At 43.2% G+C, this 288,358-nt stretch overlaps 3 protein-coding genes across 3 annotated transcripts; 2 read left to right on the plus strand and 1 right to left on the minus strand.

Moving 5' to 3' along the window:
• Positions 1–8,390: 8,390 nt before the first annotated feature.
• LOC149304795 (sialic acid-binding Ig-like lectin 13) lies at positions 8,391–29,139 on the plus strand. The gene is made up of 8 exons (XM_089479126.1): positions 8,391–8,445; positions 8,592–8,972; positions 9,950–10,252; positions 11,524–11,568; positions 12,250–12,492; positions 18,849–18,951; positions 26,462–26,543; positions 26,840–29,139. The coding sequence occupies exons 1-8, from the start codon at positions 8,391–8,393 to the stop codon at positions 27,038–27,040; spliced, it is 1,413 nt and encodes a 470-aa protein (XP_089335252.1). The 3' UTR covers positions 27,041–29,139.
• A 77,403-nt stretch (positions 29,140–106,542) lies between these two features.
• Positions 106,543–224,374, plus strand: IGLON5 (IgLON family member 5). The gene is made up of 8 exons (XM_089478604.1): positions 106,543–106,719; positions 183,963–184,041; positions 196,847–197,079; positions 203,310–203,429; positions 209,789–209,920; positions 211,515–211,635; positions 220,208–220,359; positions 223,211–224,374. The coding sequence occupies exons 1-8, from the start codon at positions 106,641–106,643 to the stop codon at positions 223,309–223,311; spliced, it is 1,017 nt and encodes a 338-aa protein (XP_089334730.1). The 5' UTR covers positions 106,543–106,640; the 3' UTR covers positions 223,312–224,374.
• Positions 224,375–257,656: 33,282 nt separating this feature from the next.
• VSIG10L (V-set and immunoglobulin domain containing 10 like) lies at positions 257,657–281,898 on the minus strand. The gene is made up of 11 exons (XM_089478909.1): positions 281,832–281,898; positions 273,209–273,538; positions 271,792–272,055; positions 270,192–270,479; positions 269,245–269,502; positions 266,675–266,950; positions 264,387–264,677; positions 261,231–261,353; positions 260,593–260,645; positions 259,262–259,393; positions 257,657–258,649 (listed from the first exon to the last, which is right to left on the minus strand). The coding sequence occupies exons 1-11, from the start codon at positions 281,896–281,898 to the stop codon at positions 258,566–258,568; spliced, it is 2,166 nt and encodes a 721-aa protein (XP_089335035.1). The 3' UTR covers positions 257,657–258,565.
• Positions 281,899–288,358: the final 6,460 nt, after the last annotated feature.

Raw genomic sequence — 288,358 nt, forward strand, 5'->3', positions numbered from 1 at the left:
TTCTTTTCACTACGTTCTCAATGTGCATTAATGGTGCCGGTGGGTACACTTATGTGCTCCCAAATTTCCTGGGAATAAATGTTCTGGGGACATAGTTACCCCTACTTTGGGTTTCCTTTGGAGCACTGGAAACTTTGGTTGTCTTTTTAATATATGCTTTAGTTGCATATGTTCAATGTGCAAATCACTTTTGTTTAGACTACATCTCCCAGAACACATCACCTAGCATGGCCACAGAGAACCAGAAATTTCGGAACACCATTCTCTTCTCATCCAGTTAATTCCCTCTACACATGATATCCTCAATTCTCCCACTACCAGTGTAACTCTGTGCGCCATACCACACAGCGGGCGGCATCATGGCGCTCCTCTGGTGCTGCATCCAGATGACGCAGCACCAAAGGAGCACCTTTTTGCACCATAGAAAGGCCAGATCAGGGCCACAGTATGTAGTTGCCGTGGCCCTGATCCAGTGATGAAAGGAGCAGTCTGTTCAGCCCCTATGTGTCATACTGTATGTAACAAAGCTACCCTGTCCGAGCCAAGTCTAAATAAAGTGAACCCAAAGAGGAAGAAGCTGGAAAGGGACTTGAAGTTGCCCATCTACATTAGCACCTGGGCATCTGCCTGAGTACCCAGCATACAGGTCAATACAGTCTTCCCCAATCTGAAGCAACCTATTTCTTTTGAAATCAATAATCATTATCTCTGCAGCTAAACATATACAATACAACATACAACTTTTGGAGCAGATTTTGATCATGTTCTGTCCTCCTATTTAGTTATCTGTAAGTGGCTGTTGGGTTACAGATGAGTGAAACGTCTCCTGCTCTGTGTCCTACCATACTTTTTGCAAGCAGTTTTCGTAATATCATGCATTTTGAATGCTCTTATTACAAATATATTCATTCCTGCATGCACCTTTCCGAATGTATGTCCTCCTCCTCCTCCTCCTCCTCCTCTTCTTTTTCTTCTTGGAGAACTCTATTTCAAAAGCCAGAGAAACACACATTTCAAAGAAAAACTAATGCACATCCACGTATTGGGTTAAAAGAGAAAAATGAGGTTAACTTGTTTTACACTGTGAACAAAATGAACTTCTCTCTCTTATCTACTCATCGCTGCAGACATGAGGAAAGTCACACACCCATTACTGCTATCAGCCCCAGGTGAAATGCTGCTGCTACTTACTAGTGCCAAGGAAAACACCCTTCCCAGGACTAATACTAGCTTGGTGTATTTGTTTGTAAAACTACACACGAACACACATGAATGAACCAGCATGAGAAACAACATTTTGTAATTGCCTCCCATGGAGCTATTTAAGATAAAGAACCCACTGGTGACTAAAACATGGTGATGCAAATTCGGTACGAACAGAATTTTACAGGGATTCAAACTCCAATTTTAAAGAAGTAAGGAATCAAAGCCATCCAATGGACAAATCTAACAGTTTTCTTGTCTCCCAGGTTCAAATATTTCTATCCCCAAGAATCTTCCATGCCAGATAGGAAGACATATTGCAAATATTGACCAAAATAGACTGAATAGGAAATGTCACTCATCACTCGTTTGAATCCATAGGAATGAACCCTAAAGAATCACTTGCTCTCAAAGACTTTATCGTCAGCAGCTGCCAGTGTTGCCCAACAATCAAACCCTCTGTTTCACTATTCACAGTGAATTGATGTTGCAATTGATGGATGACAGTTTGAGACGCAACCACTTCTGCTTTATGCAGGTTATATATTTCCAGGAAATTCTTTTTCTTGCACTATGGTTTTGACCAGCGAGAGGAAGAGGCATAGCAGCACAGAGACTTGGAGCAAGTTGAGAATAACACTGCAAAAAAGGTAGGACTATCTGTCTTCTAAAGGAGTATGATTCAGTCAAGGTCAAGAACTTAAAGTACCATTGGCATCCTCCTTACTCTCTTTCTACAAGGAGGCAAAACCTACTCTGCCAGCAATTTGAGAACTGATTTTTTTGAAGGGACAGGCATTGCATAATATGCTAGACTTTTATTTTTGTTGTTATCGTTGGTTTGTTGTTTAATAGCTTATGATTTTAACCAGTTTTAATTTTTTGATTGTTTGATTGCTTTGTAACTTTTTGATGCTGGGCATTTTTCATTATGTTTGCTTTAACTGTTGCAAGTGGCTTTGAGTCTCAAATTAGGGAAAGGCATATTATTATTGTTATTATTATTATTTAATAATAATAATAAGAAATAATAAATCAATAACAATTGATTTCAAATGGCTGACATTGAGACTGAACAGTGTTTTAAAGTGCTTAATGTACGCTGGATTCCATTTATTAAGGGTTTTATTGATTTCCTATTCGTCATTCTTCCTTTTCTGTGTATCTTTTGCTTCTTCATCTGGAACATGAAGACATCTCAAGGCTCCAAAGCAGGAACAGGAAACAATGAAACCCTCAGATATGTTGGACTATATTACTCATAATCCTCAACCACTGTAAGCCACAGTGAGAGATGATGGGTGATACAGTCCATCAGTCTCGGGGGGAGCCATAAGTTGCCTACCCTTTCTACAACATGTAGTTAGTTATTGCAGAATGTCTTGGCCGTGTGAGAGGTGGCTTGATTTCTTGGGAGTTTATCAGACAAGGGGAATTGGAAGTATAATCCAATGGCAACCCGAATGCAATCATCGGGTTTAATGTTATTGCGTGATAGACCGCCACATGCAAATTCGGGCAATGGGAAGCCAGTCTGAACACAATCATGTGGTTTCATGTTATTGCGTGATAGACTGCCACACGCAAATTCGGGCAATGGCAAACTACTTTCGGGCAATGGGAAGCCAGTTCGAACGCAATGCGTATTCATGTAATTGTGCAAAACTAGCAACCTTAAGTGAATGCGTTCTGGCCCCACTTTCTTTTCATTCGAATTTAAGAGAAATTCCTCCTGTTTGATAAACTCCATAGAAGCAGGTTTTGAAAGAAAAAGAAAAATGCAAGAAATTTCAATCTTCGTTCTGAAGGAAATAGTATATAGAGCAGCTTTCTCTACTGTGGACATCTGAGTCAGAATGTGCAAGCTTTTGGACTCACATAGCATTCAACTCTATGCAGAATGTTGAAGAACTCTCTGGAATTAAAACATTATCTGCACATGTGCAACATCAGTTGGTCCATTAGGCCAGGATTTGTTTGGGTCCTTACAATGACGGAAGAAGCCCATCATAGGGCTCATTTACACTAACCAGAATACTCTGGGCTGCTCCTGGAGTATTCTGGCTCCAGAACTGCCCTAGATTCATCCTGTTACCCTTTCACTTTGGAGCAATAATGGACATCCATCTACCCATGTGTCCCATGAGCACTGCCACCCTTGGCATGAGTCCCTTCCTCTAAGGCCAGAAATGAAGTTGATCAGATGGCTGGAAGCCTTGTGTGACCTTAGAGAGACTTACTTGCTACAGAGTGCTCTGGACTCTCCTGCAAAATCCAGAGCAAGAGGGGAATTTTTTAAAACCCAGATTTAAGTGAGGGAACGGGAAAATTCACTGCAAGACTGGTTTTCTGTTGTGAAGACAATCCGCACCCGAATCCAGGATTTAGCCCTGCATCATGTGGGCAGGTTGCGGCAGGGAAGGTGAAAACTGGTTTAATTGGCCAGTGTAGACATACCCTTATAGGAGGCATATTCCCAATCCTTACCCAACACAACGCCTGTGTGTCCTTAATACAGGGTGAACAAATATCATAACAAAAAAGGAGGATCCCAAAACGTAGGAGATTACAAAATAAAGCACCAAGATAAATATAAATTCATTCCTTAGGATTCACTTATGGCTATATTACATATATTGTATATTATTATATACTGAACTGTATTTTTCTGATGAACTTACTTCCATTGCAATGCCTTGTCGGCTTGCAAGGTACTTTTAGAACTCCAAGAAAGCAAATGCCTAAAAGTGTACTTGACTAGCAACAAACCCTACATCTAAATTATTCCTTTCATTTGTCCATTGTGCTGAAATTAAGGGGGGAAAAACCTTTTCAGCGTTTGCAAGGGATCCTCAAGCAGCCCATTGCCTAACATGTTTGCTGTCCTTTTCCTGGAGGCAAGTCTTTTTGCTGCTGCTCCTAGGAAAAAAGGACTTTAGAAAGGCTCATCCTATTCCCCTATTTGCAGTGAGGGCTGCATCCACACTGCAGAAATAATCCAGGTTGGCACCACTTTCATTACTCCATGCTATGGCATACTGGGATTTGTAGTTTTGTGAGCTATTTAGCCTTCTCAGTCAGGGAGCTCTGGTACGACAACAAACTGCAATTTCCAGAATTCCATATCACTGAGCCATGGTAGTTAAAGGGGTATCAATATGGATTATTTCTGCAGTGTGGGTGCAGCCTTAATCACAGACAAGCAGATCTAGGTAACTGTTCTGTACCTGTTCTGTACAATGACACTGTGGTCATGATCAGAACTCCACCATCAAACCTACTTTCCTGGGCATCAGCTGCATGGGAAAAGAGGGTTTTTGATCACAGCATGGATGAATGACATTTGCATTGGGTTTGGGGGAATCAGGCCAGGAAAAGTTACTTACAAGCCCCTATTTTTAATACTTAAAATATAAGCATAACTAAGCAAACATATATTGGCTTTTTTTTCCTTTTAAAATTTTAAAAGCAAGTCCATGACTTTTTATTGCATTTATTTAATTAGCTGTTTCCACCAAAATGAAAAATGTGCACTTAAAATAAAAAGACATTTCAATATAACTAAAAGCTATACTTTTAAGTAAAAAAGACCCCCAGACATCTGTGTGTGAGTGTAGGAAGTTGCGGGGACAAACACAGAAGTTGAGCGGCTTGGAGGAACTTTGTGTTCTGGGATGAAAATTATGTGGTTTGAGTTCTCTATTTGATCTTGCAACACCATCCCAAGCATATTTACTCAGATGTGAGTCCTTCTGTGTTTGACCGTTCTGAGCCTGCTGCCACACTGCAAAAATAAAGCAGGTTGACTCTGCTTTAATATGGTCATGGCTCTATCCTATGGAGCTATAGTTTGTTATGGCACCAGAGCTCTCTGGCAGAGAAGGTTAAATATCTCACAAAACTACAGACCCCAGAATTCTATAGCCTTGATCCATGGCAGTTAAAGCGGTGTCAAACTGCATTAATTCTGCAGTGTAGATGCTGCCCAAGTCAAATGCATGTGGGAATCAGCCCTACTAACCAAAATGGTGCCTATCACAGACATGGCTAGGATTGGTTTTATACTCATCCAGTAACCAGAACATGGAAAAAGATTTCTAAGAAGATACTTGTCCCCACTATGATTTAAGGCTGATCGGTTTATATGACCGCCGTTCCCATTTGAAACCGATTCCGATCCTACTTTGATCGATTTCTGTGATGATAAAGTGATGCAAATGCAAAAACCCCCATTTTTTCCAAACATTAGTTTTCTAGTGGTTCTTTCTGAACCCACAGATATTACTAGGCTGCCTGGGAGTTATCCGCAAATTCTAGTCCCATCTGAACTACTAAACTGATGTAGAGCTACCTTTTTAGGAAGAACTGGCAACAAACCAGAAGAGTTTGTAGAGCTGAATTAAATTTATTTTAGGGGAAGAAAGATTTTTTTGGGGAGGGAGGTGTATATGAAGTAGAGATGCAAAGAATATTCAACAATATATCACAAAATGGTCAGAAACGTGTGGAGAAATCCAGGTGGGAAGAATCCTGGACTGACAAGACCCTTTGTAGTTTGGATTTCCTCTGCATAAAATTTACATGTGTTGGTTTGGCTGAAAAAAAGCAGCTTTTCCTGAACAGAAAACAACATTTTTGTGCACAAAATAATATGTCTATGTAGAAAATAACTCCCTGTGCAGAAAATGCTGTAATTGGCAATTTATTCTGCGCAAAATTTGAGCATGGTAGCATTGCATAGAAAACAACATTTCCTGTGTAGGAAATGATATTTCTGCACGGAACTATGATCTTCTGCAGAGAAAATGCTCTTTCTTGCACAGAAAATATTGTTATCTATGCAAATCAACATATGTGCAATTTGTGCAGACCAAGTTCTGAACTGCGAATACCCTTCAAATGGCATGGCTTTCAAAGATTTTCTTGCAGAGGGGAGAAAATTGATAAAATTACTCATTGCTCTCTTTCTTTTGGAAGAAAGTTAGCCAGTAATTACATTCCTAATATGAACCAACACATTTTTGGTTCCTGTTTACTTTCCTGTATATTACGAACACCATTACTGATTCACTTCTTTGTAAATGGAAGAATTCTTAAGAATTCTGGCATTCTTTAGCACCTGGATATATGAGGGTGGTGTCTTTGGGGATTTTAGCAAAAGGGCCTTTAGTGGGATTGGTTGACGTGACTCTTGTTTTTCGGTTTTTTGCTTTTAAATATGCCTTGTGTGGAAGAGCTGAAGAAAAAGGATCTCTCTACGCTCCCTCTGCTCCTATGGTCCTCCTTCTGTCTCTCTCTCTTTCACTTATAGATTATCCCATGATAATCTATAATGGGGTGGAAAGATTCAGGAAAGACAAAGGAACAACTTTCCCCCAACTTCGCATTTTATTGATGAGGTTCCCTTTTTCTGTAGACACAGTTTAACCAGGCAAATGACTATGGGTAACCAAATGCAAAGAAGGGCGAAGTTCCTGTTCCTTTACTAGCTCTGAAGAAAAAGGAATTTGGGAGGGTCTGTCTGGTCATACAGGGCAAGGGAGGTTAGATTTTTACTCTTGGATTTTTAATATTTGTATATAAGGGAAAATATGAACAAAAGTAGCTTCCTATGCAAGCTACAGACAGCTATGAAGGTACTAAATAATATCCTCAAGAGAAGATACTGGAGAGCAAAGACATACAACTGAGCACCAAAGTCAGAATTGTCCAGGCCATTGTATTCCCAATTACCATGGACGGATAGATGTGAGAGCTGGACAGTGAAGGAAGCAGACAGAAAGAAAATCAACTCATTTGAAATGTAGTGCTGGAGAAGAGTACTTAGGATACCATGGAGAGACAAGAAGACAAACAAATGGGTTCTTGAACAGATCAGACCAGGGCTCTCCTTGGAAGCAAAGATGACCAAGTTGAGACTATTGTACTTTGGCCACATAATGAGAAGGCATGGATCACTAGAAAAAACAGTAATGCTAGGAAAGGTAGATGGGAAGAGAAAGAGAGGAAGACCCCAAACCAGATGGATAGACTCAATCAGGGGGGTTATGGGCAAGGCTTGCAGGATCTGGGTAAGACTGCAGTGGAGGATAGGGATTCTTGTCTCCGTTGGAGTAGAATGTAGATATATTTGTGTTATGGCAGTACACCCAATGTTACATGTTTTGTATTTTTGCTATATTTTGGTGCTAGCCATGTGCCATAATAAATTCATTCATTCGGATTTGGGGATGTCTCATCCATGGGGTCGCCATGAGTCGGAACCAACTCGAGGGCAGCTAACAGTAACAACAACAACAACAACAACAAAGATATACAGTGGACCCTTGGTATCTGCTAGGTTTGGTTCCAGGATCCCCTGTGGATACCAAAATCTGTGGATGTTCAAGTCCCATTATACACAATGACATAGTGTAATCATGCCCCTTATATAAAATCGTAAAATAAAGCCTTGCATATATATATATATATATATATATATATATATATATATATAAATTAGTCCATGGATTCAACCATCCACAACTGGAAAATATCCCTCCCCTGCAAAATCAATCAATCAATCAATCAATCAATCTATGGAGGTTCTTAAACAAACCCCCAGCAAATGCCAAGGGATCCCTCCTATACTCTCAATGAATGGCTCTCCAAATGGTGACTCTATATAATGTATTTATTACAAGAGGGGAAAAATATCAATTTATTTATGGAAACCTCAACACCACCCAGCAATCAAACAGTGACATGGAAGAATGGAAACAATGACTCTGTTATTGTCAGGTTAACAGTCAAAAATGTTCACTGCATAGGATGGTTTTTTTGTGTAGCTGATGTGTAAACATTTCTGGGTAGCACAATAGGGCATCAGTTCAGCATCAGTGAGACTTATAGTGTTTTGTTTACTTGCAAGTATACCTGCTCAGCAAGGAACAGCAACAGGATAAACTTTTGTTCAAGGCATTATTGTGGCTTATGAGCTGGGCCATGGGTTTTCCTTGGGCCAGCAGTGTGTGGGGAGATGAAGGGCAAAATGCAACTGGAAAGGGAAGGATTGCAAATGTTCTCCCTATGTGATGTAGTCCTAACAAGAACCACCATGGGTCTGGAACCTTGTTCTCTCCATTTCCTAGGATCCTACAGGTAATACCAGAGTTGCAAAGAGACTGAAATTTCAGAAAGAAGAGAAGATGGGCTATTCCCTTAAGGTCTTGGTTCTTGGATTGCTGTCAACTTGCCTGCAGGGTAAGAACTGGGAGCAGAGGGGGAGCTTGGTGGGAAACAGAGTCTCTTCTCTGGTTTATCCCATCCTTTCAAGTAAAGGGGTGCGATGGGTGCAAGACTGATTGTTCACTGCTTATATGGCTGAGTTTCTTCTCTTATCTTCCTAGGTGTGCAGTGTGACCCATCAAAATATACAATGAATGCCCCCACAGCTGTGACAGTCCCAGAGGGACTTTGCGTCATCATCCCCTGCAATTTCACTTATGACCCAGATCATGCCAGCAGCACTTCCACGTTGTATGGATACTGGTACAAAGAGGGAAGCACTGATAGGCTTCCTGCAGTGGCCACCAATGATGGGAGAAAAGCCATAGAAGACTATGCTCGGAATCGCTTTACTCTCTCAGATGAAGTGGCACATGGCAACTGTTCCCTCATCATCAACGATGCCCAAAAAAGTGATGGACAGAAATACTATTTCAGAATGGAGAAAGAAGATAAAGCAAAGTTTAGTTACCAAACCGTGAAACCATCAGTGAACGTAATAAGTGAGTGGTGACAAGAATATCTGTCTCTCTCCCTGAACTTCAAGTGTAATGTGCTTTTGGGATGGACTAGGATATATATAGCAACAGTGAAATACTCAAATACATCCACTGCTGTAAGACAGAATCCCCTCCCTACACACACCATTCCATGAAATTTGAGGTATACTGTATGCTATGAATACAGGCACAGATGAGATGCAACAAGAAATAATGGGTGGGACATGCCAAATTATCAATTAATGGGTATAGCAAGCAAATCATTTCAGCTCTGACACTTCTCAGCTGTACATGCTTTCCTAATGTCCATCTCACTGGCTCTTAAAGCAGTCTCTTGGTAAAGGCTTGGTCAAGATAACCTGCTGCCACTCGCTACTCCATGACATGTGGCATATATTCTATGCCACAAACACAGGCACATACAGGAGTGTAAAAATGTGCAACAGGGAGCAATGGAAGTGACATGCCATGTTTTGTAGAGGGGAAGCATCTGTTGCTTCCAGAGAGGGAAGGAATCCTTGGCCTCTGATCCAGAGTGCCTTTGGGAATGTCAGTCAACAAAGGAATCAAAGGAGTGTGGAGCCTCTTGTGTCATCCTTGACATGACATCTGTCAAACTAGCATTATACCCATCCCTCTTTTTATCCTTGATAAAGCTTTGATTCTCTTTGATGTATGTATGTAGAAAATAGTTTTGTGTCTACAGGAGTGTTTTTAGGTCCCCTCTTATGAAATTCCTCATTCACACACCGAATGGCTTCTTATTCAAGGTTTCCAGATTACAACCCAGAGCCTTCTCTCTTCTCTTTTGCTGATTCCTTATCACCTGGGACACAGGGACAGAAAACTAGATGAACTCATTATGTTGCTCCAGAGTAGGAAGTGCAGCCTATTCTGTTTGAGATGAAGTACATCTGGTGGGGAAACTGGGCTGGTGGGCATAGTTATATACTGACGACTTTCTTCTCCTCCTTCCTTAGACCTAGAAAACCCAGAAATAATATTTTCGGGAGATCTTCGGGAAGGACGTCCTGTAAACATCACTTGTACAGCCCCAGGAAGCTGCTCCTTGAAGCCTCCACACATCTTCTGGAAAGAGACACCTAGGAAAGTCACACCAAGGAGCTCTGAAATGCAGTCAAATGGCTCCCAGGTTTACATCTCTATGCTTGACTTCATGCCCTCAAGGACAGACAATGGGAAGGAACTCACCTGCTCTGTCACCTATGGAGGAGGAACCAGCCCTGTCTCCAAAGAGAGGACCGTCCTTCTGAACGTCAGATGTAAGTGACTCTTTTTATTCATGCCACATCTCAGCAGGAGTGTTGTAAGGTCTCAGTTTTTCCCACCACTGCTGTTCTAATCTGTTCCGATTGGACCTGAAATAGGTATACGAGGGGTAATGTCTCAAGAAAAGGATCAAAATGGTCTGTGTAAAATAACTGTGACTCATATTATTCATGCTCTGGCATATCTCCAGTCTGAGCATTGCTCTTGGGTACCCAAGATAATCCCTCCTTGTGATCTATCTCCTCTCCAGGCTGGCCCCACAGTTACAGATCATTGTGCTTCTGTCACCCACCTTGCCCCTTCCTCCTCAAGATACCTTTTACTTAAATTACTTAAAGCAACACTACTTTAGGTGCTATAACTCCATCCTACAGAATCCTGGAAATTGTAGTTTTTCAAGGACTTTGGTGGCAAAGAATGTTGATGCCTCACAAAACTATGAATCTCAGGATTCTGGAGGAAGGAGCCATGTCAGTTAAAGTGGTGTCAAGCTGCATTATTTCTACAGTGTAGATGCACCCTCAGTTTTGTATCTCTTCTACCCTGTATTATTATATTTATTATTATTAATAAATAGGACCCACATTCCCTGAGCTATGATTGCCTGGCTACAACCTGGCTTGCCTAGCTTGCCTTCATCTAAGGGTGAGATTGTGACAAGCCCAAAGGAACCCAGTGGATTTCTATGGTCAAGTGTGGATTTGAATCTTAATATCCTAGAGTCCTAGTCCAACATTTGAACTACTATATCATGCTGGTACCTTACAGAGCACTATTATTGTTGAAAAATTAAGTGAGACATTGCTGCTTCGGGTCTCTTTGGAGGTATGCTGTTTAAATGACGCATGGGTCCTACGAGTCCGGAGGTCGCACCAAAGCCACACTCCATTCCTAAGCACTGGAGTGCAGCTTTGGTGCAGCTTCCGGATTCTTAGGATGCATGCATCATTTCAACAGCATACCTCCAAAGAGACCCGAAGCAGCTTTATTTTGGCAGTCTGTAACAGGCCACAACATCCTTATCAAGGGGTTAGGAGAATCATTTGGGAGAATCATTTACAAATGCCCAGTCTTAACTCCATCGTTCTTGGCTCTCTGATGCTGGTTACTGCAAGAAACCAAATGATAGACAGAACCAAATTTTTGGTTTTCTAGTCTAGCAATAAACTGGAGTTGGGATGGAAAGTTCCTGAGATCAGATTCTCTTCTTCTGAACTTCCAGAGGAAGGTTCACTCACCCCAAATGCTTGCTCTTGTCCTACAGATGCACCCCTGATACAGCAAATTCAAGTTACACATGGAAATGACAGTAAGTACCTGACAGTACCTGAACGGCCACATTATTATTAAAATTAAATTGGGAGTTTAATGTATAGATTCTTGAAGCAATAGCAAGAAACATAAAGAAAATCCAAGACTAATTGATTCTTCCACAAGAGGTGATGTGGCTGGGATATCCAATGGTATACGCACATGTCTAGTTCATTTATGTCAACCACTCACATCCCTTTTTATCTTGTCTTATCCTGTAAGACTGAAAAGCACAGCCATAAAGCTTTTAGGTTTTGTGTGATGTGTTCTGTTGTAATAAGCACAGTGTCTTTATGAGGATGACAAAGATTGAAAGCCAAGGCCAAACCATCAGACAGATGAAGGAAAGAGTCTTAAACAGCAGATGCTAAGGGGACAGCCATGCCAGTTTGTTGGTTGTTTCTTCCAAGCTTCTTGGTTGTTCCCATATTTTGGGGGACACAGTGCTGGCTGCACCTCACAGCTTGTTTTTATTCTTCTAGAATAGTTTTCCAACCTCAGATGTAATTCAGAACATTGTTCCATTGCCAATATTTAACCTGTAGTTCAGTTGGCAGCCTAATAGGAAATGGGAACAGGGTAGCCTTAGGCATCCAGAGGTCTTGGAGAGTTTCCACAAAAGAAGTCATGCATCTTAGTTCAGCATTTTGTCCAATTCAATCTCTGTGAAATCTTTCAGGCTTGAAAAACTACACAGCACCATCCCAGATTGTAGTAGAGAAAGGTGACTCTGTTGTCTTGCGCTGTATGGCAGAAGGCAACCCGCCAGCCAGTGTCACTTGGGCAAAGGAATCAGTTAATCTCACGACAGACAAGGTACTGAAGCTTTCCAGTGTCAAGATGCAAGATGTGGGTGAATACAAATGCCATGCACAGAACTCCGAGGGCTCTGACACCACAAGCGTCCAGCTCTCCATAGCATGTAAGTGATGCAGCATTCAGATTTTCATACAAGGTTGTTACTGGGGCACGTCTAAGAGATCTTCAGCCACCTGGTGAAGATGAAGGGTGGGAGGTGCAGGAGAGACAAAAGGGAGCACTTCTCCACAAGTCACGTTGTTAAATTGTGAATTTCTCTACCACAAAATGTATCAACAGCCACTAGTATTCAAAAGGTGGAGAGACAGATAGATGCATTCATGGTGGATCACACTATCAATGTCTACCAGTCGTGGTGGCTATCTCTACCACCTCTAGGTCTATAAGCTGGCAGGTATAAAATACTAGCTGCTAGGGAACACCAACAGGAGAGGGATATGTACCTTCTGTTCAGCTTTGGGATTTCCCAGAAGTATATGATAGGACATATACACAAAGTGAACCTGAACTAGAGAGGTATTTGGCCTGGTCCAGCAAGATTCTTCTTAATTTAGTAGCAGACTAATGTCTTCCAATCTTCTTCCCTGCATGGGTTGGTGAGGAGATATTTTAGGGGTAGAGAGAGTTTTCCCCCCACAAAGAAATGACATCTGGATCCGAACCAGTCAAGCTTAGCCCAGTGTGCCTTGTTATTAACCATTTAGTCACATGCTCTCAGCCTCAAGGAAAGGTAATGGTGAACCTCTGAACAAATCTTTCCAAGAAAGCCCCATGACAGTGTCACCGTAGAGTCGCCATAAGTTGGGAATGACTTGAAGTTCACAACACACACACACACATGCATTTTAACTATTTTCATTACATTAACTGGAAAAATATGTAGAAAAATAACATTCAGGTATTTAAACATTTTAATCAAAAGAATTTGTATAACTACCACCTCATTAAATAAATCACACAATTAAATACATCACATCATTTAATAGGCTAAACTAGATTTCAGTAGGCTTTCAGATTTTGGGTCCTCTGTTTGACTCTCCCCTTGGGTTTGGGATCCGATGTTGAATTGGGGCCGGCAAAGGAAATCAGTTTGACTCCACGTGTTTGAAGTCTGTTGACTTTGACACAGAATAGGCAAGCAAACATTTCATTATCACATATGATTTATGAACATGTGATCTCTGGCAGAACTAGAGAGATTGTAGGTTTTCAAGATCTTGTTAGAGTCCGCTTTCTATCAGCTCCAAACAGCATGGCCGAAGGTGAAGCATGATGGGAGTTGCAACCCAACAACACTCTGAGTTTCCCACAGCTTTCCTAGTCCGGATCAAGAAGTGGGGTGGGTTCCTACAACTCCTACCTTCTTTTCCATTTAGGAGTTCCATCCCAGGCCTTATAGTTTATGGGGTGTAGCCACATTGTAGAATGAAAGCAGTGTGGCATCACTTTAATTGCCATGACAGAATCCTGAGATTTGTAATTTGCTGAAATATTCAGCCAGGTCTGTCAGAGAGCTCTGGTGCTTCACCAGATTACAAATCCCGGATTCTGTAGGACCGAATCATGGCTAAATGGTGTCAAGTTGCTTCAAATCTGCAGTAGGCCACACTCTTAGTGAACCCTGCCCTCTTCCTGAAAGAGACGTATCAGTAGAAAGGGATGATAAAGATTCCTGAGACTGATTCTTCTCTTACCCCTTTTCCAGACCGCCCTAGGCCATGCAAACAGAAGCGTCCCCATTGCTGGAGAGATGACAGTGGGTTCCAGTGCAACTGCTCCATCTGCTCATCCCCTATGCCCAGGATTCAGTGGCTGGTGGATGGGGAGACCCTGGAGGGAAATACCACCAAAGGGAACAAGCAGGTCACTACTTGGATTGAGATGGATGTAGGTACCAGCACCCTGCGCTTGACAGGGAACTGGGATGGAGATCACCATCTTGTCTGCAGTGGAACCAATGCCAAGGGAGAGTATCCCATCATGTTCTTCCTGTTTAGCTCAGGTATGTCTTTGGTGCAGGCTGGTCTTGTACCATTTCCTAAGACCGTATTCTAGGGAGAAGGCCATGTGTAGGGTTGCCAGCTGACCAGGAAAAGAAACAGAAGAAGAACCCAGCCTGGTTGTATACCGTCAGTGACAGCTATAGCTTCAGAAACCAGCAGGCAGAGCTTTTCATGGCATTGAGATAGCCATCATCTGGCCCATTCACACTACACCATCGTAGCATCATGATTCCACATTAACTGCCATGGCAACATCCCATGGAATCCTGGGGTTCATAACTTGGTATTACCAGAGCTTCCTGGGTGAGTATTCAAAATACATCTCCCTAAACTCCAAATACCAGGACTGAACCATGGTAGCTGAAGTGGAATCATAGTGCACAATGTGAACAGACATACCTTCTGCTCATGCCTGCAGATCCATTCCAGGGCTTATAAAGGCTAAGGAGCACAGGCTAGACAATAAACCGCCAACATTAACTTTATTTATTTATGATATTTATATATTGCCTCTCAACCCACAGGGGCTCCCAAGGTGATGCACAACACATAAAAGTGGCTAAAACAGAATAAAGATTTATTTATATATATATATATCACATTAGAATACACTTTTAAAACTTTTAAAAGCTATCTTAAAACTATCCTAAAATATCATTTTAAAACAAGAAATAAAAACAGATCACTTTACAGATCAAGCACACCATGCTTTTTCCAAATGGTCCACCTCTCCTGATTCTCTTTCTTTCCCCCTCTCCTTTGTGTTGCCCCTTCTCTGAACTTTTCCTGATAGCTATTCCAAGTCCCAATGGCCACATTTTTAACTTATATTGCTCCATTTACCTATCTGGTATCATAAGGAGGCAAACAAATAACTTTGTGATATTAGCAGCTGGTCCAAAGTGCCGGTGAATGGAAAGCGGATAGTTGCAAGGTCAAGAGAAAGTGTTTGCTTTCCCCACAATTTATGCATGCCCACTCTGTATACTTGGGATGGGTACATTGGAAACCTTTGGCCTTCCAGATGTCAGTTGGCAACTCTCACAGCTCTTTAGCCTAAGCCGGGGTAGGTAGGGCTGATGTCAATTAATTCCCATTTCATGCCCTTTAACATTTCACAGATGAAAACTGGGACCCATGTGGCCAAGCAACATCAGACTGTTGTGGTCAAGATGCAAAAGCTATTAAAGAGCAAGAACATGCATGCTAGGAGCGGCTGCAGCAGTTTGCTTTTAGCTGAGCCTACAGGGAAAGGGAAGATTCATCCCTTCCCTTCTCTTCCTCACTGCTGCATTAACTGAGTGCAAACTGAATTTTCACCTTGAACTTAGCTTGCAGCAATTCAAGCAAAATGAGGACAAAAAGGAAAGTAGGAGGAGGTAGAAACTAGAACATTTTAAAAGCAGCTGAAAAATGGGATGACAGAGGATTAATCAGAACTGTTCTTGCCCAACCATGACAGTTGGAGACTATGCAGGGTTGTTGTTTTTTTTGGCAGGGATTAATTCCTCCATAGTAAAGTATCAAGCCTAAAGACAATTTTCCATCTGGGTGCATACTTAATTTTCATCTCTATCCCAGGCATTCAGCACATGCTCAGAGGCCCCAGTGTCTTTCCTCATTTTTGCCCTTGAAAATACCTCCTAATAGGGACTGATTCCTGGCTTGAAATGAAGATCTGGACCAGCACTGTCTTCTCATATGTTTTCAAATGTGATTTTTATGATTCTTTCCTCCCAATTCTCCAAAGACCTTTCGGCATCTGGCCCGAAGGCAAGCTTGAGTGAGATTTTATTAAGTGTATCCACGTTAATAACTTTAATTTCAGAGATAAATGATTGCAATTAGAATAATTTAGTGCCGAACTGTTAAAAGTTTATTATTTTCTTCTAATGGCTTAGCCAAAAAAAAAGAAAAGAAAAAGTGATTAGCACTAGTACTTCCATGTATTTATTTTTAATTGTAGAGATAATACATTCGATTTTTAAAAAATCATCACTACGCTTTCAAGGTGCGATTTTAACGAGGGATAACATTGGCAATTACCGCTCATTTAATGCTAGACTGGAAAGTGTAGCTGCTGTGTTCATAAAAGATACTCTGTCCAGTTCACTGGAGTCAGAAGAGCTGGGAATCAGCCCTATTCCTTCAGAAACAGTGGAATTCCTTCAGAGCCGACATGTAGAACATTGCACTGAAATAGTATAAGATGTAAGTCTTAAACTCACTGGTTCAAAACTCAGCTCAGGCTGCATCCGCACTGCAGGAATAATCTGGTTTGACACCACTTTAACTGTCATGGCTTAATGCTATGGAAGTCTGGGAAGTGTAGTTTGTTGCGGCACCAGAGCAGAGCTAGCTTCCAAGATTGACTTAAAGACTGCAAAGGCTTTTATTCAGGTATCTGGAAAACCCTGTCGCTAAACCCTTTCCTGTTTTACACATCATCTTACAAATGTTGTTTAAATGCTGTTAAAGTTGTCCCTGGCAAGAAAAAGGGGAGACTGGAAAAGAAAGTGGAGAGGAAATATTTCTTTGCAAGCAGAAAAATATTATGTGCAAAAAGCCACCTTTGGCTTGAAAGGGCTGACAGTTCTAACCACAAATATCTGTTTATGGGGTGGGGAGAATAAGAAAAATAACATCTTCAAATGGAGTACAAGCTCTTTCTTCCTTTAAATCATACAAAGCAGGAGGAGTAGAGACCTGAACATTGCTTATTTTTCAGACACATTTTGACATCTGTTCATTTAATGGGCAAATCATAAAATTTAATAAGCAGTGACATGCAGCCTTGTTGAAATACATTTGTTGCAATCGTGCATATATGCGCTCGGCTTTTGAAAAGGAGAAGACATCTGAGAACTAATCATTTAGCAAAGGATATAGTACAGGAGTGTCCAGAGGCATAACATATCCAGAAGTGTGACCAGGATGATTGGGGGTCTGGAAACCGCGTCTAAGGAAGAACAATGCAAAGACCTGAAATAACTGAAAGAGGTCTTTGCTTTCAGGGGAAACATGCTTGCTGCCTTTGAATATGTAACAAGCCATTATGAAAGAAATTGAATGGATTTATTTTCTGCTGCCCCAAGGGGCAAGACTAGAAAAGAAATTCAGAATCGTAAAAAATGTCATTTCAGATATCATACAGAAAATTTCATAAAGGGCCAGTCCTATCATTAGGCAGTGTAGCAACTGCCTCAAGTGGCAGATGTAGGGGAGCAATGGTAGCCTACTCAACTGTTCCTCCTAACCCCATAGTCATTCTTAGAAGACCAGGGGTAGGCAGCCTTTTTGAGCCAGGGGCCGGGTTGCTGTCCCTCAGACAACTGGGGGGCTGAACTCAAAATGGCACCCGGAGCGGTGCGGATGCTGCGGCGGGGGCGGCAATTGGCGGCAGGACCAGCCTGGGGCCGGTCCCAAGGCCTCGCCTGTCCGGATCCAGCCCGCGGGCCATAGGTTGCTGACCCCTGTTAGAAGACAGTGCTGTGTGTGACCCACAGTTTGGCCTGCAGCGCATAAAATAGACTACCTCCTTCAACTGTGATGGTTTTTAACCTGTATTGTTTTAAATATGTTATAAACCACCTTGCATCTCATTACTGGGGAAAGGTGGGGTATAGTTGATGATGATGATGATGATGAAAACAATGATGATGATCACAACAATTTATTTACTTATTAGATTTCTATCCCGCCTTTCTCCCAAAGTGTGAATCATCATTAATTTAATTGTCGTTGTTGTTATGATGGGAATCCCTATTTCTCTGCCAGTGCTGAGATAAAATCCAACCATCAGTCCAGCTGGCCCTGGACACGGATTACAGTGTGGTGCCATCTTGTATTTTCCCTGACCAAATGTTAGCCACGGGCCATGAATCATGAGAAAAGGACCCTTATATGGAAAGAACCTTCCTTTTTCTTGAGCCTTGAAACCTTCGAATGAATGGAAATGATAAGGACAGTGTTTCTAGATAAGCTTTAGGAAAAGGCTAGTGGGCCTTTGACGCTCCAGAGGGTTTGGACCCAACTCATGATCCCTTACTGTTGGTCATGCAGGGTAAAGCTTTTGGGAATTGAAGCCTAAAACAAACGGGGAGTCATTTGTTCTCCATGGAGAGTTTCCAATATCACTTGGGCAGCAAATTCACTTCCAAATTTGAGTCCAGAATTGGAAGGAACTGTCTGAGATAGAGAGCTCTAATACTCACAGTATTTCCAGCACTGGGGATAGTGCTTTTAAAATTTACACTAAACCCCAGAGTGGCTTGGCTCACCTCACTGGCTACCACTGGTCTAACTACCCACCCCCTGTTTATGGTATGGGGTGGGGGAAGCATGTGCTGAAGAAACATCAGAGCTCTTAGCTCCATGGCAGGAATAAAAGAAGGCATCTTGAGATGTTGAGGGAAATAGAAGTTCACTGATTTCTCCCCTTCCTTCTCATAACCAGCAGAGTCCAATTGGAGTCAAAGCACAGTTACTGCTGTAGTGTCTGTCTTTGCCGTGTTTACTATCATTGTGCTCATCGTTGCAATCGTCTTGATTTCCAAAAAGTAAGTAGCAATGGGTGTTTCTGATAATTTCTGGATGGCTGGAGGAGTGAATTTGAGATGGAATGGAGTTGAGATGGAGAGGATGCCTGGCAAGAGGGTCAAAATCGTTGTGAGTGAACTGTGATCCAAAGACACACATACAAACACAGTTTGCTGTGGATTTTATTTTCAAAGCTGCTGTTTAGCAGCCAGTTTATACATCCAGGCTGATATGAGGATGATTCTGATGGCTCGGTAATATTGAGCCAAACAAGTTCCCAACAAATTCCAGGAATATAGCTAAGGCTGGGGGAGAGGGTACTGCCCCCCAAATATGAATTCTGCCTCCCACTTGAAATGTCCTGTCATCACTTCCCAAATTTCTAGCATTGCAGCAACTTAAAAGTTCAGCTGAGCATTTAGAAAGACTGTACAGTTTTGTCATCCAAAGAAAAGGGGCAGGCAAAATAACTGAGTCAATGACAACAGAGCAAATACAAGAGTTGAATGTGTGAAAGATTTTCAGTATTTTATCCTCTTTCAATGATGGGAAGCCCAAAGGAAAAATTCATTTTGGAAGACTGTATTATTATTGGGGGAGGGCAATGCCTTCATTTTATCTCCTCTGTAGCCACAGGTTTGTAAGAGCTATAGGAGTGTTTGCAAAGTGATACTAGACAATTCTCAGGGTTTGGAAAAGTCACTTCTTGAAACTACAGTTCCAAAAACAATCCCATAGACAGCAAGGATCAACACCCAAAAGTGACCTTTCCAAGCTTTGTCAATTTTCAGAACCTTTCCAGACATTTATCTTCTCCCTGAGTGACTGCCCAGATGTTATGCATACATCCAGTTGATGTTGCCCTGGCATGCATCTCTTTTGTGGGTAAATTGCTGCTTTCCCTACTCATTAGACTGCAAATTTTCATTGCTAAAGAATTGTCAGGACTTGGCAAAGGTGAAAATCTAGACAGTCTCACCCACCACTAGTAATAGTTGTGGAGTTTGTTTGCTACAACCTCCAAGGAAAAGGCAGCTTGCATTGCTGGAGAATACATGTAGGACAGGGTTATCCTGTGAGCTTCCTAGAAGCATCTGGTTTGCCATTTTGGAGAAACAGGATCTTGGACCAGTCAAGTTATATTTTTGGTTGTGTCCAGGAAGCCTCTTTTAAAGTTCTTGTCTTGTTAGAGAACCAGTATGGATAGCTCTTAGAGGGATGAATGAGAGTTCGGGAGATCAAGGTTCAAGCTACCACTGCACTCTCAAATTCACTTGGTCACTTTGAACCAATTCCCGTCTCTCAGCCTCACTTACCTCACAAGTTGGAGTAGAAAGAATATTGCAAAATATTTCAATAATAGATAAAAATGGAGTTTATGAGTGCTTGGCAAACCCCAACAAGGAGAATCCTGAACAGATGGGGAAAGCATTGCAGTTCAGACATTAATTTTGTGTGTGCCAAAAATGGCATTTTCTGACCAAATGGACCATGCTTTGTTGGGGGGGGGGAGGGAGGGGCAGAATAAACCTTGAAGTGCAAGTATTTTTCCAAAAGGTTTCAAGGACTTTCTTGCAATTATGAAAAGAAATAGTACAATTATTTGTCCTTGCTTACTTGAATGAAATGCACAAATTACATCCCAATTGACAGAGTTGTTGTGAACATGATTTTCTATGTGGGAGAAGAGTCTTTATATTACCTTGAGCTCTCTGGGGATATAACTGCGACTAACAAAGAAATAATATCTATGGAAAGCTGGAGAGGGATTACTGAACAAATGAGAAAACCTATATGGCAAGCCCCATCAACTGCTGCTATGCTATTCCCAGAGCTTGGGAAAGTCACATTTTGGAATTGCAGCTCCTAGAATTGTCCAGCCAACACGATAGCAGCCAGTGGAGGGCTGTAGGTGCAAACAGAATGGAAGCAAGGCAGCCTGCTTGAAGGTAGCTGTCTCCATCACAATTCTGCTTCCAACACTGAATGGGGTGATCAAGCCCAGCTGCATCAAATGCTCATCCCATTCTTTCAGTCTTCATGAGGCCTAGTAAATGGGATTGGTCTTTGGGATATACTGATGCAATGTTTAGGCACACTAGTACATGATCCTGAGGTGGTTGCCATCATTTATTAGTTAAAGGTATATTATTTACAGTTCCCAGGAGTCTTGTTTTATACAGGACATCCCATTCTTGGAAGTTTTACATCCAACCCCAATCTGATATTGCTTGAACTGTTGAGAGTGAGTGTCAACCACGCTCTCATAGCATTTGGCACATGGCAATCAGTCCTCACCAAATGCCAGGGATCCATCTATGGGGATCACAGTGGACTCACTGCTGTTCCTCTCTGTGGAGCGAGCCAAGCAGCACTGTGACCCTTTTCATGATGGCTGGCATTGTCTCTTGGATTCCTGCAAGATTTGAAATCTCACAGAAGCCATAGGATCTCATGGGAAGTCCTTCTCTTATGAGACTTGAGGTGGTTTTGTATAAGCCTGCTTCATCTGCCTTGGCCAGTCTTGAACTGGTCTGGCAATTTAGGAGAGTATGGACCCATACAGACAGGCCAAAACAAAGCTGCTTCGGGTCACTTTGGCGGTATGCTATTTAAATGACGCTAAGGACTGGAGTGCAGCTTTGGTGCAGCTCTGGCCTCTTAAGATGCGTGTGGATTTTAAACAGCATAGCTCCAAAGTAACCTGAAGCAGCTTTATTTTGGCCTGTCTGTACAGGCCCTATCTCCGCTATTGCTTTCCAGAAAACCTGGCAACCCTGTTTATACCACACTTTTTCCTCCAATGACCTCAAGGCAGTATACACAATCCTCACTATAACTTCACAACAACACTGCAAAGACTCACTGGCTCTATGGTTATCTAGTGAATTTCATGGCTGAGTGTAAACTAGAACTTGGATCTCCCAAGGGCCAGTCCAACACCCCAAGCATTATGTTATACCAGCTATCTCATTGAGAATTTTAATGTATTTTACTACATCTCCCATCACCCCCAACCAGCCAGCCAGAGCTGTCTTGGAATAATGGGAGATACAATTCGACACATCTTGCGGAAGGCTGGTTTATTCAATTAAGCTACGCATTGCCTGAATACATTCTCTCTTTTCTCCTTGAAAAATATTACTTACACTATGAATAATCTCTGAGATTTATTTTAAAAGCCTCTCTTCTATTTCATACAGAAGATAACCTGTTCTTTTTTTTGTCAATGCACCATTTTTTACTGTTTCAGTGTTGCTAATATATTCCTCTCTCTCCTTTTCCCTCTCTCTGTCTCTTTCTTCTTTAATTCAAATATGATTTTTTTAATGAATGCTTCCCTCATATAAGCTTTATTAGTTTCCCATATAGTTAGTTTATCCTTCTCAGGAGTATTATTAAGTCTGAAAAATCCCCTTAGTTCATCAGTACACCACCTCGTTGTCTGACAATAACAAATTATTTAATTTCCCAGAGCAAAGTTGCTCTTATTTATAATTGATCAACCTAAATATGCTGCGTTAAAATCAATTTATGCCGAAGCTCCCAAGTAGGCAGCCTGCAAAAGAGATATTTCAGAGGTCGGGGAGAGATCAGGCAGATAGATCTGCCTTAGACTGAGACACAGCATTGGCTCATTTAGCCCCGTATTATAATCTGACTGGCAGGGAATACTCCTCAAGGTCTCTGGCAGGGCTCTTTCCAAGTACTAGCACTTTAAATATCTATTAATTCAAAGATTAGGGGAGATCAAAGTGCAGACTTCTAGATGTTCTTGGACTGCAACTCCCATCAGTATGGCTGATAGCACAGGCTAATGTGCATCTGCACAGCTATGCATTCCTTAGCCGTCTTCTGTGGATTGAACCTAGAATCTTCTACCTGCCTATAGGCCAGTGATGGCGAACGTATGGCACGTGTGCCAGAGTTGGCACTCAGAGCCCTCTCTGTGGGCACATGTGCCATCGTCCCAGCCCAGTTTGCCAGAGTTTGTTACTAGAAAGCCAGAGGGACATGGCACTTAGCAATAAACAAGTGGGTTTTGGGTTGCAGTTTGGGCACTTGGCCTCAAAAAGGTTCACCATCACTGCTATAGGGCCTTCTCCATACCCTCCAACATTCAGAGATGAAAACGGGGGGAAGGGGGGGGGTCATTCAGACGCTGTTGTTTTTTATCGGAATGGTGCAAATAACCTCAGTCACTCATTCTGGGTTTGCTATGAAACAACATCTTTCCGCAAACAGCATCTCTCCATGATACATGAGACCAAGCAACCTTAAAGTGTGATCAAGAGAGCAAACGATAATTTGGAAGAACACACAATCTAGGAGAGGCTGCAGTAGTTTGCTTTTATAATAATATAATTTATTTATATTCCGCCTTTTCCTGGAGGAATCAAGGCGGATTACAGCAAAAGCGATAATAAAATCACCTTTCAAAATCACAATATACATGATACTTGTGAAGGGCAAGATTGTGACCGTCTTCTCTTCGCACACACCTTGCTGAGTTAACTGAGCGCAAACTACATTTGCACTTTGAACTCAGTCTGCAGTATTCAAAGATATAGCCGTGTTAGTCGGTTGAATCAGTATGTAGAGAGATCTTGCAGCGCCTTTGAGACTAACTGATAGAAAGAAGTTGGCAGCATGAGCTTTTGTAGGCTAAAGTCTACTTCCTCACATGCATTTGGAAGTAGATTTTCATCTATGAAAGCTCATGTTGCCAACTTCGTTCTTTCAGTTAGTCTCAAAGGCGCTGCAAGATCAGTTTGCAGTAGTTGAAGTAAGCCAAGGGGGAGAGTAGGAAAAAGAAAGAGAAACTGGGACATTCTAAAATCATCTGGGAAAGTGAGAAGATGGAGGATAAATTGGGATGGTCCCTGCCAAATCAGAGTATACTTTCCCAATTCTTTCCTCTTCTTTTTGTATTTGGACTTCCAAATACAATTGGGATGAATCCGTTACTTATCCTCAATGTATCAGTTTGCTGAAGACATCTCTATATGCTTACTTAATAGTAGGGAGGCATTCAAACATTAATTTGGACCTAAGGTTCCAAGATAAAATACTGGAGACATCTCCTGTTCCTTTATAGTTGTGTAGAACAGGGAAATTCAGCAAGTGTTGCTTGTGACCTGGTTGTGTGACAAGCAACACCTGCTGAAATTCCTTCTTAAATACATTAAAATGACAGGAGCCCTCTCCAGTTTTCCCTCTGGCAACCCTAGTCAGACCTGATGTGTCAAGGCAATCTGGACCTTTGAAAGCCCCACTCAAGGTCCAACAAAGCAATAGTCAACGTGAAAAGAAATTTGGTGGATGATTTGCTATAGAAAGCTCCAGACCTTAGGAAAGCCATTTTTGGTCTACAACTCCCCAAATCCCTCAGCCAGCATGAGATTATGAGAGCAGTAGTCCAAGAAAAACAACTTCTCTGAGCTCTGAAATGCACTCCTAATATTAACTTCCCCAAGGAACAGTTTTTCTTCCTCCACAAAGCTGTCATTTCCTTAGTCACATATTTGTGAATCAGCCCAAAATCCAAGTTTGCTTATTTTCCCCTTGAAATAATGACTTCCTCTCCAATTTGTCATTTAGTAACACATTTCGATGCTTGAGGCTTAGATCAATCCATTCTCCGAATGACTAACATATTCTCAAATTCCTTTTGAAAAGTTGCTCTTTATTCTTCATTCATCACATTTTTAACCCATGAATGTTTTAGTACACATATAATCAGACTTGCAACTAAAGAGAGAAGCACAACAAGGAAGAGGAGAGCAGTTTCTTAGGCAAGGCTCAGCCAAGTCATGCAGTTAGCATAAAACTTGTATATGGAACGAGGCATAAGACTGAAAGAGTCTCCAACATTTCACGCATGAAAACCAGGACACTGGGGCATTTTACATACAGCTGAAAAAGTGGAATGGCAGAGGATTAATCAAGACTGTCTTTACCAAGTTGGGATAGTTGTAGGGGTTGGACTTAGCAAAGCCTTCTTCCCTCAACCCTCCTTGACTTACACATTTTGTACATTGTACACATGTACAGACACAGCACCAAGCTAATGCTACCTGGTCTTCATGGCTCCGATCTCCCTACTTTAGCCTCACAGCAACCCTCTGCAATACAACATTTTCTCCTTATTGTATTTCCTTGAAGCAATAGCAAGCATACAGCAGATATTTCTATATCTCACTGCCAGTTTTGGATTACATTCATTTTGCTTGCACCTTTGTATTTTAAATTCCAAAAAATGAACCATCATATCCTCAGGTATCACATGTTTAGAGGATATGCCATGTTTATTCAAAAAGGTGCATAGAGCACTACTGTTTGTTGATAAAAAGTCTTCCTATTAAACAAGCCAATAATTTTTCCAGGTTTTCTGCTAAATATTCTCCTTCACACAGTTCAGGTAAGCCTCTTTACTCTGGGTTGTTTTTATTTTATTCTATTCTATTTGTTATCTAACCTATTGTTTAAGTTATCGTTGTAGTCTTTTGATTCTAACCATCTGTCCTCTGCTTTGTCACTTACACTTTTAGACTAGTTTTCAAATAAACAGTTTCAAATTATTCTTCTCCAAGCATGTGTCTCTACTAACTGTGTTACTAACGTTCCTTCTTCGCCTTTAACATGTAACATCCAGTGAAAAATTCCTTGGGAACAAGGGAACAAAAGTCTCTTTGAATTCAATCAGACTGACTTCTAAATAGGATCAAAAAGCAATGTGCATGTCCTTGATTCCACCTTTTTCTTGAGGTTCCTCTAATTTCGAAAGAAAGAATGTACGCCTGTGTGATTTCTCCCCAGCCTTGCTTATGCATGCCTCCTACACTATTATCTGTTATAAAATCTAGGTGACCTTATCTCTCTTGGTAGGTGGAGATGTAGGGCACTGTATCGTACATTCAGAATGAATATTAAAGAGGGATATGATAATCTCTTGGATGAGATAGTGTCTGGAAAGGTCCTTATAATAAAGGAAGAAGTAGGGGGTTCTTATGGTTTGGATTTTTGAGGAGCAGAACAAGCCTGCAACCCATTCACACTATACAGTTATAGTGCTATTATTCTGCTTTAACTGCAATGGTTCCAGTCTATGGTATTCTGATATTTGTAGTTTGCTGAGGCACCGGAGCTTTTTGTCTGAGAATTCGAAATGCCTTTCTTTAAATGCCCAATCCCAGGTTTCCATAGGGCAGAACCATGGCAGTTAAAATGGAATCACAGCACTATAATTTTATAGTGTAAATGGGCCCTCTGGTTCTTCCACGCATGTCCAAATATTCAACAGTGGATTGGTTGCATTTCTGCAAATCATGACTTATACCACAGCCGCTAAATCAGTCCTAATACGATCAACACTCCCATCCCTGTTATTGTTATTGTTATTGTGCACAATTGTTATTAGTAGTGGTGCATCTGTAAAATGGTAGTGTTCATTGTGGGTTAGTACTTTACATCCATAGTGGAGATAATCTGGCCTTGGTTAGCTGTAAAGGGAATGAAATTTCTTTGCAGGTGCCAAAGAAAATCTATGACCGACTTGGAATCGCACAAGAAGCTTCGGACACCCCACAGCGAAATCTCTTCCAGTGGCCAGGTCTGTAGTGTCTGCTTTTCCAGTCCTGCTTTTAAGCAACCCACATTGGCACTTGAGTGACCTGCAGCCAATAGGAAGAGCTGGGTCTCTGGGTATTTAGGTGGGCATTGAACACCTGCTGCTTCTTTCTCCTAAAGCAACCCAAGAGAAGCAACATTTTCTAGCAACAGCTCTCACAATCCTGCAACCTTTTTCAGGATTCTGGGAGAGGTGGTCCCAAAAGGTATGTTTCCAAGCCTTCTGGGCTTTCTGGGCTTAGTATAATACTGAGTGATTGTTTTCCCTTCCACCAATAGGGTTTCAACACCATAGACCTTAACAAAGAGGCAGGCAATTATGTTCCCAAAGAACCGGAAAAGGCGGAAGAGTCCGCTGACATCGTGTCCAGTGATCCTGACGAACTGCATTATGCCTCTATAACGTTTACTGTGCCGAATCAGATGCCCGAACCAACTTCAGAAGAACCTCAAACTGAATATGCTGAAATTAAGAGATAATTGCAAAGAAACAGACTTTGCCAAAAAACAGAAATGGCACGTCAGAGGGACTCTTCAGTCTGGTTGACATTGGGGGGGAAAGTTACCGTTTGGTTCTAACCAGATGTATGTCTTTGGAAAAAAATTACTTCCTTCTGAAGCCTCAGCTTCCCTTCTTGCCCTATCTACATTTCTGTATTTTCCTTGGGGGGCTGTGTTGACGTTTGTTTTTTGTAGCACTGCCACATGGTCCTGGATTACACAGCTGCAACAATTATTATGGTCCCCCTCCTGGGAACCAGCTTCGGTTACCCTCCTTTGATCGACAGCAATTTTGGAAAGGAAGGGGGTAGAGCTCAATGGCAGTGTGCATGTTTTGGAAGCACAAAGCACCAGTTTCAATACTTGGCAACTTTCTGGCTAAAAGATCTCAGCATCAGGAAGGCTGAGATATACACCTTTCTGAAATTCTGGAAATGCATCCCAGTCATACTGAGTAGGGTTGGAACGAATATTTGAAAATACCCAAAAAATTGTCAGGAAAATGTGTATTTTCTAGTGCAATATGCAGCTGTACCAGTTAATGTGAAATCATGGTGCTATAACTAGGTAGTATGAAAGGGCTCTGTGTATCATACTCCTATTAAAATAGCAGGAGCAAAATTGGCTGGCTTATTTTTTCTCTCTCTCAGTAGCCAGTAAGCCAAGGATTTTCAAATTGAGATTTTTTTTCCCCCAGTTGATATTAGTTCAGTATAGGCTTTTCCAGACAGGGGTAAGAATTACAGGCAGGTCCATGTTTTGCTAGTTGGTCAAGAGACTGGCACTGTATAGCACATACCTATACACAGGCATTGATTTACTGTCCATCCCAGGCTTCGAATGGAACCCTTGGAAACCCAGACTTATGTGTCTCTGTGTTTAAACACATTTTCATTCGATATTCAGACAAAGAGGCCCATATAAAGTCAGAATTACATTTCTGCCAGTCACTACTTCATTGGACCATTAAATGTTAACTTAAGGTACAGTGCTCATAGGGTTGAACAGTGAGATGACATTTAGAGATAAGGGCATCCTAAATCTTTGTCCCAAGCAAGAGTGATGTAGCATTTAAAAAGGAATGCATGTTTTGGAAGCATGAAGCACCAGTTTCAATATTTGGCAAATATTTGAAGGGGTGTCACATTGAGGAGGGAGCAAGCTTGTTTTCTGCTGCTCCAGAGAACAGGACCCGGAGCAATGGATGCAAGCTGCAGGAAAAGAGATTCCACCTCAATATTAGGAGGACCTTCCTGACAGTAAGGGCTGTTTGACAGTGGGACACACTCCCTCGAAGTGTAGTGGAGTCTCCTTGTTTGGAAGTCTTTAAGCAGAGGCTGGATGGACGAGGGTCGGGTATGCTTTGATTGGGATTTCCTGCATGGCAGGGGGTTGGACTGGATGGCCCTTGGGGTCTCTTCCAACTCTATGATTCTATGATTCTATGAACTTTCTGGCTAAAAGATCTCAGCAAGAGTTCTTGCTCAGCCTTGAAGCTCCTCTGTTGGTCTTGAGTTGTGATTATCTCATGGTGTAAATTATTATGCAAGGATATTGTAAGAACACAGTAAAATATTTCCTATGAAATACATCAGAGTTTGGGGGAAATCAGGCAAGTTTTGCACCTGCTTTAGACTCCAACTTCCATAATTTCTTATCATCAGCCATAGTGGCTGGGGCTGCTGGGACTTGAAGTCCAAAACATCTGGCAGGCCAAAGGTACTCCATTTCCAAATTCAAATAATGGGTAATTTGGTTAATAGTAATCTCCTATTCTGGCATATCTAGCTGACATCCTTCTTGATGGTGTTTAGATGTCAAAAGGAGGGATTTTGTCTATGGTATCGTTTCTCATTATTATTATTATTATTATTATTATTATTATTATTATTAGTCTGGGTTGTTTCCATCACTCTCCATCTCCTTCACCCTTGTTATATCAATGACTCATTCTGTTTTTTTAAAATAGTATTCTTATCTTGTAATTTATATATTCTATTGTTTTGTTTTTGATTGTAACAGGAAAAAGTTATCCCAGTGATGGGGCAGAAATATGAAAAAGAGTTTTTAAGTAAATAAATAAACAAGTGAGAAATGCTTTGCCTGAAGCTCTTTGGAAGAAAGGGACAAAGGGGGAGGTGGGCATAAATACATTGGCACTCCATCTGTCACCTCACATTGGGAAGGTTCTGCGCCACACGGCTTGTTCACCCTTCGCAAGTGTGGCACGAACCAGGCAGCAAACACCAAAAAGCCAGCTGTGAGAGGGAGCCTTTTTGCCTCCTCTGTGAAATAAACAGCCACTTGCTATCCATCCTGCTGGTTGTTGTACATGTTGTGTGTGTGCGAGCATGACAGCTGTGGAGAGAAGCTTTTATTTAGAAGATGCGCTGGTTAAGGGATGCATCCTTATGAGAAATCACACGGCAACAGTGACATCAACTGGCCAAGGAAAGACAAAGGAGGGCATTGTCCCAAGATGTTAGGAATGCAAACCTGGATTTTATGAAGCTGCTTTGAGTTTATGTATAAGGAAGAATCATGGTTGGTTAAGAATTTACTCACAACCACAACTTGCTTTATAAAATTCAAATGAGAAAGAAGCCAAAGCAATGATTAATCTGTCCAGGCCCAAGACAGTGGCAAGAAACAGGTAAGTGACATTATTGCTGTTGTTGTTGCACACCTTCAAGTGATTTCCAAGTTATGTTAGCCCTAAGGAAACCTGATCACAAAATTTTCTCAGCAGGATTCCATCAGAGAAGGTTTGCCATTTCCTTGAAGCTGAGAGAGAGTGACTTGCCCAAGATCACTCAGTTGGTTTCCATGGCTGAGAGGGGACTCAAAACCTGATCTCTCAGCGTTCAACACCTAAACTACTACATCACTCTATGACATATGCAAACATAAGTCCACCTTACACTAGTGTTGCTAGGTTTACAAAATAGCAATAAAGAACAGCCAAAATTCATTGACTATTTGGAAACAGCTAATAACCAGTATTGGCCAGAATCCTGTTGGTGCATTACATCTTCATAGGTGAAGTCACATCCGGAGGAATTACAGAATTGGGTGGTTCTGTAACATCCATATCCAGTAGAGGAGTGCTGTTACATAACTAGGTAGCAAAACCAGCAAAGTCACAGGTGCACAATGGGACCAACGCACAATGTGATGTAAATTGCATCAGTCCCAATACACATTACATCAGTCTCAGTGTACATTGGGTACCAATGTGCACATGCAATCTTCACAGTGTCCTCTTCACAATTCAGTAAAGGGGTTTCTTGGCACCTCTGTTATGTAACTAGCTATACATAAAGTTACGTAATGTGAGAAGTCATATAGGATTACGTTGAACAATTTCATTTCACTTGGTTATTGCTGTGTGCCTTCAAGTTGTTTCTGACTTATGGTGAACGTAAGACAAAACCTATCATGGAGTTTTCTTGGCAAGTTTCTTCAGAGGGGTGTTGCCATTGCCATCCTATGAAGAAACTGTAACTTGTCCAAAGTCACCCCTTGGGTTTCATGGCCCAGCAGAGATTTGAACCCTGGTCTCCAGAGTCCTAGTCCAACACTCCGATAAAATAATAAAATAATAAAATAAAGATTTATATTTAAAAATAAATAAAATAAAAAAGAAAGCACCAGAATTACACTTGCACACGATTCCCCTGAAATGCTGTATTTAAATATTTGATCACTCTTCTGTGGCTTTATAGCTGATCCTAATAAAAGCCTTTCATGGTTGTTCTTTGAGATCCCCAGCAAACTGGGGGAAACAAACCTGCTACCTTCAAAATTTATTTCTTTTTAGCCTATCTTTTCTTTCGGCAAAGGAAGAACATCCCAGCAGGTGGTGCTATGCACAAGTGGATGGCATCTTGAATGCAGCTGTAGTGGCTTCTACCAGATGTTTCCTCTCTCTAGCTCCTCCTGCATGTGCCTCAAGCATGTTTGTCAATGCATCAATGTTTCATGCTAAGAGCATATGGGAATACATTCTGCAGGAGGGTCAGCAAATGCCTGGAAGTCTGCTTTTCAGACAAAAAGCAGGCCTCAAGGCCTGCTTTTCTTCTGGATATTTCTTTCTGGGACGGCCAAGAACACAGGACTGCTGCTGTCCAAAGCATTGGTGCGTCTGTGAATGGAAATCCTACTTACCAAACCTGATTGGGATAGTCACATGCCTGGCTCCAGATATGAAAATATGAAAACATGGAGACCCAAAACATAATGCAAGGTATGAAGGTTGTACTAACAGTAGTCATTGTTTCTCTTGCATACTATCCAACACTTCACAGATGAAAACTGGATGGCGTTGAAACTGGGAGGTGTGGCTAAGCAACATCAGAGTGTGGTCAAGATGGTTCAAGTTGTTAAGGAGGAAGAACAGACACATAAGGAAAGGTTGCAGCAGTTTGCTTTTGCAAACTGGGAAGGGTAAGATTCTCTCCCCTCCTCTCTTTTCTCTTGAATTATTTGAAGACCAACTTCTCTTGCTCTTTGAACTGAGCAAGATGTAAGCAAAGAATGAAGGGGGAAATGGAAAGAAGAGACAGAAACTGGGGTATTTTAAAAGCAGCGGAAAAAAATGGAGTGGCAGAAATTCAATCAAGACTGGGGGTAGGGTTGCCAGTCTGAAAACTGTGCAGTCCTGCTGTACCTTCAATGGTTGTGTAGAAGAGGGAATTTCAGTAGGTGTTGCCTGTCACACAACTAGTGCTTTATCACACGACGAAAGCCGAGATGCTGCAAATGAAGAACAGCTTTCTCCTTGCCTCTCTGCATGCTGTTGTAACACTTCTGTCCTACTTCCAGAGGGAGACAGTTGTAAAAGTGTGTCTAAACAGATTTTTCCAAAAGACACACTTTTATGACTGTCTCGCACAAGAAGAGAACGGAAGTGCTTTGATGGCATGTGGAGAGGCAAGGAGAAAGCCACTTCTCTTGCAGTGCATCTTGCCTTTCTTTTGTCATGTAATAAGGCTCAAGGTAGCAAGCAACACAAGCAACACCCGCTGAAAGTATCTCATCTGAACAAACGATAAAGGTACCGAAACTCTCCCCAGTTTTCACTGTGGCAATGCTAGTTAAAGGGTGTGGTATTTCTTATGCTCTGCCAGTCTCCTTTGAAGTCAGCAAGACTTCAGGAATGCCTCACAGGAGGCTGGAGGCAGAAGCAGATGGCATGACCTCGGAAGAGTGCAATGGAGACAAGAAGCTGAAGAAAACATTGCTGGATTGCAGTCTGGCAAACCGTTTCTGATCATAGATTTTTGTAGGGTTTTCGGGCTATGTGGGTTTGTCAGAGAAGATGCCCATAGCCACAGACGCTGGCGAAACATCAGGAATAAACTCTTCTAGAACATGGCCACATAGTCCAAACAGTCCACAAAAACCTATGGATGCCGGCCATGAAAGCCTTCGACTTCACATTTCTGGCCACTTCGATACAAAGAACCTGAACCAGTGCTGGCTCCAGAGTCTGGAGGCACCCCTCGAAATATGGGCCTTCCCCCCCCCACCATTCCCTACTCCCTCTTCTTCTGCAACTCATCCTCACTGTGATAAGTTGCTGCTTTTCCTCTTGATTTTTCCTCTTGACAGAATCCCCACGTGTCCCTATGAAGTAAAAGACCTCATTCACCCAAGCAGATTTCTCAGTGGTTGTCTGAAGAACATGTTAACAGCTCCCACTGGAAACTACCGCCTGAAAGGTAAAGTGACAGTGCCCTTGATTCTAGCTCCAGAGTTTGGGTCTGATTTTGTCCTCCTTCTGCAATTTTGTGCAAAATTAACCAAGCAGCCAACTTCCTGAGGTCTTCTGTTTCAACTCTCATGCGCCCCAATTTGTCTTCCTTCTAGCTGCTCCAGGGGCAATGCAAGTCTCCCGGGAGGACGAAAAACCGTTTTATCCAATGGCTACTAAGTTCTAATACTGGTTCTTTCTCCTCTTTTTTTTATTTGATCATTTATTCATGAAGGCATTAAAGCTGATGTATTGCTCACTTGGGAGGTTCTCCTCCATTCGCCCCCAAACAAAATCAGAAGCCCGCCACTGGCAAATTTATTAGCCGTCTGCAAAGTCCTGGAACTAGTCTCTGGGGAGTCTTAGCCGCAGCATGAGTTTGACTGACTCCTAATGCAATAGTAAACTGGAAATCCATGTTGGCTTGTCCCCCACAACCCCTGAGACAAACAACCAAATTTTAGGGTAAAAGACTTTAACAATGAGATACTTAATGGTATGGTGCCCCTTTACTTTGCACTTGAGGAATATGTCTAGTTCCTCCATAGCTGCCCTTCCAAGTTATAGCCGTCTTCATATATATATATATATATATGTATATAATTGTATACTGTGGTCTCCATATTGATTAATAACTGAGCCAAAGTAGGGAAAATCGTGAACTATTTCAGTGTCTTCCTCATCTACTCTGAAGTTAAGTACCAGTAAATCATTTGTGATTATTATCTTTTGTTGTCTTTCTTGTAAACCCGCCTCCGTACTTTCTTCCTTTCCTTTTTTCAGTAATCATTCCAGGTCTTTGCAATTTTCTGCCAGTTGTATGGTGTCATCTGAATATCTACAATCAAATATCTAAACTGCTTATAATTTTCATGCCTCTTTGTTCTGAGTCTAATACTGCTTTACATATGATATCTTCAGCATACAAGTTCAACCTTGCCTGGCCCCATTTCCAATTGAAAACCATTCTTTGGTTCAAACAAACCATTGTGTTCAATGTACAAATGCCCAGTTTTCTTTCCCAGTTTTCAAAGGCACTGTTGCTACTGCTTACTGTTGAGAAGGAGTGAGGACACATGCCCTAGGATTGAGAAATGGCTAGTCTAGGGTATAAGGGGAAGGGAAATGAGGGTGTACTCCATCTGGGAATGCATAATTGTTGGTTTTTATTTTATTTTATTGTATTGTAGCTAAAACCAATCACTTCTTCCTCCTGTGAGTTCTTTCCCCTTGATATCTTCCCGTTCCTACTAGTAAGCATTGGCAGTGGTGGCCCTTGTCACGACTTGACAGCTGCCAGGTGTGGGAGAGGACATACAACAGAGAGCATTATGCTCTCCCCACTTAATGCAGGATCATGGCAACTGTGCCCTGCTATCTCTTTTTGTTTTTGTTTTAATTACACCTCTTCGTGAGTTGGTTTAAGTCCTGATCATGGAAGAAAGATGGATTATAAGTCAAACAAACAAACAAACATATGCATGTATATTTAAATAACATAAAATTCCAAGGAAGAAGAACCAGTTAGTCCAGGCTCTTAAGGGTGTGTTGTCGAAAATGTACATTCGTTTCTTTTCCCTTCTAAGCTGAGACCAACTGCATCTTCTACACAAAACATACACAGACACACACACACACATACACACACACACACTGGTTGTAGCTTAATGATGGATAAGTTTATGCCTTTTGCAATGTAACAGTACCTTTTAAAGTTGCCTTTAAAGGACATGCGGCCTCATTAAATGATGAAGAAAGAATGTCCTGTGGTCCAACTTCCATCCCACGCATCCTACTACTGAATGAAAGGAGTCCAGATGTGTGCACATGTGTTCAAACCATTTTAAAAATGCTAAGTATAACTGCAGCTAACTAATTGGATTAGAGAACCTTGGAACTATAATTTTAACTAATTAATTGGGGGGGGGGCAGAACAAGTTAAAGCTCTGTGCTCTTGAGATAGGTTGGATGTCCCTCACAACCATGGGCACTTGAGAGGTGCCATGGAAGATTCTCCACTTCTCACTATCAGAAGCGTATGCCCGCTGGGTGTTTGGGGGGGGGGGGTCTCCTTCATCAGTTGCCACTTACTGCCATCCCATCAGCCAGCCTCTCTTTATTTCCCAACCTTCGACTCCAATTTCACAGCAAGCTGATTCCATCATTTCGGACCTTTCTGTGCCTGTTAATCATCCTCGCCTTTTCCCCACCCGCTCGCTGTTTCTCGTCTCGGGCCAGGTCACTCGGGTGACCAGGGAGACACCCGAGGCTTGCCAGTCTTCCCATCTTGACAATGAGCATTCAGAGGCATTATCAATCTGTGTGCCTCTTGCTTCCATCACTGGCAATGACAGAGCTATCAATTAGTGCGAAAAGATAATGTGGTGGCGGTGGTGGGGGAGAGCGTTAGATTAGACATGATTAGATTAGAATGGGTTCGTTAGATTAGGAGACTATCAGGCAGCAAGAGATAAGAGATGGAGGCAGAGAGAAAGAGATAGATTAGATAGATAGATAGATAGATAGATAGATAGATAGATAGATAGGACAGGCCTAGCTAAAGACATTCTGGGGGCAAAAAAACCAATATGGCAACCTGCCATGTTCACACACAATTATTCAGCAGGGTATGGCATAAATGGGAGATGCTTTTTGCATCTATGTTCATGGAGCTAGAATAGGAGAATGACCCATCAGTGATGTTGCAGAGCAGTGAGCTCTCTGTCACAGAAAAGAATATATGCGCTGAGGCATGACACCACTGGCTCTGAGGCAAGATGTCTACATCCAGAATACCACTACAAGCTCTGTGGTAGGGTTGCCAGAGTGAAAACTGGAATGAGCTCTTATGCCTTTAATGGCTGAGTCAAAGAGGGAATTTCAACAGGCATTGCTTATCATGCAACTACGTACCAAGCGATACCTGCTGAAATTCCCCCCCCAGCCCCATTCACACTACAAAAATAATCTCGGATTAATCCAGGTTGAATCCTTGTTGTTTACACACATCCCAAATTATTCTCAGTTCACTTTTGGGGGGTTCTGGCAAAAAAAACCAAAAAAGAAACCCATTTAACTGGGGATTTTTGATACTGTTTTTCGCCTGAACTTTTCCTGGAAGGTCTGAATCAATCCACATCATTGGTAGAGTGAATAAGTCTCCAAATCGATTTGGATTGTTCTGTATCATTCAAAGGAAAGAAAGCAGCTCCATTTTATCCTGAAATGATGGCATGTGTGAATAACACAGGGGTTACAATGACTCAAACAGATTCGCAAACCCAAAACAAAATGGGAACAAGAAACCTGATATGCATCAGCATGCGATCCATAAAAAAATGAGTGTGAATGCATCCCTAGAGACAGCCATTAAAGGTATAGGACCCATCTCCAGTTTCTGTTGCAAAAAAGAGAACTAAATATGCCTGAGACAGATGTCAGATTTGGCCTTATAGCCAACAGTGTAGTGAAACCAGGGCTTGCAGTGTTGAATCAGTAGGGCTGCCCTGGGGACTTTACATTCCACAGCCTGGTTCATTTCTTTTCTTTTGACTTGGGTTGCCATGGGGCATAAGGGATAGGACTCCTCTGCCTGTATTGATTATGTAGAACAGGAACTTTCAGTAGGTGCTCCTTGCATAAGAAGCAACATCATCTGAAATTCCTTCTTCTACACAACCGTCAAAGGTACAGGAATCCTGCCCCTTGTTATCACCTGGCAACTCTAGTTTTTGCAAATGATGCCACATCACCAATCCTCTTCTGTATTAAAAATAAAATGATAACAGTGGGGTAGGCACAGAAGCCCTGCCCTTTATTTCACTTGGCAACACCATCTAGGGATGCCAGACTGAAAACTGGAGGGGGCCCCTGCCTCTTCAGTGATTGTGTAGAAGAGGGAATTTTGACAGGTATTGCTTGTCACACAGTCAGGTAACAAGCAACACCTGCACAACAATTAAAGGTGCAGGAGCCCTTTCCACTGGTCACTGTGGGGTGGCCTGCAGCCACCTTCAACTGTGCCGTATTGGGGCCGCGGCAACCACATGCCACAGCCCCGATCCGGCCTTTCCAGGGTGCAAAAAGGAGCTGCAGAAAGTGTCTCCTTTTTGCACCCTGGAAAGGGAGTGATAGCTGCAACACTGTGCCTATATGGCACTCCTTCAGCACTGCGTCATACAGATACAGTGCCATAGGAGTGCTGTGATGCTGTGCATTGTGTGGAGCGGTGCACAGCATTACGGTGCCCTGGGGGGCGGAGTCGGAGTGTGCGTCATGTGGACGCAATGCCCCGACTCCGCCCTCAGGCCGGCTTTAATGGCTGGTCTGAAGAACCCCTTTGGCAACCTTAATTCTCTAACCTCTCCCTAATGCCTAGACCTTGCTCTCCTCCTAGAGCCAAGATTAAAATCCCGATTCTCCGATCTCCGCCTGCTCTTATGCTCTTAACCACTAGACCTCACTTTCTCCCTTCCAATTAAATCCTCCGGCTGTGGTGCCCATCATTGGTTCTAAATTTTTATTTTCCTTTGGAAATTGCCCTGTAATCTGCTTTGTAATCGCCACGGTGCTAATTATGCAAATGGCATGCAAATGACGCACTAATCATAGTGAGGTTATGGGGGAACGGCAAAGCATTTAAGGGCTGGGGAGAGGAGGGGGTGGAAAGAGACAGCCTGTGGGGTTGGAGGCCTCGGGCTTGTGAGGGTTACACAATGCGCCAAGGAGAGCAGGACAGGCAAGACAAGGAGAAAATGTTATATAGACTCACTCACCCTTCTGCTCTGTAACCAGCCGACCCCTAAGAAATCAGGCCGTAAAATTGACCTTGGAACAGGAATGCTTTCCAATGTTTTCATTATTATTATTACAGTATTTGGTTTGTGTACAAAAAGGACTCAGCTAAAACAAGGGTGGCCCTAGGTCCCTGGACAGGCCCATAAATGTTATGGGGAGGGGGGCATCTAAGGAAGGAGCACATTCGAGAACATAAATACTGGTAGCTTAATACTTTTTAAGCCCTTTAATTACTTCGCAGAGAGCAATGGGATGGAACACTGCCTGCATGATTTTTCCTTGCACATTTTCCCTCCTCGTATCTCCAGGAGTAAAAGGATGACAGGATGACTTTTAGAAAAGGAAAGGCTTATTTTTAAAAAAGGAAAATTTGGAGAGGGGCGATGGGATTTGCCACTGGAGACTCAGGAACCTCCAGACTCCCTGCCTGAGGTTTCAGTCCCATATAGGCATATCTCTGCATTCCTGGGCATTGCTTCTTTAACTGAAAATTTGGTACCAGAGGTACAAAGCATATGGAGAGAATAGGGATAGGTTCCTACACCACCACCCCAAAAACGAAACCAAAACTAAAAGAGCGCTGCCACATGTTTCAGCAATTTGTTTAGTTAAAATGAACCAACATGCATTTGGGAATGAAACTACAGGTTCAGATAGTTGCTGTTATTGTTGTGTGCCTTCAAGTTGTCTCTGATGTATGGCGACCCCAAGGCCAAACTATTGTGGGGTTTTCTTGGCAAGATTTGATCAGAGGAGTCTTGTCGTTGCCTTCCCCTGAGGCTGAGAGAATGTGACTTGCCCAAGGTCACTCAGTGGGTTTCATGGCCGAGCAGGTAATCGAATTCTGGTGTCCTGAGTCATAGTCCAACACTCATATTACTATGCCATGTTTGTATTAACAACAACAACAACAACAACAATACTTTCTGTATCTTCTAGAGACTACTTGAAGGCTTCTTGCAAATACATCCAGGAAAGACTTTGTCTCTCATCACTCTCTGCTTTTCTTATGAATTCCATTTTGGAAGCAAAACCTATAGATCTATGCTTTTAAAACACACACAGAGCCTAAGGGTAGTTCTTGAGACAAGCATATAATGCATGCTCAGTAAGGACTTCTGGTGGCAGCTGCTGTTTACCTTGCCTGCTGTAAGCATGCACAGACATATAAATATATATGTATAAATTATTATTATTATTATTATTATTATTATTATTCCATTAATTTAAAAAAAAACCTACCAAAACCAAACATTCTAACAAATCAGAAAAATATATTTACATTTCCTTTTCAAGTCAATGCTCTCACTCTGAGATTTCTCATCCTTGCCATGAAGATCAGAGAAGAGCATTCAGACCCTGAAATGTGGGGTCTCTAGTCCAGACCACAAACCAACAGCAAGCTCAGGGCTCAGGATTCCTGGGGTGTGTGCGCATTGATTGTGCATTCCTGCATGGCAAGGGGGTGAACCTGATGACCTTTGAGGTTTCTTCCATCTCTTTGATTCTATGATTCTATGATCTGAACTCCTGCTCTGTTGTAAACTAACAACATTTGGAAAGCCCCAGGTTGACCATCACTGGGGTGCACAGGGATAGGTCAGATGAAGAAATACTCTGACCTGGTGCAATGCATCTTCCTACATCCCTATGATGGTGTCTGGCCACTGAGAGGACAGGTTAAAAATGGCTGTTCTTCTTATCCCCATTTAGAAAGCTTGGAGAATTCACAGCCTGATTGTAACACTTGACAGGAATTCTGTCTGGTTTCTGACATCTCCAGCAGTTGTCAGAACGAGCTGCTTTCAATCTCTCTTTCATTCTTGCCTTTCAGAAGAGCTGTGAATGTTTCTTTGCTGTGTAAAGGACATTTCCTTTTCTTTCTTCCTTCCTTCCTTTTAAAAAAAAATAGCCCCCGCTCTTTTGTGAATGCACTTCTAAGCAATACTTGCAACCTCAAAGGACAAGGATAGAAGATAGAAGGGCTTCTAATCAAGTGTTAAATAGGAGATAATGTTGATTTGGTTCATGCTGCTACAACATTCCTGTTGCCCTATTGTATCCAATTTGAGACAGAGCCTGGAGAAGCTACTTTTTGGATTACAATTGGCTTAGCCCCGAGAAGGATGCATGGCTGATCTAAGACATTTTTGCTACCCGAGGAAAAAGATTTTTCCATTACATATACCAAAGCCAACCATATTGGCAGTTTAGCACTGGTCATCGGATGAGGGTCATCTATTGTCCTCGACAGCAACCAGTGTAAGGGTTGCAGGACAGTTTGTGAGGGTTGCTGGATAGTTGTAGTTTATGCCCCCTACAACTGGTGGGGAGGAGGGTAGAACCAAGAGATCTCCAAAGGAGGAACCAAGAAGTCTCCAGAGCCTAGACATCCAATTTGTGGGTCATCCGATTAAAAACTGAAGAGGGCTCCAGTATCTCTAATGGTAGGAGAGGAAATTTCAGCAGGTGCGGTTTGCTATGCAACCAGTTAACAAAGTCTGATAAAGTTATTTCTTCTGTACAATCCTTAAGGTATAGAAACACTCTCCAGTTTTCACTCTTGCAATCCTAAATACAACCCAGTTGCTACCCAGATTGCCCTCCAGTGCTATCTCGAAACCTTGGCATCTCTGTTACTAGAAATTAAATAGTTGCCATGGTGGTATTTCTTAATTTTCATTGCAATCCTGCCAGTAAAGAATGAATTTTGCTGATAGGAAATGTGTTCAATAGACAAAAATGCCTTTGCTATTGCTTGGTGTTTTTTAAAACACACACAACTTGTACCCCATTTCCAGTGAACGTAAATGAAAATATAAACCATCTCTCAAAGAACCTGTAGTTTGCCCCCTTGATGAGGAAAAGTATATTAGCTCATTCAAGAAATACTATAGCCTGGTGTTTAAAAGAGTAGAGGACAAGGTGAGGGGAGAATGAGTATGCGTAAATATCACTTGAAAAGAGCAAGTATGAAAATTAGTCCTATTATCTTGCAAGGCAGCCTAGCACAAATCAACACAATCTCCCAGCTCCAATCTGAAATGTATTGATTCCTGCTCATAGGATGGCTGTTTGGATAATTAGTTGCTATGGTGGTGGTGAACCCATTTTTGGATTTATGAATGCTCCCTCCACAGTCGCTGTGGCTTGTGCAGGAAAACATCCTGGTGCTGGGCTATTTTGCTGGCGGAGATCTGGTACCAAGAGAACTCAGGTACAACTCATGTCAGTGAGCCAGCAAATCCAATCTGGGCTTTAGATGGTTTCAAAGGTGTTATCCAAAGTGCTGAACCTATTTCGGAGATAGGGTTCATTACCTTGGACAACTCCTTCAATCCAGGTTTAATCTGGAGTAGATTCACTGTCCCACAGACATGGTGTTCCCCAGCTGCTACTACCCACAACAGCCATAGGAGAAATGGTTACAACACTGCACAGTTTTAGGCAGATTTACTCGGAAGGTAAGGAAAGTGGTGTGGTTCAGCCAGATCCTCTCTACCCTGTCCAAATGTGCCGCCAATTCGTACCATGAATTCCAGAGGGATAAATGCTGTTTATTCTGCAAACCATTTAAATCAGTGGACTTCCAGTGAAAGCCAGTCAAGCCTAAAGTCAAGGGATTTTCCCAGTGCTGCCCAAAAAATGTAATTCTTAGATGGTTTTGCTCTGTTCGCTATCTATTAGTCTAATCTACTTCACAAGGTTGTTGTGAGGATAAACTGGGGTGTTGTGAGGACAAACTACCATGTGCATTGTCTTGTACTCCACAGATGCAAGATGTGAATGAAATGGGAACATAAACAAATCCTGGAGCGATGATGATAATGATGATGATGATGATGATGATGATGATGATGATGATGATGATGATAGAGTTTATTTATATTTCCCGCCTCTCCCAAGGATCGAGGCAGGATTATAACAATACAATAATACAATAATACAAAATATAGTCAATGAAACACTAATATTGAATTTACCAATTCCTATTAGTTCTCTAAAAATCGATTTATCAGTAGCTAATGAAAGCGTGCAACAGAAATATATCAGAGCATACAGTGTTGTCCACTCCATACAGACACATCACAAGGGTTGAAGTTCAGAGCATGGCTTTATAGGCAAAATTGCTGCTGTGCCCAAGCAACGTTCTCTGCCTGAGTACCTAAAACTTGGCGGCCAGTGTATGTCTTCATGCATACGCAGCTTCCAGGAAATGCAACTAACAACAAAAGATTTCTTCTCATTTAGTCATTGCTGGGAAGTCTCCCACAGCTGTCGCACAAATCCTTCCAGTTCTTATGAACAAAAGAAAGATGATGGAAACAGGAAGGCAGCTGATGAGGAGCCATTAAGATCATCATCGGCACTACTACCATCACCACCCTATTCGTTCAACCATCTCCCTCATGATTTCAGAAACCTTTCTTTTCCTGGGTGCAATCCAGCAAAACATGAGTTCTTGGTAAGGCAGTGACTCTCTGGCTAGGCTGTAAAACATGTGACTTTTGTAGGGCAGGGATGAGGGCATTGCACCTCCAGTAAGAATTCTGCCTCCCAGATGAAATGGTCCTTCCATCCCCAGATTACTAGCACTGGAGAGACCAAGACATTGAAAATCGTTCACAGCTAGAAGTCTTCTACTAGATGTGTTGGCATTCCCTTACTCGCTTTGTCTGTTTTCTTTGGATGCCTAAACTAGCTCTAAATCCCAACTGAATTTATAAATCACTATAAAGGTAGAAATTTGGGGACTGGTATAGTCAACAGAACAGAATTCATATGTAGAAAGCAATGCTCTCCTGTTGCCTTCCCTTCTCATAGGCCTGTTACAGACTGCCAAAATAAAGCTGCTTCGGGTCTCTTTGGAGATATGCTGTTTAAATTATGCATGGATCCTAAGAGTCCGGAGGTTGCCAAAGCCACACTCCATTCCTAAGCACTGGAGTGCAGCTTTGGTGCAGCTTCCGGATTCTTAGGATGCATGCATCATTTAAACAGCATACCTCCAAAGAGACCCGAAGCAGCTTTATTTTGGCAATCTGTAACAGCTACCTGAGGAGTGTTCCCATGACTCCATAAACCCCCATTATGATTGTTCACTAAGAATCATGGCTACTACCCTTCTCTCACACAGACTAGTGCTGGGGACAGGGTTGACACAAAGCTGTGCCCTTTAGCGGTTTTTATGCCACCCAGAGTGCTCAAAACACTGTCATCCCTTGCCAAAAAGACATTTTTGTAAGATTTCAGGGATTACATTTCCCCCTTAATTTGAGATTTTCAATGGAGATACTGTTGCGTATCCCAACACCCTGTGAGGCTGGATTGGTCTGTACAAGCAACAGGACAGTTCAGTAGCAGCACCTTAGCTGATAAGTCATGCTGCCTCTGTACTTAACATCCAACAGTCAAAACTCTGTTATTTTATCTGGAACTTGGGTTTTAATTTGTTGATTTGTTTTGTTGGCTTTAAAAATCATTTAAATCCTATCTTTAAATCGCAGCTGGCATCCTGTTTGGCTGTTACAAGGTCATAAGCATGTAAATATTTGGTATTCACATTTATGATTGTAGCACCATTATAGTACTTCAAATGCCTACCTTGGAATCCAGGCAAGTGTACCGAGAGCCAGAGTTCAGTGGTGCGCTAAAGGATGTGTGCAAGAGAGCTACAATGTGATGAGCACAAAAAGCCTTCTCAGATTATGGCTTGCTGGAGGAGGCAGGGCTCTGGGCACATCATCCTCCAGTGTCCTACTCTTCAACACCACAGAACAACATTCCTTGGTGTGGCTGCCTGAATTTTAAGGTGGGTTTGGAGTGTCATATTGGAAGAAAGAATCTAACCACAACACAGTACCTATGTGTCTGATGCAGGATCTTGGGCGGTACAGTCCGCCCTTCTCTTACGCGGGGGATCTGTTCTGGACACCCCCCCTGCATAAGCGAAAAAATGTGGATGCTCAGTCCCCATTCAAACAAATGGGTCTTGTGCCCGCGGCGGCACGACAACGGCACGTGAGGCGCACACCACAGGAGCGTGTCACATTTATGTGAATGGGACGTGCCACCCCATGCACCCCGCACGCTCACATGTGGCTTTCAACATATGCTCAAAGGCATGTATAACGTGGATGCACTGTATTTTAATATGAATATCAATAATATTTAATATTTTTACTGAATATCACTTTAATATTATCAATCACTTTTGCAACTGATAATACTATAAATACATTTAGCATCCGATAGCAATAGCAAGTACATTTCTATGCTGCTTATCAGTGAACTAGCACTCCCCAAGCGGTTTACGATGTGTAAGCCAATTGCCCCAACAAGCTGGGTACTCATTTTACCGACCTACGAAAGGATGGAAGACTGAGTGGAACTTGGAGCTCTGAAGGATCAAACTTACAATGCTGTGGCTGTAGTACCAGCATTTAAGCAGTGTGACACCAGGGCTCCTGATCCAACATTCACAGGTTTACCTTTCCCAGATTTGAGGATTTGATTAGTATGTTCACTCTAGGAATCCCTAGGACCTCCAGATGTGAATTTCTAGCATACAGTTGTGCTGGAGGACTTGGAGATTCTTAGAGAAGTCTTTTCTCAGGTTCAAAAAAAATAGCATTCACATTTTTTAAAATTTATATTTATTTATATTCGTGGTTTTTCCACTTTTGCAAAGGATGGACTATAAACGAAGTAATAAATAATCCACATGAAGCGATTTGGATTATATGATTAATTTTCCATACCATTTCTGCCCACTCTTTGAAACTGCCCAGGGTCACAATTGAGCTGGTCAGGGGTGACACATCTCTCACAAGTTACAGTGTAGTCATGCCTGAAATATAAGTCCATTAGGAAGTCGCAAATGAATGTTTTCAAGGAGAGGATGTATACTTATATTCTTCTCTGTCTCCCTGTTACAAACACACCCCACAGAGAATAATTGCTCCATAAGAAAATGCACTTGTCTGCATTCATAGCCATCTTTTCAAGTGAAATGGCTCCAGGTATCTCTGAAAGCCAATTAATTAGTTGACAAATGAGTGCCTAATCTAATTAAGACCCATTTTCCAGGGTGTAATGAAAAGGGTTTCAACACAGGGAAAGGTAGCAGTGGAGTTAATTTTTTAAATGGTCAATTTGGCCTCAGAACAGGAAAAATAATCATAACATCTTAAAAGTGTTTATTCAGAAATTGGTCACCCACCGCTGAGAAGCAGCTGCCACTCCGAGGAAGATGAGACACAGGCCTAGTAGATGAGGGTCTAGCAAACGTTAAGAAGCAAGCGCATTGGGGCTCTGTGGTGGGGGATGGATACGGTAGATACTTAACTGCACAATTTCATAGTAGATAAAAATCCATTTCACACTTTACATGGCAGTTGTATTATTATTATTATTATTTGCAGTGGTTTCATAAGCATTCCTTACAGAAAAAGTGTAAAACGCGATGAGCGGCAGACAGACATGTGTTTGCAAATACGCGTTAGGTGTGAATGGTAACCTTTGCCCTTTTGGGGCTCACAAACAGTGAAATATGGGGGCCTAATTTGAATTCCTAGTCCCATTGTAAACCCATTGAATCAAGTACTGCATGGAAAGTCAGCACTGGTAATACAGGCCATTGGTTCACCAGATCTGTTTTAGTTGGTATTGTAACCTCCAATGTTTCAGAGGAAAACCAGGAGATGTGGGACCAAGCGACATCAAAGCATAGTCAAGATGGTAAAAGTTATTAATGAGGAGGAATGTACAAGCTAAGAGAGGCTGTGGCAGTTTGCTTTTGCCTGACCCTGATGGGAATGGCAGGATTCTGCCCCCTCCTCTCCTCTCTGTTGGATTAACTACATGCAAACTCTTCTTGTGCTTTGCTGTATTGAATGCAAATTGATCTTTCAGGGGTGAGAGGAGGAGAGAGAAATTTGGACATTTGAAAAACCTCTCCAAAAGTGGGATGAGGAGGTTTAATGGGCACTGTCTCTGCTAAATCAGGGACATTAAAGGGTATGTAAAGTCAACCCTGATAATAAATTCCATTGATTCAGTGGATCTACTCTGGTTGGAATAGCAATTAAATGTAAATGTGATTGTTTAGAACTGTCCCATTGGCCATAATGAGGGAGTTGTTTCAGTTGCTTCAGATGGCAGATACTTGGAAGCAGGCAGCCCTCGCCCCTGTTCATCTCAAGCCTCCAAAACATGGAAAGGCTCGTGCATGCAAATGATTCCTCTTGGGAAAATGTAGCTAAACATAGGCACAAACCATATCAATCCACAGGATATTGTTGGAAATAAATAAATTTTAAGGCACAACAGGGGACAAGGTAGCTCAATGGGAGGTCATGACTGCAGGTGCTTCAGCTGGAACAAGAGACAAGATAGCTGAAAAGGAGCCATGCTTGAAGTCACTTTAGCTGGCTTGGGTTAAACATGCACAAGAAAGCTTGCTAAAGTTTGTTTTTCTACAGATCCTGGGCCCCAAGCTTCTGCTTAGTTATACAGAGTTTGCTGCTGCTGCTTCTGAAAGATTGCTGAAATACATATTTGAAAAATAGAAACAGTAACTGTTGAGCAAATGAACAGACGAAACAAAGCTGGCTTGGCAGTTTTGAAATAGGAAGAGAAAGGAAGAGATAGGCAAAAGAGTTAGGCCTGGGAAGTTAATGAATCAGAGTGGTATATTCATTTTAGTATTGATTTTTGCAGAATGTGCATAAACATAAGAGTGTTTGCTAAGAGTGTAATGTAAAACTTACCGTAACCTTTGGGAAATTTTGAAAAGTGATGATCTCATCCTAGAGTGGTCTTGAGAATAAAAGGTACAAAACGGCGATGTGTTTCTGTGTTCAAGTAGCCCTTCTCCTGGCTCAGACCAGTGTTCGGACTGTGCGCATGAAATAACATTTGGCTTTGCCTCATCCATTGCTGTATCCTATGTCTCATAGAATCATAGAATTGGAAGAGACCATAAAGACCATTGAGTCCTTAGATTCAAACTACAGGAAAAGTGATTCCAGCTCAACATTAGAAAGAACTTCCTGACAGTATGAGCTGTTTGACAATGGAATACAGTGCGCCCGCATCATACACGGGCGCACCATACATGGCTTTCAGCATACGCTGAAAGCCGCTAGGGAGCCCACGGGGCACAAGGGGCGGCACGTCCCATTAAGAATAATGAGGCGCGTGCTCATGGTGCGTGCATGCCACTGCGTCGCCATGCCGCTGCACCATACACAAGCCCCATTATTTTCAATGGGGCTCAACCATACTTGGGTTTTATGCTGGGAGGGGAAACGGATCCCCCACATAAAAAAAGGGTGCACTGTATACCCTTGGACTGTGGTTGAGTCTCCTTCTTTGGATGTTTTTAAACAGAGGCTGGATGGCCATCTGTCGGGGGTCCTTTGATTGTGTGTTTCTGCATGGCATGAGATTGGACTAGATGGCCCCTGTGGTCTCTTACAACTCTATGGATATTATCAAAAAGGGGAAAAAGCCGGGAGTAAAAGGCATACTCCCAGCATAATTGTGCAACCACACTGAAGGTTTTCAGACACATCATGTTCATCCAGGACTTATCCTGTGAAGATCCAGGAATGCTCCTGGAATTAAACCGTTCTTGGGACTTCCCCATGATTGGTTTGTTTGTTGTTGGAGCATTCCTGGATCTTCACGGGATAAGTTCTGGATAAGTGTGACGTCATCTGAAAATCTTCAACAGGAGGTTTTTCACACGACGTTTCTGCAGAACAAAAATAACATGAAAATAAAGCAAACGTAAAGGGGACAAAAGTGACATCTTTTTACTTTCAGGAAGTTCCGAAAGTAAAAAGGTGTCATTTTTGTCCCCTTTACGTTCATTTTATTTTTGCGTTATTTCTGTTTTGTGGAAATGTGTGTGAAAAACCTCCCGCATTTGCGGTTTTTCTCCCTACTTCTAAAATCCCATTTCGGAGCGGGATTTATCTAGTGTGATAAGGGTCCTATGATTCTATGATGGGAGAGGGCTTCTCAGTCAAATGCAGGGCAAGGCAAGGCAAGGAGAGTGCATCTGTTTCGGTCCCAGGTCAGTGCAAGGATGGTTGTGCGAACACCTGCCTGTTACTCTGCTGACCCCTGACCCAACAGAGCCCCAGAAAAAGGATAGCATGGGCTCAGCCTGTGCTATCTTGGCCCATCTGCTCAGACTCTGAACTGAGACAAGCTGCTTCTCCGTGATCTGAATCACATCACCCCTCGCTCTCCTCCCTATCAGTATGCAACAGTAGAAGATGCCCCTGGTGTTTGACAGCTGCCGAGACTGTGGGAAGACACGGAATTGCGCATGCAGAGCTATGTGCAGATGTAGGATCCCCACCTATGGGAAGGGATTTATCTTACTAACATATCCATTTTAGGTCGTTTTAAGATGGCTTTCACATTAGAACTCCTTCTTTACTGCTACAATTGAAATTGGACGGAAATGGAATTAAAACAGTTGTTCTCTGTACCACTTAATAGGTTACTACAGTATATCATCTGCAAATGCCCATCTCTTGGCCAAGGTTCTAATTAAGCATCAGATAATGGGTTACTTCATCAGTAATCCCCTGGTTATGCTGAACTGGAAGTCATCTAATGAAAAAGCTGTATAGCCGAAGCTTCTAATGAAATGTTCTGTAGCCCTGCACTTGCGGAAGCAATCTAAGGGGAAAAGCCTCTCTTAAAGAAGGCTGGGAATAGGAGTCGAGCAGGTTTCCGAGATCTTTAGCAGCGACAGCGCTTCTGTGCGCAGGACAATAGTCCCCAGAATTCCCCTGAAACGGGGAAAGGACTGGTAAATCAGGTTTAAATCTTTAGCTTGGGCATATGCGGGAGGGTCTTGGGAAATGGTCATTTCTGTAGTCTTGTGAAATAAAGCTTAGAATACCTGTGAAATGTGATTGACAAAAAGAGGTAAAATGAGCAGACAGTCACAAACCAGGTAGGTGGATAGTGTTATTATATGGTTTAACCACTAGGTTGCATATTGTATGATTTAACCACTAGGATTTAGTTGTATTATGGCTGGAATCAGGAACTTCAGCTTCTTTTTTTAAAAAAGAGAGTTAATAAAGTTCTTGTCTAGCTTTCTGACTGACACGACTTCTATGGCTGCATCTACACTGCAGAATTAATGCAGTTTGATCGTGCATTAATTGCCAAGACTCAATGCTCTGGAATTGTGCGATTTGTACTTTTGTGAACCATTTATCAGAGAGCTCTGGTGCCACAACAAGCTACATATCCACAGTGATTGGATCCCAAACAATATTGGCTCCCTGGGACCAAATCTTAAAAGGATTTTCCTGCACCATTCTTTCCTTCATCTTGCCTACTCTGATCACTTGACGCAAATTGCTATGCCCTACCAACCTCCAGGAAAAAGCGTAACATTGGCCCATCTGCCCTGCTGCTTTGAAGCCATCAAAGGACCCTTGGGAACTCCAACAGGGAGGCTGGCTACCCCATAATCTAGGGTTGAACATTACTAGGGGTTTCCTTTCAGTCCTTTAAAGCCTGGGTTGGTTAGAAGCCAAGACATCGAAAGGCCTTGCAGCAGTGTCTGTAACATTGCCCTCCATTAAGGAGGATTCTTTCATTTAGCTTTAAGGGCTCAGTCATTCTGGCAAAAAGAGCAGATATTGATTAGGAGGAGAAGAGATGGAAGTGAAGAATTTATAATCTGGCATCTCATTGCAGACCGAGTATGTATGTGCGTGTTTAAGTGGCTGGTATAGATTCTCTCCCTGTCTGCAAAGATGAGCACCATCATGCATACTTGCCAACATTTCATAGATAAAAACCAAGCCACATGTAGTCAATCAACATCAGAGTCTGGTCATGATGGCAAAAGTTATTCATGCGGAAGGGGACACAAGCTAGTACTGGCTGTAGCAGTTTCCTTTTGCCTGGGTCTATAGGGAAGGGCCTTCTCTCCTGCCCTCCTTCAGGTAACTGAGTACAAAGTACTTTTTCACTTGGAACTCAGTTTGCAGCAACTGAAATACGATGAGGCGAGGAAAGCCGTGATATTTTAAAAGCAGTTGAAAAGGTAGGATGAGCAAAGATTAGGCAGGATTGCCCCTGACACATTGGGCCAGTTGGATGGTGTGCTTCATGTAGTGCCAAAGCTAGATTCTGGTGCAAGTTTTACGAAGTGACATTTATAGGATTCCTGTTGCAATCAAGATTTAGATGCCAAGTTTCTGCAAAAACTCAGAATGTCAAGTTAGGCACAATTTCTGTTCAGAGAATGTGTGTGTGTGTAGTGTAAGGCAATGGTGAAAGCTATGGATCCCTTTCCTATAACATGGCGCAAATGATGATTATATGCTACCTGACCAATTTTAATTCTAACAGGGAAGAAACTGAAGGGGGAAAAACATTTTTGCACTTGCTTCATGGACTCCCTGGTGCTCATCCCTGAGCTGCAGGTTAAGAACCTGTCTTGTCACATGCCCTCCGACTCTCCTAATACATCAGGAATAGCCCTCATGAATCCTTTGCCAACCCACTTTTACAGTTCCTTCAAAAATGTCCCAGTTAGTCTTCTCCTCCCACTTTCCCACTTTGTTCCCAGTTTAATTCAATTGCTGTAAACTGAGTTGAAAGTGCAAAAACAGTTTGTCTTCAACTCAGTAATGGGGAGGGGGGGAATTCAGACAAAAGTATATTGCTGCAGCCTCTCTAAACCTATCAGTTCTTTCTCATTGTCTTTATTACATTCTGATATTTCTTGACCACATCTGTTCTGGTCTTCATCTTGCAAATGTTGGAGGGTATGCTGTAAGAGTTCGATCTTCCCTGCTCCACTGCTGCAGTTGCCACTGTTTTGTGTTTAGCTGGAGTAAATACAATCTGATTTCAGTTTGCAATGACAGAGGGGCTTTTGAATATTCTAGTACTGTTCTCCCAGGTGAATACAGTGGTTATGTTCTCAGATTTCATGCTAACAGCCATTAGCGACCTATCTTTCATGTGTTTGTTTTAATGCTTTTTAAAAGTCATCGAAGGTAACAGCCCTTGCGATGTCTGGCGGCAATGTCTATACGTTATAAATCAGCCTTTCATTGAAGCAGTCTTGGACAGACCAGGCCATCGCGGCCTCATCGGATTGACAAGGATCCTGCCGAGACCTAGACAGAAGCTTTTCCAAGACTTGTAATTCAGGGATGAGAATTGTGCAGACATTTTCAAACTGAACCCCACAGCATTTGTTTCAAGTGGCTATGCTGGGAGTTCAGCAACATGGCGGGGGGCACGTAGTTCACATCCCTTTTAAAATTAGAGATAAGAGGGGTTGAACTGCCGACCTTCTGCTTTGGAAATAGATGGTTTCCGTCTAACGATAGTCCTCCTTCTCCATCCAGTTGGTGAAATCAAGGCTTGTAAAAGCTGAGACTGCAAGTCCCAGAATCCTCTGGTTAGCACAGCCACTCTGGCAGGGGATATTGGAACTGTAATCCAAAAAGGGAATTTTGGGGGTACCCTATAAACCTGTATAACCCACTCCCCAACATTCTTTGCAAGAGCTTGAGAACTACCCTTAACAGAGTTTTTGATGGTCCCCAGAAGAATGGATGCATTCCCTTCCCCCTTTGCGCCCATCAGAGCACACTGGCTTCCCATGGATCAAAGCACCTCCTTTATGCTTTCTGCAATCTTCTAGAGCCCGGAATAAGTTATAGTTTAATGATGCTTCTATTCTGTGCTTTGCTTAACGGCGGGGAAAGGAACATGTCTCTTTGGAGCTGTGATGGATCATCCAATTTAGCCCCAACAAAATGAAGTGTGAGTGAAGCCACTGACAAACTAGTGGGGAATTAATTTCCATCAGGGTTAACCAGTGGAGCGCTACAGCGGGGAGTTTTCTAAGGGGACATATACAAGAAGATCACATAATGCAGATTGGTTACCCCTTAGCAGCCTTTAAGCAGATTGTCAGGCTCACAATCGTGATGGGTAACATAGGGATGTCCCCCCCGCCCCCCGCCCCCCAAACACACATACACACACTTTTCAGTGTGTGAATATGGCAAGTCAAGTCAGGGTTGGGGGTCATTAGGACTGAAGAAAAAGGCAGTAGTTATTCTAGGTTAAAGGTTGGGTGTGATATTATATATATATATATATATATATATATATATATATATATAGCGCTAAGGGTCAGAGAAAGAAAGGAATGGAGCATTTATGTAGCAGAAGCTTAATCACCTTTTCTGAAACTGGTGCTCACTGCAATGTATTTTTGAACATTGGCTAGAAGGAATGGCTTTCTTGTTATCAGCATTTTCTCTCGATATTTACTTAGGGCTGCCGACAGATTAAAGAAATCCGGGCTGATTCATTGTATCCGTTGATTTAATTAAATCAATAGCCAAATTTGCATGGTCTTATCTCCTTTATGAGATAAAAGCAGAATGCCACTTTTTAGATGGTGCTTACCATCTGTACTTTTTATAAACACAGGCATACCTCAGTTAACAAAGCATCTGACAAAGAAGCTCCTTTTTGTAAGGGTTTTTACAAAAGCCCAGTCCTTTTCTTGTTTTCCGTCAAGCTGGAACTTTGTTTGTTTGTTTGTTTGTTTGTTTGTTTTCCAGAATTGGCATCGGGAGGATGGTGAAGGAGGGCTGCAGAAAGACTTTCAGTGTTGGATTTTAGCCATGTGTCTGCAGTAAACAATACAATTAAGCTTGACCTGTGAAAGAATAGGGTTGTACTCTAAGGAGCTTATTGCACAGATTTAAAAAGTGACTTACTGCTCCCAAATTGAATTCTAATTCGGCTGCATCCTGGTCCTATTGCATGACTTTTGTCTCCAAATCCGCCATCTGAGACCAGCCCACTGCAGCCCGCGTCCCTTAATGCGCTCCTGACTTTGAAAAATGGCCACTGAAGCACATTAAGGGATGCAGGCTGCAGCTGGGCTGTACTCAGATTTGGAGACAAAAGCCATGCAATAAGACCAAGATGGAGCCTGAATTAGAATCAAATTTGAGAGCTGTAAGTCGCTTTTTAAAAGCTGGGCAATAAGCTCTTAAGTGATCCTACTGTAGCTGTGGATGGTTATGTACAACAGGCAAGCTAAACAGCTGCCTCCAGAATCACTTACTGAGCAAGTATGAAGAGGAAAAGGGAAAGAAAAGGGAAAAGAAGATTAGCTTGCCTCACTAGAAACCCCAGCATGTTGAAAAAAGCATAGATTTATAACTTTGGCCACCAAAGTGGAAATCATAAGAGAAGAGGAGGCTATTGAAAAAGTAAAATAAAATAACATCCCAGGGTGCATTTTGGAAGAAACTTTTGTGTGGTCTTTAGAAGATTCAAAATGTTTTTATTTACTCAGGGGTGAGAAATAGATGGCCCTTCAGATGTGATTAGCTGCAAGTCCCAGCACGCATCTCCATTGGCTATACTGGATACAACAGCTGGGACTTTCAATCCAAAAGCATTTGGAGGGCTGCATGGTTCTCACCCACAATCAAATGACTTCATGAATCAAATATTGAAAAACTGCTATTCACAGTTTAAAAATACAAACAAATCTAAAGGCCATGATAGGGAGGGAGACGGTCTATCTTATATTAAAAGAGCTTTACTACTTCTGTGAGTGGTGACATTTTCTAGGAGAAGTAGTATTTTGGTTTCCTTTGAAAAGAAACCAACTTGCTGGCATCCTGTAGTGTTTGCATTTATTCACAAATAAACTGGATGAGCATATGTGGAGGCACATTATCTTCTCTGCTCCAAAGAAAGCCCCAATGCTCATTGTTCCCAAGTCAGGTTTGGAGGAAGACTGCGTGTGCCACAAAAGTACTTACAAAGCCCCAAACCCCATCTCTCTATCTCTCTTTCATCTGTTCCATCTCAAGCTGCCATTCATTGTTCTTTTCAGACAGAGACACAGAATGCATCTAGGTTATCTCTTTCAGTTATCAGGTAGTCTTCTTGGGACAGCTCAACTCCCACAGAGACGCATCTCCTAAATGTTCTGGCTTATTAAATCTCTTTTGTCAATAATAGTTGGATTTTGTCTCTGGGGAATGCCACACTTAGGGCGGATCTGAGTCATTTTGCCATCCAAGGCAAGAAAGAAAGTAACATCTCCCACCCAACCAAGTTAAGGTGTTTTGTAGAGAAAGTCACCCAGCTTATTTTAACACTACCCTTCCCTTCTCTAGCAGTAAAAATGTTGACTGGTATTCAGTATTGCAGTTATGGATTCATAATCGAGAGTTGCACATCCATAACTGGTCTGTATTCAGTAAGAATATGTAGGTCCAAAACACACTCCAGAAACAATCCAGTCTGAGATTGCTTTAACTGCCCTGTCTCAGTGGCAGGAAATCCTGGGATTTGTAGTTTGTGTGGCATCACAGCTCTCTGCCAAAGGAGGCTAAATGTCTCACAAAATTACAACTTCTTTCACACAGTTAAGTCTCAAAGGTGCCAGAAGATGCCATGGCAGGCCAGGCGATATTAGTTTCCGTAACTAAGCAGTTGATGTAGGATACTGGTGAATATAAGCACAAAGTAAACATTTGTAATTATATTAATAATTAATAGGTTGCTGTCTTTTCAGGACATGAAAAAACTGAACAATACACAGATTAACATGAAATTTCCTCCCTACCCAGCATCACACAGTATATATATATATATCCAGCTCTCTTCTAGGCCAGCATTCTCTGAAGATGCCAACCACAGATGCTGGCGAAACGTCAGGACTAAACTCTTCTAGAACATGGCCGCATAGCCTGAAAAACCCATAAAAAACCATCAAAGATCTGTTTTCTGATGCTACAGAGGCTGCCTCACAGGATGTAAGGAAGCCCAAATGGGGTGGCAGATCATATCACTATCACTCAAAACCTCTCAGCACTTTGACCCTGTAAGCCTTGCCACCTTGCTATCATAGTTCCAAACATACCTAGGGAAACTCTTCCCTCTTTTTTGGTTGCTCCAAGCATCCCATTTGAGAGCCAGCATGGTGTGATGGCTTGAGTGTTGGACTATGAATCTTGAGCCCAAGGTGTGAATTCCTACTTAGCTACAGAAACCCACTGGGTGATAATGGGCATGTCACATTTGCAGCCTCAGAGGAAGGCAAAGCAAACCTCCTCTGGACAACCCTTGCCAAGAAAACTCTATGGCCCTTATCACACGGAGGTGCTTACCATAGCTAAAATGTCGGTAAAATGTTCCTGAAGCATTCCTGAATTGCAAAGGTGTGGTAGCCGGTCACACTTCTCTCCTGTCCTCAAAGCATTCGCGGAGCAGCCATTTCTTCAACAAGGAGAACTTCTATTATCGAAGAAATGGCTGCTCCACAAACGCTGTGAGAATGGGAGAGAAGTGGGGTGCCTCAATGACGATTTAGAAGCATGACCGGCTATGACACCTTCATGCTTCAGGAACGCTCAGGAATGTTTTACCAATGGTAAGCCTCCATGTGATAAAGGCCTATGATAGGTTCATCTTTAAGGCTGCCATAAGTTGGAAATGATCTGTAGGCACACATCATCATCATCATCATCATCAAGCATCCTTTGATAAAACAGCCTACTTGGAGGTTGCTCCCAGATTGTGGAATTCCATCTCATAGAAAGACAGATGTTCTCTCTCTCTCTCTCTGTGCTTTCCTTTTGCCCACAAGCAAAGACTTTCCTATGTTAACTGTTAAAAGGCTGCAGTGGAATTGTCTGTGTGTTGTGTGCTTTCAAGCTATTTCTGACTTATGACAACACTAAGGCGAAACTATCACAGGGTTTTCTTGAGATGTTTCTTTAGAGGGGTTTTGCCACGGCCATCCGCTGAGGCTGAGAGAGTGTGATGCTATACCTTTATCCATATTGCTATCTTTTCAATGCTTCTTTCCTCCCCAAAAAACCAAAAACACCAGGTGCTATTTTTAACAAGGTGGTTTTTATTATAATGGTTCTTTCGCTGTATTTTGTTTCAATATCTATTTTCACCACCGTTGGAGCCCCATGTTGGGAGAAAGGTGGGGCATAAATGAAATAAATGAATGCAAATAAAGAAATTGCTCATCTCAGCTGGTTCTGAGCTTTGGGTTTCCTGACAAGCTTGGGCAACTCATCCGCAGTTGTCCTTGGTGGCTTGTCCTTGCTTCCAGTTCTTAGACATGTCCTTTTTATATTTTTAGCTCATCAGTAAGCCTTTTGTGCAAACACATTCAGTTCCCCAAAGCCTCCCGTTTTATTCTCTCTCTTTGTAATTGTTTGCGACTGTACCTTTAGCAACTCCTCCTTCAGAAACTCCTACCCCTCTTGGGCTCTTTTCCTTATTAATTTAGCTGAGCCGATGGGATCCTCCCTTGTATTTCTCTGAGCTTATTAAAATCAGCTTTCCTGAAAAACCACAGTACGTTTAGCGAAAATCGCCTTCGCTTTCCGTATGATCAAGAATTCCAGGATTATTAGAGGACCGTAGTCTACCATGGCTTATGCCATAATAAATGTATTAAGCCTTGAAGGTGATCACAAGAAAATCAGCACCTGTAAGAAGTATGAAAAGGAAGATAAAAAGGCAGTGCTGGGAGGGGGAAAATGTTTTTATTGATACAGTGAATGGCTCAGCACGTTTCAGCGATGAGCTTACCCTTCTTTAGGAACTGAGTGCCTGAAAACGTAACCTATAAAGGTTATCTTTATTGTCTCTTTGTAGCTTTATTAGACAGAGAGATAAGTCACGGGTATATAGCATATCACAGAATCAGTCAATCTATTCTTCTATGATGGAAGGGACTGCAAGGGCCATCTAATGCAAGCCCCTGCCATGCAGGAATTCAAAAATAACACACTTCTGAAAGATGTCCATCCAATGTCTTTTTAAAGACCTCCGGAGAAGGAGAATCCGCCACCCTTTACTTATTCTGCTTTCAAAAAAAAGTCTTACGGTCAAGAAGTTCTTCCTAAGACTTAGGGATACTGTATTTACTCATGTATAAGTCAAAAAATTGACCCAAAAAACCTGAGTCGACATCCACAGGTCAATGTAAGTACAGTACTTTAACTCTTATGAACAAAAGGAACCATCCTCTTGTGAAAAGCAAGAGTGTAATCTATCCTGGAAGCACTGACCTCCCTCTACTCTCTCATCCATTCAGTCTTTAGTGTGAGCACAAACAGTTATGCCTGCTGGGATTTTGTTTTTTGACATTGTTTTCCTTTGAGTTAGACCCTTTGTTACATTCCCCTAAGTTTTACCTTCAATATATCCACGGGTCATATCAAAACCCATAATTTGGCCCCAAAGCCTGCCCTCGACTAATACACAAGGTCGATTTATATAGTCGAGAATATACGGTAATAACTTTTCTTGTAATCTAAATCCAGTCATTCATGTTTTGGTCTCTGGAGTAACAGAAAACATGCCTCTATGTAGCATGGTCATGTTTGGACCAATGTCCATCATCTATCAATGGCCATGATCTACATGTCGGTGGTATAATTAATCCACTTGATCTTTATTCTAGACTTTAAAGTACTGAAGCTTCATTTCCCAAATAAATTAGATATTATGTGTGTGTGCCTTTGAAAAACTGTCTGGATATTTCAGGTGGTTCAGAAGCCTGCAGTTGTACCCTAGATCACAGCTAGGTGCAAGGAGCAGACAGCTCCCTTATTTTGTCACCTTCATTGGTTACTAGCGTATACCTGGATGCTTTTCACAAGATAGGCCACCAGGCACACCTCCTTTGTACCTGAGAACAGTGGGAGGTAAGAGTATCTCCCTCCAGTTTCCAAATGCCACTGCTCTGGTCACGGAGAGGGAAGAAGAGCTGCCAGGTACAGTTCCCTCATGATGGAAAGAGACCCCTCACTCCAGTTTCCAGTTGCTATTCTTCTGGGCACCAAAAGAGAAGAAGTGAAGCTGGCAGCTTCCATGCCAGGGGTATAAATAATCCACTTGAGTTTTATTCTAGACTTTAATGTGACGGACCTTGTTCCCGAAACAAATTGGATTGTGTGTGTGTGTGTGCGCGCGCCCGCGCATGTACATGGAAAAAAGCAGTTCCAGAACTTTGAAAAATTGACTGGCATCTTGCTAGGTATTTACATCATCGTAAACCGACTTACAACCACATAAAGGTGATTTGAGGTGTCGTACAATACTCTATTCTCAGGAAGGGGAGCAGAGATTAAGGGGTCATTCACAATTTTTTTTTGCGTATCTAGGTGAATAATCTCACTCACACATTCTGGGGTTGTTGTTCGCACTACGGAGGTGCATCTATGTGCATCTCTGCGGGTTTCTTTTGCTCACACATGTTAGCATTCGAATAATGATGGAGACGATGATGCGAATGTGTTCAAAGCATGCCCAAGGAATGCAGAGTTTTAACCCAGTTTATCCCGGGTCTATTCACATCAGTTATTCACATAGCTGAAATGTGAATCTTTTAGAAAAACTTGGAACACCCCCTCCCCAACCTCGATTATCTCAGGTTAAGTAGGCATTTTTTTGCAAGCTCCCCCCCCCCCCCCAATATATTGGATTGGATGCATTCAAAATTCATGTGAACAATAAAGATTCAGCTCAGATTCTACAAGAATTATTTTCACTGTCTGAATAACAACCTCTTAGCTACTAGGAGCACTGAGCAAATGGAGCTGCAGCAATAGTTGCTGTGTAACAGTCCCAATGCACAATATGTCCCGATGTGCATCAAGACTCACTGAGCATTGGGACACTCTGCACAGTGGGATTCCCCATTACCCAAAAAGACATCTTGTGTGGTGTCCCCTTGTGTGTTGTTACAGTTCACTAGCATGTTCGCATAACATGACAGTGACATAGCTCCATTATCATCAAGTTATGCATTATACCCTCTCCAGCAGGATCTTGACCATTAGCTGTTGTTCTAAAAACCCCAGAAGCATCGGAGTCTCTTGGAGCCTAAAAATTACACTAGAGCATGGATTTGACCTAAGGCTCACAAGTCTTATCTGCAGCTGTGTCTCATCTTTTGCTTTTGGGCAAGGATCGTGTCCTGTGCTCCCTTCCTTTCATTGTTATACTAGCCTGGCATCAAATGGGTTACACATTTGCTTGGCTTTGCTTCTGGTCTTGGTTCCAGTGGCAGCTGAGCAGCCCCCTTCCCTCCCTCCCATCTCCTTATCATCAGAAGCCACAGACCTTGGACGCAGGCCACCTCCCTCCCCTTTGTCCCCCTGTCCTTGTCCTTCCCGGCAGGAGAGGGTAGCTGGCAGAGAAGGGCGGACTGAAAACCTGGCTCTCTAGCTAATTCCTGACCCCAAAACAAGCCTTCAAATGGCTTCCAAAGTGCTACTTTCCCATCACCAATTTCACACACAAACACACAGAGCCCCCCCCCCCCCCCAACATTCCAACACCTCCCTGAATTTTTCTTGGAACCTTCTGAAGCTCAGAGTCTGAAGTCAGAGATGGAGATCCCAAAGTCCCAATTTCCCCAAATAAGCCAAAGTCAGAGAAAGCAAAACAACGCTAAGAAGAAATCTCTCAAAAATATTTTTTGTTGGAAGAAGTTTACTGGATTTCTGTGGCTGCCTCCTAGAAAAAGAGATTTTGTCCACTCTCCACTATTTTCCCCGGACAGCTCCCTTCCCCGGCTTGAATCCTTCAGTGAATACCTTGAGGCTCAGTCTGGAACTTAATGATGTGCATTATGCAAAATGGTGATTGGGTTGATTTCCTATTTGCAGCAAAATAATGAAAATACAGGCAACGTAGGGATACCTTAGGTTCTATTTTGTAAATAGAATCCAGTTGACCCTTCAAATGTGGTGAAAATGCCCTCCATACCCTTTTTGGAGCCATTTGTCTGATTCCCCAAGGAGTGCAAGTGGGGCTATACTTGGCCCACCACTGACTTGGAGAAGGGGAAGAAATCATGCTGTGCTACCATCATACTTAATGCTGAGCCCTTGAGAATTTTTTGGAGAACCTCTTTTCCCACTGGTGACATTTGGTGCAAAATCATGTTGAGGCTGCCCCAAGACCTTTTGCCACCCAAGGCAAGGATGCTGTCCTTGTCACCTATATGTTCAGGAACCCAGGAGAATTTCAGTTAACTGTAAATCATAGACAATTTGCTTATGGGGACAGCAACTCCCAGAATCCTTCAACTGGCATGGTTACTGCTCATAGTGTCTAGGGGATTCTGGGAGCCGTTATCCAAAAAAGGCAAGTTGTCCAAGCCCATATTTCAATACTGGGGTTGCAAATGTGTACTTTGCCATGCTGAGGGACACACATAATTCTGTCTTAGAATAAGAGAAGAATGCCGGAGGGTGGCAGGATTAAAGGAGAATTGCTAAGAGAGTTCTTGCTGATGTCTCCTTCCCACAATCCTTGGCAATTGCTGCCTGAGATAGCCAGCCTAATGGTAAATCCTGCCCTGAATGGTTCTTCCTAGTTTCGCTGCCTACAAAAAGGCAAAACTTGGAAGCAATGGCTGAAATCCTTTTGGGGACTTACATTTTCATAAGTGGACTTATATCTGCAGGAATTAGAACTGGGCAGTTCTGTATCCAGTAAAGGGCCACTGCCATATTGCTAAGTAGGGAGCCAACAAGTGACCCATGCACAACAGAACCAAAGCATAATGGGACTAATGCACATCGGTCCTGTTGTGCATTGATTCCATTGTGCATCAGGACACAGGCTAGGGAATGTTGGTGTACACTGATTGAGACTAATGTACATCGGGACACTCTTGCCAGTGTCCTGTTGCTCAACTTCACAATTCACTAATAGGATTTCTTAGTTCCTCTGCTATGTAGTATATGTTACATAACATAAACTGGTAAATATGCTTCCATCCATTACATTTTTGGACTGCATATTCCACCATCTCCCAGACAGCATGGCAGCAGAATGGCTGAAGGCTTCTGAGATTTCCAGTCCAAATAATAATAGTAATAATAATACTGTAATAATAACAACAACTTCCAAGCCTAGGGTTGAAAACTGAGTTGAGAACTGCACACAACTCTAATTTATTCTGCAAAGAGGTAACATGAAACACTGAGCCAAATGTTAATAGCTCTAGGCTTAGAGGAGACCATTTGAATACCTTTTTTGTTATTAGTCTTCACCTCATCTGATTCAAGGGCTGCCTTCAACCCTGTCTGGTAATGGAGAAATCATTTTTAAAGTGCCAATGTCCATCTTTCTTTTTTTCTTTCCTCATTAGCCTTATTTCTCTTCCTCTGCTTCTAACTCTCGCTATCTTTTTCTTTGTAAAGTCTATAACCTGGAGAGGAAAGGAAGGGAGGGAAATTATTGTTGGGTGCCGTACGTAGTGAAGCTACAGGGCTCATATCATTTTATTTTTTGAGGCAATGCAGAAGAAGGGCTCCCCTTTCCAATTCCATGTACAAAAGCTCCACTGACTATCAGTCCTGAATCTTTACTCAGCACTGGCAATTGATGAAAAGCCTCCTCGTAGTTGTTAAGCACCTTCAAATCAACTTTAACTTATCGTGACCCTGTCCTAAGGTTTCCTTGGCAAGATTTATTCAGAGGAGATTTGCAATGGCCTTTTTCTGAGAGAGTGTGGCTTGTCTAATGTAACCTTCTAAGGCACAACTGGCACACTAGTTTTCACTATGCAAATGCACTCCTGGCCACTGCATTTATTGTCTTGAGTGCAACTAGCATCCATTTAAGAACAGATAAAGAGCCCGTTGGATCAGACCAAAGGCTTATCTCATCCAGCTTCCACTTTCCCATTTGCCAGGCAGATGTTTTCATGAAGCCCACATGCACAGCATGAAGACAATAACTCTCTCCTGACATTTATTCCTCAATAGGTGGTCCTGAAAGGTGTGTTGTCTGTGATGCTAAAGCTACCTCATTGCTATTATGATCTACAGTGACAGCCTCTGACTTCCATGTCAATGGGAAAGTGAATCTGCCCTGGGTTGCAGATCAAAGAGAGGCTATCCAAGGTGTTGAACCCTATCTTCAAAATAGCTTCAGCTCCTTAAAAGTCTGGGTTAAAACCTCAGATCTATGTGCTGACATGAAAACCAGCTAGGAGCCATTCACCGCTTTGTGCTGTATCAGTTGTTACAATTCCATTTTTAAAACCATCTGAGAGCCCCTCCAGACATGAAAAACCTGGAAAGCCCCAGGTTTTTTCCTCTTACAAAGCAAAATAATGTGCCCCCCGCCCCATTTCAAAGTATTTCCCGAGAACTTTTAGAAATATCAGTGACTTCTCAGACCTACTTCCGTGGTCAATTTACATTAACCCAGTATTTTCCAAAATGAAATGTATTTCTATTTCATTGTCTGTTAGTATTATTCCAGAACTGCATGGTATAGTAGTTTGAGCATTGGACTACAGCTCCAGCGATCAGGGTAGGATTCCCCACTTGGCCATGGAAACCCATTGAGAGACCTTGAGTGAGTCACACACTCTCAGCCCCAGAAAACCCGATGATAGGGTTGTCTTAGGGTCACCGTGAGTCTGAGACAAACCTGAAAGCTAAGATGGTTACTGCAAAGCTATTGTTTCAGGATGCAAAATTTAACAGAGCTCACGCGAGGGGAAGAGGAATGTTTGCACCAGAACAAAATGGCCCTAATGCTTAAATAGTGTAATATTGCTTAACTGCTTTAGCACTTTGACTTCAATTCCTGAATAATGATTAAAAAGGCTCGGTGAATATTGGTGAGCATCAGTTTCTGAAATGTTGCATGAGTCTTGTGGCATGCAATCAATGGGAGGGGAAGGAGGAAGAACACAAGGGAGAGCGGAGTGAGAAAAGCCCAAGATATTTCATGAAACTTTAGGTGCCAACCTGGGAATATGCAGATAAATTCAGAACAAAAAGAACTGGAAACTCACAATACTTCCAGAGAATTTCCCCAATTCTAGATGAGCCCTAAATGGGCGTTCTGAGAAAGGATATTTCATGTTTTCTGTTCTCATTTGGGCTGTACTGGATGATCCCACAATGGCTCTAGTACTATGATGGTGAAGTCCTGTTATCAGGTTCTGTGAATGATTTTATAAATCTGTATTTCTCCCCCTTCCTTCCCTTTGAAAAACCAAATTGTCACCTTTCATTGTAGCACAGTTGCTCCCTCTGGACCCTTGATCAGTTTGGCTGCCCTTTCTGACATCCAAGAGTTTATCCAGCTTACAAAGGCCTCAGCGACAGCATGAGAACATTAAAAACACGGATAAACCATTTTTCTTTCTTGGCTTGTCATTGCTCCCCCTCATCCCCGGCAACTGGCCAGGAAGATGAAATTGTGTCTGGGACACTAAAATTCTGGGCCAGTTGATAAGAGCACTTACTTCCCCCCAAATCAAGGAAGGGAAAAGAAGGAGAGCTTGGGAAAGTTACTTTTGGGGGGACAACAACTCTCAGAATCCTCCAGCTTAGCCTACACTAGGTTCATATACCAAGAGTAGAGCTTAACCCGCAGAAGTTAAGCACTGGCACCAGTTTTGGTGTGATCAATGCGTTGAGCTCCGTGATGGTGAACCATTCTGATTTGCCCTTTAACAGCAAGCAGTAGCCACTTGATGCTAGTTTTGCTGTTTACAATGTCTAACAATTGCATTTGTGGTGGTGGTGGTGGTGATGTTAAATGACATTAAGAACAGAATTTTGTGGCTGGTAACTCAGCTTTTAAGAAGGAACAGGTTGTTGTCAGTTAGGCGTGGATCAAAACTTTACATGGAAGAACAGGGAAGAGACCCTAAGATGTAATACAATGTGAAATCACACCCATTGAGTTCGAGGAAGGTAAAAATAGAAGAAAAAAGAAAGGAGGAGTGGGGTTTTTTTTAGCCAGTGCCCAAGAGGGACTGGCCTTGCTGTATCTCAGGTCAAAACTCTGGCTGGAAATTGCTGCCCACTGTGGTTTCTACAGTCATTGGTGTGACCTGACTTGGCAATCCCGGTGACCATAGAGGCCAAGAAGTGGTGGGCAGTGGTGCTGAATTTCACATATTGATTTAAGCTAACCAGCCAATTTTTGCTGCAGGCTTGTAGCTTTATATTAATATTTAAAAAAATCTTCTGCTATGTATGCCCTATTTCTGTGTCTGCACACTTTCATTACTGTGAATCACCTTAGTATGGATAATTTTTTCTGCACCGTGGCAACTTGTTAATTGAGTTTGCTAAAGGAACATCAACTTTGTCAAGACCAGGCATGTCAGGAAATTCCTGTGTCAGAAGATTCTGCCTTTTCCTCAACTCATCTTTGCTCTTTTCCACTTCTATTGCCTGGCCTCATATGCAAGGCTATGATCATGGTTTGGGGAAAAACTGGACTTACTTTTCCATTTGGAACCATGGTTCCTAATTGCCAAAATGAGGCCCAACATCTGGGTGTATACAGAACCATACCCTCCAACATTTCACAGATGAACAGTAGGACTGAGGATGAATCGGGACTGTCTCTGCCAAAGTTGGAGGGGATGCAGGATAGATGAGGGGATAAAGGGAAGCTGGTACAAATTACCAGGGACTGGAAGCCCAGAAGAGAGCCTGGCGACTGATTATGTTACATATGTTTTTGTCTTTGCGGAAGAGTTGCCTAAATCCCCCCCCCCCTTTTTTTTTGGATCCAGTGAGAACAGGAATAGATACCAGTTGCACTCACAATAGACTTAATCCCTGAGCATTTGGTATGCATGAAAATGCTCCCAAATTGCTTATTAAATACTGAGGCAGTGCGAAAAGAGGAAGACTCCATTCCAGGTGGATAGACTCATTCAAGGAAGCCACAAGATCTGAATCCCCAAGATCTGAGCAGGGCTGTTGAGGATCACTGGAAGTTTCTTATTCATAGGGTTGCCATACGTCAAAGTCAACTTGGTGGCTGTTAACAACTAAGGTGAGGTCAGCAGTCAAACAAGGCATGGCAAAAGAAGAGGAAGGAAACCCTACGCAACCCGCGAAAAATGCTACATAGAGGTGAGAAAGTGTGGTGCAAAAACAATGAAGAGGCCTGAATCCAGACCGCACCATCTTAAATAGCCTCTTGCAGCCCTGCCTGATGCCAGTGCTTTGGCTCATCCTGGCATGACATTTGGCCAATGACTCCCATTTTATGGCCTATGGAATGTGCTTCCTACCATAACTCCATTTTCAACTACACTGAAGCATGGCTGGTAGAGACAAGAGGAAAGGATTTCTCAGTGGTCCCACAAAAACTCTGCCTTTCTTTGCATCCAGAGGCTACTCTGGGTGCTCTATGCACCCTCTCCAACTAGGTTTTACCTAAGGCAAAGTCAAAATTTACATGCGAGACAATTTACGTCTCCAGTAGGAAGATCTCTTTTCCTTCCCTTCCCTTCGATGTATAAAAAGCAGCTATTACAAAGACATCATACGTTCCCGGAGCTTTCATGAAAAGAAAGCACGCTCAGATAGGTCTCTGTCTGCCTGTCTGGAAAGAATGGGGACAGAGGCATTAGGATGGAGGAAATGTATCAGAGGAAGGGGGCCATTGTTGTAGGTCCACCGTGATACTACTGAATGGAACTACTGAAGGGGGAAAAAACCCTTCTATTCCCCCTTGCAATGGTAGGTCCAAAAATAACCTTTTTGCAGGTGGAGGGGTACGGAAAGGACTTCACCCCCAAAAGGTAAAGTTGACAATATCCCTTCTTAGTCAGAAGAACAATTGTAGGGGGAGCCTGGTAGCAAATGAAGTTAAATACCCTATTGTCACGGGGAAATTAACACCTTATAAATCACCCCGACAGGCGCTGGTTAAGGACAATTTTCTTCCTGTCAGGTCTCCTGGTGCATGATGTATTGGACAATATTTCCCAGGCTGCGTGGAGAGGTTTCGGCCTGAGGTGTTGCCATAACAACATAATTTTGGTCAGAGGTTTTATCTATATTGCTCCCCCCTCGATATGGATATAATAGAAATATTTGGGGTTAGGTTGAACCTTGAAGAGACAAAGATTCGGTTGCTCCTTGACGCGGGGGGAAAAAGCCCACCCGGCGGACCGAGGCCAGGGGTCAGAAAGAATCTCGGGCTTTGAGGTTAATGCAGCTGTGACTGCGTGTTATGGCTGTCTCCTCTCTATCATCTCAGCTTGCCCTTTGTGTGAGACGCTGTGTCCCTGAAGCTGTTCTCCTTTTTCTTCTTTAAGAGGTGTTTTGTTTTAGGTTTTATTTTACAGTTTCGGATGCAGACTTTTCAATGCGCAAGCATTCCCTTGGCAGTCTTGGCCTTGTTCGTCTTCACAGCAACCCATCCAGGTGGAGCAATGTGGCCATTTTGCGGACGGAGGAGCAAGGCTGGGGGACAGCAGCACATTCAGGAGAGGCGCTTGACTTGCTTTCTGAAATGCATGCCATGGATGGAAGGAGTATTTGAAAATCTTCCAAAAATGACCAAAATCCATATATTTTGGGGCTCTCTGGACCGCCCCAAAAAGGCGGGCTGGAGGCACCCAGTTTTCCTCTGGAGGGACACCGCAGCAGCCAAACTGCGCGACGTCCCTCCAGACCAAAAAAGAACCCGGAAAAAACAGGTTCTTCTTGGTGCGTGCGGATGGTATCATCAGTGTACCATTGGAGCACTGTGGCACATCCATGACGCAAGTACAGCGCACAGAGGTACAGATGCTGTGCTGCACTTGTGTCATGGATGCACACTCTGTGTGGATGGGGCGCACAGTCATGGCACCGCCGGCACGAACTAGGGTTCCAGAGCATGCTGTTGCTGTGCGCTCCAGAACCCTAGAATTGGCGCCGGCACACTGCTTCTCACCTGTCTGTCTCGGGCCTTTGAGAGTCAAGAAACCCTGATGAAGAGAATCCTCAGCAGCAAAGTTAATGCAGTTTGACACGGCTTTAAATGCCATGGTTCAATGCTATGGAACTCTTGGATTTGTCCTTTTGTGAGATATTTAGCCTTCTCTATCAGAGAGCTCTGGTGCCACAATGAACTACACATTCCAGAATTCCATAGCATTAAGCCATGGGAGTTAAAACAGTGTCAAACTACATTAATTCTGCAGTGTGGCAGCAACCCTAGACTGGTGAGAATCTTTGCAGTTTGAAACTTAAGCTGTTCAAAATTTTCATATGCTCACAAAACTGAATATTTCTAGACAGGATATGCTGTTTACTGTGCAAAGCAACCATACACAGATTTTGGGCAGAATAAATGAACCAAGCTATAGGATATAACTATTTGAATGTCTATGTTATCTACTTTAAAGTTATGTAAATCAACTGTGCTCTTAATGTTTAACCTTAGCCCTTAAAAAAAATTCTTTGGTGATATAGAGAGATATGATGATGAAGAAGAAGATGAAGATGATGATGATGACAGAGGAAGAAGAAGGAGAAGAAGAAAGAAAGAAAGAAAAAGCTGTTCCATTTCCCCATGTAAGAACACTCCTCCTCCTTCTCTATCATCTTCAGGGAGGGTAGGAAGAAATAACTAAGAGCAAATTGCATGTGAGAAGCCTTGGATACTTTCTCTGAAGATGCCAGCCACAGATACTGGCAAAACGTCAGGAATAAACTCTTCTAGAACATGGCCACATAGCTCAAAAAACCCACAAAAAAACCCTTGGCTACTTTGTCTGATATACTGATGAGTTTAAAAGCAAATCACCTGGATGCAACCTGGCAGTCCAATGCCTCTACATCATGTTTGTTGCAAACAGCTTAATAGCAGACCCCAATGCAAATTAATGAGTACATGGAAAGCTTGGGGGGAGAGGGAGGGAGCCGGAGAAGATGTAACTTCTGTGTCTCCTGATTTAAATGTGGGTTTTAAAAACAAATCAAGAATCTCCAAGTTGAAGCCTGGCAACTTCATGCATACCCCCTGCTTTGAAGAATTCATGAAAATTCAATGGTTGCTCTGATGACGGATGTGGGCCTGCCTGCTCCCTGTGAGAGGGACTCTGCTGGAAGTGGATTCCTATTGTCCTGATTGTGCAGAGATGATCAATTCTACCAACGGAAGTTCAGATTTTACAAAGTCGCATGCTTATATGACTGCTTCATGGTTCCCCTCCACACCAGAGCAGATGGATGAGCAATTGCGTAGAGGTGTGTGTGTGTGTACTTTTAAGAGTTATGATCAAGACCAGCACAATACATTTTGTTGCTTCTAGCAATGGACAAGATCCCCCCCCCCATTCCACTTGCTTCATTGGCAACAAGGCCAGACAAGACTGCATTTTATCACCCTATGTTCATATGCAGAACATACTGTATGGAAAGCAGGGTTAGATTCAGACGAACCAGGCATGAAAACTAGGGAAAGGAACATCCAGAGAGCTCTGGCATTCACCAAAGTAAAACCTTAGGATTCCATAGAATAGAATTGTGACATTTAAAGTAGAATAATAATGCTATACAGTATTTGCATAGTGTGAATGAGCCCCAAGTCCATTCTAGCTACTGCAACACACTCTTTTGGAAAAACAATTGATTTCTCCTTTTACTCTGACTGTTTGTGAGCCACACTCTTGTGTCCGGCTGCATGTGACAGCCTAGAAAAGCTGTGTTTATTAACTCTAGATAATTTTCTGCTAATATTAGCTTCCAAGCCCCATAATAACTTCTTCATCACCACATCATAAACCTCTGACCTTTCCTTCAGTGTCTTCTAAGCAATAAAAAAAACCATCCATAAATACAGAGCATTGGGGACCAACAGACCAGCTATTACAAACAGCAGGAGGAGAAAGGGGCACTAGTGACCATATTTTTCCAGGGTTGTTACAACTGATTCAGTTCTAGGATACTTCTAGGGTATTACTATTTTCTATTTTGTCCCCAGAGTGTGATTATTCCTTGCCATATTACTTACCTGAAGAATGGAAGACTTGATGCTGGAAGGCAGTAGCTTTCAAACTTTCTGCTTTTGGGGACTATGTTCTATATTAAGAGCCAGTCTGTTGGGGGTTGTTTTTTTTTGGCACAGTGCTGAACTGGGACTTGGGAGATCCAGGTTCAAATCATGTCTACGTTATTAAGCCTACAGGTTTAGGAGAGCCATGTTATTCTTTCGCAGCAAAAACATCGCAGTCTGGTGGCATCTGAAAGACGGACGCATTCTGGCTGCAATCGAACATCCTCTCAGCATAGCATAAACATCCACATGTGGAGATATGCTACATCAGTACTACCCAACCCCATGCACAATGGCAACATTGTGAAATAGATGGCTATGCCTGGGTGCCACTGAGCAATGTGGAACTGTAATGTGAAGTGTGCCGTGCAAAACTGTAATGTGTGATATGATAATAGGTAATATGATTGCCCTGTTTAAACATTTCAAGGGATGTCCTATTGAGGCTGGAGAAAGCTTGTTTCATGCTGCTCCAGAGATTAGGACACAGAGCAATGGATGCAAACCACAAGAAAAGAGATTCTACCTAAAGATTGGAAAGTACATCCTGACAGTAAGAGCTGTTCAACAGTGGAATATTCACTCTCAGAGTGTGATTGAGTCTCCTTCTTTGGAGGTTTTTAAACAGAGCTTGGATAGCTATCTCTCAGGGGTGATTTGACTGTGTCTTCCTGCATGGCAGCACATTGGACTGGATGACCCTTGTGGTCTCTTCAAACGCTATAATACTATGATTCTATGTGATGCATGATATGCATCACAAATTATCCACATGCAATGTGCAGTTGCAATGCATAATGCATAATGCACAACTGGAATGAAAAAGCACACTATGCCACATGCAATTCACAACTGCAGTACCCAATGTTCAATACACAACTGCAGTGTGAAATCACAACCTACACTGTTGCGATACACACCACTCCACTTCCCTCACTGTCAGCAGAATACATCTGTTTGTCTATTGCAAATAATTTAGCCCATATGCCTAGTGCAACTGAATGCATGTGGATGCCAACAACAGGATGCCAGCCATTATCTAGAATATGCTTTTGTGGATTGCAGCCTTTCCCCTAAAATGGACGATGAAGCTCACCTCAGAGTATGGAGCAGCCACTTCCAGTTTGACCTACCTCACAGGACTGTTGTCATGGGAATAAAGTTGGAAAGAGGAGAGACATGCACACCACTTTGAGGTCATTGGAGGAAACATGAGCTTTAAATATAACAATTAATTAATTGCTGTGTGTTGAATAATAGCTGACTAATTAATTTCTATCTGAGCAGCCTTAGCTTAAGATGCTGGGGCAAGGAGGCAAACCTGGGATATGCCAACATGGCATAGCTGGACTAGGATTCTTGGAGATGAGGATCCAAATCCACACTGAGCCTTGGAAACCCACTATGTGATATTGGGGAAGTCATACTCTTTCAGGCTTAGAGCAAGGCAATGGCCAGCCTCATCTGAAGATGTCTTGCTAAGAAAACCCTATGAGAGGGTCACCAAAAGCTGACGTAGGCTTGAAGTAGGCTTGAAAGCACATAACAACAACAGGAAGAAGAAGAAGAACAGACCTCGCCACCATTCATTGTGTACTGACCTGCCTACTTTATTTACAGAGGTCAGAAACGTTGCATTTTGGACTCCATCTCTCAGAGTCCCTAGCCAATTGCTTTCATCTCCTTTGTGGATTGAGGAAGGGTGATGCCACCTCTTATATTAGAAGCCAGAGAGGTGATTTAACTGAGAACATGAAAATAGTAACCTTCTGACCATGCATAAAGAGGGTCAGGATGGAGTGACTCCAAAGGAGGATGGCATTCACTTAACTTTGGGACTTAGAAATAAATGGTACCGGTTTATCTTCTGTTTTCAATGCAACATTGGCCTGTTACAGACAGCCAAAATAAAGCTGCTTCGAGTCACAGTGGAGGTATGGTGTTTCAATGATGCATGCATCCTAAGAGTCCAGAAGTCGCGCCAAAGCCATGCTCCAGCCCTTCAGGACTGGAGTGTGGCTTTGGTGTGGCTTCTGGACTCTTAGGACGCATGCATCATTGGAACACCATACCTCCACTGTGACTCGAAGCAGCTTTATTTTGGCTGTCTGTAACAGGCCTATGAAAGGTGCAGGAGTCCTATATCCCCTTGCTCTTGGTTGTCCTACCCAAGTGGCAGCTGTGTGTCAAATACAGCACTAGATAAAAAAGACAAAGTGGCATTTTTTTCATAAAAAAGAAAATGAATTGGCATCTTGCAAAGAAGCTGTTAGGGACACAGATGGGAGAAGGGCGGAGAGAAGAGGGAGGATTCTTCCATGGTGATCGATTTGGGTGGGTGGGGGGTATATCAATTATTGAACCAGTTTGCTAAATGTCCGTTAATTAGAATTGAGGACGTCGATGGAAATTACAGTCTTGAATAAATACCCTGACCAAACGTATGGCTTTGTTAGACTTAATAGGACAATTACGGCATGCTCGATACAAATTAATAATTTATCCTTGAAATTATTTTCCTCCAAGGTTTAAGTAATGTTGCAATCAGAATCCATGCATTGATATTGATGGGGCGAAGGAGCATTGGCTTGTGACGGGAGGAAGGGAGAGACAAACGGGCACTGAATTACTTATGGCACAGCGAGGAGACCAGAGCCGATGCAATGAGCAAAGCGTCAAATGAAAGAAAACCTTGGTAAAGCCGAGATTGGTTTGTGGGTTTACGTGTTGAACTCTTATGGGTAAGCTATCATCTCTAAGCACTGGATACCCATATCAAGGATGACTGTACAAGGGGAATTTTTTGGCTCTCTAGATGTTTTGGACAAAAGCTCCCATAACCCCTTAGCATTGGCTACAGTGTCTGGGGCTACTGGGAACTGAAGTCCAAACTAGAACCAAGTGTCTCTTTGTCCATCCTCACCCCAGGCCTAATAGACTGTTGTTGTTGCTGCTGCTGCTGTTATTGTTATTATGAGCATTCGAGTTGGTTCCTAGTTATGGTGACCCTAAAGCAAACCTATCACAGCATTTTCTAGGCGAGATTCATTCAGAAGTGATTTGCTGTTGCTTTCCGTTAAGGCTGAGAGAGTGAGACCTGCTCAAAGTTTCCTAATGGGTTTCCAGGACCAAGCAAGGGATTCAAACCCTGGTCTCTTGGAATCCTGGACCAACACTGAAACCTCTATACCACACTGGTTCTCTCTATACTTGTATGTCTGTCTATCTATCTATCTATCTATCTATCTATCTATCTATCTATCATCTATCTACTCTATCCCAGGAACTTTACAAAATCAAAAACCAATCTCAAAAAATCACTTACAATTCTTGTATTTCATTTATTTAAGGAATTTTTTAAAACCTTGTTATTCAGCTGGAAACCAGCAAAAACCAGCAATAAGCATTCCCTGCCCTCAGATATAAACCTAAAAGGAGCAAGAGAAAAGGAAAGGGGAATGGGAGTTTAAAAAGGGAGAGCGTTGCAAGGACCAGCCAGATGGCTTGTAAGGGGATGGGAATGTACACATTCTGTATCTAATTGTGATGGAATCCCCTAATTTACCTGCTTGTGTTCTATAGTTTTGTGATATTTTCTCACCAATGTGAGAATCAGCATTTCAGAGGCTAGCAGCAGACAGAGAAAGGTGGCTTAGGGGTTTCCCAATTTGCAGGGAGAACTTACTGGCCACACTGCCAGCTCCCACAATAGCCAACAACAGATGTGCAGTCTGCACTGTCCCCTCCCATTGCAAGGGAGGACCTGCCAAAGCAGAGAATTTGCAGCTACAAGCCACTCCCTGCCATCATTTTTCCCCATTCCATCACACATGCATGCGCAGAAAAACTCCACCAGCAGTTGGCAATTTGCCCTCCATACCACTCTTTCACCAGCCCATTGGACACCCATGCAACCAGCTGATCGATTGCATGGTCATTTGACTCCATGTATGGCATGTTGATGCACCCAGTGACACATTGGCACAGCATGATCATGGTGCCCCCATAAATACCCCTTTCTCCCCTATCTTCCTAAAGCCTCCTGTTAGACCTGTCAGTTTGTTAATGTGTTTATTTAATCCATTTTGTTGTTGGTAACCTGAGGTGTTTGTTATCATTTCACTCCACGGGGTCTGCAATGGGTCAATGGTGCAGCCCACTCATGCTCTTGTGAGATCCATTCACACCATGTGACAAAAACAATATGGCGAACAATGGCAAGGCTCACCCAGCTCAGGCATCTGCTCTTGACTGATTCTGTAATGGTGCACAGTTCGAATGCTGGTGTGATACTTTGTTCTTTCCGACTTGAACCAGAGCAAACATTGAATTCTTTTTCTGCTCTGCTGTTAAGCCCCAAAGCATGTCTTGGGGCTGCTTTCCTCTTGTTTCAGCCATGTGCATTGCCAAAAAAGATGAGTTCCAAAACAGGGTTGGGCCATTTCTTTCATCCCATGTGGACAATCCCAGAATCATGCCCTCTCTGTGTCTGTTTGTACTTGCACTTAAAGCAGTGGTATACAAGGAATATGAAATACATGGGATAGAAGACTCAGGAGCCCGACAGACCACCCCAAAGAAGTGGTGGGATGCCACCCCTTTCCGAGCCGGATCAGGGCTGCAGCAACCTCAAGCCCCCGATCTGTCCTTTCGAGGGTGCAAAAAGGAGCCACAGAAAGCGGCTTTTTTTTGCATCCTCAATAGGGCACCATAGTCACGGCGGCACAGCTATATGGCACTCCTTTGGCACTGCATCCTATGGACACAGCGGTGAAGGGATGCCATGACACCACGTGACATTTGGAGCAGCAAATGGCATCAGTGCGCCCGGGGGGGGGGGGGGCAGAATCAAGCGTACAGCATGAGGATGCTATACCCAACTCTGCCCCCATGCCGGCCTTTCAGGCTGGTCTGTACAGGGACTCATTCTCAACTGTTTGCCCTGGCCAAATTCAACAAGTATAGCAACTCCCACCATAGGTGAGACCATGTTATACCTGTCTGCTGTGTATCTGTTAAAGAATAGGAGCTTGTGAGGGAAATAAAAAGAGATGACAACTTGAATTCAGCTCCACAAACTTGGCTTGGCTGAGCATATAGGTATTCAAACCCAGATGCTTAAATGGTAACTACTTAAAGCCATCAGCCTGGAAGGACGAATCTGTCAGTATCATTTTCTCCCACATTAGAACGCTTTAAATCTCAAAGTTCTTTCCATCATGTTTATGTCTGTCTGTAAGTAGGTAGTAAAATATTTATATCCAGCCCTATATCATAAGATCTTTGGACAGCCTGCAATAAAAAATCAGTTTAAACAATTTAAAATAATTTAAAATGTAAAGGGGTAAAAAAAAAGCCTCTCTAACAGAATATTAAACAATTTGAAAAGTAAGTTTATCAAGAAATTTCTGAATTTTGGAATGTACTTATTGGAAATAAGCCAAATGGAAGTTTTGCCCTTCCTAGGTGATGAGGTTTAGTCTTCATAGCTAACTTTTTTTTAGTCGAAAAAGTTAGTCTCCACTCTAATTTATAGCTCTGCATAAAACTCTGGTTTGGCCCTAAAACCTAGTCTAGTGAATTCCCAGGAGATGACCAGAGCAATCCTCAGATACAGGCAAAAATAGAGGCATGCATTGCCCTTTGTGATTGGCAACCAGAATGAAGAAGCCTCAGCAGTGGGATGGTACTGAGCCTAACGCCATCCAAACTAACATAGGCTAGCATCCTATTAGTGAAATATGCAAGTGCGAGTCCATCCTATGCCAGTGGATGTCTTTCTTTGGTTATTACTGAGGTTGATATTCCCTTCCTTCCAACACAACAACCAAAGCTACAACAATATTGGGCCACTGCAGTCCCCCATGACTGGTATATGTAGGGGGATAGGAAACGTGTCTGCTGTGTTGTTGTAGCCAGACGCAAAATGATTACATCGTCCACCGAGAACTGGACTCCAGCAGAGCTAAGCAGATGATGTAATCATTTTGGATCTAGTGATAGGGACATTATCAGGGGCCTCTCTGATCACCTTCCCCACTCTATACACAGAATCATAGAGTTGGAAGAGACCACAAGGGCCACCCAGTCCAACACCATTCTGCCATGCAGGAACTCTCAATCAAAGCATCCCTGACAGATGGCCATCCAGCCTCTGTTTAAAGACCTCCAAGGAAGGAGACTCCACTACACTCTGATGGAGTGTGTTCCACTGTCAAAAAAACCTTACTGTAAGAAAGTTCTTCCTAATGTTGCGGTGGAATCTCTTTTCCTGGAGCTTGCATCCATTGTTCCGAGTGCTATTCTCTGGAGCAGCAGAAAACAAGCTTTCCTCAATATGACATCCTTTCAAGTATTTAAACAGGGCTATCATATCACCCCTTAACCTTCTCTTCTCCAGGCTAAACATCCCCAGCTCCCTAAGTCGCTCCTCATAGGACATGGTTTCCAGACCCTTCACCATTTTAGTCACCCTTCTTTGGACACGCTCCAGTTTCTCAATGTCCTTTTTGAATTGTGGTGCCCAGAACTGGACACAATATTCCAGGTGGGGCCTGACCAGAGCAGAATAGAGTGGCACTATTACTTCCCTTGATCTAGACACTATACTTCTGTTGATGCAGCCTAAAGTTGCATTGGCCTTTTTAGCTGCCACATCATACTATTGACTCATGTACTAACCATTGAACAGCCGTTCGGAGAGGCTGCATTGGCTCAAGTGTAAGACCAGGGTCTGTTGAATGGCCAGCTGTAGTGTAGTTCCATGTGCAGAATTTTACACTGTGCCATACAAAATTCAGACTGGCTGGAGGGTCCACTGGGATAGCATCATGCCATCACCTAGCTGGAAGGTACGAAAGTCTCAGGCCTTTGTGTAAGTACACTGGTGGAGTTTTACTCTCTGTCAGCACCACTTAGGATCTCAGGCTCACTTTGGCTGCTTGTGTGCCTGTGCAACAGTGTACCATGCTGCAGGGATCATATTTGTAATGGGAGGAGAGTAGGCGGAGGGAAGAGAAAGAGAGAGAGGTGATGAGCTGTGCACACAACTATAATACCCGGGATAATGACGCACCATATTTCACTCCGCAAGCCTCTGTTCTGAGTGCTGACGAGGCGGCATGAAGGATTCCTCCTGCTGCCTGTGGGCTGACGACTGGGAGGGAAGCATGGAAATCAATGAAAATATCAGTGCCTGTGGTTTGAGAGACAGAGAAATAGACCGCAGCAGTGATGTATCATCTTTGACAGGCGCAGTTGCTTTACTTGTATAGGCCTCTGTTACATCCACCAGCAGGGAGCAAGTCTAAGGCTTACTGCACCCTTGGCTTTGAAGTAGGTTGCCCAGGGTTTGGCCTCCAGATGGAGTCCTCAAGGAGGCATTGGGAAGAGCAAATCTGGATCAAGGTGGTTAGGGTCCTGGAGCAATTCCCCCTAACAAGGCCCTATTTCTGCATATGTATAAGTTTTCCCCAAGAGCCAGTGTGGTATACTGGTATGAATGTTGGATTAGTTATCCAAGAGTCCAGAGTTGGAATCATCCATGAAATCCACTGGCTGACCTTGGGCAAGTCGCATTCTCTCAGGAAGGTAAAGGTAAACCTTCTCTGAACAAATCTTGCCAAGAAAGCCTTAGAGTCACCATAAAATGGAAATGACTGGAAGGCACACAATGATAACAAATGAGTTCCCTCTTCAGAAGGTTAGCTTTGCATTGCAGCAGAGAGGATCAGGATTGGCAAGGAGGCCAAGGCTGCATTTCCACTGCAGACAGTCATAGGCTGCTGCTACACTGTAGAAGTAATGAAGTTTGATACCATTTTAACTGTTATGGCTCCATCCTATGAAATCCTGGGATTTGTAGCTTGTTATGTCACCAGAACTCTCAGACAGAGAAGGCTAAATGCTGCTTAAAACTACAAATCCCATAATTCTACATCATTAAGCCATGGCAGTTTAGGTGAAGTCGAATTGCATTATTTCTGCAGCGCAAATGCAATGCAGCCATCATGTCAAAGCTAAGATCTTCCAGGAAAGGCTTTCTCTCCATTCTGTCACCATCAGAAGTCTGTTTTGTGAGGACACAGGAGAAAGACTTCTTGGGAGAACTCCTTGGGAGGCTCAGTTGGTATTCTCTCTGCTCTTTTTTGCCATTTTATTTAAGCAGGCTTTCAGTTCTTATTGCAGCGGAAGAGCCTTTTAAGGCAGTATGCTGTTAGGCACTAATCCTTTTATTTATGCTTTAATGCATTTTAGTTTAGTGTTTTAATCAAATTGTTTATTTCAAGGTTTTTATAAAACTTTTGTATCAAACAAATTTTACCTTTACTTTGTTCTAATTTGTTTTAAGCCTCTTTGGGTCCTGTAGCATGGGAAAGTTGTTGTTGTTGTTGTTGTTGGTGTGTGTGTGTGTGTGTGTGTGTGTGTGTGTGTGTGTGTGTAATGTACCTTCAGGTCACCTGTTGGCTAAATAGACCACAAAATTACAAATCCCAGAATTTCATAGGCTTATTGGCGAACCCATTAATTTCATTGGGCTTTCATTGGCAAGAGGTATTCTTAGATGGCTTGTTATCGTCTTCCTCTAAAATACATCCCACCGTATCTGGTAATCCTTGCTGGACCCCTGTGAGATATTATTGAGCCTTATTATTCATTGGATTATTTGTGAAATATTAAAAAAATAGGGAACCTTTTCCTTTTTTCTCAGTTAGACTTTTCAATGCAAAATTTCAATGCTACTTTTCATCTCAAGATTTCAAATTTGAATTTCATTGTTATATATTGCATCCATTTTTTACATCACTGTTGAAACTTAAGAGGAAGTAAAAATTAATTTCTATTTGTCTCTTATCCATCATACCATCCAAGTATTAGCTGAACTGCCATGATGTCATAGAATATGGATGAACACTACACACCAGCCAGAACCAGGCGACAACAGAATGTTCACAAACGGTGCACATTTCGGGAGGGAGGTGAAAATCTGCCCGAGAAACAACTCACTCAAAGTCTAGAGATGAACAAAATGGTGCTGGTGTGCTCAAATGAGGCTGAGGCGGTGGTGGGAATGGGGTAAATTTCACGTATTGATTGAACTAACCAGCCTAATCCTTAGCCACAGGTTCCTTGTTAAGATAGTAATGCAATATACACTAGTAACTGACACACACTGTGAGATAATAGGCACCATGTCAATTAAGCCGGTAGAGTGTGAGTGAGCATATGCATGTTTGGTCTGCCTAGCACAGCAGTGTTAATCCTAAACTCAAAGGTGCCGGGGGATTTTGGAAAGGGTGGCGTGGGATTTCCGGGGATGGGACATCCTGGGGCAGGACCTCCCCAGAAAGAGCTGAAGGCCCAGGAGAACGGGGGGAAGAGGAGGAACAGGTGCATGCCTGTTCCTCCTCTTTCCCTTGCCATCCCAGGCCTTTAGCTTCCCCTGCCCTCCCATCTTCTTGCGTGCCCTAAGGCAAACCTATCATGGAGGCTGAGAGTGTGTGATTCACCCCAAGTTGCCCAGTGGGTTTCCATAGCTTAGCGGGGAATCAAACCCTGATTTCCAGAGTTGTAGTCCAACGCTCAAACCACTACACCACACTGGTACAAGCTCTTTAATAGCCAGATGTAGCACTTATGGGAGTGGAGCTCCCAGAAGGACTGGGCAGACAAGTCCTTAGATAACTCAGCCTCAAGAGAAAGCAATGGCAAACCTCCGCTGAACAAATCTTGCCAAGAAAACCCTATGATAGGATCCGCTTAGTGTTGCTACAGGTCAGAAACAATTGAAAGGCACACAACAACAAAGTAGGGATGAGCAACCCTCAGTTTAATTTCAAATACAGATTGTAATGCAGTAGGGAGGAGCGGGTGTATTATGTGTCGTTTGGGTTTTTTTTACATTGGCTTTGTTGATCTATGCATTGAATGAAATATTATATATTTTTAATAAAAATATTTTAACAAAAAAGAAAGAAAAATAGAGTCCAAAGCATCTGGTAGACTTCTGGTTGCCCAGCTCCGTTGTACAGGGAGGTACCTTCCAAAGTCTACAAATGGGCCAGCAGTTGACAAAGCTGACACAGCTTGCAATGCAGAAGAGGGCACTGACTTCGTGGCCTTCCAGTTTAACTCATGAGAGACTCTGCCAAACAGGGATGGATGCAGAAGTTCTCCAAGACCAGGCTAGTCAGTTCCCTCAAGGGCACAAAGGTAATGTCGATCTGTTGGTTTCCATTGATCTGAGTGAAGTACTGGCCACATCAATAAGGCCCATGTAACCTAGAAACCACTTGGGAATCGGCCAGACAGTAAACTGGCCAATTGATTTCCTATGGCTACTAGATACACACACGCAGAGGCGCAGTGATGGAGGGAATGAATGGCACAAGATCTAATGCAGGTGAGAATGTCTGCTGTAGCTGCACAAAATCCTCAGTGCTGTGCCAAAAGGTGTGTGCATGGGAGAATAAAGATGGGAAGAATGTTCCCCCCAAAAGTCAGAAAGAATAATAGAGCAGTAAGACTCTTGAACAGTTTTCTACCAGTATTTGAATGTCTAAATTATTCTGTGTGAATTATTCCATATCCTCCAACTGTCCTGGTTTGGCATGGGTGGTTCTAACTAATCCTCTGTTGTCCCAGTTTTGCATCTGCTTTTAAAATATCCCAGTTTCTCCTCTCACCTTCCCCCTTTGTCCTCATCTTATCTCAGTTGCTGCAAGCTGAACTGAAAGGGCAAAAGTAGTTTGCACTCAATTGGCTCAGAGAAGAGAGAGGAAAAGAGAGGAGAGAGTCTTGACCTTCCCAGTGGGCTCCGGCAAAAGCAAACTGTGGCAACCTCTCCTAGCTTGTCTGTTTTTCCTTGTTAATAGTGTTTTGCCATCTTGAACACACTCCGATGTTGCACGCTGTAGGCTATATTTCAGAGGAAGGAACTGGTAAAACCACCTCTGAGTATTCCTTGCCGAAGAAAACTATTGGAGACACCATACACACACTTGAAAGAGGCTTGGCAACTGCCACCCTGAAATGAAATTCAGTACCAACCAGCCATGGCTTGTGGCCTATCAGATGCCTTTGCATAAGCAACTAAAATAACTATGAATCGGGTGGGTTTATGAGTTAAGGTGCTAAAGCTACGAAGAAACAGCTTTTATATAGGTTTTATCATTTATGTCAGAGGATAATCGATTAATTTTGGATTGGAAGGGACTCTTTAAGTTAGATCCGTAGGGTAATGTAAGGTTATTGGAAGTGATGGAATGGGACAATTTATCTTTTATCATGTGTATATTTGTAATTTTGTTTTTATTGTTCATTATTCCTTAGTTACTCTATTAGCTGTGGATTTAGGTGGTTGTAGGTTTGTATGTGGTCTTTAGGTTTTGTCAAGTTAGTTATGTATTATTGTTTTCCACATATTTGTGTTTAACTTGTTTGTATTATTCTTCTTTGTCAATAAAAATTAATTTTTTAAAAAATAGGAGGCTTTGGTATCATTATTATTAATATCTTTAAAAAGCAACATAAAAAAAAGAAATGTAACACTGCAAATAAAACTAATCATAAGTAAGGCAGAGGTACTTTAAGAACCATATTAAGACAATCAATAAATAAACTTTAAATTGATTTTTCCAAAACTTTAAAAACTCCGATTGAGGGCTAAGTGGAGGAATTTCTGTCCCAGCAAAAACAATAAAGGAACACTGCATATCTATACATTTCCCCTTAGCAGCTATTTTTGCATGTAGGTCCCAGCCTTTTGGCTCAGCTCAAGTGCAGCATCTCTTCTTATCAAACAGGAGCCTTGCAAAGCCATGAGTAGGTCTTGGAGGCAAAACGTGCCCAGGTTTCGGGTTCGGGGATAGAGGCATAGTGAATTGAAGTCGGCAGTTTATTTATGACATTGCATTGGTCCAGATGTCAGCAGGACATCTGAGCAATTTGGCATCGAAACAAACTACTATCATTTATAGTATTTGGGGGATTCTGCCTAGCAACAGAATACAACAGCGTATAGGATTTTACTGCAGATATATTAGCTAATCATGAAACAACGGTAATTAACTTTCATTAAGAAAATTCCCAAGCAAATATCAAGAAAAACTATTCATTTTTATTATTATATTTATTTATTTGTATCCCACCCACCCAAAAAAACTGGGACTCTGAGTGGCTTACAGTTTAAAAGAGCAATGCCATTAAAAACATACCCCCATGGATACCAAAATCCATGGATGCTCAAGTCCCATTAAATACAATGGCATAGTAAAATGGGCTCCTTTGTATAAAATGGCAGAATCAAGGTTTGCTATTTGGAATTTAAACTCTTTTTTGATATATATTTTCAAGTCATAGATGCTTGAATCTGTGGATAAAAACAATCCATGGATAAGGAGGGCTGACTGTACTTGGTATTGTTTTAAATATTTGAAGGGATGTCATGTTGGAGAGGGAGCAAGCTTGTTTTCTGCTGCTCCAGAGAACAGGACCTAGAACAATGGATGCAAGCTACAGGAAAAGAGATTCCACCTCAACATTAGGAAGAACTTCCTGACAGTAAGGGCAGTTCGACAATGGAACAAACTCCCTCGGAGTGTAGTGGAGTCTCCTTCCTTAGAGGTCTTTAAACAGAGGCTGGATGGCCATCTGTCGGGGATGCTTTGATGAAGAGTTCCTGCATGGCAGAATGGGGTTGGACTGGATGGCCCTTGCAGTCTCTTCCAACTCTAGGATTCTATGATCCTCTATCATTTATTGCTACTGTTTCCTACTACTTTTTAAATTGTTTTTAGGGCTCGAGTGAAATGTACCCAATCTTCCTTGGGTTTTAACAGCATTTGCTCTTTCAAGGATCAGTACTGGAACCAACCACAAGAAGCATGAAAGCAATGACATCTCTGAGAATACACAGACCATGTACCTCAGTAAACTCCTCAACATTTAAAACGTATCAGCTGACCTCTTAAGGAAGAAGGATTCACTGCCACAAGTCAAAGCAGATTTTTTAATAAAGCTTATAGCCCTGGAGAACTGTGTGTTGTTTCATATAAGGGATCAGACCAAATAAAATAAACATTAACTTAACCTACACCTCAATTACTTTTTATCCTCATCATCCCAGTCTGATCCCATCTCCCACCTTTTTCTCTCCTGGCCTGTAACCGGATCAGATTAATTGATGACCCTTAATCTTATCCATTAATGTGCTTAAAACGATCCCTCTAATCTAAACCTGTTAATCTCTTCATCTGTTTAATCTAGTTAAACCATTACATTCTTAATCTGTGTACTAGATGGTCTCTCCCTCCCACTTGCCCTTGATCAAACTGACAACACTGTGCGCAATGGAACGAATAGGACAAGGAACTGCAGGTATACACCTTTAGATCAGAGCTTGGGAAAAGTTACTTTTTTGGGGGGGAGGCTACAAATCGGGGGAATCTCTGGCCATGATGGCAGCAGTCGAAAAAAATAATTTTGCCAAGCTTAGCTTTGTATTTTAGTTCCAATTTTTTAATTTCTATTTGAGAACTAGAAATCACAAAATCAAATAATTTGGTTGATTGAGCTTTTTCAGTGAAAGCAGACAAACCAGAAACAGACTCTACTTTGCTCTCTAGAGGTGACTGCTGGTTTCCTATCTATCTACTGTCTGTCTGTCTGTCTGTCTGTCTATCTTTCCATCCATCCATCCATCCATCCATCCATCCATCCATCCATCCATCCATCCATCCAGCTGTCTATCCACCTATCTATCCATCTCATCTGTTTATTGCATCTCAACCAACCAAAGCCCCTGAAGCAACTTAAAACATTAAATATGTAACTAAAAACCACTCTAGGGAGTTTATCACACTGGGGCTCGTTTCGGCATTAAAGAGAGATTAAAGCGCATCGAAAGTATCCCAAAAATAAAGTGAAAATGGCGAGTAACTGCGCAAATGATTATCACATGCAATTGCGCAAATAAAAGGATATCGGAAACGCATTGTTGCCAAAATCCCAAAAGTAAAAAGATGTGCTTCTCTGTGACCACTTTAATGGGTTTTGTGCGACATTTTGTGAAATCGTTTCGCATAAGTATGAGATTTTTCAAGGATATTCATGGGATAAACTCCCCATCTCCTTCGTATGATAAACTCATAAAAGTCTTTTGGGAACAATAAAAACATACTGAAACTTAAAAAAAAACAGTTTTAAAATGGTGCAGACACCTCTATTTTCTTTTTAGAAAACAAACAAACAAACAAGCACAGCATAATCTTTACTACCTATTGGAAACTCAGAAGAGATGGAGCCAGCCTGGCCTCCCTTGAGAGGGAGTTCCATAGTCATGGTGTTGCTACTAGGAAGCCTAGCCTCACATGGTGTTGGGACACATAACTCAACCAGTTACTCATTGCATTGTTCTCTTCCCTTCTTCCTCTTACTTAATACTACTTTGCCGGCGTGTGAAAACATCTTGAAACTGATAAGAAAAGGGCAAAAATTCAGTCAGACTGCCCCATTTAGAATGCCTTTTGGAAAGTAATCTTTGAAAAGGTTGCTCTTTACTTTGCCTTACTTTTGAGAGGTAACTCTGTCAAGCCCTCGGCCATCCTAAAGTAACTTGTTACATGGAATTATGTTGGCAGGACTCCTATATGGGAGTTATGTTTTCATAAGTGGACTTGCGTAGGAATTAGAATTAGTCAGTTTTGTAACATCACTATCCAGTAGAGGGCTGCTGTTATGTTCCTGACCGATGCAAATTGTGTAGCAATGCATGATGTGCAACAATGCACATTGGTCCAGGTGTGCATCAAGTACTCTTGCCAGTCTCCTGTCACGCATCTTCATAATTCACCAATGGGGTTTCTTAGCACCTCTGCTACTTAGCTAAGTATACATAAAGTTAGATGAAGTAAAAAAGTGATATAGGATTCCATCTTGTAAGTGATCACAAGACACGATGCTGTGACAGCAGATTTCCTACATCGACAAGGCATTAAACCAGATGATCTCTGAAATGTTATTTAATTCTGTGATTCTACTGCTTGAAATTAGATCAGCTATTTTATGATTCTTGGTACTGCCAGTTTCTTGATATCAGTTAGTTCATGCGTGTATATGTGCAAGCATACACACACATCTTTACTGGAGACTATAAATTCAGCAACCATCTATGTTCCTTAAAAATATTATTATTATTATTATTATTATTATTATTATTATTATTATTTAAGAAATGATTGGGGGACCTGTGAGATTAAGGGTGGGTCTTATGCTATAAAGCAGGTCTGGACAAGTTAATTTTCTGGTGTGGTCCAAATTCCATTGGCGACAACCTCTTGGGAACCAATTCTCTCCAAGATTTCACAGCTGAAAACAAGGAGATGTAACATGAGAGAGTGCTCAAGTGTGCAAACACAATTATTGAGGAAGAATACACAAGGGGGAAAGTGGGAGGAGGAGAGAAAAACTGGGACATTTTAAAAGCAGCTGAAAAAAATACAAATTCTCTACAATTGGGATAAAGGATACAAATTCTCTACTATTGGCAAGGTCAGCTTTAGGCAAGAGGAAAGGACTATGTGCAAATTTCTAGCTCGTCTACTGGAGCAGGAGCTTGGTACATTTTGTAAGGCTTAATTGATTTGTGCGTGTTCTCCTTTCCTTCCAGTCTTTGTGGTGTCAGGGCTCACCCTCCATTGTTCTCTGTACTCACCTGCTGGCTAGAAGCAAGTAGGCTAAATGAAATGCTGCTTATCCCATCTTCCTAAGAAGGGGCAAATGAATAATTCTTGTATTTCACCTTGAACGTGGAATAGGTCCTCTAGCTAAAATTTTGGTCTTATCATGGAGCCTTCTAGATGATATGGAACTATAATTCTTGCCATCCTAGCCAGCATAACACATGATAGGAACTGCTGGGAGCTACAGTTGAGTAACACTTTTATTTCATTATGTAGTTGTGTGCCTTCCAGTCATTTATGACATATGGCAATCCTAAAGCATATCTAGCACTGAGCTTTCTTGGCAAGATGTGTTCCCAAGGAAAATATATTTCCCCCCGTGTGTGTATGTCTGTGTCTTTGTGTTTTAAAGAGAAACTGTGAGCAACTGTGGTTGGTACTTAATGCATAACACTTAATGACATGACCAAGGGCCATCCTTTGGTCTTTGCATTTGGCCCAGAAACCTCAGGGCCTGGAAGGATCCTGAACTGGCAACCTTACTCACAGGTCACCTGTGGCGCACCTCCGATGCAAGGAGTGGGCCTTTGGTGAGCATGTCTTTTCACCACTTAGTCCTGCCTTCCAAGTTTAACCTTGGTTTTCCCTCCTCCTCCTTCATTTTCACCGCCATGGCCTCCCCCCTCCACTTCCCCCCACTTTTTGTCATCATTCTTTCTGTTCTTCACATCTGGACTGAATAAGCGGCTTGAGATGGCTCCTTTGTACCTGTTAACCATCTTGGGCTCACCATCCATGACGCCACTTAAGACCTTCATTACTATGTGCAGCACGGGTTTAATGAAGTGGCTGAGCTCTTGTGCTGCATAATGAGGAGGACTCCGCGAGGCTCATTATATTCCCTTCCTCTTTTGTGCAGATTCTGTTTCTACACTCCAGAATTCAAAGAACAATAATAAGCAGAATGCAGCCCCCCTTTGAAATATTATATGTATTATTTTAAACCTTTTTCTTCAAAGCCATTGGGCTTAGTCCGATATTACACCTACCTAGAGCAGACCATGGAAATGAAACAGCCTCACAAGTCATAACTAATGTGTCGCGTGGATTTCACAAAGTCTACTCTAGGTAGGAATAACGGAGCCTGTAGTCTTTACTCAAAATCCCTCGGAAGTATGAACCCAGCCTTTCTCAACCAGAGATGCTCCAGATTTGTTGGACTACACCCCCAATCATCCCCATCCAGCATTGCCATTGAGGCTACAGATGATGGGGATTGTAATTCAGTGCATCTGGAGGATGCCAGATTGGAAAACATTGTTGAACTCTGTTGGAAATCAGCGTGTAAATTGTTGGAGCAGCACCACTGAACACCAGTCTATATCCAGGCATAATTCAAAGTGGTAGTTATGACTTTTAACACCTATACAGCTTGGGTCCAGATTATCTAAAAGACTGTGGTCCTATACAGACCGGTGCTTTGTGATGGCCTGTGGGCAGAATCAGGGTGCAGTGTCTGCATGCTGGATGCCATAACTCTGCCCCTAGGGTGCCATTTTGCTCTACACGGTGCACACCATCATGCTGTGACTCCGGCGTTTCATCAACATGATGCAGCACTGAAGGAGTGTCATAAAGCTGCACCGCCATAGCTATGGTGCCCCTTGGAGAGCAGAAAAAGGAGCTTCTTTTTGCCGTGGTGTGAGGTTGCTGCGGCCCCGACCTGGCCAGTAAAGGGGTGGCTGCATGCCGCCCATCTGTACAGCCTCTGTATCTCCTTCTATGAGCACGCCCAACTTTCTAGATCTTCAGGGGAAGGCTTTTTCTTGGTCCTACCACCATCACCGAAACATTTGGTGAGGATATGAGAGAAAGTGTTCTCAGTGGCTACTCCCAAGTTATGGAATCTCCTTTCCATGGGAGGCTCAGTTGGCCCTTTCTCTGTTGTCTTTCTCTTAAGCAGGCAAAGACCTTTTCATTTAGGCAAGGCTTTAGTTTTTAACTCATTGCAACAGATAGATCCTTTATGTTATGTCTGTATTTTACTGTGTTTAAAATATGTTTTAAATCTGTTCATAATGTGTGTGTTTTAACAGAACTGCGATTTAATTGTCTTGTAACTGTAGTATTAATTGTACTTAGTTAGTTGTACTTCGTTTTAAATGGTTATAAGACACCTTGAATCCTGTCCAAAGAGAAAGGCAGGATATCAATAAAATAAAATAAGAAAGCCAGTGGTGTATGGTTTGAGCTTTAGACAATGACTCTGGAGACTAGGATTTGAATCCCCACTTGGCCTTGGAAATTCACTGGGTGACTTGGACAAGTCACACTCTCTCAGCCTCAGAGGAAGGCAATGACAAACCTCTTGTGAACAAATCTTGCCAAGAAAGCCCAGTGCTAGGTTTGATTTAGGATTGCCATAAGTGCGACTGAAAGGCACACAACTACATAAAGAAATAAAATTGTTCCTGAATGGTAGCTCCCAGCAGTTCTTATCAATTGTTATGCTGGCGAGGATGGTGGGAGTTGTAGTTCCATATCATCTGGAAGGCTCCATCATTCCCACCCTCAGTGAAACAATCTAAATCTGGAATGGCAGGGGACACAATTTTAAACCCACACATGAAACCCCATGGTCATTATGTTTTATAGTGCATTTTAAACATTATGGGATATTTTTCCTTGTAAAGCATTAAATGCACATTCCTGTCCCTTATAATGTAGTAAATTCAAATATGTGGATTTTAAAACTGAACTGGACATTCACATCCTTTTATTTTTCATTTCGAAACCTTGATTCTCTTTAGACATGTTTGCATCATCATACAGTGTTGTGGCCTTTTGCTTAGCTCCTGTTTATTTCACAAAAGAGGTGACCTTTTGAGGGTCAATGGAGCTGGTCAATGGAACGAGAGTCCATTATGACTACTTGTCTCAATAGTGTTATACACAAGGGCCCGAACAGACAGGCCAAAATATAGCTGCTTCGGGTCACTTTGGAGGTATGCTATTTAAATGATGCATGCTTCCTAAGAGGCCAGAAGCCACCCCAAAGCTATGTTCCAGTCCTAAAGACTGGAGTGCAGCTTTGGTGCAACGTCTGGCCTCTTAAGATGCATGTGTCATTTAAACAGCATACCTCCAAAGTGACCTGAAGCAGCTTTATTTTGGCCTGTCTGTTGAGGCCCTTAGTACAGGGCTGGACTTAACCAGTGGAGGTATATCACTGTAGGTGCTTTTTCTGGAACATCACAGGAAGGTATTCAGTACCTTCATGCAGAATATACCTTCTTGTACATTGCACAAGAAGGTATCCGGTACCATCTTGTGCAATGTCTTTGCCCAGAAAGATGGCACTGGGTATAGCTCTGGGCATATGGGTGTGTGCCAGGAAATTGCCCTCATGCCCTCCACCTGGCCACTTTCACCCTCTAAAGCTCTGGTGGGACCCACATGTAAGTAATCTGACAGAATGTTGTATCCCACTAGCTCCCAATAGGATTTGCCTCCAATTTCAAATTCTGGTTCAGACTAAAGTCAGCAAGCTTGTGAATATAAGGAACCAGGAATAAAAGTTGGCTGGGACAATTTGTTTCATGGGTGTTTGTGGGCTCCTCAAAACTGTTTTGCTAACAACTGTAGAAACCAGGACAAGACAAATAATGGCCTTCATGTTTTGTTCACCTGAAGCACCAAAGAATTACAGGCTGCTCATCCTTACAGTTTTGTTGGCTAAGTACTACAAATTCTGTATAACACCCTGGCTGGCATCCAGAGAGGGACATATTCATGCATAAGTCACACTCTGCATGCAGGGCCAAAAAGTCACTCCGCATAATGGATGTTTCCTGCTGATAGGAGTGGACAGCAGCAAAGTTGTGCAGACAATGGAGTTTATCGCACAGGAGGCTAAGTGGGATTTAAATCCCGGGATAACCCTGCAAAAGTGGGGTTGTTTTCAGACTCATCGGGGGGACTGAGCATTAATGCAAAAATAACCCATACAGAAAGCAGACAAAAGCAGCTGATTTTGTCCACTTTCTGTGCTGTGTGGATGATTTTTGCATTAATGCTCAATGCCCCCGCCATCGTGTGAAAACTTTTGTAGGGTTTTCCTATTTTAAATCCCATTTCTGCATGGGGTAAACATTGTATGATAAACTCCGACATGTTCCTCTATGCCTTGTCTTTGTATGTTCCAGTTGTGTGTTGTGCATTGTGCATTGACTACTCCTATTGCAATTGCATGCCATATATTGTGCATGGCAGTCGTGCGCAGTGTATTGTGCATTGAAGTTGTTCGTCTGATATGGTGCACTGCAGTTGTGAATCATATATGGTGCATTGTGGTCACACCTCTTAAATTCCTGTCTGCAGTCCTAACACAAAGGCTGGCATCCTGTTAGCGCTGTGCCCAGACATAAGATCATTTATTCCTTCTTATGTCTTTTTTGTTTAGTTTTGTTATGTTTTTGTGGAGGTTGGGATTCTCTTCCAACCTCTTCTATGACCAAAGTCATGCACCCCACTCACCATTTAGCCATTTGCTCCCTAACCATTCTGTCACAGGTGAAGAATAGGGATCTGAGCAGGGAGTGTCTGGCTATGTCCCTAAAATGATTGTATCATTCTCTTACAGAAGACCTCAGCGCATCTTAGCTAAAGATTATCATCAGTCTGTGTCTGTCTATGGAGACATGGAATCATAGAATCAGAGTTGGAAAAGACCACATGGGTCACTCACTCCAACCCCCTGCCATGCAGGAACACATAGTCAAAGTACTCCTGACAGATGGCCATCCAGCTTCTGTTTAAAAACCTCCAAAGAAAGAAACTCTACCACACTGTGAGGCAACATATTCCACTGTCAAATAGCTCTCACCATCTGGAAGTTCTTCCTAATGTTTAGGTGGGACCTCTTCTCCTATAGTTTGAATCAGCAGAAAACTCCTTATTCATTATGTCATCCTTTCAAATATTTAAACATGGCTATCATGTCTCCCCTGAACCTTCTCTTCTCCCAGCTAAACATACCTAGTTCCCTAAACTGCTCCCCATCGGGCATGGTTTCCATAGGCAAATGCTTCTCTGATCTCCCACGTACTCTCCATCAGCAGTGAAATGGCAGGTGGGAGCCTGCAGGCTTAAATGGTGAGCCGGGAGAGGGAGGGTTGAGAGCACGTATGTTGCATTTGTTCTGCATGCCATACAGAATCACGTTCTAAGTGCTTCATTTCTTCCAAATGTTAGATTCACTTGATAAGGGCAGGGAGGATGAAGAGTCCCAGTGCAAATTAAACTAACATTTCCAGCTGGCCAAAATTTCATACTTGTAGCCAATTTCAGGAAAAATGCACAGTACAGATGGCCATGGTGGGGAGAAGGTGTGTTTCCCTTTTACAAGAGGTGGGGAACATGAACGCTTCAGATGTTGTTGGAGTGTGACTCCCATCAGACCTAGCCAGGAGAGTCAGTGGTAAAGGAGGATGGGACCTGCAGCCTGACAACGTATGGAAGGCCAGCATTTCCTGATCTCTGTTGCCATTAGGCTACAGGAAGGCACTCTGCACATGCCTGTTGCCACATTTCTCTCATTTAAAGATGGGCCATTCTATCTCAGATTTTTAATGGCTTGGCAGACAAATGTAAAGAAAGAATCAAACAGGATGATTAAGGTTAGCATCAGAACAAGAAGGATTCATCGACATTGGTAATTATCCTCATTTGCTTTTAATTAGTCTTTCTGCTTAACAAATACAACCAGTTTTTGTGGTCCTCGTGCAAAGTATGGAGAGATCAGGTAGTCCAGGAAATGCCATAAACCAAAACCTCAGAGTTCCTTGGAGAGAAGTATGTGGCCAATGCACAGACATTGCAGAAGTTACTTTTTAGACTACAACTACCCAGATCTTTCAGCCAGCTGAGCTTAAGATCTGAGATCCCAGGGTTCCTTGGAGAGAAGCGTATAGTCGATGTGAAGAGTCTAATAAATGAGTTTCTTTGGGGGACTGCAACTTCCTTGGTAGTCTGAAAGATTCTGAGAGGTGTATCCTAACAAAGTAAAATGGCACAAACTCTTTCAGGGTCTTTGGCTCAGGTGTGTATGTATGTGTGTAGGAGAGAGAATTAGTCAGCACTCCAATGGTTTGTTCCTAGAGTGTTGCTATGGATTTTCCCACCCACACAAAGGACTTAATGAATCCCTAACTAATTGCATGCTTGCTGCAAGCCACATTAGTACTTACCATTTATTTAGGAAGTGAGTGGTAGGCATTGCCCAACACAGGAGCTACACAGTTCCTACCTGGAGGGTATCTTGAACAATTGATCTTTTCTAGACACTGTTGCCTGTTGGATGTCTAAAGCAAATGCCAGACAATGCCAATAGGGTGGATGACATATTCCCTCCCCCAAGTCCCTTTCTCTCTGCCTCAAACCGTAGCCTGACAGAAATAAATTTCCACAAAAGAAGCTTCTCCCACACCCCCATCAGTATATCTCTTTGAGGGACTGTAGCTCAGGGGGAAAGAGCACATGCTCTGCATGCAGAAGATCCCTGGTCCAATCGCCAGCTTTTTCAGTTTGCAGAAGCAGGTAACAAGTGAATGTCTGCCCAGCTAGAGCTGAGAGTACTGGCCCCAAAGGACAAAGTACAGTGCAAGACAGCTTCTTTGTTCACTACTTTTGTATCAGGCTGTTGGCGAAGGCGTGGGAGCAGAGGTGGTCAAAACTTTGGCAACATCTGAAATTATCTTGCCTTTGATAATATGTCTCTTAAAGATCAGCCTGGCTTAAAGATTGAACAACAAGCCAGGAAATCGCTGGTTTAACTCTTGTTTGTGCCATAAACTCATTTGATGACTTAGGCCAAGCGTGGAGAAGACATGGCCCATCAGCTGTTGCTGGACTAAGAGCACAGGGCCAACATCATCTGCAAGGCCAGCCCTTGCCCAACTTTGCCTTGGGCAAGCCACTTCTTCTAAACCTCTCACATAGTATAGATGGATAATGCTGACCTCCGTCACAAGGTTATTGAGAGGATCCATAAAAGATAATGGTCACAATCGCACATAACAATAAGCCAGACTTATGGAAAATCTTGGTTTACAGTACTCAGTACAGTTTATCACAGTATTTAGGTCATCCGCTCCCACCTCTTTCCTCCTGATGATACAAACAGTTAACCAAGCTAGGCCTGGCCTGTTCCACAGGTTCTCCAAACTGGGGGAAATTTGGTTTGTGCCTCCATTTGCAACCCCAAACTATCAACTAGAATTTGTTTTCCCATTACAAATCCTGACTTGTTTGCAACTGACAAATCAGATGCCAACCACTTCAGGTGACACACTAACGAAAGAACGTCTGGTTTATTTACTCACACATGTTGGTGGGTGAAGCCAAAAGGGATCAACCAGCTTGGTGTCCACCAACACATGGCAGGTTCATGGTGAGCCAAGATCCCCGAGAATCCTGGCTCAGTACCATGTGCAAGTGCAGCAAGTGTACGCTCACTATTTATATACTCAAAATCACAATATGTACGCACGCTTAACTATAAATGCTAATACTCTCTGCTCTTTGTCCGAACAGCCCAGGGGGAATTCCCTTTCAAACTCATATTTCTAATAGAGTTGAGGGTGTGAGACCTGCAGGGCGCATCAATTTTGACTTCAAGGTCATTATGGAAAGAATCGCTCTCAAGGGACTTGGGACCAGGCCATATAACAGCTGGAGGTTGTCTTGCTGCTCTTTCACATTTGCTATCATATATTTCTCTCTTAATATCTTGGCCCTACGTTTTATTATGTTTTTTAACTCAGTAAGCTGTTTCAAAGGCCCTTGGGTGGAGAAGCAGGCTAAAAGAAAATATTAATATAAACAAGCAAATAATACAAACAGCAGAGATGACTAATTTGGGAAGGCAGGAGCTGAATTATTTCCTAAGAAATCAACAGTTAAATTGAAATTAGGATGTGCAAGAAAAAGGGGGGAAAGATTTGTAACTTTTAGATTAGATTGCTCCAGTGGATAAATTATACAGTTTAGCCAAAGGGGTTTATTCTAGCAAGGAATGGGGAAATATGAAGTCAATTTAGGGAGGGATGTGTGAAAAGGGCAGTTGTTACTTGGTAAAATGCCAAGAGTAACACTGTGCAAAAATCCATCCAAAGGTTTTTACCATCTGTGGCTGGGGCTCACACAGATATTTGGAAAGCAGTGTTGCCAGGTCCACCTACTTTGAGCAGAAGTTGCCCAACTGGAGGGCTGGCATGACCCGCTCCTGCTCCAAAGATTGTCATGGACTGGGATCATTGATGACTCTGGGCACCTGTGTCCCTCTGTGCATATACTAGTGGCCAAGGTTTCCAAGCCATGGGAGAAATGATACTCACGTTAGTCCTTCACTAGTCACTGTGACATCTTGTGTAGCACTGCTGCCAAACATTGGATGCCACACTGAAAGAAGGATGAGTATGGGTTCTGAGATAGGCAACAAAGATGATGAGGGAACACAAAGGTGGAAGGAACTAAGAATGTTTACTTTGGAGTTAGATGGAGTGTGGAAATTGTAGCAGGCGTTAAATCAGGGGGTCAAAGCTTTGAACACCAAGTCCTATGAGGCATGGATTAGGGAGTTAGATATATTTAGTTTGGGGAACAGGAGATTGAGAGGTGATACGATCGCCAGATTAAAATACCTGGAGGGATGTCAGGTAGAACAGTGCTAGTCGGTGTGATGGTCTGTGGACCAGTGCCAAGCCCAGGGCCATCTACTGCCAGTCCCTAAGGAGTTTCCAGGAAAGAACAAATAATAATAATAATAATAATAATAATAATAATAATAATAATAATAAATGATTTATTTATATCCCACCCAATCACAGGGAATCAACTGTAGCCAAAAGGTACAACTAAGGTACTGGTCCCTGAGACATTGGGGAACAATTTCCTGGTTCCCCACAGTAGATAGCCTAAGATAGCAAGAACCCTGCTGGTGTAGAGACTAGAACATGACCAATGGATTCAAACTACAAGAAATGAAATTCTACCTGAAGTTCAAGAAAAATACCCCCCTCCTAAGAGCTGTTCAGCAGTGGAATAGATTTCCCTAGTGGGTAGAACCAGATAAATAGGTGTTGGCCTGTTCCTTGCTAGAGGTCTTCAGACAGGGGCTGGCAACTATTCATTAGGCATGCATTGCGCTCCTTGGAATCTTCTGCACTGAGCAGAAAGTTGGACTCAGTGGCCTACAATGCCCTCTATTTCTATGAATAACTAGTTGTCCAGTACTGTCTTCATGTGGTAGTGAAGACGTAGGTCTACATCCAACTGCTAGTCCCTTATATTCATTGAAATAAAGGTAATTTGGTATGTCAACTTCAAATGTAATTTCAGTTGACCTACTCTAGTTGGGACTTTGGGAGAGAATGTGCAATTGGGCATAAGATTCTGCTTCCCAAAGAATATCAAATGGTACTTTGGGAAAGAAAGCATTTGAGGCTGGGGAAAAATGCGAATGGGGGGGACGGACCCAAAACTGAGTTATTTTTCTGTCCCTGTGATTTCTACATCTTGATGAAAGCTGTGCTTCTTCCTCAAACCAGGAGCAGAAACCTGGCCCTTCTTGGCACCCTCTCAACAAGCTGAAAGGCCCAAGAGACAAAGCTCCCAATCCACTGTACTCTAATCACCAAACAGCTGCCGCAGACGCCGAGGGTCAAGGAGTCAAATTCTGCAGTTAGATTTAATAAAGGGTTTGGGGAATTTTATGACTGCTAATAACATCTGTTGCTATAGCAATGAGGCTAATGATAGGGACGCGGTAATCGAATTTCACGCTTGGATGCTAGATGGGGGCCATTGGTCTGATCTATTGGGGCAAAGCCGAGGTACCAGGTTAGGTGGGCCCATCGGTCTGGTTGGCATGCGACATCAGAGTGGGTGGGAAATCAATGGCAGGAACACTGGGGCAGCAGAGGAAAGTTCCTTCCAACAAGCTGTTGGTTCACTGTTCTGATTCAACCCATGTTAGCGAAAATAAGGTTTGGCCTTGGCTTTCCTGCACCAACTCCCCAGCTATTGCCCATGAACATGTGTGCACATTTTGTTTTGCTTTTGAACCCTGAGCTAAGCACCCCTTGCAAGAACTCGGCTGTCAGTAATCTCACATCTCAGGTTTAGCAAAGCTGGCCTTCTTTAATGACATGCCTCTCCAAACAATGCCTGGGTGATCCTGGAGGCTGCCAACCCCAGTAATATTAGAGGTATGGAAAGTCAGTTGCTCTGATTGGCTGGTAGCATCTCTTGATCAGTCAGGCCAAATATACAGAGTGTCCAAAAATTATCCTTACAATTTCAGTTCTGTATACAAGAAGGAGAAAAATGGATTGAAATGAATAGAACTGAAATTATAAACATAATTTTCAGATATCCTGCACTATCCTATCTCCTGTACTATCCTGTCTACTGGATCTGAAGACATATACCAAGAGAAGTTTTCTCACCACTTCTCTTTATGCTAGGGTTGAGGAGGAAATAGTCCCAAATAGATGTCTTTGAACAAGGCATGTTGCCATGGCATGGCTCAGTCTAAATCAAACAGGAAGCATCCTCCCCATGAGACTTATGAACCCATCAAGGGTTTTCCTTTGCAAGATCTGTTCAGAGTGGGGTTGTCATTGTCTTCCTCTGTGGCTGAGAGAAGACGACTTGCACAAGATCACCTAGTGAGCCTCCATGGCTGAATGGATATTTGAACCCTGGTTTCCCAGAATCCTAATCTAACACACATGCCACTACAGTTGCCCATCCTAACTCGCAGATCTGAGATCCATGACAAATATCTGCGGAGGGGCGACCTCTGCTATTTTTAAGGCCAGTCATATCACATTTGCAAACAGTGCAACTCTTCTGAAGGAAAGAAAAAGTTTAAGCTAGTGGAGAAACCTCAGGCAGGGCCCATAGGCAGAAAGGCTCTGTGTTGTTGTTATTGTTGGTATATATTTTGGGAATAGATCACACGTTTAATCACAATTGTGACTTTTTGTTTTTTCATCACTTGACTACTCAGCTCTGGATGACTTGCAGGCAAATGTGTGAACTAACTGGAGTGAGAAGTAACACCTCTGAGGTGGCATAGACTTATGATATTAAAATTTCAGCAGTGGTATTTGAACTATGGCAGCCCATTTATGCATGCAATGTGTCCTCATTCTCACTTCATACTGCAGCCATCAGTTGATTTTGTAGGGCTGGAGCCAACCTCTGCACTTATGCCTTGGGCAGCACTATGATCTGCAAGACCCTTCAAGAGATAGCATCATATCCAATAATTTCATACCTATCAAGCTACTGTGAAAGGCAGAAAAAAGAATACAGATTGTGTTTCTCTCTTGTCAGTCAACTCCCTTAGTGCATTCATGTGCATGAACATGCTTTTAATCTACTTCCTTTCCCAGACTCAAAGGATGGGCTACAAGATCAATCATCCTCATCTAGCATGGCTAATGGTCTTGTTGTCTGAGGGTGATGGAAATTGTTGTAGCTCATCACAAATACAGGTCAGCCAGGCTGGAGAGGAATGATCTGCAGCGGTGCTATTCAAAGTGGTGGTCCATGGACTGGTGCCAGTCCATTGGCAATAGTCATTGATCCCTGGAGAGTTTCCAGGAAAGAAACAATTGTAGTGAATGTACACAAATATGCAGTGGCATCACTAGGGTTGCTGTCACTCCAGTGTAGTAACTCATGCTGTCACCTCCAAAATGCCTGGTAGCCCCCCCAGCCAGGCCAATGGTCCCTCAGGAGTAGATTGAACAGCTGTGGAAGACAAAGGCTCCAGTCTACTTGCCACTGATGGCTGATAGACCGGGGTGCCTGAATGGAGCATCCGTATCCTAGCCCATTCTGGTCTGGCCACCTTATTCACATCTCCTGAAGGGATCCAGGCACTATTTGACAAAGGGAGCAGCCCCCACTTTTTGCCATGGCATGTTGTCAGCATCTCAGCCAACTTTCTTGCCACCAGTGGGCAGGTGGACCTGAAACTTCAGTCTCTAGGAGTCCCAGTCTACCCATGGAGAGGTGCAACAGTACACACTGTGTTCTAAAAACAGAAAATTACCATAAGCATGTATGGTCCTAGAACAGTGGTTCCCAGCCTGTGGGTCGGGACCCCTTTGGGGGTCGAATGACCCTTTTACAGGGGTCGCCAAAGACAATCAGAAAACACATATTTCCGATGTTAGCAATAAAATAATTGTATGGTTGGGGGTCACCACAACATGAGGAACTGTATTAAAGGGTTGCGGCATTGAGAAGGTTGGGGACCACTGTCCTAGAGAGTCTCAGCATGTGATAGTTGCTATACTCAACAGTGCACACCCCCCCCACATCCATGACAGAAACTATACCCAACAGTGCACACACCCCACATCCACCTAGAAAAGCCCTTGCAGATATGGTGCTGGGCCCTAGCATACTTAAAAGTGAAAGCTGCTGGTCCAGCACACCAGATAACTTAAGAAGCAATGATATATACCACAGCTTGGAAAAGTGTTTCTTTTTTTGTGGGGAAGGGTGAATACAGTTCCCAAATCCCCTAGGAACAAATCCCCTAGGAACTCTAGGAACAGTAATCCTTAAAAAATGTTTATCAGCACTGATCTAATTGTTTTTCAGTGCTCCCTAAATTGAAAGATGCTGTGGGACAAGCCATTGCCCTCCTTCTTGTATTGCAATACCTTTACCATGACGGATGACTTTTTGACTTTGAAAAATTCAAATTTCTCCCTTTCTGCATTTCATCTTCACCTGAATATTGCATTCCACTCAAAAGAGAGCTGCTAGCAGTGAAGAGATGCAGTGCCATTGAGACTGAAGGGCAAAGCTTGACATGGAAATAAAAAGAACTTGCCTGGCTCAGGTCAACTAAAAGCCTTCTGAACTTGAAGAGCTCTCCATCTCCTGATTCTAAACACAGGAACTGGGGAGAAGGAATAGGTAGTTACCACCTGCAGTGTTGTGGGAGGCACTCTTTGCATACTCAAAGGCACAATAAGCTGTGCTTGCAGCCAAGGTTCCCAAACTGGGTCCTGACAGAGGCATCATTTCAGATTTTAGCATGGTTGTCATATCTGCCTTTCCACCTGTGACTTGAGCAGCATTATGATACACAGTGCAGCAGGCAATTGTACACTTCTAAGTGTTTTTGGCCTACAGTTCCCATCAGCTATAACTAGTATAATCAATGTTTAGGGATGATGGCATCTACAGTCCATAAAACCATCCAAGCGTCACTGCTGACCACCCCTGAACTCCAGGCTGCATAGGAGATGGGGCATTGTCTTTTCTTGGATTACAGTTTTCATGAAGCCTGGAGATTCTGGTAACTTTCCCAAGTGTTAAAAAGCATGGAGTTATACTGGATCACCTCTTCCCTGCCATTGGTCATCAATTTTATTTTTCATTTTTGGAGGTCAAATAGAGGGGGAAGGAACCAAAATCAGCCAGATCTAGAGGCTAACTACATGGTAAAGTTGATTTCCCTTTTCTCATTTTTAAAGTCTTCTGTTGAACTGAATTTATATAATAACACAAGGCGACATTTTCTGAGCCACAGCAGGAAAAACAAGTCATTACGGTATTTGTAGGTCATATTCCACTGTGTTTACATTTTTTAAAAGAGCATTTGCTGTGTTGATCCCATCACTGTGGCGTCATGATCAACCAGAGACTCAGGCAGGCATCTGTTCTCGGCAAATGGATTGATGCCTTTTGCTTGCTCACTTAGAACAGAGTCCCATTTAGGCTATAATCCTATGCACACTTATCAGGCAGTAAGCCTTGTTGAAGTCTGAGACTTACCTCTGAGTAATCGTGTGCTGGGAACAGTGCCATAGAAGGTAGATTCAGCATGATTTGGCTAGAAATATAGGGATAGCTTGCCAGGAGGGAGGATCACACAAACACACTTATCATACTACACTGTTACAGAGCTATAGCTTCACTTTATTTGCCATGGGACCATCCTATGAAATCCTGGGATTTGCCGTTTAGAGAAGGACATTTAGTATACACAGCCAGAGAGTTCTTGGGCCTCACTAAACTACAAAGCCCAGAATTTCATAGGCTGATGCCATAGCAGTTGAAGTGGAACATGGTGCTATAACAATATAGTGTGATTAGTGGTCTGAAACACAATAGGCAAAGCATGATCTCTTTCTATTTCCATCCATAGATTAGGAAATCCCTGATCCCTGTACTAAAACGGTGTTTCCATGTCATTGGAGGTGATGAATCTGCTCTGGGTTTCACCCTAAATTTTAAATTAACCATGACAGGTTATGAACTCTAGCCAGAAAAAATGGGTTAAGTACCCCAAATAGTTAGTTCAAAGTGGAGATGAAAACCTGAGAGAGATCCATCGCCTCATTGACATGGCAGCCTCCACCGCTCATTGCTCAAATTATGCGTCATGTTCTGTACAGATGAAATTGTGTGGGCAATTCTTCTTTCTGCCAGGGATTCTTGTGCCCTGTGTCACATGTGTGTCACAAGCAGATGCAGGTGGGTAACTACAGGAGCAGACAAAATCAGGGCAAATGAAGAATTCACCTCTGCAATGCTTTTTTTCCATCCGTCTGCAATTTCTAACATTGCAGAGAGCGAGACATTGACAATCATTCACACCTAGAAGTTTTATATCTGCCATGTTTGCATTCCCTTGGTCACCTTTCCTACGCCTTTTGTCTGGGTGCCTCAACTGTATTTCTAAATGCTCAGCTGAAGTGTTAAGTTACTGCAGTGCTAGAAATTGAGAAACTGGAGGAAAAATTCATCTGGGAGGAGCAGAATTTTTATGGGGAGGTCCTCACTAGGCCTGGTTTCTAGATCTTTTGCCGTCTTGCTCACACTCCTTTGAATATATTCCAATATGTATTCTGTGTTTAAAGATGGAGAGCCAGTGTGGTGACTGCTACTCTCTGGCAAATTTCCAGGAACAAAAGGAACAGTTGTCATAAATGGGCACAAATACGATGCCATTCCCTGGCACATTCAGCAAAAGACTCTGCTAGTCCCTCATATCAGACAACATAAGAAGCACTGCTTTAGAGTACTATGAACCTTGACTGGTAATGGGAGGGGGGTATGCATCTTTGCATTGGGCGGGAAAGAGCTTTGGACTGGTCCTCAAAAGCAAGAAGGTAGCACTTGGTCTGCATCCACCTTTTAAAATCCAAAACTGCAACTTCTTTGAGGGACAAAAGAGCCTCTAAATGGTCCAACCCATGTTGAAATTTGGGGGCAAAGTTATCTTCATGTGAAGTGTCTGGAGGATTCAGTGGCAAGGGTAAGGAACAGCTTCTGCTTTATGGATCAGTGAATCGGCTTTCAGATTTTGGAAGGAGTTGACCAGGATGCTGGGCCTAGATGCAGGGAGCAGAATTTAGCACCATGGAGAGCTTCTGTGCAGCTGAAACTAAGCTGTGGGGCAGACTGACCACTGCTACTTGCCACCACTGCCCAGGGAGATTTCATACTCAATAGGCCTCATGTGGCCCATGGTTCATACAGTCCTTATCTCTACTGTAATGGCTCAACGTCTCTGCTGTGCATGTGTATTTGAGTATCAGTATGTTTTGAGATCAGGGTTCGAATCCCAGCTTGGCCATGGAAACCCATTGAGTGACCTTGGGCAAGTCACACACTCTCAGCTTCAGAGGAAGACGAGGACAAACCATCTGAACACGTCTTGCCAAGAAAATCCTGTGATAGGACCTTCGGGTCAGAAATGACTTGAAGGCGCACAACAACAACAACAACAACAACAAGGCGTATAGGGGAATAGGGTTGTTAAGTTGGTGCTACTACTTAAAGAGCAGCAAGGTATGAAATGGGCCTCACAAATGCTGCAGGTAGATGGGAATCAATGAAGCCGAGAGAAGAGGGAGGGAGGGAGATGGACCCCCCCCCTCTTCTTCCACTCAGTCTCTCTCCTTGGGAATTGCTCATATTAATGATCTTCTCCCTATTCCAGAAGCTGAGTGGTTCGTCACTAATGGTGTAAAGAGGAGCAATTAAACCCCTGGTAATTAGCATCCATCACTGGCTCACCAACATCAGCATTTTATTTGATTCCATTTCCTCCCTGGAAGTGTGATCGCATCCTCAAATGAGCAGGAGCAGGGTTCACTAGGGGGCGCCCTCATTACACCCGTACTTGACCTTCAGGACCTGCGGTGTTGCTCTAGGGGAGAACGGTGATGATGTGCCACACCGCAGGGGAGAGGGAGGCTGCCTCTCCATATGGGAAAGGGGAGGAATTACTCAACGAGGAAAGAGAGGAGGTGCTACTCACCTTGGCTCCGACAGGGGAGGGAACCATAAAGGCCACTAAAAACAATACCGACAACACAACACCTATTGGGTGCCTTCCCCAGGAATGCAGAAGTTTAGCCAGCAAAGGCACAGGGCCATCTGTACAACAGGAGTTGCATGTTAGGAATACCAGACAGAACTGCAGGGCATCTGCACCGGCAGTTGATGGCTGGGGGATTCTCAGCATTGTAGGCCAAGCGAACAAGTCCAGCCAAGCTCTGCCTACACAGGGTAGGAAAAGGGCACACATACTGGTCTTGCTTTCTGGCTGCTGGTGTGGCTCATCCTGGTTAAGCACATCTATGGGAGGAGGTGTTATGAGTCAATTCTCAATAAGAACTTAAATCTGGGGCATGAGAGAAGGTGGGAAGGTGGTATGTTGATGGTCTGGGAAGACTGGAATATTGAGCTTGGATATATCAGTAGAGAGACTGTGCTTAAAATATAGAGCCTCTGTTTGATGATGATGATGATTATTATTATTATTATTGTTATTATTACATTTATTTCTATAGCACTGTAAATGTACATCTCCTGCTCCCCATCGCAAGGGAAAGGATGCATCCTTCCTTATGTGATGTGCTCTCAGGGATGCTTTTCTTACATATTGTTTTGCCTGTTCTGGGGCTAAGTCCCTGGCATTACTGCAAACATGTTAAAGCAAGAAATGGCAATGTGTGGACCTCCAGATGTCAGGGATCTGCATTCCCCACCAGTGGCTATGCAGGCTAGGACTGATGAGAATTGCAGCCCAACATCAACCAGAGAACCATGGTTTTCCCTCTACCCATATTTCCCTCTTCAGGATAGGTAAATGTCTCTTCATCCTAGCTCTTTCACACTACCAGTTACAGTGCTATGATTCCATGCCTTGGCTGCATCTGATGGAAGCCTAGCATTTGCAGAGGCACTAGAGCTTTCTTGTAAAGAGTTCTAAGAACTGAATCAAGCTTTAAATCATGGGATCTCACAGTGCAGAGCCATGGCAATTAATGTGGTATCAAAGGGCTATAACTGTGTAGTGTGAAAGAGGTCAGAGGCCAGTGAGGATGGGGTGAGTACTCACCTACTGAGAGTGGCAGGGTATGGTGGGGAAACACTATTGCTGGCCGTTGGTGTTGTAGTAGGGGTCAGAAACACTGATATTCTTCAAGGTGGCATCCTTCAGAGTTGGCTTACAAACCCCATCGTCTCCAGATAGGCACAGCCAGTGATAGAGATAGACAATGAGATGTGAAGTCCATCACATGTGGAGACTGGCAGTTTAAGAAAGGATGCTTTGTTTGAATAGCCAGTATACATGGGGAAAAGAGAACTTGTTGATGGTGAGAGAAGGGGCAGTTGCTGCAAACTCTGCCCTTCCATAGAAAAGGGGTGAAGAAGCTAAAAGAGGCTTCTATCATTCTTTCTCCTCCTCCTCACTATTGTGATTGCCTGTCAACCTATAGAAACCCCATGAACTTCATAGGGTTTTCTTAGCAAACAATACTCAGAGGTGATTTTGCCAGTTCCTTCCTCTGAAATATAGCCTGCAGCACCTGGTATTCATTGGCAGTCTCCCATCCAAGCACTCCCCAGAGCTGACGCTGCATAGCTTCCAAGATCAGATGGGATCTGGTGCCTTTAAGGTATTTAAAACCATATTTATCCAAGATATTGGAGTAGTATACAACACAAGACCTTTTTTGTTTAAAAAATTATACAGTCCTAAACTACAATACAAACAAAAGGGAATACAGTCATAAAACAATGGAAAAAGCAGTCATACAGAAAAGGACAAACTTGCCAGCTAAAATGCCCGGGGCAAAGAAAGAAGTTTTAACCTGGCACCAAAAGGCTAGTAAAGATTGCTGTAGTAACATTTCAGTGCAAGGGTGAGCTTCAACAAACAAGGCATCATCATAAGAGAGAGTCAGTCTCTTGCTCTTTTGATCTCTCTAAAGGCTGGTAAGTCCCAAATAGAGTAGACCCATAGTGAACTTAATCAACACTTAGGTAAATCCAAATGATTCAACGGCTCTACTCCGGTCCGGACTAACAATATGATTAAGGCCAATATGTGGTAGATGTTTCCTCTCATTCTTACTTCACTGTTGCTCTAAGGCAATGGTCCGCAACCTTTTTGACTTGCAGCACCCTTCTTTCTATGGAGTCCTACTCTATATCTTACAAATTAATGGTGTTTAGGAGTATATATAAGAATAGATTCTTATTCTTTAATTTCATTCAATTTTTATTTCTTTCATTTTCCTGGAGTGGCCACAGAGCAACTGGGAAGTGCATGCAAAGCCCTAAGGGCTCCTTGGAGCCCAGGTTGGGAACCCCTGCTCTATGGCAAGGGTGAGAATCATGGTAGTCTCAAAATCAGTGGTTCTCAACCTTCCTAATGCCATGACCTTTTAATACAGTTCCTCATGTTGTGGACACCCCCCGCCTGAAGATGGATAGAGGAGCGGTGTTTCGGTTCCTAAGGCCATAGGAAAACACATATTTCCGACCCCTGTGAAAGGATTGATTGACCCACAGGTTGAGACCCACTGCTCCAAATGTTGCTGCAAGTCACAGGATTCCTCACCATTTCCTAAGGTAGCTAGGGCTGATGGGACTTGCAATTCAGTAACATTTTGATTCCTGCTCTAAGGGGCAGAACACATATGTGTGTTAATTTCCCTCAAGTTGGCTCTGATTCATGGTGACTTGTGGATGGGACATCTCCAAGGACTCCTGTCCTCCACTGCTCCACTTACATCCTGTCAATTCAGGTCCATGGTCTCCCTGATTGAGTTTATCCATCTTATGTGTGGTCTTCCTCTATTTTTGCTACCTTCTATCTTTCCTTTCATGGATATGGGTTTGTTGTTAACTGCCTTCGAATCAATCCCAACTCATGGCGACCCTTTGGATGACACATCTCCAAGATCCCTTACTCTCCACTGCTCTGCTTACCGACAGAGTCCTGCAAACCCATGCCTGTGACCTCTCTGGTTGAGTCTATCCATCTGGCATGTGGTCTTCCTCTCTTTCTACTGCCCTCCACCCTTCTCAGCATTATTGGCTGGATTATTTCTGCAGTGTGTTTTGGACCGTCGTCTCTGACTAATGAAATGACTATATTGCTTGACACACAAGAAAAGACAGAGACTTTTCTGTAGCAGCAACTTCCATTCTTATTAAGAGGCAGACAATACATTCTGTACTCTTTTGTTGGGTCTTCAGTAAAATGTTAGGTCCAGGTTTTGAGGACCATTGGAAAAGATATTTGAGTAGGCTCCTTTCCTTAGTACTTTCTTGTTGCCTGTCTTTCCCAGCATTGTTGGCTTTTTACTGATCCCCACCTTTTCATGATGTGGCCAAAGTACAACAGCCTCAGTGTGATCATCTTGGCTTTCAGGCTTGATCTACTCTAGAACCCATTTGTATGTCCTTTTGGCTGTCCATAGTACCCTTAGCACTATTCTCCAGCACCACATCTCAAATTAGTTGATATTCTTCCGATCCATTTTCTTCACTGCCTAGCTTGCACATCCATGCATGGATGCAGGCACCCCCTTCTTATACTGACAACAACCCCATGAAGATGGATAAAGCAGAGACAGCGTGAATGGCAAAAGCTTTTGGAGGAACTTAGTGATGATTTGCACCCAGAGCTTCCCAATCCAAGCCCCCTGAACTTCATACTGCTTTTCTGTGTATCTGTGAGGGCCAGGGAAGGCGAGAGAAAGGGAGAGAGTCTGAAGCCCAGGGAGGATGGTGCATTGCTGCAGGGATAGGTCAGCAAAAGACTTGTGGGAATCAAGAGCTCAGAAATGGCCATGGAGCTGAAAGAAATGCAGGCTTGCGATTACCAAGGAAGCTGTGGGGCCTAGCAGGAGCTTGAAGGGGCTTTGGGAAGGAAAAGATTTAGAGGCTGAGCTCAACTCTCACATCTGTTTTCAATCCTGGGAATCTGGTTCCCAGAGCAATGCCAAGAAATACATGGGGCGTGCTTCCTTTCCTTGCGCTCCACCACTTTTTCCCACCGCAGTGCAACCCCTTCCTGTCCATTAGGATGAGTTAAGCTGAACCCACTGTGCGTCAGAGCATGTGCAGAGTGCTTCCCCATGTCCCCATACATACATATATACATTTTATTTGGTCACTGACCAGCAAGATTTTTTAAAAAGGGATACAAAGTACAGTTAAAAGATGCCATAGTAAACTACAAAGTGACACAGAAAGGTTTGTCACACAGGGACCATATGTGCCACTATTCTGTTAAAGTATTAAAGCGTCTACATTGTGCAAAAGCGTGCAGATTTTCACACACAGCCGACAATAACGTGATAAGGGCATATTACCAAAATGGTAAAGAGGGTAGAATGCGTTTTCACACAGATGCATGATAAACTCCACAGTAATATTATATTCATTCTCCTGTGATTGTGCTAATACCTTTGCTGCCTTAGAGAGCATAGTGAGTTTTGCATCTTTGTAGTTCACTACTGCATCTTTTAACTGTATTTTGTATTCCTTTTTAAAAATCTTCATAGAATCATAGAGTTGGAAGAGACCGCAAGGGCCATCCAGTCCAACCCCTGCCATGCAGGAAATCTCAATCAAAACATCTCTGACAGATGGCCATCCAGCTTCTGTTTAAAGACCTCCAAGGAAGGAGACTCCACTACACTCCGAGGGAGTTTGTTCCACTGTTGAAAAGCCCTTACTGTCAGGAAGTTCCTCCTAATGTTGAGTTGGAATCTCTTTTCCTGGAGCTTGCATCCATTGCTCCAGGTCCTAGTCTCTGGAGCAGCAGAAGACAAGCTTGCTCCCCCCTCAATATGACATCCCTTCAAGTATTTAAACAGGGCTATCATATCACCTCTTAACCTTCTCTTTTCCAGTCTAAACATCCCCAGCTCCCTAAGTCGTTCCTCATAGGACACGGTTTCCAAACCCTTCACCATTTTATCCACCCTCCTCTGGATACGCTCCAGTTTCTCCACATCCTTTTTAAATTGTGGTGCCCAGAACTGGACACAATATTCCAGGTGAGGCCTGACCAGAGCAGAATAGAGTGGCACTATTACTTCCCTTGATCTAGACACTATACTTCTATTGATGCAGCGTAAAACTGCATTGGCCTTTTCAGCTGCCGCATCGCACTCTTGGCTCATGTTCAACCTGTGGTCTATTTGGACTCCTAGATCCCTTTCACACCTATAAGTCTCCTTAAGCCATATAAGTCTCCTATATCTATGCATTTCATTTTTCTGCCCTAAGTACCTTATATTTTTCTGTGCTGAATGTGTGTGTGGTTGTGTGTGTGTGTGTGTGTGTGTGTGTGTATATATATATATATATATATATATATATATACTGTGTGTGTATGTATATATATATATATATATATATATATATAAAGAATGAAGTGGTTTTTTTTAAAGTGCTTTGAAAGCAGCCATGGGGAAGAGAAAGGGGAAGCTGGGGAGAGACTTTGGAGGGCACAGAAAGTGAGGAGGGAGAAAAGAAAGGAAGACATTAGATTTTTGTGGGTTAATTTCCCCTCTTTGAAGAATTTTTTTAAATGGGGGGTGTCTAGTTTTTCCTAGCTCTATGGGCTCCTGTGGGTCCCCCCTCCTTCCCTCCCCCCCCCCCAGCACTGCTGCAGTAACAAAGAGCCCCTCATAAATCAGTCCCCCCATTCCAATCTCCCCAGGCCCCTCCCACTTTCCTCTGCCCCCTCCCCATTGGTGCTCCCCCTCCAGCTTCATTTGCATAGCCAGCCTTTTCCCCTCTCCTGATTGGCCCCCCTGGCCCCGCCCCCTTCTCTCTCCCTCCCTCTCTGTGCCCAGCTGTCCGTCAGAATTTTCATCCACGCTCCCCCCTCCCCTCCCTTCCCTGCTGAGCTGCAGCAAGGCTGAGATGCGAGAGCCAGCCTGGACCATCCTCCTCCTCCTCCTCCTCCATCATCACTGCCTCCATCCCGCGATCGCCTCCAGCCGCCGCTGCTGCTGCAGAAGAAGAAGAATTCCTCCTCTTCCCAGTCCCTGAGCATCTCTCCAGAAGCATGAGCTGCTGCTGCTGCTTCTTCGTCTTCTTCCCAGGCACGCTGCTCTGCAGGATGGGGATGCTCTTCCTCTGGCCAGGTAGGGCATGTTGCTGGTGGTGTTGGCAGTGGCACTGGGATTCCGTCCTCATTTTCCAGGACTTGTCCTCCATCCCCACCAGGAGGAATGGCCCCAAGTGTCCTCCATTTCTAAACATTGGCTCAGGAGCATGGGCTTTTTTTTTTCCATTTAGAAGCATGGGTTTTACATTGGAGCATGGCACAGAAGCATGGATGGATTCCATTTCTGTGACGGTTTATTATTATTAGTAGTAGTAGTAGTATTCTGCCAAGTCCTACATATTTTTTTGGAAGGGCCTTGTCCTCCTTTGGGGTGAGGACATCTGCTGGAAGGGGGTTTAGGGGTGTTGTGGGGATGGACTATGCAATGCGCACCTGGCCATGCATCTCTCTCTCTCCTATGTGCCTTGTAGTGGATATCTCTTGCACCACAGGGAGACCCGGCTGTGTGGCGTTGCCACAAAGGTTGCACCGTCACAGCATCGCACCTCTGGGTCGAGGCAGTCGGTTGGGCTCAGTGTGTCACAAATGTACAAAGGCAGCTGTGGTATCCTGGGGTTGTCCTGAGTGATGTATATGTGTGTATTTGTGCGTTTTCCTTCACCCCCCCTTTTTTTTCCTTCACCAACTGATGTGTCTTCTTTTGCTGATGTGTGCCATAGGCATCTAGATGAGATATCGCAATAACCGCATGCCCAGTTTGGCTACCACCTTCCCAATGAAGATCCCCACTGCAGAAATAATCCGGTTTGATGCCACTTGAACTGCCGTGGCTCCAGGCTATGGAAACCTGGGATTTGTAGTTGGCTGTGGTGCCAGAGCTTGGCAACGAATCCCAGAATTATGTAGCATGGAGCCCTGGCAGTTAAAGTGGTGTCAAACTGGATTCTCTGACACCACCACAAACCAGGCTATGAAAGTCTGGGATTTGCAGTGGGTTGTGGCGCCAGAGCTTGACAACAAATCCCAGCATTCCATAGCATGGAGCCATGGCAGTTAAAGTGGTGCCATAGCACATTATTTCAACAGTGCAGATGCACCCTCAGGCTCCTCTGCACTCATTTAGGTGCTTGTTGGATGGCATGGGAAGGCAGGCATACCGGATGGTATGGGAAGATAGGCATACTTTCATGGTTATATATGCATGTGTATTTGTGTGTAGACAACACACAAGTCTTTGCACACTCCATTTGCTCTCCTTTTCCTGCCACAGGGTGTAAATGGGACCTGAGAGCAAGCTATGGAAAGATCTGCAAAGGGTTGTACAGTGGAGAGAAAACACAGGGCACACTGTGCCAGTCGAGAAAGAAACAGGAGGGGATGTGTACATAATATATTGATGGATGGTCATAGAGGAAAAGGCGAAATAAGAGACCATGGGTTTGGGAACGAAAGGTCTGTACGTGTGTTCCTTGCTGGGAGGATGCATTTGTTTGTGTGGCAAATCAACAGAGACTTGTGTGGTGTGTGTCTGTGTGTATGTCTGTTGAGTGAGGGGAGGGAGAGAGAGATGAAACTGGGGAGAGGTGAGGATTTAGATAATCGTGATGGTGATGACAACTGGAATATTTATCAAGACAGAGATGGCCCCAGAGGATACATGGAAGGGACAGGAGGCGAGAGACATACCAAGATGTGTAGGGGGACTGTGGCCCCAATTGTCCCTTTGGGGGAAGCAAGCTTGTAACCCTGTGCCCACACTTACCTGAAAGGAAGCCCTATTGAACTCAGTGGGACTTATTTCTAAGTCAATGCACGCAAGATTCATCTGCTTGGGCTACAGTCCTCTGCTCTCTTTCTTGGCACACTCGCCTCCTTGCCACACTTCCAAAACACCATCCCTTCTTCTCTGGTGTTTATCTCAGGGCAGCAGCGGCCTTGGTCTTGAGGGGTGGAGGGAGGCAGTCAAGGCTAGGGTTGTCACAGGGAGAACCTGTGGGGAGCATGGACACTGGCATGACTTGGTAAAATCAAGAGTGCTGCAGACGCCACCATGGCTATTTTGGTGCAGTTGTTGGCACTGGCTGGGGCTGGCGAGGTTATGGAGGGCTACGGTGTTTCTCCTGGAATGGCTTGGCTCGGTGGAGTTGCTGATGGTGGTGATATGAAGGCTGGCATTTCGAAATGCCAGAGTCGGCCTTATTGAATTAAGCACATCACAAGAACCCTGCTGGAAATGAACAAAGGCCCATCTGGTCTAGTACTAATGTTGTTTCCAGCAGGACATCTTCTGCCTCTCTTCCCCCAGCACCTGGCATTTGAAGGTATATTCCCTCTGATGGGGGAAGTTCCATTTTCTTGTCATTGGGGTGAGCTGCCATCCATGGGTCTATCTTCTCTGAATTTGTCTACACCTTTCTTAAAACCCATCCTACGCTAGCAGGCATCTTCATAACCTGTGGTAGCAAACGCTATATATTAGTTATGCATTTGCTTGTTTGATTAGTTTTTCCTATGCTTTATGGAAGAGGGGAGGCAGGGAGACCAATGAATTCTCTCTCTGTCTTTCCAGATTTACAGATGTCAGTGTGTCAGAAAGCATTGATATTGGTAACATTTTCAAAAGCATCATTTGAATGATCATGTCATACCTTGCCTGAGCCAAGGCTGGTTCTGAAGTCCTGCTATAACTATTGTTCCATGGATGGTATTAAAAGGAGTCTGATTGGCATTCTTAGTGTGAACATCTAAGAGTCATATGGCACCTTAAAGGGAAACAAATGTATTTGCAGCGCCAGCTTTGACATTTACTTTCTCAGATACATCTGACAACACATCTCTTCATCTTTAAGGTGCTCCAGAACGCCTGGTGGTTCCGTTTCGCTGCAGGAAACTAATACAGATACATAAGTAACTGAGTAGGAGCTGTCTTTTCCTGCAAGGCCTATCTCAAGACTTTCTGTCAATCTCTTAACACTTAAATGTGCCAGGGATCAAACCATGCTCTCCTTTTACATGGAGAGCAAGTGTTCTGGCATTGGTCTTCTTTTGAAACGGGCATTCTCATTGGCTGACAGTGTGGCCTTGCCAACCAACCAACCACTTTTGGTGAGGGCTAGAAGTGGTGGTGTCATCAGAACAAGCAGTTTCATTGGCAGCGCTGGGCCCTGGTGAGATTTGACATCCATAGGATTGGCGGCTGTAGGGTAGGACTTGCAGTGGTGAGGTTGAGGTCTGGATGATGGAGATGATAAAAGACAAACCGGGGATACATTCAACCCAGTGCCATCCATGCTGAATGCAGAGGATGCTCCAGTTGCCTGAAACCTGCCCCTTCATAGACCTTGTACCTGAAGCCCTTTTAAGAGGATGGATTGTAGCACAGTGGTAAAGGCTATACTTCCTCAGGTTAAATATTGCGCTTTTCTGGTCACAAACAGTCTGCTGACAGCAAGAGAGAGAACCATTTACAGTGGATAATACTGGGTTATACAATAAATTTTCTGACCTGATACAGGACATTGTTCTGTGCTCCCATAAGTTTGACTAACTAGAAGTGTTGGAAACTGATGTCATCTCATGAATACAAAATCCATCATTATACCATTGAGCTCCTCTTAATAGTGCTGCTGTTAAGATGTTGGTGCTGCTGTTGTAATGGCAGTAGTTATAAAATAATTATGATCCTGATTCTGATGATCATGGCCATAATGATATATAGCATATATTCCACATATGTAGTAAGCAAGCTGTCCAAACACCTACCTTGAGCAGGAACTAGGGCTCAGATTTTGACGTAGGCTTGGTGTGGCTGGCAAGACCCATCAACACAGTAGCAGAGGTGTTGGAAACCAGCATGTGTGGCAGCATCCTAACTGGCTTGGACCAGAGAAGTATACCTCTCTGGACAAATGTTAGGAGCCCGTACCCAATGTTGACTTGACAATACTGGTGACAGTCCCCTAGAAATGAGATGGGACTAAGTTTGAAATTTCTTTCAAGGGTTCAGATAAGATAAGGAAAAGCCCTGTGGCTGAAACCAAAGCTTTACTTCACCATGGAGATTATCACATGTGTATTTTCGCCCATTCCGGACATGGGATGGGTATGGTTTTGAATGCTTGAATTGGATCTTATTGCACACCTTTTTGCCCAACTCAACCACATCATGTACCTGATCTGGACTCCTGGCATAATTTCTGAACCTATGATACTTTCCCATCCTTCGAAAATTATGCAAGGAGTCTGGATCGAGTATGCGATGTGGCTGAGTTGGGCAAAAAGGCATGTGATAAGATCTCTTTTCATGCTTCGAAGGCCATGCCCAACTGTGCCCAGATTAGGCAAAAGTACACATGCGATAATCTCCCTAGCATTCAGTTTCCAACAGAGGATGGCTTGACACACTGTAGGAACAAATAAGTGAGGCCTGAAGGGGACTTACTCTGTTGCTTTTCCTCAGCAGCTAGCATTGAGAGGTATGCTAATAATAATAATAATAATAATAATAATAATAATAATAATAATAATAATAATTTTTTATTTATTTATTTATAGCCCACCCAATCACTGGGAATCCAGGAGGGTTACAACAGTAAAAATACATTACGATAAAATGCTAGATGTTTCCTTTCCAACCCCCTCCCCAATCAATGCTTTGATTAAACATAGAGGCTCCAGTTAGCTAACATGGATAGCGGGTCATAGAATCACAATCTTGGAGGGTATGTTGGAGGCCATCTAATCCATTTCCTTGCCAGGAAAGCCAGAGCCAGATTATCTCCAGAAGACAACTACTTAATCTCTATGTGAAGAACTCAAGTGAAGGACATACACCCATCCAGTAAATGGTTTCCAAGACATTTTTTCTAATATTCTACCAAAATCTTCCTTCTTTAACATAAGACGATTCAATCTAGTTCTTCTCTGTGGGACAGCAGAGAACTGTCTTTGCTCTCTTCTGCGTCATAACTCTGCAGGACTTTGCAGACTACTCGGATCTCATCCTTTTGTCTCTCTCTTCTCCAGGCTGGGAAGCTGGCCCAAATGAAAGAATTTTTTCCCCTTATGGCATTGACTCATAAGAAAAGCAGTTCAGATAATCAACCTCACATTTATCCAACTGCCTTAATTCCCTAAAGTCAGCTGGGAGGCTCAACCCTAAATTTATCTAACTTCCTTCAGCTTCTTCTAAAATCATGGTTCCAGGAAGACACTTTCCCCCACCTCCTTGAATTTCACAGCTCAAATGGCTAGGAACCTCTTCTTGTTCTCCAGTCTAGATTTGTTCATGTTCAATTTGTAGCTGTCTATTCCAATGGCATGTACTACCCGCTACGCTGCACCCTTTCCATAACACGAACGCTAACATGTACCGTACTGTAACTGTACCAAGCACTCTAATGCTGGAGATTGCCTTGGTAGCAATGATGGGGCATAACAGTGATGCCAAGCCACTGGCATTGTTAGCACCAATATGGTTTGTTAATGGCAGGACGGCTGTCTCTGTGTTATTGGCTGTATTTGTTTTCTTACATTTAGCAGCCTGAACATTGGATAAATGGCAAACATCTGAGCAATGAGATCAACAGTGCTCATTAGGGATTCTGTGCTATCGATGCTATCCATTAGACTTGTCCTCTTTTGATTTCAAAAATTCTGGTCACTGGGTAAAGCCAGCGAGTGGATTTTAGTGAACGCTGGCAGAAGAAGAGTAAACAGCAAAAATGCTATCCCCGCTCCCCAACAACTGTTATGGGCAAAATCAAAGGGGCTGAGTCTATGGATGGGGAAATTTGTTCGTTTTGGTCTTCCCTGCATTTGAATTTTTTAAAACATCAAGTTTTTCCCCCCCTCCTCAATATAAAGCCATTTGCAAATTCTAGTAAATGCTTCAGAAATGAAAGTCTTTCCATTTGCACTGGCCAAATTAAACAGAGATCGCTATTCCCAGCATACCGAAGATAGTGTTTGTGCCTGCCTGCCATATAATTGTTGAAGATGAGGAGCCTCTCAGAAGGAAAGAAGTGGCAACCCTAATTCAGCTCAAACCTGGTTAAGATATGCAAGGATGCAAAGCCAGACTTCAAACACTTTCACCGTTTTGGGCCTGGAAGAATGAATTTACCAGTTTCTGTTTCTTCCACTGCAGGTTCTTTTCATCTCACCAGGGACATAGCTAGGATTTTAGGAAGGGGGGGGGGGTTTCCAGACTAAGTGCCACCATTATAATGGGGCTTGGGTGCAGCGGCGCAGCAGCACACACCATTCATTTTTCTAATGGAAGGGGGGGGGGGTCCGGACCCCAAGACCCCCCCCCCCCCTTGGCTACGTCCCTGATCTCACATTATTTTCATGCCCAAGATGAAGAGGTTTGCAAATTCTGGCAAGTTCTGATCATAAATGAACTGAAATAAAACTCCTAACCAGCTCCGATTATGACCAGGACTGTGCAGAGTCATGGTGGACGTTTGGCAAATAGGTCCCATCCCCCTTTTCAGATGCCCCAGTCCCCCAGAATACCCCAAAGCCACATTTTTGTTAAAAATCACAGCCAGATGATCCAATTCTCTGCAAAAACACAGAACCAAATGAAGCAATTTGGCTTAATGGGCCTCCTCTGACCTTTACCTTTTCAAATGAAAAACAACTTAAATTGAAAGATACTGGCCATTCTAGGGTTATGAAGAATGCAGTTGGTGTGACCCCATGGATGGGTGGATGCATACCTTCCAGCTCTCCCAGTTTGTCAGAAACAGTCCCAGCGATTGGCTGCTTTTTAAATGTCCTAGTTTCCCCTCTTCTCCTCCCCTTTCCCCCCTTGTGCTCAGCTTACCTCAGTTGCTGCAAACTGAAATCAAAGTGCAAAAGTAGTTTGCACTCAACTCATCGGAGGGGAGGGGAGAACAGTGGATGGGATCTTGCCTTTCCCAGTAGACTCAGGCAAAAATCAATGTGGTACAAGGCCTCATAGCTTGTGCAGGGATGTAGCCAATGGGGGGGGGTGTGTCTTGGTGTCTGGACCCCCCCCCCCGTTAGATAAAATGAATGGTGTGTGCTGCTGCGCCGCTCCACCCAAGCCCCATTATAATAGTGGCACTTAGTATGGACCCCCCATTCCCCAAATCCTGGCTACGTCCCTGGCTTGTGTATTCATCCTCATTAATACATTGCCAAATTCACCACACTCTGATGATGCTTTGCCATGTGTGTCCTGGTTTTTGTCAATAAAATGCTGACAACAAAGTGTGTGAGGGAGGGGGGGTGAGAAAACTGGCCCCCATCTCTGCTGCATTTGCCCACCTTTGCATTAATAGCCTGGCCCTCCATAAATCTGTCTAATCCTGTTTTAATACCATTGGTGCTTTGGAGACCATCACCACATCTCGAGGAATGCAATTCTGTAGTTTAACTATGCTTCCCTCCCTCTCCTCATCTAGCAATAAAACACTCAGGTTTCTGGCTGCTATCACTGTTTGACTCAGCTTTTCAGACACCATGGGAGGGAGAGAAATGGGTTCAGGTATGGACGCCTGTACCTCTGCAGTGATGACAGATGCAAAAATAAAAAAGCAAACGGAGAAAACCCTCAGTCATTTCTCAATCTGCCTTGACCATTTTCCCCCACTCCTTTGTTATCTAACACAGTACTACATCAGCTGTTTGTTGCCAGAGACCAATAGGTCCTTTTCTCCAGTGTGCCAGGGACCAGCACTGTATTTATTATGCCCACTAGCAGACTCTTCATTTTTGCCATAGGGTCCTTTCATACTACATAAATATATGACTAAGATTCCAGTTTAAAAATCCTATGAAATCCAGTTGGGGGGAGGTTAGTATGAGGAGGCAGTACAGTAGTCAGTTAAAGAATGCTAAGTATCCCTCCTTAAACTGCAAATACTAAGATTTCATAGGATGGAACCATGGCAGTTAAAGTAGAAACAGTGCTATAATTGTGTGATGTTAAAGGGCCTTTGGAAGCATCCTCCATGCCAGCAGCCAGTGGCTAACAGATTGGTCCTTGGACCACCACTTTGAGTAGCATTAATCTAACTGTCAAACCTTCTCCGTTGCTGGCCTTCTGCCCCTGATGCATTTAAAGTTGGAATGGAATTTTGTTCAGGACGTGTGTATGTATGTGTATACATTATTTCCATTCTGAATATAGCGCAATTTGCAGATTTGGGGGCACTCATATATATATATATATATATAATCAGTTGATAAATTGTGAATCAGAAAGGTCTCATCCATCTGTACTAGCTCTATATTTCAGTTCTCCTGGGGATGAAGGAGATCTGCAGTGACAATGTTGTCGTGAAGATAACCTTCACAGACGCCATTGCCAAAGAACCACAGCATACTCTTTCAGTATTTGACAATTGAAAACTGGGGCGCATGTGGCCAGGTAACAACATCAAAGTGTGATCAAGATGGCAAAAGTTGTGAATGAGCAAAATTACACAAGCTAGGAGAGGCTGCAGCAGTTTGCTTTTGCCTGACTCTACATCCCCTCCTCTCTATCGACTGATGAGTTGAATGCCAGCTTCTTCACACTTTGGACTTGAAGAAAATTGAGGACAAAGGGAGAAAGTGGGATGAGGAGAGGAAAAGAATAGGAGATTTTAAAAGCAGGTGAAAAAATAGATTACAGGTGATTCACCGTTGAAGGGTATGCCATAGCACAGCCTGGCAGACCATGCAGATCATAGAGCAGAAGACACTGGGAGTATCTTAGGCAAAGCACTTGCATTTTGCCATGCGTACAATGGTGTATTTAATTTACATAAATATTTGTATGCCATCTTTTGGACTACTCCTGGATTGAAAAACTGGGGGTTTTCTTTTAATGTTACACAGTGCAGAGGTACTGCTGGCATGTCTAAAATACAATTTTAGGGAGTTCATGTTTTACCAAAAAGAGGAAGGGTCTGGAGATTGAAGGTTCGAGGGCTGCACTTTGGCCACTCCAATGTAGAATGCAAACAATAAAATAATATTCCCATGCTCCAGGTGCTACCAAGAAGGTCCTATCTCACGCCTTGGCTAGCCACTTTTGTGTCAGAAGAAGTAGTCCTTCAGAAAACGCTCTGTTGGAATTGATCTCAGCAACTGGGTTCCTTAAAGCGAATGGCTAGGCATCACAGTTTGAACATGAAACACCAAATGAAACTGCTACACAGCTTCTGTTTATTCAAACATTTCAACTTTACTACACCACCACCATCAACATAAACCTGGCAAGTAGCCCAGAAGTAAAAATACTGGCTGGGATGTTTTTCCCCCCCTCTCTTGGTTGGTTGGCAAGCTTAGTATTGATTTGATGATATTGTAGGAACAAGAAAGTGTTTGATTTATGTTGAGTTGGTATCATCTACAAATTTAAAATTCTGTTCCAAGAGACTCTGGGACTCTTTGAAACCTTATCTAGAGGTTCCTTAGTTGGAAGATCAGCAGACAAATGTCCGTAAAAGACTTCCTTCTTTCCAATCATGATGTCTTCCTTCATTGTTCAACAGCAAAGCACTGTTATTCCACTTTAACTGTGGAATAATGGAGTTTGTAGTTTGGTGAGGCCCTGGAGCATTCTGGCTGCGAATTCTAAATGCCCTTCCTAGAAATGGTTAGTCAGCCTATAGTTTTGGGCTTGCATGGTCCTTTGGGAGGTGCTTTCTTCCTTCATTGCTGCCACTCAGTGGTTAACAGAAAGGGTTGTTATTTGCTCCTGCTCTGAGTCTCTTGTAATGTTGTAGTGTGGTAGTAGTAGCTTTGCTTTAGATTTGGTTGGAGTGAATGAACAAGCAGAGACACTATGCAGAATTTATAGCTTTTTGTAGGTTTTTTTGGACTATGTGGCCATGTTCTAGAAGAGTTTCTTCCTGACGTTTCGCCAGCATCTGTGGCTATGGGCATCTTCAGAATTTTTCTGCCGCTCAGATCTATAAATCCCGTATCTAGCTGAAGCCAAACATTTTAAATAGGGAATGATGCTTGAGACAGAGCAGAATGCTGAATTGCGTTGTTGCTGTTGTTGTTCTTTGCGCCTGTACCGTTGTGTCAATCCTGGGAGCAGTTCATGCCGTTTTCATTTGACTAGCTTAGGCCTTGGGCTGTCGCAATATCCTGCCACCAAGAAACAGTTAAAGATTCAAGTATGCAGATTCAAAAGCCCCTGGCTGGGATAAAAGCAACAGACAGGTTTTTCTGTTCATCAGCACAATTTGGAGCACTGACTAGAACAAGCGTTCCTTCTTGCAATTAATGGGATTTTCATCTGCTCATTTTTAGACTAAACTGGTTGTCCTTTGCACGATGCTTCGTAAAAATCCACTGTGTAGCACAGGGTGGGCATTGTAGTGAGATTAGAACTGGAAGGTAATGTTTTAAAAACCAATGCTAGTGTTACTCGGCGCTTTTCTGAGAAAGGAGGAGCAACAGCCTTATTTTTGAATAGCAAAACGGCAAGCCTCCCAAGTGTTACTTTTTAAGTACAGTGGGTAAGACCCAGTGTGGTATAGTAGTTTGATCATTTGGACTCTGGGAAATGAGGATTTGAATTTCCACTAGGCCTTGGAAACCCAATGGGTCACCATGGGCAAGTGTACTTTCTCAGCCCCAGAGGAAGGCAATGGAAACCCCCTCTGACAAATCTTGTGAAGAAAACCCCAGGATACGTTCTCCTTAGGGTAATCGGAAGACAGACACAACTTGAAGGTACACAACAACAACAAGCACAATCTGTGCTGCTGTTCCACACTATTCTTAAACACTTATCTGAGTTAGATAATAGGGGTTCTGTTCTAACATGAAAATTAAAGATCCTTGTGCTGCTTTATATATGAAGAGAATGGCCTTTCTCTGATGACAAGCAAAATATATACTCAACTATAGGTTGACCTCATGTATAAGTCGAGGGCAGGTTTAGGGGCCAAAATTATGGATTTTGATATGACCCATGGATAATAAGTCAAGGGTAAAACTTAAGGGCATGTAACCAAGGATCTAAATGATGAAGCAAAGGGAAACAATGCCAAAGAACTTACAAAATCCTGGCAGGCATAACTTGGTGCTCATTTTAAAGGCTGGATGGATAAGAGAATAGAGGGAGGTCAGTGCTTCCAGGACAAATGACACTCTTTCCTTTCACCAGGGGATGATTCCCTTTTTTAAACAATGAGGGTTAATGTACAGTATCTACATTGACCCATGGATAAGTTGATGCAGGCTTTTATGGTCAATACAGTAATCTAAGATGCCTGAGAGATAGATGCTAACACGTCTTTGAGTGCCTGGATCAGGGTGGGGATGCTGTAGAGCTTGGAGACAATTTTGGCTTCCCAAGAATCCCAGAGGCCCACACTGTGATGCTGCAACTGCCATTTTGAGTGTCCAGAAGTGATGTTTTATCACTTCCAGTTACTTCTACTTTTTGCCATTTTGGTGGTAGTACCTGAATACTAAATCTGTCACTGGAATCTGGACCAGTGTAGTTTTTTTTTTTGTCTGGAAACATTGGGAGACAAAGGCCCCATGTAGCTGCTGGCCCCACAATTCTTACTCCTGTCTAGAGCATCCTGTTAGTGGAACAGTACAAATACTATAAGATCTATGGAGACACATACTCACCAACTGTCCTGATTTGGCAGGGGCTGTCCCAATTAATCTGGTGTTGCTACACTTTTTTTCCATCTGCTTTTCAAATGTCCTGGTTAATGTTGCCTTCTCCCACTTCCCCCCTTTGTCCTCAGCTTACTTCAGATGCTGCAAACTGAGTTCAAAGGGCAAAAGTAGTTTGCATTCAGTTAAGTGAGAAGTGGGGAGAGGAGAGGATGGAGTCTTGCACAGGGAAGTTCTTCCTCATTAATACGTTTTGCCATCTTGAACACACTCTGAAGTTACTTGCCTTTATGTGCCCCAGTCTGTGGCATGCTAGAGAGTATGGAGAAGCCCACAATCAAGACATGAATGCAGCAATGCTCTTCTGGCATTCAGTGGCATCATCTTCTGTTATTCTGCATAACAGAGTTTGAAAGGAAATTACTTTTTGTACTGTAACTTTCCAAATCCTCCAGCCAGCTGGCCATGCTAGTTACAAGTAACAAGTCAGTCATTACAAATGTATTGCACATTTATGCATACAATTAGCTAATGTCTTATAACTATTTTCTCCAATAACTAAGACAAATTAACAATTGTAACTTAAAGTTGCTCCTCTTTTCTGTAATTGTTATGTTACAGTAGTTACGCCAGTGCAGCCTCACTAAACTGGTATTGTATGAGTCAGTTGCTGGAATGAGGTTTACACTACAGTTTCACGCTCAGTTGTGGATGTTGAATTGATGGCAAAGTAGAACGAAGGAGTGTGTTTTTACCATGCAACTGTCAGATTATTCTGTAAAACAAACTTTAAGTGTAACTATGGGCCTGAACAGACAGGCCAAAATAAAGCTGCTTCGGGTCACTTTGGAGGTATGCTGTTTAAATGATGCATGCATCCTAAGAGTCCAGAAGCCGCGCCAAAGCCATGCTCCAGCCCTAAGGACTGTAGCACAGTTTTGGCACAGCTTCTGGCCTCTTAAGATGCTTTGTGCCATTTAAACAGCATACCTCCAAAGTGTCCCAAAGAAGCTTTAATTTGGCCTGTCTGTTTGGGCCCAAAGTTACATGTTACTTTTGAGAAACAGTGAGTTACATTTTAGAAAAGCTTACTGTTTGACATTAATGCTTTCGAGAAAGACTGAAGTTTTATTTTTATTTTTTAAAAAAGTAGTAACTGTAAGAGTAACTAAGTAGTGCAGCTTGGAACTATAACTGTGACTAATTGTGTTTCATAAAGAACTGTAGAAGCATAGATGCTTCTGAAAAGCAGGCTCTGCTTCTGCTTGCCACCACGCATGGCCAGCCTTCTCTCTTTCTCTCTCTCCTTTTTGACACCGCAGGGATTTCAGAACGAATCTGTGAAATGGCTTTGGCAGGGAGAGGGTTCGGGCGAGAACCTGCCTGATTTTCAGAGAGAAAGCAAAATCCCACTGGATGTACCCAGGCCTTTGGGTGCGCCTGGAGTACGTGGCTGGATCCTGGCCATGCCTGCCCTTGTGAGCTTCATTCCTGGTGTTGTTATAGTTACGGTCGAAATGGCTTGGCTGTGTAAGGATGTTACCGAAGCTGTGTTTTGGATTTCCCAGAAACTTTCATCTAAGTTCAAAGTAAACATGTCTTTATTCCCTTTGCGCTGCTCTGTAGTTCTGGACATGCTGACAACGCCAAATTATGAATGCTTTTGGTGTGCGGATGTGTGAGTTTTAATAAATAGTGTGGAACCATTATTCATGCAAGCAAATGGAACTTCTGCAATAAAATAGCACCAATGTATTTGCTCAGAATTCTAGCCATTTCACGTATTCTGTATCACTGACCTTTCTTCCTCCATTTTGGGAGATGGTGGGATATTGATTAATCCATTAATCCATTGGTTGATTTTTCCCATTCTTCTCCCGTCTTGGTTTCTTCTGGAAAACAACGACGTTGTTGTTATTGTTGTTTGTTTGTTGTTGTTGCTGCATTTATTTTCCACCTTTTCTCTAATCTGAGGCTCAAGGTGGTTTACAACAGTTAAAAGAAGCACAGCTAAAAAAAATGTATCAAATGCAAAAGTTAAACATTGATTTAACTATCCATACAATTAAAACTAGTAAACAAACATATTAACTTTACAATGGCTTTAGACCTGTATCAGTTCACACATCACATTGAAGATTTAGAGCCAAGGCCACAATTTGTAATTTTTGTATTCCATCACACTCTGGTCCTAACTCTACAACCATGCAACTATGCTTAAGTGCCTGTGGCCTCTATGTTCTCTTTCATCAATGCATCTGAACAAGTAGATTCTGTGAAAGCTCATGCAAAATAGAATAACAGAATCACAGAGTCTTAGGACTTTATCACATAGGGTTTATCCTGTGCAGAAATGGGATTTAAAATGGGACAATCCCACAAAAGTGGGATCGTTTCCATACAACATCAGGCATTAATGTGCACAGAAAGTGGACAAATCCCACAAAGTGGGATCCTTTTCACACAATGTTGAGGGCATTAACCCATGGAGAAAAGGGACAAAATCACCTACTTTTTACTTTCGGGATCGTCCCAAAAGTAAAAAGCAGCCAATTTTGTCCACTTTCTCTGCAAGTTATTTTCGCATTAATGCTCAATGCCCCCCAATGTGTCTGAAAACACTCCTGTTTTTGCAGGGTTTCTCTGGGATTTAAATCCTATTTCTGCATGGGATTTAGTTACTTAACCTCCCATGTGATAAACTCCTCCGAGGTGGAAGGGACATCATTTAGTCCAACTCCCAGCAATGCAGCAATACTAAACTGAAACATTCTTGAAAGATGTCCATCCAACCTCTGTTTAAAGATCTTCAAAGAAAGAGGGTCTGTTGCCCTCTGAGGCAATCAATTCCACTGTCCACTCTTATTAATATTTAGTTCTTCCTAATATTTAGGTGGAATCTCTTTTATAATTTGTATCCATTGGTCTATGCTCTGCTCTCTGGAGCAGCAGAAAACAGGCTTCCATCTTCTCTATGTGATATCCCTTCAGATAGTTAAAGATATTTCATCTTTAGACCTCTTGGACTTTTCTCCATTCCTTCAGTCATCCCTCATAAGGCTTGGTTTCCAAACCTTTGACCATCTTGGCCACCCTTCTTTGGACATGTTCCAGCTTGTCAGTATCCTTGAACCATGGTGCCCAGAAATGGACACAATATTCCAAGTGACCAAAGAAGAATAGAAATAGAATACAACTAGGAAGATTTTTCTTCTTCTTTCCATCCCTTTTAGGCTGGAGATGTTTTAATAGTAGTAGATCCAGTTTGGGTGGGATGGGGAGCTGCAGCCTGCAGTGGATCTGGGGATGGGAAGTCTCCCCCCACCCATAACTATCCACCCGCACTAGTTTTACAGGGTCACCTTGCTCCATAGTGCATCTTGCTATGTCACAGCATAATCTCCATCTTGAGATCAGGTCACTACTGGAGTGGCATAGCCAAGGAGGTAGTTGCTGGGGAGCAGGGGACAAAATGAAGGTATTGCAGAGAATGAGATATTGAAAATCATTAACACTGAGTACTCTTATCTTTTCTATGCTCGCATTCCTTTGCTCACTTTGACTGCTCCTTCTTTTGGAATGCTAAACTGTATTTCTAAATGTTCAGCTGAGGTTTCTAGCTACTGCAATGCATGGGTTCTGGGGACCGAAGGGATATTTCAAGCGGAGTACAATTCTTACTTGGAAGGGAGACTATACATTCATTTTATAAATCCCCCCATCATTATTTGCTTGGATATAGAATTAGATTACAATTATAGAGAATTGTAAAAAGGGGGGATTGTTTAATTGCTAAAAATGTGACTTGAAAAGGTTCTCAAGTTTGCTCAATTTTCGGGGGGGGGGGGTGTCTCCATTCCCCAAATCCCAAACCTATCCAATGTGTTGGAAACGTTTTTTGGGGAGTGTCTGGCAAAGCCTCACAGAGTGTGCACATGGCGCCCAAGCCGACAGTGGAGTATAGCAAGCTGTCAATCACAGGTTGTCAATCTATCATCAGAGTTGCTCACAGGAAACCTTCAAAGAACACGACTAGCCAGACCAAGATGTATAAACCTCAAAAGAAAACATTTGACCCTCCTTTAATTCTCTTTGTTTCAGACAGCTCTTTTACTTTCCTAGATATGCTCCTTGGGTTTAGATGTGGCAATAAAGAAGCTGGATAAGCAGCGTATGAATCGCAAGCAGTCAATAAAGGCCACAGTGAAAACCCCTTGCCCCACTCTGTGTCAAAAATCAAAGATCTAATCCTGTAACCAAGAAACCTGGTTTCTGCAAACTGAATAAATCATGCACACTGCTAGTTTCTACATACATTCATTTTACATAGTGCATTCTCTTTATCTGAGTCAAGCTTTGAGTATGTGTGTTTGGGGGCAAAGTGGGAAGTTCCCAGAGGTGTTACTCAACAACCATAAGATCTAGAAACTTGCTTCTTGGCTCAGATCAAAGCAGAGATCCTGCCTAAGACTTTAGAACTGTAAATCACAATATGTGAAACCCTGATCACATGCAGGGCTTCATGCACTCTGTATTACCTCTCCTCCAAAAAATCAGCATTCTTCACAAAATGGGTCAGAATATGGACCTATGAAAAACTTCTGAAATTAAACATATTTTTGCATGCGCTGGTTCACTATGCTTAATTTATTCCACTTATACCAGTCATGGCGCAGGGTGACAGTCATTATGCAGGATGCTGAAACCCTGACTCCCCATCTGCCTTGCACCTGGCTTCAGAGGTTTAATGAGAATTTATACATACAGCTTTAGTTCTTGAGGGCTAGAAATCTGATAGTTTAAAAGGAAGGAGCTGAGGTGCTAAATACTAATGTCTGTTGTGGTATTGCTACATAGCCGCTATCCACTGTTTTACGGTGGTTGCTTTTTGTGTGTGTGCATGTAAAATATTTGCATTCAAACAAACAAAGAAACACACTCTAATGTGGAGTTGAAGGCTTTCGTGGCCGGCATCCATAGTTTTTTGTGGATTTTTTGGGGCTATGTGGCCATGTTCTAGAAGACTTCTTCTAGAACATGGCCACATAGCCTGAAAAACCCACAAAAAACTAAACACACTCTAATTTTCTATATCTACGAAACATACAAGGAAACGCACATCTAACTAATAACAAAAGAAACTTAAAAATCATGTATACACATTATATGGGGAAGCAATGGTTTCCAGCTTTCCTGATTGTGGTTCTTTCACATTACTTCCCCAAATCCCCTTAGTTCATTAAAAAGTTAATATAATTATTAAAATGATTGAAGATGCCAGCCACAGATGCTGGCGAAATGTCAGGAAGAAACTCTTCTAGAACATAGCCTGAAAAACCCACAAAACTATGGATGCCGGTCATGAAAGCCTTCGACTGCTTTGGAGTCGACTTCAAACCATGGCGACCCTATGCATGAGAGCCCTCCAAGTCCCTCTATTTACCATCAGATACCCTGCTTAGCTCTTGCAGATTCATGGCTGTGGTTTCTTTGACTGAGTCTATCATAACCGGCCTTGCAAAATCAGGACAGTTGTTGGGTATTAGATGCATTTTTAAATTGGCTTGGTGGCAAATTTACTTCACTTCAGCCTGTTTTGAAAAATTTACCAACTGTGTGGGTGGGAAACAGAGCTTTAAAAACATCTAAAATGGGTAGAAAGTGAAACTGATAGATTTTTCATCCCTTCTCTGGAGGCATTCTCCTCCAGAACCCACATTTAAGGCAAAGGCGACTGTGACAAGAATAATGACAGATAGGAGCTTTGATCAAAGGTGTTATAAGGATTGGGCAGGTCTGATATTCAGCAGGGAGATGTGGCTTTCGCTGTACCCAAAAGGACAGTTGTATTTATAGCAGGACATACCTGCTACTGTAGTATTAGAGCTGGATCTTAGATGCTGATATAAAAGCATCCCCACCTTTGATTTTTTTTAAGCCCACTCTTAAGACAAATGACAGTAAGTTGATATAAGCATTGCTGGATCTCCCTTTTCTGGACAAGAGAACCAGCCTCCGGAGCCAAGCGGCTAGGGATGGTAACCAATGTCATCATAATTTGTGCAAAGGGATGGAAAGGGAAATGACAGGTGAGGTTGCCAGTGACAGCAGGAGAAGCGGAGATGAAAGGTCATCCAAAAAGGATTCTTGAAGGGTGTCTTGCGGAGTGTAAACAAAGCCAAGAGCCAGATGGAGAAACAAGCTGATGGGGCAGCCGGAGTTTACCTGGCCAAGAACAGCACAGCACAAAAGAAAGTGTGCTAAGCTTCGGATGGCTTTGTCCAGTGGCTTTCCAATCCAGAGTCCAGGGAATTCCTTGGAAGCGTCTCTGCCGTTCCGTAATGAGGAGAGAAGCAGTGGCAGATCAGCTTCCTTGCAAGGCATAAGCTCTAATCACACTTTTCAAAATATCCATGTGTGTAGGGGGGAAGATGGTTTGTGCCTGCAGTCCCACCTCTGTTAAGATAGGCCAGATCTTTGAAGAGATCCATGCAATAGGCCAGGAATGGGCAACTATACCCCTGCACCACCAATGAAAGTACCATTGCCAATGAAACCTCCAGACTGTTTGAGTGTGTCTGAGGGATGTTGGAGGCTTGGAAGGTTGAAGGAAGCAAAGCTGTTGTGTTTTTCAGGAATTGGCAAAATGTGGTGTAGTGGCTTGAGTGTTGGACTAGGACCCTGGGAGAGCAGGGTTTAAATTAATACTTGACTATGGGAACTTATTATTATTATTATTATTATTATTATTATTATTATTATTATTATTTACAGCCTGCCTCTCGCAGAGGATCAAGGCAAGTTACAATCACAAAATACTAACTTTTGTCTTTGGGCAAGTCAGATCCTCTCAGCATCAGAGGAAGGCAATGGCAAACCCCCTCTGAACAAATCTTGCCGAGAAAACCCCACGATAGGTTGCCTTAAGGGTTGCCATGAGTCAGAAATGACTTGAAGGCACAAAACAATGACAGTGGTGACAACCACAGCCCATACTTTAGAAATGCACATTTTTAATAAAATACATGTACAGATGTCCATTGTGCAATAAACAATGCATGCAGGATAAGTCTTCCAGGACAAAATATTTGTCTGGAATTCTGTAAAAGCGTAAATGAGTGGAGGGAAATGGCACAGAAGTGATTTTGGAAGGAACACTTGTGATAGTGGCACAGATCAGAAACACTCGACCCACAAATCCCTAAAGATAGATAGAGGCTAGGGGGAAGGGAAATGCAGGGCTAGCAACATGGGTTTGGTTTGGCTGTCTAAGTTGATTTTAATTTGAAATAGGACCCTTTTGTTGGGATATATCATGAGGTGAAAGTGTTAAAATTCACAGTGGCTAGTCAGAGTATAAATAGCCAATAGATATAGAATCCTGGCAGTTACTGGAGCTCAAGAAATTCAGGAAAATCTTAAATTGTGTGTGTCATGTGGCTTAGGGCCAATCCCTATATGTCTTCAAGTCATCTGTCAACTTATGGCAACTCCATGAATTTCATATGGTTTTCTTGGGAAAGGAATACTCAGAGGTAGTTTTATCAGCTCCTTCCTCTGAAATGTAGCCTACAGCACCTGGTATTTATTGGTGCTCTCCCATCCAAGTACTAACCATGGTTTACTAACCATCTAAGATCAGACAGCATCTGGTGCCATATGATACACATTTCTCAGGACTGTACCATTTATGACACTACCTAGGGTAGGTGGGTTGCACATGTCAGAGTCTGGTTATGCTAGGCCTGGACATCCAGAGAGGTTTTCTTTTGCAGAAGCATTTTGAAAGATACAGTTTCCCACTTCTAGCTGAAAGAAAAGAAAAGACAAGCACTGTCCCAGAAACTCTGTACAATGTGATTTATCTGAATTCATGGATCGACTCTCAGTTTGAGTAATGAGCCAAAGTAATTTAATTTCTGTGGCCAGAGAGGCAAAATTCTGCACCCTGTATAAATAATGCAAATGAAAGAGATTCACTTTGCTTTCCCTGTTTTGCATAATTCATCCTGCTTCTTATGAGGAAGGGCAAAGAACATCACAGAACACTGTGGCCAAAAATTTTGTCAGTGTACTAAGCTGGCATAACTGCACCCATGCCAGCAATGGTGGGGGAAGAAAAGCTTTGGCCATGAAGGACATAAGAGAATGGAGAAAAAAGAGGTAGCAGATTTTGCCTGCTTTCCTTCACCGCCACTGTGTGACCCTGGAGGGAAAATGTCACTGCCAATGGAGGGCATCAACAGGACTTTGTTCTAAATCTCCTGTTTTCCTTTTTAAACACTCACGCTTCCAACCTTTGAGGCCCTGAACATAGGTTTAAAGGCTCCAAACATGAACTCTCTTCCTGGCTGCTGAGGTTTCGTCGGGCCCCGACCGCACATTTTTCAGCACACTGTCTCCAAGATCTGAGGCAGCATGCTTCTGAATATCAATTGCTGGGGAACAATCGCAGGAGAGGTCTTATCCTCATGTTCTGCTTGAAGGCCTGGAGGAGTTGGTTAGCCACTGCGGGAATCTGGTCTAACTAGGGCTTGGGTCTATACTTCTAGGGTTGTTATGGTGTTACATCTTTGCAGTCAAACATACCCTCCAGCATTTCACAGATGAAAACCAGGGCATGTGTGGGCAAGCGACATCAGAGTGTGTGATCACAATGGCAAAAGTTGCGAGTGAGGAAGAACACACAAACTAGAAGATGCTGCAGCAGTTTGCTTTTGCCTGAGGACCCCCCCCCCCCCCTTTGCAGAGTTCATTGAGTGCAAACTACTTTTGTACTTTGAGCTCAGTTTGCAGCAACTGAAATAAACTGAGGACAAAGGACAAAATAATAGTAGGAGAGAGGAGCTGGAACATTTTCAATTGGTTGTAACAGTGGGATGACAGAGGATTAATCAATATTGTCCCTGTCCAATAAGGGCAGTTGGAGGGTATGATCATATATGATAGAAGTGGTCTTCTAAAAGAATACTGGAATGTTTGTAAGGTTGGAATTATTTTGATTGTAAGTAACACATATAGGTTGGCATCCTGCTAGTGACTTATGTGCACATAAGTGCCGCTTACATGCACATGTCTCCTGTTTTATTGTTTGTCCTCAACTCACTCCATTTGCTGCAAACTGAACTACAAATACACAACTATTCACTGGCCCTTAACCTCCATTCAAAAACCTCCTACCATCCAGACCCAGGAGCTGTCCAGCTGTTGCGTATCAATGGAAAAAGTAGGAAGAGACAATTGAGACTGTGAAGAGAGTTGCTCTGGGGTCCTGCGGGAAGGAAAAGGTGGATGCACTTAGTTTGAGAGCACCCTATCATTTCTTCTCTCTGACCAAAGTGAGACCAGCTACTTCTCTATAGTATCTCCTTCCCTTCCTTTGTAGTAAGAGGCAGCAACAAGGGACCTGACATCTGCTGAGTGATAGGACACAAAACTGCATTTGCAGAGCTATGCACTAATGTGGGATCTCATCCATGAAGTGTATTATCTTTATTTACTTATTTATTTCACTTTAGGCACTAAAGGAAAAGGTAGGTCCTATCCGCAGACTCGGGCAGACATGATACAAAAGGAAAAAAGAATAAGGAGGGAGGCGGAAAGCACATGTTGGAGGGCAGCTCCTTTGTTGGCCAGTTTTTGAGTTTAGGCTTTAGTCCCCTGACTGATGTATGGAGGCAGAATGTGTTGCCCTTCTGCTCTCCAGTCCTGGGGCAACTGAATTTGAACCTGGGACCGCACTGCATACTTTTCCATAACGTGTGTGGAATCACTGGTTACATACTGTTTCCCTACCTGTAGTCTAGAACTAGCAGGACCTCCGCTGCATCCGCGTTGGCTTTCAAGGATAAACAGTTTCAAGGAGAGGCGTGTGTCTCCTCTGTCAGACTTTAATGCCTCCTTCAGAGGCTCGGTTCCTGCATCGAGCAGCCTTGTGATAAAAGAAAGAGCCAATCAACCCAAGAGAACATGAAACGTCTGTCAGAAGGAATGTCAGAACTTTACACGGGCATCAGGATGCTTGGGAGAGTTTGCATTTAGGTATGTTTGTTTGCAAAAACAAAGAAGGGGGGGGGAATTGCCTATTTATATCACACCAGAATCTTGCGGCTGAGGAATATTTTATGCATTGGAGGAAGGGAGACATAATCAGGATAAACATTGGCAGCTGGGCCCGTTCCCTCTCTGCAATATGCAAGGCAAATAAACAAAAGCCAAAGTATAACAGCCAGGGATGTGCAAGGAATCAACTCTTGCGGGCTTTTTTTCCCCCGATGTAGACTTTGCATGCTCCATTCTGCACTCCATGGGGACAGTTTGGGACCAACTTGCTCATGGTTGGCTGCACCTGTGTCTGGGGGATGAGAATGCACCCATTTGAAAAGTGCACACTTCAGATGTGCATAAAACATTGCTCAAACATGCTTTAGTCAATGTGGAAATCCAACCAAGCAAATGTACAATTTAAAACACGTGCATTTTGGAGCATGGGGGAAGGGATGTGTTCTGTCCCATTAAGACATCAGTGACAACAGAAGAGATAAAGTGAAGAAGTGAGAATGGGAGAGAGTCCCTAGATGTGTATTTTGTAGGCATGCTCTCATCCCTAATAGTACGTTGTGGCAATGACTGTCAGATTTGGTGGACTTCTTGGGCCAGAAACATCTAGCTAAGTTCTTCTGAAACTCTCTGATATGTGGGACTTGGAGGGTGTTTTTCCCCCCAATGTGCCAAGGACTGGCACCATATTTGTGCTCATTGACTACAACTATTTCTTTGTTTTCTGTAAACTTGCAGCAGACTGGCAGACAATAACTCATGGGTTGGCAGCAGTTTGTAGACCACCAGTTTGAGTGCCACTGGTCTAGGCGGCTTACTCTGCATGATTTCTAGGTGTGATAGTGTAAGTGCATTAAAAGCCTTGCAGAAGGCGATTTTCTCTTTGTGCAAGGCCTTTATCTCTGGATGTGCAAGGGTAGCAGTGGGCTCTCAGGTGAAGGTCTGTTCCTGCCAGTTATTGGCTGGAAGGCTGCATCTAGGAGCTGTCCAGCTGTCTTTGCACATCCAAGAAAGTAGCAGCAACTTCTGCCCTTGCCTAAGGATGGGGTTATATGGCTGTTTTCTACTCTTCTCCCAGTATATAAAAGCAGACAGATGGGTTCCAGTCATCCCTCTGTAGCCAGTCAGTGGCCAGAGTGGACCTGTGTCCAGAAACCTCTAGCTGCCTTTGCATACACTGGAAATGAGATGACGCCACCCTCTCCAAGACTACCAACAGAGTACTATGCTCTATTAGTGTTGGTATTGGATCATGGCATTGTCACAATCTTATGACCAAAGAGATGTGAAATACAAATAAAAGAAAAAGAAAAAATTCTTTTTCACTGCCTCAAACATTCTTGGTAGCTTTGTACAAAATGTGCATCGCATGGGACCTCTGGGGCAGTGACCTTTCTCCACCTTGGAGTCCCAGTGAATACCTGACCCTTCTACTTTTGATAGCTATATCTAGAAAGAGCAGTTAAAGTTAGTGCTGCACTCATGATGGTCAACCAGCAAATCTCACTGTGAAAGGGGTGCAGATTTACAATCCTGATGGTATTCTAGATTTGCTGCTCAGCAGCGATGTCTGTAAATAATGGTATATGATCATTTGCAGCCCTTATGGTTATGAGGTGGAATTGTCTGGACTGCTGTTGCACAAGACAACATTTACCCAAGATGTTATAGAAGCACAGAATCCTAGAGTTGGAAGAGACTACAAGGGCCACCCAGTCCAACCACTGCCATGCAGGAATACTCAGTCAAAGCACTACCATTCAACCTCTGTTCATGGACCATTCCATTTCCACATTGTCTTAGTCTGCATCTCCATTGCCAAGAGGTTCTGCTCATCCACAGCTCCCATGTTTCATTTGCTTGTTGTTGATCTTTCCCACCATCTCTGATTCATTTCTTTCAGTAATGTGTGATTTCCTCAGGGAACAGCTAAGCAACACTTCTGTTCTTTGTGGTGCATAACACTTAGTGCATAGAGGCTGGTATTATCATCATCACCATCACCGCTATTATTGTCATTGTTCATATTAGTATCTCACCTTTCCTCCCAAGATCTTGGCTGGCATGCTATTCAAAAGTTGCAAGACTGTAAACTGGATTTACAATCCAACATTTCACAGGTGGAAATGGGAACATGTGAAGCCAAGTGATAGCAGTATGTGGCTGAGAAGGCAAAAGTTATTAATGAGGGAGTGCATCCAGGCAAGGAGAGGCTGCAGCAGTTTCCTATTGCCTGGGTCTACAGGGAAGGACAAGATTCTGCCCCTCCAACTGGCTGCTCTCTGCTGAGTTAATTCAATGAAAACTACTTTTGCCCCTTGAATTCCAGACACTGAAGGAAGCTGAAGGTGAAGGAGGAAAATAGGAGGAGAACAGAGAAGCTGGGACCTTTTAAAAGCAGCTGAAACAGTAGGATGACAGATTATTAATCCGGACTGTCCCTACCAAACTGGGAGAGTTGGAGGGAATGATCTCATGACTGCTGGGGATTCATGATTACTATTTATTTATTATTTTTATAATTTATTACTGTATTTAATGACAAAACATGACTCACAAGATCTATTGTTTCAACCTGGTAGTGCCTCAACAAATGGTTTTGAAGGCATTGAAGATTGGAGCACTGGGAAATGACATCTGCAGCATGGAGTGCCTTGATGGAAACAGTTGTGGCAAGACTCTGATGGGTCTTTCCATCTGTTTGTTCTTGACATGCTCTGCAACCAGGAGCATGGTGCAGATATCATTTCCCAGACCTTTCTAAGTAGTTTTTGGGGTGTGGCATTATGAGTTTAAATACCCTAAAGACACCAGATTCCATCTGATCTTGGAAGTTAAACAGGGTCATCCCTAGTTAGTCCTTGGATGGAAGACCACCAAGGAATACCAAATGCTGTAGGCTGTATTTCAGAGAGAGGAACTGGCAAAACCAAAGTGAGAATTCCTTACCTTAGAAAACCCTGTGCAATTCATGGGGTCACCATAAGTCAACAGGCGACTTGGAGGCACACATACAGAGTCAGGCGTACAATGGACCTCTATCATTGTTGTTATGTGTGATGATGCAGGATCTCATAGAATCACAGAGTTGGAAGAAACCCCAAGGGTCATCCAGTCCAACAGGAATACACAATCAAAGCACCCCTGACAGATGGCCATCCAGCCTCTGTTTAAAAGCCTCCAAAGAAGAAGATTCCTCCATCATAAGCATGCCTTCAACCCATGCATGGTACAACCCTCCCAAGGTATACCACTTGATAATACTGATAAAGAAATCACACGTTTGTTTTATACATTGAAACTTCCCTTCTAATGGAAAAGAAATGTGAATCTTAGCTTCTTTCTTCCTTACGTATTAAATGATAGTGCACTTCTTTCCAATAATTTTTGCTGCAAGTAGGTGAGCAGTCTATTTTTTGGGAGGGGGTTCTGTTTTTGAGGCAGTTTTGTTTAGTCTTGGAGGATTTGCAGTTTAGTAAGTGATATTTGTACATTTATGGCCTAAATACGCTAAAGGCAGCAGATTCTGTGTGATCTTGGAATTTAAGCAGGCTCTGATATGGTTATTACTTGGATGGGATACCACCACTGAATATAAGGTGCTGTAGGCTATATTTTAGAGGAGGGAACTGGTAAAAACCACTTCTGTAGATTTCTTGCTATGGAAAACCCTATCATATTAATGGGGTTGCTGTATATTGACAGGCGACTTGAAAGTACATACACACATATTTGCAAATTTGCAAGTGCAAGGTTTTTTTTTTTTTGGGGGGGGGTAAGTGTACAAAATTTAAAGTACTTTGTTGCATGGTTTATATGAAAACAGAAACATTGGTTGGGTTCTTTGCATCATGGTGAGCAATCTTTTCGGAAACATTTTTGCACGCATTGTATGAAGCATAAGAGAGAGAAAGGTACTTGGTGCTTTGCTCTTGCAGCGGAGCAATAACTCTCAAGGCTGTGTTGAGGCAGCCTGCCTAAACCATAAATGAAATGGAAAGCTATTTGAAGAAAAGCACTGGATAACAGTTGGCACAAATGCACGATTCTTTCCTCCTAACAGTCCTGTTAGGTAGACTAGTTGGAAGATGACTTATCCAAAGCCATCCTTTAACCCAGTGTTTCCCAAACTTTGGCACTCTAGATGTTTTGGACTTCAGCTCCCAGAATTCCTGATTGTTGGCTCAACTAGCTAGGGCTTCTGGGAGATGAAGCCCAGAACACCTGGAGAACCAAAGTCTCCAAACACTTGGAGACACTGCAAACCCTTTAAGAGTCACGAGTGGAGTTTGATAGCAAGTTCATTTAACCACAGTGCTGGGCGGACTCTGGTTTGGTAGCCCAGGGCTTCACCCTAAAGAAAATGATTAAATCAACATTATATAGAATTCTTACAAAAACATGTGCATTGACCTACATATATCATGCTAGGTTGTTATTCAGCACAGGGGCTGTATAATACAACTCCACTGGTGGTTATTTACACTGTGCTGAAACATTGCAGGATCTTGGCCAGTGTCTGAAAAATTGGACAAGAAGGCCTGACTGCGTGACATTAGCTGCAATGCCGGTTGTGTGTGTCGCTTTTCCTCCCTCGGTATGCAGAATTCTTTCTTTCTGATTCACTTGGTGATTCATACAAGAGGAGGCAGAAAATGCTATTTATTTAATTAGAGCTAAAGATTTCAGGCCTCGTTTGTTCCCCAGCAGCATTAGGACATGTCACAGCTTTGGATGTTCCTCCCGGCGCTTGACGGTGATAGAGTGGAGGAGATGTCGGCAGTAATCAATGCTGCTAAGATCATTGTGATGGGCACACCAAGGAGCTCTGGCTACTTCTAATCAAAGAGAGAAACTGAAAAACCCAGGTTCCAGCTAAACATGAGCCAGTGTGGTACAGTGGTTAGAGCAGGGGTGGGAGTCGTGCCATTCTCCCAAGATTCATTATGCAAAGGGATCTTGTAGCACCTTTGAGACTAACTGAAAGAAAGAAGTTGGTAGCATGAGCTTTCATGGATTTAAGCCTACTTGCTCAGATGCATGTTTGGAGTGGAGAACTGCAAACATGCATCTGAGGAAGTAAGCTTAAGTCTACGAAGGCTCATGTTACCAACTTCTTTCTTTAGTTAGTCTCAAGTGTTACTATAAGATCCCTTTGGATACTGATTTTCCAGACTAACATGGCTATACCTTTGAATTCTCCCAATGTTGTTATGATTGCAAATCCCAGCAGCTTCAGGCAACGTAGCCAATGGTGAGGAAGTCTAGTGACATCTGGAGAACTGCATAACACTCATGCCTCAGTTTTGCTTGGGAGGTTCTTGTTTTCACTGAGCCCTTATACAAGGTGATTGTGGGCCATTCGCACTTTGTCAAAATGGCCTACCTCGTAGGGATGTTGTGGGGATAAATTGGGGATATGGAGAGTCTTGTATGTCACCTTGAGCTCACTGAAGGAAATATGATATATAAAAGCAACTTATAAGTACAATCAATAAATAAGGACAATCACCAACTGAAATAAGTACTTTTTGGCACATGCCTAGCTTCCTGAGACAAAAATACAGTTGGCCCTTCTTATACACTGATTTTTTATACATGGATTCAAGCATCCATGGTTTGAAAATGTTCCAAAAAAGTATCAATTTCAAATATCAAACGTTGATTTTCCATTTTTATAAGGGATACCATTTTGCTATGTCATTATATTTAATGGGACATGAGCATCCACAGATTTTGTTATCCACAGGGGATCTTGGAACCAAACCCCAGTATATAACAAGGGTCCACTGTAATCATTTGCATGATTTTGGGGTAAAAATCACCTGAAAAATATTACCATTTTTGAAAAAATTGGGAGGGTTGGGAGTTTTCAGGGAACTGAAAGGGAACTTCAGAAGTGGGATATGAGGAGTTGCATGCAACCCACAACCCACACTTTCCCTATTCCTGGCCTAAAGCAAGGTGCGGATGAGCTGTTCTCATTGGTTTTGATATACCAGATATGGTAACTCGCAGTATGCCTCACTATTAACTGTGCTGATGGGAATTGCAATCCAAAAACCTTTAGAGGGCTGCATGTTGCCCACTCCTGTATGAGATGGATTTTGAAATTCTGTCCCACCCAGAGGATTTAATCTGTTGTTCTTGGTTTCATGGATACCATAAACCACCTTATTTTGCTCATTTTAAGATCTGAATGTTCCTATCCTCCACCAAACAATAAAATATAAATAACTGAGCCATTGTTTCTCAAGTATCCATTCACTACAGTCGGACTGCAGGATTTAATACAATCCACGCGCCCATAGAGAAACTATTCCATCCTGGTGTGTCATCATGACTCACAACCATTTACTGGTTTATTCTAGGAAGATGGTGCTAAAATAACACATCAGAGCAATTTGAAACCACGGTGGTGCTCTGTCTATTTCCAGAATGTAAAAGACATCTTCAAATGGTGCTGGTTGGTAGCTTCTCCTTGTTGTAACTCCCTCTGTTATTCCAGCTGGAAACTTGAGCTCAGAATCTGGGTCAGGTGAAGCGTCCTAGAACAGAAATGGGCTCAATAATACGTGAACTGAATGACACCTTCTGGGAGGTTGTAGCTTTTTGCCACTTAAAATCAAGCATGCTGGTACCTGCACAGGACTTTGAGTTTGCATGGTTTCGGGGTACAAATCACTTGAGGAAAGTTGCTTTTTGAAGGCTAAGATCCTATTTAACAATGATAGGAGTGCAAAACTCTATCAGCAAACTTACATGGAGATTCAAGAAGGTGATGGATGTCAGCTGGGTGATGGTAGTACTGAGTCTCCCATTGCCGCCTCTGGCCAGTCAAGAGCCATCTGGGTCAGGGAGATGGATCGGTGCCATATGTCAAATGCTGCGCAGCTGGGAAAAACCCATTGTGCAAGGAAGGACCCACTGCAGTTGGCCCTCTGTATCGATGGATTTTTTTATCCACAAATTTGACCATCCACAGTTTGAAAATATTAACCAAAAATATACATTCCAATAAACAAACCTTGATTTTGCCATTTTATATAAGATACACCGTTTTACTACCCCGTCGTATTTAATGGGGCTTGAATATCCACAGATTTTGGTATCCACGGGAGGGTCCTGGAACCAAACCCCAGTGGATCCCAAGGACCTACTGTACTTCCTTGTGCAATCTTTGAAAAAGTAGTAACGCTGGGGTCAAACATGCATAACCCAAAGAGAGTCAACAAGAGGATGCCAGCCTAGATTATAACACTTGGTTAATTACATTACTAGGGTTGGTTTCACCCGGTGCGCATGCCCAGAAAGTGGGGACATTGGTGGTGATAGCCTGCCCCTCCTGCCTTGCTTACCTGCCCCCCTTCCTGCCTGCCCAAGTGGCTGCCCTCTGGCCAGACCTGGCAATGGCTGTCAGGTGGAGGTGGCAACTTAGCCTGCCTTCCTTCCCACTGCCTGCTTCTCCTTCTCTGCTGCTTTGACTTCCTCCTTAGTGGAGAGCGCCAGAGGAGCACATTTGCCCCCTTCTTCTCCATTACTGTAGCTCTATAAGCCAAGAGCGCCATGGCAGTGGAGAAGAATGGGTATGCTTAGCCTGGAGAAGAGAAGGTGCAGGGGTGATACGATAGCCCTGTTTAAATATCTGAAGGAGTGTCATATTGAGGATGGAGCAAGCTTGTTTCCTGTATCTCCAGAGACTAGGACCCAGAGCAATGGATGCAAAGTATAAGAAAAGAGGTTCCACCAAAACATTAGGAAGAACTTTCTGACAGTAAGAGCTGTTGGGCAGTGGAATAAGGGTCCTCAGAGTGTGGTGGAGTCTCCTTCTTTTGAGGTCTTTAAGCTGAGGCTGGATGGCCATCCGTTGGGGGTGCTTTGATTGTCTGTTCCTGCATGGCAGGGGGTTGGAATGGATGGCCCTTGGGGTCTCTTTCAGCTGTAGGATTCTAGGATTCTGAGAAGGGGCAGGCACTGGCAACAGCACCACACACACATATGTACACACTGCCTCAAGAGGAAGGTCCAATTTGGTATCATTCCTCTGAGGGGTCACCTTGTGTGACCCTAAGATGCATCTATCATGGACTGTTCTTGGCAAGATTTGTTCTAAAGAGGTTTGCCATTGCCTTCCTTTATGCCTGAGTAAATGTGACTTAACCAAAATCACCCAATGGGTTTCCATGACTGAATTGGGATTCAGACTCTGGTTTCTCAGAGTCTTAGTCCAGCACTCAACTACTTATATCATATTGGCTCCCCTGTACTTCTTGCTTATTCCTGTTTATATCATGCTTTCTTCACATCCAGAACTAGAACAAGGTACTTTTCCAAGTTCTGATTTCTGGCAGGTCTGCCATGTGAAGCCTGATCTTTTTGATGGACTTGGAGGCTGAGTAGCAGAGATGTGGTAGGGAGGGCAGTCTTGTCCCTTATTTTTCTGGATATTTGCCTGCAAGCAAGCCAAACTGCCCAGGTGGTGTTTTCCTTATATACTTTAATACCTGGCAGCCCACCAGTGGCTCAATAAACCTTGTTTTGCTGCCAGCTTGGAATGGCAAACCCGGCTTGTTTTTTCAAGCACCTGGCATAAAACAGGATGCTGGGTTGGGCCGGCCCTACATTAGACACAAGGAGGTACCTGGATTTGTCTATTACCAAAGGCCAACCAAGTGCCAGCCATTTCATTTGTTATGATTATTCTGGTTTTTTTACATTGCACCTGGTGGTTGTGGGATTTTCTGCTTTGTCTGGCTTTAGGTGTTATGCACTTTGACATTGTTGCAGGGGTCGTCACTATACAGTAGTATTAGTAGCATTAGTACAGTCATTCCTTCATATCCATGGATTCGATCATCCACAGATTGAAAATGTTTAAATATATATATATATATATATTTCAGAAAGTAAATCTTAGTTCTTCCATTTTTCCTCTAGGAAATGCTGGAAGGTATTGAAATGAATTGACAGCAGTGGTAGTAACAAGTGGGACTTACTCAGAGGCACGCCCCACAGAGGGCATTTTGCATATTGGTCCAAGTGTAACTAAAAGCACCAGCCTCCAAAATTTACTTCCTGGGGTTAAGATGGCACCTCTCCTATTCCAAGACTGAATCTTTTTCAGACAACAGGGCAGCATCCTTCATTGCACCTAAGAGCATCAAGATAGTTGGAGGGTCACAGAGAAGGTCATGTGGCATGTACACTCCATCCACATGATGCTTCTTAGCATCTGCTTCACCAACACAGCTGATCCTAGTTACTGATGAGTTACTCAGTGGATATGTTTTACGTCACTGTTTTATGGATGCGATTCAGAACGCTTTCAGTCTAAGAATATTCTCCTGTGTTAAGGTACTTTTAGGAATGTGTCATGTCTGGGTATTGTGGCAATGCTGTTTAAGCGTAAGCAAGACAAACAGAACCGGGTGTCACATTGTGAGAACAATTAGTTTTTAAAACCAAGTTTCCAGCCCTTGAGGTTTTGAAGATAGAAAATATAGATGAAATCAAAGGGCAGCCTGTCTGCAATTCATCTTCTTTCCCTCCCATTTAGAAAAGCCCTTTCTCTACTCCCCCTCTTGCCACCAATGGTGAAAGTAATGATCCACAATTATTCCGTGATGTTTTTAATTAATTTATGATAATGAGGGAAATGTTTTGTGTGATGTCACATATTGTGGATGGAAATTATTTCTTCCTCTGTCGGTTGTACATATTCATTTGTATATACAGCTCATAATAGTTATTCAATATTACAGTTAAACATAAAAGAAGAGGGCAGAGAACAAGTTCCTAGCCCTTGTGACCGACATGACAGTCACAAAGGAGGGTACAGACAGAAGGGCAACTGACATTGCAAACCAGGTAAAGTCATTGCCAGGTCCTTTTCCTTTCCTCCTCTGTTCCGCCTTTAAAGTACATGTTCCAGTGCACAATGAACACCCGTACCAACCTGCTGTTAACTTCAGATTTGTCACTTGAGCACCCTTCACCTGACAAAGGGGTCTGTGTGCATTGAAAGCTTGCTTCCAGCATTTTGAACATGGCTAGCTACACAGTAGAAAAAGCTGTCTCGCACCGAGGATTCAGACCTTGCAGCTCTCTTTTGTCTGCCCTGATTGGCAGTAGCTTGCCAGAGTCCTAGACAGGTCTTTTCCAACCTTGCTATCTGCGAGATCCCTTTTAAAAACACAGAGATACCAGGGGATTGAACCTGCCCTTATCTATGCAAAACACGAAGCTCTCCTTTTCAGCAAAGAATAGAAGAAACTGCCTCGGATGCTGAGCGAGACCACACCTGGCCTATAATAGTGCAGTCTATTTTGCTCTTCTGACCACCAGCTGCTGCTATGCATAACAGGGTTGCCAAATGGCTTAATATTTTGCCACTCCGGACCCATTTGGATTGGTACTATTTAAAAATAGCTCAGGTCCAAAACACACTGCAGAAATAATCCAGTTTGAGACCACTTTAACTGCCCTGGTTCAGTGCTAGGGAATCCTGGGAATTGTAGTTTATTGTGGCACCAGAGTTCTCTAACAGAGAAGGCTAAATATCTCACAAAACTATAGTTCCCACAATTCGCTAGCATGGAGCCAGGGCAGTGAAAGCAGTCTCAAACTGGATTATTTCTGCAGTGCGTCTTGGACCTCAGTGCTCATTCCTGGATGCTTTAAGCCAGCAATTGATTAGCATTACATGTATTCCCTGAGCTTTGAGTCATAAGGTGTTGTGTAACATTTTACTTTGTCAAAATCTACTTCATGATTTGAAAATGCTAAAAGGGCCCCGAATGACCTTAAAACTCCCCTGCAAAAGCAGCATTTTAAAATAACCAGTAAATGTTACTCATTGCAACCAAAAATAGAGCAAACTCCTCACACCTAACAATGGCGGGTATCCAGCTGAGCAGCTACAGATTAGATTTACGCATTTGTAACTGCTTGGTATTCATGCTTAGGATCCTGACACCATTGCCACAATCGCAAATGCCCCCCTCCAAACCTACCTTAACAGCCAGCAGCCACATTGAGTACACTTTCCTCACTTGGAGCAGCTGCTGGCTATTAGGGTAAGTTTCAGGAGTCAGGCTAGGGGACAATATATAGTAATGCATTTGTAACTACATCTGTGATGTAAGATCTCAGCCAAAATGTATTAATTACTTCCGTATTTGGTTTATAGCTCATTTTCCTCTTAACAATTTGGATGCCGTGCAGCTCACAAGATAATTACAAAGCTTCCAATAGCAAACGCAGCCCATAACGCAAGTTAAAAGATGAGTCAAATAAGAAAATACAAGCAAAACAAAATACAAATTGAACCAATTCTACTACTAACGCACCAATTAAAACAATTTAGAAACACCCAACTAGTAATAAGCCAGCAGTAGAATATTTAAAAGTTGAGCACATCCTTCTTTAAGATGTCAGACTGTATCAGGTAGGCAATTGCTGCTACAGGCTGTTCCATGATTTTGCAAAGTAATGTCATTAGTTGCAAACAAGGGGAAAAGAATAACAGGAGTGTACTACAGGTAACACAGTTTTTGGAAATGCATGACTTCCAAGTCTGAGCCCAATCCAGGAGACTTGTGTTTAGTTAGTACTGCAAAGGTGGGCAAAGATAGATTGAGGTACATTGGGATCCTCTCATAGATATGTGGATGACTTGCAATAGACCGGCAAGGTATTCTGGATGTCTAGACATTTAATAGTCAAAGCAACTCAGTGTCTCTTTATCCTCTAAAACAAAACAAAAAAGGTTGGGAGGATGGAAGCCAGGAGTGGACTGCTGTCTAGAAAAGCCAAGGGCTAACTTCTGGTTTTGAATATAGATTCCTGGATTAAGAATGTGCTCAAAGGTACCCTTGTCCCTCCTTTAATTCTACCTGTCTGTCTGACTTGCTGAGCCATTATAGAAGGGTTTGGCTCCAATGGCTTCCCCCGATTGTGTTCTAGGCCCTCTAATATCAGGGGCAACATCTTTAAGGGGTGTCCAGCATGGCATGGCTGGACTACAACTCTGGAGACCAGAATCTCCACGACTATGGCTATGGAGAACAGGGTTCAACTCCCTGCTCACCTATGACAACCCTAATGTGAACCTATTACAGGGTTTTCCTGGCAAGTTTCTTCAGAGGCAGTTTGCCATTGCCTTCCCCTGAGGCTGAAAGAGTGGGACTTGACCAAGGTGACCTAGTGGGTTTTCATGGCTAAGTATTTGAACCCTAGTCTGCAGAGTCACGGTCCAGCACTCAAACCAGTAGATCACACTGGCTCTTGCTTACTCTTGCAGCAAGGCTAGAAAATTTAACTACTGTATTGTGTAATGCAGAATTTTGTGTGTTGTTATGACTGTAGACAAATAATTGAACTATCTTTCTATCGATCGATCAATCGATAATTGTGAGGACAATTCAATGAGATACAGGGTCTGGGACGTAGCCGGGGGGGAGGTCCGTGCGGTCCAGACACCCCCTTCCATTAGATACAATTAATGGCACCTAAGCCCCATTAATGGCACCTAAGCCCCATTATAATGGTGGCACTTAGTCTGGAAACCACCACCACCACCACCACCACCATCTTCCTAAAATCTTGGCTACGTCCATGATAGGGTCTACACAGTTTCCAGAGATAGCAGAAGAAGTAGGCTGATATATAACTATTCTGACAGAAGAGAATGTCAGTCCCACAAAGCTATAATGGAAATGTACCCAAAACAGCAACATCCCACTGATTATAGGATTCCTGAGTCTACTTCAGAGCGGAGGGAAATTGGCCTTGGTTCTGCAGTTTGGTTTCCTGAAATTCATGGCAGCCTAGCCAGGATAAATCAATTTGAAGGGGCTCACTCAAAAATGAAATTCACGCACACATAGCAGCTGCTTTATTTCAGTGGCAGCTGGGGATTACCATGTCAGTACTGGTAGTCATCTCACGATGGAGCTGAGATCCTATGTGGTCAATCATAGAGTAAGAGGTCCACTTCTCTGCTATGTGTCTCCTGTCACCATCACCAGAACTCATATTGTCAGTGCAAAAAAAAAAAAAAAAAAGGCTATTTCATTTCTGGGGAGAGCAGAGAGGATAAGAAAGATCAAGGACATCTTCTTCCAAGATCCACTTGGGTCCTTGGATGTCTCAGCTGAAGATATTATGAATTTGTTTCAGACTATGGGGACATGGCAAGACACTTTCCTGATCCCTCCATGCTATCCACCAGCTAGAAAATGACCATAGGAGAAGGTTATCACAGCTCACCAGTGACTCATGACAGGGGCTTGAGTGTTACAGGGACAAAGAGAATATTAACCTTTGCAATGACAAAAGGGGGGGGATATATATATATATATATATATATATATATATATATATATACATACATACAGGTATAAGATGGATGTAGCTTGCATATGTCCTTAACAGGATGCCAGTCTCTGTAGCTGCATTGGTTTGGCACAGCCAGAAGCTTCTACAGTCATCTTTGCTCTGCACCAGCCACAGAGCAAATGTGGGGGAGTGCTGCAGTAGCTGAGTCCACAGGGAAAGGCTGTGGACTTTGAAGAAGGAGGAAAAGATTACCAACCTTCAAAATACTAAAAATGACATACACAGGCATAAGGTAGACTTTGTTGTTTTTGTATGCCTTCAAGTCATTTCTGATTTATGGGGACCCTACGGTGGTTTCTGGAACTGAGGGTTTTTGATTCGCCCAAGGTCATCCCATGGGTTTCCATGACCAAGTGTAAAATCAAACCCTGGTCTCCAGAGTCATAGTCCAGTTCTCAAACCACTAGACCATGTTGGCTATCAAGGTGGACGTATGCTTGTACATGTCACTAACAGGATGCCAGCTTAGCATTTAGCATGAACTTTAAAGGAGCTTTTGAAAGCATTGCTCCTTGAAAGCTGAAAATAAAACCTGGAGCAGGATGACTGTACCCACTAAACAGAAATCTTGCCAAAAGAAGACAGTGCACAAACGGAACGGTCTGTAGCTGAATGGCAAAATGTGAACTCTGTAAAAGGTCCTAGGTTCAACCCCTGGAATCCTCAGGAAGGACTGAGACAAATTTGGGCCTGTTCTTAGTCAGTGGTGACAATGCTGAGCTACATCAGGAATGGACAAATTGCAGGCTGCAGGCTGCATGCGACCCTTGGGCACTGCTTTTATGACCCCCAAAGCCCCTGCTGGTCCTCCAAAGCCCCCAACGACTACTTAAAAAAACATTTTGGTGATATACACCAGGATCATGCAGCCTTCTACATATTGTAGGACTGCAACTTCCATCAAGCACATATAGTATAGCCAAAGGTCAGAAATGTTGGGAGTTACAGGTCAACAATATCCTTCCCAGATGCAGTCAAACAACAGTTCCAATCCAACGTCCCCATGGCATGGCATAAATATCCACATGTGGAGGCACACTATGCCAAAACTATGGAACTCTGTGCAGAATGGGAACATTGAGCAACAGGTGTCAATGACTGGATGCCCTTGTGAAAGCTGCCACTGGAATGCACAAAGTACAGCCACAATGTGCAATTGCGCATAGATTCAGGGTTCAATGTGTAACTGCAGTCTGAAGGGCACAGCTACAATGCACTGTGTTGGTGCATTTATAGCACCCCTTCCACTGATGTGAGTAGAGTACAACGCTTGCACAGTGGTGAAGAATTCACCCTGCATGTGTAACAAGACTTAGGCATGTGTATGTCACTAACAGGATGCCAGGCAGCATCTGCCTTGTATCTCAGTTTGGGGGAAAAGGTGGAACATAAATACAGATAAGAACAATAATATTTGGAGTGATACATGATTCCCACCTCTACCATACACCAAGGAAATAAGAAAAAGTCCCAGTGTTCTGGTTTTCAAATGTTATGATTTCCAAGTCCATATATCAAGGCTTCTCAAGGGCTGCCACAGGTTTTTCACACTTGAGGGCAACCGTTTCTAAAGGAGAATCTTGTCAAACAAGTGGAACATGTTTGCCAGCTGTAGTTTGGCATCTGCTCCATTCATAAGAAGGATATGCTAAGTATGTTAATGACATGAAACGGAATATGCAAATTAATGGTGACATTCCAGCTTGTAGAATATTTCCGGTGTGGATCTCAGCATCGAACAGTTTGCCCAAACCTAGATTGGATAGATAGATAGATAGCAGATCATTTGAAGGGGAATGAAGAGGCCCATAATAGATGCATGGATGTCATAGGGGAGCAGTTTATGATGATTAAACTCGTAATATAATCATAACACCACAATGTCAAATAAAATGCAATTGAAGCAGACAGAAGAGATTAAAAACAAACTTAAGATGAAAATAGTTATCTTCCAGGAAGGTTAAAAGCCAGCCAGACTCTTTTATTTTCTATTTTTTAAGAAGAACTTTACTCACTGTCAAGATAGTTCACGAGGAAGCTATCCATGCTAGATGTGGCAAGGAGTTCCATAGCTTGAGATTGACTAGTTAAGAAAGAACTCATTTCACTAATCTTGGTTGCTACCCTGGATGAGATGCAGAGAAGGTGCCTCCCCAGTAGTGCCAGCTTGGATTTTGGAAAAGTTGCTTTTGGAGGCTACCAGCATCCAGAAACCTTCAAGTAACATCCATGGTGGCCATTCTGGTTAGAGGATTCTAGGCGCTGCAATCCAAAATTTATCTTTCTAAGCTCTGAGTTAGATCATTTTAGACCCTAGATTTAAATCATTGTGCAGCCCTCCTCACTACACCTTAGATAAACAGAGGTATGCCCTTAGTTGTAAAAGAGGCAACTGATATTACTCATACCCTCCAACAGTCCTGATGTGTTAAGGGCAGTGCCAATTAATTCCCCCCCACACACACACTTTTTCTTCTGTTTTAAAAGCGCCACCTTCTCTATCCCCCTTCCACTTTCCTCCTTTGAACTCAGTTCAAAATGCAACTGCAGTTTGCACTCATTAATTCACTGGAGGAGAGGGGCAGACTCCCGCCGTTCCCAGTAGGAAAGGCAAAAGCAAACTGCTGCAGCTTCTCCTGGCTTGTGTTCATCTTCATTAGTAGTAGTTATATTCTTCCTCTTTTGCTATTTTGACCGCACACTGATTTTACTGCGAAATCTTGGAAGGTATGCATTACCTGGAGCTGAGCTGTATTGGGTTTTACAGGCGAGAACCAGCCACATTTGTCATAATTTTAAACTGTGCAAAGTTTGCCCTTGCTGCCTTTATCTGGTGCCTTTCTCTAATCTTAGTGACCTATATGCTTGATACTTGTGTTTTGTTTCTTAACACCCTTGCTGTCCCCCTCCTACTGCTGTTTTTTAATCTGCGTGTATTTTATGTCTGTGTTTTTGTAAGCCGCTTCGGAGGGGAGGAGAGAGGAGAGCATTGGAGAAAGGGGAAATACAGATTGTGATTCATTTGTTTATTAAAAGGATCGCTATCCCACCTGTCAATATGTAATGTACCCAAGGCGAGATGACTAACGAAAATCTGAACAATGATGAATTAGCATGTAACAATCATACATCTAAAGTGACAGTGAAATGAAGTAAAACAGTGTAATGATATGAACAGCTGAAATGTGGAACCTGTTTCCACTGAAGTCTGTTTCACTATATTCAGTGGGTTTTTAAAAAAGAAAATTACATCACATTTACCAAGATGCAGGCTTCATTTTGGACACAGAGATGCACAGAAACGCTTTGTGAATGAATCAAGAAAATTAATTTGTTTTTGTTGTGTGCCTTCAAGACCTATGGCGTCCCTATCATGAGGTTTCCTTGGCAAGATTTGGTCAGTGCGTTTGCTTTTGCTTTCCTCTGAGGCTGAGAGAGAGCAACCTGCCCAAGGTCAGCCAATGGGTTTCCATGACTGAGCAGGGATTCGAACCCTGGTCACCAGAGTCATAGTCCATTGCTCAAACCACTATGCCATGCTCTCAGAGAAATAGGAGCAGGAAATTAAATATGAACAGCAAAATGGTCAACTGGGTTGTTATGGAAAATTTGGGCTTGATGTGTATGATGAGTAGGAAGGTCTAGTGGGGGGATTAGTTCTGCCTCTCCCCTCCCCAGTTGCCCAACCTTTTATACTGGTTAAAGCTAACTGTGAGAGAAAAATACAGCCCATTAGACTCTAAAGTGTAGCCCCTCTAGTTTCTGGAGCCTCTCCCCCAAAGTGAGGCAATCCCCAGTGTTTCAAACAGCTAATAATGCTTCATGCACCTTGGCAGGGATAAATCTTTACTCAATGGAATTCAATGGAAGTCTAGACTCAGTGGACTCCATGGAATTAAGTGTTAGATTACCAAATTGTGATTGATCCAGGGGTTGCTGGAGAAAATGGATTGGTTTCAGGTCCCGTTATGGAACGGAAACAGGTTTGGTCACCTTGGTGGATGACCTACATATGTCCCTGTTGATTTTGCTGGACCTCTCATTAGTCTTTGATACCATTGACCATGGTATCCTTCTGAGTTGCTTCTCCGGGATGGGGTTTGGAGGTACTGTTCTACAGAGCTCCATTCTTTCCTGGAGGGGCGAACTCACAAGGTGGTGCTCGGGGACTCCTGCTCAACCTCTTGACCATTGGCCTGGGGGGTTTCTTAGGTTCAGTCTTGTCCCCTGTGCTTTTTAATATCTACATGAAAATGAAGGAAGAGGTTGTCCAGAGGTCTGGGATCAGGTGTCGCCAGTATGCTGATGATACCCAGTTCTATCACTCCTTTCCACCTAATCCCAAGGAAACTGTTTCTGCACTAAACCAGTGTGTGGCAGCTGTGATGGACTGGATGAGGGCAAACAAATTGAAACTTAATCCAGACAAGACAGATCTGGGAATAGGGATTCAGCTGGTGTTAGATGGGGTTACACTCCCCCTGAAAAGTTAGGCTTGCAGTTTGGGGGTACTCCTGGCTTCAAGCCTGAGCCTGAGGGCCCAGGGTTCATCAGTGACCAGGAGTGCTTTTGCACAGTTCCTGAAGAAGTTGGATCTGGCCATGGTGGTACATGCCTTGGTTACATCCTGTTTGGCTTACTATAATCTGCTTTATGTGGTGCTGCCATCAAAAAGCATTCAGAAACTCCAGTTTGCCACAAAAGCTGCAGCCATGTTGATAACTGGAGCTGACTATAGAGAGTACACAACTCCCTTGTTGCCACAGCTCCATTGGTTGCCTATACGGCTTGGGTCCAGGATATTTGAAGGACTATCTTACTTCATGAGCTCACTAGAGTGTTAAGATTCTTGACTTTCCCTTGAGACTAAGGCAAAAGCAAACTGCTGCCACCTCTCCTAGCTTGTGTGTTCTTACTCATTAATAGATTTCACCTTCTTGACCATACTCTGATGTTGCTTGGCCACATGTGACCTGATTTTTATCTGTGAAAAGGCCCTCTGTATCCACTGATCTTTTATCCACAGATTCAACCATCCACAGCATGAAAATATTCAAAAAAATATAAATTCCAAACAGCAAACCTTGATTTTGCCATCTTGTATAAGGGACATCATTTTACTATGCCACTGTATTCAAAGGGACATGATCATGTATAGATTATGATATCCATGGGGGATCCTGGAACCAAACCCCAGCAAATACCAAGAGTCCACTGTATTTTATTGTGCTGCTCTCACTCTTGCTTTGCCCAGAGAACTTCATTCATCTGCAGCTCTCCCTTTCCTTGCTGCCTCCCTAGGGACTCTGGCCCTTTCCTACTCTCTTTGTCCCTGAGGTCGAAGAGATGGATAATTCTGACCTCTGTGGCAGCTTTATGGATGGAGGCCAATGGGTCTGGATAGCCTTGCGAGGGAATGGGTGTGTGCATGTGCGTGTCAAAGAAATGCAATCTCAGTGGCGCATGGAGCACAGAGCAATTTGCAGTCATCGGGACTTTTGGAGCGCCAAGACTGGCTGCATACTGCAGGGCCTTTCAGGCTCTTTGATTTGTTATTGCAGCCTTTTTTGCCCTGGGTCTGGACAAGGCCAGTTGCTTATTGTTTTGTCTCTTAGTACCATGGCTTTGTGACTGTAGGGTCTTGGCTGGTTATTTTACAGGGCGAGGGTCTGCTGGTTTGAGCCTGCCTCATGCCACAGGTTCTCCTGGGAGCATTGATTTGTTGTTGTGGGCATTATTTACACTGGACAGCATTTGCTGAATCCCTGGGCTCCATCTGTCTCTCCTTTCTCCATCTATCACTCTGCGGTCTCCCCCCTCTGCCCCTGATCACAAACACAAGCACACACACATCTATCTGTCAGCCAGTGTCTCATCTAGGTCCATCCTAGATGCTTCTTCTCCTTTGCTATCTTCCCTTTCCAACTTATCTATACTGCAGAAGGTGAGAATACCCAGGGTCCTGCGGACAGAATCATGGCAGTTAAAGTGGTATCAAACTGCTTTAATTCTGCAGTGTGGCTACACCTCTAGTCACCTTTTTTGGAGCCTAGGGGATGAAGTCTTGTTGTTTCAGGATAGACCTCCCCTTGTTTCTAAGTTATTTTACCAGCCTGGTATTGTAGTTTGAGTGTTGGACTAGGACTTCAGGAGACCAGATTTCAAATATCTGCACAGCCATGGAAATCCATTGTATGACCTTAGACAAGTCTTTCAGCCTCAATGAGAAAACTCCTTTGAATAAATTTTGCCATGAAAACCCTGGGGTAGAGTTGTAGAGTTGTCATAATTCAGAGTCATATGTATATATTATAGTATACAACTAGATATTTTTAATTTTGCTTTAGGTGAAAAATAGGGGGTCTGGGCCCAAACACTTTTTGTGGGGTGCTGGGGGCTTGGGAGTATCAGTGCAGGTCAACAATGTTACAGTCAAACCTCTAAGGCAGTGATGGTGAACCTTTTAGAGGCCGAATGCCCAAACTGCAACCCAAAACCCACTTATTTATTGCAAAGTGCCATGTCCCTCTGGCTTTCTAGTAACAAACTCTATGCTGAGGTGACAGCACATGTGCCCACAGAGAGGGCTCTGAGTGTCACCTCTAGTATGCATGCCATAGGTTCGCCATCACTGCTCTAAGGGCTGAACATTGCCTATGCCTGGTATCACTGGAGACATATATTTCTCCTCCCACCAACCTGCCATTGGTCTGAATTTAGTCCAAATCACTCTGAACCAGACCAGTCCTCTCCAAATCCAGGTTGGGCTGAATTGACCTGCTTTGGATTTAATTTGGATCAATTTGTCCCAGTTTGCTTTGGAACCTAGGGATTGTCTGACATGGTTGCCCAGACCCAGGAAGCTTGGTTTCGAGGATGTGTGGGTGTAAAGACCTTTGAAGCATTGGACGCTTAATGTTTGAAAATCCCAACCTGAAAATGGCTTACAGCAACAAACCATAAACAGGAACAGCCAACAATAAAGGTTCTTCGGGTTTTAAAAAAACATTGTAAAACAGCAGCGGTAGCAGTACTAGAACCAGAGCATTTCAGCAGCAGCCATAGTGTTATGTGCCTTCAAGTCGTTTCCAGCCTTATAAATCCTTAAATCAGTCTTCCCTTAACTGTTGCTCTCCGAAAGAAGACCTGCAACTCATTGCCCTCTTCAGGGATAAAATTACTAAAGAATAACATACTTTTCTTTATACCAGGTTATCAGCTTTTCACTGCAAGTCTACAATGGAGAGGAAAAAGTCAGAGACCTCAGTTTTGTTTTGTTTTAATAAAACGTGGACAAGCGAAAGAAAGTCTGGTTTGAATTAGGGCCATGGGATTACAGGAAATTCTTTCCTGTCATATTTTCATCCAGCAAAACCACAATCCCTACACCCCTGGTCCTAAAAAAAACCCCTGGCTATTAACCATTAACACAAACAGATATTGTGATCTGAGCAATTTTCTTCCTGCTATGAAAAAACTGTCCATTTCTCAAAGAATTCAGAGACATAGCCATGTAGTCTAGAATATCAGTATGCAAAGGGATAGTCTAGCACCTTTGAGACTGACTGCGTGAAAGTTAGTCTCAAAGGTGCTATAAGAACCCTCTGCACCATTTTTTTCAAGGTGCACCATTCGCAGAGCGCAAATAATTCTGCGCAATTTTCATGTGTGGGATTTTTTTTTGAAAGAAAACACATTTTCTTCGCACAGGGAACAGCACTTTCTGTATAGACAACTCTCCTTTTGCACAGAAATAGCAACTCCTTCCCTAGAAAATGCTGATTCCTGCATGAAAATATCAGGCACACATTTTGTGCCCAATAAGTCCTGGACTGCAAAGTTTGTCATTGGTCCAAAACTCTTCTCGTTCGAGTGTTGCAAGGCTTAAGAAAGATGGTTTTCAATGATCCCGTAACCTTGCTAGCACAAATAGGAACTGAAATGAGCAATGCTCATACCATTTGAAATAATTCTCTCCAGTTTTAGGGATAACTGCTTTGACCAGTGGGAAGCTTGACTATGTGAAGTTGCATTTTCCTAGCTTTGGATTACTCTGAGTATAAGTATGTAGTAGCAGCATGCCTTATCTACTATTTTTCAACCCCCATTTCCTTTCTCCTCAGTTACCCAGCTGTTTCCTAGGCCCAAACCTCTTTTGCTTCACAAACATGCAAAGATCGACCACAGGAAATGACATAATCCCATCTCTGAGATGTTGAGCATGAAATGTGAATCCCATTCAGCTCTTGAGCCTGTGGAGTTTTCTCCAGGCCTGTGGAAAGCTTCATCCTCTTCCATTTGGATGTGTTCAGAAACAAGAGCTTGGGTAGGTGGGGGAAAAGTTTTTTAGATGGCAGCTTTCCCATTCATCCAAGCAACAAGATGATTGTCCTGCCTTGTAAGGCCTGAAACTTCTTAGACCAGAATCCATGGAGATCTCATGGTAATTGTCACCTTTTTGGATGTAGAAGATTTGAAAAGATACTGGTGTCAGGAGGAAAAAATCTTGAATCGAGCAATATGTACACCACATCTGTCCTCACAGGTACTTCCATTGGGCACATGAGAAAGGTCCTCCTCAATGGCTGGTACCTTCTTGCTATCCTGAGCTGTATCTGCACTGAAGAAATAATGCAATTTGACACTGTTTTAAATGTCATAGCTCCATCCTATGGAATCCTGGGGTTTGTAGCTTGTTATGACACCAGAACTCTCTGACAGTTAATTCTTTTAGATGTATCTGTTTTTACTTTTGTAAGCTTCCTTGGATCCCAGTCTTAGGGGAAAGTAGGAGGAGAAGGAGGAGGAGGTAACAACAACAACTACTACTACTACTAGCACTAGTACCCATAAAGAAAAATAATAAAATGCTGAGAGCCCATGCGGTGTAGTGTTTTGAGTGCCTGAGTATGAATTTAGGAGATCAGAGTTCAAATCCCTTCTCAGCCATGGAAATACAGAGTGGTCTTGGGCAAGTCACAGAGTAAAGCAATCTCAAACACAGAGTAAAGAAATGACAAACTTTCTCTGAACAAATCGCACCAAGAAAACCCTGCAAAAGGTTTGACTTTGGATTGCCATAAGTCAGAAATGACTTTGAAGATATGTAACAAAAACAACAAATAATAAAATATGTGCTCTTTAGAGGATAACAAAAGTATAGTGAACCCTCGATTTACATGGAGGATCCATTCCAGACCCCCCTCCCCGCATAAAAGAAATACCACGGGACCTCAAGTCTCATTGTTTTCAATGGCGACACGCGCCTGTGTGCCGCACATGCGTCATGGGCATGCACACCATTCATTTAACAGGGGCTCACGGTCTGCGTGACATCAAGCCCGCATATGACGCGCCTGTGTATGGTGCGGGTGCTGCTGCATTTCAGCTAAGTGAGGGCTAACAAACTGAGTATGATAAAGTAATTAGGCAACATTGTAACTGCAGAGAATATTGGTATGGTATCATGGCCGAGCGAATGAACTTTGGTATGGGAGCAGGTATTGCTTGTCACCTAAGCAGGTGACAAGCAACAGCCGCTGGATTTTTCTCTTCCACACAACCATTAAAGACACAGAAGCTCTTTCCAGTTTTCAGTCTGGCAACCCTATATGGGAGGCTGCAAATTTCCCTTCACATCTACAAAGAAACTTAACACACCCAACTGGCCCCAGGGAATCCAGAGTAATTTATAATTCAGGCCTAACCGATACGGAAGTTGTAAATATTGCTGAGATAACATGTTGAACACTGGAAACAATATGCGTGTATGTGTGTGTTTGTATGCATGTCTACTCAGCTGCTTCTGCAGTGGTAAAACATTTCATAGTGCATTGCCCATTTCTCTCCTCAACGCCGAGTGATGTCTAGAATAGAATTGAGCACCCAGAAGAGTATGGGAAAATTTGCAAGTGGTTTGGAAGCACAAACTACAGTGGTCACATGAAACAAAGAGGACCCTTGTACCTTCAACATTTGAACCAAACATGACATCGCATTACTATCTGTTCCCATTAAGCCTTTTCCCCCCAGCTATTTTAATTTTTTAGCTGTTTGAGAAGCTTAAGGTAAGCCATCAATTTTGGGATGGTTTTAACTCATGCTGAGTGATTTCCAGATGAAAATTGCCTAAAGATCACCTGGGGGAAAATGAATGCAAGGAAAGCTCTCCAAGATTGTTAGATGTTTGAGCGAGGCTTGGAGGGTTATATACATAGGGCTGGGGACCATATGGAAGCCACAGACTTCACTTTCTCTATTCCTAGCCTACAGCTGCCATCGCAGAAAGGATGATGGAATTGTAGTCTGCACCTGGACTGCAATTCTGCATGGCTTAGCATAACATAGCATTCAAAGAAATAGCTGTCTTAGGTCCAGAACATACTGCAGAAATTATCCAGTTTGAGACCCACTTTAACCACCCTGGCTCAGTGCAAAGGAATCTTGGCAATTTGTGGCACCAGGGCTAAATGCCTCACAAAACTACAGTTCCCAGAATTCCCTGGCATTGAGCCAGGGTAGTTGAAGTGGTCTCAAACTGGATCATTTCTGCAGTGTATTTTGGACCTTAGTCTAGAACATCACTTTAAGAAAGGATCTCAGATGCGTCGGAAAAAGTAGGCTCAAGTCTATGAAAGCCCATGCTACCAACTACTGTCTTTCAGTTAGTCTCAGAGGAGCTCCAGGATCCCTTTGTAGAGCACTGCAGTTCTTCGTGCAGAACTAAAGTTATGCTGAACTATTTGCCACTCCTGGACTTAGCATAGATGCATTGAAGCCCCAGCCCAAGCCATTCTGTGCCAGGAAGGAAGGAACACAGAAGCAGCTGGCTATGTCTCCATAGCCAGATGTGAAATCATTGCAGCATCTGCTGAAATCCACCAAGGTCCGCTGAAGGTCTCAGTGGTTGATGTAATAATTTCATATCTGGTTACAGGGCCATAGCCAGATGATTCTATGATCTCTTCTCCCTCTGCTCCCCACCAGGCATGGAATAGCCCATGAGTAGGGACTTCAGGTTTGCTGGTTTCCGTGGAGGAAGGAAAGGAATATCAATTTCCACAGCAACCCAAAGTAGACATATGATGTTGCAATGTTAATTTATACTGGTGTACACCACTAGCAGAATGCCAGCCATTGAGGGCACCAGACTCTATAATTGTAGAATCAAGGGGATTCAATATGCAGGATTCTCTTGGGGAGGAGGGGGGAGGCAAAACCACACTCTGGCATTGCACCAAAGTATGCAAAATGGTTTTGGAGTCTGCAGTTTTTAAGTGTGGCTTGGTGATGACTTTAAACAGAGATCAGTGGGGGGAAGAGATTTTTGTTTATATGTATGAGGGGAAAAAGATTTTGTGTGTGTGTGTGTGTGTTGTATATACACTGGGGAATCTCCTTCTCCATTCCCCCTCCCCTGCCGACACTGCAGACCTGGCTGCTTCCTTATCTCCTGCTCTAATCCATTCCCCCACTCCCCCTCTCTGCTTCCATCTTTCCCTTCTGCTGCCTCTGCATTTTCCACCTGGCTGCTCCTCCTCATTTTCTGCATCTCAGTGCTGGGCTACTAAAGCTCAGGCACATTGTTCATCCTGGGCAGATGTTTCTCCAGCTGCCCTAGCATGGGCTGCCTCTCTGCAGCCTTTACAAAAAGGGAGCAAAGGCTCAAATAGAAACCGCAGTGAGGTCGAGGTGGCTTGGCATTCTCTGCACTGGGAGTCTGTCCTCAGCCTGATCTTCAGGACCAGCACAACAGAAGCTGGCTTTGAGAGGTCTGTGCAGGAGACATCAAGGAATAATAAACATCATTGCAGTGGATCTCAGAAGGCTTGTTTATTTTGGCTCAGATGTAATACCAACTCATTGCTTGTGACGCCACTGTAGGGTGGTCAAAACAGGACAGCAAACAGAGACCGGCATTAATTGTAAATGGCCTTACATGTGTGCAATATTGAACTGAGTAGATGCACAACATATGTAATTCGCCTAGGGCAGTGATTCCCAAACTCAGACCTTTCAGATCTTTTGGACTTCAGCTCCTAGAAGCCTCAGCCATCTTGGACAATAGTCTGGGATTCTGGGACCTGAAATGCAAAAGACCTTGGAAGGCCAGAGTTTGGGAATCACTGACCAAGGGAATGCTGTCAAATTACAATGAATGAGTGTCTATTACATAATGATAGCCAGTGGAGTGACTGATGGACCATGGGCACTAATGCACATTGAGGTGATCCCCAGTGCATACCTAGACTCCAGCTAGGAAGTACCAGAACATAAAAAGAACGCCTGATGTGTATCAGAAGTGTCCAGCTGCACTTCTTTACAATTCACTAGGGGCCCTGTCTATCCAAAAGGCCCATTTCTGCTCTGTTCTGGTGTCTTCCTACTTGGATGATGCACATCCCAAACCCCAGTTCTGGTGCAAGCAGTCTGAACAGAGTCTGGCATGTTCTACACTAAAACCAGGCTAGTCCCTGCTTAACACATATTTTGAAAAGTTACCTTTACCCTGGATCTTCTGGGAAGATCTGGAACACTCCATCCTGCACCACAGTTGCTATCTGCACAGGCGTCCAACTGAGCCACCCAATGTGCCTGCTGCTGCTGCAAGTTGCTTGCTCTAAGGTCAGAACAACGTGCCCAGCCAAGTGATCATCACTGGGCATCTTGTTCTTACCTCATTGAGCAACCCATGGTGATGGTGAACACACTGGGTGAGTCAATGGGACGCCTGCAGCGGTACAGGATTAGAGGTAATGGAGAAAGGTCAGGACAACTGCAGGATTAGGCTATTCCAGGTTGCTCCCAGGATATCCTGGCCCATGCAGACAGGGCCAGGTTAAATTGCATTAATGCAGTGCAGCTATGGATTTGCACAGTGATAAAATGTAGACTTTGATGTATGATCCATGATTAGCTTGTTCACATCTAAAGTGACCTATTTCTTTCTTTGTAAAATTTGTATCCTGTTTTCCCACTAGATCAAAATGGGCAACTTGTGGGTTTCTGGGGGCCCTGCCTCAGGACCTGCCACAAGTGACATTGCCGCTAAACCCAAAACCGTAAATGGCCAGATGTCCACTTGCCATTTTGTTTAATTTATATCCTGCTTTGTTTCTGGTTTGGAGCTCAAAGTGGCTTACAATAAATGAAAACAAAGGCCAGCTACAATCGATACAATTTGTTAAAAAAAAAATGAATATCCAGTTATGTTCAAAACACTAAATTAAAACAGTTTAGAAACACATTAAGGCATAGTAAAAAGGACAAAAACATAACATACGCAATTAAAAGATCCTTCTGCCACAATAAATTAAGAGCCAAAGACCTGCTTCCATTAAAAGGTCTTTGCCTTCCAGCAGAAAAAAGGACAGGGGGCAAACAGCAGACTTTGGGTCAGATGAGCCTCTTCTTTCCTTTCTTGCAAACCTGCTCCATGCCAGCAGCCAGTGGGAATGGCTTGAAATCAATAGCATCCTCCTAACTGGCTGGCTACTTACAATAAGTGTGAGTACTTATTGTAACAGCCCCATGGCTGTGCCTCTTAAATGGAGTCCAGAAAGGCAGGCATGTGAGTTGATGCATATCAACCAGCCTGTTCTAGAACAGTTTCTGTCTCCAACAGGAGCAGGTCCTTTGTAAAGTTAACACCTCTTCATTTCGCATCCAGGATCAAATCAGCAGAAAATACAGAAGATAGAAGCATGTGGAAGTAAACTAGGAGAGATAGAACTTTTTCCCTTTACATGCTAGTATTCTGAGTTTAGGAGTGATATATATTTACAAGTACTTGTTTAGATCATGATGATGATGATGATGATGATGTTGATGATGATGGTTTGTATTGTATCTCACATTTCCTGAGATACAAAACTTAAAGTTTTGGGTTACAAAACTTAAAGTTTTAAAAAATCACATCATCCAAAAGTTAAAAATATCTAATTAAGCTAATAGTAAAGTTAAAAGCAATTAAAACATGACTGTAAACAAAGAAAAGAAGAAATAAATAGTGCAGTATATTCAGAAAGCCTTGCCCCAAGCAATCAGCCCTCAAAGGCCTGTGGAATAAATGGTCTTCAACTGTTTGCAAAAGGGTAGGAAGGAGGGCATGAGTTTAACCCCTCTAGAAAGGGAATTCCCAAGCCTGGGAGCAGCCACCAAGAAGGCCCCCTCATGTGCTCCCATCAATTGTGACTGTGAAATAGAGAGAATGGCTTCCCCAGCAGGCTCATATTGGAAAATAAGGACCTAAGATAGTCTGTTGATCTTTTGTTTTTCCTTGTTTTCCTTCCATATAGCTGCTCTTGAATTAATGATGTTGGGTGTCAAGCTAAATTTGAGCCTGGTCTTAGCCCCAGAACCAATTTCCAGGACCAGGAAGGCTTAGACTAGTTGTCTCTGGTTTGTTTCATAAATAAGACCTTTCCAAAACAGCCCATAGAAATGATCCAAAGTGCTTGAGATGTCTTTTTAAAAACTGAATGTGGAAGAAGCCCAAACTGACAGATTCATCTATCCAGGCAAAAAGCTTTGAATGCCTAGTTTTTAAAAAAGTCTACGTTTGGATCCTTATGTATTCAGCCACGATAGTGGGAAATGAGCATTGCTGTCTCTTTGATTCTGACCAACTCTTCATCTTTAACAGGAAAAACACGATCCTTTCCATACAGGGAATAGCTGTATTTATCAAATGTGGTCAATGTTGATGTTGCAGAGTTTCATCGCATACTTTCTGAATGAGAAATCACCAACAGCCATACATTTCAACATCAGTGAAATGTGTAAAAATTTGAGATCCAAAACAAAAAAATGGGATGCAAGAAAAGCCAAAACAGGCAAAATCATCCTTTCACAGCTCAGGCCTGAAACATCTGGAGCAATGATGGGAAAGAGAGAGAGCTACTGAATGTGTGCAAAGTGTATTTTCCTCTTCATACGATAGCCTAAACTGGTTGTTCCTTTTATTGGACTAGGAGTCTTGGGCATGATCCATCTCAGTGTGCACATGCCAGGATAACATGGTGCTTTACCCTGTGATGGATTTCAGATGAGCATGTGCTCCACTGAAAAGAAGGGTGGGTGAAGAGTTAATCTCGCCAGTGAAATGGACAGCTCTGGCAGTGTGGTGCCTGCTCCGTGATGGCTGTTTCATCCATGCAAATCATTCCTTGATGAATCATCACAGCAAATCATCATGCTGAATCATCACTGACTGATGATCAGATTGCTGCCGCCGTCACATCCTGCAGAATCTCCCTTTCCCTTGAAATCCACCACTGGATGGAAAAATGAGGGAGTTGTGGTTTTGCTCATCTCCCTTCCAACTGTCCTTCTAGAGGAGGGTCATTTCTTTTCTTCCCCCAGCCTGTTGTATGACATAGGCCCCATACAGACAGGCCAAAATAAAACTGTTTCGGGACACTTTGGAGGTATGCTGTTTAAATGTTGCATGCATCCTAACAGTCCGGAAGCCACACACAACTTTGGCACAGCTTCCAGACTCTTAGGACGCATGCAACATTAAAACAGAATATCACCAAAGTGTCCCGAAGCAGCTTTATTTTGGCAGTCTATGGTGGGATACAGACTGCCCAAAAGGGCGGTCTGTTGCCACGCTAGTTTGCTGTGCGAGGGAGCCGCAGCGGACAAACCGCGCGGCTCCCTCGCGCAGCAAAAAGAACCCACAAAAAGTGGGTTCTTTTTCTGGTGCCATTGTGATGCCACAAGGCGTCAGTGGTGCACTTGTGGCATCATAAAGGCGCCGAGATGTGCAGATGCTAGGCGTCCATCACGTCAAAATGGTGACACCCATCTATCGAGTGCCTATATGAGGCCATAACTAGAAACAGCTGCTTACTACAAAAGAAGGGAGCAGGAATGGAGAGGAGGCTCAAGTGAAAGGACAGATCCAACAGCATTTGTAGGAAGCATGTCTACATTTCCTGTGTAGGAAACAGATTTTTGTTCAAAAAACATATGCTCTGTGCAGAAAACATTTATTATTCGCAAAATTGCTTTCTTTGTACATTCTCATGCAGGATAATTCTCTGAAAAGGTAAATGCAAACTGTAAGGAATCCTGGCTATTGCTCTAGACTTCTAGAGTCTAGCATCTGTCTAGCATGCTTTTTAAGCATCGGGAAACCCATTATTCAGCAGGAAAATAAACAGTAACGAATATTCTTTCCATCTCCATCATCAGCTGTCTAGTAAACATTGCATTGAACATGAAAAACTGCCATTCACTGAGAGTGCTGATCCATCTAGTGTAGTTTTTCCTTCTCTGGCGTCTGTAGTTTTGCCTTCTCTTCAGGATCTCTGACTGTGTGATGTGTGTCTATGTGTGTGTGTATATCCCAACCTTACTGAGAGTCTTTCATGGGAGCTGTTAGAGGTGGAAAAAACTGTTTGGTTTGCATTTTAATACGAACTGACCTATTTTACTCGTCCCAAACCAATCTGTGATCTAGAAATATTCTAATCTTTCAACGTTTTGCACTGTTTCCAAATATTGTGGTGAAAGGTGTCTCTCTCTCTCTCTCTCTCTCTCTCTCTCTCTCTCTCTCTCACTTTCTTTTTTAAATGTTCAAAAACATACACTGAGGGCATACAGAAAAGCAAATATTACAGGGAAATTGCTTGGAAAATTGCCTAGATTAGGGGAGACGTGGAATAAGAGGTATAGAAATGTTCATGCATCTGAAAACACACACGAGGACGCAGGCAAGTGTTTGTGCAAGCTTTAAAAAGAAGGCTGAGGCCGAAATGGGGTGGAGCGAACTTTGGGGAGAAAAATAATGCAATAATAATAATAATAATTGGAGAAAAGAGAAACAGACAGGTTATGTTCACCCTTTGGTCGGGGATTTGAACCTGTGATGCTCTGAAGGCATTCAAAGCATATACTTCTCAATAATCCCCCTTGCCTTCGCCATGCCAAATATTGTCCAAATAGAAAATCGAATCCCTCTTATCCTCCCTGTTACGACTTAGGGAAGCTCCCATGTTTTATTCCATAATGTAACTGCTGGAGGACGTAGAGGTGGATGGAGATGATATAGGGAGCCGAGCATACCTTTTGAGCAGCACATCAGATTTGTGGCTACATCCCTAAATCCCTTCCATAATTCCTGGACTGGGAGGGAGGTGTGGGTGATTCAGCAGGGACCTGGGGATGGAGTGGGGACCCGATTGCTATTCAGGCTCCTACTGCATTGTGTCTAGGCAGAAGGCAGCCGATCCTTCCTTCGGCTGCCCCTTGCTGCGCTCAGGGATTAACTGCAGCTGCCTTCCACCGCAGTGGCCCCCCACCACAGCATCAGAAGGTGGGCAGGTGAAGTGAACCGGGAAATACCGCCAAGGCAGCTCTGCTGCAAACTCAGTCCTCACATTTATCAGATCAGCTCCCTCCGAAAATGCCAGCTGGAAGGGCACGAGGGGGTTGCATTTAGATTCCTGATTCCTTCTGCGTCAGACAAAGGAGAAGGGGAATAACAGAAAAAGACCAAATCATTCTGGCCGGTTGGTTGGTCGGTCTGCATCTCTCTTTCTCTCTCTCTCTCTAATCTCTGTCTGTCTGTCTTTCTATCTGTCCAGCAGCCCCCTTCAGTTCTCTTTTGCTGCCCTCATTTCTCCATCTTTCACACAAAAACCTTTGAAAAGAAGGACAATGCACTCATCCGTAATATCTGTATCATTCTAAATTTGTATCATTCTAAAATCCAGTTTGATTTAGGCGAGAAACTCTTGAGCAGGGAACAGATTTGGAATACAGATGACTGGCTTTATGATTCCCAGCTCTGGAAAGGAAGGGTCCTCTAGTGGTTGGTATAAGCAGGTAGGCAGAGGGGAGGTGTTTGTTGCTGTTATTTCGGGAGGGGGGGGAGAAATGGCAGCACACCTTCCAGGGCAGAGATGCCCTCCTTGTTCTTAAAGCCCAGCTTCCCTACCTTTCTCTTCCTTGTAATGGGTACCTGGAGCAAGCCAAGCATCTTCAACCCATCAGGAGTGCAGTGGTTTGGGGTGACCTTCTTCCCTGGAGGATGCTGCAGGCTCTAAAAGCACTTTCCCTCCCAAGCAAGGCTTCTAATCACTTGATGGCTGGGATCAGGAGATGGGAAATCCTCAAGTAATTATCGTAGTTGCTCCCTTGTGTACCTCCTCCCAACTGCTGGCTGTCCATCCATTCTTTGTTGGCTGTTTCTCCAGCAGAGACTGGTGAGTCAGGAGTGTTGTTGTGCAGCTGTGTATGCAGATGTTCCAGCTTCATCTGGCTTCGGCTGTGAGAAGATTCGACTCAGGAATCTGGACACCTGGGTATCATTCCTGGCTTGAGCAGGTTGTACCTGTCAGTTCCAGATTTCAATCTGTAGGCACTGCTCTACCTGTCCAAGCCCACAAGACTCTACCAACTGGACCTTGACTTAGAGCAGCCCGAGGACTGAGCAATATTGGAGCCCTGATGGCGCAGTGGTTAAATAATAGTACTGCAGCCACAAGGTTGTGAGTTTGATCCCAGAGGTCCAAGGATCACTTTGCCTTCCATCCTTTCTTAGGTTGGCAAAATGAGTACCCAGTTGGCTGGGGGTAATTAGTTTACAGATTGTAAACCTGGACTGGATGAGGACTGGGCTGGAGGAGGACAAACAAGTTGAAACTTAATCCAGACAAGACAGAGATACTCTAGTCAGTCAGAAGGAAGATCAGGGAATAGGGATCCAGCCTGTGTTAAATGGGGTCACATTCCCCCTGAAGATGTAGCTTCGCAGTTTGGGGGCGCTCCTGGACTCAGATTTGAACCTGGAGACCCAGGACTCTGCAGTGACCAGGAGTGCTTTTGCACATTTAAAACCTGTGTGCCAGCTTCGCCCATACCTTGAGACACCGGATCTGTCCATGGTGGTACATGCCTTGATTACATCCCATTTGGACTACTGTAATGCACTCTACTTGGGGCTGTCCTTGAAGAGTGTTCGGAAACTTCAGCTGGTCCAAAGAACTGCAGCCAGGCTGCTAACAGGGGCAGGTTATAGAGATCACATAACACCCGTGTTGAAACAGCTCCACTGGTTACCAGTATATAGATGATATAATGAAAGAACATTGCATGTCAAATGCTTGCTAGCCTATGACAAAATCTGCAGAGCTTTTCAGATGATGTGTATCGTTTGATGGCAGCACAAGAAAACCTGAGACAGAGATGACACCATACACATTCAATCAACAGCATATCCATATATCTATATGCCCATTTCAGGCACTTATGTTAAGCAGGAATGCATTACATGCATATGTTTAATATCAATGAAAACACATACATCCATTTCATTCACCTGACACCCAAACAAACCATAAGCCATGTTCTCATAGCAAAGGGGAAATGTGCACATCTATCAGCACAGCAAAAGTTGCTAAAGTCCCTGGCACATGTGGGGAAAGCTTATCTGTGGCCAATGTATCTCATTTTCTCTTCTGCCTTTTGGAAGATAGGTACTCCTTTAACTCAGTTTCCAAGATAAGTGGTATGATTGGTTATCTAGTTCATGATGTGGTCACATAATTACACACCGGTGTGATAAACAGTTTCCTTGCACTGTCAGCTCAACCAAAACATCTCCCACAGACTTATCTCACTATCATCATGCTATGCTCCATACCTCAACAGGTCTGGATGGTTTGCCGTGTGACACTTTGCAGTTGTGGCACACAATTGTCACTTGGTGTTTATGATTGCTTCTTCACCTCATGTACAATCAGGGGCCTCTGAGATGTTGGACTGTGGGACCCACCATTCCTGAATATTGGCTTTGTTGGCTGAGGCTGATGGGAAAACAGTGATCTGCCTGGCAGAAATGTTATAAACGTTACACAGAGCGGGTTGCAGTCCATCATAGATAAAGAAGTGGTATGTAACATCTAGCTACCCTAAATGAATTCAAGACTCCAAGGTAAGATGAATTGCATTCAAGGGTACTAAAGGAACCTTTAAGCATGATCTCAGTGCTTCTGTGTATTTTCTTTTCAGAATATATACATAGATGGAAGCCTAGGGACAGGGACATGTTGTACCCATCTTCAGAAAGGGAGGAAAAGAGGACCTGGGCAGCTATTGACCAGTCAAAGTAAAGTCAATGATAGGAAAGGTTCTACAACAGATTATTAAACAATCTGTAAGACTTTAGAAAAGTGTGCTTTGCTCATATGAGTTTATCAAAAGCAAAGCATACCTGTCTAATCTCCCCCTTCCCCAGCAGAACTATGTAGGTCAAGGGAAATGCCTGGATGTAATACATCTTGATTTCAGCAAGGCTTTCAGCAAGTTCCCCCATATGTTTGTGGACAAACTGGTAGAACATAAGCTTGATGATGCTCTGGTAGGTGAATTTGTAACTGGTTTATAGACCAAACTCAAAGAGCTCTCATCAATAATTCCTTGGCCTTTTATAGGTAAGTGATCAGTGGGATGCTGCAAACTTCTGTCCTGGGTAAGATGTTGTTTAATACCTGTATAAATGATGTAGATGAGAGCTTTCAGAGAGTGTTCATCAGCTTTTCAGATGACACCAAACTAAGGAGAGGTCATTCAGAAGGCAGCATCAGAATTCCAGATGACCTTAACAGACTGGGCCAAAACAAACAAAATGAATGCCAATAGGAATAAATGTAACATTATAGATGTGTCAGATGCACAAATCAGAGTGACATGTGGCTTCACAGTACTATATGTGAAAAGGATATGGGAGTCTTAGTAGATGACAGCTAAACATGAATGTGTGAAGCAAAAAAAGAAAATGAAAAAGAAAAAAGCTGATACAGTTCTAGGCTGCAATAGAAGGAGTATATTATCTAGCTCAAGGGAAGTTATAAGACCTGATCAGGCATTTGCCTGAGAACATGAAGGGCTGTTTGGATCGTAGGGATGTGGGCATATAGAATGTAGCTGAATGTGGTCATCCAGTTCACATGACTGGGAGCTCTGCTTTAACAGGGTTTCTGAGCAAAGGTGCTTTGTCACCATGCTCAACTGAATGCAGTTGTAAAGTCTTCTTCTGACCTTCAAGCTCAGAGTGCAAAGGTTTGTGTGGCTACCAAGGGTAACTCTTGTGTCGCCCTGTCTAGACAATGCAGGGCCAAAGCTCGATTTGTCAGTGGACTGTCCACACTTGGGAAGGCAGTCCTGCAGCAAATCCAGGCCATCCCTGCTTTAAAATCACTCACCATTTGCATCCCGTTGTACCACTCACCGCTGCAAGTTGTTCCTCTGAGGTCAAAATAAGGCATCTAGCCTTATGATCAAGGCTGGGCAGCTCAGTTTTGGTCTCAGCATGAGTGATTTGTGCCACCGCCAATGGAGATGGGAAGCCCAGTGGGACACTATGTAGACATCTGCCCACCATTACTATAGAGTGCACAGATAATTTGGGGAAGCTTTGGTTCCAGAATACTCCAGGGACTGTCCAAAGTATTCTGGCCTAGACCCACCTCAGCAGGAATTTACATCTGGATCTCTGAAGATAGCATTCTAACTGCTACACCACAGTCATATTGCAATAGCTATTAACAGAATAGGCAATTCCTTTATGTTTCATCATTTGAAGACAGTCTCCAGTAAGCACCTGCTCTCCTTAGTTTAAATCCAATTTAATGCCCATTAGGAAATTCAGTGTATTTTTATCCTTCCACTCTTACATATAACTTTCTTTTTACTTGCTACCCTATCCTCAGCCCTTCTCATACCTCCTGCTTCCCTGAAGGTCTGTGTCATGGCTAGAGATGGCTGAGAATGCCATTTTTATTTGCCAGCAATTGTAAATTTCTTAGTATTTTGGATAAAAAGAATACAGAAACAAGAACTTTAATTCATTTCCCCAACTCTAATGATACCATCTCTCTTATTTCATCAAATCCTTCTTCCGAATCCATCTTTTCCACAAAGCTTTCCATGCTGCCTCCAATTCCTCATTGCCTTCTAAAGTGAAATACATGGAACTGAAATGATGAATATGCAAGTTTTCTTCTTTTATTTATTCTCATCTCCATTTCCCTACTTGTACTTTCCTCATGTTTTATCGCCTAGGTTAGAAGCTTATTATTATTATTATTATTATTATTATTATTATTATTATTATTGCTACTGTCCCTGCCACGGTTGCGATTATTTGTTAGAATGGTGCGCAGGATTGTTAGGACATTAGCTCCACATAGAAGTGATGAGACGCTGTGTTTGCTATAAATGTGACTGTGTTGTTACTTCATACATTTTCCAGGAAGTTGAAGGATTGCTGCCAACCTTCCCCAGGAGGATATTTTTAGGGAAATACATTTATGCTTCAGTCCCCACAGACCAATGGCCGTATACCTCCTGAAAGCACGTGGCCCATAGCTCTGAAGGGAATATAGCTAAGCAATAATGACATTTATTACAGTTTGATTATCCATGAGGGGGTCTAGCTGGGAGGTAAAATAGACTCTCCAACCCCAGCCCAGTCTAGGAAACAGCATTTGAAGAGGAAAGGAGACACACAAGCTCTGGAAGAGTGCCAGGGAATGGAGAATGACTGGATGGATGGGCAGGCAGGAGCTGGGAAGGAAGGGAATTTGCTGCCTGCCCTAAATTTTACACCTGGTGTGTGTCTGTTCTGTAGTGTGTGTGTGAAAGAAAGAACCACAGCAGTTGGGTTGCTGGAGTGATATCTAAAGTGCATCTGTACTTGTAATGGTTGTATAAAACCGGGACTTTCAGCAGGTGTTACATGTTATCTGGTTGGCCATGGCACCATCCAAAGCCTACCTAGCCTTCCTGTCCTCCTCCTCCTGTCACCTGGCAGGTGTGGCGAGGCCTGGAGGGGCAGGAAGCGGAGTGACACGTCCTCAGTGGGCGGGAAGGGACCGCAAAGTCATACTGTAAGGCCCCAGAGCACCGCCCTTGGACCTTCCTTCAAGCCCCAGGGGACACCCAATGCTCATGGTTCCCACTGCCCCATCAGGCCTGGACGAGTTCTTCCAACTCTGTCTGTCCCTCCCACCTGGGGTCCTCCTTCCCGTGATGCATGACCAATGGGGCAGTTGGTGGAGCTCATCCAGGTCTGATAGAGTCAGTGGGAACCATGAGCATTGGGCTGGAAGGAAGTTGGTGGTCTGGAGTGCCACTTCCTGGGGAGGTGCTCTGGGGCCCGGCAGGATGCCCTTACCGTGCCTTTTGGCCCCAGCCCTGCTGAGGCTCCGCCGCCCTGTTTCATGCCCCTCCAGGCTTTGCCATACCTGCCAGGTGACAGGAGGAGGAGGAGGAGGAGGAGGAGGAGGAGGCGGCGGCGGCTAGGTAGGCTTCAGGTGAGGGGAGGAGCCCCTCCTCCGGGTGCGATGTACCCTGGGCAGCCTCCTCCTCCTCTTTTCTGCTGCCACCGCCTCTTTCTTCCTCCTCCTCCTCCTCTTCATCCTGCCGCCTTTTGCCTCCTCTTCCCACCTCCACCTCCTTCTGCCTCCTCCTCTGCCCCCCCCCCCCCAAGCCTTGCAATCCGCTGATGCTGGAATCCGTGGATGGTAAGTTCACAGATACTGTAACTAAAATGGCTTCTTGATAACCAGAAGGGGGCATCCTTAGTCTAAACAAGGGATGCTGGTAACTCGGTACTCACCAGCTGTCCTGATTTGGCAGGGACATTCTCAATTATTCCTCTGTCATCCCACTTTGTCAGCTGCTTGTAAAATGTCCCAGTTGTTTTTCCTCTCCACTTTTTGTTTTCCCCCTTTGTCCTCAGCTTGTTTCAGTTGCTGCAGACTGAGTTGAAAGTGCAAAAATAGTTCACACCCAAGCAACTCTGTGGGAGAAAGGAAGAACCGAGGGAGAATTTTGCTCTTCTCTTAAGATCGGAGAAACACAAACTGTGGCCGCCTCTTCCAGCTTATGCATCCTTCCTCATTAACACGTTTTGCCATCTTGGCCACCATCTTGACTCTGATGTTGCTTGACCACACTTGCCCAGTTTTCATCCATGAAACAATGGAGGGCATAGGGTTCGATCTCTTGCCTCTTGTCAACTAGTGGTGACTGTTCCTGGAGAAGAAAATATTTTGTTACCTATGTGCGCTGGCTTGTCTTTCTCAACTGGCCTGTTCTTTTTGGTCTCATCCTCGAAACTCGCATTTTCCCTTGGGATCAGAGCCCTCCAAAATTCAGGATCGTTTCACAAAGCCAGGCCTCACCTTGCAAACATAAATCTAGAAAGTAGCGGTATCTTTTTTCTTCCTTTTTCTTTGTCCTACCCGCCCGCCCCCCCCCCCCTTCCCAGCTGTCTTTGGTTTAACTGCTGCCTCAGCGACCACATGAGGCTGAACTGGGCTGGCAGGCACATCTCTTTCGCCTGCCGCTCCTACCCCAGTGGCCTTTTCACAATCAATAAGCTTGCAAAAAGCCACTTTCTTATTAAAGTCGAGGCATCGCTCCGTCCCATCCCCCTTCACCTTTCTTGCTTCTGTGATGAAGAAGAGACATGGTCACAGCAGGAAAGACAGCTATGGTGAAGCCCCAGGCCCAGGGAGAAACCAAATGAGGAAGAGAGAAAGAGAAGCTGAAGTCCACTGAAGCAGGGAGAGAGAGAGAGATAGCAAAAATTTAAAAGGATGGTATAAGAGTAAAGATGATGGTAAAAATGTGGATCTTACACTGAAATATTATTAAGCTGTGCATTCCACAATGGCTGTCCCTATTTCCTGGTGTGTCAAGCCACTATTTTAATTTCAGGAATGATTTATGAAAATGGAATTATAATGAATTATCGTTGTTGGAGTTGTTACTCTTTGCAGAATTCGGCTACCTCCTGGTCTCTAGCACTTTAATCTCTTACATCAGTGTCTATGTTGGGGGAGATACATCATAGAAACACAGAGTTGGAAGATACCACAAGGCCATCCAATCCAACCTCCTGCCATGCTGGAACTCACAATCAAAGCATCCCCGACAGATGGCCATCCAACCTCTGTTTAAAGACCTCCACCTTTCTCTGAGGGAGTGTGTTCCATTGTCGAACATTTCTTGCTGTCAGGAAGTTCTTCCTAATGTTGAGCTGGAATAGAGAGGGCTATCATATCACCTCTTAACCTTCTCTTCTCCAGGCTAAACATTCCCAGCTCCCAAAGTTGTTCTTCACAGGGCATGGTTTTCAGACCCTTCATCATTTTAGTCACCCTCCTTTGGACACGCTCCAGTTTCTCAATGTCCTTTTTTAATTGTGGTGTCCAGAACTGGACACAATATTCCAGGTGGGGTCTGACCAAAGCAGAATATAGTGGCACTATTACTTCCCTTGATCTAGACACTCTACTTCTATTGATCATTATTGTTTTGCTTTGGTTTTTTGTCTGCTGATTTGTTTCTTCTCTCGGTATGAATTTTGAGCCCCTCCAGCTAGTCCTCCATGATTTGTCCTGACTTGGTTGCTGAATCAGACCTGCGCTGGTGCCTAGAGAACTAGGGCAGTGACACACACTGCCCAGGTGAAGAATGATTGATGGTACATCAGAGAGGTCAAGAGTTAATAGAGTAATTGGGGAATGGTGGCTACTTATTGACAGAGATTGATTGCATAGGGGTAGGATAGGAGAAGATGAGGTGAATGTTGAGACCTACAGAGATAGAAGGGCTGGAGAAGATAATGACAAACAGGAAGGAACAGACAAAGGTTTAACAAATTCTTATGAATAGTCTCAGGCAGAGATTTTGTAGAAATCAGTTTTCTCTATGTTCTCATACACACTACTCTAAAAACAGAAGGTGGGAAAACTACTGTTTGGACTGCAGTTCCCATAATCTCACTCAGCCAGCATGGCCATTAGCCACACTGACATAAAGATTCTGGGAGCTCTGCTCCCAAGAGCAATTTTTCCAAGCTATGCCTAATAAGCACTTCCCAAAGTAACATTCAAATTCAAATGTAGTGAGCAATAGATTTTTGTACTTCTCTGAATTTATTATGCACCTTTCCATCTTTTTTTTTAATGCCTACAAAAAGACATGCATTATGGAACATTGCATACCAAAAAAAATACCATTTATTAAAAGACTATTAGGTAAAATTGTTTATAAAATGCATATATTAGGGGAAATATAGAGACAAAAGGTGTTAACAATTTCCATGCATACAGAATAAGTCATGCACATACCTTATGAAATTTCAGGTCAATTGGGGGGAAATGCCAACTCATTGAGAAAGAGGCAGAACCAACTTGAGTCTGGGGTAGGAGAAGAACATTACAGGGCCTGTACAAACGGGCAACAGAACGTCACCCCTTTTTGCCCTGGATTGGGGCTGTGGCAAATGCATGCCGTGGCCTCCACAAGGAGCCTAAAGGAGCCATGAAAAGTGGGTTATTTTTGCATCCTGGAAGGGGTGTCAAAGGTGCGGCGGCACACCCTACTGATGCCCCTTCTGCTTCGTCATTTAGGCACTGTGCCAGAGGTGCGTCATCATGGCATGTGCCGTCTAGAAGGGCGCATGCCAAAATGGCGCCCAGGCAGTGCTGTTAGGGCATGGAGCATGCAGACGCTCAGCCCTCGCCCCGCTCATAGGCTGGGACAAAGTGCTGGTCTTTATAGCCCCATAGAAAAGTTAACAGAGAGATTTCTCCATCGCTAATCTCAAGGCCTCATTTAATTCTCTTTTCAAAGCTATGGCGGGATACATACCGCCATTTAGTACGTATAGAATACGTACTAGGGTTAGGAAGGGGCGGTGCTTCCGCACCCCCCTAACCCTAGTACGTATCCTATACGTACAAGATGGAGGCGCCCCTTCCACATGGGCGCCGCCATCTTTGCGTATCGGACGCTGAGCGTCCGTACGCGTCGCGCCGCTTGTGACGTAGCGAGCGCGCCCCTGGCGCCTCGCTACGTCGCAAACGCGACGGTAAAAGAAGCTCCATTTTGGAGCTTCTTTTTCGGTCCGCGCGGGAGTTGGGCCGTCTGAAGGCTCCGGCTCCCCCGCGGACCTACTGGCGGCGGCGGTCTGTACCCCGCCTATATAAGCTAGACTGTGACTAATATTGGATGGGTGATTGGAGTGCCAACTGACATGGGGCCCATTCACACTATGCAGTTATAGTTACCATATATACTCGACTATAAGTCAACCCCATGTATAAGTCGAGGGCAGGTTTGGGGGACAAAATTATATATTTTGATATGACCCATGCATATGTCGAAGGTAAAACTTAGGGGCATGCAACAAAGGATCTAAATGATGAAGCAAAGGGAAATGATGCCAAATGACCTACAAAATTCCAGAAGGCATAACTATTTGACACATCACAATCTTGCCTATCACCAGGGGATGGTTCCTTTTTCTATAAGTCGAAATACAGTATTTACATTGACCCATGGATAAGTCAATGCAGGTTTTGGGGGTCAATTTTTTGACTACGATTTCTAGACTTATAAATGAGATATACAGTGTATAGTGTTATATATAAAAACTATTATTTCACCTTCAGTGCTGTGATCCTGCCCTATGGAATCCTGGGATTGGTAGTTTAGAAAGAACAACTTAGAATGTTCATTCAGAGAGCATTAATGCCTCAGTAAACTACAAACCCCAGGATTCCACAGTATAGAACCATGGCAGTTAAAGGGAAATAATGACACTATAACTATGTCATGTTTGTGATCCCTGCAAGTGGTGCAAACCTGGTTCCCCATGTGCCTTTTATACCAGCTTGCCCTGAAAAAATCACTGAGCGAAACCTCTCACAAATGCCAAAATAGATATGATAACCTGCGAATGACTGCAGTTTGAGATGCTGTTAAAAACACAGGAAGGTTTGGAGTTTTTTTTAAAGTTGACAAGTCTGTAAGCCTTCCATATATGTTACTTCTGAAATCTGGAACATCAATGTAGTGTAGAAATAAAATCTATTTATTGTGCATTTTAGAATGGTATTTAGGCCACGTTCCTCACGAATGCCAGCATTTCTAACCAACGTATTGGTTTTTAGAGATGCAATTCTTCACTAGGTTTATTCTCCAAGGAGGAGAATATTCATTTTAGTAATTTTCTCACACCAAGAAAAAGTTTTTAAATACGATACAGGTTTTGAAGACTTTGAATAATTTGGGACCTATTCTGCACAAAATTCAGACTTGTTGCATTTTACATTTCCTATACACTTTCTGCACAAGAAATATTTATAGGTAGAAAGATGATTTCCTATAAAGAAAAGGCTCTTTCCTGTGCAGAAAATGTTAGCTGTGCAAATGAACCACATGTGAATTTTGTGCAGAATAAATCCTCTATTACAGCATTTTCTACACAGGACATTGTTATTATTATTATCATTTGTAAAAATATTACTTTCTGTGTTGAAAATGACACTTTCTGTGCAAAACAATCATGTGTAAATTTGGCACAGAATAAGTCCCAAACTGCAAAGAGTCTCATCAGTCCAGAATTCTTTTCAATATGAAATGTTGAAGGTGTCCAACAGGACGCCATTAAAAGAACCCAAGAATCTGGAGCCATAAATGCTGATATGACAGTCATTCTAAGGGCATTTTAACTCCCTCCCCTTGTCAAATTTTGGACCAGTTTAATCAGTCCCCTCTCTTTTACCCTATCCCCTCTTCTTTCCCAAAGCATGATATATTTAACAGACAGCTCCAAATCTAAAATTGCACCCATGATCTGAAACAGAGCATGTGCACTTGTGCTGGTGCAGTGGATGTGGAATAAGAGTTGGACATGAGATGACTGTTAAGTGCTAGTCGAGACTGAAGAAGTGGTGCAGGGAGGACACAGTTTCTTGCCCATACATTGCCTTTAGTGATAGAAAGGAATTTCATTGGACTCGACAGTCTTGATGAAAGTGGCCTTTTCAGATCTCTTGCTGAGACTTCCATGAACTGTACCTCCAGATTTCAAAATTGTGCTGAATTTTGTGCGCATGGGAATCAATGTGCGCACCTTGGAACGAAAACAGCTCAACATGTACGCATTGGGGAAGTGGGAATCTGCACTAACATTTTAGTGGCAAGAGAAAAACAGAAAGTAGGAAAAATACAGAAAGAAATGCATTAAAAATTGCATATAAATCTCCATTCAAGCCCCACTCTCGCCCCAATAGACTTATCATAAATGGGAAGTGACTTGTTGTCGTGTGCCTTCAAGTCATTTCTGACTAATGGTGACACTAAGATGAATCTATAATGAGGTTTTCTTGGCAAGATTTGTTCAGAGGGAGTTTGCCATTGCTCTCCTCTGAGGCTGAGAGAATGTGACTCGCTTAAGGTGACCCAGCGGATTCTCATGACTGAGCAGGGATTCAGTCCCTGGACTCCAGAGTTGTAGTCCAATGCTATGGCGGTGTTATAACAACATAACAAATAGTGTAACAGCACCTGTAAAAATAATCAGCCAAGCAACCAATGTATCTTGGGACAAAACGTTGCCAAGAAGAAAAATGCATGTCCACATTTATTTGGGGGAATTTGCAAATGCACTCTTCATTTGTTTGCCTGACTCAGTTTCCCTGGTGATGGGCAGACCGGAGGGGAGACTTTGAGGGGGATTTTGTGTGAAAGGAGATGAGAAGGAAGAGGCAGCTCCTGAAGGCTTGCCAGGAGATTTCAGTCCCTTTAAGTTTCTTTGTAGGATTATGGAGGTTTTAAGAAGGAGGGATGGGTTTAAAGGAGGGATTAGTCAGGCTTAAGCAATTGGGTGTGTGTATGAGTGTGCGCGTGTGTGTTTGGGTATGTGTGCGATGGGGAGAAAGAAAAGGGGAAAAAAAGGAAAGGAAAGAAAGTCCCTGTGTATCAGTATTTCAACAATATTAAAATCTGTCTCGCTCAGTCACCTTAAATGTTGAACGCATAAGTGGATGTGCGCAATACCACTTGCTATTTATTGTTATACAGCTTCGTCATTGTGCACAGTGCTTTACCAAAGAAGAAGCAGAAGAGAATTTCCTTCTGCCCCAAGGAGCCTACACTCTTCATTTACATTGTGGGACTGGGGTGGCTAGCAATAGAAAGAGGGGACAAAGGATGAATACAAGGAGCTGCAAATACATGTAATGGGCAGAAAGATTGGATGGGGTAGTCAGGAAGAGCAAGGGTCTAAAGCAAAGGGTGTAGGGCACACTGGGCAACTTGGGGCCTGAACAGACAGGCCAAAATAAAGCTGCTTTGGGTCACATTGGAGGTATGCTGTTTAAATGACACATGCATCTTAAGAGGCCAGAAGCTGTGCCAAAGCTGCGCTCCAGTCCTTAGGACCAGAGCATGCCTTTGGCGTGGCTTCTGGCCTCTTAGGATGCATACATCATTTAAATGTATACCTCCAAAGTGACCCGAAGTAGCTTTATTTTGGCCTGTCTGTTCAGGCCCTTTTCCCACAAAGGCCCTTCATCCCTAATTTTTTAAAAATGATTTTGGGGACATTTTGCCCATAGGCCATGAGGAAAGCCCCCAAATATGTGAAAATATGTAATATTCCCTCCATCCCACCACTACAAACACTCCATAAACCTCTAATACCCCCCCCAAATGCTTTCGTTTTCCTATTGCGGTCCTCTAAATGGCAACAGAATGTGGCACAGGGATCTCCTAGGATGACGATGTATGAGGAGGGTTGAAGCATGATACAAGGGTGCACAACACATTACACAGACCTTTGTTTATGGCATGACTACTGTTGAAAGTCCCAGGTGGGGTAGACCCATTGATCAGTGGGATTTGGAGAAGTGTTGACTCGCCGCTCAACAATCGATTGAGCGGATTTACTTTGGGTGGGATTAGCAATAGGATTCAGGTCTGTATCTACTTGCTGCAGGTGGCCAAGGTCAGTGTGTAATGTCAGGCAGTAGATTTGGGGCACTGTGAACATCAGAAAGGAGGACAGCGGTAGCCCTGCTTCATGGATCTCATTCCCTGAGGATGTTCTCCTACGAAAGCTGCTTTACAACAAACAGGAGCTGTGGAAAATTAATGGGAAGGAAAGAAAGGTTACCAGCTGCTGGGTATTTTACCTGCCCATTCAGTGGTTTTGGTTTGAGCTGCATCTTGCAGGTTTCTGTTGTATAAACCAGGTATCTGAGTTTCTTTTAAAAAACAATTGTGCCCCATGGCCTTCCAGAAATTAAACAAGCCCTACCCTTGACCAGTTAAGCCATACCCCTGGCTTCACTCCCTTGAAAGGGTATTTTTACAGCCACAGTGTAGCAGAGCTAAAGGGGAGGATAAGCTTGGATTCTCTGCCTCGGGCACCACAATATTTTGTATCAGTCCATCTGTGCCGTCCAGCTGCCTTGAGTTGTGTGCCTCATAAGGTACCTATTAATGCTTTCTTGCGGGGAAGATATGATACTCTTGCTCCCTATCTCATACCTACAGTCCTCCCCACTCCCTGGGAGCAAGAATGTCTGAAAAAAGGTACTCATTGATATGTGTAAAGAAAGTACAGTACAATTGTCTCCTTTCTTGCCAAAAGGAAAAAAGCAAACAAAACCTGAGAGTGTAGAAAGGTTGATGTAATGGGGATTTTCCTAAGGAGGAAAGAGAATGATGGTGGAAGGTGCATTAGTTGGATTTCTGACTACCTGTTTTACAGGTGGTAGAGTCATAGAGCATGACAACTCTGTACAGGAATACAGCTGAACCTCCACGTTTGTGGCTTTGACTTTTGAAGATTTGATTATTTGCGGTTTTGATTAATATGTTCTCTCTAGGGAGCTCTAAGTCCTCCAGTGCAGTTTTGCCAGAAGTTGACTCTAAAGTTGTGCTGGAGAACCTAGAAGTTGCTAGAGAAAATGCTTTTCTAGGCATTTGTAGGTCCTCCGGCATGATTCTATGATCAACCTCTGGCAGACGTTGACCACAGAGTTGCATTGGAAGGCCCACCTAAGGTTTTGTCTTAGGTAAAAAGAACTGTTTTGTTTTTTATTTGCAGTTTTTCCACGTTCATGGGTGTCCTTCACCGCTAACTTCAGCAAATGTGGAGGGACAACTGTAGATTGGTTTCTGAGTGGTCTTCTGTGTTCTGAGATCCTTAGTAAGGAGCAAGCATCTCTTTGCTCATAGGAAAAGTCACATGTCTGATATGGCAAGTCTCTTGCATGTGTGGAGGTGATCTCATACCCCCCAATGTTTCACAGATGGAAACCACTGACTCTGACTCTACCGGATCAGGACAGTTGGGTGGTATGTGATCCATGAGAGCCAGAACCTTGGGCAATCAGGGTTCAGGTTTCTATGGAAAGCCTTCATAGATAGTAGAGAAATTCCACTTTAGACATTGTTGCTTTTCAAGTAAGGAAAGCAATAATGTAAGGAATAGGACTCATGTGCCTTGGATGCCTAATTAGCTCCAAAAGAGAATGCCTTTATAGGGCTTCTGTTGGATTTTCATATGATGGTGGTTGGAAAGTGTTAGAGACATCAACTTGAATCCATGATGACAAAGTAATAGAAGTTTGGGAAAGGATGTGTGAGAAAAACTGGCGTTCATTGACTTTCATCTTTCTCTCTCCTGAGTCTGTAGGTCGAGATTTTGTTGTTCTCACACAGTTTCTAATGTTCTCACAAGGCCCAGTGTTTTTATTCCCACACTTTCTATCTGCAGGGAATCCTTTCCGCTTTGACTTATCAGATAAAGAATTCATATGCTTCCTTTGCCATATGGTTCATAGAGGGGGGTAGGATGTGGCCATTTCACATAGACTGATACACAGCAAAGCAGGGGTGCAGCTATAGCGGGGATAATAATGTGAGAGTATTGCCCTCCTGTGAAATTTTGTTTGAGTTCCTACATTTCCAGCATTGCATACAGAGAGAAAGACAAGAAGAGAGACTTAAATTCATTCATATTTAGAACTTGTTTTAGAAGCTTGTTTTCTGCTGCTCCTTTTTGCAACTTCTGAAGGGCGTCATAGCTGTGGCGTCGTGGCTTTGTGATGCTCTTTTGGCGCTGCATCATCTAGAATCACCAGGGTCATGCCATGATGCCACACACCATCTAGAAGGGTGCACGGCATCATGGCATCCAGCTTGGAGACACTGCACCATGGCTCTGCCCACAGGCCAGCACCAAGTGCCGGTCTGTACACCACCTTAATATCCAAACAGAAAAATACGTTATCTGTGTGTGTAAGCAATTGTGGTACGTACTTAATGCAAATATTTAAAGACATCACTAGGCAGCATTCTTGTGTCTTGGGGTCAGCTTGGAAACTTGGGGTCTTTGATTATATTTAACTGGCAGTCGTAACCTGGGCTGTGTCTCCATGGAGGAAATGAAACATTCCCACCTCATTCCCACACTGACCTGTTTAGATAATGCATGGGTCCAAAACGGATGGAAAACGGGTCCAATTCATGCTCCAGGGTGATTATCTGGAGTAAAAGTGTCCCTGTCAGGCTGGACACTCTGGAGCATCCCCTGAGCAGGCAGACTGCACATTGGTGCAAGGATGGAAGGAGGATTATTTGTGGGATCCCAGGGAGCATGTGGACAGTGCTGCCGGTATTAGCCTGTTGTGGGTTTTGGTTGCGTTGACAGCTCCTCTTCCCCACAGATTTGGAAGCCCCAACAGTAAACCAGGTTTTACCGTCAATGCGGAAACAGCCCTGAAGGCAACACCCTAATTTAACCCTGATTAAACTGCTGCAGTGCACTCTATATGGGGCTGCCTTTGAATGTATCTGAAGATGCAGCTAGTACAATATACAACACTTAGGACTGTTCATGGGAACATTTTAAAGAAACCACCTGACACTGACTTTAAAGCCATTTCACTGGCTGCCAAAATGCTTCCAGCCTTAGCTGTTTTAAATAATAAATTGTTCTAAATTGTTTCAAGTTGATTTGGTCTGTATGATGCCCTGAGATGTGCCAACCAATCTTTCTAACAGTTATATCCCCCCCCCCACACACACACACTTCTATCCCTAATCAAGATTTAGGAAATTTGTTGTTGTTTTGGCAGAGGGATTCTGGAAGTTGTAGTCCAAAAGTAACATTTCCAAGCGTTCCCTCCAAGATCTGCAGAACACATTAAGTAGTGATTTGGCTATTGCTTTGCCAATCTCAAATACATGAGTTTAAAATGTGCTGCAAATCCCATATAATCCAACTACATTTTCTGCTTCCTCTCTTTTATACTGCATGCTATAAAAACAGGATAGAGTGTTTATACTCTTTATGGGAGGGAGGGCTGGAGTGAAAGGCATAGGAATGGGATTACAAAGCCAAATTATTAATTATGTGTCTCTTTATGTCTGACTTTTATTGATGGAAGAATGCACAAGCTTCACAGTTAAACAGAATTCCCCCCGCCCCCATCAGACAATATACTGAAAAGCCATTTGTTTTCCCAGTATATAAAGGGCGAGGTTACATATTAAAGCTGAGCAGAAGGTTAATATGGATGAAAAAGTCCTTGGGGAATGATATTCTGTTCCTTGCCATCACCCAAGAAGTAGACGTCACAGTTAATTTTGCCTCCCTTCATTTTCTTGTAGCAAACTTTCCATTTCCACATGGCAAGTTCCGGTATCTTTCATGGTAATGGGATATAGACAGCTGTTGCCATGTTGGGCCTAGAGATTAAAGAAAGACAAAAATGAGTTAGGTGAAGGTTTTATTACAGTGTCAGGAAGCACAGAAAGGCTTTCCTGTTTGCACTTGGTGACTCTCACCTGCACCTCAAGGATACGTTTTCTTAAAGATTGATGGTGCCAGTATGGATCCAGGTCAGGGAAAAGGAGACCATTTCCCTGAATCCATGCCTGAGCCTGGATCAAAGGCCTAGCTTTGGAGAAGTCTTCAGACTTCTGTAGCTCCCATGATCTTTTGGGAACATCTTTGTAGTTGTAGAGCTACCCTGGGAACATTACAATCCTGGTTTGCTGATGAACAAGTTATGTTTACTCCATAAAGAAACTTGTATATCAGAGTTGAACTGCAACTCCTAGTATGCATCACCATTGTCTGTAATTGCTAGGGCTGCTGGGACCTTCAGTGCAACAACAGATGGAGGGCCACAAGATTTCCAATTGTGATGTAAGCCATCAGGGGAACAAGTGTGTGGCCAGGCTTCCAGGTTGAATAATCTGTACAAGAGCAAATAGAAAGTGTCTGAGAACTTCCATCGGCAGTGTCTTCGATAGCTTTATTGTTGTTGTTTATAAATAGGACATGAAACAACACGTGTAGTGCAATGTTCTCCTGGTTATGCCTTTTCAGCTAGACAGTGATGTCTCATTCAGGATACTCAGTTTCGTTCTTAGGTCACTTCTTTCCCACACATTTGACCAGTCAGTGTCCCATTTCAATAGAGCATCCAGTCAAGTCTCTTTGCAATGCTAGAAACCATCCTGGAAGCTATAAGGAAGACAGTGCTGGGTACTGTCTCTGGGGGCTTGTACTGCTTATTTTGCTTAGAAAGATGGGCACACACTTGTATGATTAATATGAATCTCCATTTCTCCCCATTTTGGGAGAAAGGTGGAATATACATCCCTTAAATAAATGGATAAAATGGATAAAGTAAACCAGAATAAGTTGGATTCCCCATTCCTACACCTTTTGATGGGCAGCTGACTTTACGGTGTGTGACCACATCACTGACATAATCAGATCCCTTTCTAAAGTGAAAAGTGGACCTTCTCCACTTAAGGCTTCAGCCAAGGTCCTTAATTTGCTTCTTTTTGCATGGGAAAGGAGGAGGGGGGGGGGAAAGAAAGCTCATTTCACCAGCATTTACAGTCCTAACCTTGAGATTCAGTTGTGCTGCCTTCTCGTCTTGGGGCTCGAGTGCAGAAAACATCTTTTTTAATTTCCAGTCACTGATTGATGATAGCAAAGAGTCTATTCAGCTGTCTCAACCAGTGATCCCCAGTCACTGATGCAGATAGGAGATCCTCCTCTCCCAGCTAGCAGGAGACAAAGAGACTCTGCAGGCCAGAGGGGGAACATATGTGAGTCCAAACATAAGCACCCTCCCACCCTCCAATAATAAAGCAGAAAGAAAACACTAAATACCCTTTAACAAACTACAAGTCCTATGAGTAGAGTGGAGTCATGGCAGTTAAAGAGGTATCAAAGTGCAGTATGTTATCATCTAGTGTGGACAATGCTCTTTCATAAAATCACAAACAGCATCAGACAAGCTACAAAGAGCTTTGTCTTTGTCTTATTTCGTAATACTAAAACCCAGAGTCAACTCAACGAAATTAATTTGCAAGAGGATCAGTGCTGACAAGAGAAAGGGGTTCTCCAAACTGAGCATAATTGCCCCTAGAGAAGTGCAATATTGAGGGATATCCGTGTGTCTTTGCAAAGTTGTCACGGGTGGGGAAAGTAAAGCACTCTGTCCATGCTCAGAAAAATCCTCATCACCCGAGAGCCTCCTGGCCCTGGAGATGGAGATTTCGAGGTGAGGTGTAATATAGTCTAAATATTTTGGGGATCCCTGGCTGGGATGCTGATGTGTGTCTTAAAAAGGTCTCTCTTTCTTCCCCCACCCTCCCTCTCTCCCACATACCAAATCAAGAATAAAAGAAACATCTAGGTAAGGTGCCAGCTGTTCTAACCATCAAGCTCTCTGAGCCAGAGTGTCAGTTGTTGCATATTGACAGTCACTACTTATAGCTGGAGCAGGAACATGAAGTAAACATGGTGTCACATCCAAGTGAGAGTCAGATTAGATACCTGCCCATTGCATGCTGTGGTTGAGGAAGGGAAGGGCAGAGAATATGGCAGAGGGGTGGGGGCTACAATATCCTTTGCCTCTGCTTTCTAGGGCACCTGAATGTGGTTGGTGAGGCACAGTGGCACAAGCTGTGTGTGAACTGGAGAGGAGGGTGGAAAAGAGCGGAGAGCCAGGGGCTTGTGGGGTATTGCTAAGAAAAGCTGGCAGGGCTTGTGATTGATCTCTGTCCGTGTCTCTTTCTTTGCTCGTCACCTTCTCTCTGGTTCTGCATGCAAAGTAACTGTCTGTCTCTCCGGCTCGTGTCCAGCTCTATCCGTCAGCCAGACAGAATCTTAATCAACCGCTTTACCAGTAGGGCCTAGGCAAGTGCATCTCTCTCGCTGTCTCTCTGTCACACACAAAGACACACACACACCATGTTGCTGATCTGTGTGCTGATGTAAGAATCAACAAGGTCAGTTCTGCATTAACAGGTCTTGAGTTTCCCAGGTACACAAAGGCACACGCAAGCACACACAATAGAGTACACCATCTTATTCTAAAAGGTGGGAGGAATATCCCCTCCAGTTTCATACTCACAGTCACTCGTATGGATGAGACCTGATGCACTGAACCTGGCAGACAGATAGGCAGATAGAGAGACAGATGGACAGATAGATCCATAGGCTGGAAAGATGTTGACGACATATGTGCATGTAACTCTGGGTTGTGCACATGTGTTTTCTTTTGAATGGGTTGTCAAACTAGAGAAATTTCTGTACATGTACCTTTCATGGTTGTGTAAAAGAGGGACAATAGTGGTTTAAGTGTTGGACTACAACTTTGGAGACCAGGGCTTGGCCATGAAACCCAAGTCACACTCTCTTAGCCTTATGGATAGGCAATGGTAAACCTCCTCTGAACAAAACTTGCCAAGAAAACCCCATGATAGGTTCCCTTTATGGTTGCCATAAGTTGGATATGACTCGAAGTACAGAACAACAAGTGGGACATTCAGCAGGTGCTGCATGTTACCTGTTTGTGTGACAAGTAACACTTTGTGAAATTCCTTCTTTTATCCAACCATTAAAGGTACAGGAGCCCTCGCCGGTTTTAACTCCCTCAGTCGTATTAGTAGACTCTTATACATGATCCAATACTTCCTCTCAGCAGCCACAAAGCGCTCTGTGTGTGTGGTGGGGTGCCACTGCTGATGTTTACCAGGGGAAGGAAACAGCTGGTCTGGGCTACAAGGGGAAGGGAAATATGTGTATAGGAGAGTAGCTTGATTTTTCTTACTCTTGCAGCTGAGACTAGATGCTGAGTTGCATCCCTCTGCTTCCCTCGTCGTGCCAGGAAAGAGCAACAGTAGTACAGTGGCCCCTCCACATTTGCTGGGATTAGGGGCACAGGACCTCCATGAAAGTGGAAAAACAGCAAATAAAAAAATCACTGTTGTTTTTACCCAAGAGAACAATTCTCTGTGAATCTCTAGGCCCTCCAAATTGATATTTGCCAGACGTTAAGCATAGAATTATGCTGGAGGACCTACACAGGCCCACAGAATTATTCCCTCTAGGAATCTTTAGGTCTCCCAGCATGACTTCCAGTGGAGGTTGGTCACAGAGTCATGCTGAAGGACCTGGAGATTGCTAGAGAAAACACATTAATCCAATCCGCTCATACTCAAATCCGTAAAAGTCAAAAACGCAAATGTGGAAGGTCGGCTGTATTCCCGCTCTTGAGTTTGGCATTTAATGGAGCAGAGGAAAGGGCATGGAACTGAATGGGTGGAGTGCTATGGCAATGATAAATGAATAATATTTTCTGTTTTTGATAGCTGATTTGTAGCTAGTGAATTTGGTAGAATGTAAGTTTGGGGGGAATGCTTAGAGTAATTTTTTAATGGCTCTTCACTTCTCCTTCCCATTGGCTACTGATACTGTTCTCTGCTTTGGATCAATCCCATGGGTAACTTCACTCTCTCAGAGATCACAATGCAGGAGACTGTGTTGATTTGTCTTTGTGATGATGTTACTGAGGGCAAGTGAGGAAACTTTACCTGGTGGCAGAACTCTCATTGGTAGTAACGCTTGTGATGTAAAACTGAACCAGGCACAGTGGGAAATCAAAATGGTTGCTTGGAGCTGAGCCTTGGTGAAAGATTTAGAAAAGAGATGTTGGCAGTTGGCCCTGGTGGGTTGCTGTCCAAAACTTTCTCATGGTGATGGCAGGGTCAGTCTCAATAGTGTTCTCTTTTCCTTGGTTTCTGGGGGGGGGGGGGGAGTAGAAAGTTTGAGCATACCACCGCACTGAAAAGTAAAATTTGTCCTCCAAATTGCCCCTGAGTACTGCCAGCATGGTGCAATGGTTTGAGCATTGGATTATGACTCTGGAGAGCAGGGTTTGAATCCTAGCTCATCCATGGAAACCCACTGAGTGAGTCTGGGCAATTCACAGAGGATGGCAGTGGCAAACCTCTTCTGATAAAACTTGCCAAGAAAAGGTTTTCCTTAGGGTCACCATAAGTTGGAAACAACTTGAAGGCACACAACAACAATATGTAGCCCAGTGTGCAATTGTTAGACATGCATTGGACACGCATGTACATGTGTGTATGCATGGACATGCACAATGATACTTTGATATCTTTTTCCCAAACCTGACCATCCCAACAGTAAGCATCTTGCTACACCTTGCCACATACTGCTAGTCCTTGCTATAGGAGAGGAGCCAACTCTATGTGTATGAAACAATTAGTCCATGATAATGGGCAAATTAGGGAAAGATCTGGATTTTTCCACAGCCGAGGCTGAGTGAGGACAGTTTGCTTGGGAATCGCTCCCCACCCTCGCTCACACACAAACACTCTTCCTTGTTTTTGGCTCTCGCATAGTCCCCTCATTATGCTAAAATAAAAGGGGATGATCTCATGGATGAGGGTCAGGGTTGTCTCTGCCTTGCATCCCAGCCTCCAATCTTGTTGTGAAGCCAGTGGCATGATTGAGTGACCTCCTCTGGCCAAGGGAGTGGAGGGAAATCACTTGAAGCTTTTCAGTGACATAAATAAATAAATCCATAGTAAATAGGTTGCCTCTTGGGTCCCCAGCTGCATACATTGCTGACTAAGCGTTGACCTTTAGATTTGTCCTGGATCTTGATGCCTGTCAGTCACAACCAGGCTGCTAGATAAGATGGAACAGTTGGGGGGTGGGAAATCATGGAATGATAGAATCGTCGAGTTGGAATACACCACAAGGGCCAACCAGTACAACCCCCTGCCATGCAGGAACTCTCAATCTCAAACTCTAAAGGAAGGGTGGCTTATGCTGGGAAAATTGCCCCATGGTTTTCTGCCAGTGTTGAGTATCAACTCTTCATGCCAGGGCTTTCAGACCATGCAAGGTATGAAGCCCCATAGAGCTGGCTGGTTTTCACTGCATAGGCACTCTCTCGATACAGAAGTGGCTGGTAGCTTAGTAGGACAGTGAATCCATTTTGAAGTATAGCCTGAGTTTTAAGGAAGTTGGCCAGTGTGCTGAACTTACTTTGTTAATAGAATAAATAAGATCACCTGGGAGAACCTCTTTCAAAATGGTTCAGAGGTATAATGCCACAGAACGTGGAGGTTTGGTTAAGCTAACAGGTCTCCTAGACATCCAGAATGGATTCATCACCTCACTGATAGGGCAGGCACTGCCACTGCCTACCATCTACCCTACCTTCTGTAGGAAACCCAGAACCACTGGAAAGCTTCCTGGCAGAACCTGGAAGTAACTAGTTATAAACAACTAATTCCTCATTATTATACCATTGGAGATATAAGCAGTATCACACCAGCATCTGCTCTGTTGCTGTGAATGGCCGGAGTGTTCATTGTTCCTGTTCTTTCCTTCTAGCCATGCAAAGAGCCACTTCCTCAGCTATCCTCATCCCAATCTCTAGGGCCCCTGACACTCACTCACTGGCAGAAGGAGTTAGTGGATTTTTGACAGAGAAGGACAGCTGAGGCAAATCGGATGAGACAGTCTCGTTGATGAGCCCTGGGGCTGTCTAGGCTGCACATGCATGTGCACCCATGCACAAACTCAGAAGGGAGGAGAGTCTTGTACCTTTGAGTCAAAGTCTTTCATAAATTCTCTCTTCACAGCCCAGATAGGAGCTGGCAGTAAAATGTCCTTGTTGATGGAGGACCGTATATTCTACCGGTGGTTACTTTGCAGACTGGAAGCATGGATTCCTGGGTCCTATTTCCAAAGCAAGCGGAATCTAGAGAGAGGAAATTAAAGATGTCTAGGAGACCTGTTAGCTTAACCAAACCTCCACGTTCTGTGGCATTATACCTCTGAACTGCCAGGAGTGGTGCCAACAGAGATGGGTTATGCCTACATGGCCTCCTTGTCCCATGAATTTGAAAATTCATGTTTGGACTGTATCTTCCAAAATCTCCCAGTGTAGTTCCCTTTCCAAAAACAACCCCACCACCACTTTCCCAAGCTTTGGGCATCTGGTTAGTCATTAATGGGATTCGTAATTATGAGATTGACCACTGGTCTGATTAGCAAAGCCAGTTAATTGTTGGCATTAATGGAACCTCCTCTTCAGAGGCACTGCACTTAGATATCAGATGTTGGTACGAAGCAAATACATGTTGTCTTAATGTGCTGCATTTAGGTTTCACAGTGGCATTTGAACGTTTACTATTTGAAGGAAAGATCCTCAAGAATTGAGAGTGATAGAGTCTCCTTCCTTGGAGGTCTTTAAACAGAGGCTGGATGGCCATCTGTCGGGGATGCTTTGATTGAGATTTCCTGCATGGCAGGGAGTTGGACTGCATGGCCCTTGTGGTCTCTTCCAAACTCTATGATTCTATGTATTCAATTCAGGCCACATTATTAAGTGAGATTTGCATTTCCAAAACTAATATGCAGACTGCAACTTGTTTGTCCATTGGTTTTCACACTGGCCTGAATTTTTCAAGTCTTAGTTCCAAAGGTGCACTAAAATGTACCAAAATGAGTATTTGAAAGTAAAATGTATGCATCCAAATGCATGTATGTGCCTTCAAGTGGCGTGACAACTTATGATGAACCCATGAATTTCAGAGGGTTTTCTTAGGCAAAGAGGTGGTTTTGCCAGTCCCTTCCATTGAAATATAGCCTACAGCACTTGGTTTCATTGACGGTCTCCCATCCAAGTACTAACCAGGGCTGACCCTGCTTAGCTTCCAAGATCAGATGGGAACTGGTGCCTTCAGAGTGGTACGTAGGATAAAATGCATATTTTAGGGCTAAATGGGTACCAAAAAGCGCATATAAAAATAATATTGGTTTGTAATGGGCTATTTTCTGTTGATGTAGAGCTGTGTCACATTTAGGTTGTGCCGGACTTTTAATCAGAGAGATAATTACATAACATATGACTTAAAAAGTTGCATGCTTTCAAATTGACAGAGGTTGGGTGGTGAAAAGCTCCATTCCCAAAACAGGAATGTTTTTCCCCTTTCCTGACTCAGGAAGACAATTCTACAGCCAAACTCTAAATGGCATCTTGTCTCTATGTGTCTTTCACTGTACAGGGTTGCTGGTTCGGGGTGCGGATTTTACTCAACCAGCTGACAATTACACAGTTTGTCAGGGGGACAATGCAACACTAAGGTGAGTTTGTGCCTCTAACTGGGGCATATTTCTGTGATGTGTGTATCGTGTTTTTCTTTACTGGATAGAACAACAAACACTCTCTGTTTCTGGGTTGGCATGTGCAGTACTTGCTTCCTCCCCATTTTAAACATAATAGAAGTATAGTAACCCTGTTATCCTGACATTTCCTGATCTGGTGCCCCTTGGGATTCCTAAGTGCAGTCTGCTGAACTTCTTCGCCTCTTATATTTCACTCCAGACAACACATAGAAGTTCTTCCTATCTCCCAGAGAATTGAATTTTGATGCTCTTAACCATGGGACACATGTGGGAACTAGTAAGTTAAAGAAAGGGGTGAATAAGGTGGGAGTGAGAAAGGAAAGGGTTTTGGTATAGGAGGATGGGAAATGGTGTTTTGAAAAATCCATTGGGTGTTTCCTTTTCTCTAAAGTGCAAAAGCATGTTGGAGTACAACTTTGGAGACCAGAGTTCGATTCCCAGCTCAACCATGAAACCCAATGGGTGATCTTGGATGAGTCACATTCTCTCAGCCTCAGAGGAAGGCAATGGCAAACCTCCTCTGAACAAATCTGGCCAAGAAAACCCCATGATCATCTTAGGGTCGCCATAAGTTGGAAATGACTTGAAGACACACAAGACACACAGACACAAGAATTCTTCTCTCTCAAATGATTATTTCCTTCGGTGCTCAGATCTCTGGCATATCTGTTAGTTAAAGCTTCACTTAAGCATTTAGAAATATTGGCCTGGAACAGACCGCCCAAAAAGGGTGGCCTGCCGGCGGCCTACTTTCTTCCAGAGGGAAGCCGCAGCCGCCAAACTGCAAGGCTTCCCTCCAGAGGAAAAAGACCCCGGGAAAAGAGGTTTCTTTTTCCACCGCAGGGCGGGCCTAACAAGTGCACCAATGGCACACTCCTTACATAAACGACTCACAGTGATGTGTGGATACCACGCGTCGCTTATGTCACAATTGCAGTGCCTGTGTACACAGGGCGCCACTATTGTAACACCGCCGCGGCGTATTAGGTTTAGGGACCATGCCGTTGCCGCGTGGTCCCTAACCCTAAAATCAGTGCCAGGATGGCACAAAAGGGCAGTATGTACTGCACCATAATTTAGGCAGCCAAAGAAAAGGGGCAGGCAATGTTACCAAAGCAATGTGAACAGAGCAAAGGTAAGAATTTTAGATGTGAACAATTTTTAGTATCTCACTCTTTGCAATGCTGGAAGCTTTGGGAGTGAGAGAAAAATTCAGTTGCCGGTTGGGGAGGGGAGAGAAGAATTCTTACTCGCAGGGCAATGCTTTCATTTTGCCCACTCTCCTTAGCTACATCCACCCATCCTGCATGGGTATTTTTTCCTTGATTTTTCTTAGCCATTTCATCCACACACAGTCTGCTCCTCCACATATCTTGTACTGATTAAACACCTTGCCCGGCTTGTCACTATGCGCACAGACCCATCTTTCAGAGTCCCCATTTCCTTTGGCACCAGCACCTTGTTTCCTTGTGCCTCTGTCTTCAGACTGACAGTGAACCATACACCTACAGCAGACTGGGACTTGCACCTCCGTAACTGTGATTCACAGGAGGATCACAGCCTTCTTTTTAATTATGAAACAGCCCTGTGGCAAAAGGAAAAGAAATGGAAGCAGGTGCTAGTAAACATTCAGGCCGCCATCCATAGCTGTGTGACCCGGGGCCTTAAGCCGTGTGGCTCTCTTGTGGCACAGAGCAGTCCCTCCTTTCCAAATACTCCCTCTAGCGAACAACTAGCTTTCACTTCCATTTTCTGGCCCTCCAAGATCTCTCCCTGATGCAGCAAATGGAACTTTCCCTGACCCCGTTTTCCCATTTTCCCTTCTGTTGATCCCTGAACCCAGAGCAATTTTGTGCCGCCAGCTCTCCGTTTCAATAATTTAGCCCCCCTCTGGTTTATTAAAGTTTCATCACACCATTTGGTCTGCATTTAAATAAAAGATCCCTCCTCCTAGCAAAATGCACTATTACTTTCTAAGATCGCATTAATAGCAGCCAGCAATGACTTACGGAACGGCTAATAACTCTGTTGAGTGCGGCATAAATTTACCAGGCCTTGATTTTAATACGCTTGTGTTGTTTCAAAATGAGACCCGCACCTGTGTCTGACGGAATGATAATATCCTTGCACTGAAGGAAGTAACATTCCCTCATCCCACATAAAGATCACTTCTGTGTGTGTGTTTGGATGCTGTGCAGAAACCTCAGTCTCTCCTTAGGGTCTGTGTCCCCCTTTCCATATCCCAATCCCCCTCCTCTTTCCCAGACACTCCTGTAAGGAAATTCACATGCTTGGAAACAATTAGTTAAAAATTAATTTGTTACACTTCATTTGTTAATTTTTGAAAAACCAATCTGGGAAGTTGAATTCAAAGATATAGCCATGTTAGTCTGTAAAATCAGTATCTAAAGAGATTTAGTAGGACCTTTGAGACAACTGAAAGTAAGAAGTTGGCATCATGAGCTTTCGTAGACTGGACTAAAAGCTCATGCTGCCAACTTCTTTCCTTCAGTTAGACTCAAATTTTAGTAGTTGCTGGCCAAGATCCTACATCACAGTCCACATTTTGTAACTTTACAAATCCAGAGCTAAGTTGCAGAAAAACAATGAAATACTGTGTTAGGTAATTGTAGAAATGCACGTCCAGGCACTGACAAAGGTGTTCCAATGCACATCTGGCACTTCCTATGTACATGGTGTGCTCCTGATGTACACTGGTCACTCTTGTTGTTCTCCAGCCATTCTTATCAGATGTCTGGATGCAGATCAAGGAGTGTTTCAATACATATCAACCTTTATTGTTCATCAGTCCATGGTGGATCAGTCCCTACACCATTGCACAACAGATGCCTGTATGTTGTCATGACAGCTCCTAGGTGAATATGGATACTGTGAAACTACTTAATCTACTTTTGCACATGTGTAAGGCAATTTGAGAAGACATGAGGCACAAGCAAAACACCAGCTGTTATCTTTAGTGTTAGAATTGTTGTTGTTGTTGTTGTTGTTGTTGTTGTTATATTTATTTGTATATTGCTCTTTTTCCAGAACTGGGACTCAGAGTGGCTACAAGGTTAATAGTTTGACTAACCATTAACATTTCACCTAATTTGAATTTGGTGGTGAGCAAGTCATTTTTATTAATGTTTACCCATTAAAACATTTAAATAATACATTACCATTAACACAACAAATTAATGTTAGAATGTTGACCAAAGCAATTCACGTTTATAGACTGATTTCTGATTTCATGTTAATGTTAACAAATTAAGGTTAAAATTAATGTTTCCAGGTTCTGAAGCCCTAACCCACATTTCAGTTGTATCAATAGCCTTGTGCAAAAAGTGAAAGAGCAAGGTGGGCACTAGGGTATATGGGCATACTCTCTAACATTTCTAAAATGAAAACTGGGACACATGTGGCTAAGCCACATTAGAGTGTGGTCAAAGTGGCAAAAGTTATTAATAAGGGAAAACACATAAGATAGGAGAAGATGCAACAATTTGCTTTTGCCCAATCCTTTTGGGAAAGACAAGGTTCTACCCTATCCTCTAACTCCTGCTGGGTTAATGGGTGCAAACTACTTTTGCTCTTTGGACTCAGTTTACAGCAACTGAGGTAAGATGAGGACCAAGGATGAAATTGGGAGGAAAACAGAGAAACCAGAACATTTTAAAAGTAGGTGAATAGTGGGATTACAGAGAAATAATTCTCCCTTCCGAATTGGGACTATTGGAGGGTATCTATGGGGCTTGCATATGATGGCTGAGATCCTACATCACTGAAACAGAAAGTAACTTTATGCTCATGGAGTTACATGGCAGTTGTGCAATGCTGCCTTACTAGTGAGTTAGTGCCACTGCACATTGACATGAACATGCAACTGTACACAAGCATTGGACAATGCGTATCCATGTACAATAGCACCATGTGCAGGATGCTACTTCCATAACCTTGAACTGCATGGCTGTGCTCTGTTTCAGACAAAAATGTCCAACCATTTCTGCAGAGGAATTTACACACGTGCAAGATACCAACATGATTCTGGACTTAACTTCTTGGACCCTCATATGTTGAGATATAACTTCAGCAGTGAGGACCTTTCATGCCGATGGAGGCTCTCCCTATTCCTTGCAACCCTGGCAAATCAGCTAATAGTTAATGGAGTGGAAAATAGTTAATGGTCTGGACCCCCCAAAATGGCCTGGCAAAATTGGACCATTGTGGTTTTTGTGTGGTTGAGCCTCCTCAGACATTAATAATCAGAAGTGTACTAAAGGATCAAGCACTAAGAAATATTAAGACACCAATTGCCGTTGAGCCCTCCCAGGAATAAGAAAGGCTGCCTGCAATCCATCATATGCACATTTACGTGAGAGTAAGCTTCACTGAACACATGGAGGGCCCTTCTAAGTCTGCAATGTGCTTGTATGAGTTCCTGATTAAGGATGTTTCAGTGATAATGGATGGGAAAAGCAATTGGCCCAGCCCTTGCAAGTACCTGTACATAAGCAACAAGCTGTCTGTTAGTATTAAGCCCCTTAAAAGTAGTTCCATAGTCCCTGTATGCCACTTATTCTATCCCACTGAAATGTCATTTAGTCTTGCAGATATACCGAATTTGTCATGGGGGCCGAGGTTCCTCATTGCCCCATTTACTTCTTTGCTGCCCCCAGGTTGTTAGTGGTACTGGCTCTGTATCTTTGATAGCAGCCTGGAACAGAAATTAAGTTGGGGAAACTGACAAGAACAGATACAAATAAGGATGTCACTAGCTATGAGCATCCGGGGAAGGCAGGCAAGTAAGTTGGCAGGAGAGGATGGGGCAGGCCGTCCCCTCTCAACCACCAGCTCTCCGTGCTAAGTGACACCATAGCTAGTGACAACACCCAGCCAAACCCTGCATCAGTTGCCCATTGTGGTATTATTGTGGCTTTCTTTCTTTGGACATCTTTAAACAGAGATTGGATGGCTAACTCTTTCGTAAGCCTTATTTGTGTATTTTTGCCTTGCAGAGGGCTGAATTAGATGGCCCTAGAGGGCTCTTCCAACTCTGTGATACAGTAGTAGACCCTTGTTATACACTGCAATTTGGGTCCAAGATCCCCGTGGATAACAATATCCGTGTATGCGCAAGTCCCATTAAATATAATGACATAGCAAAATGGTGTCCCTTATAAAAAATGGAAAATCAAGGTTTGATATTTGAAATTTATACTTTTTTTGAACATTTTCAAACCATGGATGCTTGAAACCATGTATAAAAAAATCTGTGTATAAGAAGAGCCGACTGTACTATGCTTTTCCCAGTCATGGACACACTTGGCTTGGCCAATAGGCACACATACCCCAGGCAGGCTAGAATGGGTGGACTCATCACTTGTGCCTCTCTATTTGCAGAACACAATTGTGTGTTCCATTTGTTGTTGTTGTTGTGTGTCGTCAAGTCATTTCCAACTTACGGCAACCCTAAGGAAAACCTGTCATGGGGTTTTCTTGGCAAGTTTCTTCAGAGGAGATTTTCCATTGTCATCCTCTGAGGCTGAGAGAGTGTGATTTGCCTAAGGTCACCCAGTGGGTTTTCCCATGGCTGAGCTGAGCTTCATGCTGGGGATGAAAATAATATGAATTACGATTAATTCCTGGTAGATTAATACATTTCCTGATTATCAAGAAACCCATGTCAAGAAGCACGGAACCACAGCAAAGATTCTTTACATTTTGCATACCTATTTGGGAAATTATTCTGCACAAAAATGCCAGTGTGTGTGTGTGTGTGTGTGTGTGTGTGTACGCGCACGCACGCATGCATATGTGCCCATGCAAAACCATGCTTCTTTTCATAGGATGTTTGGTGAAGAAAACACTGTCTCATGTGCAGGAAACCTGTTTTTTCTGCAACCCTCTCCCCCATGTTTTCTACACAGAAAAACCATGTGTATTTTTGCTTCGCAAAGTGCCAGTGTCTTTCAGGACCAGTGCAGAAATCCTCGTTTTCTCTCCACAGTGCTGTGGAAATCATTTGTCCTTGCATGCGAATAGGAGGAATTTGAGGCATTACGTCCCTAATGTGTGCTTGGGGTGTGAAGAAATCTTGCCTTTGCTGAGATGCTGGTAGACAGGTTGTGTCAGCCTGGCAAGGCATCAAGTGTGTATGCTTTGGGGGTCATTTCCCCCCTGCATCCTGCATTTGTGTCTCTGTGTGTATTTATACATTTCTGCTTGTGCATCAAATGAATGTCTATTTCTCTTTCCGAATCTGAGCGCACACCCACAAGCAAAACACGATGATCACAGAGTAGGATGCCCAGTTGTTCTGTTTTGTATGAGATAGCTTACATTAGGCGAACGAAGGTTAAATCCCCTAATCTCTCAAACCTCCTTCTTCACTTGTTGAGAATGAATGGCAGGTGTCCACCCAACAGACCAACCCCCAAGCATTTGGTACCAAGCAAAATGGTGTTATATACCAAATGTTGGAGGTTTGCTTGCTGAAATTGCAGCTGGCGTGATGATGGCCTTTTCCCTACTCCCTGGCCCACAAGGCAGAAGAGACCCAAATCATGCCTCATATACAGTATTCTCAATTGTCTTAGAGCTAAGGTCAAGACATAGCAATAGCAAGTACACCTCTACATCGCTTATCAGTGGACTAGCACTCCCTAAGCGGTTTACAGTGTTTAAAGCCTATTGTCCCCAACAAGCTGGGTACTCATTTTACCGATCTACAAAAGGATGGAAGGCTGAGTCAACCTTGGGATCAAACTCACAACCTTGTGAGTTAAATGCAGCACCAGCATTTAATTACTGCACCACCAGGGCTCCCTTGTGAGCATCAGGTGCACTCGCAACAGACCATTCCCTCATCTGATGCCCTTTTGTTATATATCAAATGCTCCAGGGGCAGTCGTTGTGAGCATAGCTGGTCTCTGTTCTTTTCTATAGTGGACATTGGTCACTTCCACAACAGTCCAACCCCAGAGCATTTTGTACACAACCAAAATGGCCACAGACAGGGTCCATCAGCTGTAAGCTTCCCCTGGTGCTTGCTCTTCCTGCTCTTAGTTCCATAGGTGACTGAGATACATCAGTATCTTGAGTACTTGAGGCAAGTCTCACCTGGAATACTCTGTCCACTTCTGGGCACCACAATGCAAGAAGGATATTGACAAGCTAGAACATGCCCAGAAGAGGGTGACCAAAATGGTGAAAGGTCTGGAAACCATGCCCTACGTGGAACAGCTTAGGGAGCCGGCTGTGTTTAGCTTGGAGAAGAGAAGGTTAAGAGGTGATAGCCCTGTTTAAATATTTGAAGGGATGCCAAATTGAGGATGGTGAAAGCTTGTTTTCTGCTGCTTGGGAGACTAGGACCTGGATCAGTAGATTCCAGTTACAGGAAAAGAGATCCCACCTAAACATTAGGAAGAAGCTTCTGATGGTGAGAGCTATTTGACAGTGGAATATAGTCGCTATTAAACAGGCAACAATTAGGCAATAAACAGCAGCAAATCATTCATGGGGAAATCCTGAAAATGATTTGTTGATGTTTATTGCCTGTTTAAGAGCAGTGTGTGTGAAAATCCTCATTGCGATAGTGCATTTTGCACAGGATAATCGCTGTTTAAACTCCCGATTTCCCCTGTGTGATAAGGTTCTAAGATGAGAAGCCCTTGCACCTCTCTGCAGATCTCCCAGCCTGTCAGATTCTGATCTGCTCTGAAATTATTTGTTTCCTTTCCCTACATCAAAGTGGTGGGGAAACTTCTGGAAGGAGCATAGTCAGCAATGTGGGGAGGGTGAGCATGGGCCTGCAAGACGTAAACAAGAACTCTCCTTCCCATGCCATCCCTTGCATCCTCTCTCTTCCTCCATCCGGCCCCCTCTGCCCCTGCCCAGCTGGATGTTGTGAGTCAGCACACCCAAATTGTGTGTCTCTACCATGCACTCCCAGCCCCCAAAGTGCTTCCCCATGCCCCCTCCCCATCAGCCTGCAGTGCGCCTGGTTCCCACCAGCCTGAATCAGCAGAGGCTTTGACCTACTTCTGGAGACCTCTCCCTCCTCCAGTCCCTCTGCAGAATAGAAAGAGGAGGGGGAACCACACACCCGGTGCTTGGTTTGCAGGAATACTAAGAGGCAGGCACTGCACCAGAGACTCCAAATGCTCATTAACCCCTGGGAAGACAGGCATAGAAGAGAGATCCCTCACTTTCAGAGCTTGCCTTTCCTGGCCTACAATTTTCAGAATCTTTCATGTTGGCGGGGGGATTCTGGGAGTTTCGGTTTTTGCAAAAGTGACTTTCCCACACCTTGCTTTCTATGGCATTTCTACCCTGTCCTCCCTCCAGGGATGTGCCATTCCATACAAGAGTGAGAAAAAACATATGCCCCTCTGGATGACTCACCATATCATACTCTTCAACGTTTAATAGCTGAAAATCAGACTGTGGTCACAAGGCATAAGAGGCGAGCACACAAGATGATTATTTTAAGCAGAGAGATTCTGATATTTTGGTACTGAGTTGAGGGCAAAATTCTGCCCCTTCTCTCCCTTCTGCTGTGTATACTGAGTGCAAACTACTTTATCACCCTGAAGTCAGTATGCAGCAATTGAAGTAAGCTGAGAATAAAGGAGGGAGTGGAAGGAAGAGAGAGGGCATTTTAAACACTGCTGAAAAAGTGGGATGTCAGAGGATTAATAGGGACTGTCCCTGCTAAACCTGAACACTTTTGACTGAGGCTGATGGGACTTGTAGAAGGGTAATTTGTCCACCCCAGTTTTAAAAAAAAGAAATAGAAAAGAATTAAGTAGTCCTTTTCCAGACTGTTTTTCTTCTCAATGCCCTTACCATCCTCATCTTTTGTCTTTCTAGGGTTATCAGTTGTCATTTATCATAAGGGATGTTCCTCATTATAAGGGATGTCCTTTCTCTAAGGGCTGGAAAGCTTGTGCTTTACATTGAACGAGATACAAAAGATCCCATATTTTGGGATGTGGGAGTGATGTGAGAAAGGCATTTTCTGTAAATCTAATCTAATTTGAGATGCGAGATACTTGAAATGTTAATCATAGTTGTCAATCATTCTTATATATATATTCAGATGCAGATTCAGGATTCTTGATGCATGCCAAAAAAAGAAATCAAATAGGCCTTTCCATAAAGTGCTTTGCAAGGGACCTTATATTTCGATAATGTGGGTAATATTTTAGTTTTGCCAAGAAATATAAGGCAAAGTTAACTGAAATGTGGTATTTAGGTGAGAAACTACTGGAAGGCAGACAACAGCAACAATATTTGTATTAATAGCTACCTCCTGTTGGTCAGCTTTATAAATAAGGGATAATAATAATAATAATAATAATAATAATAATAATAATAATAATAATAGGTTTAGATTGTCCCTTATTGCTATTTTGAAAACTTGGCATCCCTATCCTACACCTCATACAACATTATTATACAACTTTGCTATACACACAACTCTGCTTCCATTGCTATCGGCACAGTATGTCTGTTGTGCTACAGTAAACCATTCAACCTGCATACATCATACAACTAACATAGTGTCACTAACAAAAAACCATCTAGTGAGTGACTCTCTCTTTCTCTCTCAGTGTAACCTACCTCACAGGGTTGTTGTGAGGCTCAACGGGGAAAAGGAGAACCTCATATACTTTGTTGAGCTCACTGGATCAAAGGCAGAAAACAAATATGACTAAAAGCAGAATACATACATATTCTTGCATGGCAGGGAATGTAACAAATGGCCTTTGTGGTCCATCTCTAAGATTCTGTGATTCTATGGATTCTTTGTACAGAAACTATTTTAAGCCAACAAATGGCTGGCAGGAGGAAAGGTTAAGTAGAACCTTCCTTTGCCTCCCCTTCAGGATTTCAGTCTCCTTAAACCCTTTTCCTTTAAATTAAAGGGGTGAAAAACAGCCAAGAAAAAATAAAGCAGTCCCGTAATGCACAGGCTTGGGCTTTTAAGACACAGGAGCCCGACCCGCTCTTGCTCCTGGCCACCCTCGCCCTGGCACTCTGTGTTGTACCAATGCTCATCCGCATGGCCCAGAGTCCATCCCGCAGTGCGAGGAAGGCAGAACGGCACTTTTAGAAAATGTCAGGGTCAGTCCTAATTTGAAGAGGGGAGCACAGAGTCCTCCCTCTTCTCGCTCTTCTCCGGTTATCTTTGCAACACTTGTCCAATCTGTGCCTGACAGCTGTCAGGCACCACGAAACAGGATTACTTAGTGCCCCCTCGCCTTCAAGGCAAGAGAACAGGGCTCTGATAATTCAATCTCATGGCTAAGAACCATGGGGCAAGGAAAGAGCACCCATAGAAAAGGAGAGCGAGGAGGGAGGGTGTCCGGTTTGGGGTAGGTGGGTAGGTGCAATGCAAGCCCAGTTGCAAGAGGAGAGTTTTGTTTGAAAACATTATCGGGGAGGATTTTAAACAGGCAGCTGGGCTCACAGAGTCTGTGATATTTTTTTTGTGTTAAAAAAAATCCCCCTCCGAATGCTCATTATTTTTCCTAAATCCGCAGTTTGGAAGATGTTCAAGTTTTTAGGGCTTGATAAAAAGAGCTGTAATAACATGGGCTTTTGGACTTCAAAGGGCTTGGTGGAGAGAGACAGCCAAAGGCCTTGCGGAGGCTGTGAGGAGAACCCGGGAATTACTTCTCTCCCTATGCCCACACCACATGTACATGCACAGCAATAATAAACTGGATGCCACTCTATACTCGGAGATGGAAATGGGCCCAGCTTTTCACCTTATTATACAGAGAGAAATATAGGTCTGCATTCAGATGCTGCGACTCAGTTCTTTGTAGGACACTGCTGTGAAGGCTGGGTGACAGCTTATACATTGCTTTTTTTTTTTTTTTTTGACATCGTGTCAGTGACATATGCATGCATATGCCATGCTACACATGCAAGAATAATTATTTGCCATGGTGCAACAGACGTAGTCTCCCAGCATCAATGGAAATGAAGGTGCACATACAGAAACACTGTGCATTGCAGTTGTGCATTGTGATGGTAGTTGCACACTGCAGTTGTGCCTTGTACATTAAAGTGGCACATTGCACAGTGGCACCTGATTGTTGGCCTCCATCACACAGTGTTGCTCTTCTGCATAGGGGCTGTGTTGTGTTGGTGTAGTACAACTCTCCATGTGGATGTTTATGCTATGCTGAGGGAACGTTGGAAGCCTTCAAAGAAGGGACAGGACTATCCATTGAGAGGGTTATCAGAGAAGAGTTCTCTAGTTGAAGGTGTCTTCTCTTTGAATGGTTTTCGGGCTCATTTTGATTGCAGCCGACCCTCAACATTTGCAGCTTTGACTTTTGTGGAATTAATTATTCACAGATTTGAATAATAAGTTCTCTCTAGGAGATTCCTAGAGAAAACACTTCTACCCTCTACAAATGTTGATTTGATTTTGTATGTTTTTTACTGTCTTTTCCTTTTCATAAGCTGCCTTGAGTTCCAGCCTGGGAGAAAAGTGGCATGTAAATAAAGGGATGGATGGATGGATGAATGGATGGATGGATGGATGGATGTGGAAGCCTAGTGGAAGAATGCTATACACAGCTGTAATTTAAAAAATAACATTTTCAAGACCTGAGATCCGATGCCATTTCTGTAAACCTTCGTGTAGAGCTTGTCTTCCGCTCAGATTTTATCTGTTATCTGGCACATGTCCTCAGTGTGCTGTCACATTTCTTCCCACACAGTCATCTCAAGAGGCATTCATTGTAAAATCACAGCTGCCCTTCAGCTGTGAATTTGGCAGATTGGTGCAATTGGTAGAGAGTGCCCTTACTCTGGCATCCATCCTAACCCTTACCCAGCCATTGCAATAACCTTCCAGCTCAGAATTCAGACAAGTAATTTCTGACTTGTGGTGACCCAAAGACAAAATCTATCATGGGGTTTTCTTGCCCAGATTTAGTAAGAGGAATTTTGGCATTGCCTTTGCCTGAGGCTGAGAGCATGCGATTTGCCCAAGGTCTCCCAGAGAGTTTCATAGACTACCATTCTCCAAATCTCCTGGCCAGCATGGGCAAAAAAGTAACTTTCCCAAACTGCACAGTGTGCACATTTTCTCCATATTGAGAATACAAAGAAATGGACACATTTATGCATCCAGGATTCGAACATTGAGAATTTAATCTTTCAAAGTCTGACTCTGAATTACTCTGTATTCAGCTATGTTTGTGGTGCTGCATTGGGATTGCTTTAACTTTTCAGACAGGTTGTTCATCTTTTAACATCGATGTAACCGGTAAGTAAAATGTGTTCTATAGATGTATCTGTCTGATTTGGATAGTGAAGATGGGGGGGGGGGGATTGTTTTTCTTTGGTTATGAAGAATTTAGGAATATTTGGACATTTCTGCAGATCCAGGAAGAGAAAAAAAACATGCATTTAAAAAAAACTGAATTGAAGAGAAAGCAAAACAGAGTGATCCAAACAACACAATTATATCAGTTGCACACCACTTTAATTGTCCTGGTTCCATCCTATTGAATCCTGGGATTCCCATAATGCTGTAGTTCAGATGAGTGAACTAGAGAAATTCTATGTCCTTCACCAGCCAATAAATCCCAGAACTCCATAGGATGGATCAATGGCAGTTAGAGTGGAATCAAAATGCTGTAATCGTACCATGTGGAAGCATCCTAAAATGTCCATCCTTGGTCCCTTTGTCTCATCGTTCTGCCACTTATCCTCTCTTCTTCTTTCTTCTCTGCAGCTGCTACATAGACCAGCAAGTAACGCGTGTCGCATGGTTGAACCGCTCCAATATCCTGTACGCTGGCAATGACAAGTGGTCCATCGACTCCCGGGTGGAGTTGCTAACCTACAGCCCCTCGGAGTTCAGCATCATGATCACTCATGTTGATGTGTACGACGAGGGGCTTTACACCTGCTCCTTCCAGACACAGGACAAGCCCCACACCTCACAGGTGTACCTCATTGTGCATGGTATGTGCATGGGGAAAACATGCGATTGTGATCTACTAGCATGTTCCAAATAATCCAAGAGAATTTCTCTTCTTTGTGATGATCCTGGATTTCCCAGAGTCTTTTCATGCAATGAAGATTCAGAAGGCCTTCTAGTATTTATCATGAGGCAACATCCCCTGGTCCTGGCTAAGATGTGCCAAAACAATGCTTGTCAACCTTTGGTCCTCCAGACATTTTTCACTTGAGTTCCCAGAACATCAAGCTATAATGGCCAAAGCTATAATTTGCGAAACTGAAATCTAAAACTGCTGATGGATCAGATCTAAGATGGTCCAAGGAAAGCAGTGAAGGATTCTGGGAGCTGAAGTGCTGAACATGTTTTTTTTTGGGGGGGGGGGCAAAGTTTGAGAATACTAAGAGTACATAGGCTGAGTAAATGACAGAAGAGAATTTTTAAAGAACCTTTTCAAGGAAGGTATGTCCTGTTTTGTGAAAGGCATGAGAAACAGATACAGCTGATGACTCCAAAATTTTATGGTGGGAATTTAGCTTTGATTTAATATTGGCTCTTTAAATTGCAGCTCCTTTGCATCAACACTGGATTGTAAAGGAACTATCCAGATGCTGAACCTACATTGGGGATAAGTCTTCAACATCTGGATACATTGGATATCCCAATGTAGGTTCAGCATCTGGATAGGTCCTATACAACAGTATAACTACTATTATAACCAAGAACATTGGAACCAAAGATTAATTTCTTGTTCAGACATTCTGAAGTCACCAGCTGCTTCAAGTGGGAATTGTGCAACCCATGGTTGCCCATAGTCCCAAAAGTTTTTTTTGTGGAGCCCTGTGCCCTTCCTTAGCTCCCATCTTAAAAAATAAATGAGAAGATTAAAATATGGAGAATTATGGCTGTAGAGAATTTCATAGGGCATGTTTCTTCATTTAAATGCAGTTTCAATGCCCTGCTAAGGACAATTCCAAGGCCCACAGTAGCATTTCCCCCCCGAAAACTAGACTCAATCCCATAGTCATTTCCAGTTTTGAAGAAAAACAATTGGACCACTTGGCCTCCATCACAATCTATATAGTGACCATCAGAATCTATATAGTTCCCAGGCTCTGTGGAAATTGTTTTAGCATATTTAGATCCACATATTGGCTTCCTAGCTTGGGCTTTCCACCACAATGGATCAAGTTCAATAAAGCCCTCCCCCATGAGAGGCAAATCATCCTACTATTGTTTTATTTATCTTGGGTTAGAAGAAAGACAACCCATTCAAAATGAAGCTGTTTCTGGGGTAGGGCAGAGTTTGCTGACTCTCCAACAGTACACAGCAATCCTTGTTTTATCTCCTGAATGTATAAATTAATCAGCGGATGCATTGCATTCCAGGGTTATTATCCCAAGATAACTGATTGCCTAATCAGTGCTTCCAGTGTTATCTCTCTTGGCCAGGAAATCTCATCCACGTGAGTGAATGAATGAATGAATGAATGAATGAGGTTCTAGAACAGGAATGGGGGATATGTGGCTCACCAGACTTTAAACTGCAATTCCCATCAGGCCACAATATTGGGTAAGAAAACTGTGGCACATAGGAGCTGCCGTCCAATATATTGAGGACAAACCCTGGTTTCTAAAGAAGATGAAGGGTAAAAATAGGGCTGCCTAAGGTATCTGATGATATCTGAGTCTGAAACCGAACTGAATTCATCCCACAATCATCTAGAGCAGTGATGTCCAAACTCTGGCCCTTCAAGTGTTTTGGACTTCAGCTCCCAGCATCCCAGACCATTGGCCAAGGTGACTGAGGCTTCTGGGAGCTGAAGTCCAAAAATCTGGAGGGCCAGAGTTTGACATCACTGATCCAGAGGGTTCACACACAAACCCCATTGAAATGAGCCATATACCTCTGCTCCTATTCATTTCAGTACTCAAAATAACTTTCAAGTGGGTTATGGCCCAGATCTATCTACATCATCTTTTGTTCCCCTATCTTCAGTGCAGGGTTGGGAAACTTTGCCAGTGGCAGGAGTAATTTTTGATCCCAATAATCTTTGAGGAGGGGGGCAAACTGATTGCCAAAAATAGTAAAAAGCTAGAAGTGGTCAGAAGTCAAATTCTGAAAGTGAGGAGAGCGAAAAAGAAAGAGAGAATGAATGAGTGGGTTATAGTGCAAAGGAGCCTGCAGCCAATCTAAAAAGCAAATGACCACTTTGTGAGGTTTCAGGAGAAAAATCTTTATGTTGCCAGAAAAGGGGCAATTCGGGAAATCCAGAGGGCCTGGATGCTGCAAAAGTAGCTTTGAGATGACATACATGGTTCTAGGGTTGCAGTGTGCCCTAACCATACCTTGGTGGAGTTTCAACAATTTTACCAACTGCATGTTATAACAGTGATGTGTATATTAGGGATAGAAAGATTACTCATCAATGGGATTCTCCACAGTTGGGAAATCCCACCAGGAAGAATAATAGCTGGGATAAAATCCTGCACGTTTTGTTTTCCCAGTATATGAAAAACCAAAGTGTTACAGTGGCCCTGAGCAATAAACATATTTTTCTATGCATAAAACAGTTTTTTCTCCCACACAAAAAGGTGTTTGTGCAACCCTTCCACCATTTTTTTCTACACATGATAATTCCTCCGAAACACTTTGGGATGTGCAAATACTGGTAGACTATTTCAGAGGAATATTTGCTTTCTCTTTCAGCAGGGGGGGAAACCACTGTAATTATTCATCCTTGCTACAAGAATGAAATAGTCAAAGATGTACATCCCTGGTGCAAATGCATCTCTTTTAAGATTTCAGCTCACAGCCTCAAGGGGAAGAGCATTTGGATCAGGACCACAGCACTGAAAGAGGCATTTTCTTTTAACCCCTTCCCTCTATTCCAAGTGAAAATTTTGCACACAAAGCGGCTGTTTGCCCTATTGGTGAAAATAATGTGGACACGCTTGGTCTCGAGGATGGCACACGGGATCTAATTTCTCCTTTCTCAGAACCACCAGCTGCATTTGCTGTTGTTAAAAAAAATCCTCACAATTGAAGTTATGGAAATCCTGCCAGTTTGCATTGGATCACCCTATGTATCTATCTAGGAAAAGAATTGCTATCCCATTACTCCTTTCTGCATGTCATGGGATGCCTGCACTTTGGCTTCAGTGACGTGGAATTTCTCTCCAGCTGCCAAAATTATCCCAAGACTCTTCTGGGTTTCTTTTTTTTTTTTCCCCTTTTCTTCTCCTTCTTGCTTTCCTACTCTTCTTTCATTTTCATTTCCTTCGCCGATTCCCCTCCAGGATTTCTGCAGCATTGGCAAAAGCTGCAACTGCAATGCTACCCACCCCATAATTACACCCCCCTCTTTTTCCCCATAGCTGCTGGAGCTGGGAAGCTGGTACAATAGAAGCTGATTGGACCGGGTCCGGAATGAACACCAGTCTGGCATCAGGAAACAGCTGCTCCCAGCTTCCCCATCATTCCCCATCATTCACGTCACCCTCCAATCCAGCCTATTGGGACAGATAGTGAGGATCATTAGGCCCAGTCAAGAAACATAAAATAAAAACTATTTCTTTGGAGTGGGGGGGGGGGGGCTCTCTTCCGCTGGAGCAGAGAAAAGTAGCTCTTGGAAATTAACCCCCAAAGCAGTGACGCTGGGGTTTTGCTGAGAAGGCACTCCAAATGCAGCTGTTTCTGGGGTGGGACAACTATTTACAACAAACCATGGCACATACCCATCTTTGGGATGCGAAGACAAGGGCGGCTGGGTGGGTGCATGTACAGTGGATCTCTCTGGACCCCAGATCCAAAGGGGCATTGCACTTTCCCATGAGGAATTCCCATCTGCAGTTTTTAGGGCAGAGGTGGACTCTAAGGGCTGGATGTTACATTTCAGGGATTGTTGGGAGAATCAAGATGGAGAGAGTTCCATTTTCCGGCTCTCTATCCCTCCCCAAATGCAGTGTTTTCATTTTCCTCTGTTGTAATGGACAACAGACATGCATAGGTTTTTTTTTTGGCGGTCTAAATAAATATAACAACAACAATGGCAAGGGAAGCATTTGAAGAACACCAGTGATGTGAGGATTCTTCCTGGCCATAATAAAGTCATGGTCCATCCTACATAGGTTTTCTCTCTTTCACTTCTAGTTCTTCCCCTCTTCCATCTCACATTTTGATTATTGCAACATTTTCTCTTTTCTCCTCCTCCACCTCACCTTCCATCATACCAATAAGAGTTTTAATTGTTCATCCCTCACATCTCTCCCTACTAAGAGATGGAGAGAATATCCGTAATTATTAATTCTCGGGTCAGAAAAATAGGTTTCCCAACGGTCAGGAAACTCTGTCAGGAAGAATAATGGACCAGTGAGAGTTTTGTGCAATTTTATTCTGGTATTTGACATCCTGAATTGAGGAATTACTCTGCAGAGAGAGAGAAAAGTAGGGGTTTTGTGCAAAGAAAACTGTCTTCTGTGCAGAAAATGGGTTTTCTGCATGTTAAATGGATTCCCTGCACAATGTTTAAAAAAACCTTTCATCTTTTTATAATTATAGTACTTTGGGATGTTCAAATACAGGGAAAATACTATAGAGAAAACTACCATAATTCATCCTCAAAGCAAGGTTGAAATGATTGCGAATTCACATCTCAATTCCCTGTGCAGATGATGGTGATGAAGACGAAGACGACTTCAATTGTACTCAACATTTCCCCCCAAAATAGGACTCAATACAACTTGCAAAATTAAATAAATAAATAAATAAATACATACATACATACATACATACATACATACTGAAAAGAATAACACAGAGAAGACATAAATAAAAACAGTCAAAATATTGTACGTAATTATAATGGAATAAATCTATCCATAGAGTTTAAAGCATTTAAAACAAATGGATAAAAAGATAAGCCTGTAAAGTTGGTGTTGCCCATGTGGTGTAGTGGTTTGAGCATTGGACTACAACTCTGGAGTTCAGGGTTCAGTTACCCACTCAGACATGGAAACCCACTGGATGATCTTGGGCAAATGACATATTCAGAGCCCCAGAAAACTCCACGACAGGTTTGTCTTACAGTCACCATAAGTTGGAAATGATTTGGAGGCACTCAACAACAACAACAACAACAACAACAACAAAGCCGAACTGTTCTTTTAGCCAACTGAAGTAGCACTGGAATGATGCAAAACCCAAGCTGTTCAGTTGCCTTGCACCAACCTTCCCTATTATGGTCCCACTAGATGTTTTGGACTCCAATTCCCATCATGCTCAGTCAGCACCTTTGAGACTAACTGAAAGAAAGAAGTCAGCAGCATGAGCTTTCCTAGACTTCACTCGCTAGGTGAGCTTATGATCGTGGTGGGACCAAGAGAAAGGCTTCTCGGAAATCTTAGGGCTCTGGTAGGTTCGTATGGGGAGATACGGTTTCTCAAATAGTCTGGACCTAACCCGTGTACGGCTTTATAGGTCATGACTAGCACTTTGAATTGTGCCCAGAAATGAACTGGTAGCCAGTGAGGCTGTTTCAACAAGGGAGCTCTATGCTCCCTGTAGCTGGCTCTGATCAGCATTCTAGCTGCGGCATTTTGAACCGCTGAAGTTTCTGAACAGTTCCCAAAGGCAAAGTGTGTTACAGTAGTCCAAACAGGATGTAACCAAGGCATGTGTCACCATAACCAGATCTGGCATCACAAGAAATGGGCAGCACACTAGTTTTAACTGTACAAATGCACTCATGGCTACTGCTGAAACCCTGGGCATCCAGGCTCAGAGCTGAGTCCAGGAGGACACCCAAACTGTAAACTTGAGACTTCAGGGAGAATGTAATCCCATCCAGCACAGGCAAAGTCCCTATTCCTTGAAGTTTTGTGAAGTATGCACAGAAACATTCTTGTAATTAATGCTGTCTCAGATGGGGCAGCACCGTCTGGTAGCAGGAGGTCAGTACAGTCGGCCCTTCTTATACACTGATTTTTTTTATACATGGATTGAAGCATCCACAGTTTGAAAATGTTTTTAAAAAGTATGAATTTCAAATATCAAATGTTGATTTCCCATTTTTTATAAGGGACACCATTTTGCTATGGCATTATATTTAACGGGATTTGAGCATACATGGATTTTGTTATCCACGGGGGACCTTGGAACCAAACCCCAGTGTATAAACAAGGGTCCACTGTACTACTTTGATACTCACTGTTGTCCCCTCCATACCCCCCACAGTTCCAGCACAGATTGTGAACATCTCATCAGCTGTGACTGTGAATGAGGGAAGCAACGTGAATCTGCTCTGCCTAGCGATGGGGAAACCGGAGCCAACTGTAACTTGGCGGCAGCTGAAAGGTAAGGGAGGCTGGAGGGGGGAAGGGTGCTGAAGATGCCCCCCTTGTTTCTTATTCTTGCACCCCATTCTGGCAACAGGTTCACTGTGTAAATGAGAAAATGGCAAAGGAAAGGCAAATGTTTTACAAAGGGGAATTTGGATATACCTGCATGCTTCTTGTAGGCATGCTTAGGCTTTTAAGTGAATGTGTCAGAAGTATCTTTTAATAGCATATATTATGTTGTTATTATTTTTATTTATTAAAAACCTATGTTGTAATATTTTTGCAACTGCAATTTAGCGCTTTTAATAGAAATGTTTAATTTTAAAACAACCTTTATATTAAACAGGATTTTTTAAGAAATGTACTTCATCATTTTAAATCTCGGGACCCATGCTCAGAGACCAGCAGAATACAAATATAAAACAAAGAGATAAAGGAAGCAGGTGTCATGTTCTACCGGGTGTAGAAAACAGCGTTTTTAAAAAGCATCTTACCTTTTTTTCTTGTTTAAATCAATAAATTGAGTTTGTAGTCCTTAAGACTGTAATAGATAATCATAATGGCTCTGATTCTGTATTACAGTTATGGATTAACGAGGAGTAACAGATCCTTAACTGCTCCATATTCAGTAAAGATACGTAGTCATACTGTAAGACTACCTAAATGTCCCCAACCCATCTTAATAGCCAGCAGCCAGATCAAGTAAAGGAGTCCTACCTTAAGTTCAACTGGAGACTGGATGATGTTTCCACCTCCCTTCCCACCAGCAAGTGAGGCTGAAACAATCAGAAGCAGGAGCCCTGTCACAGTTCTTCGTGTCAGCTTCGCCATGGTTGGAAGGGAGCTGGAAACATCCACTTTGCCCCCTGATCAGCAGCTAGACTTTCTTCACTTGATCTGGCTCCTGACTGATAAGGTGGGCTCAGAAGGGATATCAGGTCAAGATACCTTACTTTAGTGGCATCACTAGTTGAATGTGGGGGCTGCAGTCCACCCCAAGTGACACCCTAGAAGATGGGTGACACCTGTTTGGTCCCTTCTGCTGCTGTGAGGTGAAAAGGGGCAAGCATGTTCCCCCACCCTGACCTTTAGAAGACTATCATAGTGGTGAAGAAGAAGGCTGAGCATGCTCCTCCTGGCTTCACCAGGGTGGCAATTTCATCCTGAGGAGGTCCCCTCTGTAGTGAAAGAGAAGGACAAATGCACCCATCTCAGCTTCATTGTGGTGGCAACTTCCTCCTGAAGAGGAGACCATCATAGTGGTGAAGAAGAAGGCTGAGCATGGTCCTCTCAGCTTCACCACGGTGGCAGTTTCATCCTGAGGAGGTCCCCTCTGTAGTGAAGAAGGACAAATATGCCTTTTTGCCCCCCTCCAGCAGCCCCCCATCAATGGGTGACACCAGGGATGGGGACGCCACTGCCTTACTTAATTACACTTAGGTAACAAAATAGTCAGTGTGGAATAATGGAGAGTAATATATATTTCTCACCCACCTTTCCCTATGAACTGAGTCAGGGAAGAACAACAAACCAGGCACATAACACCAAATAGGTTTGGAAGGGTTGTGGGAAATGGCTAGTGAAATTCCACAAATGGAAGGCAAAGGAGTAGAGAGCAGAGCAAACTTTTGGAGACAGAGGGAATGAATCTTCTTTGCTTCATTCAGCTTCCTGTTGTCTCCCCATAAGCAGCAAAAGCTTAATGTGCCTCATTTATTTGAGTCGCAGAAGGCAACTTTCTCCTGGTACAGCATTCTGATCTGTTTTATGTGCACACCTTGCTCTGCATTTGCTCTTTTGGAACATCCCTTTTGAGTCCAATAATGGCGATGCGGGATTTTTGTGTTTCTCATGTATTTATTTAAAATTATTTCACGATAAAAGAAACAGGAGCCCCCCCCCCCCCCCAAAAAAAAAAAAAAGAGACAGCCTAAACAACGCTATAAAGAAAAAGATAGTGGGTAGACATTAACCCTTGGTCTGGTTTCTGTTGCTAGTCCTACCTAAAGTAGGCCCAGTGAATCATTGGCATTTATCTATGTGTTGACTTACCATTCAATCTCTCATTGAATGGGTCTTCTAACCAACAGGATTCCAGTCCACCAGTTTAAATACGGATAACCATTCACTAGTCTAAATACCATGGTCATCATAATAGGAAAGACTCATTCTAGAGCAGGAGCCAAACAGCCCCTCTGTCTGAAAACAAACAAATTAAACTGCTTAAAAACACTTTTCCAGTACATAATGTGCAGGACAAGAAGGCCATAGGGTAAAAATAATAATAATCCTTGTTTATGAATAAAATAAAAGGAACCCAAACATCTGAATATTTGTTTTTCTAATCAAGTCCTTGAGCCATTCGGTGTCAGCTTCTGTGCAAGTTCAATTCTCCAAATTGTGTCTAGCCAATTCCTCATATTGCACTCATCAAGGATTATTTTCTACTGCCTGGCAATTTCTGTGTGAACCACAGTTAATAGCAGAGCGATCACATCCTTATGCAATCATTTATCATTGCTTCCAACAAATACTGTCAATAATAAAAGAGATCAAGTCCTTCTGCAGTAATTTATCAGTGTTTCCAACAAATAAGGACAATAATAAAAGTGCTCTGGTACAAACCCTACCTGTATTGGGATTTTTAGGTTTCGGAGATAAAGGATATCTGGAAAGATTTGATTCTCAGTTTTGACACATTGCCTGAAATGCACTGGATTGAGTGGAGTGGGAAGAAGTGATGAAATCTTACTTGGGAAATGAAGATAATAGCTCAGATCCTATATTGAACTTGCCAAGCATAAATCTACGCTCGTGTAGTTACATAGTGGTTGTGCTACACTGCTGCTCTTCTGCTAAACTCACTGTGTTATTTACCAATGGACCTGTTTAACATGAAATGGGGAATGTGCAATGGCTGTTTCTGCAATCTCAGAGAATCTAGTGCTGCAGTTATGGTATGGATGAATAGTTACCCACTATCCAAGGATAGAATCCTGTTGGATAGATCAATCTTGAACCAACTCATTCAATCTATTGCTAAATTGTGAGTTCAAACGTAAGGCAATCCAACTGACTCAGTAGCTTTTCCTTGGACTAGAAATAGGATTTAGGTCCATATGAAATGTCTACACATTCCACTTATTCCACCAGAATTAATGCAGTTTGACACTGCTTGTGGCACCAGAGCTCCCTGACAGAGAAGGCTAAATATGTCAAGAAACTACAAGTTCTAGAATTCCATAGTGTTGAGCCATGGCAGTTAAAGCAGTGACAAACTGCATTAATTCTACGGTGGAGATGCAGCCTATATCTGTTGCTCAATGGCCTCAAAAGTACAGCTTCATGGATCCCTGCACTGTTTCATATGCCTTTGAAAGCTATTTTCTGTCTATTGTGTTCTGGTTTTGTATAATCTGCCTGCTTTGCACAGATTCCTAGGCAAAGGGGAGGGGGGGCAGTTAATAGTGACCTCAGTTATCTTCATGCTGGTTGAAATATAGCCATAACCACCATATCCACACCAAAGGGGGAGGTATCATTAGGCTCAAGGGAACCACATGGGTGCAGAGAGACATGAAAGGCTTGCAGAGAACATGAAGATGTTGGAGGGACAAACACAACCCATTGAGGCTTAAGCATGACCACAGAATTCTAGGGGTAAGGTGTAAAGAGAACTGCAAACCATGCAGAAGAACTGCAGTGAAGTGTCCAAAGAGGTTTTGGCTGACTAGCTGTCTGAAAACTTTAACACAGGGGTAGAAATGGCACCTGTCTCCAAATGTTGTTGGTCTGCTGCTTGCAACATTCTCCCGTTTTCATCATGCTGACTAAGACTGCTGGGGCTTTCAGTCAACAGCATCTTAAGGACTGCGTGATTCTCACACTTGCCTTAACAGCAAGGCATCATACCCCTATGTTTTATTGCAGGACCCCCTTGTTGACTGGCACCCTCTTAGTGGCATATGTGTATATGTACAGTCTCCCCTCCTTTCTCGTAGACTTGAGATTTGCATTCTTGATTATACATAGAGAGGAGACCTCTGTTATCCTCAATGGGGCGCCCCCCGCAGCGTGCACCCTACGCACACTTGTGGGGGCACACCCCCTTCAAGCCTATGGGGCTTGAATAAATGCGAGTCTCCATTTTTGCGGAGGGGGGGTCCGGAACAGATCCCCGCATAAACAGAGGACTGACTGTATGTTTATTTTGGTATTCCTCCCTCTGCAGCGACCAAAGACTTTTCCCCAGACCACCCCAGACCACTGAGGTGACCCCCCATGACAATTCAGTTCCTGGTGGAGAGCAAGGGCAGAGGCATCTGGCTATATCACTGTTGCTAGGTGCAAAATCATTACATCAGCCACTGAGACCTCCAGAAGACCCTGACAAAGCTCAACAAACAATGTAATAACTTCTTGTATGGTTATATATGGAGATGTCTCATCCATGGGGTTGCTATGGGTCAAGATCCACTCCATGGCTGTTAACAACAGCAACAAATGGCTATGTATATATAGCAGCATGCTTCTGCGATCCTTCTGCTTTCCACCAGGCACAGAATAGCCATGCAGGGAGCCAGCAGCCATTTCACAGTAGGTCTGGAAGTGGGTGGTAAATGACTCAACATAGCATACTTCAGCACACAGAACTATTACACTGAATGATTGTAGCCATTTTGTTCTGTGATGTAATATGAATGGTTCAGAAGAAACTTTTGTCAGCTCCAGTGTGTGAAGTGACAAGCTTTGTGCAACATGGGATCTTAATTTCCATATGTGCTTAATTATACATATGTGCATGAGAGGCAAGATCCTTCTCTGCACTTCCCATCGCATCTGCTCTCAATTTAACTTGTAGAGCTCTAGGAAGTTGCACCTGCAGGTAAACCTGACAAATGGCTAGTTCCCCCTGGGGAGCAAACTGAAAAAGCATTCACAAACAGCATCTCCCTGCAAGCCAGAAATATGCAAAGTACTAAATGATAGTTTTGGAGCTACAACACTCAGAATCTCTCAACCACATTGTACAGAGATTCTGGGAATTGTAGTCCAAAAGTATCATTTCCATGAAATTGTGATTTATTGATAGATACTCACTATGGAAATAGGGTGAGTGGCAGTACCTGACATCCTTGAACAGTGTTTCTGCATGATTCATCAGATCTGCCAATCTGCATAGGTTGGGTCTTTTTACATACCATTCATTTTAGGTTTACTGAGTGACAAAAACAGACCATTGAGAACCCACCATTTTGATGTCACCACAATGAGACTGTTGCTTGTGTCCTATTTATGAGATGCAAAGATGTATGTCCATCTTATACCATTGCAATTATACCATTGCCCACTCATCATAACCCAGCCATTTACTGACTGTTGGAGAGCAAGGCGACAGCAGTGCTTTAGCTGCCATGGCTCAATACAAAGCTCAATGCGATGGAATTCTGGAAATTGTAGTTTATGAGACATTTAGCCCTTTTTCTCAAATAGTTTTGGTGCCACAATAAACTGCAGTTCTCAGAATTCCATAGCATTGAGCCATGCCAGTTAAAGTAGTGTCAAGCTGGATTATTTCTGCAGTGTGGATGCAGCCAAGGTGAAGCAAGGGAAAGTACATGGTGCAAAGGGTGGAGTGCCAGAAGCAAAGCAGGGTCCCATGGGGTCAGTTTGCTTAGAGGAGGTGGTTGCCCAAGGCTCCTTGGTAAATTCCACGACCAAGCAGAGATTTGAATCTGAGTACTCTTCTTCCCAGACTGCTGTCACACTGCAGAACTAACGCAGTTTGACATTACTTTAACTGTCATGGCTCCATCCTATGGAATCTGACAGAGAAGGCTACCTATCTCCCAAAACTTCTCCAAAATTCCATAGCATTGAATTCGTTAACAACAGCAACACTAGAGGACCCTTTGCTGCTTCTCACCAACCCATGGGCAACAACTGCTCAAGATGTGTGTGCTGGCAGAGAAACCGCTAGGGCTTGTTCTCCTTGTATCATAGCTTTTCCTCGGTCAGCTCAGGTCTCCCAACACCCAGTAGCAGCCTTGCTGTGAAAACAATGACACCTGGAGTGCAGCAGTTATTGAGTCCTGGGAAGGTCAACATCCATGATTGTTGGGTTATGCTTGCCTTGGTGGGCCACCTCTTACATGAACTTGCTTGAAACTCCAGGTTCAACTTGCCCCGGGTTTTACCTAGAATCCCCCACCCTGTCTTTGCAGCTCTGATGAGAGGCATCCCCTGCATGTTGGAGGCATTGATAACAGTGTTGTTGTTGTATGTGTTTTCTTGTGTGTAAGTCTGTGTTTGTGTCTGTCTCCCTACCGCTGGCCCTGACCCCCTTCCCGCCGCCCTGCTGACCCCCTTCCACAGATGGATTCACCAGTGAAGGGGAGTACCTGGAAATCACAGAGATCAACCGGCAGCAGGCAGGAGAGTACGAGTGCATCACGGCCAACGGTGTCTCAACACCAGACAGCAAGCGTGTCCTTATTACTGTCAACTGTAAGTCGTATTATATTGGCTCTTTATTTCTGTCCTCTTGGAAAGGCTGCAGCAGATTGCTTTTGACTCAGTGGCAGGGAAGGGAAAGATTTCCCTTCCATTTTCTGCCCCTCTCTAGTGGGCAGTGGCTTTAGCTGAATCCAGATAAGGAATTTAGCTTTGAGGACTAGGTTGGCATACCCTCCAACATTTCACAAATGCAAATCAGGGCACATGGGGCCAAGTAACATCAGAATTTAGTCTAGATGGCAAACATTATTAATGAGGAAGAAAACACAAGCTAGGAGAGGCTGCGACAGACTGCTTTTGCCTGAGCCGCTCCTTGCTGAGTTTTGCACTTTGAACTCAATTTGCAGCAATTGAAGTAAGCTGAGGACTGAAGGGGAAGGTGGAAGGAGGAGAAAGAATCTGGGGTATTTAAAAACAGCCGAAAAATAGGACAACAGGGGATTTGGAAAGTGCATGCCAAACTGGGGCAGTTGGAGGATATGAAATGGTAGTTGAATCATCCTTCAACTCCCTAGAAAGGGTAACAGGCTAGATCAAACATTGTGGGAGGGTTGGCTGGTGGGTGCTCTGCTGCGGAGGTAGCAAGTCGACCTTTAATTTTATTGCCATAGCTGCTCTGAGTCACACAGCCAGCTCTGCTGACCTGTTCAACACAGAACAGGCAAGGGAAGAACACCATTAAAATCCAAGGCTGGTTCACTGTCATCACAGTGATGGATCCACACATCACTGCTGTGGTGAAGGTTGGGCTATCTGACACAAGCTGTTGACCATATTCTGTTTCCCATAACATCTGTTCACTGAGGTGGCTGCCTCACTTTGCCCACTGGTATATCTGGCCCCAGCTATATCATTCCTTCAGTCTTCCAAAGTAGTTTTTCTGGAGTCACTCCAGGCTGCATTCAAAGCTATATGAGAGATTTGTGACATGAATCAGCTGATGTATCTTCATGCCACTGGGGACATATCCACATGGGCCATAATACTCTGGAGGCAGACCAGAATATTCTAGTAAAATGTTATGACTGGCTGCTCCAAATTCCCTCCCTTACCTGAGTATGCCAGAGCAATGCTGGGCAGCTGTTCACATATGTGTCCCACTATGCTGTCTGCTGCCACTGCCAGTGTAAATTACTCGCTCCTTCTGAGGCTGAAAACGAGATGGCAAGCATTGATCACAAGGCTAGGTACCTTCAGAGGGAATGACTCCCACCAGTGATGATGCAGGAGGGCATACAGTGGGACAAACATGTGAACAGCTGCCCAGTGTCACTCCAGAAGGCTCCAAATTTTCTGGGAAGATCTGGGGCAAAATGTGACTTTTTATCATCTATTTTAAGAGTGGAATAGTGTGGCTTCAGTGCTAAACTGGCCATATGTCATAGAATCACAGAGTTGTCCTTCTTTGAGGGACAGGACTCTGCAAGGTTAAATCAGAGCTTGGAAACATTCCTTTTTTGGACTGTTAGCCCCAGAATACCCCCAGTCAGTAATCATAGCGTCTTGGAGATTGTAGGAGATGAAGACAAGCTGACATATTCCATATGCTAATCTGCTTCTCCATTCCATTGTTTTGTCTTCCCAGACCCTCCGACCATCACGGATATGAAGGACTCGCGGCCCATGCTGGGGAAGACAGCTCTACTACGCTGCGAAGCCATGGCTGTGCCACCTGCTGAATTTCAGTGGTTCAAAGATGACAAACAGTAAGTCATCCCTTCTGCCTTCTTGGACATTTCTGGTGAGCAGTAGCAGTGACAGCCTTCAAGGAGTATTTGGTCTTTGGTATTTGGCAGAAAACACTGAGCTAGTTTTGTGAATCAGAGCCCATAAAACAGGAGCCTCTCCTTTTCCATGAATTTGGAGTCCATGCCCTCGCCCATTCACGGGCGGCAAATGGAGGTGGACAAAATGGGGCACGCACCACCATTCAAGCCAATGGGGCTTGAATATTGGCAATTTTCCATTTTAGCGGGGGGGGTGGTGGTGTCCGGAATGGATCCTCCGCAAAAACAGATGGGGCAGCTGTACTCTGGATGTTCTGATGGAAGTGTAGCTACTGGAGAGAGGAACAAAAGGAGAGCATTGCCACTCAAATGGGTTTTAATGGGATGTGTTGTGCCTATGTGTATTTGTTTTCAATGCGTTTTTATACTATGTTTGGTTTTTTAAACATATTTGTGATCTAATTGAGTTTTTTTAATGTATTTTTAAAGTTATGCTTTGTTTTAAGGAGCCAGTGTGGTATAGTGGTTTGAATGTTGGACTTTGGAGGCCAGAGTTTGATTCCCCACTTGGCCATTAAACCCACTGGGTGATCTTGGGTGAGTCACTCCCTCTCAGTCCCAGAAAACCCCATGCCTTGGGGGTCACCATAGCTTGGAAATAACCTGAAGGCACACAACAATGAATCCTATGCTGGGGGGAAAGAGGGATATAAATTAATTAATTAAATATTTTTGGGCCAAAACAATTGGAGAGGGGAGTGGGTTTGGGGACTTGAGGATGTTTTGGGGTCACTGTGGGAACACAAAACAAAGCCATAGGAGGTTTATGCAACCCACAAGCTGCACTTTCCCATGCCTGCCCAGGAGCAAAGTGAGGAATGTTCTCAGCAGTACCATTCCAGTGGTATGTAGAGTCAAAGATTTAAATGGTAAGGTCCAAACCAGAAGCATCTTTTAGCTTGAAACACTTTATTACCCATAATCAAGCTCAATTCTTTTAAAATTAAAAGTCATTTCCCAAGCTCTGCCCTTCATTAAGCTCAGAAGTGGACTGGCAGCAGCACAGACAGCAAGGGAACGGCCTAAAAAATGGACACAATTGTCCAACCCAGTTGAATGACAACTTTCTATGCAACTGCTGGCTGTCTCGTTAGTTAGACAGGACCCTGTGGTTCTCCTTCCAATTTGCAATCTTATTAAACAAACTCATGACGCACGCTCACAGTCACTTAACACAGATTAATTTGCAACCTGCCAAGCAGAACGTGACCCTTCAGTCATGTATGGCGTCCCATTGCCCTGGTGCATGGGGAACGAAGAAGGCTTGATAAATTCCCTGTTTTGGCTGGCTGCCTGGGACTGCAAAAGGGCAAGCTTGTCACATACCTGGCAAGTCCCACTGTGTGACTGGTGGGGCTACATTCAGCTTCTGTCCGAAGCAGAGAGAAGAAAGCAAAGAACAAGTTGTGTAGTAGGGAATATAGCAATCTACTCCAGGCTGGCTCCTTCCAGGTTGAATAGAAATCCCATTATCCCTGGCCCATTGGGTTGTTAAGGTTGCCATTCAACACACCAGAAGGCTGCCAGATGAGGAAAGACTTCCACATAGTATGAAGGAGGTTTTGATTGATCCCAAAATATTCCTTTAGACTTCCTACAGTTTCCATGCTCCGTTACGATCCTGTATATCAGGATGGTAAAAGTTAAGTATCTGGAACCCCCCAAACTCCCCAACACTACAAAAAGAAATTAAAAATGGTATGAATTTTGATTAATGATTGCACTAAAACCACACAGAGAGCCCCATGCATGAGAACATGCAAAAATAATCCAGTGCACTCCCGCAAACTACCTCTAAATTAAAATACCTCTATTTTCACCTGTGGTTGCTCTTAAAATGACAACAGGAAGAGACACATCTTTACGTCCTCCTCCATTTTGAGAAAGTTTGCAAAAGAAAACAGAAGTATTTGCACTTGCTGGGGCAGGTTGCAGCCCGCTAGGGGGGATTGGCCCCTGCGCCCCACCCCTATGCAATTGCCTCTCATCTGTACATGTTATAATTCCATAGCAGGTACATAATAACTATCCAAGCTTTCGCTAATCAAATAGGACTATTTGCTTCACAAACTAATTTGCCACTTTATAGTTTGGAGATCTCCTCCATTTCATAATTACTACACTCCAGGGGTGTCTTTTGCTTTTGGAGAAGGGATGGGTATACTTGCTTTGGTTGGGCAATTGAGCAGGAACAAATAAATCTGAATTCAGATTCCCAGGAGAAGAAATTAGCATGGGCATAAGAGTTGGGATGTAAACCTTCATAAAGTTCATCCTCATAGACCAGAACAACCAGTTTTACCACTTTCCTCCCCATTGCAAGACCTAAACACTGAGATATTGCGGAGGAAAATTCCTAAATCGGGATTATGAATTGTATGGATTGTATAAACAACATATTTGTTTCTTGGCAGAAAATATATGTTTATGTTTTCTGCCCAAAATCTTTTCTGGGCAGAAAACCACAAGTTTTTTTTTTTTAATACAAAGTCAGCCCTCCATATCCACAGATTTTTTTATCCACGGATTCAAGCATCCATGGCTTGAAAATATTTTAAAAATAAATATATTCCAAAAAGCAAACATTGTTTTTGCCATTTTATGTAAGGAATACCATTTTTACTATGCCATTGTATTCAGTGGGACTTGAGCATCCATGGATTTTGGAACCAGACCCCAGAGCATACCAAGGGCTCATGGTATAACATATATCCTGAATGTGAACATTCCCCTCTGTCCATGATTCTCCTTCTCAGGCTCTCCGAAAGCTCAGAAAACCTATTCTTTTCATATATATTTTAAAATACTTTGAAATATTCTTCCCTTCCCTTTGAGAGAGGAATAAAGAAATGATTCCAGTCTTCCACACTAGATGAGCAAATGAGGCTCCAACTTTGGGAGCGGAGTTCCGATTTTGACACCTGAGAAGATGATGTGCAATTATCTCCAACCCAAGCTTTCCTCCCAGTTGTTTCTCTTTAGTGCTCCCATGCTAGGCTGGTGATAAAAGTTCATGGTTCAAACCTCGTGTGTCTCAGGGGAGCTGTTTGTGGTTAGAACTGTGCAGGCGAGAATACGGCTACTCTTTGTCTTATTTTATTAGGAAATAGCGACATAGCTGTGGGTGCGCTTGAACATCAAAGGCCAAAAGAGGGGAGAGGAAGGAGAGAAGCCACCCAACAACAAGGAGGACATTAAAAAAGGCAAACATTCGATTGCTGTCAGTAAAAGCAACACAGAGCGGAGTTAATACAATCAAATCACTGGCAGCCATAAAATCCTGACGTTGTCTTCAATTAATACGCAAATGGCACTTAATTTGAGCTGGGGCAAAGGGCCAAATGATGTACAGGACATTGACAATCGGATCTCTCTGAGATTTTTATATTTGCTTAAACAATTGTGGGGAGGGCTCTGGATTTCCTAAGGACAGCAGAGTTGAGAGAGGATATGCTTAACTCTTTCTGCACCATTTTCTTTTGTCCTAAATTCCTCCTCCCTTTTCCCATGAACATTTTAAAGATCATGTTAGTTGGGTTTATTGGATCTCTAGCGTTCCTTTCTCTCCAAGTGGGACTCTGGACAGCTTAAATATGAGGTTTTTTAAAATGCAATTAAAATATGAGATGAACATAAAACATAAATCTGAAATAAAACATTTACAACACACCAGTAAAAGATAATGCAACATCTACTCTGTTGAAAGACCTTATAAATAATGGAAATCAGTGCAAAATTGCATGGGAAATTTCTTTAGATCAGATCAGGATATTCCGCCATCTATTCACTGCTGTAGTTCTTCCTGTGTATTTCTTTACTTTCCGAGCTATCAATGGACTGGGATGCACTTTAGCTGAGGGGAAAAAAACAGGGGAAAGTGCCTCTGAGCATGTACAGAATGCTTCTCCCTTGCTGTTGAAGAGCCAAGGCCCAATCTACATCGGTCTAAATGTGCAGCTCATGCAGCTCAGTCCCACTTCCAATTCTCACTTGTCCCACAATACTCTCTCCTTCCCAAAAGAACCTCAGACACTTTCATGGTCTGAGGGTTATAACTCAGGACAAAAATAACACAGTTTTAGTCCAAGTTTGCATTAGACTGAAGTTAAAGTGTTTAGTATAAAGGGAAAAAAAATACTTGAGTTTTAATCAGGTTTGATCCTGCAGGAGAGGGCAGGAGGAAGCATGTCAGGAGAGGACTCATAGAGTCACCTGAGTTGCATTACCTGACTTGGGCCCTGTTTGACCAGGCCAAATAAAACATCTTCCCCTGCCATCCTCTGGACAATGCATGACCCAGTCTCCAAATCTGGTGCAAACAGACTGGCCAGTTTAGCACCAGACCCAGGCTTTAACTCCCTTAACACATATTAAACTAACTCACTGCTTGCTCCGGACCTTCCCAGAAAATCTGGGGCCCTGTGTTGTGACACTGGGTGATTGTTCGCATGCTCGCCCCCTTGGCATGACCATCACTGCCATGAGTTGCTCACTTTGAGACCAGAGCAAGACACCCAGCCTGACACAGTGAGTGACTTGCTGTAGCATGCCATGTGGCACAGCAGGACATGCATGCAAACAGCCATCCAGTGTTGCAATGGAAGACCCCAGGTAATAGGGGCAGATGAGACAGCTTTGGGGCCAGAATATATTTGTCTGCTCCCAGAGTAGTTTGCCCCATGCAGACACCACTTTGGCCATTTCCTCCAGATAGGTCCCATTTCCCTTTCTATTCTTTTTCCTCTTGCAGGAAAATGGCTGTTCTTGCTTCTGCTGTGCCTGGAACTGACTGCTTTAGGTTACTAGGTTAGATGTAAAACAGGATTCCTATAACTCTAACCCTTAACAGATCTCCAAGCAGGATAAGTTATTATAAAGCTCCAAGCCAAATCCATCCTCTGTCATCTTCCAAACCCTAACTTTCAGCTCTGGAAACTAGGGATATAAATCTCCACTTTGCTCATCCTCTTTTGCAAGAGTGAATAGGATGTTACTCATTGCAGGAGCATGCAAAACTTTATCCACAGCATTTTCCCAGTATTTGCACCCAGGAATTCTTTCAGGGTTAATCTGTGCAGAAACACCCATCATCTTTTCTGCAAGGAGCAGTGTTATATGTGTGTAAAACACACAGTCTCCTGTGTAGGAAACATGCTGGGTTTGGGTGCAAGAAATGTGTTTTCTGTGCAGAAAACGTGGGAGTGTTTTGTACAATAAAAAATACATGTAGAAGAATTCCCCCAAAGATGTTGCAAACTGAAAAGAATTTCCTCCCTTGCTCTGTTCTGCTTATTCAGATTCAAACCAGTAAGCGTCTCTGGAGCCCCAGGAAGCACGTTTTTCTGCAAGGAAACAGTAATGGATATTTTCCCATCCCTACTGCAAACAAGTGCATGTGTTTATGTGCTTGGTTCTCCTCTCCCACAGGTCTATTCCTATTATGAGGGTCAGAGGGCAGGTTCTTGGGGCTTCAGCTGCTCTCTTTCCAGCTCTGCATGAATCGGTTGCAAAGTTCTGATTTGGGAAACTTCCAATTAAATCCACATCCAGCCCACAGCCATATCCTTCAGCTGCATACTCTCCAACGTTTCATAGAAGAAAGTTGGGACACATTGAGAAACTGGAGCGTGTCCAAAGGAGAGTAACTAAAATGGTGAAGGGTCTGGAAACCATGCCCTACGAGGAACGACTTAGGGAGCTGGGGATGTTTAGCCTGGAGAAGAGAAGGTTAAGAGGTGATATGATAGCCCTGTTTAAATATTTGAAAGGATGTTATATTGAGGAGGGAGCAAGCTTGTTTTCTGCTGCTCCAGAGACTAGGGCATGGACTAATAGATGCAAACTACAGGGAAAAGAGATTCCACCTCAACATTAGGAGGAACTTCCTGACAGTAAGGGCTGTTCGACAGTGGAACAAACTCCCTTGGAGTGTAGTGGAGTCTCGTTCCTTAGAGGTCTCCAAGCAGAGGCTGGATGGCCAACTGTTGGGGATGCTTTGATTGTGATTTCCTGCATGGCGGGGGGTTGGACTGGATGGCCCTTGCAGTCTCTTCCAACTCTACGATTCTGTGTGGCCAAGTAAAACTGGTATAGTCAAGATGGTCAAGGTTATGAGAGGTTGCAGCATTTTGCTTTTGCCTGAACCTATTAGAAAGGACAGGACTTTCCTCTCCTCCCTGCTCAGTTAATGGAGCGCATATTACTTTTTTCCCTGGTGGAGAGCAGGGGGAGAGGTAATGGAAAAGTGCCCAGTGTGGATGAAGTAGACTTACTGTTTGTACTGCCTACTCAGAACTGTAGAAACAGGGAAACTGTCAAGAACCTCCAATACAAAAATATGCAACCAGCAGACCTGAGTTCAGCTTGCTGAGTCACAGGGTATGTGGAGTAATCTAATACAAACCAGGCTAGGGGAGTCTCATAGGTTTCAAGCTGGAACATGGGGAGAGGGTTGGTTAGGTGAGTGCTTTAACGTGATAGGGATGTATGTATGGGGAATACTGTGTTTGCTGTCACGTTTAATAATGATGAAGCATCCCTCTTAGGAGTTGCATGCTTGCCTACACATACACACACTCCTGTAAGACAGAGAGGAGGATGGTGAGCTGGGTCTCTGAATCTACTGCTGCGGTGGGGATGGTGCTGCTACAGAAGATGAATCGCCTGTCTGACGGGCCCAAACAGAGATAAACAGCCATTGGTGGTGGGGGAAAGTGGCCCGGAGAGGTATAGAAAATGTCAGGGAACCCTTTCAGTGCATCAGCAGAATTCGTCTAGTGATATCTGTGGCTTTCTAGAGATACTAGAAAGTTCTGTTGTTGTGTGCCTTCAGGTCATTTTGGACTCACTGTGACTTTCTTGTTGTTTTGTGCCTCCAAGTTGTTTCTGACGCATGGCAGCCCTAAGGCAAATCTATCACAGGTTTTTCTTGTCAAGGTTCTTCAGATGGGGTTTGCCATTGTCATCCTATGAGTCTGAGAGCATGTGATTTGCCCATGGTCACCCAGTGGGATTCAGACTGCCCTCTCCAGAGTCGTAGCCCAGTGCTCAAACCACTACACTTTCCTTCTTCTGCACAACTGTTGAAGATACAGGAGTCCTCTCCGGTTTTCACTCTGGCAACTCCAGAGAACATACGCAAGGATTAGAAACTGACATCCACAGTATATCAGCACCGTCATAAAACCATCTCTCATAAGCATAGTTCAGTAATAACATTTCACAAATAAGTCCATTTGACAGCAATGGAATGGGACTTAGTTTCTCCTTAATGCCAATGATTCACACAAGTCTTAGTCGTGATTAACTGTTGCTGGACAGTGCCACATAAAATGTACAAGTACAATTTATTCACGACAATCATATACATTATAGCCATCAAATTGCAGTCATAGAAAGATTATTCAAACCTTTTAAAACTTTCAAAATCAGAGTTGGCTCTTCAACAGATAAAACAATAAGCCTTTAAATGAATATTACTATAATGTTTAATATCAAGCACGTCACAATGGTACACAATCCATTCGAACGAGGATGCATATATTTATCACAGATTCCCACAAGCCCATTATCCTCAAAATCTAATCTAAATGTAGCTGTTTTTCACCATGAATTTGGCAGTATTAAACATAATAGACTTTGCAGTATTGGATAGCAAATATGGGAATTTCTCCAGATCATTTGGGTTAGCTACTAGCTCTCTTCAGAAACTCATCTCTTGGAATTTTATATCTCCTATAATGTAGCATATAGTGTATATGTCTTCAATGAAATGAAACTATTAACTCTAGCTTAAAGGGGGAAAAAATTACTTGCCTCCTGACACAATATAGTTTTGTGGAACTCCAAAGTGAGTTCCTCAGATGAGGTGCCATAACCAAACTGGTCCTTGCTTAAGATCTGACTCCCTCCCAAGACTTTGAAATGGCCTCTGCAGTGCAAAATAAGGGGACAAACTTTTCCCCCTGCTTCTTCAAAAGAAATCAGCAGAAGAAAGTGTGTATCTATTGAAAATGCATGGCTATTTGCACATGGAAAAATCAAAAACGGAGAAAAGATCAGATAAATGAAAAGGAGAAGCAAATCACTGCATATGCATAAAGTCCCTGGAAGGTCACCTTCTCAATGAGGTATTAAATCTCTCACAATGAATCCAGACACGTAGAGATCAGAGGCCCATTCACATTACAGAGGTATAGCCCTATGATTCTATTTTAATTGCCATGGTTCCATCCTGTGGAATCCTGGGATTTGTAGTTTAGATTTGGGCATTTAGAATTTTTAAGCAGCACTCGCCAGTACCTCAGCAAACAATGAGCCTTCGGACTCCATAGCATGCAACCATGGCAGTTAAAGTGGAATAATAGTTCTATATGTGTGTAGTGTGGATGGATCCCCATAAGAAACTGCTCATTTCAGTCATTGCCTCTTGGCGCACAATGCTTTAAACATGTCCCAAACATGCTCTCCCTCCACTCTCTCTTCCTTGCAGACTAGTTGGCGGCTTGGATGGATTGCAGATCCAGAATGAGCGGACCCGCTCCATACTGCTGTTCCCAAACGTCACTTATCGGCATTATGGGAATTACACCTGCCTGGCATCTAACAACTTGGGCTCATTCAATGTTAGCTTACGGCTTCTCAGTGAGTATCTCCTTTTCCTCCTTCTCCACTCCCCTCTTTTGGCATCTACTGGGTTGTGGCGAGGCTTTCTTGGACCTTCCTTTCTCAGAGACTGGAGCCCCTTTTGATAGATGTGGGGCCAAGCTCACTTGGTGGTCCATTTGTGTTCCCCAGAGTATGACACCACCAAAAGGAAGGACACCACTCTGCACATCTTGCTGGTAAGAAGTCAGTAAAAGGTCATTCAGTCAGCGCACACCAACCTCTGCTTCCCAACCTCTTGGCTTAGATGCTTCCCAAATATAGATCACAGCACCCCTTGGATTATGATGTTATAAGACTAGCCCATTGCAGGAATAAGCACCCTAGGCAGAGAACAAAGTGATGCTAGAGAGTAGGAACAACAGAGAATGATTGGTACAATTTATGAGTGGGACTGAAGCAGCATAGGATCTGTGCAGCAGCCAGGCAAGCAAGGAATAAAAGTCATGCAGGTATATCTTTTCAGTGACGTATCTAGGGTGCATAAAGGCAAACAGCTTTATGAAAGAGGGAGGAGTATGAATTTGGTTTGCAGAATAATGACTTAGTTTTAGCACCTGTGCAACTGTGCTGCTAGAGTGCCTCCACATAGAGTTTGGACAGATGGTGTGTCCACAAACAATCACAGTTTTCCATTTAAATGGTGAATACTCGGTTCTTAAAAAAAAATTAAAAATTGCATGTGAAATTGCATTTCAGAATTTGAGTACATTCAACTTGTTGCTTTCTTATTGGGATTCTGCTGTGGGCAGGGCTCCAAACGCAGCATGTCATAAATAATAGCTCATCAGTTACTGTATAGCATTGCATGTCTTCTTATGCATGTCTGCTATGCCATTAGATATCACTGATCAAATGTAGTAAATATTATGTATCATTGCATGGCAACCATTATATGCTCTTGTTCTTGTTCTAATTGTTGTTGTTGCTGCTGCTGCGTGTCCTCAAGCCATTTCCTTCTTACAACAATCCTAAGGCAAACCTGTCATGGGCTTTTCTTGGCAGGATTTGTTGAAAGGGGGTTTGCCTTTGCATTGCTCTAAGGATGCAAGACCCTGAAGGGGTTTTTGGGTAGCAGCAACACCATATACCCAATGGCTGCAGTTAATGGACAGCAGAGGCACTGTCTAGCAATGGTGGACAGCTGGAGGGGTGTCTTGAGATGGATGGTGGGTGGTCACCCCACTGATGTGTCACTTGGTGTGGTCCACACATCTCACACCCCCTATTGATACTTCTGGTCTGGAACAGTGACTTTTCTCTGGCTTGCAGTCTGAACTTGAAATAAGCTGTTCAAAGGGCTGGACCATGACTATAAAATAGGTTCTGCAACCATGGATAGCACAGATTCACTGACATAGGACACACCAGTCACTACTGTGTGAGGACAAAGTGGGACGCAGTCATGCATGCCTCTTGGAGTTCAGTTGAAGAGGTTAGGATCCAAGTGTAACTAGTAGAATAAGACCCCTCAGCTATTTTCCACAAGTGAAGACTTCAGGGGTCCCCACTGAGAGTGGGTCTGCACTGCACAGTGAAGGGGATTTGCACTGAGCCACACTTAATACAACTAGGAGGACATGTTGGTGACTCAAGGATTTCGCTTTATTACCGTTTATGGACTTAGTGAGCAATATGAAATCTAACAATGTAATAATTTGTGGTTATGGGTTTTTCTAATTGCAGAAGGAGTGTTCAATTGGATCTGTAATGGCAGAATAATATTTCATTTTTATTTTATTTTCATTACTATTATTGGGGGGGGGGTGTCCCGAACCCTCTTGTGTATTAGCTATATGTCTTGTTTTGTTTTTTCTTCTTTCTTTCTCCATTTTCTCTCTCTGTATTTACTGAATGTACATTTACTTTCCTTATAAATTAGATGTTAATTTTTTTTTTTAAAAAAGGATCTTGCTTTATGAAAAGAAATACATTTCTGTCTCACATTCTAACAGTCAGGCTGCTATACAAGAGAATCCAGAAACACTGGCTTGTACACTATAACAGAGTACTGTATATTTAAAGTTTCTACTTTGAGCATGTGCTGACGTAACTTTCCATCCAGCTAACATTCCTAGATGTTCAGGTTATCTTTCCAGGCCAGGCATCTAAACTGACCTTCTACAGACTCTTTCCAGGTACACAACCTAGTCCTTGTCCCTTGCTATCAGAAAGTCCTAAAGCTTTTTACATCACTGGCTGCATCTGCACTGCAGAAATAATCCAGTCTGACACCACTTTAACTGCCATGGTTCAATGCCATAGCATTCTGGAAACTGTAGTTCTGTTGTTCTGTGAGGCATTTAGCCTTCTCTGTTAGAGAGCTCTGGTGCCACAACAAACTACAATTCTCAGGATTCCATTGCATTGAATGGCCATGGCCATTAAGGTGCTGTCAAACTGGGTTATTTCTGTAGTGCGGAGGAACATGTTAGGATGTAACCGTTCACTGCCATCACTTGTTTTTCTGGAGGACAGTTCCTAAAACTAAGGCAAGCATTTTTCTAAGCCATATTAATATCTTGCCTAAGTCCCTTCCCTTTCATCAGATATAGAAGTCTGATGCAACTGTAACTGTCATGACTCCATCTTAGAATTATCTGCTGGAAAGATCTTCTTCATTCCCCTGAATTTTCTCTAGTGGAAAATGTTGCATCCCTCCCCAAACAATATATCCCAGGATTGCATAATGAGTACTCTGACAGTTAAAGGGGTATCAAACTATGATAACTGTCTAATATTCTGTAGACTGTTGGAATTCTAATGGAAATGAGAACAAAAATTAATCCAACTTTTCTTTCCTCCCCATGTCCCCCCTCCGGCCCCACAGGACCAGGTTCCCTGGAAAACATGGCAGCAGCAAGCATGGGATCTCCCCTCTTCTTGGGCTTGCTGTCATCTGCCTTTGTGACTCTGTTGTTTAAGATTTAGGACAGCCAGGAAATGGAGCAGAACAAGGAAAGGAAACAAGTGAAAAGGGAAAGAATCCAAGAGAGGGGGGGAAGAGAGAGATAAAGAGAGAGTGGAGAAGATGGCGACATATCTCTACTTTCTGGAAAAGACGCAGAGAGCAAGAAATGAAAATTTAATCGAGAACCCCATCACTGTGAGGGAATAGAAGAAAACAAAAACAAAACAAAACAAAAAAATATGCATTTGTTTCTACAGCCATTGATCTTCACACTCCATCTCAGACACTTCCAGTCAAACCTGATATTTAACACATAACTGAAAAGACACAGGGCTCAAAAGGGTTGACTGCAAACACGGCCCTCCTGACTCCTCACCTCTGCGACGACATTCTGAATCGCCATCATTCTTCTCCTTGGGCCAATTGGACCTTTCGTCTTTCAAATACACGGAACCGGGAATGCCAATTTCACAGAGGGTTTTTCTTATCTTATTATTTTAGGGGTGGTTTTTTTCCCCATTGCTCTTTCTTTTACTCTTATTTGGGGAGGGGTGTGTGTGTGTGCAAATTTCAGCAACTGACTGCAGACAACTTAGGGGCTTCCCTTTTTGATTTCTTGCGTTCGAGCTGGGATGCGAAGCTCTGTAGAAAATGGGATTGGTCTCCACCACCACCACCGCCCATCCCCAGTCATTTCAGATTTGCGGACCATTGTAGTCAGCCTAGGACCAGGCAAACTGTTAGAGATGTTGGGATGTTGCTTTGCCCAGTTTTGGCATCAAACAGACTTCTTTTAGGAGACCACGAGAGATCTTATGAATTCACTTCACCAAAGCTGTGGGGAGGCCAGTGCTGAGAGTTGGATCTACAGTCCTTCAACACCTTGCTGCTCCAAAATCCTTGAAAGAACACTAAGGCCACTGAGTCCAGTCCACTAAGTTTTTAAGGCATGGAATTCCCATTCTTTAAGACCCAGTGGTAAGAATGCCCCCTTCTGATGGTGTTTCTTGTTGGGTAACTGTCTGTTGTCTCTAGACAGAAACCGAGAAGTGGTCATGGCAATTTTGATTCTTCATTATTTGAGGTGGGTGGGTGGGGGGCACAGTTCCTCAAGCAAAATCTCTGCTTGGAATGTCTGCCAGCTCTTGAATTCAATGACATTAGCTTCTTTGGTTGCACTTTTTCACACAGTCTTTTCCTGGCAGTTTCCCAAGTGTTAATGACTCCCATTCTCCCTTTCCAGGAGGAACTGCTTATCTCTCAACTGTATATTTCATGAACAAAAGGACTGTACACTCGAGTCCCCACCCCACCCCTTCATTTATTTATGTCTTTCTTCCCTTCTGTTTTATTTTCCTAGAAATCTTCTCCGTTTATTAATTGCCAGTTGCATGTTGCAACCCCATTGACTTCAAAGCCTCTTTCAGATGGGATTATAATGAGGATTTTTGTGTGTTCACTACTGCTCTTGTACAAGAAACAGTTAAGCATTTGGGTAGGGTGTAGATTTAGTATCCAGAGATCACATTTGGAGTTTGGGGGCTTGGAAGAGTTTGTCACTCTTACTAGGGTAAAGATAAACTTTGGAATGTATGGAATATATCGGTGGACATTTGTGCTAGTTATATAATGAGCCCAGCACTTGGGGGGAAAATACCTTTTTTGGACTATAGCTGCCAGAATCCTTGGTCAGGGGCTGAACATACAGCCCCAAAAGGGCGGCCTCCAGCCACCCTTTTTTAAGCCAGATCGGGGCCGTGACAACCGCACATCATGGCCCCAATCTGGCCTCTCCAGGCTCCTTTTTGCACCCTGGACAGTGTGCAATAGCCACAGCTATACGTCACTCCTTTGGCACTGCATCATGCAGATGCAGCACCAAAGGAGCCCTGCAATGCCATGTGGAGTGGCGCATGGTGTCACATTGCCCTGGGGGCCGAGCCAGGGCATGCATAATGTGGACGCTATGCCCCAACTCTGCCCCCAAGCTGGCCTTTGCCTACACATTGGATCAGTTTCCATGCTGGTTGGAGGATTCTAGTAGTTGTAGTCCAAACAGGTAACTTTTGAAAGCACTGGCTGAGTCCCAACAGGGCTTCCTTCCTACAGTTGTAGGAAGTTCTTCTATCCTTCTGGTGAAGAGACTTTGGCATTGTTTAAAGGTGGAACTTCCCTGAATGTGGTGACCCCAGACTCTCATCACCCCTGTCAATTGGTCATGCTGGCTAGGGATGATGGGGGTTGTAGTTGTAGAGGGCACCATGTTGGGGAAAGCACAACTAAAGGTAACAGGAGATGCCCAACTCCAGCTGAAAACCAGAGAGCTGCAAGAGATAAGGCCAATAGGGTGCAATTGTAATTTAATTACGTTATTCCCTGTGTGCTTTGCTGCCTTCATCTGGGGCCTTTCCGTGACACAGAATTGCATCTCCTTCTAACATATATTTAGAGGAGCCATAACTCCAAATCTGTCAAGAAGAGGACAGCACAAACACATTGAGAATTACCCATTAAATTATAATGGCATAATGTCAGCCTTGCTTCTGGCACCTTTCCGGCGGTTGCTTTTCCTGCTGTTGCCACCTTGTTCAAATGTGGAGGTCTTTGATCCAGTGATGCTGCAGAGTGGAAATTTGGAATGTGGTTGTGTTGTGTAATTTGTCTGTGTTATATACTACATTACTGAGGGCAAAAAGAAAGAGAAGACACGGGTTACTGTTTGATGCAGTGATCTTGTGGCTCCCATGATGTGTTGTTTTCCCTGCAACATTTGTAGGATCTATTTCACTAAAAAATATGGTGGGATTTTTAAAAACCTACAGTATAGGAAACAAAGCCTTGTTCAACCCTCTTCCAGCTCTTTTAAATGCTTTTTCCAAGATAAATTATGCAAAATACAAAAATTGCATGTGAATGTGCTCAGTTTTCACCGTTTTCTCAAGCAGCTAGGCTTCTGCTTTATATATATATATATATATATAAAAATGCAGAACTTAGGATACAGTAATGCAAGACTCTGGTTTTTATTTTCAAATGCAGATTTTTCTCTATAGTTCTGCACAACTTTTGTTAGATACCACAGGGGTATGAAAAATTCACAGAATGTGACACTGACAGTAGAATTTAGTTTTCTGGGACTCTGTTTACCTTGAAGGGTTGAAGCAAATTTCTAGCTATTGCAATGTTGACCATATGCTTGAAAGTTTGTGTGCAATGCCTACCTAACTCCCTGAAGCCAAAGAGCTGGATGAACAAGATCTTAAGGTATGATCTAAGCACCTTGTCCTTCCCCTTAACTAGCAGAAGAAAGATTATGCAAAAAAGGCTTTAAAATAAAATAAAAGCAGGATAAATTATGCAAAAGAAGAAAGATGTGGTTAATACCCAGGTGGCAGAACTGGGCTTTTGTATTGCTTCAGAATGTCACCTTTTTAGCGGACCTGAGGCCCATTCACATTACACAATTATAGTGTCTGTATTATTATGTCCTTTTACTGCTGTGGTTCTGTCCTAAGGTTTGTACTTTGGGGAGGCTCTGGCTGAGAATTCTAAATGCCTTTCCATAAACAGTCAGTCCCATACTCTTCCATATTTCACAGGTGAAAATTTGAACATGTGTGACCAAACAACCTCAGAGTGTGGTCAAGATGGCAGAAATGAGGATTAACACATAAGGTAGGAAGGGTTGTAGCAGTTTGATTTTGCCTAAGCCTACCAACAAAGGCCAGATCCCTTGCCCTCTTCTATCCCCACTTTTGAGTTAACTGAAGCGTGGTACATACTGCCCCGAAAAGGTGGGCTGTAGGTGTGCGTTTTTCTTCTGGAGGGATGCCACAGCAGCCAAACCACGCGGCATCCCTCCACAGTAAAAAGAACCTGGAAAAAAATTATTCTTTTAAAGGTGCCTGGCGCATGTCATAAGTGCGCCATTGGCATACTGCTGACATAAGTGATGTGCAGCAACTTCTGAATGCTGCACTTTACTTATGTCATCATGGCAGTGCCCATGTGGATGGGATGCCGCAATAATGCCGCCGCTGTTACACACTAGGGTCCCGGAGCATGCGGTTACTACGCGCTCCTGAACCCTAGTATTGGTGGCAGCATGCCACTTCGGACCCATCTGTCCCAGGCTTGAATGCAAAACTCCTTTTGTACTTAGAACTCAGTTTGCAACAATGGAAGAAAGTGAGGACAATAGAGGAAAGTGGGGTGAGAGAGAAACAGTGACATTTTAAAAGCAGCTGAAAAATTAAGATGGCAAAGGACTAACGGCAAGTGCCTAATCTGGACATTTCACAGATGGAAACTGAATCACGGCAGTTAATGTGAAATAATATTACTACAGTTATGCAGTGTGAATGGGCCTCTGGTTATAACACTGAGCATACAAACAGCATCATGCAGCAAAAATAAACTCTTGTCAGGCACTGATGAGCCTTTCTCCTCATTGCACCCTGAGAGTTCCTTCAGTTCCTATGGCCTGGTTAGGTTCTGCTCTGGCATCATGGTGGAGTCATTTCTTTCCAAGTTACTTTTTCTCCTGCCTTCACGAGGTTATTATTGCAGGCCAGCCTTTCCTACCCTGGATTGTTATAGGTTTTATATTCACCTTACAAACCTGACCGAAAGGAATCTGTATGTTTAGCATGTTTTTTAAGAGCCTCGTGAATTTACTTGTTCCATTATCGGGCTTCAGAATCTGGGGCTTTGAACCAGGGATAATACCTGAGGATCAAACTAGACCTTAAATGGATAGTGTATTCCCTATGATAAATATATCCTTCCTCCTACAACAGGATTTCCTCAGAGGTATGTGCCTTAGCCATTGGACTTGCAAATTAAGCCTGAGTTTACCTTCCAATGCTTAGGCACATGTCAAAGCACACTAAATGCAGGATACACACTGGGGATAATCAAGTGCTGTGACAAGCAGATGTCTTTCACCATTTGAGGGAGCTCCACTTTTAAAAACATGCTTAACATATGGATTCGTTTAATCCCCAGAGAGATCTCTTGTGCAGCTGCTACTGACTTCTTCTTTTTAAAAAAATGGTGTATGTATGGTTCCTGGTCAGATTGTTTTTTAAGATTTCTTTAGCATTTCAATAGTATCCAAGAAAAACAAAAGGGTCTCTACTCGGTGCACCCAGAACTATTACTATGTACACATGTGTGTTTGTGTATTTTGATGAGGCCCTTCCAAGTACCCACTGGTTCTGCATCTATGCTAAGTAACATGTTCTACCTCCACAAACCAATTATATACAGAATTTTGGAAAAACAGAAATGGATAGGCATATCTTCCCATAGGCACACTTGCAATCCTTTCCAGAGTTTTTGGTCAGAAGTAGGGAGAGACCTTTTCTTCCAAGACTAAAATTAACTGGACCTGAAAAGACATAGGCCCTGTAGAGACCGGCACTTTTGTGCTGGCCTGGGGGCAGAGTCAGGGTGTCATGTCCAGATGACGCATGCCTTTGACGATGGCACCATAATGCTGTGCGCCACTTGAGACTTAACACTCATCTGGTGCTGTGTCCAGATGATGCAGCACCAAAGGGGTGCCATATAATCAAGCCACCATGGCTATGGTGACCTTTGGAGGGTACAAAAAGGAGCTGGTTTTTGCGGCTTCTTTTTGGCCCTCCAGAGGCCGGATTGGGGCCACGGCTTGAGGTTGCCACGTCCCCAATCCAGCTGACAAAGGGGCAGCTGCATGCCACCCCTTAGGGGCTATTTGTACAGCCCCTTAGTCTGGTCTAGTCAGTTTTACCACTCCCTTAATTTTTTTAAAGGTAAGGTTGCAATCTTGAAACACACTTACTAAGTACATCTACTGGACTCATGGGGACATACTTCTGAGCATCAGACTGTACTGCATAGGATGGAGCTATAATGAGGACACAGTCGAACAAATGGAGCAGGCCTTTCACCCCATCACATCCTTCCTCTTTTATGTTTTGTCTAGTTAGGAAGAGAAAAGGGGGGCAGTCTTTACCCATTCTGCCCCAGAAATAACTGTTTGTGCAGAGTCCAGATTTCTTATATTATTATTTTTTCCTCCTGCCAGTAGTCTATCCTCAGGACTGAGTCATTATATCTGTAACCTCTTCTCACCGGGTTTGAAAAAAAGACTGCTATGGGAGTAGTGGGGTGGAAATGGGGAGCACACTAACTTCCACATAGATATGAGACTCTTGCTCTCAACAAGTTAAGCATAGCCCAGGTCTACTTCTGATAACTTCCAAGAGCAAGAGGTTAACAATGAAGCTGTGTAATAAGAAAGCAACCAGGCTTCTGTAGTGACATCCAGAGCATCCTCCTGGCTCTTTACACCTGGAACCAGTCAGAACTGGGCCAGGAGATTTGATACAGAATGCATGCCCTCCAACATTGCACAAGTGAAAACCAGAACATGTGTGGCCAAACCATATCAGATTGTGGTCAAGATGGCAAAAGTTATGAATGAGGAAGAAAAGGCAGGCAAAAAAGTGGGTGCAGCAGTTTGCTTCTCCTTGTGCCTACTGGGAAGAGCCTCTCCTCTCTCCTCTTCTTCCATTTGCTGAGTTGAGTGCAAAATAATTTTGGACTCTGAACTCCATTTGCAGCAATTAAAGTAAGCTGAGATCAAAGAGGGAAAGTTGGAAAAGGAGAGATGATCTGGAACATTTTAACAGCAGCTGAAAAAGTAGAGGAAGAATTAGGACTGTCTCTGCCACATTAGGACAGTCAGTGGATATGAAAGCACTGGTCAGTTTTGCAAGTCTTATTCATTTCAGTTTTGTCCATTGCTTAATGGGAACCCAAATCTGCTCCCTGGAGTCATCCCCTTCCATTTGATTAATACTAGGATGGTATTCCACCCGTCTCTCTCCTCTACTTCCCTCTCCATCCATCCCCATCTTCCAACAGTTATTTCTATTAAACACTGTAATGCCTGAAGCAAATGCAGAATGAGATGTAACTGGTGCATCCCTGAACCCCCAAGGCCTGCAGTTTATATTAGATGGGCAAGACAAGGATGGAGGAAAGGCCAAGGAAGGGCAAAGAGAGCATCAGTGCAAGAGCAAATAAAGAGAGATTCAGAAGACCATGCCCAGTACTCCTTGACTGTAAAATCTTGTGAGAATGTAGTTCTTTGGGCCATTGTAGTGGACTTTCCCTATTAGATCAACCTCTGAACCGGCCAGACATAGTCCACTCTGTTTGCACCAGAACCAAGCTGTAGGCCATGCATTGCCCAGCCATTTTATTGGGCCTCAGTATCTCTGATGAAAGAATGAAGACTAAAGAGAATTTTATTAGTTGGACAGAATTCCTATCTGAGGGACATTGCCATTGTTTTGTCCCTCCTATCTACATCTCCATAGTTCTTTTCCTCACTTTGTGTCCTCCCCGAACTCTCTTCTCTCCTTTGCTGACTTAATGGAGTACAAACTGTTTTTTGTACTTTGGATTCAGTTTGCATCAACTGAAAGGGGGAAAGTGAGAGGAAGAGAGAGAAACTAGGGGTTTTAAAAGCAGCAATTTCCTATTCTAAAATATTGCAAACCCCCCCCCCCCCCAGAGTTTGAATTTGTATCTTCAGCTGCAAGAGGCTCCCTGCTTTTGCTTCAGTGGCTGTATGGCTGTCTGAATTTGCACAAGTGCAGCTTCACTTGTTGAACATCAACCTGCCATGAAACAGCATTGATGCTAAATGAGAGTATTGGTAAATCTAGCTCTTTTTTATTCTTTACTCACTTGCTCTGGCACCCCTCTCTCTCAAAAGTGAGGGGAGCTCAGTCAGATGAGGTCTTTAACTGGACATTAAACTGGGTGCTTCATGCATGCAAATAATATGGGAAAATCTCTCTCTGATCGTGCCAACTTTAAAGACACAGGAGCCTGTCATAAAACATGCGGCAACCCTGTTCATTTCTCCTGGAGGCACTGACTGCTCTCCTCTGAGCAAATAACATGCCAAGGCTTTAACAATACATCCTCCCTTATACTGTACATATTTACAGCCAGAGAGTTCGTTTGTATACCAGACAAGTTGGCAGCTATTATCTGAGCGCCGCAATCTACAAGTCGGTGTGCTTGGATTGATGCTGGTTGAGCGCCACTGAATTCAATAGCATTAACTGCAAAGTCTTTCATCTTAAACTAGTTTGCTCATTGTGGCCACCACAGATAGTAATTGTGGAGGTGTTTGCTTGTATCTCTCAGAGGAGGCAAGATGGGTTTTGCACAAATTTATCAGGCTGAAAGAAATATACAGCACAGGGAGCAACCTCTCGATGAAACCCAGAATCCATAATCTTCCTCTGGAATAGTCTTTGTGTTCAGGGGTTTATTTGGGAGGGAGGGGGTTTAGAGCAGAAGTGGGCAAATGCCAGCCATTCAGGAGCCCATACCTGCCAAGATTTAACAGATACAAACTAGGATATGTGTGGCGAAGTGACATTAAGAGGGGGGTGGGAATTATTAAGGGGGGAAAACTATACCGTTGCTGGGGTTAGGGGCCCCAGGAAAGTGGAAGACCACAAACAAATTCTCTTATCCTGAGAGAATACTGCTCTAGAAATCTATAGGTCCCGCAGTGCAACTCTGTGGTCAACATCTGCTGGAAGTTGACCATAGAATTGCCTAGAGGAGTGTTCTTTCTAGGGACTTCTAGGTCCTCTGGTGTGACTTCTGGCAAGCATTGACTATAAGGTTGCACTGGATGACCTAGAGATTCCTATGAATCAAATCCATGAATAATCAGATTTGCAAAAATCAAAGCCACAAATGTAGAGGCATGGCTGCATAAAGACTAGGAGGGGCTGCAGCAGTTTGCTTTTGCCTGAGTCTCCTGGGAAGGGCAAGTTTACTGGGAAGGGACTGGTGTACCCTCCCAAACCCAGCTTTGTTACTCTGGGGTAAAGTGAAGCAGCTGTCTCAAGAAGCTGCATTGAGGTGTCATGAAAGGGCTGTAAAATTTGAGTTATTTCAGGAAATAGGAGATATATTTGTGGAATTTTAATTTATTTAACGTTTTGCTTTAGTGGCTAAAAAACCCTTGGGTAGTTTACTAGAGAGTGAGAGAGATGATATTGTCTCAAGCAGTAAAATGTCTTGGGTCTGCCCTGGATTCAGGACAGTAGAATGTGGTAATTAAGTTTGCATATTATATATATATATATATATACACACACACACACTTTGCCCACCCATCCGCAGAAACATTTCTGCTGGCATCTGCGCTCAGCAGCAGAACCAAACATATACAGGGATTCCTTCTCTCATGCTGAGATTTCTTTCTTTTGTTTAAAGATCCTGCAAAAATAGCCATAAGGTGATTTTTCACACAAGATAATACCAAACCCTTAGACTGAGACTGGATGCCGTTTGCATATGGATGTGAAATTTGCTAATGCAGACCAGGAAGCACGAGAAAATGGCTTTCTAACAGAATGTACATCCTAGGTTAAAGAATGTTGCACTGTGTGATATTCCACTCCATTGCACTCTTCTCCCCAAATTATCTTCTACTTCCCCTCCACACATTTTTGAAACTCAGTTAAAATCCCATAGTTACCAACAATGCTTAATCTTCTGTGGCCTATTTGTGGAAGGGGATCCCCTGTAAAGTTTTTCTTTTTAATCTTATATATTTTTTTCTTTTCGTTTTTTGTATTTCTACAAACCATAGGGCTATTGGGAAATGTGAGAGATAGTAATGGATCTCTCTAGCAGAGGTGACATGGCAGAAGCTGAGCAACAACCAGTCCCATGCCCACCTCCATACACACAGAGTCTGGCAGGGAAAGATGCAAGCTTTGTCTTCTTTATAAGACATATAAAATACCTTTACTTACCGATTACTACAGGGTGTTGTGGAGGAGAAAAAATATGGCTGGAGGCTAGAGGAGATTCAGAATGAGAGGGCATGTGGGAAAGTAAGCAAACAAGAGGTTAGTAGACATGCACATTAGAAATTAGTATAGGCATTGAAAGATTGCTAGCTCTAACCGGACATCCCTCTAACAATTGATGCCTCCGTCCTGTGTATGTGTTACTGTTTATTCTGTAAGAAGTCTGGCACTCATTGCCAGAACACTAGAAACAGGATTACTCCCAGAATCTTGTTGGTGGCCTACACAGGAGTAATTGCATGTAACACCTGAGTCTGTAGCTTTGGAATTGCTGCAAAGTGGAGATATTCAGCACCCCCGTCCACAATATCCCTCCCCGGGTCATTGTCTTATCTTTGCGCTGACCACCCCATTGCCATTACAAGTGGAACTGGCCCCCTAACTAGAGTTGTCGGTTCAAAATTATCCCTGGAATCTCAGGACCAAAAACCTGAAAGCTAGGAACAATCCTTTGTGATATCAGAGAATGAAGGCCCTAGTGGCATCATTAATCATGAAACATTAAAGTTCAATTACGCAGTGTATTCCATTCAAATAAATAAGCACCAAGTCTGACAAATTCAAGGAGCTAGATATATGTAGATAGATGTGATTAATGAACGGAGCTGAAAAATGTAAAATGAACAAAACATTTTGGGCTTCCTTCTTCAGTTGCTGCAGATGAAACTGAGTTGTGTACAAGGGGGAAGTTTAGGGTACTCCATTTTGGACATCCTTCAATGGAAAATGGCATTAGCCAATAAGATCTAACCATACAGCACCAGGGTCTTAAGTCTATTAAGTCTCCTTTTTGCCCAAAATGTCTGAAGGAGATGGAAAACAGGGACAAACGGACAAATCGGAGAGGCTGTAATGTTCTGAGTTGTTGAAATGCTAGACCACTGGTTGCTCCAACTCCTGGTCAGGATTTCAGACTTATGGATCCTGAAATAAATATGCAGCTGTGTGGTTGTTTTGCCCCCCCCCCCCACACAAACAAACACACATGCACTGCAACTGCAGACAAAAATGACACCTTTCCATAATCCTCTGACTGCCCTTTTCTTGTATCCCCATCCCAAAAGGTAAATCACCTCATGTAGAAGCTTCTGGAATCAGCATCTGATCATTTAAATATATTGCTGGGCCCCTTGTGTTGCTTAAATGTTTTAAAAGTGCTTTTCAAAACCAGAATCGTGCTTCCAGACACTGTCAGTTTGGCTCCTCTGTCAACCCCCCACCCCCAGTTTTTGGCAATCTATGCAGACTGTCGATGGCGAACCATTTAGAAGCCGAGTGCCCAAACTGCAAGCCAAAACCCACTTATTTATTGCAAAGTGCCATGTCCCTCTAGCTTTCTAGTAACAAACTCTGGCAAACTCTATGCTGGGGCGATGGCACATGTGCCCACAGAGAGGGCTCTGCGTGCCACCTCTGGCACATGTGCCATAAGTTCGCCATCACTGCTGTAGAGGGTCCCAGATCAGAAAGTTGGCCCCTTGACCTGCTTCACTTGCCCATCTCTGCTGTAGCTGGATACCCATTAAATTCTTTTATGATAAATCGAACCGTCAGTCCATAGAACCAAGTAGTGTCTTCTCTGACTCTCTGCACTCCCATGGAGGCAGGTGGAACCTTTCCTTTGCAATATGGAATCTTTCTAGATGCAAACCATTTGCTTTGCCACTGAGCAATAGGCCCTAGATAATCTTCCAACCCTACTTGTTTCTCATTCAGATCAAGGAAGAGAAAGCCAAGAAGAGGCAGCAGTAAATCGCATGCCATCTGCCAGGTTCCTAGTACATGTGTGTGCTCTGGTGCCTTAGCCCAGGTAGGTGAGTTGTGTGACCTTTGCAGACAACCTTTCACATTCAAAACATGAGCTCCCTAAGCCTTAGGGACATCATTAGGCTCAGGAAACCGAGAGGAGGAATTTGTTGCCCAGCCTAGGAACCTGCACAGTGAAACTGCTTGCATTAAAGGGCTGTTCTGCACTTGTAGATAATTGTGATTTTGCAGTTGTGCTTTCCAATACAGTGATGTAAGCATACTTCTCTATAAAGAGCTTATCACTAAGAATGTGCATGTGTGCATGCATGCACACGCATAGGGAGATGCTCTATATGAAGTGGTCCTACATTAGTTTATTTGTGCCAGCATGGATGGGCTCCTAATGTTCTGTATAATGCCACATCCACCTGTGTGCCATTCTCTGTTTCAAAAAGTGTACAATCAAATGTCTGACAGTGGAGAAGGGACAGACAAAAAGGAGTCAACTGCATTGTCAATGGCACAGAAATCTGTCAGAATGGGAACTTGGCACCTGGGGGCATATTTACACAAAGCTCTTAGTTTCATCATAAGGTAGCTGTACAATGCTGGTGCTTTCTGCTTAACAAGGGCTTGGCACCAGATTGGCACCAGCAGCCAAAACCTTTGGCCTGGAAGTCTGTTGGTGCATTACCCTGGCATAAATGATTGCTACATGCCAACATTTCATAGTTGTAAACTGGGTTATATCTGGCCAAGAAATACCAGTATGTGGACAAGAGGGTTAAAAGTTATTAATGAGGAAGTACAGATAAACTAGAAATGGCTGCAGCAGTTTGCTTTTGCTCAAGCTTACTGGGAAAGGGAAGATTCAGTCCCCCTCCTCTCCTCTTCCCACTTCTGAGTTAATGGAGTGAAAACTACTTCCATACTTTGAATCTCAAAAATATGGCCGTGTTACTCTATATAATCAGTATGCAGAGTGGTCTTGTAGCACCTTTGAGACTAACTGAGAAAAAGAAGTTGGCAGCATGAGCTTTCATAGACTAAAGTCTACTTCCTTGGATGCATTCGGTGACTTTAAAACTTAGTTTGCAGCAATCGAAGTAAACTGAGGACAAAGGGGGGAGTTGGAAAAGTAGAGAGAAACTGGGGTATTTTAAAAGCAGAAGGAAAAAAATGGGAGGACAAAGGATTATTCAGACTCTCGCAGCCAAATGAGGATATTTGAAGAGTATGGGATGGTGGGATTCACAAACGGATACATCTGGAGGAAGCCAAGCAGGGGAGATCAGCTGTCTAATTTTACCAAAAATAGCACTTCCTCTCAAAAATCTCTAACAACCATGTCTTCATAGTAATGCATTCAGGGTTGCACCTTTGGAAAATGATGGCATATGGAGCAATGATTTCAGAAGTTGCCCCTCTGCCCAGCTATGGAATTTTCTTTCTTTTGGATACTTTGGGGCCTATATTACAATATCCATAGTAGTCCCTTGATTACTGCAGAGTCAAGTGATGATTTGCATGCTTTTGAATGTATGTCAGGACAGATCCAGCATCACAGAGGGGACATGATTCACCCCACCTTGAAATGCTCTGTTTCTCAACAGAGACAGTTCACACACAGAGCAAATGAAGAAACCACAGGCTGTTTGTGGAGGTTAAAACCAGTCCTTAGAGACTCACCTTAGCCTAAGCATCTTACAGCTGGAATTGCAAAGGCTAAGGTGAATGGCAGTGGGGGTTTTAACACAGCAAAAGATCAGGCGCTCTAAATATATGCAAGCTTCACAGCTGTTTAATTGGAATTCAATTTGGATTTTTAATAGGATTTTATATTTCTTTTTCTTAAAAAATAAATAAATAAATCTGTTGATATCCACTCTGAACCCTCAAGCCTTGGCTGTACAGTCAAATATATACATACAGAAATGAAGCTGCCCCCACTTTTTGTTTGTAAATTGATGCAATAAAAAGAAAACTTGAACCATGCAAACCCAGCTCCCAACACCACTGGCATCCAGTCCCAAAAGTTTGTAATGTGGAAGCAGTAGATTAAAGTCACATCAACTCAACATATGGTAATCTGTCATGCTATCTATCTATCTATCTATCTATCTATCTATGAACAGTGGGCAGAATTCACTTGGGGATGTATGTCTTTGCAAATGGACTTAGGTCTGCTGGGAAGAGACCTAAGCAGTTTCGCAAAGAGTATATTCAGCAAGGGGCTCCCTGGCGTTATTATATAGGGGAGGTAATGAGGTGACCAATGCGTATTGGAAGCATTGTGCATTGGGACTAATGCACATCAGGCAGTCCCAGTGCCACTCCAGACAACACCCAGGGACTGCAGATGTACATGGATATATACCAGCTAGAAAGTCCTCTGTGGATTGGTAGAGTCCATTGTGCACTAGAACACTCTTGCTAGTACTCTGATATGCATCTCTGCAATTTGCTAGAAGGATTCCATACTGCCTCTTCCACATTTGTAAGAGCACATATGGACAGGCCAAAGTAAACCGGCTTCAGATCACTTTGGAGGTATGCTGTTTGAATGCTGCATGCGTCCGAAGAGGTCAAAAGCCGTGCCAAAGCCACGCTCCAGTCTTAAGGATTGGAGCACAGCTTTGGTGCAGCTTCTGGCCTCTTAAGATGCATATATCATTTAAACAGCATACCTCCAAAGCGACCCGAAGCAACTTTATTTTGGTCTGTCTATATGGGCCCAGTCTGCATAAAGTTACATGACATAGACTATGGTTGAGAATTCTGGCCAATGATCATAAATCCCTCATTACTTTTGATACTGGAGGTTACTGTCAGATGAATGGCAGAGGTCATGGATGGAATGGTGTATTCTGTGACTTTTCCCACTCTTAAATCTGCCAGCGTTCTGAAGTCACTTGGGTTTTAGTAACGTTACTATTATCTTAGCAAATAAGGGTAAAGTTGACCATGTTTACTTACGTTTATGATCCTGCTTTACACACATGTACCTTGTTTGACCATACTGGAGAAGATGAAAGAAATGCATATTGTGATATGTCTTGTGTATTGACCACATGCATTCAACATGCAAAGAACATATAACTGCATGTGTGAAGTGAGCATCGTCTTGGAGTAAGGTTACATGTAGTTGTCTGGCCCAGAGCAACCATGCATTGAGCAATTAGAGGTCAAGCAATGAAACATGCATGTACCTGTTTTGTGCGTAAGCCGCATCTATATACATGAATAGACAATTTGCAAGTCATTAGCAAGTCATGTGTAAAGCGTGAGTAGACAATGTGCCAGTCATGAGAAAGTCATGCTCAGTTCACGAGTGCACCATAAATAATTAGTGTAAAGCATGAGAAACCAGTGAGTAAAGCAGGTGTTAAACCATGAGTAAAGCATGTGTTAGCTATGTATGGCATGTAAATTCCTGAATAATTTTATGTAAACTATATGCCAATTGCAATCTCTTCCCAAAAAAGTATATCATACATATATCACGTGCTAAGCATGTGAATACCAGGTGCAAAATACACCTATACATATGTGTAAACCATGATTTGACCCATGTGTACACCATGTGTAAGTCACATGAAAATCCACATGTAATACATGTCAGTGTGAATTAAAACATGCACACATGAGCCAGTATTTTCACATGGTATCATTTGAGAGTAAGTTTCTTATGATTCTTCATATTTATGCCTTGTTGTAGTGAAACAACATAGCTTGGCTAATATCCTAAACTGACAACATTTTAGTTGACCAGTCTTTATGAATCCAACAACAAGACATGTTCAGTCTATGTGTGAAATGGAGGAACACATTCTAAAGGTGTGGAGTGTGCAAAGAATATGTAAACTTCTAGCACCCATGTAAAAAGAAAATCCTTATAACAGTTACAAACTATGTATAAACTATATGTAAACAAGGCATAACTTTGTGTAAAGCACTTGTAAACGCTGTGTAAAGTGCATGCCAACAAAGTGCAAATTCATTATAAAGCATATGCAAACTCATTATAAAGCACAGGCAGAGCAAGGTGTGAACTCCGTGTAAATCATGTGAAAGAAAAAGCTCTTTGTAAAGCATGTGTAAGCAGAGTGCAAGTATTTTCCAAGTGTCACACCATGTAAAGTATGTGCAAAAAAAAAAAGATGATGATGTAAATGATTTATGGAGCACATGTAAGTCAGATGTAAAATAGTTGTAAAGTGTAAAGTGAATGGCAGTGTGTAAACAATTCATTACGCATGTGGGAACGGAGTGTAAACTCTTTGGAAAGCATGAGGAAAGCCATTGTTAACTGGGCATAATCAGAGTCTGGCATGTGTGGGAAGCATTTCAAATATGTGCACAAGATTGCTTCGACTGAGTTGCAAACTCCATACCAGTTGGATGTAAACACAGTGTACTTTTGGGACTGTGGGTAACTTATTCTGGAGCAAACCTATCTTTCAAATGGTAAAATAGATGGTGGGGAAGGGAGATTCCTCCAGGCTTTACACAGATTTTACACCTTGTCTGCACATGTGAATACTTGTGCAAGCCACTAATTAATATGCACCATGTCAGTATTGTAAAACTTGAGGGGATTGATTGGTTTTCCCGAGCTGAGAGCGTGTGTGATTCCTGATGGAGTGGGTGACTCAAGACTGTGAGATCTGTGCTGTTACTATGCATGATTCTGCGATACAGAAATGTGGTTCTCTAGTTTGATTTTCACATTGCCATCTGTGATGAAAACTGGGTTTTGGAGCATGTCTGCAGAGCTCAGCCAAAGCTCAGCATTTCACAGCCACCTTGCAAGATAGTGGTTGCAGAATGTGGCCTATCTCGCTAATGAGAAGACTTGTCGCTTTTCTTTCTGCACGGCTCCTGTTCATTTAACAGTCACGCCACTGGAAGTTCAATAAGGGAGGCTTTCCCATTGCATGAAAGCCTGTTGAATTTCCCCAGCAACTGTGCATTGGTTAACACAGGAGAGGGAAGTATGTGGCAGTCCAGATGTTCTTGAACTGTAGTGGGATATGGCTATGGAGAGGGTGCTATAAACGCATAGTCCCCAAATCTCCTCCTCTATGAAACTTTCCTCCAGTCCCTCGATTTCAAGCATTGCAGAAAGTGAGACCTCGAAAATCATTCACAGCTAGAATTCTTCCGTTTGCTTTGTTTGCTTTCCCTTGGTCATTTGGCCTGTCCCTTCTCTTTGGATGCCTCAACTGTATTTCTAAACCCTCCACTGAGGTTTGAAGGATATTGGAATGCTTGCAATTTGCGGACTGAAGGAAAATTTCAAGGTAAGGGGCAGAACTTTAATTTGTGGTCAATGGCTGGCATTCACAACTGCAGGTATGGATACACATCCTAGAGTTTTGCATCTGTAACTGCTCTGTATTCATGATCTCTTGTTGTTGTGTGCCTTCAAGTTGTTTCTGACTCATGGCACCTGTCATGGGGTTTCCTTGGCAAGATTTGTTCAGAGAGGGTTTGCCATTGTCATCCTCTGAGGCTGAGAGAGTGTGACTTGCCCAAGTTTACCCGGTGGGTTTCCATGGCCGAGCCAGGATTCAAACCTGCCTCTAGAGGCAGACTCCAATGCTCGGACCAGTATACCACACTGGATCCATATAATGACCTGTACATGCTATCGTAGCAATATCCCCACAATCGTTGGGCAGGAAAGAGGTCTGTTCTGCTGGCGATCAGGCAGTGGGTGGATGATATTTCCATCCTGCTCCTGTGACAGACAGAAGCAGAAGCCCTGTCGCAAATCCTTGTGGCAGCCTTGCTCACTGTTGGAAAGGGGGTGGAAATGCCATCTTCCCATCCACGAGCAGAACAAACCTCTTTCTCTTAGAGCAGCTGCTGTCTGGCAAAGTACGTTTGGAGAGGCCAAGCCAGACGACCCAACTTAGCTAAATATACTGAGTTGAATACTAAATACTGAGCTGAATACTGAGTTAAATGCATTATTCACCGAGATAGAATTCCAGCCCCAATGTCTCAAATTTGCACCCTTTGCATAGCTACAGACCTTTACTAGGTCGGGCTGCTGGGAGGTGTAGCCAGTCACATCACAAGATGCCCACCCCTATTTTAAATGAAGAGGAGCCCTAGCAGGAAGAAAGTGTGGCAACTCACAGCAGATGAATGTTGGAGCAGAGGTTATTTTGGGATAGTGTGTATGTAGATACTAGTGGATTTATCCGAACACATGGCGACTGCCCCAATGTTCTCTAGCCACATGGGAGACAATCAGAATGTAGGATAATTTTGGGGTCAACTAGTTACTAAATAGTCAGGAATAAAAGGAGTGGGGGACTACCAGGATTGCTCATGTGCCTAAAAAGCCATCTAAACTATGGAAATCTGCATATAATGGCTATTCACAGTATGGTTGCCTGCACATGCCTGTCCATCAGGCTGCCATTTAAAGCACAGGAGCTGTGCCTCCCCAAATGTCTGGCAATGCAAAGCAAAAGAGGAGAGGAGGGTGCCATTTTTTGATAGCCCAAGGAGAGCAAACATTTCTGGGAACCTAATGAATGCCTTAGTGGGTTAGATGCAGGATACAAGGAACATGCTGCCCAACATTTTAAAGATGAAAACTGGGACATTGTGGCCAAGCAACATCAAAGTGAGATCAAGATGGCAACAGTTATTCACGATGAAGAACAGATAAGCTAGGTGAGGCTGCAGCAGTTTGCTTTTGCCTGAGCATCCTGGGAAGGGAAAGATTCAACCTCTCCTACTCCCCATTGAATTAACTGAGTGTTTCATGTGACCAGTGAGCTGGCTAACTGATAAAGGCTTTGGATTTTTTCCCATTCCCCAAGAGAATGGATGAAACAGAGTCATGCCAGATAGTGCAGGGCAAGGGTTTACAAAAATGGGGACAGAATGGAACTACCATGGGAAAGGAAGAAGAATAGGGCCAAAGCCTTGGAAAAGCAGGTGGAGGCAGGAGAGTAGTAGCCAAAAGCAGAGGGGGAAGATTCAGCAGGAATGCAGCAACAGGCCATGGATGGTTGAGCGTTACACTCTCATGAGGCATTCACATAAGCAGAGAATCAGAATGCACGATTCAGCAATGGATGCTCAAACATGGAGATGATTTCAAAGGAGGAATAGTCAGATTCATGGAGGGTGGGTCTGTATCCATGGCAGAATTCAAAAATGGTTGCTTGGATTAGAATTCCCAGACTCCCTCAGCCAGCAAGGCCAGAACCCATGTTGGATGCTGGGGTGCAACTACTGTATATGTCTCTGTGTGTGCCTTCACCTCACCTGGTTTTTTTAGGCAAGGAATGCTCTGTGGTGGTTTTGTCAGTTCCTTCCTCTGAAATATCGCCTACAGCACCTGGGTTTTGTTGGCAGTTTCCCATCCAAGTATTAACCAGGGCTGCTTAGAGTCTAAGAACAGATGACACCTGGTGCCTTTAGGGCAAAATGTTTCTTTAGTCCTCACATTTCTAGCATTGCAGTTATTTAAAAACTTCACTTGAGCCTTTAGAAATAGTTTTACAAAGAAAAGGGACAGGCAGCATTACCAAGGGAATGTGAAGACAACAAATGGAAGTCTTCTAGGCAGTGGTGTCACTAGGGAGGGTGTGATGGTGCAGTCCACACCAGGTGACACCCTAGAAGAAGGCTGATGCCCGACTGGGTTGTCCTCCCAACTGGGGGGGGGGGGCGGCGAGCACCCCTACCCCTACTTTCCCACAGAAGCAACAGTTCCTTGTGAGGAACCACTGCCACTGTGGAGAAGGACAAATCTGAGGGCTCTCGGCTCTGCTTCCCCATGGTGTGCTTTCCCATGGCGATCCCCTCACAAGGAGGCTGCTGCCACCATGGGGAATGAAAGCCCTGCATCTCCACGGCAGCAGTGGTCTCCATATGTGCCACCACAAGGAATGAAGGCCAATGGCCCTCAGCTCTGCTTCCCCGTGGTAGTGGTGGTCTCCTCATGAGGAGTCCGCGCCCACTGTGAAAGCCCTGCTTCCCCATTTTGGCCACACCTCTGGTAGCCGTGCCCCCCACACAAGGAGACACCGAGAGTGGCCACATCACCACTTCTAGGTGTGAGCCAGTTTCAAAGTCTTACTGTTTGCAATTCTAGAAAGGTGCAGAGTAAATGAAAATGTGATGGGGCAGAAATTCTTTCATTGAATCAGAATCATAGAATCATAGAGTTGGAAGAGACCGCAAGGCAAGGGCCATCCAGTCCAACCCCTTGCCATGCAGGAACTCACAATCAAAGCATCCCAGACAGATGGCCAACCAGCCTCTGCTTCAAGACCTCCAAAGAAGGAGACTCCACCACTCTTTGAGGGAGTGTGTTCCACCGTTGAACAGCCCTTACTGTCAGGAAGTTCCTCCTTATGTTGAGCTGGAATTTCTTTTCCTGTACTTTGTATCCATTGTTCCATGTTCTAGTCTCTGGAGCTGCAGAAAACAAGCTTCCGCCATCATCAGTGTAACACCCCTTCAAATAGTTATTGGGCAGAGAATGCCTCATATCAGTGGTGTCATTAGGGGAGTGCAGGGATTCCATACAGCACCGAGTGACATCTCAGAAAAGGGGTGACATCTGTTTTGGCCCTCCTTCCCTTTCCTTCTTAGGCGGAAGCTGCTGTCATGGTGAAAGAGGATGGCCGAGTGCACCCTTTTGTGCACCCTGGCAGCCCCCTCCACTGGGTGACACCAGGCATGGTGATGCCACTGCCTCATATATCCCCCCATGGCTACCCCCTTGCTGGCTGGGGGATTGCAGGAGTGATTCCCCCCCAAAAATAAGATTCCTTGAAGTCTGCCCTGGATATATATACACCATGCAACTGAGGGTAACAATAGAGGAGCCTCCATGTTCATCAGCAGCACACCTACAGTAGAGGAAATGTTCACCATCTGCAGCTGTCTCTTCTGAAATTCAAACGGGAAGGCAGGAAATGCTGGATAAAGTCTAGGTCTGATCATGTGAAGCAACTTGTATTGCAGACAGAGGTGCAAAAGGACGATGGGGTATGAGGCACAAACTGGCACAGGGGATGAGCAGAGAGACATACGAAGGGCAATGGGATGTTTTAGGGTAGGCTAGCCAACCACTCCATCAATAGTCCCACACTCAACATATTGTCGCAGAGGTTAGGGGCGGGGGGCAGGAGGGCAGCTGGGCAGCTGGGCAGGGGAGGGGGCATGTTGGTGGATGCTGTACCTCAACATTTTAAAAAAAATGACAAAAATATTGAAAAAAAACTTTATTGCAAGCAAACCACCTTGTCTTCCATCTCATGCGGCCCGTTAAGGGCCACACCCATCGCAGGGGGTCGTACCCATCCCCAAAGAGACGGGATTCGAACTCACCTCGAGGTGAAGGGGGTCTTGAATCCATCTCCTGAAGGGGTGACTTTGCGGCAGAATTCCTGAGTCTTTGGGTTATTTTTTTAATTTATTTATTATTTTTTGCCAAATCCATGAAGGAAAAAAAAAAATACAAATTAAAGTACTAAAAAAACAAAAAATCTTTCTTTTTCCAATAAAATCAAATAAAACCATGAAAGGGAGTCCTGTGTTCATGTCTCAAAGGGAAAGGTTTGGGGAGGGATAGTGACAAAAATCAATTGAGGAGAGTTGGAAGAAGACTATGCCAAAGATTTTCCAGCCCTCCCCTAAGAATCCCTTTTGTCTCCAAAGGAATGCACCCAACAAATTAAACATCTTCATAAAATTTCACACATCGGTGCCACTTTTATGTCTCCCACTGGAACTTTGTAAGTATCCTTTAGATTAAAAAGGGGGGAAATCCAACAAGAAACTTAAATGTGTGTAAATGGAGCAATATTGCCCTCTTTCATAATTGTTTTATTTTCCATGTATCTGGTTCTTTCAGTCATCAAATGGGCATATATTTATGAGGACACTGAAGACTAGAGGTGTAGTAGAGCCAAAACTCACAGGGTCAAAATGCTGGGACTATTTGATCAGCAAGAACATTCACATCAGCTCCCCATCTCTGTAGCCTTTCTTATTCACCTTGAGTACACTGCAAACGTCACAATACCTAGGGAGCACTAATGAATTTTTCCCATCAAAAATATATTACTGAGGATCTATTCCAGAAGTGATACAATGTACTTTGGGATGGCTTAGTCCCAAATAGGCAATCAAAAACTATTGATCTTACAAAAGACCTGATCCAGGTAGGAATAAAAATTATTTGACCTGATTCATTCATACGTTGTCAATAAGCTATCTGGATTTTTGGCCATTCCTCGGGGGCATGGGGACTACCAAAATGAATGCCTCGGTTTACAACAAGCATAACACTCATCTACTGCTTCTTTAGCTACTGCAAGCACTTGAGATTTCAATCAGAGCTTTGATACGTTCTGGCATTAGCCATGCTGTGCTGAAGGTTTTCATAGAATAGAATCATGGTGTTGGAAGAGACCACAAGGGCCATCCAGTCCAACCTCCTGCCATGCAGGAAATCACAAAAGCATCCCTGACAGATGGCCATCCCGTGGTTTTGTGGGGCTATGGTCCATAAAGATAACAGCTAGCGTCTTATTGGGAAGTTATGTCATCGCAAACTGACTTATGATTGTGTAAAGCTGAATTGTGCCATTGCACAGCTATTGTATTCCCGAGAGGCGAGTGAAGAGATAAATACATGATCAGGGCCACTGTACAAGTGGAGTCAGCACATGATCATTGCATAATGTCCAGATGCAGAACTATCCTGATGCTCAACCCACCCCAAAGTGCAATGGACCAGATGTGAACATGTCCAGAAGCCAAAGTGTCCCATTGTGGAATGACAACCCCTGTTGTGCAATGGGACATATTGCATGGCACCCCATAGTGCATTGTCACAATTCACTAGCATGGGTGTGTATTGTGTCAGCAACTTAGCTTCATCATTGTAAAGTTACACATGGCGTCTCTGATGGCCAATGTTTCCAAGCTCTGGATTTCAGCGGATACTGACCACATGCCTTCCATGTCAAGTGAAGCTGAAGCATCCCACCTCTTCATTTCAGTTCTCCATTTGCAAAGCATAGAAAAGGAAAAGCACTGGGATAAGGTGAGTAAATGAGATCTGGAGACTGACCAACTTTGCTCTTCCATCTCTCTTCTTGCATGGAAAAAGATGAGTAATGATATTTTCTGAGCCAGTGAGCCAGCTGACTACCAGCTGGGATTCAGCCAGGAAAAGGAAGAACCAGTTGAGATCAGCAAAGGGGAATCTGCACTGTAACTGGAATTCCAGTATTGACCATTTCATTAAAAACATTTATCAATTACTTTTGTGCCTGCCAGGGTTCTTGTAGTGATATCTATAAGGCCCCGGCATGGTGTAGTGATTTGAGCATTGGACTACGACTCTGGGGATAAGGGTTCAGTTCCACACACAAGCACACACACACAGACCATGGAAACCTACTGGGCAAAGCACACACACTTAGAAAACCTTGTGATAGGTTCAGCTTAGGATTGCCATAAGTAGGAAATAATCAGAAGATAGATAGAAAGATGATAGATAGATAGATAGATAGATAGATAGATAGATAGATAGATAGATAATTTTTAAAAGGCTACTATTCTAGATTGGTGACTTAGGTATGTAACTTCCTTAGTTAGGAAGCTAAGTAGCATCTCTGATATCTCCCCATCCTCACTTTCCAGCAACAAGCAACAGAGGCCTGTTCTCCTCTCATTCAGGATACAACAAATTGAAATGAAGTTACTTTATTGGTGCAATGAGTGGTGTATCCCTGTTACTTTTTAAAGTAACTTTTGGAGGCATGTTAAAAAATTGATGTTCTTCTCCCTCTCAAAAAAGGGTTTATCTCCTAAATCCACAAGTGGTGACTTTCATATCAATGGGTTTTATTTCAAAGTTAAAAGAAGATAGCAAAGGTGCTGAATTTATTGGGGGAAGATTGGTTGCAGCATTCTGGATAGCCCCTTACAGTTATGGTTAATCTCCAGAGGAGACGCATTGCTCCACTGGCTTGGAAACCTCCATTGGCCACAGGTAGAGCTCAGAAATCTGGGATAACTTCCAGCCACAGAGCAAGTTGGAATGAATCAGGTACAGCTTGTGGCTCTTGTCCACAGGCAGCTGCCACACTTCATGTGACACTCCAAGGCAGGGAGGAACTGTCAGAAGTCCAGACAAGTCAGGCAGTGCAGTTGACAACCAACCAAACATGTCAGGATGGGCTCTGACAGCTGCCTCTCAGCTGTCACTCGACTTGTCCCTCCACCCACCATTCCATCCAGGCACCCTGCCATGCCCTCCTTTTCTGCCTGACTACCTTGCCCTCCCACCAGCATCAGCCCTGGGCATCAAGATGGATGCACCAGCTGCTAAATGAAACTGACAATAGATGACAAGGTCAGCCAAGAAAGGGAAGACAAGAACTCTCTTGTATTTCTGTGGTTGAGCCTTTAGGCCCAATCTTGCTGGGCTTCCTTCTTTCCCCTGGTTTCATTCCTTTGGGTTCTTCCTCTGCAGCTCTATTTGGCAGCTCAAACAGCGTATGGATATAACCACAGTCTTGATAGCAGAGCTTGGGAACAGTACTCTTTTTTGCACCACAGCTCCCAGAATCCCCGCCTGATATGGGGGATGCTGGGAGCTGTCATCCAGAAAGTGCCCTTTCCCAGCTCTGCTTGTGAGGCACAGCTTGGATGGCATTATGTTCCTGAGATATGTATGCATACATTGCCCTTTGCATGTGAGGGACCGCATCTGCTATAGCACAACAGATGTATCCTGTTGACAGCAAGATGTTGGAAATAGGGCAGAATTGTGCATTGTGATTGTGCATTGCAGTTCCACACTGTGGTTTCACATTGGGCATTGCAGTTGACACATTGACTGGGTACAACAGCACCCAGTCATTGACACGTGTGCAATTTTGCATTTCTGCATGGAGTTTGTTTAATTCTGCTGCAATAGACCTCAGTGTTTACACTGAAGGGATGTTGAAATATAGCCCTTATGCAAAATAAGAGCCAAAAACAGAGGTGTGTGCCAGGCCAACCGATAGGCAGAACCTCACATTCCATAACTAGACTAAAAGACACCAGGATAACAGTCAGCTACGTTCCACTTCATAAGAACTAGGGAATATTCTGCAGTCTAGAAAGGATTATGAGCTTCCTGGTGCATGCTTGTGCTTTCCCCGCTCTTCTTCTCTCTAAGCCTCTAAGGTGCCATCAAATTCAGATGATTTCATCTCACTGCTTTTCAGTTTCATTCTTGGTTTCATACCAGCTTAACTGTCCCCCATTTTCCCAAAAGATCCTGGGAATTGTGGTTTGATGAATGGTCCTCAATATGGTCTCCTACAGATTCACCTAATGATCCCCCTCCCATATATATATATATATATATATATATATATATATTCTCTTTATGGACCTGTGTACACTTCAGAAAACCAAAGTTAGGATCATCCAAGACATCCTATTTCCCACTACCATGAGAACTGGACAGCAAAGAAAGGTGATAGAAAGAAAATCAACTCCTTTGAGCCTTTGAGATGTAGTGCTGGAGAAGAGTACTGAGAATGTCATACATGGCCAAAAAGACATACAAACACAAATGGATTCTAGAACAGATAAAACCTGAATTCTCCCTGGAAGCCAAGAAGACTAGAGGTTGTCATACTTTGGCTACATCATGGAAACAGATACTTCACTAGAAAAGACAATAATGCTACAATAGGTGGAGGGCAGCAGAAAGAGAGGAGGACCCACATACCAGATGGATAAACTCAGGCATGAACCTGCAGGACCTCAGCAGGGCAGCTGAGGACAAGGGGGCTTGGAGATGTCTCATTCATAGGGTTGCCGTGAGTCGAAGCTGACTTGATGACAACTAACAACAACACAGTTCAGACTTATTGCCACTATATATGACAGACTGTGCATGAACTTCTGCATAGAAAACTATTGTGAGAAAATACAGTGTGAGAGAAAGTAAAATGGACTAACAATGGCTGGCATCCATTTAGGGACATGCATATCTGTACATCATGCTATGTACATGGGGTCAAAAAACTACTATTGTGCAAAATATGTATTATGATAACAGCAGAAGAGGAGCTTCATAGTGCGTTCCTCTGTGCCTTTGCCTTTGCGTGCTGTGGTTGTGCATTATGCCTTGTAGGTTCTCATCCTATGTTGGGCATTGCAGTTGTGCATCATGCATTGTCAAACAGCACCTAGTCATTGACATGTCTTGCTCAGCATTGCTGTTCTCCATAGAGGTTATGTGGTGTACTGCGGGTGTTCAAGCAGAGTATCTCCACATGCCAATATCTATGCTGAGGAGATGCTGGATTTCAGCCAGCATATATGACATCTCTTGTTATTATTCACACTAGAAGTGAAACGGTATCCTTCCAGGAGTGTAAAAACTGGAGAATTTTGAGTGTCATCCTGGGTTGGGGAAGATGAAAGTTTGAACAGAACTAGGAACAATTACTTTTTGGACTATAACTCCCAGAATTCCTCAGTGATTTGGAGTCCTGGGAGTTTCAGTCTGAAGAGGAGAGGAGAGGAGGCAAACTGTTTCCCCAAGCTTTTGCTCTAATGGATGATGGTCTTTTGGCTGATGATCTAAAGAGCCTTCTGCAATAAAAATAAAAATAAAATAAAAATGCTTCCACCAGAGTCTCCATATCCTTTCTCCTACCCTCAGCCTTCCAATCCAAACTAATTTCTCCCGTGAACAGAAATGTGAGCTGCAAAAGGAAAACTATAATAGCTGGGGGGTTTTAAACATAGAAAAAACCGGAGTATTTTATGTGTGATTTCTTTCTTTGGCATAAAATGGAACGCTCCTTCTTGAATGTGATAAATGATAGAATTCCACCGTTGCTCTATTATGTGGGTCTTGGCACAAATAAAATATATCTATCTATCCATATATCTCTGGCTTGAACACATTCCAGGAGACACTTAGATGGAAATAATAGTCCACATGAAATATTTATAAATTTAAGTCTTTTTTAAAATGGCCATTAACTTAGGTTTGGGGTTTTTGTTTTGTTTTTTGGACATCTTATGTGTGGTGTTCCCATCCAACCGTCACCCATGCCTTTGTTCTTTGAATTTTTCTTACATCACTGGACCTTCCAACTTGATATTGTCAATATGGGGTGCAAGAGTGACTTTTAATCTGGCTCTGTTCACTATTCCCCCCTTCCAAAAGGCTAGATGTCATGCCCAGCCTGGAGGACGACTCGGAGGACTCAGAGGATGAGCCAGAGCCTCTGGGACCTGAGCCTGCAATCGGGGAGCCTAAAGTCAGCCCTAGCTCTATAGCAGTCTGTGGCCTCTCCAAAGGTTCAGCAGCCAAGTCTGCCTTGGGCCAAGACTGTAGACATAGAAGAGGATGTAGGGGCTTGGATGGTTTTATATGTTGTATGGGTGTATGTTATAGTTCGTAATATTGTATATTGTGCTTCCTCGTTTGTACTGTTTTTAATTAATAAAAACTATAAAAATTAAAAAAAAAAAAATAGAAGAGGATCTTGGAAGTGTGCCTACCTTCAAGGAGTGTCGTGCCAAAAGGGAGGACCTTCAAAGGTCACCAAAGCTTTATCAGAAACACACTGGTAATCAGACATACCTGAACACTTGCTGTTCACTCATATAAACAACTGGAGAATGTGTGTGTCTAGTTGTCAGTGATTATGGCTCCCGTGGCTCTTTGGACGAACCCTTGCTTCTTGGACTGCTGACCCATCTTGATTATCTGGAAACCTTGACGATGGACTGCCTTATCGACCTGCCTATCTGCTACCTTGAATTTTGGACCGTTTGACAACTCTTTTGGTAATCCCTCTTCTGATACTGCATTTAGACTCAAAGACTTGTGTTGCTTGCACTGACTCTGTGATTTGTTTGTTTGGCTGGTCTTATCAGGCATTTGGCTGCTTTCCTGGACACTAGGTTACTTATTACACAAGACAGGGCTCTCTCTGAAACAGGCCCTTGATGGAGGAACTGCCATCCAAGAGAAAGCAGGCTGAGCTTCTGGGATGCAATTTAAACTGTATTATTTTATATAGACGTTGATTTGAAAAACTGGCTATCAAAATGATCCTTCATCTGTTTTTAAAAGTGTTACATATTCATAACTGATTCTTATCACAACCCCAATGTATTCAATAGTGCAGGGAATATGCAGGGATCATAAAAGTCCTCTAATTCTGACTTTACCAGGCATCAGCCACTGCAAGTGATGGGGGTCTGTTCTTCTGTCAATTGAGACATTGAAGACTGATGCTCCCTCACTCCTCCTGCCAGCAGTCTCTGGTGTGAGAAGGAGTTGCAACAAGTGTTCTGTTTCTGTTGCACCAGGAATCCCCCATGAGATGTCAATGGGAATGTCAATCTGGTGTATCCTGAAGGAGAGGAGAACAGGCCTCTGTCACTTGCAGCAACTGCTGCCTGGAAAGTCAGGATGGGGAGATATCAGACATGCTACTTAGCTACATAAATAAGGAAGTTACATAGCTAAGTCACCAATCTAGAATAGTGGCCTTTTTATATACTTATATAATATAATTTTTGAAATGTGACTTCATGCTGTCTCATTACTGGGAAGAAAAGTAATTTGTTACAGGTATTTGGAAGAGGCCAAGTTTGGGACAGATTAATTTTTGTCCTAACTATACTATTTATTATTTTGTTTTGTTTTATGTGCCTTTCTCACAGAGTGGGATTCAAAGAGGCTCACAGGAGGAAGCTTACACGATGGCTTAGGGATGCATTACAGCAAATAAAGAAAATACATCATTAAGATTTGCAAGAGATTAAAACATCCATCATTAAACGCTTGCACACAGAGACACCAGCACAACAACTAGCAAGATCCAGCACATTGTTTAAGTGAAAACAGGCCCTACACAGTCACTCAGCGCATGCCTATCAGAACAGAAACATCTTTACTTCTCTGTGAAAAGAAAGTAGGGAAGGTTCTTGTTGTTGTTGTGTGCTTTCAAGTCATTTCCAACTTAAGGTGACCCTAAGGCAAACCTATCAAGGGGTTTTCTTGGCAAATTTCTTCAGAGGGGGTTTGTCATTGCAGTCCTCTAAGGCTGAGAGACTGTGACTTCCCCAAGGACACCAGTAGGTTTCCATGGCCAAGCCAGGATTCGAATTCTGGTCTCCTAGTCCAACACTCCTGTATTCCCACTAGATGTACCTCTAAGGCTGGTAGGACAGAGAGAAGGCCCTCTCCAGCAGGTCTCAAAGCATGGGCTGATTTGTAATGGATAATATAGCCTTTTGAATAAGGATTAAGGATTCAAATAAGGAATAAACAAGAGAGGAAGCTGTCAAGTGGGATTATTCTATTCATCTGTTCAATGCCATCTTGTCCAGGGCTTTAGAAAAGGACTTTTACCATACCTACCTAGATATGCCAGAGACTAAATCCGGGACCACTGAGCTATATCCCATTCCCAAGCTGAGATCCTGGTATCTTTGTCAATTAAATGAAAGAAGTTAAGCGTAGAATAGAATTTATTATCTGATCTTGTTTGATCAATAGACAAAGATCAGCCATTCACTGTGCTTCCCCCATGCCAAAAAACCCCAAAAAAACCCTTGCTTGAAGACAAGTTCTTTACATTTACGATCAATTTAAATCTGGCAAAAATTCAAAATAGTGGTTTCTCATGACAGTGCGCTCATTACAAGATTGATCATTGCCTGCCGAGGCATTCGAGAAAATCTATCACCAGCACAGGAGTTCAGCATCCTTCTATGGAAAATATAGGGACATTTCACAAAGCCAACATCTTTGCATTTGTAGAAAAATAAAGTGGACGATTTAGGGTGTTATTTATTTTGGTGGTCCCTATATAGATAGTGCAGAGAAAGAAATGTGTTTATTACGTTACAATCCAATTATCAGGCTTCACCGAGGATGAGAAAACCTGTTATCTTCCTTTGGACAAAGGAACATACAGGGCAGCTTTGTCTGTTGGAGCTACTGACTCTTAAAGGACCAACTAGATGTGAAGTCAGAGATATATGAATACCTCTTCTGTCTTTGTTGTTGATAAAAGCAGCATGGGATCAGGCAGGTGGGACAGGGGATTTAGCCTTACTACCACACACATAATGGACCAAAATACCTTAAAGGCACCAGCTCCTGTCTGATCTTGGAAGCTAAGCAGGGTCAGCCTTGGTTAGTACTTGGATGAGGACTGTCAATAAATAGTAGGTGCTGTAGGCTATGGCCTGTTACAGTCTGCCCAAATAAAGCTGCTTCGGGTCTCTTTGGAGGTATGCTGTTTAAATTATGCATGCACCCTAAGAATCCGGAAGCTGCACCAAAGCTGCACTCCAGTGCTAAGGAATGGAGTGTGGCTTTGGCGCGACCTCCAGACTCTTAGGACCCATGCATCATTTAAATAGCATACCTCCAAAGAGACTCGAAGCAGCTTTATTTTGGCAGTCTGTAACAGGCCTCTATTTCAGAGGAAGGAACTGGCAAAACCACCTCTGAGGATTCCTTGCCTAAGATAACCCTATAAAATTCATGGGGCTGCCATAAGTCAACAGGTGACTTGAAGGTACATGCACATACATGCACACACAACAAAAATAACAACACAATACATATGCTGCTTTCCTGATGAAAGTCACCTACCCTTCCCAAGATATAAACTGAGGAAGGAAGCACATAAAGGTCCCTGGCTTTATACCTGAGTATTTATTATCACTCTATAAATATCCAAAGAAGTGGGTTTATAGCCATGAAAACTCATGCAAAAACTAGTTAGTCTTCAAGGCACAGCTACAATTCCTCCTACCTCTTCTCCTTTCTTCTTTCTAATGCTGCAAGAGACTAACATGGCTACTTATTTGGAAATGTTGGATTATTGTTCTTAACAATCCCCAGCCAGCAGGATGAGCCAAATGGGGATTCTATACTCCAAGAGATCACTTTTCTGAGCTCTATGCCCAATTTGTAGTCCAAAAAAAGAACTTTTCCAGGCTGTGCCATATGGGAGCCAATGGCTGGCATTCTATTAGTGACGTACATCAACACCTAATTTGCACTACAAGTGCAGGGCAAATTATTTGCCATGGCACAGTAGATGTGTTCTGCAAACAGAAGCAGAGCTGCACATGCAGCAATACTACACATTGCGGTTGTGCATTATAGTTTCACTTTCACATTTCAGTTGTGCATTGTGCAGAAACACCTAGACAACTTCAACAGGAAAGGAGAAACCCTTAAAGTAAACAAAGTTTTGCCTAAAAGAACACCAAAATCAAGACCCAGCAAGTGCATATGAAAACCACCCAGGGTCAGGGGTTTTCCCAGCAGACAATGGATCACTAATTAAATAGATACAAATCCTCCTTGCCAGTCAACAACAGACCAACACAGAGATTAACATGTAAATCACTTTCTCTCCACCAAGGGTCACACAGTATATATACCCCACAAGGCCACTCACTTCCATGCCGGCATTTTCTGAAGATGCCAGCCACAGATGCATGTGAAACGTCAGGAATAAACCCTTCTAGAACATGGCCACATAGCCCGAAAAACCCACAAAAAACTATGGATGCCATCCATAAAAGCCTTCGACTTCTCAAATTGTGGAGCAGCTTGTGTGACTGCTGCCATCTCCCCCCTCCCAAGCATTGCTTGCCCTCCTCTGCCGGTCTATCCCTCTAAGCCATCCCTTCTTCCCAGGAAAGCCAGTGTTCCTATCAGTCTCCTTGCAGCCCCCTCACAACTCATCCCCAACCTGACCAGTTCTCTCCCCCCTTCCTCCCCTGGGCTGTCTCCAATCAGAGCAATTGCCCATCATGGAGCTGCTATTCATTTAGCTTTCATCACGGCTCCCATTTAAAAGCAACAAAAATGATTGAAGAGCCAGGAGGGAGTCAGCTATCAGGACAGATTAGCAGGTCTAAATACCAAAAGCTCATCTGAGAGGGTGGGGGGAACAGAACGGTAGGTGAATCTCTCCGGAGATGGAAAAGGGGAGAGGAATGTGTTGTTCACTTCTCCAAGTGAACAGCCCTATATTATTGTGCTGGTCGGTCCTGAATCCCTTCTGCAATCAGTCAGCATCTGGGGAGAAGGAGCAGGGAAAACCTCCATGAAAAAGAGAGTTCAGGCTGGAACAAGGAGACAAGGACACAGAACCAGACAGCAAAGGAACCCATGGTCCAGATGTAAAGTGTGTGGCTTCCCTCCGGTTCACCCAAAGTGAGCCCCAACATTTTCATCTTAGTAACCTCCACACTAAAGAGGTGTGAGCATTGGACTAAGACTCTGGAGAACAGGGTTTGAATCCCTCCTTGGCTATGGAAACTGACCCAGTGATGTGAAGTCGAAGGCTTTCATGGCCAGCATCCAAAGTTTTTTGTGTTTTTTTGGGGCTATGTGGCCATGCTCTAGAAGAATTTTTTCCTGGTGCTTCTCCAGCATCTGTGGCTAGCGTCTTCTCTCCTCTATCCATTCCTTAGGTTGCCCTTGAACCCTTCCTGCCCATTGCACCCTGCCACCAGCAATAATCGTACTTTACATTTCTATACTGCTTTGTAGTGAACTAAGCACTCTCTAAGCAGTTTACATTGCGATAGCCAATTGCCCCCAACAAGCTGGATATTCATTTTACCAACCTATGAAAGGATGGAAGGCTGAGTCAACCTGGAGTCCTGCAGGGATTGAACTCACAACTTTGTGGCTGCAGTACCAGCATTTAACCACTGCACCAGGGTACAAGATACTGTCCTTTGGCTGCTAAGTTTACTGATCTGGTATCTTCGTCTAGAGACCCACTGAAAAGAATAACCTTGAAGGAGGTCGATGGGGACAGGAGAGGCAAAAGCGATCCCCACTTTGAGACTGGTGTTGTTTGGTCATCACCACCAGCAGCAAAGAAACAGGCAATGGGGACAATCCCATCACCATTCTAGGCATCCGGAGAAAAGGAGGAGAGTTCTGATTTCCAGAAATGTTGTTTTAATGCCTCTCCTTATATGATATTTCTGTGCCCATGTTCAATCCCTGGCCAGGTTCTGTCTCTGTCATCCCACCTTAATTACACGACAACAGAAGAAATTCATTAAAGGTGCTTCATATTGCTGTTCAGAAACAAATAAGCACTCTTGCTAATGCCTGCGCAGAGGGGACTGTTGTTACTCAGAAAATTAAAACTGTGTTAATATATAACAGTTTTAATTTCCTTACTAATATAGTCCCCTTTGCTCAGGCCTTTGGGGGAACTTACATTTGTTTTCAGAGAGCAACAACATGAAACATCATCTGCGAGCTTATTTGATGCTTTGCTTTTGCTTTTATACAATGCGCTGCAGGGTGTTCTTTTTCTTTTTCTTCTTTCTCTTCTTTTTTTCATCTGCTTGTTTTCACAATGCTGCGTTATCCCCATCAGCATTGTGAAAAACAGCAGACAAAATTTGCTCCGGCTCATTCTGCAAAACCAAAATGAAGTAGCAAATAATCCCGCCACACCCCTCTCAACCGTTAAGGGTTTCTCACCGAGACACAAATGAATGAGCATGAAGCTGAGCTATCAGTGATATAATTGCAACAGGGCAAAAAAAAGAAAGTCAGACTGCAGAGAAGGAACAAGCTTTGACCTAATAAATCCATCTCCCATTTTATGTGCAACAAGGCCACCAACAAAGCCAGTTCACCTCATCCTCTTCCAAAATATTTCAATAGAGGAAAACTCCCACAAGCACCATATAAATAACACGTAGGCTGCTGCCACACCACAGAGATAAAGCAATTTGACACCACTTTAACTTCCATGGCTCAATGCGCTGGGATCCTGAGTTTTGCAGTTTGGTGGGGACACCAGAGCTCTTGATAGGGAAGGCTAAATATCTCTCAAACCTACAAATCCCAGAATGTCATAGCACTGAGTCAAGGCAGTTAAAGTAGTGTCAAACTGCTTTTTTCCTGCTATGTGGATGAGACCTTATTTTCTGTTTCTAGTCAGAATCCTTGGAGTTTATCACACAGGAGGAATTTCTCTTAATTTCAAATGAAAAGAAAGCGGGGCCAGAACGCATTCACCTGAATTTGATAGTTCAGCAAATTTACGTGAATTCGAATTGCGTTCGAACTGACTCCCCATTGCCTGAAAATAGCTTGCCATTGCCTGAAATTGCGTGTGATCACCTCTCACACAACAACGTGAAACCCCATGATTGCTTTCGGACAGACTTCCCATTGCCCAAAATTGAGTGTGGTTGTCTATCACACAATAACGTTAAACCCCATGATTGCATTCGGCTTGCCGTTGAATTATACTTCCAATTTCCCTTGTCTGATAAACTCCCCTATCCTAACCCAAACCAAGAAGACAAATTCTCTTCCTGACACTTCAGAGAGGAAATATTCCCATTTCCAAACCAGAAGTTAAATTTTCTGCTCACCACCTGAATTAGTTGTCATATTCTGGCTCTCCAAATCCTTTCATAGCATGCACATCATGTGATGGGGTAGGAAAGGGTCAAGAAATTGCATTTATGCTGCTTCCTCATTCTAAATCACCCTTAGAAACATTGTCGTTAATTATTATTATTATTATATTGTTGGTTTTTTGTTTTAAAAGGAAACCAGGCATAAATACTCAGATAATGGTACAAGTATAGCAAAAATACTGATTTATTTAAAAAACAACAACAACCAGGCATGCAATGTGGCAACCCTACACTTTGGAGAGGGTTTTCTTTAAGCCATCCCTACAAAGGATGTTGCAGTTTCTCCTTTTCATTTCAGGAAGAAAGTGGCTCACCTTACCATTTCAGGTAAGCAGTACCACCTTGCTGAAAGATATACGCTCTTTACTTCTAGCTTCAAGGACCAACTGCCACTGTTTTCATTCAAGTTCAGCACAAAGAGTCCTAGTAGAATTTCAAGACTCTGGAATGGAACATGTCAGTAGTCCTATACTTGATAACAGAAAGGAGAACTCTGGCAGATGTAACCCTACAATCATAGAACACAAGAACCTGGTCTAGCAAAAAAGACACATCTTTCCTGGCGTATTCAAAGATCTAACTCCCCCAAAGAATCAGCTCTGCTTGGCTCCAGATCCAAATACTTCTTTTATAGCATGGATGTGGTCTTCTTTACACAACCCTCTGCTATAAAGCAAACATAAGACTCCATGTAGTATATCATCAATACAGCAGCTTAATGTCTGGATGTCTTCTTGCATCAGTCCAAAAATCCATGTTATGTGCACCATTCCAAGAGACCCTTGGTACAAGCACAATGGAAATCTCAGGGGATTTCCATAAACAATTCTTTGCATTCAACCTAGATAAAGTATATCATCCTGAGATCTCCTTATTTCACTCTTCGCTTTTGTGTGGTCTGTTGCCATCAGTATGCCAGGAAACCAAGGTTTCTAATTCCAGAGGCCTTGATCTCATACTCCATGCTGAGTCTCTCAGTGAAGAAGCCACAGCAAGGTTCCATCTTTGGATGCCTGGTTCTCATATCAGTGGCACATCAGTTTGGTGTACATGCTTGCTCTTGAGTCAAAGTTCCCAAGATGTTATCTTCACAACCTCAGACTTGGGTAGCACTGCGTACATGCCTGGGACCGGGTTGTGGGGCTGGGAAAGGAAAGCTGCAATCCATGGTACTGATGGGCTGGTGAGAATTGGAAGGAAAGAGAATATGGGTCAGAAAAGTGCTTGGAATGGATGAGGAAGTCAGAATTCAATGCCATTGCCCCGGCCGCTGCTTCTCATGGGATCTGCTAGAAGTAGAGCTGGGTAAGAATTGCAGTTCATTTTGATAAGAAGTGATCAAAAATTACAAATCTCTTTCCATCCAGGATGAAGAGAAGACTTGTAAATGTTGAATGCAGAAGAAATCAGAACTCACTGTATCCAGGCCTAGGGCTTGGACTGTTTAACTCTTAAATATCTGGGAAACGACACCATGGTTGCCGCCATATTTTTTCCTGAGAAGCTTCTCATCCTTAACACCTCTATAGTTGGCAGGTACAACGTCAATCAGCCCACACCAGAAACAGCTGTAACAGTTTAATTTCCTGAATGTAGATGGGGCAGAATTTAATTTTTGTTTAAAGAATCTCCTCCAAATCCGCACATTTCTCTCTATTCAGGAGGGAACCAACTTGAGTTTTTAAAAATCTGAATGCAGAAGAAATTGAAAGTGGCAGGCTGTTTTCAACCCTGTTTCGTAGACTCTGATTTAGATACTGTACCTTAACAAAATGTTTGTCTCAAGACTCACCAGTGAAGTTGGACTTCCATATTTGCACAGGTGTTTCTCATAGGTGATGGCATAGATGTCTGAGTCTCCAGATGACCAACAGGAATTCCTCCAAGAAGGGTCATTTGACTCCAGCTTGTTACCATTGGGAAACTGAAATGGCGCAGAGAGATAGGGTGGGGTGGGGAGTTCCATTAGATAATGGAATTTATTTGCTTTATTTATTGGTCACTTTTATATGTATGTATGTGCACACAAAAACTGCAATAACATTGAACAATTAAAATGCTTAACACTTACGAATAGAAGCAAGCAGTGAAAAATCATTACCCAGCACTCAACACTCCAAATTTCTAAGTGGCAAGATGGCACATCCATTAAACAGTGGACTATAATTCAATCTAAAACCTTATTAAAAAGAGGTTTGAATCAGTCCCTTAGTATTGTTAACAGCTGAGGGAGACTGTTCCAACCAAGAGACACCACCTCTATAAAGCACCCACACTCTCTTAGTCATCAACCTCACCTTATTGAATTGAGTGCAACCAGGAACGTTTCCAAAGGAACATAAAGGTCAGACAGATTTATATGGAGAAAGTAGTCCTTTAGATGCTATTTCAGTCTTAAAAAGCAAGGCTATGAAACATGTGGCTTTCCACATGCTAAACTTTAGTTCCCATCAGCTCTAGCCACCTTACCAATGGTGAAATACAATGAGAATCATAAGTTCTACCTCTGGTCAGCTAAAGGTTTCCCAGCTTTGCATTACAGGTTACAATCAGTGTGATGCAGGGCTTTTAGTGTTGAACTGAGATCCCAATTCCAGTTTTTTGTGTCTCTGACTGCATCTGCACTGCAGAAATAATGCAGTTTGAAAACCTTTTAACTGTCATGCTATGGAATCCTGGGATTTGTATTTTGTTATGGCACCTGAGCTCTCTGGAAGAGAAAACAGTGTCAACCTGCATTATTTCTTGCAGTGCAGTTGCAGCCTCTGTGGTCATTCATCCTGTTTCATTGTGCTTGCTCTGTGTATGTATGTGCTTAGCTTCACAGAAAGAGAAGGCCAGCAATTTTGCCCAGAGAGAGGAGTTTTACACAAAGCAAACTGTGTGCAAATTGCAGAAACTATGTCTGTGATGAAGGGGGAAACAGGTCTCATTTTATGCTGTAGGAGGGATCCCAAGAGGGCTGAATAATCCTTGAGGTGCCATCTCACTGTAGCAAGATGGACAGTCTTGACTAGAAACTCAGCAATGGCAAACATTTCTATACATCCATAACACACACCCTCAGAAAGAAAGAGAGAAGGAGAGAGACAGAGAGAGGACACATATATTATTTGATCTCACCTGGCGTGACAAGTAGTGCTGTTGATTCTCAAGCGGAACTTTCGTGTTCTTTGCTGCAAAGGACAAAGTCAACTTTACCATGATTTTTCACCAAGAGGTTAGCCATCTCTTCATGCTCAAAGTCATTAGGGAAAATGAACCATGTACCTCTTGTCACCCACTGACTTCTGCTAAGGTGCATGCACAACCAAATCCTGAATGGCTGACACCATTCAACTACAACTACAGTCGCCCATCTGTTTTTGCAGACTTGGAATCTGCATCCCCTACTCATTTGTGGACGGCAAATGGAGGAGGACAAAATGGGTGAGCACCCACAGGTGCACACTGCCATTCAAGCCAATGGGGCTTGAATATTGGGGATTCTCCATTTTTGTGGAGGGGAGGATCCTGAACAGATCCCCACTAAAATGGAGGGGCGACTGCAGTTCACTATGTAGCTCTATGTGGCCATGTTCTAGAAGAGTTTATTCCTGATGTTTAATAATTTAATGCATTTGAATCTAATTGGCTGAAAGAAGACCAACTGACAGTAGTCATTCCTGTTTTTGTATATCCCTTCTCTTATGATCAGCCAGTTTACTGATAAATCCAAACTCTTTGCATTTAACTGGTGCATATATAATAGTATAGCTCACCTCTTCGGCGGCAGGTGAGCCAAATCAGCCAGACCAGCAAGAACAGGAGGACAATGATCAGAAGCATCCCAAAGATTGAGCCAATCACAATTCCAGCAATGGCACCACCACTCAGATGTTCAACTGCAAGGAAGAATAGGGAAGGAGAAGCCAGAATTAAAAACACAGGGCTCCCAACCAGGTCTTGGAAAGGGTCCTTTTTGGACTACAGTTCCCAGAATATCACAGCCTCCTTCCCCACATGAGCAGTTTTTCAGTGACTGCCGCAAAAAACACTGTACTCATTTAGAACTGGTTTCATTTGCCCTTAGTGTTATCATCATTATTTGTTGTTATTGTGTGCTTTCAAGTCATTTCTGATTTATGGCTACCTAAGGGGAACCTATCGCAGGATTTTCTTGGCAAGTTTCTTCAGAGGGGGTTTGCCATTGCCATCCTCTGAGGCTGAGAGATTGTGACTTGTCCGATGTCACCCAACGGCATTTGAATCCTGCTCTCCAGAGTCATAGTCTGATGCTCAAACCACTATAAAATGCTGGCTCATCATCATTAGCCAACTGTTAAATTGAGAGCCGTAACTGTGCAAAACAAGTTGTAGCATAAGTTTTCACAGACTTGAGCAAACTGGGTCTATGAAAGCTTATGCTACAATGTCTTTTGCACGCTTATTATCTCAAAGGTGCTACTAGACCCCTTTGCATAGTGACTGTTAAATTGTCATGTCATCCCATTAAATATCATCATCATAACTACCTGGGTCATGAAGCTAAAGCCACAAATTATGCATCTTACTTTCACTCTGAGTTGGCTTAACCTTCCCTTATTGTAATAAAATCCTGAGTTTGCAAAAGTTACCTTTCTGGACTACAGCTCTGAGAATCCCCCATCCAACATATCTACTTTTTTGTTCTTGTTGTGTGCTTTCAAGTCATTTCTGACTTATAGCAATCACAGGGTTTTCTTGGCAAGTTTCATCAAAGAGGGGTTGACATTGCCATCCTCTGAGGCTGAGAAAGTGTGACTTGCCCAGGGTCACCCAGTGGGTTTACGTGTCCAAGCCAGGATTCAGACTATAGTACCAGAGTAATTTACAAGCTGAATTACAATGCCTAGAATCTTGGTACTATAAACTCCCATAATCTCATAGCCAGCATGACAAATGGCCCTGCAACTTGTGATCCAAAGTAACTTCCCAAGCTCTGATAGAATACGTCTTGTTTGCAATATAACAACAACTGCCTGGGTTCATCTCTAGGATCACTCCCAGAAAGAACGCCGAGTATTACGGTAAGAAAATATAAAATATAAAAAAAGATGGAAGCATAATGGTTGCAAATAGGACTGGGGAAAAATGCATAAAGTCACATAGTTTTAGGGGCTTCGGGGAAAAATATTTCTGATCCTCTGATAAGCAATAAGTTTGATCACAAAATTAAAAGAGAAGAAGATTGGGTGAAGTTCTACTTTATACCACTTTATGCTAGAGATCTTGATTTTTAACAGCCATGGTAAAGCATTTTAAGTGGCGGCGAAGTGCTGTTTTAAAGCAGTAGGTGTGAATGCTGAGAGCAGGGAGTTTATCAGACAAGGGAAATTGGAAGTATAATCCAATGGCAATCTGAACGCAATCATGGGGTTTAACGTTATTGCGTGATAACCCACAACACGCAAATTCGGGCAATGGGAAGTCAGTCCGGACGCAATCATGTGGTTTCAAGTTATTGCGTGATAGGAGTTTATCAAACAGGAGGAATCTCTTAAATTTGAATAAAAAGAAAGTGGGGCCAGAACGCATTCACTTAAAGTCGCTAGTTTAGCACAATGACGTGAATGTGCATTACATTCGAACGGGCTTCCCATTGCCTGAAAACAGCATGCCATTGTCTGAATTTGTGTGTGGCAGTCTATCACGCAATAACATGAAACCACATGATTGCGCTCGGACTGACTTCCCATTGCCCGAATTTGCGTGTAGTGGGTTATCACGCAATAACGTTAAACCCCATGATTGCATTCACATTGCCATACTTCCAATTTCCCTTATCTGATAAACTCCTATGGCTCTTACCTTAAATCCATACCATGTTACTAGAACAGACATGTTTACTGAATCTTGGACAGTTAGTATTAAATTTAATCATTTCACGTTAATTCAGAAATTATTATTTTTTACTTGGTTTAGTGACAATTCTAACATTATTTCATGGCAATAATAATTAGCAATGGATTAGCAACATGCTAATTTTTAATTATAGAATAACAATTAAAAATTACTGAAAACATTCACAGTAGGCAACCTCCCCCCAACAAATGACAAAGTAACAAATTGATAAAGTAAGAAATTAAAGCAAAGTAACAAATTAGAGCTACACGAAGTATTAATTGTTACTCAGTTCATTAAAATGGTTATGATATAATTCAAACAAAGACTATCAAACCATGGCCTGTTACAGACTGCCAAAATAAAGCTGCTTCGGGTCTCTTTGGAGGTATGCTATTTAAATGATGCATGCACCCTAAGAATCCGGAAGCTGCACCAAAGCTGCACTCCAGTGCTTAGGAATGGAGTGTGGCTTTGGCACGACCTCTGGACTCTTAGGACCCATGCATCATTTAAATAGCATACCTCCAAAGAGACCCGAAGCAGCTTTATTTTGGCAGTCTGTAACAGGCCCATATGACTGAGTTCTATGTAACCATTTAGAAGTGCAACTAAACTTAGTTTTGTACAATTCATTTTACTTATCCAGAGGATGACCTGCAGGAAAAGATTGAGCAGCTGGATACTCTGCCTGAGTTTAAAACAGCACTAAAGATCAGACTTATCAGGCTTATCCAGATAATTTTTAAATTATGAATTTTAAAGTCTGTATTTATTATTTTTAATATGTATTGATTTTATATGCTCTTTTAACTGTATTATGTGTTCAGTTTGTTGTTGATGTTCCCTGCCTCAATTCATAGGGCGAGTCTGGTAAGAAATAGTAGTAGTAAGTAGTAGTAACAACAACAACAACAACAACAGATTTTGGGGGGTGCACATGCATGTGATTGGCAAGCGCCTACATTTTGCTATGGGACAGAAGATTTACTAACTCTAGTTGAAGGCTTTCTAAAACTTAAATCCATATGGCCCACAAAGTCAGGAATACTCACCTGGTGGCTGGAGGTTTTGAACATAAGATGCATTGCCAACTTGGGACCCCAAGCGAGGCACAATCTGGAAGGAGTAGGGAGTTTGGGGCTCCAGTCCCATAATAGTGGCCGATCTGTTGGTAGCACCTAGGACTTCCACTGTCTTCCACTCCTCACCAGAACGGCTTTGCTTAGGGCTCTGCATCTGGATATAAAAGCCGGTAACCACAGATCCCTTAGGAATTGTCCATTCCAGGTAAACAGAACCAGGATGAGGTCCATGAGACAGAGTCCAGTTAGAGATGGCAGGGCCTGTCAAAAAGAAAGAAAGAAACTCACAGTGGATACACATAAACAAAGTTCCTATGTATGGAGCCGAAATGGATACAAGAATCAATGATCAATGATCATAATCCCCAGTCTGGGGGGTTTCTCATAATTACAAAAGCAATGTTCTCTCTCTCTCTTGGCATAATGGGAAACTGATGAAGGAAAACCCAGTCTTACCAGTCTAGGATGACACCTCCCAGAGTGTATTTCACTAATAACCAGATGCTATCTGTTTGACTCAGTACAGTCCTTCCTTGGAATGAATAGTCAGTTTTCTCTCTCCTAATCGTCTATCTAGTGGTTTAGCATCCACACTCTAACTCAAAGGTGGTGTGCTTATGGGTATTTTGTTGTTTCTAGTGGTGTCTTACTGCCAGCATTGAAAATGGAAGCTAAATCATTCCCTGCCTTTCCATGCCCAGCCAGAGCTTCAAACATTACTTCTAAAAAGTAATTAATTACCAAGGTCTAAGGTCCAAATATAGTTGATTACTACAATACAGACTTTTGCCAGAATCCTATATCACCTTTTACTTAATGTAACTTTATGTTGCTGAAGTGGTGTGCTCAGTGGGATGCGATGGCTTAGTAGTTAAGATGCTCATTCTGATGACTGGAAGATCAGAAGGTTGGCAATTTGAGGCCCGAGTGTGATGTCCTGTCACTAGTGCCAGCTTCTGCCAACCTAGCAGTAGGAAAATGGAAGTAGATAGATAGGTACCACTTTGGTGGGAAGGTAACCGCTTTCAATGCAGTCATGCTGGCCACATGACCACCAGAATAGTCCTTGGACAATGCTGGCTCTTCGGCTTAGTAGTAGAAATGAGCACTGCCCCCTATAGTCGGTTACGACTAGACATTCATGTCAAGGGACTACCCTCACCTTTTACTTAACTTTATCTATATGTAGCAAAGGCACTAAGAAAACTCACCAATGAGTTGTGAAGATACATGTTGAGACATTATCAAGAGTGCCTGATGTGCATTGTGCACTGCTGCACATTGTGTAGCAATTCCATAGGTGCACAGTGTGTATCAGGAGGACCAATGCATTGGAAGCAAGGTACATCTGTGCACAATGAGCATTGGTCACTTTGCTGCTCCATTGCATAGGAACCTAAGAGCTGTCCTCTACTTGATATAGATTTGATGGAACTGCCCAATTCTAATTCACAGAGGAGTTAAGTCTACTTATGAAAATGTAAGTCACCACTAAGATTCTAGCCCTTTTTCTCTGAAAAGGAAGGAAAGAAACAGAAACCCTTCCTTTCTTGTTTTTCAGAGGTAACTAAGAAGTTATCACTTAGGGCCGGTACAGACAGGCCAAAATAAAGCTGTTTTGCGTCACTTTGGAGGTATGCTGTTTAAATGACATACACATCTTAAGAGGCCCGAAGCTGCACCAAAGCTGCGCTCCAGTCTTTAGGACTGCAGCGTGGCTTTGGTGTGGCTTCTGGCCTCTTAGGATGCATGCATCATTTCAAGAGCATACCTCCAAAGTGACCAGAAGCAGCTTTATTTTGGCCTGTCTGTATGGGCCCTATTAGTTACCTTTTTTAAAAAATCTGAAAGCTGCAACCCAACAGGATGTGGTACAAAACACACATTCTTCCAATCCATCTTATTGTTACCTCAACACCCACAATAGAACACAAGACAGCACCAGAACCCTGCAAGATTCCCCCTTCACCATTTAGTAACTGTAATTGTTGACGTTAAAGATATCATTACATCACAAAGTAATGAAATAATCCTTTATAATATAGGTTATGTCTTTATTATCAGGAAAGGAGTTCATTACCAGTAACTAGGTATTTGTAACTAACTAGTTACTTCCAAGCTCTGAATATGCCAGTGCCCCTGCTTCTATTTATAGACAGTCTGGAGTGAAGAATTTGCACTGGGAGCTCAACATGGCCTACAGACCTCTAAGACTTGGATAGGAACTTCTATATCCTTCATGGCTGCAAACCTCTTACCAGTGATAGTTATGTTGGACTGCTGGGATCCCAATGGATTAGAGCAGGTAGCACTGTAATCCCCTAAATCCTGTGGAGCAGTGAAGTTCCAGATGGTGAACTGTGTCCTATCAGGGTTCAGCTGATAATGGCCACTGGTGGGACTCAGGGACTTCTTGTCCCGAAACCATTCAATCTCTACTGGGTTGAAGATGCCTTGGCAATGGAGTTCCACAGCCACAGGTCCATCATCATTGCTGTGTACCTGGAATGAGAGCGAGACTCCCGAGGGGGCTTCTGCGGAGAGAGAACAAGTTCCATTCATGAACACAAAGCTTGACAATTTCTGAAATGGGATAAACCTCAGCCCAAAACTGACATTCCTTTCTTCTCCTTCCAACCAGAAAGGCACAGGGAGTGTTTTTGTGATGTTTCTTCTACAGCTTGGAAAGAGGACTTTCTTTTTTTGAACTACAACTACAACTCCTTTTGGAATAATATTGGCTAGAGGATGCAGGGAGTTGTAGTCCAAAAAGTAACATCCCCAAGATCTTATCTTTCTTTGGAGTTTATCACACGAAAGAGATCGGGAGTTTATCCCATGAATATGCTGGGAAAATTGTGTAAATATGTGCAACGATTTTATATGATATCGCACAAAACCCACCATTAAAGTGGTCACAAAGAAGCATCTTTTTACTTTCGGGATTTCAGCAACAATGCATTTCCGATATCACTTTATTTGTGCAATTGCATGTGATAATCATTTGCACAATTACTCGCCATTTCCGCTTCATTTGTGGGATGCTTTAAACGAGCTTTAATCTCTCTTTAATGCTGAAATCAGCCGCAGTGTGATAAACTCCTTTGTACAGCTGGGTGTGTCATTGTCGCCATCAGCTATATCCAAGGCAACATCCAAGGTATTATAACAAATGCAGATTAAAATGCATACAAAACATCAATAAAAGATATTTTAAAATGCAAGTAAACAATTTGTGGAATTAAAACCATTTAACAACCTATTAAAAAGAGAAGAGAGAAATCAGCAAGACCACACACCATTAAAGCCCACTGCAGTCAGTTCCTAAAAGCCTGTTGAAGTATGCTGCTTCAATGAACCTGTCTTCTCCTTACTTTAAGGATTTCAAAGGCATAAACATGGATGTTATCCTATTCCGACATCCAAACAACCTTATGTGGCTTGTTGCCTGTTGGACAATCAGAACCAAATTAAAGTACTAAAATTTGTCTTTACATTATATGTAAGATATGTATACTATTAACCTTCAGAGGGGGGTGGTTAATAGTCGTTGATGTTTGATGTTGAAGATAGCCTTGCTACTTATTTTAATGATTGTACTCATTACTTATTTATTGGTCAATGACTGAAATGAAGTGTTGTTGTTGGCTTGTTAGGAGGTGTGACAGTGAATGGACAAAACCTCACTGAGTCTGCTGCCACACTGCAGAAATAAAGCAGTCTGCACCACTTCAGCCTCCATGGCTCAATGCTATGGAATTCTGGGATTTGTTGGTTTGAGAGATATTTAGCCTTCCCTGTCAAGAGCTCTGGTGCCCGCACCAAACTGCAAATCTCAGGATTCCATAGCAGCGAGTCATGGCAGTTAAAGTGGTGTCAAACTGGTTTACTTCTGCAGTGCGGATACAGCCTGTGTCAGGTTACAGTGCAATCATAACGCAAAGATGTGGTTAGAATTAGGCGCTCCCTTCTTCTTCCAGCTCAAAGGCCCTGCTGTCAGGAGAATCTTTTTCTGCCCCTTGATCTCTGCTGACAGAAGAACCTGTTAGAAGTTAGCAGAATGTCTCTGCTGACAAGCTCAGCTAAGATCCGCCAGCAGAAGAGCCAAAAGAAGGACAGAGAAGTAATCTGATCCAAACTGTGTCCAGTCGAACTGCTGACACCAGGGTTTGCCATTCTTTGTCACTCTTAGGTCCAAAACACACTGTAGAAATAATCTAGTTTGGGACCACTTTTACTGCCCTGGCTCAGGGCTAGGAAATCCTGGGAATTGTAGTTTATTATGGCACCAGAGCTCTCTGATAGGAGAAAACTAAACATCTCACTAAAGTTCAGTTCGTAGAATTCCCAAGCATTGAGTCAAGGCAGCGGTCTCAAACTGGATTATTTCTGCAGTGTGTTTTGGACCTAAGTAACTGAACTTTTAGCTTTGTTATGTGCATAGACTAGCCTTCATAGTTATAAAATAATGCAAAATGAACAGGTACAAATGACCAACAATCTATGATCAAAGTTCTCTAGGGAAAAGTGTTAGCTCCAGAATGATATGGCTCACACCTGTGCATATATGCCATGACATTCTCCACGGAGAAGCAGTACAGTCTAACTCCTGAAAAATATCTTTGGTGTCCCACATTGTATTTCTAATGCTTTACTTATTAGAATGGAAGCCACAATGCTTCTGCTCTAAGTCATTTCCAACATCCAAAGGATATGAGATGATTGGATTCCAAGGAGCTGACTTAGTGCTGGCTCAGCTGTCCCTTGGCCATTTTTATCAGTTGGAATTGATGGAGAGGGGAGTTCTTACATTTGTTTTTTGTCTTACCTGGAATCATGCTGCAGTTGCCCTTCTTAGTCAAGTGGCGTCCCAGACAGGTGATGGTTTTGCCACTGAGCCCAGCTGGGAAGGGAGAGATCACCAGTTGCTGCATGTTAGAGGCACTGACCTCCTTGCTGTTCCCTGGAAGCCCCTGGAAATTCAAATGGGGAGCAGGATATCCCCCAAGCCAGGAACAGATGAAAAGCAAAGCGGTGCCATTGTCTGCTGAAGTCACAGCGCAGCGGGGAGACGCAGAAGGTTGTTCTAAGGGAAGAGTAAGAAAGAGATGAGCCAAATATTATAGCAAATCAGACACCATTATAGTGGGGGTGGTAGTAGTGGTGGTGATGATGATGATGATGTTTACTTATTTATGGGGCTCGACAGACCGCCCCGAAAGGGTGTAAGGGAGCCACCCATTTTTCCTCCTGAGGGACACAGCAGCAGCCAAGCCGCACAATCTCCCTCCGCACCAAAAAGAACCCACTAAAAGCTATATCACAGACATTTACTGGTTATTCCTTTTCCCCAGGGAACTCTGGGCAATGGAATTCTTTGATGGACTAGACGGCTCATTCATACTACAGAATTATAGCACCATTATTCGACTCTAACCACCATGGTTCTCTCCCATGAGATCCTGGGATTTGTAGTTTGGTGAGGCACAAGAGGAGCTTCTCTGTCTGAGTTTTCTACATGCCCCTTCCTAAACTGCTAATCCCAGAACACCACAGGATGGAACCATGGCTGTTACAATGGAATTATAGTGTTAAAATCATGTAATGTGATTGAATATCTAACTTGGAAATCCTCTACCATTACCAAATGGCAATTCCCAGGATTATTAGGGAGAACCCATTGTAGGTGTTTATTGTTTCCCTTAGCCCAATACCCTTCCCTTTAGATTAGAAGCTCTATGGAGGAAAAATAGGCACATGCCAAAGTCAACTAACGGGCAACTTTGAGGTTGACAGTGTTCCGAACACGTTTTTGGGTGCGCTGGTTGATGGCCAAGCATGAATATGGCCCAGCTTGATTCAACTGCACGCGAGAGAGCTGCAGAACTGGCAAGGAGGGCACATCGGGATCTTCAATATCTGCCACATTCCAGTAGATCCTTGCCTGAGGCTCAGATGGTGCCAGACAAGTTAGGTTCACAGTACTGTTCACCAGAACAAAGTTCTTAGCATCCAAATCCTGGTCCGAAGATGAGATGGTGATTGTTGGAGTCTCTGGGCCATCTGAAAGGAATTAAAACAATAGCACCATGAAATACTGCGCCAGTGTAGTGTCTACCGTCTGCATAAAAAGACGTGGCAGCCAATCTATCTATCCATCAGGCTTAAGTACTGCAGGGGCCCTGCCTTCTCCTCCCCGCTTTGGTTATCCAGGTTGCGACCTCCCTGACGAATGGGGTGATTCAAATTGATGGAGTGGCCGTTTAGCCGCAGAAAGGCAGCCTTATGGTCTGTCATTTTGCCCAGCCACCTGGGAATGCAAAAAGGTTCTCTCTGGGTCAGCAGCCACTTCCATTTGTGGCTGAGATGCCTCAGTCCTTCATCCCCAACCTACAGAGAAAGGGCAGCCTCACCAGGTCCAAAAAGCACATGCTGCAATTTTCCACAGCACCCTCAGAATTGTTCCAGTTAATGATTTAGACACCTGATCTCCATTAATGGCTAATATAGGAGAAAGAGAAGGGGAGAATGCCTGCCTGTCACATCTCTGCAAAGCCAGGGTGGGCAATCATGGGAGGATAGGGGGCTGCATTAGCCCTTCAAGAGACCTTGGAAGGTTGTACCCCTCCCCTTCTGAAAACTAAAAAAGTCCCTTAATGCCCCCCCAATGCCCTCTATAAGATGTGGGGGACATTTCGGACACATTTCTATGCCTCCCTGAGTCTAAAAGGCCCTTTTTAAAAAGGGAATTAGCCAGAGGTGACTTCAGACCTTGAAGCTTTGTACCTTGAAAAGTAGAATATAAATACTTCCCCCAAAATAATAAACAGATCAAGTATAAAAACACTGTTTTCAAGTGATTTAATACCCAATTAACCCAGATCTCTAAAACAGCTAGGTTTTCCAGAAGTCTAGTTGTCGGTTCTCTTTTCTTTTCTCTTTCTTTCTTTGTCATTTTTGGGGGTTGGCCAGATCTTTAAACCTCCCACAAACAGACAAACCCAAAAATGACAAAGTGTATTTCTCTCTCTCTCTCTTTCCTTCTTTTTCCCCCTCTATACTTTCTCCAGAGAGCTCAAGAAGGAATGTATCATTAACCTGCTTTCCCACATCTTTATCCTCAGAGCACCTCTCTTTGAGTTGGGATAAGCTGCCCAAGGCCATCCAGCAAAATATGTGATCAAGCAAGGTTCTGAACTTAGGTCTTCCTTTAGTTTAAGTCCAAAGGAGTAATATTCAAAGACAGTTCAACCATGGTTATGTCCCACCACTGGTAAGAGAGGATTGTGAAGATGACTCTGACCACTACATCACATTTGTCTTTAGTGTATAGTATGGTTTACAGTTAAATTATTTGCCTCTATTGCATACTTACAATAGACAGTAAGGTTAGCAATGCCAGTCCCATTACTGAATGGATTGGAGATGCTACAATGGTAGGTGCCTGTGTCCATACGTTGAGGGCTTCTGATCTGCAAGTATCCAGCAGAACGCAGATATCGGGGATTTTCACCAAGACTCTGCCCATCTTTGGTCCAGGATACGGAGCCTCGGACTGGGGTGCAGTTCAGAGCTACTGAGCTGTCTCCTTCTGTTGCTTCCGCAGATGGTGGGCTCACAAACACATTGCCTACATCCTCTGAGAAAACACACAGAAATGGGATGTGATAGCTGCTGTCACACCACTGTTGTGTCCACTAGTTACCACCACCTCCTAGCCTGAGCAGTGTACCCTGCCTGTCTGTTCTCTTTTAATGTACTCCTGCTCCATAGCTACAAGGACCTCTCCAGCCATGGGTTTTGCTCTTGAATCTCAAGGGTTAATGTGTAGTGTGTTTGTGTATAGAGGGGGCAGTGATCCTTATTGTGGGATTGAAGTGCTACAGACACCCCATTTTCATTGCTGACGGACACATTGTGGAAATGGGGAGGAATCCCACAAATCCACTGGGCATGTAAAGCACTTCAAAACATTGAACCGAAGTATAGGAGACCATCACTATACTACTCCTGAGAAGCCAGCCCTGTCAGATCTTGGCTGTCAACCGCCATCCCTTTCCGTTAAGATGAGAAACTTTATAATGTTAAGAATAGTGCCCAAGTTTTGTTTTCCTTTTTCCTCCGCATCCATTTTTCCTTTTCTGGTGTGTCTTTCTCCATTTAAAGGTGGAGATGTATTGTGTTGAATGTTTCATTCTGCAATGGAGAATGAATACGTTAACCTAGCAGTTCGAAAGCATGCAAATGCAAGTAGATAAATATGTGCCACTTCTCAGAGGGAAGGTAACTTTGGCCCCATACAGACAGGCCAAAATAAAGCTGCTTCGGATCACTTTGGAAGTATGCTGTTTAAATGAGGCATGCATCCCAAGAGTCCGGAAGGCTTACCAAAGCCATGATCCAGTCCTAAGGACTGGAGTGCAGCTTTGGTGCAGCTTCTGGACTCTTAGGATGCATGCCTCATTTAAGCAGCATACCTCCAAAGTGATCCGAAGCAGCTTTATTTTGGCCTGTCTGTTCAGACCCAGTGTTTGGTGCAGTCATACTGGCCACATGATCACCAGAGCAGTCCTCAGACAATGCTGGCTCTTCAGCTTAGAATGGAGATGAGCACTACCCCTTACAGTCGGTTATGACTACACATTCATGTCAAGGGACTACCTTTACCCTTACCTGTTAAACAGGTCTGATGGCTTTCCTTTTTCATATGGCTGCTGAGAGACTGGCTAAGGGATGATAGAAGCACAAATCAACACGCCATATTGCCAACGGAGCGTAAACCTGGCACTCACCATACACTTGAACGGTGAAGTTTTCCTTCTGTACTGAGTTCCCCAAGGGGAAAATCTCCACTGTGTAGATGCCAGAATTGGAGGTGGTCACTGCGGTGATGTTAAGGCTGCCACGCCAAGGGTCCACACTGAACTGAGGATGGAAGCTGGGGGCTACCACAACGGTGAAATTGGGATGCAAGGTTCCTATTGCCAAGATGGTCATATCCTTTCTCCAGATAATAGTGGTTTGAATCTGAAAAGAGGGTAAGGGGAAAGGGATGGAGAGGGAGACAGAATCCCCCACACGTACGGCCAGCGGGGACGAAAGAAGAGCAGGGAGCAGAGGCACTGAAAATGGAGGAGTTGGGAAGGAACAGAGAGAAAGGGAGAGAGACATTTTCATTATGGTCTTGTTTGTCTTCCAAGCTTGCCGATCCACCATTATGCAGGACAAGGTGGCCACCTTTGGGGTGACTTTTAAGGACTGCCTCTGCACTGTCAAAATAATGCAGTTTGACACCACTTTAACTGCCATGGCTCCAACCTACAGAATCCTGGGATCGGTAGTTTTGTGAAGCACCAGAAATCTTTGGCAAATCTTGTATAACTAAAAATCCCAGGATGCCGTAGGATGGAGCTACAGCAGTTAAAGTGGTGTCAAACTGCATTACAGTCAACCCTCTTTAGCCACTGATTTTTTTCTCCATGCTTTCAAGCATCCACATTTAGAAAATATGTTTAAAAAGTATAATTCCAACTAGCAAACCTTGATTTTTTTTTATTTTATATAAGAGACAGCCTTTTGCTATGCCATTGTATTTAATGGGACTGGAGTATCCTTGGATTTTGGTATCCACGGGGGATCCTGGAACCAAACACCAGCAGAAAACAAGGACCCACTGTATTTCTACAGTGTAGGTACAGCAAATGACCATTATATTTCACAAGTCAAATTATGGTTATATTTCCCCGGTTTATCATTTTCCAGGTTTTTAATGACAGTTTTAAATTAATGTATGACTGTTAAATTTATTATTTATTGTGTCTTACTAGACATTTAAATATGATACAGGCCCCTTAATGTCCCAGTGTTAGAAGAAAGGAAGGACACTTCTAAAAGTAATTTTTTGACGGCCAGAGTTCTCAACAGTAATTTCATTACTTTAAAAAAAATCTGTTTGTTATAAGCTGTTCCTTTGGCAACAAGCTCACTGTCTACCTCTTCATTGCCTAAACACCAAGAATAGAGCACAAGCAAAATACATGCCGGCACTTAAATCATGAGATGTTCCTCTGCCATTATTTAGTGAGTTAAGACCTCTACATCTAAAAAAGTAACTGAGGGCCTGAACAGACAGGCCAAAATAAAGCTGCTTCGGGTCACTTTGGAGGTATGTTGTTTAAATGATGCATTTAAGAGGCCAGAAGCCGCGCCAAAGCCACGCGCCAGTCCTAAGGACCACATTTAAACAGCATAGCTCCAAAGTGACCCGAAGCAGCTTTATTTCGGCCTGTCTCTTTGGGCCCTGAGAGTTGCAGCTGAGCCACAAAAGGAGTGACATTATCCCTTAAAGTTACCCTTGCAAGATAATTATTTATTTATTTGTAATTATTTATATTACCTGTAATTACTTCCTTTCTCTATTCACTGAGATGTAATGCAATGAATTATTTATTTGCAACTATTTATATGAGAGCTAGCGTGACGTAGTGGTCTGAGCGTTGGACTATGACTCTGGAGACCAGGGTTTGATTCCCAGCTCGGCCATGGAAACCCACTGGGTGACCTTGGGCAAGTCATACTCTCTCAGCCTCAGAGGAAGGAAATGGCAAACCTCCTCTGAACAAATCATGCCAAGAAAACGATACGATAGGTTCGCCTTAGCGTCGCCATAAGTTGGAAATGACTTGAAGGCACACAACAACCAAACCAACAATCATTTATAACCAAACTCTGGGAAAGCTGTTGCCAGTCTGAGCTCCAAGGACCAGCAGACAGCTCCCTATGAGCCTAATGGGCTTTTACTGCCACCCCCTGGCATTCTGTATTCAATGCTAGCAATGTGCGAATGATCAGTTACTTTTTGCATGAACGTTTACCACTGTGGAGGGATACTATATTTGTATTTTCAGCCCCGGGTGCTAAAATGTCTTAGGTGATGTGTGTCCTCAAGTCACCTGTCAACCTTTGGCAACCCCGTGAATTTCAGAGGGTTTTCTTGGGCAAGGAATACTCAGAGATGGTTTTGCCATTTCCTTCCTCTAAGATATAGCTTACAGCAACTAATATTCATTGGCGGTCTCCCACCTAAGTACCAACCAGAGCTGACCCCGCTTGGATTCCAAGATCAGATGGGATCTGGTGACTTTAGGGCATTTTGACCATTTGTTTGTTTGGTTGTTGTTGTTGTTGTTAACTGCATGTTAACTGCGGACTCATGTTACCAACTTTTCTTTCAAAGGTGCTACAAGAGCCCTTTGCATACTGATTTTTCCAGAAATGGCTATGTCTTTGGATGCATACATAGATGTCCTAAAGGTAACATGGAGTTACTTTTGAAGGCAGTTTAGTGGCATTTTATTGGAGTTGTTTTCTATTACCTTATGAATCCAAGGTGTCTGGGTGCATTTTAAAGTAATGGAAATGTAATAAAGGACACAACCAGTGACAAAACAAACTACTATGGGAGGAGGTTAAAAAGTAATGGTAACAATTACTTTGGAGGGCTTTGTAATGACTTACATAATTAATTCAAAGCATGAAAGGCAATTTGAAAAACAACACACCCTTGATTTTGCCAGAGTTATGTGACAACTAACCAATGTTGCCTTCCTTAAATACATGCACTGAGCAGAGTTTGAAGAGAAATCAGGAGTTACAATGTCAGGATAACTAGCCATGTAAAAAGAGTTTCTAGTGAGGCTGTTCAGTTTTAAACTACCCTGAAAGGTTTCACTACTGTTTTCTCGTACGCCATCTTTCAAAAGCTATTTGTCTACCTTCCGCCTTCGTTTCTAATTAGTTCTAATTAATGTTACGTAGCCATGAACAATAAGACTAAACTCAGTCCCAAAGCTTGCCAACAGCTGTTTTAAATTTGCATACATTTAAATAAATTACATTTCCGTCCAATAATGTAATTTTATAGGAAAGGCCACAACAAAGTGGATCTCTGTCAAGAAAGGACAGGGAGCATGGGACTTGGCATGTCCTGACCAGGGCCAGGTGCACACTGTTTATTTGGGTGCTAAAAGTGCCACTTTGCAAAAGATGGGGCAGGGAATTTGGCCACATCTTTCTACAGGGCTGCCTTGACAGGCGCTTATCTGCATCCAGACAAAAAAGAGCCTCCACCTAACTTCTTTAGCCCTTAATGTGTGACCTGCATGCCGCAAAATCTGTGTCACTCCAGTGCTTTAACTCAATCAGATCTCATCCGGGTTTTGGAAGACCACACAGAGGGAGCACCAAGGGCTGCATCCAGAGCAGGAGGTCTTGCTGAGAGCAATCGGGAAGTTGCACAGCGCAGACCGGAGCTAAATCAGTGACTTCCCTCCCACCGTTCTCCATCCTGACCCCCACAGCTAGAGTTGCCAGGTTTAAAAATACAAGCATTGCTTTTCCTGTATTCAAGAAGCAACTAGAATGAGCCATTTCGGATAGTGTGTTCTACAGGGAGGTACGTGAAAGAAGCACTAAAATATTCATGGAGGCACGGGGGAGCATGTGCATGTTGTGAAGGTTAGGAATAAGAGGGGGGGTGTCTTTATATACAAGGCAGGCCATGCGATTCCAACAAAGTTCATTTTGATCACTGATTCCAATCAATGTTGCTCTCCCATTTCTTTTCACGGTTGAAAGCAATGCTTGAAAAATCAGGGCAGGTTTCTATCCTCGTGACTGTTCACATTGATTTCTTTTTCCCCTGTTTCCCCCCTGACCCCTCATCTGCCATTGTTCACTACCTTAGTCCTTCTTTACACATATACATGCATTCCTTCCAACTGTCTCCATTGGTCTGGAACAGGTCCAATTAATCCACTATTATTCAACTTTTTCAGCTGCTTTGAAATGTCCCGATTTCTCTCTCCACCTCCTACGTTCTCTCTTTGTCCTCGGCTTATTTCAGTGGCTGCAAAATGAGTTCAAAGTGCAGCAGTAGTTAGCTCAGCAGTGAGGAGGGGAGCATGGGGCAGGATCCTGCCTTTCCCAAGTTCTAGCAAAAGTAAACTGTTGCAGCCTATCTCAGCCTGTGTCTTCATTCTTCATTAGTCATTTTGCCACCTAGACCACAATCTGATGTTGTTTGGCCACATGGGTCATCTGTGAAATGTTAGAGGATCGGCACATAATTTGAGCCTATTTGATTCGAAATGTAGCACAACGTCACCAAATGCTTTTCCACTGCATAGTAGAACACTGAATTATATGAAGTCAAAACAATTTGCATGTTTCAGTCCCTGCAAACTAGGGTATAGGGGAGACCTACCAATTCAAAAAGACATAGTTTAAGAAGTGCTGCCCTTGGCAGTATTCTTGGTAGGGTTAGATGAGGTACAGGTTATAGAATCACAGAGTTGGAAGAGACCTCAAGGGCCATCCAGACCAACCTGTTACTCAGGGATACACAATCAAAGCACTCCTGATGGATGGCCATCCAACCTCTGTTTAAAAAGCTCCAAAGAACGAGACTCCACCACACTCCGAGGCCACTAGAAGGACCTTGGAAATGCTGAATGTGCCCCACAGTCCACATTGTAGGGTTGCCAGAGTGGAAATTGGAAAGAACGTCTGCAGCTTTAGTGGTTGTGTAGAGGAAGAAATTTAAGCAGCTGTTACTTGTCACCTGGTTGTGTGACCAGCAACACATTCTGGAATTCCTTCTTCTGCACAGAAGCCCTCTCCAGTTTTCAATGTGGAAGTCCCCAAAGTTACCTCCACATAGAGATTTCCATATTATAGCATCCCCTTATCTTGAGGAGGCTCAAGGTGACAATTTGACACACACGCACATATACGTGGAGGGGGGGGGGGTTGGTTGGTTGATGATATAGGATATGAAAGCGGCCAACAAACAACAACCCATCTCAATATTCGAGTCCTTCCCCTCCTGTTTTCATTTCCTTCCACAAGTCTCTTTATCGTCTGCCAACACCACTGAGGAGAGACAGCGTGCTCGGATTTATTTGCCCAGCCTAATCCTGGCCCTTCCTTTCCATCTCCGGCTCTTTGAAACCATCCATATAACAAACCCAAAGCTGGCAGGGCCTACAGGTCTGCGCCCTTGTAAATTAAAAGCTGAACAACAGCATCGGCCACACGCCAGGGGCTGCATTAGTGGGAGCTGAGTGAGGAGAGCCGGGAGGTGGGGGGGGATGACAACGACAAGGGAAGATGGATGAAAATTGGCTCAGTGGAAGCCCAGCAGCCACCACAGGCTGTAATGGATGGGCCGGCTCCCTGCGGGGAAAGAGAGTGGGGCATGGATGGGAGAAGGCCATAAATCTAACAGGAGGGGGTGCACCAGGAGGGTGGGCATTGAGGTTCCAATGCGCTGGGCTCGACTCTAAGGAGGCAACAGGGGGCAGGTAGAAAGGTGGCCATCTTTCTTCCCTTTCAGCTTTCATAAGTGGGCGGCCCGGACCTCTCTCAGCAGCGTACCAGGTGGAAATCAACAGGGAAAACGTCGCCTGGGATGAAGTGATATAGTGATGGGATTTCTGCCTGTCATGTCGCTATTAAAGAAGGCACCAGGCTCCTGGTATCCATTATTTAGGTAGCACCTAAAAGAAGGGGAGGCAGGAAAGAGCAGAGAGCTTGGAAAGAATACATTATCCCTGCACTCCTTCTCCTCCTTTTCACAAGGCTCTTGTTCTGCGGTTGCCTGCCTCAAACACAGACGTTTACGATGCAAATACAATTCCCCCTTTGCAGTGTTCTCCCTGCTTCTTCCATTTTGTCTCTCACCAGAGGCGAAACATAGGCTGAGGAGGAAAAGATAGAACAGGTGCATAGTGTCTGTAGACTAGCAGTGTTAGGAACCAGGGCCAACCTAATGCATTTTGCTACCTGTGGCAGTGGAGACAATGTCAGCCCTCTTCTAGCCACATACAGAGGCTGACTGGATTGTCAGTCAAACAAAAATGACAGCTGAGGGCAGAAGGTCTCTTTAGGGATGCAGGACAGATCATATCAAACTTCCATTTTGTCTTTCAAGAACGGGGAATGGCAGGGAACCTATAAGAAACAGGACAGTGCTTTTTAAGCTCTCTGACCTGGTGGACTGCCAGTCCCTTCCCCATGTGCCAGAGACTAGGCCCATATTTATGGCCATTGGCTACATCTGTTTCTTTCTTCCAACAGACTTGCAACCAATGGCTCAGAGACCATTGAGTCCAAAGACTACCACACTGACACTACTGTTTCCCAGCACATTGCTTAATACAAGCAGCCCTCCGTATGGATGGGATTTTTATCCACAGATATAAGCATCCATGGTTTGAAACTATTTTAAGAATATATACATTCCAAAAAGGAAGCCTTGACTTTGCCATTTTATATAAGGCATGCCATTTTACCATGCCATTGTATATCATGGGGCTCGAGCATCCATTGATTTTAGTATCCATGGGGAGTCCTGAAACCAAACTCCAGTGGATACCAAGGGTCCACTCTAATACTGCTAACCTATTTAAAACCATCTTCGTACAATTTGTTGACGTTGTTGTGTGCCTTCAAGTCGTGTCCAACTTATGGTGACCCTAGGGCTAATCTGTGATGGAGTTTTCTTGGCAAGAGTTATTCAGAGGGATTTTCTCTGAGAGAGTTTGACTTGCCCAAGATCACATAGTGGGTTTGCATGGCCAAGTGGGTATCTGAACCATTGTCCCCCAGAGTCAAGAGCCAGCACTCAAACCATTACAGCCCACTGGCTCTTCCTTGATAGAGTAGGCCATCATAACCATAGTTAGCTACAACTGTTTAAAGCTGAGGCTCAGATCATTTCTCAAACAGATCCAACCTGTTATGGCTTGATCATATTGATGTTTACTGAGGATGTAATTCATCACTAATTTTCTTCTTGAAGGAAGCAATGAGTAATTTTTGCAATATTCTTCCTGCTGTGAAAAAGACTGAAAACCACAGCTTTTGATGTCTATTTGCAATCTGGGACTTACTATGCACAAAATCCACACATTTTTGCTTTGCTCTGAAAATAGCACCTTCTGGACAGGAAAATACGTACAAATATTATTTTTTGCACCAAAGAGGTGTCTCTTCCACAGAATATGTTGGGGTTTTTTTGTGCAAGACAACCGCATGTGAATTTGGCATGGCATTTCCCCCAATCATAGCATTTTCTCTGCAGGAAATTGCTTTTTTCCACTCAGAAAATAATATTTCTGTATAAAAAGAAAATACTGTTTTCCATATGAAACAAGCACATGTGAATTTTGCACTGAACTGTAAGGATTGTTGCCCATCCAGGATTCTTCTCATCAGACTTTTTTCAATATTTGAAATATTGGTTGTTAAAATATTTTCAAATATTACTTCCTTCCCTAATTCTCACCCAATGGTAAATATTGGAGAGTCCAATGTGATGCATTCCCAAACAAGTAAGTGTTGTAACATCACTCTTGTAATATTATTGAGGCTTCTAATACCCAAAGGTCCTCTTCTATTGGCAATGCAGACTACAACTCCAACTGACAAAGGCCAACTAATGATAAGGTCAAACGCACTGCACTTTTAAAACGGTTTTTGACCATCATATAGTATTCAGGACTTCTCTCTCTTTCAATTCCCTTTGAAATCTCAGTGCCTGGGATAGTTCTGACCTGTCATATCTAGTAATGAGCAACAAGTAACCCTACTTTTAAAAACAAAAACAACAGCCCTGCCCTCGCACCAATTATTATTATTATTTATAAAACACTAAAATTTACACAGTGCTGTATATAGTAAACAATCATGATGCCCCTCTGGTGCTGCATCCACATGATGCAGCGCCAAAGGGGCATCATAAAGCTGCACTGCCATAGCTATGGCACCCCTTGGAGGGCACAAAAAGGAGCTGCTTTTTGCACTCTCCAGAGGCCAGATCAGGACTGCGGAATGAGGTTGTTGCGGCCCTGATCTGGCTAGAAAAGGAGAGGTTGCATGCCGCCTCTTAGGGGCAATCTGCATAGCTCCTCAGGCCTTCCAAGTGTGTTAGATTCTTGACCATCAGCCATGCTAGCTAAGTCATCCAGGAGTTGATGTCTAAACTATCTGAAGGATCAAAATTTGAGAACCCCAGGTGTATAGGAAGGGAGAATTTCAAACAGGTGTTACTTCTCCCTGGCATGCAAGGAAAAGCAGCCCTTGACAAAATTTCTTTCAAAGATGGCAGAGGCTTGCCACACGTGAAATTTGCACTTGTAGCAATAAAGGCCTCCAGCGTTGTTCCCCGGCATTTTTTGTTCATTAGCCACGGATGAAAGGGTGGAGAGAGGAACGCACGTCATATTATATTCCATCGTCTCCTTTGGACCGCCACCTCCTCCTCCACCAGTACAAGCTCATATCCTCCCACATATCAACAAGATTGGACTGCAGAAAGGAAAGAAACCCTGGAGCAATATTTCCCAGACTCACCCAGCAGTGACAGTAGCCAGCCGGTCAGGGCAGAAGAGAGACAAGTGCCAGGATGCCAGGAAGCCATGCCAGAGCTGGCTCAATGGAGAGGAGGCAGAGGTGAGATTTGGGACACTTGAGACTAAGAAGGACTCTCTCCCAAGCACCACTGGGAAAGGTAGGGCCTTCTGGTGTTGCCGGAAAACAGGTGCCACCAGGTAGCGGAAGCAGCAAGAAACCCAATGCCCATGAGCGTGACCTGATCCTCCCCCAGGGAAATGATGACAAAGAGAGCTCAGTTATTCAAGTTATGCAGCCAGCCAAACCTGTCGAACTGTTGCATGAGGGGAGGAGCGTAACTGTCAAAGCATTGGCATTGCTGGCTGGTCAACCGTTTTGCAAGCAGAGGATGGAATGGCTTGGCACAGGTTGGTGGGGCAAGGAAGAACTATGCGGGGAGTGCCTCTGGCAAAGAAACAGATAGACAGCTCAGAACACTGTTTCCTAAACAGACTGCAAACCGGAACACGTTACCCTTATTTCTTTACTTATTTTTATTTTTTAAAAAGTTGCCTGTGGGGCAAAACACACCGGAGAAATAATCCAGTTTGAGATCGCTTTAACTGCCCTGGCTCAGTACTAGGGAATTCTGAGCACTGTAGTTTTGTGAGACATTTAGCCTTCTCCATTTGAGAGGTGTGTGGTGCCACAAGCAACTACAGTTCTCAGGTTTCCCTAGCACTCAACCAGGGCAGTTAAAGCAGTCTCAAACTGGATTGTTTCTGCAGTGTATGTTGGCCCTTTGCTACATTAAAATGCAAAGCTTACTCTGCCCTTGCTCAGTCTAGAAAAGGCCACTTTTTAAACTACAGCACCCAGAATCTTGCAGAAAAGGATTCTGGGGGCCGTGGTCGAAAAAGTAACTTTTCTGAGCTGTGTTTATCCACGTTAAAAAGTAAACATGAGGAAGGCTTATAAGGCTATGGCCCTGAGTTTTCAGAGCCATAACCTGAGACCTAGAGATGGCACCTGGTGATATTATCAAGTGTTATGCATTAAATACCAATTGTAGTAGTTCACCTGCTTGCGGAAAAGGATAAGGAACCTTTAATCCAGCCTACCAGAAAATGGATGCAGAGCAGAGTGGAGGGTGTGACCTGGTACCACAAATGGAAGGGAAGGAGGACACTGACAAAGTGAATACATGGGATCCCTGGAGAGTCTTTGTAAGCTGCAGCAAGAAATGAATGAATCCTTGAAAACTGTAGCAGGCTGATGCTCTACAATTCTGAACTGGCAACCTTCTTGGAAATGTACACACAGACCTTTTCTCTCACCTGCTAATACCATCAAAATGAGAATTTGCACCCTAGTCCCCCATTGGAGATGAGTGATGGAAAATCGAGACTCAGGGGGGTCAGGCCCTGAGATCCCTAGTCAGGATGGGCTTAATTTCAGACTAGAAAAATAATAAAAAAAATCAAATGGACAAATTCACACTACACACACATGCATGCACTGTTCTGAAGCTCAGAGTAGAAACTGGTACTTCAAGATGGACATCAAGTTTGCTCACTTGACTGGGCAGTCAGGACAGAGCTGCTTAGCATGCATTGCAAAAGACAGAGGAGGAGGATGCAAGGAAAAGCACAGCTCATAGAATGTAAAAACAGAGACTACCATGGTATAACATATATTTCTGTTATATGGGAGGACAGAAAAAGTGCATCAGTGGAGAAAGAATTTCTCACAGTGGGGCAACACAGGGCTTGTGGCTTTGCGTCACCACTATTATCATTATTTATAAAAGAGATTCCAGCTAATGTTAGGAAGAACTTCCTGACAGTAAGAGCTGTTTGACAGTGGAGCACACTGCCTTGGATTGTAGTGGAGTCTCCTTCTTTGGAGGCTTTTAAATAGAAGCTGGATGGCCATCTGTCAGGGGTGCTTTCTGTGTTCCTGCATGGCAGGGGTTTGGATTAGACAGCCCTTGGGGTCTCTTCCAGTTCTATGATTCTACTATTAGTCTCTCACCTTTCCCCCCTTTTGGGCTCAAGACAGCTTACAACTGTTAAACCAGACAATTAAAAGTATACAAAAGTTTAAGCGCAACCGAATTATGAGAAAATTAAAACCAGTGAAAAAGACAGCATGGCGTAGTGGTTGAGTGTTAGACTACAGCTCTGGAGACCAGGGTTCAGTTTCCAGCGTGGCCACGAAACCCACTGGGTGATCTTGGGCAACTCAGCCTTATTGGAAAGCAATGGTAAAGCTCCTCTGAACAAATCTTGCCAAGAAAACCCCAGGATAGGTTCCCTTTAGGGTCGCGATAAGATAAAATTGATTTGAAGACACACAAGAACATAAAGAAAAACATGACCACATCCTGTTTCCCCTAAAAAATGAATTTCCAATTGCCCCTGGAATAAAAAGGTCTTCACCTGCCTGCAGAAAGACAGCAAGGAGAGGGCCAGTTCCAGAGTCTGGGAGCAGCCACCAAGAAGGTTCCCTCCCATATTCCCACCAATGTACCTGTGAGAGTGGTGGGACAGAGCAGAGCCTTACCAGATTTCAAAATATGGGAGAGTTTGTATGGGAGGATAGAGTCCTTCAAATAACCCCAACCTGAGTTAGAGGGTTTAATAGGTCATGACTAGCACTTTGATTTGTGCCCAGAAATAAACTGGCAGCCAGTGGAGCTGCTGGAACCAGGAATTCTGTGCTCCTTGCAACTGGCTTCTTGCTCATTCTCCCCAACACTCCATGCCTAACAAAACCAAGAATTGTCCATCACTTATAATGTTGCATAATTTATACTAGACAGTACTAAGCACAGAGTTTACATAGCCCTGCTAGCGATCTGCTGCTTGGGGTTACTGTCAGGGTGAAGCCAATGCTCATTTTTTATTTATTCAGTGCCTTTTTTATCCAAAAGGAACATATATGCAAAAATGAAAACACGGTCAGAGCTCCTCCAACCTCTCTCACTAGTATTAATGTGTTGGAGGGTATTCCTCCCCAATCCTGGCCAGAGATTAGGGGGGGGGGATGAGCTATAGCTCTCAGAAGCCTCCACCCAGAAGAGCCATTGAGTCTCATACAGACTGGGAGAGTCTGGGAAACAGACCTTTCATTTTATCTCAGTACCAAGTGGTTGACAGTTGGGGATTTGTCTGAGTTTTTGCTTCTTGATCTACCTGTGTGGTTCCCAAACTTTGGTCCTTCAGAGGTTTTGGACCCCAAGTCCTAGAATTCCTGATGGTTAGTGATGGTGGCTGGGGCGTCTGACAGCTGAAGTCCAAAACACTTGGAGGAGCAAAGTTTGGGAATCACTGGTCTACCCAAATCCCAAGACAGATGGGGTGAGGGATACTACAGGAAGCAAACAACTGGTTCAAGCGCTATGATTCTACATCAGAGTGGGCAACCAACATTAGTTCCTCAGGACTTGGAGGGCTACAACCACCCCACACACTGTATCCGCACCCACAGAAAAAGAGTCCTCCTGCCAAACACCATCCAGTGGATACAAGGGGCATTTTCACCAAGCTGTAGTGCCTTACTGGGTAATAGCCCAACGTGTTACAGCCTTCTTTGTGGGCTATTACCAGAACTTTCTGGAGTTGCAGTCTTGCACTCTCAAAGTGGACCTTCTGAATATTAGAAGGAAGGTATTAAAAGGAAGTGATCAGAAAGTCGTTTTCTATTTCAAAAAAGGCTTCTCTTGGGCCTGAACTGTCCCCACACTCCAGTGGGCATTTTAGTACCTTTGGGACCAAATATATTTGCATGGATTTTTAACTGCTGGAGGTGCCAGAGGAGGATGTCTGCAAACATTGTGGAAATTCCCATACGCCTAAATCAGTGGTTCTCAAATGTAGGTCCACGAGAAGTTTTGGATTTCAAGTCCCAGAATGTAGGCCAAGGTGGCTGGGGCTCCCAGGAGATGAAGTCCAAAACATTTGGAGGACCAAAGTTTGGGAATCACTGCTCTAAAGGATTGTTTTGGACCAAAAAACTTTAAAATCATGTTTTTAACCCTAGAGGCCATGAAATAGCCATTACAGGCCTCAAGTAACCTCTGCCCTCTGCCCAACCTGTTCTGCATCAAGATTCACTTTTCGTAAGCTTCACTAACGTGTCCTTCTCAGTACAGTTTCCAGACCGATAATCGTGTTAGTCCATTACAGTCAAAACAAAAACTCTTGTGGGACCTTTAGCGGCTCACAAATTTTATTACACAAAGCCTTCCTGGACTAGAGCCCAGTCCACTGGACGCATGCAATGTGATCCTTGGCTGTTATGTAAAATGAAAAACGGAAAGTTGAGTTAAAAAGCAACACAACGCAAAGAAAAGTACACCCACAACCATTCAACTAGGGCTTGAAAATACGCAAAATAATTCTCCACAGCGGCAATACCTCGTGACCTTTCTTTAAAGCAGAGTTAAATCTAATTTAAGTCCAACTAGAGTAAACCTTTGAAACAAGTGTGACTCACTTAAATGGTGACTACTAACACCCATTCATTTCTGTGGCTAATTCTAACTGACATTAAAATTCGATGTAGCCCAAATCATCTAGGCTTGCAACTGCTTAGTACTTTCCAAACAATATTTCGCAGAAGAGAAATGCTGGAAAGTTTAGGACATCAGCTACTTGTGGAAAACAGAACATGATATCGTCAAAGGAAGGCAAGAGAAGAGAGGACTCTTAGAAGACAGAGAAGAAAGCGCACAAAGGACTTGGTATGTATCCTGCCCACATTGTACAAGTTTATGTGCCCTTAAAAATGCTGAATGCTATGGGATCCACTTCAATGAAATACCAGACCCACTGGTGACCACTTTACATATTTTCAACTTAATCTCACCTCTCAAGGGCAACGTCTCACCTCTGTCATGAAATAAATACCACACATTTCTACATGCAGGAATTCAGCTGAGTGACCAAAAAGAGTGATGAGAAATAGTTTTTTGATGCCAAAGGTGTGGAACCACATTTTTATCTTGAAACAGTCTAGGGCTGCTTATTGTAATCAAAATACCTTGGATTTATGTAAATTAAAAACCATTCTTAAGATAATCATTGCTTTAGACATTGGCATAACTAACCTAAGAATGCTGTGGTGGGTTTTGTTAAAGCCTTTGGGCCTGAGTGATTTTATCCAGGCTGCACATGTGCAATGGTTGCACTATTTTAAATTCTTTAAGCTGGTTTTAAATTGTCTGGTTGTTAACGGATAAATGCTTTAATATTTTTAGTCTTATAAAATTATAATTTGTCATTTTAAATTTTATTGTAAGTCGCTCAAAATACTTCTAATGTTACAAGAGGGGGAGCTGTCAAGTGGGATCAGTAGGATGGACTATTTAAACTCATGTAAATTAAATGAATTAAACAATAGGCCACATTGTACTATTAACAGTTTAAGGCACTGACTATACAAACACATTTTCCCTTGTTACTATTACGCTTTGAAAGTCTGCCTTGGAAAGACAGGCTGGTTAAAAGAAAAGAGTTACTCTACATGAGACATAAAATTTGAGTATCTCATCTGGTCAATTAATCGTGCTAATATGAGATCTAAGCAGCTTCTTTGGAGCACATCCAGCACTGAGATCCTATTTGAAGGTAGTGAAGTGTAAAGTTTTGCCAGCGCAGAGATGTGGGAGTGTGTGATGGTGGAGACGCCAGCAAAGAAGTGCAGGTGGTCAGATATACAGCAGCAAGATGGAAGTATGGGCTGGAATTATACCTAAGTGCCTTTGGTTATATAGGTCTACAAGCAGTACGTGCGAAGGTTATATAGGTCTACAAGCAGTATGTGCGAAGAATATAATGTTCAAGGAGTCAAAAACTGTAAGAGGCAGCTTGATCTAGTAATTTGAGCCCCAAACTAGGACTCTAGGACAGCAGGGTCTGAATCCTCTTTTGGCCATGAAAAATCACTGGGCGACTTTTGGGCAAGTTACACTCTCTCAGCCTCAGAGAAAGGCAATGATAAACTTCCTCTGAACAAACTTTGCCACCAAAACACCATCATAGGTTTGTTTTAGATTTACCATAAGTTGGAAACGACTTGAAGGAATGCAGCAGCAACAACACAACATCATGGGGATTTGCCAAGCAGACAGGTCTCCTTTCTGGGCCTTCACGGTATTAAAACGAGCTTAACCTAGCTAAAATAGTGCTGGAAAGTCATTTTCTGAACGCTTTTACTTTTAGATTGTGGCAAATTGCAAGACTGAATGAGGCTGCCATGCAGTCTACTCCACAGAAAATTAGAAATCGGGGACAAAAGTTCTAGCCTTTTCCAACTAACTTTTTTTTGTACATGCAGAGAATTCTACCTCCATCATGGCAAAACCATTCCCTATATTCAGTCTGAAGTGGTGGCATCCAGGAAGTTTTATCATAAAATAAAAATAAATATATTATATTAAATAAATTAAATTATTATCACCCCTTGCCCTGCTTGTTGGCTATGTGAACTAGGCCTTTGCTATGGCAACAGTAATGGAAATGACTCCTGGAAACTAAATATAC

Source organism: Sceloporus occidentalis, unplaced genomic scaffold (genome assembly GCF_023333645.1).
Source record: "Sceloporus occidentalis isolate IW3139 unplaced genomic scaffold, rSceOcc1.0.p SCAF_13, whole genome shotgun sequence".
NCBI classification, from domain to species: Eukaryota; Metazoa; Chordata; class Lepidosauria; order Squamata; family Phrynosomatidae; genus Sceloporus; species Sceloporus occidentalis.

Excerpts from the sequence above, each read along its gene's own strand:
- LOC149304795 (XM_089479126.1), top strand. The coding sequence starts at position 8,391 with ATGGGCTATTCCCTTAAGGTCTTGGTTCTTGGATTGCTGTCAACTTGC. Across the intron at positions 12,493-18,848 it reads CGTCCAGCTCTCCATAGCAT|CAGAGTCCAATTGGAGTCAA; the intron begins GTAAGTGATGCA and ends TCTCATAACCAG. Across the intron at positions 18,952-26,461 it reads ATCGTCTTGATTTCCAAAAA|GTGCCAAAGAAAATCTATGA; the intron begins GTAAGTAGCAAT and ends ATTTCTTTGCAG.
- IGLON5 (XM_089478604.1), top strand. The coding sequence starts at position 106,641 with ATGAGCTGCTGCTGCTGCTTCTTCGTCTTCTTCCCAGGCACGCTGCTC. Across the intron at positions 184,042-196,846 it reads GGGGACAATGCAACACTAAG|CTGCTACATAGACCAGCAAG; the intron begins GTGAGTTTGTGC and ends TCTTCTCTGCAG. Across the intron at positions 203,430-209,788 it reads AACTTGGCGGCAGCTGAAAG|ATGGATTCACCAGTGAAGGG; the intron begins GTAAGGGAGGCT and ends CCCCTTCCACAG.
- VSIG10L (XM_089478909.1), bottom strand. The coding sequence starts at position 281,898 with ATGGCTTCCTGGCATCCTGGCACTTGTCTCTCTTCTGCCCTGACCGGC. Across the intron at positions 270,480-271,791 it reads TGCTAACCTTACTGTCTATT|ATGGCCCAGAGACTCCAACA; the intron begins GTAAGTATGCAA and ends AATTCCTTTCAG. Across the intron at positions 258,650-259,261 it reads ATGGAAGTCCAACTTCACTG|CCCATCAGTACCATGGATTG; the intron begins GTGAGTCTTGAG and ends AATTCTCACCAG.